Source organism: Colius striatus, chromosome 10, assembly GCF_028858725.1.
Source record: "Colius striatus isolate bColStr4 chromosome 10, bColStr4.1.hap1, whole genome shotgun sequence".
Lineage (NCBI taxonomy): Eukaryota > Metazoa > Chordata > Aves > Coliiformes > Coliidae > Colius > Colius striatus.
Genome location: NC_084768.1, coordinates 12,405,067 through 12,693,424, shown reverse-complemented (window position 1 = coordinate 12,693,424; position 288,358 = coordinate 12,405,067). Strand labels below are relative to the sequence as shown.

General features: G+C 40.2%; 1 protein-coding gene across 2 annotated transcripts; it reads left to right on the top strand.

Moving 5' to 3' along the window:
- Nucleotides 1–118,792: 118,792 nt before the first annotated feature.
- NTNG1 (netrin G1) lies at nt 118,793–265,864 on the top strand. 2 transcript variants are annotated; one of them, XM_062004143.1, is made up of 7 exons: nt 118,793–118,880; nt 124,668–125,375; nt 182,843–183,483; nt 210,506–210,678; nt 220,585–220,611; nt 242,785–242,922; nt 264,606–265,864. In XM_062004143.1, the coding sequence occupies exons 2-7, from the start codon at nt 125,130–125,132 to the stop codon at nt 264,830–264,832; spliced, it is 1,452 nt and encodes a 483-aa protein (XP_061860127.1). In that variant the 5' UTR covers nt 118,793–118,880; nt 124,668–125,129; the 3' UTR covers nt 264,833–265,864. The 2 variants fall into 2 exon arrangements, with proteins under 2 accessions (XP_061860127.1, XP_061860126.1); XM_062004142.1 differs by lacking the exon at nt 242,785–242,922.
- The last annotated feature ends 22,494 nt before the right edge of the window (nt 265,865–288,358 follow it).

The window sequence follows — 288,358 nt, the reverse complement described above, 5'->3', positions numbered from 1 at the left end:
TAAAAGTAAATCCGGATGTGTTTGATCCACAGTGCCACAGTGGCTCTGTTGCCTATGGAAACAAAGGCTCTTTTCAGAGAGTTCACACAACAGGCCCTACAATGCTAGAAAGAACCATCAATTTGAGCCACTGTATTATGAGTAGGTATTTTGCTCATATATATATATTTACACATATATATAACACAAAACATTGTCTCTAACATTCCAATATGCTCAAATGAAATAGTTCCTGTGTCTTACAAATTATGTTACTTTATTTAAACAACATAATGCCCTTTTGACCAAATTGATAGTTGAAATCTAATAAATGTTCAAGTTATAACCATCTGTTTTGTTCCTCCTCCTTGTACTATAGAAGTAGTAAAGTATTTTGTGGACAGCAGCTTGACTAATCAATTTCATGCTTACTCACAAGTCTGGCTTTGGAAGATGACCCTAAGCACAAAGCTTTAAGATGCTGCAGAGAACAGCAAATAAACTAGGAACACCTTAGTTAAAGGATTCCTTCTAAAAATCACTTAATTGTGAATATGCTGTAACTTCTTCAGTACCATTCACGTGTAGACTTCTGTGTATATTACAGATAACTGACCAAGTAGGACACATTTCAGCATACCTCAGTGCAGTGTTTGCTACAGCCTTTTTCCCAAAGAGTACTTGAGGTGATCCAGAAGGAACATGGTCACATCCAGGACCTGCATGCAAAGTGCATGACAACCTGCTCCACATACAATGCAATAATGGTGTAAATCTTCAACTGTAGATGTCAGCAGCTAGTGTTGTAAAAATAACACAGCTCAACACCTCCTGCCTCTTTATTGGTGTCATTAAATAACATCTTTACAAAATGTTTACCTTGCGTGACTTGTCTTAAAGTCATCTTGCATCAATCTTCAGATTTCAGTTTTAGAAGGCAACTAGCAGCTTAAGAGTGCCTTCTAAAACCTGCTCTTGTTTACAGTTCACCAATGTTTGTAACTTTGTATTTTGGGATACGATTACAGTACCAGGGATAAAAGTGAATGAACAGTTCTCAACATCTTCAGCTAAAATGAGCATCCTCAATTTCACTTTGCTGTCTAAGCACTAGTTTACACACAGTGATGTTTCACACTAAATTAAAAGAAAACAATTTTAACTAATTTAAACTAGACTATTACTCCCCAGTTAAGAATCTAGGGCTAAGGAAGCCTTGAAAATATCATCTTTATAAATATTCCTGTACCTGCGAACAGATACCTTCAGAAACATTTGACGAAGAATAGCTTCTTCACATTGCAGTTGAAGACTAGGATCGTTTGAGTGATTTATTAACAAGTCAATGTGCAGGATAAGCACAAAGAGGACAGGCTGGACTTGTTACCAAATAAACCTGATAAGAAAGCCTAGCATATGAATTCTTAAATATGAGGACAATGGGTAGCTTTGCTTTGCAAGGTCTCATATAAGAGAAAGGCATTAATTATATGAAATTTCCATGACTCTTCTATTTTTCTTTTTTTCAGGGATTTTTATTCACTTGAGGTTTTGGTCAGGTTTGGGGTTTTTTTATAACTGGAATTCAAACAAGACCAAATGGGGGCAAGGTTGTCCTTAAAAAAAACAAAATACAAAAAAAAAAACCCCAAAAAAACCATATTGTTCTACTGAGCCTGAATTATGCTCCAATTTGGAACAATACAGTTGTGGGTAAATCCAAGACAGTAAACTTTAATGTCATAATAACCAGATTGTAGGCAATTTAGTTGCTGACTCTGTCACCTTTCCTATATCAAGGGGTACTCACATGAGTAATCCCATTGAAAACAGAAGGATGACCGGTGCACTAAGTGCTATTTAATGCAGGAAGGGTAGCAGGCTGGAGGCAGACAAAGCAAGACTGATTAGTTGACAAACTAAGGGGAGCTTCTGGGCAGCATCTAACCTCATTTCCCAGAGGTACCAGCAATTTCAACTGTAAAAGGCTAAATACTCCAGAAGTTATGTGAAGGGTCAAAAGCTATACAAGATCAGCAGCAGCTGTTAAAGATGTCATAGGATCAGCTTTAAGAAATACAAGTCAAAACTTAGAGCTCCAGTTCTTCTAACAGAGACATTTTGAGGCTCTTTCAGGGTTATGTCTGTAGCTATGTCATCTTCAGACCTGCCCTGTAGCTGGGTTGCTGATCAGTGTGCAACACACGGAGACATGTTGCAGTGAGGAAGAGTAAGCACAGAGGGGTGCATCAAGGAGAGACATTTTATTGTCAAGCCCTGTACATCGCACTACATTGAGTTTTTTTCTAGGCTTAGTATAATGTGGTATACTCTTTCTGAGCCGTGACCCAGCAAGACCCAGGTTCAGCATCAGAATCTTATTGATCTGGATATACAAAACAAAAATTTTCCCTTAAGTCTTCTCCACCCTGCACACACTATAAACCTAAACAGAATCCAGTCACCAAGTATTCATGCTGATTAACAGTTGGCAAAATTCGGCCCTTCTAGTAGATACACTTTGCAAAGGAAAGAAGACTAATATCCTGGAGTAAAGCCTAGCTTATCTTCTCACAAAATACAGCTCCTGGAGTCTTAGTCTTGTTAAACTCCTGAGATTTTTCTCACTATGTAGGTAATAGGGCAAAAGACCAAATGTTGCTTTCTAAAGGGGCAAACTATGTCCTATACTTCATTGTAACAATCACAGCTACTACCATTCTATGATCCTATGATTATGTTCAGGATACCTGACACAGCAAGAACTGTGCAAAAAACGCATAAACCTATAGACCAAAGAAATGAGAGACAGCTGCTACAAATAAAGAATAAATGCCAGATGAACATTTTCAAACAGGTGGAAGCACTAAACTTCTGGATTACAAACTTAAAAGATTTAGAATAAGAGAAGAATTTATTTTTTAAAGTCCAGCCAAAGCTAAAAGTTATTTTACATCATGTTCGTTTTTTTGTTTGTTTTCATTTCAGACTCTAACAAGAGAGGGTTGAAAAAGAGCAAAAATTCAGGTGCAGAAGCACTCACGTTTGACAAGTTTGGTAATATGTGAACAGAACTTAAAGTATTAAATGTGGCTTAAAAGATTAAAAGATAAAAAAATAAAAGTGTTTTTCTTAATTAGAGAAGCCATATGCTCTATGAAATAAATCCTCGTAGCAGATAGCTTGTAATTACACAACCTTATTTTTGAGCAGATCCTGTTAATTCTGTTATATTCTGAATTTCTGATTTATCTACTAAAATATTAAGATCACAGCATTATTATGAAAAAGTGCACTTTATAGTTGAAAGAATATCACAGAGATAATTTTGCAATCTCTTCTCCTACAAACAGGAGATAATAAACACAGCTCTATGTGGTAAAGATTATTTTCTCCCTCTGCAGTGAAAACTAAGGAGATAAAACTAAGGAGAGGGGAAAAAAAGGCAAACAGAACTGCCAGGATGAGTTTATATGCTCAGTATACCTCCTGCATGGACACTATATCTAACAGCGTTCACATGAAAATAAGCCTGCAGTACTGCCTGCACTTTCTAAAGCCAGAAGGGTCATACAGGGCATCTAATCCCAGCACCTGTCTCACCTTACTTTTAGAACTGCTTTCAAATATTTCTCAAGTGGAATTGGGACTCTTTTTTTTTTTTGGTAACTGTGTTTATCTCAAAGGTATAAAGTTTTGACTTACGCTTTTTTAGAATAAATTTACCTTCTCCCTTTTCAATGGAAATATCTTCTTATTACTTCTATAAGGAAAACTCGTAATACTTTGTTATCACATAAGGAGCTATCAGTCAGTTTCAGAGAGATGCAGGTATGTTTTTATAACACTAGAACAGGTATAATTTACCAGCATAAATCACAGTTTTTCTAGGTGCCAGACTTCCAACACAATCAAGATGTCTGCCTATATAAAAATATGAATCAGTCCCTATCCATGTCACAATTCACTGAAGTAGAAAACTTCTTCCTAAGAAATTTAATGTAATCTAACTGAATTCAAGAAGGCAACTTGACTGTATTTTGAGTCCTGTGAAGTCCAGGTCCCATTCCTTTCTAAAATCTTGGGTTAGGATTCTAAATTTCCATGGCTCGTTGGTGCTGGCACTTACCTGTATTCACTGCCAACATCCAACAGCATGCACACTGTGCAGCTCACTTCCATTCAAGCATTAACATCAAGCAGCTGTAACAGGCATATGCCAGCTCTGCTGTTCTGATTGCTGAGCAAAAAGGACAGGAAATCATTATAGTCAAAACACTTCTAAAAGAGGTCACTTTAATACAAAATTACATCAATCACCTTAAGAGTTAAAAAAAAAAAAGTACATTTCAATTGATGTAATTCATTCCTGGGCTGATATCAGCTTTAGTTTTTAAAAAGTTAGGCTGGTTCTGGAAGAAAAAATCATTAAAAATTAACTATGTCTTTCAAGAGAGATTTAAGTCTTGTGCAAGAAGGTAAAATTGCATGAGTTGCTTCACATGATAATCCAAATGGTTGGCTGAAAACTTCTTCTGAAGACATGACTGGGAAAGTAGTTTTGATGCAAAAGAGTCACCTAGAGGAGATGACTATGGATAAAGCATTTCTCAGTGGTTACCCTGGTTTGGTTACCTGCACCATAGAACCCAGGCCTTTAGCTCACAGGTGTAGCATCTTACAAGTGAAATAAGCCAGAATTATTATATCTGTAATTCATAACGCATACACATATTCAGAAGTATTAGGCACACTGGATGAAGTGGATGACTTTGTATAAAACTTCAGGGGTTGATTTTGACACAGCCACATTTTAAGAATGTTTTTTAGAATTGCAGATGAAGCTTTATATATCTACAACTTTTTACTGGGAAAGGCTAACTGAATTCACAGGTATAAATGAGGTGCCAGCTTCCAGCCATCAGTACTCACCTGGCTGCTGAAGTCAATAAACTTCCAGTGACTTCAGTGGTACAGCATCATGCCCATATATCTTAATTCAGACTATAAACCCCTTTTATCTATATCATAATACATAAGACAAGTGCTTAGAAGTATGGATTCAAATAGACTGAAGAACTTAACCATGTCTTAATTGATTTGCTGGAGAAGGATGGATAGTTTGAAGAGAGTGCTATTGTCTAAGGTGGTATTGTGAAATTGGATTCTACATGTACACAAATTTCCTATTTAAATGTTACCTGTTCAGTCTTTGCACATATGTAACTCACAGACATGCAAAAACAGGGACAAACAATGTAATTGGACTTAATTTTACAACACAGGGCAAACATTCAAACTTGGCAATTTTGTACTGTGTATCACAATAAGGTTCATATTTTGCAACATTAAAAATTGGTATCTGCAGGGTATCTGCTTGTGGGATTAGTCAACTGCAACATATGAATTGCAGTGAAGGTTTTTTCCAAGGCTAAGGGCTATCTTATAAATTCATATGCATGCTTCAATTTTAAAAACAATTCCTCAAATGTGTTAATTTTGATTTATCTATAACACATCTATGTATGGATTTGTAAACAGTAGATTCAAGCTGCTTAATTTCAAATGAGGTGGAACACTCTGTTTTCAAAAAGGTTGGCACAAAGTTGCACGCCGCTTGATTATTATTCCTCTTAGGAGAGAATACAAAGGAAGGATCAGTGAGGGAGCAAGGAGAAACTCCAGTGAGAAACGGGATGAAAATGGAGCTGAGAATGTGAAGAACAAACTACTGAGTGTGAAAAAGAGAAGCACAGAGGGAGAATAAAAAATTCTCACGGAGTGGCATTTAAGGGACAAGAAGCTTACACAGGCCACTGAGCTGTACCGTTGTCATTTCTGAGGCATCCTCACACAGTGAGAGCCTGGCACAGCACTTGCTTCAGGAGAAGGCTCTCAGAAAAGTTTACTACATCAAAACAAGTCCACAAGCTGTAACTAATATCTAAACCACAATTTTGCAACTTAATTGTCTCCTGCGACAACATCAGACGACAGATTCTCTTACTCCACTGATTCCCCCTCAGCCCCTTCATCCTCCTGCACCCTCTTGTCAGCTGTCTGCCGTCTGGCATGCATGGACAGACCTGAGACTTCAGCCTCCTGTAGAAGCAACCAGTTCTTTCTAATTTGCAGAATTAGAAGAGGCACCCGAGACACTAAGCTTGCTGCTTTGTGAGCTGAGCCTCAGGAAGGTGGTGAGGGTTCTGTCATGCTGTGCTGGGGTCATTCTCTTCAAAAATATGGAGCTCAACACACTGCTCCCCGGTCCTAGAGAAGCCATTGCCACAAAACTGCAATGGTGGGACCTGAGCTGTTCTCTTTCCACTTTTGCAAGCCATGGTTTCTAAAGGCAACGATGGTAATTAGTCCTAAATGCTTTATGTGCCACAGAGAAATACAGAAGAGTATGTCCAGCAGGCAGGGCTTTTTAAAAGTCTCTGCCAACAGTCTGATCACAGAATGAATTGTCTGGAATACTGTGAACTCTTTACTTATTAAAAATGAAACCAGGGTGCTGTATCAATGAAATGTATTTCATTGTGCTCTGTCAATGAGACATATGCTATTATATTATCAAGGTACAGATATAGACTATAAAATCAGCTTTCCATTTTTCTTAATGAGAGACTGCACCAAAAGTAAATTACGTGAGTTTTCATCATTGTATTCTTAATAAGAATAGGACATTTTAGTTCCCTTTGTTAAAGAGAAAGCTAATATAGTATTTATAAAGTCTGTGCACTGAGAAGCTAAGGACTAACATTGAATATCCAAAATGCTACAGGATCTCTGGTCAAAAGGGAGCATGACGGTATAAAATACAAAGCATTTTGTGAAGAAAAAGCATTTGAAAATGTAACAGAAAAAGAGAAGTGTTTAATATCGGAAGGAGAGAAGAGTAAAGACAGGGAAAGACAATGAGCATTTCCAGAAATTAAAATAGGATCTACTTTTGAAAAAGAAGATGCTTTCTAGACCTTAATTGTGTTTTCAGGAGATGAAGAAAACCAAACTTGTCACTCCCCAAGGAGACAGCCAAGGCAGACACTGAAAAATCAGCACGGCCTTTGGTAAAAACAAAAAGTATCTTATTTTCAAACCATAAAACTCTGGAACGCCTCTTTTATTATTATTAAGGGGTCTTGCTTTTCTGTTCTGTCAAGAAGACTTCAAGGTCAAAATGTCTGTGTGCTTAATGCCACTTTAGATGCCAATGAAAGGAGATTACAAGAAAAATGAGAACCCTGGGGCTTGCCAGGCCTTTCTGGGATAAACGCACCTGGTAAAGGCAAGGTTATAGAAATGAAGAGAATCCATCATCTGATATTGTTGTGGGGGACTTATTTACATTTTTTTAAAGGAAATTAATAATAAAAAATAGAAAAATTCTCAAAGATAGTAGGGACAAAAAAAAGATAATTTAACGGTACATGTAATAAGTCACAAATTCTTTCATTTCAAGTGAGGGAGGAAGTAATTGTTAGGCAGAGGAAGGCATCATTTGATAGAGAATTTCAAATAAGGCTAAACCCTTTTCAAGTTGGCACATAAGAAAACATAGGGACCTGCCCAAAGTAAACCAAGATCAGCTGGGATCCAGGAATGTAGGAGAAACTTGTCCACATCCGGAAACCATAAAGTTTAAGTCTGTTAACATCAGAAAAATGTACTAAAGCATCCAACCCGAGGAAGTATTTTCAGGGCAGTATTTTAAATGTTTACCATCAAGGCAGACATAGATGTGGAGAAAAGTTGCCTTGCCATGGAATTTCAGCATTCTGTAATAGTTGTGATGAGAAATCTTGGCCAGAAAGATACAGTAGAGCTGCTTCTCCCGTCTTATTGTAGAATGGCCAAATGGATTTTCAAGGTCTCTACAAGGTCTACTTTCACTACCTCCCCCTGTCTCACTCCTATCACATTGTTGGAGATGTGGCTTCATGTCTTACTGGATATTGTCCTATCTTATTATAATCAGAAGCTCAACATGTTGCACAGCTGATTTATTCTGTTAGGCATAAATGTTGCATTAAATTCAGCAATGACGGTTCAGTACAAGGAGTGCAGATGTTAAATCATTTAATTTCCTTTTCTCAATACCTGATGGAAGTAAACGAGGCTTTACTGGGAAGTTCAAGGTCTAGAGGGCATTCTTTCCACTCATTTAACATCCTTAGTGTTCAGATTTGGAGCAAAGTCCCTCTTTGGTGCACAGAGCTAACTGACACCTACATCGAGTACATCAAAGAGGGAACTATCCTAGAAATTTATGGCAAATTTCACTTAATTCAAAAGAGTATGCCTTTGCTTAGAGACTATATGCTGCTGTAACAGAGGTTAATCATTTAGTAAGGCAAAGAAAGGGCGATGCAGATGTCAGGAAAGTCTGTACACATCGTCCAGAAGGTTGGGCAGAAGGTTGAGGGACCAGAGTTTGACAGCTGGATCGGAGGGACAAATGGCTTTAGCATTACAAAACTTTCTCTGCCAGGAGAAACACACACACACACATATACATCAGGAAAGAATGAGGCCTCTGAAAAAAACATACACAAAGAAACGAAACAATGCCAGTTGCACCTATGCTGTTGTATTTGTCTTCCACTGCAGGAATATAGTAGCTCTCTTGTCCACAAAACTCCCCTGAAGTCTTTTGACCTTCGTGTGTCGCTCACAAAGGAAAAAGTGCAGGCAGAGTAGTTTCTGCCAGAATATTATTCTCTGGTGTTTGCTGTCTTAACCATGGGACATCAGAAATGCAGAATCAGCAGCTGCAGGTGTTAAAATACATATTTTAGGAACAGAATGCTACATACAGGAAAGGAAACGCCCTTCACTTCCAAAAGGCACCTCATCTCAGGCAGGGACTCTAGCACAGTACTGCAAACACTTACTCTGGCCCCAGTCTCATTCCTCTCCATCTCGTAGATTGCCTTGTTCTTTACTAATCTTTTACAGGGACCACTTCAACAGTGACAAAAGTCAAGAGAGAGGCTCTGCAGCATCTGGAGGGGTTAACATTCACCCTTGCTTACAGAAGCAGCATAAGGCCTATAACCAACTAAAGTTGCACATAAACTCTGCATGATTCCCAGCTACAATCTGATCTGTCGAAGCTTAATATATGTGCTTTCTTATATAAGGGCTGCAGGATCAAGCTGGTATTTTAACTTCAAAGTGGTCCAGAAACATGGATTTATGACCTCCCAAGGCATAAAAGTAGCCAGAGAAGTTAGTGACAGCGGCATGCAGAGATTGACTCACCAAAGTCAATGAAAGGCCTTTTGTTTAAGCCAAAGAAGTTTGGATCTGCTGATTTAGCCCTGGGGAAGCCTGTTATGACTCATTATATACAGGAAGATGGGGAACACAATTGTTGTACAAGCTTCTGGGTTAAGCAGGAAGGTACTCCCAGCTGAAAGCTGTGGTCTTACTGTCAACTCTGGGGATGCTAATGCAGCAGAGCTGATGGTTCCTCATCTTGTCTTTGGCTTGTGTCTGGCTACATCTTGATTTATATCAACATTCTTGAAATATTATTAATGTTACAAGAAGTAGACCTGTCAACTGTAATAAGACTCTTGGCAAATTTTCTCGCACTTCCTTTCACTTTCAGGTTCATCAGACGTGGCTTTTCTTTCTGTCATTGCCCCACCATAGATATAAAACAGGAGAAAGAGACACTGCCACGAATTAGAGGAAAAAAAATAATATTTAAACAGAGGGAGGTTGAATAAAAGCAGCAATACTTTATGCCAGCTCATTGTACTCTCCTTTTAACTCAAATCATGGCTGAAAGCAGATTGCAGTGCATTTGTATTACATTGAAAAGGTAAATAATTAGCAGAATATGACTTGTATCCTAACGTTATTCCCTCTGCAAGATCAATATTCTTGTGTATGATTTCAGATAGCATTCAAGGGAAATGAAGGAACTCCCTCAGGGGAAGCTTGACACATGCAGGGACGTCTGCAAGGTCAAGATCCTGTTCTTTTAACATATTCCACCAAGGTTAATGTGCTCTTGTACAAGATACAGGACAAGGCCTATGAATCACTGGAGGCCTCCAATCCCAGTTGCACAGAAAAGAACATTTAAGGCCATAGACTCACAAACTAATTTGGACAATACGTTTTAGCATAAGAAATATAAATGTTTGGAGTTGGAATATTTAATGGCAAAAAGCTCAAATCCATACACAAACCTTCAAGTAATCTGCAAGTATTACATTTGCAAAAAAAAGCTACAAGATCTGAACTTACATTGACTATTATTGATGAAGCTTCTGAGATCTTTCTAGAGATGAAGCCATTTACTGGAATGGTGATTTCTCTCCCACCTTGAGCGGCTGTAAATCTGTTTTGCTGGGGGTGTTCTATCATGGCAGAGATGGTGCTTTCCATTCTTTGTACTTGCCTCCCTATGAAAACGTTAAAGACAAATTAGTCAATTGATTTTAACAGCACTGCAATTAGATATTGATTCATTGGCGCTCAAGGGTAATTACAAACTTGATATTTAGAAAATGTCCTTCCTTCCATGCAACTAAATTGAAGCAGCAAGACTCAGCTAGAAGTAATCCAGATCCCACGACATGGAAACCTATGCTCTAACTCTTAATGATTAGATAGCCACAAGGTAGAGGTTATAGATCTTTACCTGGTGGGGTTTTCTGTTGCTGCGTTTTTTGGTTGGGTGTTTTTAGGATTATTATTTTTTTCTTTTATAAAAAGAGCCCTTGGATACAGTTTCCTCCAAGAGAAAAATAGAAGAAAATTAAATGAGTCATGAGGGCATGATTTAGTTTGGAAGAGGTCACGTAAGATTAGTATCCTGGGTTGCCCAAAGCTAAAATTTAACTATCATAACTGTGACATCAGATTTGAAAAGGATGAATGGGTGAGAAAGCTCAGGAGGGGGGTTTCTTTCATTTTCTTTGCCTTTTGGAAGAGTGATATGTGAGAAGAATACAAATCCACTGATTCATACCTATCTATTAGTCATACCTCTGTTGTGCTGGTTGCTTATTCTGTAGACATTCTCTGTTGTATAAATAAGGTGCACTGCCTCAGGGCTTAATATAGAATGTCTTTATACCTCTGTTTTCTAGTTTTCTTTCTAACTCCTGATCATTCTACTACACTTTCTTTCACATATTTAGTAATTCAGCTAAAGAATTTTTTAACATAAAAAGTTTGTGCCACTCACTACTACTTTCCAATTAAGAATTGCTGGATTTTTAACCAGTGGATGGTCATCCATTTCCAAAAGAGAAAAAATGTTTCTTTTATTATTTCTTAGAGCAAAAGAATATTTTTACTGAATGCAACAATAGAAGAAATACAGAGATACTGCTATCTTTTAAAAATTAGGAGGACAGAGAGTTATGTCCAAAACTACCTCACGAAAGGTTCATTTGAAATTATTTAATGTAGAAATTCTAGGTTAATTTTCTTCACACAAAGAAAAAAGTCTTGCACTTGACTAACATGAAATAGTATGTTTTTAAACAATACATTTGAACCTTTTTTTCCATCCCTTTGAACAAGCAATTTAAGGGAAAGCGTTGGCTTGACTAGTTTCTGATGTAAAGCCCCATTTTGAATTACACTTTAAGCTATGCCATGATATAAATTTGAGTGAGCATCAAAGAAAATATTGGGGAGAAGCATGTAGGGACAAAAATTCAAAACTTTCTTGCCAGGGATTTCTAATCTCTCTGCATATATTATTTAAAGCTTTGCAAAAGAGCAGCCTGCAATGATGAATAATTATTTGGTGTGTACTAGTTGAAATATTTCGTCTTCTCTTTGCTTGCATCTTGTTCTTTTTATTTAACAGCAGTTATTTCTTTAGTATAAAAGGAAAGTTATTTGCATTTAAGCTAAAGCACAGAAGTTACCATAACATTGGCATTTTTATCTCAATATCTGTTCATACTGTATAAGCGACGAAGAAATCTGACCATTTACATACCCAAATTTGCAGTGAAAATCTCATTTGTGATATGTGGTTTGACAAGGAAGGGGTTTAACAGTGTTAAATGATTGTTTCTGCATTAACCTTTACATTTCAAGTCAGGGGTACAATAACCTTATCTGATGTGGTTTTGAACTTACTCCTTGTGAATGGTGCAAAAATGTAATGCTTGCATACTTTACCTCATGCCAACATTGAGGCTTCCTAATTCTAGTATACTCTATTCTTTTAACCTTGACATGAAAATAGGTAAACAAAAGAGTTAAATCAATAATTTGCTTCTGGAAATTAGAGTACTTTTTTTCCTTGTAAAAACATGGGAGACAGACATTGCTTTTTTTTTCCCCTCAAATTTTAATGAAACCTTAAAATAGCCCTTGTATAAACATTGCCAAATCAATATTTCTCCAAAGTAGAGAAAATTCAAAAGTGGTTATTCAAGGGAAATATGTCCTAGCTTCATTTGAAGATTTGTTCAAGTACAACTCAACAAGCCTCTTTACGATTTAGCTCAATGAACATTCATGCAGGCAAGAGCTTCCTAATGACCCAGCAAGACAAGTTTTGTGTGCCAGGCTTATGGAGCACAACGTTTATAATCATGTTGATAATAGCATCATTATGTTCCTGGTTCTACCTAGTTAGAAGGAAAAATTCATACAGTACCAACCCCTACCATTCTGTGATTCCCTGGCTAGAAGACAGATACACAAATCCTCCTCTCTCCTATGAATACTGCACAGCTGCAGTCTCCTAGATCTGGAAGCAAGAGTAACCATCTAAATGTTGGTAGTTTCCAACACAGATCCTTATAGTGACTAACTGATTTCAGATGGAGAAGGATCTGAAACCTACAAAGCTTCCAATATTATCCCTTAGAGAAGAGAATGTCACAGATTTGGTCAGACCATTACTGCATCAGCAATACTCAAGTCAATGGGAGTTTTTCCTCTGCAATACACATTGGATCAATTCTATAGAAAAACACTGAGTGGAGACTAAAATCTTAAATCTAAAGCAAGCATTCTGTCTCCATCTGGTCATTTTTTCCTTTGACCCTTTGCCAGGCATCAAGCTGTTCTTTCCAGTTTCTCTTTATGAAAAAAGACAACACACTTCTGTTGTGTTTGATTGGCTTCTTTCCTGTGTTTAACTACTGCTACAGAAATTGCCTAAGCATTTATTTATCATGTCTCAGCCTGGTTATGTCCATTGGATGTAAACCTAGTCACCTTTTACTGCAGCTCCCATTCTTGATGGAGAGGGAAATGTGTCATTTTTAGTTTTATTTTCCTGGCTCTACTTATATTTTTTTTCCAAAGTAAACTCCTCTCCCTGGTGGCAACAGCACCTGATCTCTGGGTCTAGCCTAAGGAAAATTCTTTGATATATTAATTGTATTGGCTAGAGGTATTCAACTCCATGCCTGTTTTGCATCCTGAGTTTAAAGAAAAAAAGGTTTGCCTATTCTTTTAATTCTCTTAACATTAATTCAAGTTTGTGTCAAACATGAATCATTGACAGATTAAAGTAAATCTGTCACAGTGAGATTACTACGAGCATAAAATGTTGCTCAGCGTGTGCCATTTTCCTTTGCTGGGGACTCAGATGAAAGTATAAGAATCATAAAATAGGTTTGTCTTGATACAAGATACTAGGCCTCTTTTATTTATCTAACACTAACGGGGGAAAATGTGAAGTCATATTTCATGTTTTCTATCACGCATTTAAATCCTGTTTTAAAATCCTGTCTTTGCCAAGGTTAGAGAGGTTTAGTTGTAGGGGAGAAAGGCTTAAGGAGGGTGTGCGGAATCCAGTCCGAACTGGGATTTCACACAGGAAATACTTGAGCCTAATAAAAGCGAGTGGTAATATTTTATATTTATCTGATGGAATATAAACATGAAATTTGAATAAAATAAAAATGTGACTGGTATTAAGTAATATTTAAGCAGACATTAAATAGTAAGGAAATTCTAAGTTTTGAGCCTTTCATCAGGGAAGTTATGAAAGAAACGGTGAACCAAGAAAAGAGATAATCTCACCATAACTTTTATTCAGTTAAGTATTGAGTTTTCCTTTTAAGTCCTTCCAAACAATATCGGTTTTCTTTGCATAGGTTTTGTGGGGTCTTTCAAGTACTTCTTGGTGACATTGAAATCAGCAGAAATACTCCCAAGAATATTCCCAGTTACCCTAAGAGAGAACATGTTTCAGTAAGGCAGCAGGGAAAGGGTAGATAACCTTTGGATATCATAATGTAATCAAATCCATAATTTGGTGAACCAGAAAGGGCTCTATGTAAATAAGAAAATCTGTCATCTAGTTGGAGTTGTATTGCCCATAGTTAATTCTGTCACAGTCAAAGGAACTCAAAACCACTGGGAAATTCCACTTTAATCTGGACTTATTTTAGACTTCTGTTAAAAAAAAAAAAAAAATGGTAATTCCCACAGAGGGACATTCTTCCAGCCAAATTCAAATCAGCACTGCTTCAAAACACAGAAGACACGAAGGTCAAAGAATAGTGACAAGGTCTGCATATATATTTATTACACAATTCTCTGCTCGCTTAGTCTTATTTAAGATCAAACACTGAATACTATCTTCAAATACACATGAGATACTGCAGGTGACAACAAATACAGAAACATTACCATATGGTCCAATAATATTTATCATAATTTTAACTATTCAAGTAGCCTATTTAAAGTCTGGGTGTAGTCAAAACACAACCATCACCTGAGGTGAGCATAAGAACCCTGGCTCTGTGTTAATTCACATGAATGAAGCCTCATTCCTGGATGATTGTTTCATCTACCACAATAAAATAGAACTAACCTAGGGTCCACTGGGGTTGTATGGCATAAGAAGCAGACTGGTTAGCAAAGAGTAACCAGACCACACCGCTGCCTTAGCTGGAGAGAAGAGCACTTCGTCTGACTGACAGAAACCCCACACCAACAAGGATAATTTATTTCCTAGTGAAAAGTTCTGAAGGAAAGTAGAGGATAACAAATTCATGGGAATTAATAATTTAAAACCTAGGATGCTGTGAATTCTCTTTTTCAGCTGCTGAACGTTATAGCTTTCTGTATACTCAGAGCAATTCTTTTTAAATTCAGATTACATATTTCCACTAGGGTCCAGATTCTGAAGTGCTTATTCAGAAATTGGTTTAGGTAAAAGTCCTGCTGAAGCTGCTGGGAATTTTATTTCAATTGCACTCAATATTTATGTGGTCTCAGACTTCTGGATTCCACCCTCTAGAGTAATAGACAGTGTAAACTAGAAGGAATGATTGGAGGCTGTAGTCAGTAACCAGGCTCTCTTAAGTAATTAATATTGTTCTTATGAAGACACTTATCATTGTGCTTCCTATGACAACTATTGCTGGGGAAAGATTTAAGATAATATCTTTTAAATTTCCAAATACCTTGAAACTGAAATTTTAACTCATTAGGTTGTCTTCTTGTAGCACTAACAGCTGCCCATTCCAAGGTCTCTTCTTACTACATTTGGGGGTAACCCAGCTTAGTATTTCTATCCTCCTGTAATTCACATATAACCATTGACTGACTACAGCACAAAACCTTCGGATAAATTTATGCAGATAGATATGCAAGCAACTTCACTAAGGATGAAATTTTCATGTGGAAAGACCATTTTGTTTCGTTGCAAAATAGCACATGGCTCTTTCCTGCTTGCTGGCAGAACATAACTTTCCCACATACCTCTCCATGAAGGACAACACTAGGTACCACAGATTGGGGTTCTGAGTCTTCACCTACTTGATCTTCATAAAACCTCTCCAAGTTTTTATTTATCCTTTCAATGGCAATTATAGAGATAAGTACGATGCAGTTAATATTAATATCAATTCACAACAATGTCTTTCAAAAATACTCATATAACCTTCTGGCACTCTGACATGTTCCATGCTGTGTTACAAAAAAGCCAGATTATACCAAGGTTATCCACATGCATAGCAACTGCAGCCACAATGTCTTAAAGGACTTCTGCTTGATTTCTTTCTGGAAAGGACAAGCTTGAAAAACCTTTCTGTTGTAAGCACAGTAGTTGTGATTTTTTTCTGTAGCTTTCATTGATCCATGGGTACAAGTAAAACAGTTATTTTTAAAAGACAGTGTGACCAAATATATGTGTTCTGTTCTTAATTTGTCAATAAATCAGAAATGTCATTCCAGTAATTTTCATTAACAAGAAATACCAACTTTACAGCTGGAAAGTACTTTCACAATTTAGGTTGCTCAGCTCTGACAACTACATATTTTTCAGACCTGTATATTCATTCACAGATATGCTTACCAAAGCAACATTGAGCTTACCTGTGCATGCACATTCGAGACCAATGCCACTCTTAACTATTATTTTAAGAATACTTTGTTGAGAAACAGAACTAAGAAACTTTTTCTCAGGTCTTTATAAAAGATTTATGTGGTAATTAATAGCCTAATCACTTCCACGCAGCTGCCAAAACGACTTTTTAAAACTTACTCTAAAAATACTGTAAAATATCAGATTGGATACTACTTTTGTGACATGAAATAAGAAAAGATGTTGCTATCAGTACCTATAAAGGAAGAAATACTCACAGAATTTATGGTGTTTATTAGTAATCAATACAATGATTACTAAGCTAAGTATTTTGAAATATTAGTATTTCACAAGATGTTAAAATATTGCTCACATAAAACGGAACAAAAACAGTCCTCTACTCTATCAAGCACTTGTTGTTAGGATGTTCCTGTTTCAGCAATACTCTGGGTCATCTTATCTTGAAAACATTGTAAATATGTGAAGAAAAGTTAGCATGCAAATGTACAAAAACACGTCAGAAAGATGTCTGATTCGAAACTAAATGGTACTTCCCTAAAATGGTACAGTATTGGAGCGTTTAAACTCCAGTTCCTCTTGAAGCAATTACAGCGTTTTGATTTAGTTTAACAGTATCTCCATTAGGCCATTTCTGGTTCATTTAGCAGTAAAATACTAAATCACAGCCTGTCTAGGTTTAAACCAAAGCTTCCCAATACGGGTGCTGTTTCAAAAACAGAACATAAACCCAATTAATCAGAAATGTCTTTCAGGTTACTTAGCATTGGCCTCCCCTACATATCCTTCAATTATTCACATCAGCATCTTTCCTCATTTTAACTGTCTGAAACCTGAGAGTTTGAGACAGGATTCCAGCTTGGCCCAAGATTTCAATTAGACCTGCCTGGACTTTCTGCCTTTATAGCAGACAACCAAAAAGATTCTAAATTCAGAATAGTACATTAAAATCTATTTTTAGATAGAGAACAGCCAAAATGTCTGGACTGGACTGCATAGAGAAAGGCCAAAGTGACCAGAGGCCAAGCAGAATAGGAGCAGAAGGGGTTTGTGAATAGCTCTGCCCAAGACTTTGATGGCTCTGGGCTGGTTCCAGGCACCTTCCCCATGACTGCAGGCTGGAGAGATGCTCAGTGCATCCTCACAGAAGCTGTAGGTTCCCAGCTCCTTGCTGCCACCTCCCTGCTGCTAACCGTGAGCTAAGAGTTTCCCCTGGCTAAGGCCATCCCTCAGCAACCCTCATCTCCTGAAACAAAAGCAACAGCCAGGAGAAAAATATTTAACATGATGATGTGCATTTGCCTGTTGATTTGGCACCCAGAAGAGAAGCATCATCTGCCAGGACTGCTCAGCTTCCCTTCCCTCATCGTGCCACTGACACAGGCTTATGTGTTTGTCTGCTGAAGTCAGTAGCACTCCAGGCTTGGCCTCAGGTAGCCACCCAGGCTTGGAGAGGAAGGTGGTGGTCACTGCAGTTCTGCCCTTCATCAAGCTCCCTACACTTTGAGTGACCAGCCCTGAGAAGTGTGCAGCTAGCCTGTGCTGCACAACATGTGGGGAGCATAAGCAAGGCGCCAAGAGCGCCCAGCCCATAGAGTGCACCGAGATATTGGGGTGCTGCAGCACCAGCCAAGCAGACTCCCTCTGCACAGTGCAGCTCACCAAGAGGCCCTCACAGAGGGTTTAAAACAGTTTAACACAGCTATGGATACTAGATGGTTTCCTCCCAGAGTATGTATGTGGTGCCTCAGGGACTCTCATCAAGCTGCTGCCACTGAAAACTCAAGGAAGCAGCTGTGGAGGTGAAGCAGGGTACCTTAGCTAGAGACAGAGTGATCATCAGGTCTCCCTTGGCACCAAGTCCTCTACAAGGGGGAAGCACTCAGCAGCACTGATCTACAGCTGACCCACCTGAACTATATTAAAAGAGGCAGTCACAACATTTACTGCAGAATCACAGTGATACTAAAATCTGCCATAGGCATATACTTTTTCTTTTAACATTCATTTTACAGTGCATCCACATATGCTTTCCAGAAAAAGACTCATCATTTTATCCTTGGAATGAAGCTAGTCATTGCCATCTCCCCACAATAACACAATTCAAATTATTTCTTATGTTATGTATCTATATTGTAACTCTGCTGAAGATTTCAGACCAGACTAAACGAGACAGGTGGATGGGTTGGGGTTTTTTTGGTGTGGTATATTTTAAAACGTTAATAGTATCATTTGCATGCTAAAGAAATGAAATTTTGATTTTGCAGAGGCCGCTAAGGATTAATTTAATGATTTGGATAGAGTTCTGAGTGCTTCACAGGGGAAGTGAAGGTTAAAAGGTACATCCTGCTAAATATTTAAAATCCTCACCCTTTCAGTGTAGAGCCAACTGATTTGAAGTCCATCGTTCTCTTACTTATACAGCAAAGTTAACTTGCTTAAAATTTATACTTCTGATCTATAAATCCTGAGGTGTTGTATATCACTGACTTTTTATGCAGTGACTTATTATAACATTTTAAACCTTCTCTTGATGCATTTCCAACACCCTTATCTAATCACCCAAGACTTTCTTTTCCCATCAAGAAGAGAGACAAGACTTCTCTCCAGCAGTATCTTTTCCCCTTCCAGTTCAAGATACACTCCCAGTCATAACCAAATAAAGCTGTTGAATAGCTCATTCCAGTAGTTCATAAAAAAAACACCAAACTTCTTATCAGTAACTATGTGTTCTCTGAGCATCTGTATACATTGATTAGTTGACATCTCGTATTCCCCTCACACACTGTCAAAACACAGAGACAGTCCATATGCATGAAGCTTTTGGCAGCAAAGCACGCTTTGTAGAGCACCAGGTTTCTTTTTCCATCAGATGAATTCTCCTTTCGCTATAAATGATACATTACAAGAAATCTGTCAAAAATACAACTATACTGAGTCATCTTTGTATATGTCTCCATAGGATGTCTTTAGTTTACATGAAATGTACAAGTTCTATGCACAAGTAAGAAATTATCTTCTTGATTATATGCAATCATCTCAGAACAAGTGGCAAGAATGTTTGTTCATTCAGGGAAATATTAAAAGAACAACAGCTCAAAGAGAATGCCTGCTACATCTTATTTACACCACAGAAAAACAGTACTATGTGATGCCTAGAACTGATACTCAGGTACTCCAGGTGCATACAGCTGGTGTTTGCTCAGTGAGTCCAAACTCTTGATCATCCTTGACCCTTACTACCTCCAACACAGCTACTTTTTCAGACTTTGAGGCTTTCGTGACTTCTTATTTAGAGGCTTTATTTGAAAACAAGCTAAAACGTCTACAGTTTAGTTCTAGTATGTTTTAATCATTGTGCAGATTTGCAAGATAATTCTCTTCTGACAATCTGTAGCTCTGAAGTACTTGGGAATTACACCTGTACATTTCAATAGGTGAACACTGCAGGGTGCTATGTTTAGAAAGGTACAGATGAGCTATTTATAGAGGAAGGTGCCTTTTCAGCAGTAGCACCATAAACAGAATACATCTCTCGAAACATCAGATATTTAAAACTTCAGATACTCCCCTAAAAGTGTTCCTTTATCATACCAAGGAAATTCAGGACTAAATCACAGTAACTAATTAGCACCAATTAGTTTTAAATACTTTAAGAGTTTTTTGGTAAAGAGATACTGTTTCAATAACACATTCTTCTTCCTTCTGATGCAATAGATTTTAAGTATCTTTGTCTCATCATTAAAATGTGTATTTCTAGATTTTTTTCCCAACAAAGTAAATCAAGATTCTTTTTCTTTAAAAAGAAAAACTGCACATAACCGTACTGATTACCAAAACCTGAGCCAGCTACAATATGCTGTATGTTAAAGATCATATTATTCATGTTGATAAAGTTCATGAGCCAGAAACTGCAACAAACAATCACAAATTGAGTCATGAGAGAGGGTTGAAGTAAGTGGTTTAGGAATCTTTTACTTTCCAAAAAAATTAAGCCTGCTTCTAATTCTCTGACTAAATTCATTGTGATTTGTAGATGGATGACACTGCTGGCTTGTAAAGCCAGGATGATTTGTAGATAGATGGCAGATCTAGCCTGATATTAAATACATGAGGAAGGAAATTAGGTTAGAAAAATCAATGGCTGCTTATGGATACTAACATCAAAATAAAACTTTTGGGGAATAGAAACACAAGGCAAGCTTCCAAAACTGCCCTATTAAGAACTTCTGGACCCAGAGTTGCCTTTATTTAAACAGCCAGAGAAATATGCCTCCTCCTGCCTTTGGCAGAGGCAACATCAACATCCACTGGTCATTTAAATTAATCCCAACTGTGCAAGTCCTTTAAAATATAAATTCACTGTAAAGAATAACTATATACAAACAAACTAGATCTGATAGCCTCTCTGCTTATAGGAATGGGACACATTGATAAATGTAGGTACACTGTAGCAGATGAGAGCCTGGCAGAGTCACACTTAATTTCTGGTCAGTAACAGGGAAAAAAAATGTAAACGAGACTCCCAAAACACCCACTTAACTAATGTCATGTGCACTAAAGCAAAGTAGTATTGCACTGTGCTGAGAGTCCCAGAAACACCTCTGAAAACCTAGAGATGTCTTTATAATACTTGCCCTAATCTAAATTTCGTTGTCAGTACTTTGATTTTACAAGTACTGTCTGTGGTCACTAACTGGCAGAGTTGCACTTGCCTGATCCTAAAAGGCAGAGAGTAAAGCAGAGTCTGAGCACTATGAGCTAAAGTTGTGGCTGCTTTCAGCAGGGTAAGTCCCAGGTTTATTCCAAATTGTCCTTGTCTGCTTTAGAAAACTAAGTAAAACCATCCTAATTGCTGTTAAGGAATACCTGAAGTATGGGGTTGTGGATGAACCTCCAGCAGCAAGCTAGTGGGGGAAATCCCTCCCCTTTCTCCCTCTCCAAGTGTTTTCCATGGAAACTGAAGCTTTTCTGTCTTTTAAACTCTGTCTCTCTGGACATACATTCCCCCTCTTCCTAATTTTGTAACTCATCCTGCTCCAGATATACTGAACAGAGAGAATCCAAAATTTGATCAACTTCAGATCACTTCCAGTATTTAAAGAACATAAAAAGACCCAGTAAACCAACTCCCAGTTCTCCATTACTTAATTTCTCTCAATGTAGATGTGTTGCAGAAGCCGTATCAAGGACTTAGAACTACTGAGAGCTCTGCCACACATGACAAGTCCTAACGTTAGCAACAGAGAATGGAAAGTGTAATCTGTCATATTTAAAAGAGTGTGTCTATATTCAACATCTGCAAAACAATGTTCTGCAAATTTGTTTTCAAATGACTGCATACCATGGATGTTTCTGTGCTCTGTATGGTTTACAATGAACACGTTTGTGCCTCCAGGAGAACACAGAAGCATGCATGTTGTGGATGAGGAAAAATACTAAACAATATTTAGCAAATTCAAATTAAATGTGGATTTGAAATGTGTGGGGGAATAAAATATTATAAGGATCAGGACCTGCTGCTTTTATGAAACAATCTTTCCATTAAAATGTGGATTTACTGTTGTGCAAGACATAGATTTCATCAATGCCTCCACACCAGGTAACAGCTCCACATTCAACAACACTTGTTTGTATTTCCACAGCCTTCTATCAAAAGGCTCAAGAAAAGAAAAAAAAGAACCTGTTGCTAAGCTAAAATTGAACCAGAGATGGAAAAACAAAAGTGACTTTTAGAAACTCCAGATCTTAAAAAATCTAAATAGATGTACATAAATCCCAGACACTTGAGCTGTACAAAGTTTAATATCCCAACAGGATCTGGCAAACTCTGCTTATCCTATGCCTGAATCTATATATAAAGGAAGTATAGAAACACTGCAAAGTACATTTAAAGTTTTGGATTCCAAGATTCTTTGAGTAAAAAAAAATGGTCGTTATAGGGAAGCTGACCTTTAGGTTAAATGTGAATGGAAGAAATGTCTGAGATTCCAATTCCATCACCAACAGCTGCAGCACTGACTCAGTAAAATCAGACTGCCAGTAAAGTAGCACCTAATAGCCTGCAACCCCATGCAGCAGCAATGAAGCAGGATAGCTTGGGCTTTGCAGGAACTCTTCAGTTTGATTTTTTTTTTGGTTCTTTCTTTTATAAAATTGTAAAAACAAGAAAGGAATATTGTATTAAAAGATGCCTGGATGACATCTCAAGCAGCCAGGTCCCACAATGTCCTGACAGATTTCTACTCTGAAAGCCTCCACCATTGAAATTCAACAACCTACAAAGGCAATCATTTCCCATGTCAAAACTCTCTAGTTTTGACACGAACAGGATTCATCCCCATGCCTAATGTCAGTCTGTCTTACTATGATGTAAGATGATTATCTCCTGTCCTCTTCACTCTGGACATGGAGAATAGATTGTTCTCTTTTGCTGTGCAGCAGCATTTTGTATCTTTGAAGACATGAACCTCTTCAGTCTCTTCTTCCCCAATTCATTCAATTTTTCTTTGTAAAGCTTGTATTTCTGTAAACCAAATAGTTCTCTTGTCTCTTTTGTAATTTCTCCCATTTTATGTGTATCTATCTTGAATTGCTGTGTGCAAACAACCACACTGCAGCTGAGACTTGCTTAGTAACTCAGGATTACCTCATACATCTGGCAGGATGCATTTCTGCTTATTGCAGTTTCTCAGCCTTATCTAGATCATGTTTCCCTAGAGTGCTTATGATTATTATTTCCAGACACTGCAAAAGTAGTAAGTTTGCCTTTTTAGACAAACTAAAGCTACATTCAGGCCATGATCCACTGGAAGTCCACGATAGCTTCCTGGCAGCCAATTTTTCTGCTCCTGCTTTCACTCCCACAGAGCACAACCATCAGATTTCATCCATCAACTTCACTGTATTTGTCCAATTTTTCAATATAATTTTTGGATTCACTTTCCATCCTCTCAAATTCTCTCCCAGATGTGCTCCAGATTTAACAAACTGGCACACTATTCCATCTTCTAACTCATTCATTAAAAATTCAAAGCATGCACACAGAAACTAATCAGACCTAAGACAAATAACAGAACAGCTGTTTTCAACATCACCTTCCATTTTGACTCTGGGCTAACAAGTGACTTTCTGGATATGGATTTCCAACCAGTTTTGCATCTTTCTGTAGTAACGTTATCTACATTGTGCTTCCCTAGATTATACTGAAGTTATTTTCCTTAAAAGATCTGCTACATCATTGTAACTGCTTTTTCAGTTGAACCAGCCTTTCAGAAAAAGAAGTTACTTAGGAGTTCTCTGGGGCAGCTGAAAACTCTCTTTGCAAAATACCTCAGTTCCTTTAGAGAACGTTTTGGAGGTTTTTGTTGGCTTGGGAGGTTTTGCTTGGGTGTTTTGTTGGCTTACGAGGATCAGGTTGTTTCTGCTCTGAAAGGTAAGAACCTTTTCAGAGATAACAGACTATCATGTCTTGGCTGTTCACATTCAAACCACCTCTGACTTTAATATTAATCAGCCAGAACTTATCTAGCAAGTACAGTGAAATATATAAAGTATCTCTCTCTAAATCTTCATCTCTGTTAAAGAGTAAAAGAATAGACATCATCTGATTGGTTCATACCCTACTATACTCCTTTCCCAGTTCAGTCAAATCTAACCACTCCCTTATCACACCACCAGCTGCCTTGGTTTCCTCTGTCCACTGTTCATTAAGAGCTTCATCTTGATCTTTCTGGTTTGGCTGCTCATAGCGAACCACCACCCCAACAGTGCTCACATTGCTCTTCTCTTTAGCTGACACTCAAAAGATCACTTTCACAGACTTTTTTGTCTTACTTTATCTTTGCCTTAGAACAGACATACATGTAATTGACACATAGAGCATAGCCTCTCTCCTTGCAGGCTCCCCTTTTTCCTTAAAGGTTTGTCTTTCCTGGCTAAGCTCCTCATGTGTTAGTACACCTGGCACATAAATTACTCAATAAAACTAAATATTTTCTGCTTTCTATAGGACTAACAAAGTCATCAAAGGTGTTAAGACGTAGCCATTATCACACTCTGCCTCTTATTTGAGCTTGTCATAAAAAAATACAAAACTTCTGATTTTTAGTTGTGGTTCAGAGGCAATCCACTTGCAGATTCTTATCTTCTCCTCTTAGATGCTAATTAGAGCCCTGCACTGGGGTGAGTAAACTCAGGAACATATTTCATAGAATCATAGAATGGTAGGGGTTGGAAGGGACCTTCAGAGATCATCTAGTCCAACCCCCCTGCAGAAGCAAGTTCACCTAGATCAGGCCACATAGGAACATGTCCAGGTGGGTCTTGAAGACCTCCAAGGAAGGAGACTCCACAACCCCTCTGGGCAGCCTGTGCCAGGGCTCCCTCACCTCAACAGTGAAATAGTTTTTTCTTATGTTTAAGTGGAACTATTTGTGTTCCAGCTTCATCCCATTACCCCTTGTCCTGTTACTATCTACTATAGAAAAGAGGGATGTCCCAGCCTCCTGACACCCACCCTTTAGATATTTATAAATGTTAATAAGATCTCCCCTCAATCTCTTCTCCAGACTAAACAGCCCCAGTTCCCGCAGCCTTTCCTCATATGAAAGATGTTCCATACCCTTGATCATCTTGGTGGCCCTGTGCTGGACTCTCTCCAGCATCTCCCTGTCCCTCTTGAGCTGAGGAGCCCAGAACAGGACACAGGACTCCAGATGAGGCCTCACCAGGGCAGAGTACAGAGAGAGAAGAACCTCCCTTGACCTGCTGCCCACACTCTTCTTGATGCATCCCAGGATGCCATTGGCCTTCTTGGCCACGAGGGCACATTGCTGGCTCATATTTAGCTTATTATCAATCAGGACTCCCAGGTCTCTCTCTGCAGAGCTGCTCTCCAGCAGTTTGACCCCCAGCCTGTACTGGTGCATGGGGTTGTTCCTTCCCAGATGCAGGACTCTGCACTTGTCCTTGTTGAACCTTATGAGGTTCCTCTCTGCCCAACTCTCAAGCAGGTCGAGATCCTGCTGAATGGCAGCACAGCCTTCTGGGGAATCAGCCAGTCCTCCCAGTTTGGTGTCATCAGCGAATCAAAGAAAATTCTGAAGAGACATGGCTTATTTAAATTCTTACTTAAATTTAATTTCCAAGCTGAACCAATGGATGATGCTCCAGCAGAATAGCAAACAAAAATAAGGATTTAAGGTGCACTAGCCCTTTATCTGGTTATTCATCATCTGCTACTTTTGCTTTATCACACCTGACAAATCAATGAAAGAAAGATGGAGTAACAAATAGAAATGAGAGAAAATTAGCAGGAGCTCCATGGCCACAACCTCCTATTCTCACATGCATTATAGGCCTCCATTGTAAGTTACACCAGCATGCTGTTATTTATATTTTTCCTGAATTTAGGTAATCACTGAAGGAATGTGAGCTCTATAGTATTCATTTCCAACTTCACAGAACTCCTTTCTTGCTAAAAAACAGAGGAAGAAAAATAAATTCTATATTCAGGAAATATTTTGCAAAAAGTGTGTACAGATATTTACCAGCTGTTGGCTGAGTGACAAGAAATAAATGACGTGTTCACATGCAAGGCATATGAGAAGACTTATTGACACTTAGTAGTTAGAACAAAAATATTGATTCTGTACACCACGAGCAAGTTTAGCCTCCTACTACTTTATACTTTCACAAGGCCTGTGAAGGCATATACTGACAAGCTCAGTGCCCAAATTCTTTCCCCCTTACTTCTGTTATGTTTTCTTAATGGGAAGATCATAATGGAATAATTGCTATTGGCTGAGACAACACTTTCACCTAATTTAGAGCCCTCACAGATGGAGTGAAGACTCGAGACAAACTTTTAATAGAAACGCATGGACAGAAAACCCCATTTTAAAAGGCTGCAAGCAGAAACTCCTTCTCAGAAATTGTGAAGTTCATGACAGGAGTACCACCCCCACACATATTTCCAGATCTCAAAAGCATCAAAATAAGCTTATGCATCAGCCTTCAAATCTTGCAACACAAAAACTTTGAAGTAAAGTTCTTGTCTTTCATTGACTCGAATCAAAGAAAATTCTGAAGAGACACGGCTTATTTAAATTCTCTACTATACTTCCAAGTCCATTAATGCTGCAGGAGAGAATCCACAGTATATGCAAAAGTATAGCAAAACAAACACCATTTAAAATGCAGGTGCAGATGCAAAGGAGAACAATAATTTTGTAGTAAAATAACCCCGAAACTCTGCACACAGCCAGAGCAAATGGAAAAGCAGGCAGAACTTTCTCTCTACTTGTATTTCTATTCAAGTCAGATTTTTTTTACAGGATCAGCATTACCTTATATATTGCTTTTTCCTCACACAGGAAACTAGCCTGGGGCTGACAGAGACATTATTTATGCATGAGGTTGAAAAGTGAAGGCACCAGCCCCCCATGAAGTCTCCTGGACAGGCCCTCCCTGGCCCCGGCTACTGGAGAGGGCTGGCAGGAATGCCTCCCAGGGCCCCAAAAGCCCAGCCACAGCTCAAAGCCTTCATCCTCACATCAGGGCCTCTGTGCTGCACAAAAATCAACTTCAGAAGTTTTAGAAACCTGTTTCTTACAGAATTACACTTACCTGGCAACCAGGCAACAAGACTACCGTCATCCTTTTTTAGACAATCATGTTAAAACCAAGTAGATGGGTTATTTAACAAACAAAATGACCTTTAATACATAGTGACCGCTCCACAGATGGAGTACAAAGAGTCTACATCAGTGTTCTGCTGCTTCTCCTGTTTTGATTAAAAGCTACAACCACTCCATCTGATGATGAAAAACAGAGTAAACCAACACTGTGTACTTAAGCCAATTAAGCCAACCTAATTGTCACCATCTGAAGATACAGCCTCGATATTTTTTTATTCTTTTAAATTATCAGAGAAGCAACTCATTTATATCCACATGTTTAGCACCCAACTTTGTCTCTATTCCATGACTTCAGGCTGTTCTATGAGATCTACTTTTTCATATTATTCCAGCTAATGATGAAAAGCATGACCACTGTTTCCCTGTCTGCCTAAAAGCCAATTTAAACAGGTATTCCTCCTGAGTAGAAAAATCATTTATCTGGTAAGACTATTAATGTCTTTTGATTTCATTCTACCTATGAAACACAAGGTCTGAATCATATGTACAAACAGTGACACCATCCCAGCTGGGATCGTGTTATTTTAACCACATCTCTCATGGGGTAGAGCTGTTCCCCAGCATGCCATTCTAGAAGAAAATAAGATTGTTACCGAAATGAGTTCCTGTAGAAGAGAAAATATTTCATAGCAAGTTTCATTCGTATGAAAATGGCAGTTTAGGAATACTACAGCCTGCTGTGGCTTGCTCTATCATGTCTTCCAAATTACAATTACAGCCCATCAGAACAGAAATCTGCAGGAGAGTAAGATCTCCACAATGTCTTCATTAGAATTACTTTGCACAACACTCTGCAGTGCTTTGCTTTTGATATTCTCCAATTCAAGCATTTTGTGGCAGTAATTTGGCCTTTTAATTCCTCATTATTCCCCTTACCCTTACCTGGGTAGGTCACAGGAGGCTAGGGGTTTTATCTGACCCTGTTGCAGGGCCAGATAAAAATTCTCAAGCTGAGACAGGATGGTCTTTACAAGAAACCTTGGTATTTCACAACAAGAAGTGGATTTCTCCAGTTTAGAGGCACACAGCAGCACCTAGCAGAAGAATAGAAGATGACTGGGAAGCTGTCATTCTTTTAAGTTTCACAGACAACCTCCTTTGATTTCCTACTACAACACCACAGCAGGGTGACTTGTCTTCCTGTCACCAACCTGTTCCACTATTTCACCCCTTCTATCCTAAAAACACAGCGTGTCACCAGTGCTTCTAACGGTAGCTCTGGTGTCCCCAGCACAGGGTCAGTCATCTCTCGGCACATGATGTACTCTGGCACAAGCCCCAAGATCCACGAGAAGAGGACGTTGCAAAGGGAGGTGATGAGGGCTCTTCTCAAAGACACAGAGAACTGAAGATACCACACACACAGAGTCACACTGCAGCTGAGAAAAGAAACACCTGAGAGCTCTGTAAATCAGTAGATGGAAGAGCCTGGGAAAATAAACTGCAGCAGTTTAAGTAACCTTAAACAAAAGGTTACACTGAGGAAGAATTTTGTGTGGGTTCTAAGTTACATCTCTTCCTTGTGGCCTACAACCTATATGAGATGAACTATTACATGGGGTAAATTATACCTTTCATTTCCCCTTACTTCAGTTCCCCCTTTCTGCTTTGGCTTATTTGCCTTTAATTCCTATGGATTTCCAGCTAATATTGCAGAGTCTCTCAGTTTTAAAACATTGAGTATTTCATAACTCTGAGCAAAGTTTTAAATGCTAGAATCTGTGAGACTTTGTGAGAAGGTCAACTTTCACTTTAGAGAAAAAAGGGAAAATCCTCAAAACTACAGAAAAAAGCTACAAATACTTTCCATAAAAAAACCCAAACACTCCATTAGGAAGATCAGGAAGTGTCATAAACATCCAGAGAGATATGGGCCCGCTTCTGAAGTCCTTAATCTTTGCAAGTTTGGTGGTGGTTACATTTTCTGTGCATAGCTTTAAGCCTCATTTCTAGCTCACCCAGATGCATTCCAAAAAGCACATAAAGAGCAGCAGAAATATACTTTGTTTTCGATTTCTTTCCTGTCCTATCCTCTCCTCTATTATTCAGGTTTGACTGCTGCAAATACAAGCTCACATGATCCTTGGGGTGGGTGGGTGGGGAGAGGGAATACCTTGCAACTGAAATAAATGTTGTAGTATTTCCGTGATGAGGGCACATGCTTGCAGGGATGATCATTTCACTGGAGACTAGAGGGTAACTCCTGCCTGGGACTGCCTCTGCCCACTTTCATTTTAGGACCTTCACAGACTGTAGGTTCCCTAAGTGTTACAGTAATGAAGCTTCATCTACTAAAACTATGGATCTTTTTTCCAATTCCCCTAGATACAAGGATAAACCAATGATACTGCTTGTTAAAGCCACTAGAATCCTCTCTTTATATGAGAAATGTTAATTCTTCTCCAGATTATACTTGATACACCAAAGAATTTTCACAGTAGAATTCATTAATGAGGTTGCTGCCTTTTTCTTTAAGCAGTTGCTGTCAATTGTGAGGTTTCTGAGGTTACAGTTGACAATAATTCTGCACTTTTATTCCTAAACATTTTGTATTGGCTGTATGTTGTTTTGGCAGTCACAGAGCAATGGGTTCAGGTTTCATCATCTCTTTGTAATCACTGACTGTTAAAGTCATGATGGTTGTATTCAAAACAAGCCTATTCATATGTGAGCTGAGCGTATGATTCTGCAAAATGCTCTTTTTGGCACATTTGGGTAGGGAGGTGCTGATCCACCTTTGGGCAGAATAACCACTTCCTCTAGAAGAGAGCTTTGCAGAAATGTCATCACCTCCATAATGACTCAGGGTCAGCCCTGTAATATCATCCTGCACCCTGGTATAGCGCAGCACTAATGGCTTCCACGTAATAATTGCTGAGTCGTCAGGTTAAAAACTACTTATCACTTTTCTTTCAGTTCATTCCCTTCGCATGCCTGGATCCACTTTTGTGCAGAATAAGATCATTTCTGTTTGGAGCCCCTCCTCTTGTTTTTATTACCGCCTGGGTCATTCTTGGTGCCATGCAAACAAGAGATAATAATGCATCATATTCGTTTTCTTTGGTAGAAAGCATGACTCACCCCTCTCATCCCTGACGTGTCCCTGAACAGACCAAATCATGTGGTTTTGGTTAGGTAAATTCTATCAAAGAAAGCCAATTAGTTTGAGATCGCTTTGTGGGAAGAATGCTTTTAATCACAGCTTTTACAAGCCTAAACTACAGTGTTAAATCATAGACAGAGACAAAGCAATATAGGTTGCATGGATTGGTTTAAAAAAAACTCAAACATTAACCCATTTGAGAATCTGAAGGTCATTTTTCGTTGTTACATATTATACCCCTATATTCCTATGTTGGTTTGCATGTTCAGAATTTCCTTCCCCAGTATCTGTCAACAGCCATTCTTCCTTCAGCCAGTGGGATGACGTGTTCAGGTGTAGCTCAGATTGTCTACACGACGGATGGCATTTACACACATTTATCTTTCACAATTGGATGAAGCCTCAGTATGATACATGGGTTTTCAGTAACAGAAAATAAACAGGATGAGAAAGAAACCAAGAAACCAGACCGAAACGCTTCTACATGGTGAAAGCAGCAGCTCTCACTCAGTGGAGTTCAGCAGTGCTGCTACAGAGCTGCAGTGAGATCAGAACAAGAGCAGAGTTACATTTGATCTAAACTCAGCTTGTTAGAAAATAGGTATATTGTACTGACAATCATTATAAATTGTCACAAATAGATATCATCTTAGCTGAAATTTTCTCTACTAGGATTAGTTGAAAATCAGTTTCTATTCTATAGTGCATTCTGGAGTTCGTGTCTGTAACTAATCGATGCTTGAAAATATCAGACTTGTGTCACCTCACCTTTTTGAAAACATTCAATTTACATGTGAAAGATTTGACACGTATTACAGAAATAATAAAAGAGCTGAAAGGAACCTCAAGAAGTCATCCCATTTATTCCCCAAAACTTGATACAAGGTCAAGTATAACTCTGCTGCCTAAGCAGGACATTTTTCTAACCTATAATTACAATTCTGCAATAAAGGGCATTTCACAGCTTCCTCATGGAGCTTTTTTGGGTTCTTAATATCTGTATAATTAACACGTTTTTACTTAACCTAAATCAGCTCTTCTTCAAAGTAAGGTAATTATTCTCCTTTTTTTTTTTTTTTTTGTAGCCTTTTGATTCTTAGAAACTATTGAAATTTCTTCCTCCAGCTTCTCTTTTCTGGGCCAAACAAATACAATACCTTAACTCCTACTTTTTGAGAATTGTATAAAGCTTGCACATATTGCATGGTGGGATATATATATCTCCAATCAACACTGAAATTATAACAGTGTAATAAAGTGTTCTGAACTTGCTGAAACAAAATAGGTTTTTAATATTCCATGAAAAATTGTCTTTCCTAGGTATGTTCCTGCCAAAACCTGCAAATAGTTGGTATTTCTGAGTCAGTATTTTCCAATGACAAATAAAAGAACCAGAACAAAATAAAATCCACAGGACTGGCTCTCTGTTGGCAACATGTCAAAGGTCCAAGTGTATCCTCGGATACAGATTATTTATTAAAAGTAGATATTATTTTTTGCAATCATAAAAGTTCAGCCTTGCATCAGGCAATAATCTATTCAGATTCCTATGTTGCCAAAATTGTTTGTAATAACAAACCTATATATATCCCGGTTCCACCAGTGTTACATGACATAGCTTCTTCTACAGGAAATCACCTTTTCTTCCTAAACAGACTCTTAACAAAAAACAACATTTTGTAGGAACACCTTCAGATTCAAACTATTTAGTCATTTCTTTCACTAAAATTAAAGGGTTTTGACAAAAAAAAAAAAATGGCTCTCAACAGTTTTCTTCCACAAACCTGAACCGCGGCTACTGGAATTTTACCAAGACAAAAAGCCGTCACTACTCCAAAGTTCTGGTCTGTTGTGCCACACATTCATATTGACCCTCTTTGTCAGGGCAGGGTGAGGAGCAGAAAAGGCCTTGGCACTGTGCAAGCACTGCTCAGCAATAACCAAAACATCCCTGGGTTAGCAACACTGTTTTCAGCACAAATCCAAAAACATGGCCCTGTACCAGCTACTAGGAAGAAAATTAACTCTATCCCAGCCAAAACCAGGACACATATATGTACAGGAAAAATCTAGAACTTTTAAAAAGGTATTTGTGAGCATCTGAACAGTCACAGGAAGGTTTAACAGCACTCAGCGTGTTTGTCAAGAACAACACATCAAATCAGTCCAGGTTCCTTCCAAGACAGGCTGCATGAATAGGAAAGAAGGAGTAGGTGTCATACACTTTGTTTTTAGTAAAGCTTTTGACAGTCTTGCATGTGGTTCTCAGGGAAGCTTTAGAAACATGATTCCAGTGAAACTAATATTACATGGATGCAAAATTACGTGGATAAATGACACCGAGTCGAGAGGGAACGCAGGTAACACTGACAAGCAGGATGTGAGCTGGAAGCAATCTTGACTGAGGAAATCATCTAAAAAACAAGACAAAATTCCAAATTGACAAATACAAGTTGCTGCACAAGGGCAATAAAGATGAGCTACGAGAATCACAGTGCTTGCCCAGGGAAGCATATTGCAGGGAACAGCCTGAAAGGTGCTGCAAGTTCATAAACCAAAGGGGAGCTGATAACATCACAAATACTGTTTTCAGGATGCATCAGGATAAACAAAGCCTGTAAAACACATAACCTGGGATTCCTCCCACCTAACTTGACACAATTAATAGCTATCTGTCTACACTATTCACATAGGTTCTCATCATTTTGAAGACCCTAAAGAGATCATACAAAAAAAATGACAAGCCCTTTCTTTTTTACCTGCAGCTGCCTGTTCCAATGGGGAGATCCTCTCTTCAAAGTCAAGGAAGCAAAATAGCATCCTGCAGTCGCTTCAAAAGGTATCACTTGTATGAATGGCTGAAACCCTGCCATGCACCCTCATTTGTACCATCGGTACCAAGTTCAGAGGAATAAAAAAACTGATCATAGAGCTAATAAAATACAATAACTATCTGTTGTTTAAATTGGCTATAAAATTTGACTGAGGGAATGAGGCCCTAGAAATGGAGTAATTAAGCAAAAAATGCCTGTCCTTTTTGGCATTTGAACTAAGTGAGCAAGGCATGAAGTAAAGCTCATGGCTCATGTCAGGTTAAAGGAAAAAGGTTAAGATTCAGGCTTTTCTTGGAAACATTCTGCATCTCCTTTGACCTATTGTGTAAACTGCATTGATTTGAATAAAAAAGTACTGAAAAAATTAGTATAGGTCAGACTCTTAGCTACTTTTTTTCCGCTCTCATTTGCCATATTTCAAGCCATCTACCTTTTAAATCTGATCTTTTCAAGTGGGTCAGATAAAGTGTATCTGTTGGACTCAATTTCTTGTTGGCTGATTCAACCTGACTCTAAATCAACAAGTCTGAGTCACTACCAATGCAATCCTTTTCATGTGTACTACAGGGCCGGCTTCATTGAAGGTGGTACAGAAAGCTAGAAACTGGAGCTCTGAACTCTCCAGGTTGTCTGTCTACTCTCACCTCCACCATGGAGGCTTTTTCTGGGGCAGAAAGCAGCATCCCTTCTTCAATATGCTCAGGAGGGAATACATATAGGTCTGATGATATTTGCTCACATTAATTTGCTGATAAGCTGTACTCTGTATTTGCTGAAAAAGAAGTGCTCTGATTCAGCTACCCCTTCTAGGTACCTGATATACTGGTGCACAACTTGAATTTGGCTATCTGATAAGGCAAAGAGGAGGAACACTTTTAGAGGTGAAGGTCAAATATATGTGGTCCTTAAAGGAAAATAACCACACAAACAAAACCAAAACAAATGTAACAACAAAAAAAAAAGGCATCTGAAGAGTGGCGTTCAGAAGAACAACCTTGCATTTTGTACCCACTGAGCTGGAGCAGCCAGAGCTTTATTATGAGCCAACAAACACAGAAACACCCTTGACCCAGGCACCATGGGCTGCTGGAGTAAGACACCTGAACAGTGTGAGTTTGCCACTGTCCAGTCATCTTAAAACACATTTACAGCTTACTTGGGGTTTTTAATACATTTCCCAGGATCAATCGACTTCTTGCTGAATTGTCCCAGCACAGAGAAACATCAAAGTTGCTTTTTTCTTTCCTTTTTAATGAAATCTAGATGATCCCTGATATGCAGACAAAATTGGCTCATATTGTATAGCATGAGTACCATTATTTCACACTAAGTAATGTCTTATTGTTTAAGCAGACACTGTTAACTTACATTATCAGTACTCTAAGATTGGCAGAGGAGTTGAATTTAGCTCTTAGTCAAGATACTTTCAAAAACACCAGCTCAAAAATTGGTCCTAGCATAGAAAGTGGTTAAGCACTATCCTTTACGCAGCTGCTCTGCTCTTTGGAAGCCAATAAATTGTCAGGCCACGTAATTTGGTCTAAAACATGAATTCTATTCAGCAGCTCCACAGTTACTTTCAGCTGCTGAAAAGTTGCCTATCAATGACAGTTGCCTTATTCTACTTTGTCTCAATGAAGACCTCGGACAATAAAAAATAAAGAAGAGGACATCCTCTGTTATTTCCTCCAGAAAGCTCTGGAGTGTTAATGTTTGCAGATGCTATGCATTGATTTGAATAGAATTTGGTGATAGAAAAGATGAAATATTTTGTAAACTGTGTTGACATTTTGCAGTTGGTGGGGAGCATACTTCAATAAAACAGGATTCAAGCACTGGAAATCAATAAAGAATGTGAGCAGAATGAAAATTCTCCATTGCAGAGAAGTACTTCTGATCTCTGCTGAAACAGGAAGAGGCATCATTATTCTGAGCATGACACTGTTGTACTGCAACTTCATCCAGCATGGTCTCCTCAAGGTGGCCTTTGACTTGCTTTGAGTTTGTGCAGGTAAAAGATTCCCCCTGCAATGACCAAATGAATGGCACAGAAGACCTTACAAAAGCAGAGTAGAAACATTTTGTAGCTAAGAACAGAATACTGAAAGAAAGGAAAAGTACTTCCCCCAAACTTCCAGTACTTCACACAAAACTACAGAATATGTTTCTCAAAGCAAAAAAAAAGACTTTTATGCTGTGACAGTCTTGCTGTCTCAATAGGGCAGCAAAATACCAGGTCACAAGTACCACCTCAAGCTTTCTGCACCCAGGAAGAAGAAAGAGTTATCATTTCTGGGATAGGGACATATATACTTGGTTGCAGTGGAGGAAGCATGACAGTTCCATAGCTACCAATGAATTTCCTGATGCCCAATGTGCACATAGCACAATGAGCAAAAATTTCTGCTCTTTTTTTGCTGGAGAAGGTCAGGGTACCATTGGGGTAACAGTTGTTCCTACTGGAATCAATCTTGAAGAGTACAAAAAAAAAAAGAAAGAGAAAAGAAGAAAAAGTAAACCAAAACAAGGTAGGAAAAAAGACCTCCTACTGCTTTATGAGGTCCCAGCCTATCAAAGTCAATAGCTCTCCACACCACAGGAAAACTACAGGCAGCAAAGCGAGCTCCCAAATATGAACTACCAACAGAAAGAATAGTTTCCCGTTAAAAATGACAGGAAGGATCAATGTAATCCTTGTAGAATTTAAAATGGAACAAAGATAATAAAATTATCATTACATTTTCATCTTGTTTATTCTGTAAAATAGGCAACAGTCTGCATTGACTTGCAGTGCTCTGATGCTCTGCTCCCCCTTCTTTTTTTAGTGAAATATTTTAGTGAAATAATAATTGAAATAAACACAATAGTAATATCTCTCCTGAGGGACTATGAAGAAAGGAAAAGTTTTCTTTGGTACTTTAATATTCCTGAGATAAGTGAGGTTTGTAAAAGGATCTTTGTCATTTTGCACTCCTTCCAAAGCTGGGCTTTGTTTGAGGTGTCACAGCTGCATCCAGTGAGCTAAATAACTGTCTAACACCACAACAAGGTTTCAGCTACTCTGAATAAATAAATCAAATTCTCCAAAATGCATCAGAGTTTGTAACTACGGATAAACTAAAGTGTGGACCCAAAGACTGGTGAGATCTTTATTTCAAGCATGCCTGAACTTGAACCATGATATTTCACTCTTTTACCTGAGTGTCTCAGTGATATTCAATTGCCATTTAATCCACTGGAATGATCAAAGACCAAACAGTGCTACCATGCAGTCAAACATGAAAAAATAACAGGAACACATACAATAAAACAACAACAACAAAAATCTACTGTTAAGTATCATTCTTTTTCCCACAAAGCTTTTAAAGAGCCTTTTCATTTTTAAATGGCTTCCACCATGGAAATACAACTTTTGACCTTTATGTGCATGCTGCCTGTGTTTCAAGGTACAAATACATGCTATCTACTAAATTCTACAAGTATGTGTTAAGATGTTTTGCTAAAGCAGAACCTGTTTTCTTACTAAAATTCACATGCTTAAGTCTTCGACTCAACCCACGTAACACTAATTTAATGTGGATCTAACTGGAGTGGATCAACATCAAATCAAGATTTCTTGTAATTATGTGGGACACAAAGTATTTCCTCAGGCTTTCCATTTTCAGACTAAGATTACAAGGATAACCATGAGGAAAAATCTGTTTTATTTTATAAATGTCAGATGGCTGAGTAAGAAAATGAGAAAGAACTACAAACGTGGAATTCAGGCTACAGTTTTGCAACAAGCCATTTGCAGTGAACTTTTAGTTCTCCAGACACTCTCTATATCCAAGTACACATTCCACTTCTCAACACCACAGTCCTTTGCTTGTTCACAATCAGCTCCCTCTACATGTGTTAAAACCTGCAGAGAAGGAACTGGCCTTTCCTCCACCATGTTATGCCTTGCCACCTACCCTCTGGGCTTGCCCAGAATTGGCTTATCTTCTCTGAAAAACTGATAACAAGTCTTCCCAAATTCCACTAAACCCTTCAGGGTTTATTAACTGACTGGGAGGTTTAATGCATCTTCGTATATAGCAAATACTCAAAACAACCTGTTACCTGCATTCCTACTTCTCATGTGAAATTTAAAGTGGCAATTATGCTTAGTCAGCTACAGAACATGTGTACATGTGATCTGTCCTGATGGAGATCAGCCACGTCAGTGACTATAGTGGTAATGGTCTCAAGCAAATAAGCTTCCCAGTCCCTGGCTTCCATACAAAATAGCAATTATATGGCCTTTGTTGTAAATACATTAGTATGCAATACACTTCCTATGGGTAACCAGGGTTTTGAAACATAAGAAGGGTTAAACAGCTTTCATTTCATTCAATACAGCTAGTACTAACATAACAGTATTAAAACTTCTTTGTTGAAACTGCACTCTTTAAAACAGTCTCACATAAGGACCTCTGAAAACGATCCATTGAAGCATGAACCATGCCCCAGTGCCACACGCTTTCCTCTGCTGCTATTATCTTTCCAGCTTACATCAATGAGGAAACTAAGTTTGATAGCAGTCGTTTATAAAATGCACACCACTTGGTAATACTTGACTGAGCCAGGTTCTTCTGTCAGTAATTTTTGTGCAAGTCCACATAGACTTCACTGACTGACACCGTTATTCTGGATTTCTAGCAGTTTAGCTGAGAGCTAAATTTGACCAAATTCTCAGCAGGAGTCCCAGCAGAATTGGACTTGTTTTGCTAGATGTAGGATGGAGAACAAATGTGTTGGAACATAACCCTGTAGGTTGAAAAGCTTTATCCCTTTCCCATCAAAATTAAGCAAATATTAAGAAATTTGCCCTATATCCACTGTAAATCGTGGATCCTTCAGGTCTTTTGAAAAAGACTGGATAGACTCCTATCTGCTAACGGTGTATCAGATACCATTCTTACCATATCTTTGTTCTCAAAGGACCTGTCAAGTGATTCTTAGAGAATATTTTCAGAAGCCAAATTTACCTCGGGGATTATAGTTTTCTGTCAACACATTATATAATTTGTTTTCAGAACTGTCCTATTCAAGGGCAGAACCAGAGCATATGCTGTAGCATACCTCCCCCTTGTACCACTTCTACTGCTCCTTCCAGTTGGTGGCTTGCTTTCTCAGAGATTAATTTAGCCAGTATATAGTAAAAATCTGGATAAAATAAAATTTTACTGGATTTGGGCCAGATGACTAGACATAGCACTGCTTCATCCCTATTCAGTAACTAACACATACTTAACAATCAATCTGATATTTACTCCTGTCTAGAATTTATGAAGGCCAAACCTCAGATTTCTGCCCCAAATACCTGGAAACAGCACCTTTCTTACTGTAAGTTACTAATATCAATCTGGTGGTTTATCTGAAATAATACACCCTAACACTTTAAAACTGTAATGTTTTCTTCCCTACATCCTAGGCAACCAATACATACATTTTACACAGAAAATCGACACATCTGGAAATTCAGAAACCTACATGTGAAAACATGAAATTTTTTCAGTTTGTCTATTTTGCTTTAAAAACTGTCCTTCCCAAGCAAAAGTCTCTTAAAGATCACCCTCATCCCAGATCTCACTGCATTCACGTTTCAGCTAGTCATCCAGTAGCTCCAACCCAACAAATCCAAACCTGAAAAGCTGTCACACCATGGTTTCCCTTTCTCCTGGCTCTCTGGATTCTGTCTTCTATTTACTCCTTCACAGTCTCATCTTTATTTGTCTCCAAATTTCTGTGGTGGTTCCACAAGGCTGTTTTTGTCTTCAGCCCTCACTCCTGATGGTTTGAGCACAAGTGCTAGTTTAGTTATTGTCTGGATATAAGGGGTCTGTAGTACAAAAGGCAAGCTAGAAATCTTAGAAATTCTAAGTTCCAGCTATCAGAAGAAGCTCCTGTGGGAAAGTCACACTGAGTGGGCACAATAAGAAGAATAGAAAACATTGAAATGCATGAGTATTGGGAAAACAACAAAATCTATGCCAATTAAGTTCCTGTATTGTAAGAAGTTATGGCATGTTGCAACTTGACACACAGCAGAGATCTCTCTGGTCTCCTAAACCTCTGTTTTTGTTACAATCTCTAGTAAGACAGAATATAAAAAACATACTTCAGCAAATTGCACAAAGTTCTGGTGGGACACCTTCAGCTAACAGCTGTCCTGACCTCTCTAGCATCAATGTACTCTCCAGTCAGTTTTGGACAATGTTAAGTCCTACCCATTTCCAGCTACTGACAGCCTTCTCTTTGGGCTTGCATCCTACTTGCACTCAGCCAGAATGTTCCCATGAAAATAATTCCACCTCTGCCTCTTTGCACAGTAACAACTATCTGTTCAGAAATGTCTTTGAAAACAATATACCTGGTAAGCCTATGCAATTCATTTAGTGCATGATTTCTATGAAGTAAGTGCCATATAATGTTATGTAATTACATAATGTATATAACACAGTAAGATCCACTTAACAGGTACTTAATCCTCCAAAAGCAGTTCTTCCCCACTCACACCCCTCACCTCCAATCTGTCATCACAGACATATGATGAGCATGTCTTCTTTTTGGCTCTGTCTGTTCCACAACGGGACCTCACTTCCTAGCCCATGTCACCTTCCTGAGCTCTAAGGTATCTCTACAGACTTAATAGCCTCTAGATTTTTAAAGGCATGAATTTGCTCCATCGTATTTAGCACCCACAATACACTGTAGAGACAGGTGCAAGGGCTTAATTCCTTTCATAATGCATCATTTCTAAACTGCTACTTGATAGACCTCCATGGCTATCCAGCACTACTAAAATTCTTACCTCCCTATGCCACTCCTATAAGCTTCTTATTTTGCAGGTTTATTATTAAGATAACATCACCACTTCCTGTTATCTATACCTCAAGTTTATTATCTCTCTATAACTTTCTGCAGTTGGTTTCAGAGCCAATGTTTCCATCAGAAGAGACACTGACAGGAGCAGTCTCTTGGTTAGAAAAAACCATATAAAAGTTTTCCAGTTTTTCCTCTCAAATGAGAGCACTTTATATCCTACTCATTCTGGCTCCTCACTGAGGAAGCCTTGGGAAAGTACTTGTAAACATTACTTACCTCTGGAAACTTCAGCATCTGTTTGAGGGGTTTTTGTTTTGGAGACGAGTTTGTTGCGGGGGGTGGGGGTTGGGAGGGCTATTTTTGGTTTTTACTTCTTAGGCTAATACTCTTCAACACTGTATTTAATACTTCCATGTTTGATTTGATGACAGCAATAGGAAAATATGGACAGTTACAACTGAGTGAGTGCACTTTGAACTTTCCCTTTTTAAGTGTCTGTCACAAACAGTAGCTTGTAGTACAGCTGTGAGCACAAGGACTGCTTTCCATCCCTAAACTGACATTTGTTTTGAGCATGCCTTAGTTCCACAGTAAGAACTTGTTTATAAACCACTGAGCATTTGTAATTATTGGGATTTTATTTGGGTTTTTCTGGAAGCAGCCCATCCTTTGAGATAACAGGATGCTCCAAAAGAATTTAATTCTCTGCAGCTCAATAGGTGCAGCAAAGGGATCTTCTCTATTTTGCTTTAGCATTGCATTTTGAACCATGCAGTGTGAAGCAGACTTAATTACCAGCTTACATGCCCTCTTCTTGGATTTCTTTTACAGATGGAGAAAGGTTGGAGGACAGTCGTCCTTGCAGTCCCACAAGGGGAAGTAAAAAAAGGCAAGCAATGTCTAGGTTGCTTTTTTGAAGCTGAAGTTCAGTTAACTCTTAATTTTTTTTGCTTTCTTTTTTGCTTTCCCCATGATAGGAACTTTGACAAAACATGAAAAAGAGCCTCCAAGCCTGACATGTATTTTACTTACTTCTCAGTAAAAAATAAAATAAACCAGATAACTTTCTTTCATTAACTAGGAAACTTAAAATCATTTCCACTAACCTCTCATCTCCTTTTTTAACAAATCTAGGACAGTTTTTAAAATCCTAAGTTATACTCCTGTTGATCATTACCATACTCTCCTTCAGACCCTTAACCCATTAAGGCTCCCACTGCTTCCACACACTCATAGCTTGGTTCCCTCATTTATGCAACCATGGTACCATTTTGTACTAATTCTTTACTCCCAGCCCCGTTTGGTGTGTCTGTCATGGTTAGCTGCTATTAATGGAGTCTAAATCTGAGTGGCTATAAGGCACTATTTCCTTCTCTTAGATCCCTTTAGGGGTAACTCTGATCAAAGTGAATTAATGAATAATTATACATCGGAAAGGTTGAACAGAATACAGAAAAACGTGCCAACTATTTCATGTCAAATTCTAACACAGAAACACTTTGCACTGATCTGTTACTTGACATTTCTCAATTCTTTTGTTGTCACCATTAATGCTGGTCAGAGTTCCAGTCATATGACTAGTTTTCTATTGCTATTACTCTCCTCCTCTTTATAGGACAATTTTTACTGCTTGATGTGGAGGGAGTTGTTTCTCTTTTTTGGATTTATGCACAAAAACTTTTATAGAGCTGTCACTTTCTAATTTCTCATCTTCTTACTTTAAGAGCGTGTAGCTCCAAGTCTTATTTTGCAGTTTAGGGTGGAAAAGAGTTAATACTCTTCTTGCTTTTTAAATGTTATCATTAAATGAATTTATGCTACAAGTGGTCCATAATTTGAGACTTTTTTTTAAAAGAACCCACCTCCATTCTCTCTGTTCTTTGCCAGTTCTCAAATCTCTTACTTCACTTATTTTTGCATATTTCAATCTGCACAGTCATGTATTGGCTATTGCTATTACCCATCAATCTCAGAATTCCCAGGGCCCCTGAGGGCATTAGTTATTTATTCCACACTAGTTAGGTTTCAGGTCTTACAGAGAATTATCAATAGTGCTAGGAGAATGGAGGCAATTCCACGGAAGTGGCATAAACGTGGTATCCCAAAGATGGGGTTGGCTACATTAATATTCTGAGATTGACTTGCACACATTCCACGGTCTGAAGAATTTCTAATTTTAAATTTTCTTCTCCCATCATGAACTTTCAATGGTGGGGTTATGATAGGGCCTTTGTAAAAAGAAAAAGTGTTGGATCATTTACTTTTGGAAACACTCAAAACATCCGAAGCAGTCAATGCTAACGAAATGTGAGAAGCAGTAGTGTCAGAGTCATATTAGGATGACTTCCTTTGGAAAGTGCTCATAGTGTATCGATGCTCAAGAAAGATTTAGACAAGGCTCTTAGATATCTGGTTTAACATGTTTCCTTCTGTGGGGTCGGGAGTTGTACTTGGTGATCCTCACGGGCCTTACAACTCAGAATAGTCTGTGAAGAGACCAATTCGGGGTTTGTATGCCAATAAAGTACCAGCAGCACAGTTGATAGTCCATTTCTTGATGACCAGTCAGACTACACAAACTAGACAAGATCAGAAAGCAAAGAAACAAACAGCAACCCAGAAAGTGTTATTTTTTTCTTCTTTTATTTCCCCAAACTACACCAAAGTGTAAAAGACTAGTTGTGAGATTTTTCTTGTGATTAAATAGCAAATCTAAATACCCAAGTTGAGGACTATTCACGGCAGAAATGCCTCAGCATGTTCAAAACATATCATCCCAAGTGGCTATCAACAGAAAGTGGTGGTAGTTTTGTTGGGTATTCTGTTTGTCAGATTTTTTTTTTGTAATCCTTTCTTAAGGGTTTTGTTTCTTGTTTCAAACCCAGCTCATTATTTTGAAATTCAGTTTGTGGACAGGAACCCAGTGACAAGGCTCAGCTGGGAAGGTTTGTGTCATGCATCAAGACTATTGGAAAAAAAAGGAAATGACATGTATGTGACACATGACACAAGTACAAGTTGGGACAAATTAGCAGTGTGATAAAAATAGCTGAATACCTTGCAAAATGTCCTGAGACTGAGGGAAATAGGTCATCTAGATCCCTTGCATAAAACTAGGCAGATTCATGGGAAGCCTAGAGATAGCAGGGGAGGAAAGATTAACTGATTAACTGATTTTCCACAGAAACAAATTCTGAAAATGGGTATCTTGTTTCCAATCAGTTACAGTTATTTGACTGTACTGTATTTCTATTTAAACTGCTTGGATTGGAGCTGGTGTGAAGCCAATCAGAATCAAGATGAGATTCCTAAAGTTGAGAATTTGTAATTTTGTGTTTCTCCCCTCACACCAAGTTTTGAGATTAATGACTTGGGCTCAAAAAATAATAAATCTCAGAATTAATGTTTTTGAAGCATTGCCATCAGCTTTAACAAACCTCTTAAGCCTACTCAATTTCTTTTATGCAGTTCTCTTAAGGCTAGAGCTGCAGACAGAAGACAAATAATGCACTGCAGCATGGGAGAAATGGATCAGTTAGGAATGACTTGAAACAGTTCAAATTCTACTAATTGAAGGAAGATTTGTGGAAGCAATGCACAAATGTATACACATTTGGTGGAGAACTATTTAATACCAGTACTTGCCTCTAAGTATATACAGATGAAGAACCTTTAAAAAAGTTTGTGAAGACTTCTATTTTGCCATAGTTAAGAAAATAAATTTAAGAAGTCTGCAAGTGCATAGGCATACCTCAAAGTCTTTTTGAATGCAATTGCTCATCATCCTTCCACAGCATGGTTTTCAGTAAAGAGTAAGCAATCAGTAAAAGTAACTACCAGTTACTTTCTGGAAGCCCCAACTTGGAGATTCTCAGGAGTTATGTGATAGCGCCAACAATTCTACCAGTCTGGCAAGAAAACCTCATTAGTAAAGTAGTATTGCAGTACTTCATAGTGCTATAGCTTGATTCAGCCAACAGAGCACACAAAGGGAAGTATTCAAAATGCATCTGGGTAGGGGTAAGCAGCAAGTTTTTGTTATATTATATTGCAAAATCATATGTGTAAAAATATATATCTTGTGATAAGTATTCTTGAGTGGCAATATCATATAGAAAAATCTATATTTTACTGCTATAACTTCAATATTGTCAATATTATATATATATTTCTATTACTGAATATTCTGTCACCCATATTTTATGGGTAAATATTTCTGAATAAAAGCATTCCTGATTTTTCAGCCCTTAAACCTGTCACAAGTGTACTTTTGTACGTTTAGAATTTGTAGTTTGACAAAATAAGTCTACCTACACCTAACCGACCTACACCTAACGTTCACCAAGCTCTCACATTCCTTGCTTTGGAGAGAATTTTAAATACCGATTATGTGGTCTCTGCCTTGTAATAGTTTCTGTGTAATGCCCTTGTACTGCAGGGAATTTCATTAGCATGTGCCCTGATCTTCTCCTCCAAACCCTCATTGCTTTAGACAAGCATGGATTTAATTGAGAGAAAACCAAGCTGTGACTGTGGCTCAGGTGTGAAGGCTGTTTCCCTCAGCAAATTAAATCCAATGTAATGATTGAGCTTTCTTTTCCTTGCTGTCTGCTTATGGGAGATTTAATGCTGCATATTAATTATTATGTTGGGCTGTCTTACTATGGTGTTGTTTTTCCCATCATTTTGTGGGAGATTGATGCACAGATAAAATTGACTGTTTAATGTACTGTGAGGATTATTAACACCTTGAGGATGAATCACAAGGTTATTATAAGTCAAACATTTTTATATGACTTCTACTTTAAACCAGGAAAGTCAACAAATGGCAGCCCCTGCTAATACCATGCTGTATTTGGCCTATAACCCTTGCAGCAGAGGTTTCTGCAGAAGACTTATGTCCTGTCCTCCATACTTGAGGGGAGTTCTCAAAGTACCTTTAAGTCCTACATTCATATCCAACAACAAACTCCTATTTGTCAGAAGTACCAACCCAAATACTATGGGATAATAGCTCCAATCAAAACCAAATTTATATCTCCAGCCCCAGAATAAACTATTCAGCCATGAACCAGCTGTCCACTTTGGAAAAACCGAGAAAGGATGCAGCCCACTGGAGATACTGCCCCAGCAGAACAGATACGAGTCTGAAAAACAAAAAGATGCTTCCTGTAAGGGAAGTACTTCTATAACACAACTCTAATCTCAACTTCCAAGCCTGGTCTGCCCAAGATATGCATTGTGGCCACTAAATGTGAATAGAAGAGACACAGATCTCTAATATACCATATGATGTGTATATTCCATGCATACACTCACATACAGACACACACATCCCCCCCCAAATTCGTAACTCTAAAAGGTGGAGCCCTATTTCTCACTTCCAGTCGTCTGGAGTAGAGTAATATAATCTTTCTTCTGGGAATGTAAGCAGTAGCTACATCTACATGCAAATCCTGTTTATCACTATTGCCATTAAGTTTACAGGCACATAAATTTCTTTTCATAAAACTTCTTCATCAGAGATCAATAAGCAGCCAGTAGCAAATCACCAAAAAAGAAATGAATTTATATAATTGACTTGCTATATTACATTCAGAAATCATTCTAAAAAGTTTCCTATACAGCACACAAAGTCTCAATCCTAAGGAATTTAGTAAGTGACAGGAATTTAAGGAAGATCAGCAGTAGTAAATCTACTGAACCTATTCTCTCTAATGATTGAACCCAAACACATTATTTATCTTACATTGTAAGATCTTTGGTCCATGTATCACATCGTTAAGCGTGTTAGAGTCAAACAGAGCCAGCTATTGATAACCTTATTACAAATTAAATGGATTTATAATCCTATAAATTACACCCCAGTATAGAGATTTGTACTTAAGTGGTAAGGAAAAGGAAGCTCATTAGCTAGCTTGTCTCCATGGAGTCACAGTGTTTAGGCAATGTGGCATTTTTGCCATGCACTGGGTCAGAAACCTCCAGTCCAAGGGACATAGTGTTAACTGTTGGCTGGAAAGAGAGGCTCCTAGTCTGTCCTCTGTGCCCACTTAGCATCAACCGCTACAACATGTTTCATATCTTTTGAGAGGAAGCGTAGTCCTACAGAAAGAGGTGAGACTTAAAAGTACCAAGATCTAGAGAGAATGGGATTGGCAACTTGGAAAAGCCCTAGGCTGAGGTTCATCAAGTCAGGCCCTTGTAACACCATTTGTGCCTCGACCTCAGCCTTTTAGAGGATAAGCTGCACTGAGCAAAGATGTGCTGTTACAGATGGAAGTTTAGATGTACCAAATCAGTTTTAACACAAGTGTTTGTTTTGTATGGTCAAAACTGAAACTTTAAGTGTTATATATTTCTGCTCCAGAAACCTGTATTACAACAGAAGTTTTCCAGTGGAAACAGAAAGATTCTGAGAATGAAGTAAATGTCTCTAGCATATAAAATACGATCTTTTCTCCCAAACTCAACGTTAAGAAGTAGAAAACAAACTGTTGTCATGATTTAACCCCAGTCAGCTCAATCCTCCCCTACTCCTGCAGTGGGATCAGGAGGAGAATTGGAAAAGAAAACAAAATTCATGGGTTGAGATAAGAACAGTGTAGTAACTAAAATAAAATAACATTAAAATATGAAAATTGTAATAATTTTACAAAAAGGAATTGAACAGAGAGAGACAAAACCCAGAAGAGACATTGCTTTCAAAATGAAAGTGATCAATTTGCCTTAACTGAAAAGCTAGCTTTATACTTTAGGCAAACTTTCTATGGAGTCCTTATAAGACAACAGTATGCTTGCCCATTACATTAGAAGCTCCCCTCCTCTCAGGTCAATCCCCTAAACTACACAGAAGCCTGTTTGCAGTCCTGCTAACAAGAACAGCACAGAAGTTGGCTGGAGTGACCTTAACCATGCACCTCCATCATTCAGAATTCTCTGGTTTCATTGACATTCAGGCTTGACAGGGCATTTGAGAGCATTTTAAACTTTGTGAGAATGTTGAAATATTGAAGTTCTTTATATATACACACACACACAAATACACACAAAAAAAATCACACACTATATAGTCACACTATATGTACACAATACTCTTCAAATGCTCTTCATCCTTAATTTACTCCTCTGTTCTCAAACTTCTCAGCACTTTAACAAGGTGTTCTGCCTGGGAATAATAGAAATTGCAAAGCAAGAGATCAGATATTTCTTTTTTGAGACTTCCTGAAAAGCCCCAAATGGCTGAACTGAAGGACAACAGAGGAAAATAAAGACAAGGAAAGCAAGAAAGTCTGTTGAATCAATAATAGACTATTTCACTCAGAAGCAGTCTGAAGAGATTGCTCTTGGGTCACGAGCCTGGGCAGGTTTTTGAAGAACCTCCTCTTCAGAGAATTTAGCCTTTTGGCTTTCCCCGTTCAGTGTAAAAGTCATCTAGCTGCCAAGGCTGTAAGATGGTATCTCAATCAATATCTGCTTTAAATACTTCTGGCAGGCGCTCTGCTATGGTTGACAACAATCTAATATATTTTTTTTCTGCTGATTTCAGCCAGAATCTTCTTGCTATTGAATGTTTCACAGGGAAAAAAATATTAGTGGAAGGCTAGTATTCTGGTGTGAGGTTTTTGTTTAAAAACTTCTTCAAAACATTTTCCCAGCATCCAGAAATGAGTTAAGAACTCATTTTCTGTAACTACTGTCAGTAAGAATTACTACCTTTCCAAATGAAAGTTATATTTACATGTACAATTTTATAAACTGTTTTACAACAAAGAAGAATAGCATCTTTTTTGAGAAATAGAAGAGTTACTTGTTACTACCAGCCCAGGATACGGTGGTTTTTGTTCAGGCTGGCAAAAAGTAAAATTTAGGCTCGTTTCAAATAGTGAAGTGTCCAACCTGTCATTTCCCAGAGCAGAACTGTACTTATAAAAGACAAAGGGAGGTATCTCCTCATGCCTTTACGACGCACTGGTTTACCCTTCATCTGAAGAGGTGAGTTACAGCCAAATTTCATGCAGTTCCTCCTGGTACTGGATGGGCAGGGCCAGCAGTTTTTCACTAATCCCAGGAACATATCCAGAATGAACATTTTATTGTCATTTTTATCCTTTTAAAACATTCCTCTTATTAAATGCATTTCCTATTTTTACTCTTGTCTCCAAGTAGCTGGAATAAGACTTTCAGTGAGAATGCTTAAACATATTTAAAACTGAATGCATACTTTCCTGCACCAGAATGTTTTCCTGCATTTGTTCTTCAGTGCTCTTTACAGATCAAATTGCTGGCTTGGCAATATTTTCAAGTAACTGTATAGCAATTATCAATACTGACTAGTTTAATTGGCATATTGTATGGTATTAGCTAATGTGGGATGCATAAAAGTTTGTATCATAGAATCATAGAATGGTAGGGGTTGGAAGGGACCTTTAGAGATCATCTAGTCCAACCCCCCTGCAGAAGCAGGTTCATCTAGATCAAGTCGCATAGAAACCTGTCCAGGCGGGTCTTGAAGACCTCCAAGGAAGGAGACTCCACAACCCCTCTGGGCAGCCTGTGCCAGGGCTCCCTCATCTCAACAGTGAAATAGTTTTTTCTTTAAGTGGAACTTTTTTTGTTCCGGGTTCATCCCATTACCCCTTGTCCTGTTACTATCTACTATAGAAAAAAGGGATGTCCCAACCTCCTGACACCCACCCTTTAGATATTTATAAATGTTAATAAGATCTCCTCTCAGTCTCCTCTTCTCCAGACTAAACAGTCCCAGTTCCCGCAGCCTTTCCTCGTATGAAAGACGTTCTATACCCTTGATCATCTTGGTCGCCCTGTGCTGGACTCTCTCCAGCACTTCCCTGTCCCTCTTGAGCTGAGGAGCCCAGAACAGGACACAGGACTCCAGATGAGGCCTCACCAGGGCAGAGTAGAGGGGGAGAAGAACCTCCCTTGACCTGCTGGCCACACTCTTCTTGATGTATCCCAGGATGCCATTGGCCTCCTTGGCCACGAGGGCACATTGCTGGCTCATATTTAGTTTATTATCAATCAGGACTCCCAGGTCTCTCTCTGCAGAGCTGCTCTTCAGCAGTTTGACCCCCAGCCTGTACTGGTGCATGGGGTTGTTCCTTCCCAGATGCAGGACTTTGCACTTGTCCTTGTTGAACCTCATGAGGTTCCTCTCTGCCCAACTCTCAAGCTGGTCGAGATCCCGCTGAATGGCAGCACAGCCTTCTGGGGAATCAGCCAGTGCTCCCAGTTTGGTGTCATCAGGGAACTTGCTGAGGGTACACTCTGTCCCCTCATCCAGGTTGTTGATGAAGATGTTGAACAAGACTGGCCCCAGAATCGATCCCTGTGGAACTCCACTGGCCACAGGCCTCCAACTTGACTCCATGCCATTGATCACCATCCTCTGGGCTGTCATTCAGCCAGCTCTCGATCCACCTCATCATCCACTCATCCAAGCCACACTGCCTGAGCTTTCTGATGAGGATGTTGTGGGAGACAGTGTCAAAAGCCTTGCTGAAGTCAAGGTAGATGACATCCGCTGCTCTCCCCTCATCTAGCCAGCCGGTTATGCACTCATAGAAGGATATCAGCTTAGTCAAACAGGATTTCCCCTTGGTGAAGCCAGGTTGACTCCCCCTGATAACCATCTTACCCTTCATATGGTCAGTGATACATTCAGGATGAGTTGTTCCATCACTTTTCCAGGGATGGAGGTGAGGCTGACCAGCCTGTAGTTTTCTGGGTCGTCCTTCCTGCCCTTTTTGCAGACTGGTGTGACACTGACCTTTCTCTAGTCCTCAGGCACCTCACATGTCCTCCATGATTGTTCAAAAATGATGGAGAGAGGCTTAGCAATCACATCAGCTGCAAAGCCGCGAATAAACAAGCCTTGGCTCTGCTTTGTTTACTGCCATTTAAAATGGTGATATCAGTCGCGCCTCATTTAAATCCCCCGCGGTTGCTGCGGCTCCACCTCCCGGCAAGACCGTCCCCCTCACCAGAGCTGCCTGGTCCTAGCGGCTCTCCTCGCTTATCCTCCACTCCCCGTGCTCCAGGAACCTCCGGATTACCTCAATTGGCCGCACAGCCACGAATAAACGAGCCTTACCTCCGCTTTGTTTAACACCATATCTATATATATATATTCAATATATTCATCCCTTTTTGGTCCATATTATTTCTGTGTACCATTTTCATGGAAGGGAGTTGCTGAGCTACAAGAAAAGAAAGGGAGCAAATAATGACTACAGGAAATCTGCATATAAGTGGCTAAAATGGGGCTACTGTAAGCATTTGCAGTTTTAATATAGCTAGTAGCACTTCAGAAACATTTGTCAGTATTCAAAGCTCAGCGTGCTCTGCCATCCTGTGCTGTCCAAGGCATGCAAGCTGCTCTGGGGAGTTTGGGATCAACCATTTATTTTAGGCCACAGTCAACCACCTTCCCCAAAAACACTCTTTCTGCAGAATTACAGCCTCAGTTGAAAACTTGAGTTGCAGGAGTATCTGAGCACAAGTCACATTTACGTCTTTAAGAGGGAGCTAATGCTGGACAGTTTTAGACAATGCCACTGAACGTGAAGCCACACAGGATCTACGTTTTGCTGGCTTACTGAACTTCAATCCCACCGAGAACTGAGTATGAGATACTCCCTTTTTTCTGAGCTGTAAGAACAACCCAGATTCATAAGCAGGTGACGTTTCTCCTCCTGTATTATAAACCTGACTTTTATCATCCTGTTTAGCTGATGCTCCCAACCCACTGCTTACTGCTCAAACTCAGAAGGTTTTAAGAGCTTCAGGGATGCTAGTTAAAAATAAGTTGTTCCACAAGAGGTTTAGAGATCACGCCAGTGGCTTCAGAATCATCTTCTCATTTGAGCTGGTTAGTGAAAGGAGTGACAACTTCACTGCACTAACAGAAAACATTAAGCTACTTAGAATGCAGGATTAGATTTGCTGCCCAGTCGTCAATCCTCCTTCTTAGGTCCAGAATCACAGTTATCCTGCAGCCTCTCCATCACAGAGCAGAGGCCAACATCTCCTCCAGGAAAGGACAGTGCTGGTACAGAAGCAGATGGCTCCTGTTTGACCAAGAGAGACATGATTCAGCACCTGTCCCTGGGCAGAAGAAACTCATTTGGCAGAGTACTGCAGCAGAGCCTTGAACAGGCTTGCAAAGCCACCCTCCCGTCAGAGAGCAGCTCCTCTGCAATGCAGCTGCTCTCCGAGGGTGCAAACGGGTGCCAAATTGCCTAAGGCCAGATTCATAGCTAAGATTCAGTTTGCTTTCGTTTGATTTATTTTGTTTTCCATTACACTCTTGCTGCCTCTTTTTTTTTTTTTTTGAGACAGCAAGCTTTTAATAGAAGATGACTTGTTAGATGCTGTTTAACACTATGAATGTAGCCATAGCTTCTATTTTGCCTATTTTGAAGTGGTGCTATAAAGCTTCCAAATCTACATCTTGACTATTGAAAAATAATAATGCTTTCTTTACTTAATAGATGATAGGTGAACTAGTTGGACCAGGTTCCCACAATAACCGCAAGGAAACAATGAATATACATTTGCAAACATTTTTGGACAAATTGGTTTTTATATGTATAGTCACACATCTCTCCACTCCTTGGAAATGTCTAAATGGAAGGCAATAGTTCAGGAGCCTTGATGATGCTGAAACACTACAGAAACCAGCATGAGAGACCATTTCAGAAGCCACTCTCATTAGCATGCTGCACAGAACAACGCGTGGAGATGTGACAAGGATTCCTACCTATAAATAAGACACATGGCACAGTAAATCACTTGTGAAGATACACCTTATCTATCACTATTGGAAGATATCTATAGTTCTTGTCCAGTTCACTGGAGGACACATCTCCTGCACGAAAGAACTTTGTGTGGCAGCTAACTTGGAGTGTATGAGGAATGCTGAGTGTTGCTGTAGGTGTTCACAGAACCCTTCATTCCTTGAGCCTAGAAGGGAATAACTGCAGATGGCAAGAAAAAAGAGGATATAGAAAAAGCTAACAGTGAAAGCAAATCAGGACACACTTGTCTCATATATTTGTCAGTATTATCTGAAATTGTTACATGGAAACTTAATTTATTGCAAGATTTTTATGTATTAAGAGCAATGGCTATTGTATTTTTAAACAACCAAAATAATGTTATTATAGTGCTCTAAGTCAAACAAAAGAGGCTCTAAGTGTCAGAAGATTTGATTTTCCAAGCTAACTGTAACTGCTTAGAAAGGCAGTTCCCATGGTGGTTTCCTTTGCAAAGGTAGCCCGAATAACTGCTCAAAGAATGAGAAAGTATTATACTAACATTTTGACAACAGATGTCAAAATCCTACGTAAAGGCAGTGGCAGAGAAAACTTGCATTGTGCATTTGATATCAAACAACATAACAAGCGAGGCAGGCCTTCGGATTAGATTCTCTCCTTTCCAAGGCTGATTATGAATGAAATCATGGGTTTGTTTCTTACCTGTCAGAAATACTTTTGTTTCTTTTGATTGGTATTTTGATTTCCTTCACTTCTTGTTTTCTCTTTTTGAAGTGACACCACATGGACTTATTACTTATTCTGTGCTAGATCAGTGAAACCCTGAATCCTGGTTACATCTACAACATGGTGTCAGTCTTTTCATGAAACATCAAATCCAAACTAGTATTTTTCATTTTTGTTCTTTACATTTTACTACTTGAAAATTGAGATGAAGTCTCTTCCTATTCTTCTACAAAATAATAGGATTTTTGCAAGTTATAACAAGTAACAATAAACCATAAAAGCTCACCTCTTTCAAATAGTCATCTAGAAAAGCCTAAAATGCAAGCAAGAGCACAAAATTCCACAGGATTTCCTGAAAGAGGTAATTTTTCAATCACTTATAGCAAAACTGAGGCTTCCAAACATAAGTCATTACTTTTTTACGAAGTTACAACTAATCTCTGTCTCATATTCCTGAATGTAAAATATAGTTAATAACACTGTCCAGTGTATGTAAAAAGCCTGAGTCTGAGAGGAGAAGCTCTCTGCAGGTGCCAGGCAGGACCAGGTATGGTGTTAAGTAACAAGGTCACCCACCTTTTACTGCAAACTCTTAAGGGAGAGATGGGACCATACACTTACGCCCCTGACAGTCTTCCCTCTTCCACCAGGAACTACAGAAATGGGGACCAACGTTGTTTCTATTCTCTACACAAAAAACAATTCCCAAACCAGGAAAGGCCATACATAACTTTCACACATCACAGGCTGTCCATGGCATGCACGAAGGTTAGAGTGGTGTCTGTTCTACAGAGATACACATTATGAGTGAAAGGGATCTCAAAAAGAAAAAGCTCTTTTGATTTAATGGATAGCAGGCTATCACTGGTTAAACTGGGTGACCTAATCTTTGAACCTCAGGCATCGTGGAGAATGAGTAATTATTTATCAGACAGGTGTTGATCTCTCAATACTTCTGTTTCTCCAGGTATTAAGGGGTTCACACAAGTTTGGCATATTCCCTTCAGTTAACAAATACACATAGATGAAAAGTGTGACCATTTTAATGTACTTCTGCATAGACAGAATATTCTCCATTTGGAGAAATCCAGGGAGGTCAAAGCTGTGCCAGAAGAAAACCTGACTCCCAGTTCTTATGTTACTGCAAATTGGAGATAGCATAGCTGAAAGTTCTGCTCAGTTACTGTACTGGCTATATTCAGGCAACAGAATCTGAGAAGCAAGGCTCTCAGAGCGTTGTAAGCTCTATGTGACAGTTAACATCTAAATTGTTTATCAATATAATTATAAGAATCTACAGAATGAAATTAAAAGTTTTTAAAGCTTCCAACCAAAGCCTCGAAAGGACATGCTGAAAGTGTGTTATGACTTGCAACGAGTCAAAGCACTACTTTAGCAAAACCACAAATTATTTATAACAATGGGTAAAGTGAACCATTAATAATACCCACAGTTCCATTTATGGATTGAACTCTTTCATCCAGAAGATCACCGAGTGTTTTACTGTCTGTATTCATGGCACAAACCCACCACCTGCATAAGTGTGCTTTCATTCTGGAGAAGTTTGAAGAAGTAATTGATTGCAAGGCTCATCCTCATTCTTGATTGAACCGATGCCTTTTGTGCATGACGTCAGCTAAGCCATCAGCTGCACTCTGCCCAGCGCAGGCTGGTACTCAAGGAACATCTTGGGACATCCCAGAATTTTTGTGTTGTTACAGAGGAGGTAAATTCAAATCAGGTAAAGGTGGATCACAGTCTGCCACAGAGAACCTTTGGGCCCTGTAGCAACTTCCTGACTTGAAACTGAATTGGGGAGGAGGTAAAAATGCTTTTAGATGCAATCTGCTTCTAATTATTTCTTAAGCTTACTTCTCTGAACTCTAAGTGAAGAGTGTAGAACAACCGCTGTCTTAGTAAAAACCGCTCCACCGACAGGGAGCGCTTTCTCCCAGCATTTAATCTCTTTGCCAGGAAAGATAAGTGGTTCAAACAAAACCGAGAATGACGTGAAATACACCAAGGAGATTTGTAATAGTATGTTAACAGATTAATAATAATTGTCATACTCCCACAAATGTATTTATGCTTTTAACAACACACACAGCATAATTGCAAAACGTGATAACCAATTTGAAATGAATTCAACAAGGAATGCAAATCTGCATTGCAAAAGCTCGCTCCCGGCATCTCCTGATTGAACAGATGCAGGAGCAGGCTTTCATAACAGCCCAGGGGGTTATTTTCAAGGGCTCAGCACCCTCAGCTGTGGACAGATTTTTCAATATGCCAAGGTCACATTTAGACCCTTTCATGAGTGCTAGATCCACAGAAGCAGCTTCCCTGCTGTTGCCCTGGCAGTGCCACATAGACGAAGGACTCTACCCACACATCCCACTGTGTTTTTGGTTTAATATGGTCACTTTGTTTTGGTGCCTAAACCAGGGATGAGCTTTTGAAGGAAGTCTGGCTCATATTGTGAAGAGTGACTTTTCTTTTTAAAATCTCTGGTCCACAGAGCATTGTTTGGATTACAGACAAGAATCTCCTGTCTCATCTAAATCCAGACAGACCAACCGAGTGACCTGCTGTGCATAGTTACAGAGAAGCTTATTGCTCTATCTGGAGCATGTACTGGCCAAGCATCCTAACTATAAATGAATACAAGTAGTAGTTTTTCCTCTTTGGTTTATTTGTAAAATTCTCAGGTCTCCCATCCTTCTAGCAGAGCTTACTTGGCCCTACAGTAACACCTGACAGCCTTTACAAATGAGCTCTGTCCTATTGTATTGCTGCATTGCTACCACAAGTGAAGACTCTAACTGATATTGGGTCCTAACATGCTAATTGTAGCACAAAGGACCTCAAGACAGGTTCATACACAGAAAGATTTATCAATGGAGTCCATAGCTAATGGTATACACAGGCTCTAATGGTTAAAGTTATTTTAGTGAAAAAAAGTACAACAAAAAGAGAGAAGGAAATGGGTTTCTCCAATGGCTAGCTGGAGGGAGAAAAGCATTCTACCCTGGGTATCCTTGCCAGTGCAGCAGGTTGCCCACCTCTCAGACCTCTGCCACAGTAACTATCTTGTTTTCATCAGGACCTGATCAAACTCCCAACAAGTTACTCCTGCTTATGATGCTGTTTGTGCTGACTGGAGCACACATTAATCAGAGGCAGGTGCTGCTGGTTTGTAATCTTTACACATTTGTATGACTGAGCCCCTGCTCTAAACCAAGTGCTACAGCCAGCTCTCAGGGAAAAAAAGGGATGGGAAGTGAAAGATAAGCCTCTTGCTGCTAGTGATTACTTCCCATGAGAAGTGTCAGCACCCAGCATGGGGTTTGCAGGTGCAGGGCCAGAAGAAAATTCAATCTCAGTCGACAGACCTGCTGTACCCTGAGGAGCAAGTGTGGATACATCTGTAGTCATGCTAAGGAAAATGCTATAGGGTCCCTGAAAAGTTTCAGAGCTTAAAAAGAGACTTTGAGAGGTACCAGTATATCTATATTTCAAGGTAATATAGTTCATACATTTTTGTTCTTCAGCACCAGGTGCTGTCACTGTATTCTGAGAATAAACAGTGTATATTAATGCTTTCTTCATCAAGAACCTTCACCTTCTTTGAATAACTGCATAAACCTAGGGAACTGTAATAAGTTATAAAAATCTCTCTGATTTTCAGAGAATGCTTTGCTCAGTTATTTGCTGTAAATCCACAGGAACCTTAGATAAGCCTCATGGGTAAATCACTGTGGGAAAAGATGCTGAACTCTCAGGGCATAGACATGGTGCCCACAGAGAAGACAGGGCAAGCCAGCCACTGCTTGAAAAGCATTTTAAACAGGTATCTGGTTTTTATAGAAACATTTGACTTGCAGGAAAGCCAGCTTGTCAGAGCACAAAATAAGGGATCTGCACTCCCCAGCTTACAAAGACAGCCCCCATTCCAAGCAGTTTACAGGGAGTTTGCTGTGTTTGTATAGTACCTGGCTACAACAGAGTGCAAGTCAATAACTGGTGCTCCCCAGCAATGTTGCAGTAAAAGAGAGCACATTTCTCTGCTATGTTATAGTGTACGTCATGATGTACTTTCCTCACTCCTCCACTCACCTCTCCTCTAGTAAAACTGAAAGATTAAACAGTATTCACTCCCACTCTCCTGTTAAGGATGCTTTAAGCTTTAACTTTTTGACAGGCTGCTCCTGTTTCTCCTTCCTCCCTGCTCCTTGTGTAGGTGTGAAAAGGCTCTTGCAGACACATCCTCCCTGGCTGACACACCTGCTCCTTCATGGGTGGATGGCGCTCTGCCAGACAGGACAGGGAAAGCCAACCCTTTTATCCCAGGAGAGATATCTAGCCTTGGGAGCTTGAACCTGATGCCTAGATGAAATCCTCCAGAGACACTAGCATCAACCCAGAGGCAGACATTCACAAGGGAGGAGCTGTCAGTCCTTACCTCAGTAAGGAAGCTTTGGCTCAGGAGACACTCACGTCCTGGGGCCATCCTCTGCAAATTCCCCAAGCCCTTACCTGGATTTCTTGGTCAACGGCCCTTTCTGCTTTTCCTGATGCATGGTCGCTCCCAATGCTCCCTTCAGGGAAACAGGGTCAAGGCAGAGGTGGCTCCACAAACCACTCTTGAGGAGAGTCACTTGGGATGAAAGAATATCTGATCAGCCTTTGAGATTCAGTGGCATCTGTGCTGGTAAAATCTCCTTGTTTCTGGGCCTGGGAGCAGAGGCCTCATTCTTCCTCAGAAAACCTCCTGGCTGAGTGCCCAGACCCACCTCTACATCCCAGGGCAACCCCACAGCAATCTCTGGCTCTGCCAGCTCCAGTCTTTCTTCCACACCTTCTATGCTCACTAAAACACTGAAGGCAAAAAAGTGACATTTTCTTCATCTTTGCAGATCAAGAGATCCACATCTTCCTGCCTACATAAGATGGAAGGGAGAGAAGAGGTGCGTCAGGCCCTGAGAAGGCGGAAGGAACAGGGCATAAAATGGCAGAGGAAACTGCCTCACCAGGGTGCATGCCAGAAGCACAAGTCAGCAGCATCACTACATAACCCAGGCTCTCAAGGACAAACCCCCCCACATTTCAATCTGCCAAACTATTGCATTCTTTTTGACAAAATATCTTTGCCTTTGCTCTTCTTCAGTAAAATAACACAGCACATCACAGGGCAGCTCAAGACAGGTCAGACTCTGGTCTCAGCAGCAGTGGCTCAGTCAAGGGTGTCCTAAACCAGGGAGTTATACTGGGCTATATTCCCTGTTTAAAGTTTCTTAATCTTCTTTCAAAAAGCCTGTCATGTTTTATTTGTGAAGTAGTGAGGCGGGTGTAATAGCAGCCCTGTTATACTAACAGTAATGAAAGCCCAGGCTTCCGCTGCTGGTAAATCAGCCATGATCAGCAGAAAAGTGTTTTATTTTTTCTCCATCTTGTTGTAATGTTTTCAAATTACCTTAACACACTGACTGGCATGACAATCTTCTAAAATTACCATAACTGTTACTATAAAAATGCTAGAAGATATTACTCTACTTTTTCATCTTTTTTTCCCCAAAAATAAAATGGGAAGATGCAAAGTAATGGTGCTACAGAAAAAGGACAAAAAAACACTTTTCTTAGGAAAAAAAAAAAAGGTGAATATCTTAAAAAAAAAAATACAAAATGCTACTTTCATTTCTGTAAGGTTGTTAAATACTTATTTATTCAATTTGGTGGTATGGTAAGTGCTTACCCAATAGAATCTATGTATTGGGCCTGGGAGAGCCCTATGTGTGATACAGAGAAAAACACTTTGATCTCAGTTCCCCCATTAAAAGCCACAACAACAACTGACTTCTGTGTTTCTCCTTGACATTTATCTTGGCATAACTGAGTCTAAACCCTTGACCTTGAATTGTTCCAAGATTCAAATGTAACCTTTATTACTCTTGAGAATAGCCACACATTAGTAAAGCAGGTACTTGGAATCATGCAAAGTGCCTCTTCAACACTGTTGTTTATGAAACTACACTATGTTTGGTTTCACAATGGATTACTTCAGCTCTGGTTCAGCACTGAGGAAGAGTTTTTAGAGAATGCAACAAAGGAGATCCATAGGATAGCTGTGTTACTGAAACAAATAAAATCACTTTGAAGAAAACAGTCAGATGGACAAGATGAGAGTGCAACAATTACACAGTGACCAGCAGTTTTGTGACAGATACCCAAAAAAGAAAGAGATCTCTACAGAACATAAGGAACTTATGTTGACAGTGCTTTTAAGAAAACCTTTCAGAAGATACCCTTTGTTCTAAGACTGTTTTCCAGGACCCATCTTCCAGGCTCCTCATCCCCTTCATTTTTAATTAGCCTTCTTCTTAGCTGTGCTTGGTTCCATTTCCTCTGTAATAGCTATCTTTACTGCTGTCCTTATACCAGAGACGTTAGCAGACAATCAGTGCTCTTGGAACAGTTACTTGGACTGCAATGGCACAGATGCAGATTTATTGGCCAGGCTTCTCCTTCCTTTTGGGCAATAAACTGGTCTGAATAGGAAGATCTAGTCAAAATTAATCAACAGACACACCTGATTGTACCTAGATATCTACCAATAGGTAGAAGCAGAGCTGGTTTGGAGAAATAATGAGGCAACTATTTGGACATGTGTTGTTTTAAGAGTAAACATAACTGCAGAAGCAGAACTCAAGTCACCAGGGCCAGAAAGCTAGTTAGTTCCAATTCTGTAACACTATTAATTTTTACAAAGTGATTCCTTCTACCATTGCATCTTAGACCAGAACATAACCTCTAGCTTCCCCTGAAAGGAATACATAAATCAACCCTCTTCCATGCAATTTCCCTTTCATTATTCTCCAAAACTGTTAAAACTTCTCAAAGGGTTGATCCTGTGACTTTGGTTTCATTTCCTCAAATTCCTTGAAATATTCCATAATGCTCCCCAGCTACAGTTGTCTGCTCTCTCCCAAATAGATTTTTTAGCCAGTAGCAAGAAGTCTGCAGTAACTAAGAAAAAGATGCCAATACAGGTAGAAGTAGACACCAATTAACATCCAGCAGCCATTTTTGCTGTTCTCATTGCACTTGAGCATAGACTTGGTAGAAGTTGCAGATTGTGCTCTTCATTTTCACAGGTCACTCAGTTCTGCTGTCACTTCTGGTATTGAGTGTACCAGAAAGAATTAAGAAGCACCACCTCCTTTTTGCCACTGTTATAGGGCATTACAAAGTGCACCATCCCCAAAAGCAGCTGGGCTCACAAGCAACTGCAGGCATTTCTTGTTCCAGGAGCAGATGCTGGGATGCTGTCTGTCCATACAGTTCCCTACCATAGCTGTTTGTAAACACTACAGCAGACATGAAAAAAAGCACATTCCATGAAGAAAGCTCTCTACAAACAGTCCTGGGGACAAAAAATTAAACACCAAAACCAATCACCAAACACACCCCATCCCACCCTCAAAAGCCAAACATACACAACTGAGTATCCAAACTACCCATGCAGAAACAAAAAGAGAGGAAAAAAAGCACCTAAGGCAATAAAAAAGTCATGTCAGAGACTCCCAAATTATTAAGTTCAGATCACTGAACCATTTCCATCTCCAGAATTACCTTATTTATGACACATTCCTATGTTTTCCAGTCCCCACTAACCCCAGGAGATACAGACATATGCAAAAATTATTATCAGTTTCTCAAGCCTTCAGTATTGAATATTAGCTATAGGTTCAGTTTAACTCTATTTTTATCTGAACTAGTCTGCCCATATCTAATGGCTTGGTTATATTCCAAAAAACCTTCTCTCTCATTTTAGAGAAGAGATTGCAGCTCACTCTTCCTCTCATTTATAAATGTTTTAAGGTCTCAACACTACAGGTTTTTCTTCCCTTCTGTGTGAGCAAGGAAAGGCAAAGTTTCTGTTTTAAACTACTTAATTAATAGACAGTCATTTTGTAAAATATTTGGCAATAGTAACTTCCCCAAAATGATGATCTTGCAATTATGCATCTTCAGTTATAATGACAGAAGAGCAAAATTAACAACATCGGCATCAAAGGGCCGTCTCCCTGAGCCTGTTTACTCTTATCTACCCATCTTTTTGAATTCTTATCAAGAGCATGATAAATTATTAAGATGTATGACAACAAAGACTCCTTCTTGAATGATACTACAAAGACATTTTTCTAATGCTAAAATTCTGCACATTACCAAAGAAACTGAAGGAGGCAGGAAGATGAAGGAGGGTTCTGCAGAAGATTCATTTCAGGAAGATGTGTGCTTAAGGTCCTCCAAGGAAACAGAAGAGCCAGTCAAGGGAGAATGCTGAATCTAAGGCATTTCCCCCTAATGCTAGCCTCATCTTCCATTCGGATAGTGACTGTGGAAACCGCTGAAGGAAAAGGTTATGGTCCAATACTCCATTGGCAAAGGACAATCATTGTCATTTATTCTATCATCGTAATAGCCCTTGGCAGGCTATTCTTCCCAGCAATACAACAAACATTTTAAATGCCTTTTTAGCTAAGCAGTTTGGAGAGCTGTGCAAAAATAAACCACAAGTAAGCAGTTTTAACCCAAGACTTAAAGCAATAGCAATTATTACTTAATTCCTACTCATGTGCAGCCCTCGATGGGGCAGTACAAAGGAAGTAGCCAGCAGGAATTCAGTGCTTAGGCACAGGTGACACACAAAAGTGAGCAGCTGCTCTGTTGTCAATTAAGATGATCAACAAATTTTCACTGAAGGGATATATTTGCTTAGTGGAATAGAGCTGATAAGCAATGGAGTTAAGTCTTTGGGATGAGGAGATAGCAATTGACCCTGACGATTGACTGACTAATGAAAAGACCTGCAGACTACTAGTAAACACAAGTTTTGGACCACTAGTACTAATATGTACTGGATTTGAATCAACAGCAAGCTTCCAGACCAAAAGGTTTCTTTAACTTTCATTTTGTATTTAAGACTTGAATCATCTTCTAGACTACTGTGCATTGATGATCATTTTTCTACAGGCTGAAATCAACAACGTTCTCAAATCACTGAGGACATACACTTTGCTGCTGACTGGAGGAAAAGAGTGTTTTCATGGAGAGGGATCAAGGAGAGAGGAGATACTGAAGTGCTTCGTTACAAGAACTGGTAGCTTGGAGTGAAAGTGATTGGTTTTTTTCTATCATTGCACTCAGATCTTGGACCACTCACAGCTTCAGTCTTTGTATTCTTCGGAGTCTCAGTCTCTGGCATTTGATAAGCCTTCAAGACTCTAAAAATGCTTTCTCAGAGCAAAAGGTTACTATCATTCATCTGTAGTCTATCTACTGCTATCACAGGAATAGGACTCAGCTATAAATGCACATGACCCCCATAGGCAGATATTCAGCCCCTCTCTGCTTTCACCTGCAACCATATGGCTCACTTTCCCACTTACTAGTCTTGCTGGAAGGATGCTCCAGGCACTTACTCCAGGAAGACGAGAAACCTATTACTAAATCAGTCTAAACACTCATAATTTATCCATTTCTTTTTTTCTTGAAGATGAAAACACATATGATGCTTCTAGCCCCCAGGTACTTGTCAATTTCCATTGTATTTCCCTCCACGTACTTTCAAAGAATATCCTTCCAAATATTTCCCTGCTAACCAAAGTGATGAAACATCCTTTGTCAGTCACCTTATTGAGGTTTGATACCAGTTTAATCTACCATTGGTGACCTAATTCTGGTTGTCTGCTACTTACTTTCCTCTTCCTATCACATATCATTTTTTTTCTTTCCTTTTGAAATCTGTTAGGGAATTGCAAGCTATTTCAGGGTCAGAGAGGGCTAAACTAGTTAAGTGGCTAAATACTGTACTGCACCAAAACGATTGAATGTAACTGACATCAAGTTCCCTTTGTGTGCTGCAGTTAAATACCCAGCCTGAATGACAATCTGGTTATCAGAGTTAAGAACCTTTAGATTTCACTCCTGCAAAACTCTTCGCTGAGCCTACCTCTACAAGACATAGAGCTACAGGAATGGTTGGGCTGCTTGAGAACATGCCCCACAAGCCCGATCTTGCAAGGTGACAAGTCATTAATTCAGATTGACTTTAATGAGAATTCAAATTCTCAGCAGGATTCAGGTTACAGCCTCTAAACTCAGAACCAAAGACTTTGCTGAGATGTTTTCAGCGAACATCCACTGTGCTGAGCAGCCATAGAGAACAGGAAGATTGAAGAGTTTACAGAAGAATAGGTAAAAGGACTGGAAAACTGGAGAAAAATAATTTGAATATAAATCTTTAAACATCTAAAAGCCCTGACTAGCAGCCAATGCATATGTTGAATAAATGAGCCATTTTTCTTACTCAAATAATCACAGCAGCATGCATTGGGTGCCTGTTTGAAGAGATTAGAACAGTGATAATAATATTAGAGTCAGTAAACAACTAGTTTATGTATATTAGTATTCCACATCTTTTATTACTTAACCCTTTGGAACAGCAATTAGTCTTCAGTTTAATTGACCAAATAAAGTTGGTTAAAAGTTTAAGATGTCTTTTCCAAGTGACAAAACCGAGGCATTTTATTGATCATAAAGGTTTTTAATGCAAACTGTGGACTGCTGAGGTGGCAGAACTGTCTACAATAGGTTACAGTGTACAGCGATAAACTTCCCCTCTCCTATCAAGCCTTCAGTATGCTGTTCACTATGCAGTCTTTATCTTCACATGCTGACACATGTAATCTAACATTCTCACTTTGCCACAGTAGGAGCAATTGCTTGACAATTTGATTATGGTTTCCTGTCAGCTCATACACAGAATATTCTTTGAGCTTTCAAGACTTGCAAAATATTTTGATTTTACAATGATAATAATCTTCTGGGGAAAACATTATTTAAAATATTGATTTCTGATAGCAAACCTACTCCAGATCTGCATGCAGAAATTGCTCTGAATATCTAGAAGCTGATATGCTGCACATGAGAAGAGGCACAGAAATGACAGTAATGTGCAAATAACAGAGGGAGAGGGTTGGTGAATGAAAGCAGTTACTCTCTGACAGCTGCTCTGAGCCCAGTGTGAAACGAGTGGATGGTCCTAGTCTGGGCTGTGGGAGACAGATATCCTCCCTACAAAATTCCAGACAGTCTGAGCATAGAGGGCAAGTCCTGAAAGGGCACCTTTATCTCTAAAAATGGCTTTTGCAAATCCTGGGTGAGGTTCACGGGCACAAGAATAGCAGAAGACATGCCAGGTTGCTGCCTGTTTGGTCGCATCCTTGAGACCGAGTACTCCCCAGCAATTGCTGTCAGCCTAGTACATTTAGGTTGTTTTTCAGTAAAAACATGGGTTGCAGCCAAAGATCTACTGCCCAAGACAGAGGTTGGGGCCAAAACTGAACTGATGCCATCCTCACATTTCCTGTGTCCTCTGCTGGCTTAGTGCTAAATTGCTCCCCTCAGTTTGTTTCATTCTACATTAAATGTCTCAACCCTCCATGGGTCAAGGTGACATCCAACACCATGCAGCAAAGTCTCAGTCAAACTCTTTGCCACTGACTGTTTCTTAGAAGCTGAGTGTTTACACAGAGCTCTTGGAATGAGCCAGAGATGCCAGGTGGGCTACTTGTTCTAGCATAACAGCCAGAGAAGCTGCAACACGCTTGGTAAACTAAGGCCACACAGGTATGTTTGTTCCTTCAAATAAAATTTCAAGAAACACTTTTTTATCAAAAGAACACAAGTGTCAGCAAATGTCAAGTGCCAGAGAGGTCTACAGCCAGAGGAACAAATCGTGGGAACAGTTTAGAGACCAGTTTCTCTCACTGTGTAGTCTGGACTCCAAATCTCCTGTTGAAGCAAACGGAAGACAGACATCTAAATGGTTTTACTCACATTGCTGTTGAGCATTTGTGAAAACATTATCCTAAAACCCAAATTGCCTTGTCACAACAAAGTCAAAGTAGACTCTTTACTTGCTTAAAATGTAAAGGGTGGGGTTTTTTGTTTAAATTGCTATTTTCATCAAGACATCAAAATACATTTTCTTCTCATTCTTCTTTTTGTCATTGTCCCTGAGGTATGACAGTAACATGAAAGAGAACGAGGGAATAACCACAAAGGGAGTGATTCAAGACAGGGCAGTCTCAGATGTCTAGAATCAGACTGAAAAGCAAAGGTATTAAAATGGAAGAGATACCACTGAAAATAATCTTATTATCAAAACCACATGACTAACAATAATTTATATGCACCTAGGAACATATGTGGACCTCCAGAACACAATCAATCGCTTCACCAGTGGAATTCAGCCACTCAGCACTATAATATCCATAGGTACAAGCTGTTAGCTACTATTAATCAAAAAGCTTTTAACTAATTACTTTAACTTTTAAACAATAATTTCATTAAGTTACACTAAATTACCAAATTACCCTCCTATCTTATTGATAGGTATATTCAGCTAATATCTTCCTTTCTGATGAATGCTAGAGATTAGAGGCAGATATGTCAAATTAGACAGTGAAACCCTTCCCAAGTGTGAAGAACTGCGATATACTGCAAGATGGAGAAGCCTCAGCAGAGGCTGAGAGCCACATGGACCTCAGCAGGCTTAGAGATCAGCTCCCTTATGTCTAAGAGGATCACAAGAAATCTCTGGATACAAAACATACGAAAGCAAGTCATCATCATCTTCCCTTGCACTTCATTATACCACAATTAATTGAAAACCATTTAACTGTTGAACAGGAGGCAGAACTTTGGCAACAGCCACTCTTTTCTTATACTAGATGGTGTCTGCCTTCCAACAAACACAGAAAAGCTTCTCTCAACCTTGTTAAATGAGACCGTCTAACCTACTGCACTACAGAGAGGAATGATTTGTTTGTGACTAGCTAACTCCTGTGCTGTAGCCAGTCTTTCCAAGAGTGGATTTTTACCATTACTATTCAAAGTTAGATTTTTTGGTAAGAACGAAATAGGACAACCTGCATGAAAAGGAATATAAGCTACTAAAGCAGAGTTCTTTGACAAATGGAGTTTCAGATTAGATTAACTGCAACTACTGTATTTTTTTTAGAAGTAATTATGTATACATTTGACTCGTAATTCTGACTTACACATACAAATAGAATGAAAAATGGAAAGCAATGCTCAACAAAACATAGCTTGGCTTTTTTAATTCATTTGAAACTTCCCATCTTCAAAGTGATTCAAAATTTAAACTCAGGTGCACTTCTACAGGGTCTCTAAATAGCTGAAGGAGCTGCTGCTCTGTTTGTTGTAGCTTAACTTTTTGGTGGCCAATATGGCATTTGTCACGAAACTGCTCTTTTCAGAAGACAGACTTTATCTGATGACCAGCAGTGTAGATAGGAGGCTGTATTTTCTTTTTCTTTGGGAGCATTTTTCTCCCACAGTTGTGTTTTCAATACTATGCAGATACTCTACCCAGAAACTGCACAGGAGCCATGAATTGAGTGACATGAAAACCAGGTCCTTGGTCCTTCACGGTCAGATCTAATAAAGGTGGAGGACATATAGAGAGTACAAAAAACCCACCTCTCGTCTCTCTGGTTGACTCCCTGAAGCACGTAATTTGTTTTATAAATGGAGAAAATGTATTTTATAATTGCAGCAGGTGTGGAGCATAGATGCCTCTTTATTTATACTAATAATTAAAAATAAATGTCAGGCCTACCACATCCCTGATAATTTAAGTCCCTTTAATGATACATGAAATATAAGAGAAGACTTCACTAAAGGCCTCTGAAGAGAAAAGGGCAACACCACTAAATAAAGAAGGATTATCATGCCAGGTCAAACTTGAAAGGAGGTGGCATTCATACAAAATGCAATTTACTTTGACAGTAATTTTCTGTATTTCCCCTGCTATTAGTGAAGATATATGTGTTTGAATAAGAGCTTTTTTTTTCCTTTGAGAAGCCAGCTGTTCATTCTCTCAGCTCTGCAGTTAAGTCATATAGTCTTGTGTTAATGGCTTCATCATTTATTATGTAAGAAAAAAATTACTATGATGTCATCAACTTGTCATTTAGAACCCTACTGCAGGGTTTAAGTAAGTGAAGAAAGTACCCAGAGAAAAATCACCGCTTCCAGAATTTTGGGGGATGTTTATTTTGTTTAAATGGTGAATAAATGAAAAATCTGTACGGAAAGGAAGAAAATTCCTCAGAGGTAAATGCTTCTATGAGCATACTACAGGGACTCGCCCAAATGCCCATTTTCAGTCTCTCTGCATGAATGCTCTTGAATACACTGTTCACCTTTAAATCAGGACCAGTTCTCTTTTTCCTACCTCTTTATTCAGAGTGGTCAAGTGTGATTATCTATGTCCTCCAAGGATTTTAATTCTAAAAAAGTTTAAGGACATATTTGACCCTCATCAGTCACTGGATTGGAGTGAGGTTTTTTTCCCTTCTAAAAAGCTCTGTCCCTTTGTGGTGGACATCACGTAGTTCACTGTCCTATCAACAACATGTGCAAGTACCTAAAAAACCTCAGTGTGAGGGAAGGATGTGACTATCTCTTGTGCAAGGGCAGACCTTGGATCTAAGGGAGAGAATCAATCCTCCTCAGAAAGGTCAGGGCTTGCCTCGGGCCAAGGAACTTCTAGGTAAGATATAACCAAGACTAGGTAACATTGTGCTGCTAGTCCCAACTGCTGCACAGAGGAAGAGTGACTCTGACCCCAAAGCAGGAGACAATAGCACTCATTTTCCTGATGAACACTCAGACAGGAACATCCACTTTAGAGTCCTAAAGACAGACAAGTGCTGCCAATGTCTCACCCTGAGGTTCTTGACTGAGAAATCAAATACAATTTAACAAAGACTGATAAAAGAAAGACTAACTAGCTGTATGAGATGGTCAGTAATGAGCTGGTGGGCTGACAGAGAGAGAATATGAAACAAATTAGGCTGAAGAACTGTTCCAACAGATTCACTGCCCCGGAAGAAGTGCTTACAGTAGTTATGAGTATATTTAAGACAGTAAAGTTACATAAGGTAATTGACATGCTACAGTTATTAGCATAATCCTATAGGAAACATGTATCCATCTTTAAAGTCAGAATATTTCACTTTCCTTCCCAGTTGTAATATTACAAACAACAACTGATCAACCCACGTGAGTTGCTTCTGGCCTTTCAGATGTTACCCAGTTTTAAATAAACAGCTCTGAGATACAGAACAGCTCAACACCATTATTCCTCATTCTTAGAGGGTCATAAAATAGATCTAACAAACTTTGTTGTTAGAGTATGTGTGTCCAGAGCTGTGTTCCTGGCCCCTAATAATTAGACCCTTTGGCTTCTATTACAAGTAAGTATGGCCATGCTTCACTTGGAGAGTAGCTATAGCATTTCACATTATTGTCTTTTCTTAATATGCATCTGCAACTGAAAACAATTAAGGCACTGTGCCAAATGAGTTGTCTTTATTGCCAGTGTTGTGACATTGAAAAAAACCCTGTAAGTGTCTGAAGCCTGTGTAGACTGCAGTTCAGTCCCTTCTCAGTCACTTCTCTGCTCAGAGAATCCAGTGCTCAGCTTCTGCACATCGGTTATACTGAATGTTTCACATGTGCAGGGTTGACTGACATTGTGGAGAAAAGCACCACACAGCTCTAATTGAATTTTTGTTTGCCATCACTGAAAGTCTTGATCTGATTTCAAAAAAGCAGCCTTAAAAGTGAAAAGAGTTGACCTCATTAACTGCATTATCTTTGGATTCTATATATCCCCAACAGAGCAGATTAGGTTTCATTTAAACTCCTACCCAAAACAAGAGACCATGCAAACCTATGCAATTAAAATGAACGAGTTCAGTCCCATAAAGTTTAAATGTGAACGGTGGATGCACAGTCATTTCAGAATTCTTATTATACCCTAAAAATCAATATGGTGAAGGCAAATAATTAACAAATCCATTTCCAAATGCTGTTTCTGAATGATCATGGATGACTATAGATATTAGGGTTAGGTTCCAGTACTTTGACCTTCAAGGACATCAAATCACTTCAAAAGGAGAGGTCTAAGGACTAAACATGAATCTCATCATGTACCATTGCAAACCCTTCTCAGCAAAAACAGGCACTGTTTGGCACTGTAGGAAGAGAGACCTCGATACCCACTCAGGCTCTCATCTGAAACCTTTGGATGTGTTCAATGGAAATCAGTACAACCTAAAAGAAATAGACTGTCATATTTTCATCTGATTTGCATGGAGCTGTGATGCACTAGTTGGAGAAGGCAGTCGGAATCAGTATGCTCATGCCTTATACTGCCTTCTTCTTGCCCTCAGGTGTGTCACCAACTTCCCTGCCACCCCCATCACCTCACACCCCTACAGTGTGGCCAACCTGCTCTTACAGCTCCCAGTTCCATAGTTCTCCATTGGCAGCAGTCATCAGGGTTTACCAACACCGCTGCACTGCATTCATTTCCATGCACTCTGTTTTCAGACTCTAAACCCTGTTAGTGCAGTCTTCTGGAATAAGTTTGTCTTTATTATTTTTCCCCTCACTGTTGTCATTTACAAGCCATTTAGATGTAAAACAGCCTCTTTTTGGGAGTACTCTTTCAGCAATTGCATTGGCTCATGGTATGCATATGTAAAAGTAAGGAGAAGCAGGAACACATCTATCTTTATTTTAATGTTGTTGTTATTCTTTGCATAGCTTTTATAAATTACTTCCCTCTACTGGCAACCATTTATGTCCAAAAAAAAGCATCTCTCAAACCATAGCAATGTTGACTTTTTTGCTTTACCAGTGTGCTCTCATACTTATGTTCTTACAAGGTAAAATTAGCCTAAGTGGCAGCATGTTTCCACAAGGCACAGCAATGAAGCTGTCACACCAGGAAAGCTGGTTTGTCTGACTAAAAGAAAAAAATAGAGAGAATACAAGCCACAGAAGGCTTTTGCTGAGAGACCATCTGCTTTAGCTATCAGACCATTTCCTGCTCACTATCTCATGCTACTGCAGGAGTAAGGACAACAAAGAATTTCTCCCTCTGTCAAGCAGCCTCCTTGCACAAGAGCCTGAGCTCCATGCAGCTTAGATATGACTCTTACAATACCCATGTTTTACAAAGACTGAAAAGTGTCCAAGAGCTGATGAAGAGAAAGTTTCCCCTTGGCACTGAAAGCAGGAGTGTGTAGCTACAGGAGTGCAGGGGTCAGACTTCATCACCTGTGAGGACAGAGCCATCTCTGCATACAGGAGTCCACAACCTCTCACTTCTCCAGGCTGATAGAAGTCCAGTTTCAGCAGACTACCAATATGTTATCAAGCTAATACTTGTGCTGAGTCAAAGTGAAAAAGCAAGGCAGACAAGCAAGCAATGGCAGCAGTTGCTATTTAATAGTCACAACCCTATCAAGGACTTTCCATCTACACTTGCTGCTCCTGAGCACCTCCCTGCCATCCCCAAGCTCTGCTGCAATAACCGTTCTCCTTGCCAGAATCCCGGAGGCCTTGCACTGCCCTCCAACATCCTCCTTCAATGGTCAGCATTTCCTTTATGCTTTTTTTCACAATGGCAACAAACTGGCTTTTTTTTGTTCTTAAATCCAAACCCAAGTTCATGCCCTACTATCCAGTTGGTGTTTGTTCAGCTCATATAGGAAATGAGTTGGTGACCACCTTCCAGTTTTGCAGCAACAAAGTCTCAGTTGACATCCCTGCCTGTCCCACCAGACTGAGCATTTCAACCAAAGTCCATCCAGCACCAGACCTCAGGTGAGGTCTGTGAGGGTGCTCTGTCAACAAGAGTTCAACCAAACCACATTTATTTTCCAAATGCAGCATCTGCATTTACCATACAGACTTCAGTTTGCCTCGAGGTACCAACAGATGGATGAGGGAGGAGATGCCTGATCATCTGCTGACTGATTGTATCTATTCTACAGAAGCTCCTGGTATAAAGCAAGTCGTACCACTAAGCTTGTACCCTTACCAGAACCACTAATATTGCCCACTGGAGCTACTCTTGGTTTATCTGTAGTACGGCAGCCAGGACACTGTTGTAGTTAAAATAAGGCCTGTGCTGTGCTGTGAGGGTCCTGGTATTTCCCTCCTGGTGAAGGGTTCCTAAGCCACACATACCTGTCCCACTCTGTTCCTTCCACTAGTGAAGACAGCAGCTCTCCTACTGTCAGATCCTCCCTTCCCACACAGGGAGCACAGAAAGGGCATTTCACACCATGTTTCCATGAAATACAACAGCTCAGGACCAACTCAAACTGCCAGGATTTACTCCAAATCATCTTTGCCCACAATGAATACAAGTCCAGTTCTCTCATGGAAAACAAAATTAAATGCACACAGTGGAAAAAAAAGCTGTTGAGCCATTAGATGACTCATAATTACGTGCATAAACATTCAGATGTTAATGGTGAAAGGTGTGAGTGTTAGTAATTAATATTAGATGTTGGCAGTAAAGAGTAAACTTAGTTATCAGAACACTGGTTGACTTCTTGAAACTCCAGATCATAGCAAATGAGATCCTTTTTCCATTACACAGTTAAGAGTTCACACACAGCATCCTATTTCTGATGAATATAGCAGGCAGAAGGGGTATTTCTTGCAGTGATTTCCCTACAGGTTTGAGAAGCCTGGAGTGGGGAAGAAGGAGTTTAAACAATGAGCTGCTGACAAGTTGGTTTATACTGTAATTACTGTCATAAATTTTTACCTGAATATTCTGCTCTGTTCCAGTTGTGAAAGGGTGAAGGGTTTTATTTTTAGGACTGAAGCTTTGAAATAGTTAACATGTCATTTACATCCCAGGAAGTGTAAATCCTGGCCTCATTTCTTATAGCACTTCTGGAAAATTAGGGAAAAATATTTAATCTCTGTTCCCCAAGTGACAATTTTTGTCTGCTCAGCATGCAGCCTAGAGCATGCAGCCCACTGCAGCAGATCACATGCTGGACAGCCTCAAGGGGAAAGGGAAAGGTATCCTTTGCTATGAACCACTGCTGATGCTAAAAGTAGCCACCATGTCATTCTCTTGCTTACTGTTTACTTCTATTCCCAGCAGAAAGCAGCAGACCTATTTTACCTAGTGTTTAACACAACCCAGCTGCTGGTGGGAGGATGGCCATGGCTGGCCTTCCTTCCTTATCTTTAGTGTCATGATCTACTCTGGAGCCCATCATGCACAGAAGGGAGGGTCACCCACTGACAGCCACAATGGTCCATATCCACCCTTCATAGCCTCTGTGGCACGGACTGGAGCACCTCTGGACTTCTCTTTTATGCAGCTCAAGGTATAAGCAGACAATGAGGGAGCACTGTTTGGGAAGAGGGTAAGGGTAGCAAGCCAGGAGACTCCAGTAAGAGCCACAGATGCCTCCATCTCCCAGCATGGAACCGCCCCCATCCCACACCGTGTACACAGTGGCCAAAAAGCAGATCCCAGCTCATGACACGCTGCAGTTCTGCAGTGTCTGTATGGGGAAGCAGGCTCTGCTTCCCCACCTGTCCTCATGCCTCACCGCTGCTTCCAGAGGCAGCCCATCCACATCTACCTGCTGCCTGCTTCTCCACAGCAGTGTTGCCAAGTTTTCCTTAGTTACAGTTTATGGTGATATGCAAAGTACTCAAAGTCATAAGCTGTGGAAAACAATTAATTTGCATTGGCCATTCAAATCTGACAGCAATACTTGAATAACCTGACTGCTCAAGCATCTCCTCTCCCTCAACCCATTCTGCTGTAGCATTAGATCATCCTGAAGTAGGGGAAAATTGGATTCACGTCATGAAAACATAGATAAAAGTGATTTTTTCCTCTTTACATACCAGAATAACATTTTGAAGTGAAAGAGGAGAAAATTGCATTAACCACACTCAACTATATTTGTTAAATTATTAATGTAACAAAAGCCAAGCAAAGAATTGCATTCTGGAAATACTGCATTTTTTATTAATTAGCTGCAAAGAAAGAAGTCTCCTGGTAGCTTGGCTCTAACACTCACTATTGCTTAGGAATGAGGATTTCTAAACAAGAAAGATAAATTGTTTTCTAATTAGCATAACTTGTAATTCATCATGTGCATGAACTAACAGGTATATTAATACCACTATTTCTACAAATATTCCTTGTGAAAGCCCACTCATTGTACATTATGCAAAGGAATCATTCTGGGCTTTATGCCACAAAAAATGGTCCCCATGGCTGAAATAGCTCCTGAGTTTCAGAGAGTTGGAGGCTATACTTGGGGATGCAATACCTCCTCCTCACAATAGCTTGGAAAGAGTATTTCTGACCATTCCTCTAAACTACTTGCCTCTGAAATACTGAGGTGCCAAAATAAAACTTACTGTGTCTTTGGATATCTCAACAAGAGAGTGTTTTTCCCAGCTGACAGGGATCATTCAGTATGCCCCATTGCACCTCAGTCAGCACCAGCCCCCAGCCCAGCTCAGGCTCCTGGCATGGCCAAAAGACTTGTCTGTTTCTCTCCTCAGCTCTAATCTCCCCAGAGAATTTACCTAGGAAGGCATGCAAGGTCTTTCCCGGGTGGTTAGGCAATACCCATCAGGATATACAACTGGGACACAAGTCTTCTACCTGCTACAGCATTAAACCATGTTGAAAGCCATTCACCCTATAGGCTTTCCAGCAATTCTTCTAGTTCCTACCATAAAGCCACAGACAGGAGCTAGGTTTGGAAGCCTATTCTACTCTTTACTAAGGAAGAGGTTTAGTACAGATTCTCAGATAGCTTCCCACCCAAATTGCTGCCAAAAGCTGTTAAAAAGGATAAAATTCCACCCTCTCCCACTCCTTTCCAATTAACAACCATGTTCCAGAGCCCACCAGTCCTTAAACACAGCTCTTCCTTGGTTTGGGTTTTCTGTAGTATTTGGAAGAAAGCATGGTAGAAACTTAATTAGTTTCTGTAATGCACAGATATTCACCTACCATCAAATCAAGTCCCTGTTGGAGAGGGATCCCAAGTTGGCCCTGCTTTGATCCAGCAGTTAGAATAACAATGTTATGGTTTATGTTGTTGTTATATACTGTGTGTATATATATATATATATATATATATATATATATATATATATAGTATTGAATAGCACACACTTCCCCCTGATCAAAGCCTCTATTGTGTATGCAAGTGTATTGCTCATCTAAAACATAAAATAAACCAAATTCTAGCTGAAGTTCAAATTCCTCACTAGTTAAGGAAGGGAGGGAAAAGGCAAGTTTGACATTAGTTTTTAGAATTAATATCAGTTTTGAAGTGCCACTTAGCAAGACAGAGTTCTCCTCCAAATTTATTGTCAACTCTTTCCTCCCATAATTCTTATGCCCACAGGGGTATAAGCTTGGACACTTCCAAGTTCAGGCCCAGAAACTATCTGTTCAGTCTGGGAGGTTTTTGACCTTTATGGGCATTGCTACATAAATGATATCATAGAAGTCTTTATTTTAAAAGCTTTTTCTCATTAGTGTCTGGCCTCAGTTCTCTAAATCACTGAGCTGTTCATGTGACTGTGCCCTGCCATACAACTCCAAGTACAGAAGTAGACAAATGAAGCCGTTCCCAAACAACACTATTTGACATTTTTAACTCATACATTTTGAGAACTTTTAATTACACATTTACTATGATTTCTGATTAAACCAAAATGGCTTTCAGTGGCACATAATAAATCATACCACAGAATTATTCACATTGTTCCCAAATGTAGTGAAATGATTTGTTTGCCTCATTTGTGACCAAAGTCCATCTTCCATTAAGAAAACCACAAATTAAAAGAAAGTACTTCTAGACACCCTGATAACTCCAAATCTACCTATGACTTGTTCTGCTCTATCTTGCTTACCCTCCAAGGGAAGATTCCTACACCTTCTTTAGGTAAAAGAAGACTCACCAGCAGGGATGTGTGCAGCCTTGCCTGCCAGTGAAGGTGGCAGCATGTGCTGCTGTGTACCAGAGCCCCTGTACAGGCAGGAGGATTGTTGTTTGTGGGCAGCTTCCATCCTCATCAAAACACGACAACAAAAATTCAGAGGTGAACCTGCTGGAGAGTACAGAGTCTCCACAGCCAAATACTTCAGCAAGAAATAAAGTACTAGTGACATTTCTTCATCTGTCCAGGCCTTGTTTCTGTAAGAGGTGACTTTTAGACTCTTCTCACTGCCTCAAGACATATAGCTCTCAGTTCCCCCTCATTTTCAATAAACACTGCAATGAAGCTGCAGGCAACTTCTAGAAATATCTAGACATGAAGAAGAATTGCTTGACTTTGTTGAGAATTTCATGTAAAATCCAGAATGAACAACCACAACACTGAAAAATCCTTCTATACTGATCTAAAAGAAGTCTCATTTGATCCTTTTATCATCTGGAATACGCATATACCTGTATTAAATACAGTTACAATCACTTTCACTCTCAGGGGTCTGTATCCTCATATTTCACTGCAATGAAAATATGGCCACTGCCAGCTAAAGAATAGGAAGTAGTAATTCACAACCAAAAAAAAGGCAACTTTTCTTTAATACTCTTTATGTATGCAACAGCTTTTTCTCTCTCCTGTGTTGTATCTGTAGCTCAGTGCTTTGGAATATAATGCCACTCAACTGTTATGCAGGTCTTCAAGACACAATTTAGAGCTCTTACTAGGAACAAGTTTTATTTACTGACTTACAGGAGATTACAAGATGAGCAATACAGACTAATAAAGGATAAAAGTTGTGCTTGCTCAGCATTAATATATGCTTTGGAAGCTCTCTTCGTACAAAACATTTGGAATTTTACTACCCCGTGACAGCCTAGTTAGTACAACACTTTAGGAGACAGTCTGGGAAACAGTTACCGTATTTCTTTGTTGAGTAACGCAGTATAGAGTACATTGGGCTTACAGATAATATTGGACACAAAACATCTAGCAGCCCACAGTGGGAGCAGCCACAAGGCTGAGCTATAGCATACTGACTTGTTGGAGTGACAGAGTTTTCAGTTTTTGTTGACATTTCACAAATGTTGCTGTTCACCCAACAACTACCACAGAAGTTGTATTATACACTTCAGACAGCCACGAGAACTAAGGTCTCTTCCCCTCCAGAAACTTATGGATGAATTTCTGGAGAAGAAAAGGAGCCATCAACAATTCAAATTCACTTCCTCAACCAAAACCAGAGTAAATTTCTTAGTTTGCTTACTGTTTGTCTTGAGAGGTAGTCAGGTTTATCACTGCTCTCTCCCTTTGCAAGCTGTCATTAGAAAATGCAAAGCCATTAGCCAAAAAGAAAGCAATGGCACGTGCCCTGCCTTGCAACTTCACGCAGCAGCCACACCTAGTGAAGGACAGAATCTCAGAATTCTTCTTATAAATTGATCATGCAAAACAGGTACCTTGAAATCCTGCAAAACAGACTTTTAAACTCTGCTGCTACCTCAGCTGTTGGTTTCACAGCTTTCTGGGAGAACCACACCACAAAGGAATTTTAATTAGACACTTGTCCTTTACTCCACAAGCTATCCTCAAGCTGCATGGCAGGAAACAATCAATGCCCTGATGAACAAGCTGTCAGTCAAAGCAGATCCCTACATTTGGTTACCCTGAGCTTCCTCAGCTGGGACAGAATACTCCTGCCATTAACCCTACCTGCACTGCCCTGTCAGCAAGGAGATGGTTCATCCCTTCTCCGTCTACCCATGGCACCACTGATCAAATCATTTCTCACAACAACAATCATTTGGTTTAGTCCCTCACTCTGCCACTTAAGATACCCTGTCAAAAACATTTTTCAGACAATTCTTTTTCTACTGAGCCATTTCTAGCATGATAAGTGCCAATCACACTGATTCAATTTGCAATATAAAACATTCAACTAAGCTGCACACAACATTAATGGCCATTACTAGAGATCAAATCTAAAGGCAAACAAAAGTGACTTACCTATGCTTACGTCTGTTGACCCCTTCATCCCTTGCCAGGGAATTTGAAGGAACAGATTAATCAAACACAGTGGCCATTTGTTTATAATTTTCTACATTTTTTTCCTAAAGGAATCAGATTTGCAGAGCTAGGAAAGCACTGACAGGTTGATGTGTGATTTTCTCAGCACCCATGCCTCACAAAGTCTTGTGTTGGTAATCAAACTGCAGCAAACAGCTGTAGCTCTACCTGTCACAACAGCTCAATGGAAGGACATAAAGAGTGTGCAGCTATTACTACCAGGATGTGTTCCTCCAGTGCTGGAAACAGTTTCTGGCTGAAACACACTGATTTAGGGTTGCTGGACTCAGAGAAGGACAGAAAGGCAGACGTACAAACAGGACAGAGAACTACTTTAAGGGCACAAACATCTGGCCTGTATTTTGATAGGAAAAGTCACTAAGTGTAAGACATTCTTAATGGAAGACCTTTGACTAAAATACCTCTAAACCATTTATAACAATATTTATAGCTTGAAAAAATATTTTTTCTCTCCTCTTACAGGCTTCATCAAGGGGGAGATGGGGAAGAATAAACATACTGATGAGAAGAACATTATATTAATGGATTGACAGAGACAGTTTTGTGGATGATGATACAACTGAACTTATTCATTTTTAATCATAATGTATTAACCTGTGGTCGAGAAGGCCAAAGTCAGCAAAGCATTTAAGGAAGTCTTTAAATCAAAGCAGACAAACAGCCACACTACTGACTTCTACCATCAGATCATTAAGATGCTTAGATTAAGCACAGGCTTAACATATTGTTGGAATGTAGTTTTAACATTGGCAAAGCAGAAAAGCATGAATTCCAGAATACTTAATTCAGATCTTACAGATCTGTTCTGTCACTGCAGGATCCTGAACTGTTCAGAATCCTGCAGAGTTCCTGCATTCCTCTGGAGTGAATGTTGGAGGTCTAAATTTAGGGATTTCACTTGCAGGGAGTGACATTTGAGTAGGATGGTCAGACAGCATGGTATACAGGAATACATCCCAGCCTGAACAGCTGCCATTGTGTCCCAACAGATTATGTAGAACAAGGATTTTGACCCAGTTCTGGCACGACTGTAGTTTGAAGCTCAACCTGCAGGTAACTGGCTTTCCTGGTGTTACCTCTTTCTACTTCACATTCCAACAGATTTACCTTTTTTTGTCCTTATTTTATTGTAAAAAAAAATAGGAATGCCTGTTCTAGGCATGCTGCAAGGGATCCCTCCTGATGAGGTGGACGTATTAACCCACTCCTGGGGCATTTTAAATCCTGCAAACAGCCAGATAGTGAAGAGAGAGGGTCTCTGAAAACACCATTATAACAACGAAAGCAGTGTTCCTGCAGACAGGACCTGTCCCTTGGGAAGGGAAAGCGGGAAAGAAGACAGGTTGATTGGTCCCCATTTTCCTATGGGTCAGCTACTCATACTGCTAGAAATGTAGCACAGCACAGCACATGCGGACTGGAAACCAGCAGGTACACATATAAGTGAGCCTATTCACAATCCTACTACTGAACTGTCAAAGGATTGCCTCAAAAGCCATATTATAGAGGGGCCCAAACAACAGGTGGTTTTGTGGAGCTTCAGGATTACCCACTTAATCTTCTTAAAGAATGAAATAGAACAGCCACAGAGAGCTCTTACAGAGGAAGATCACAAAGTTCATCAGCTGAGACATGATTATAAGAGAGCTAATCAGTTTAGCCACAAAGTAGATGATGCTATTTGTTCTTTGGAAAGCTACTCAGCTTCCTTGGAGATTCTCTTTTCTCCCCTTTCCCTGTCCTTGTCTCCCTTCTGTTTACTCTCTTTCATCCACATACACAGATAAATATTTTGGGTTACATACTTCATTTTAACTAGTAAAAGAGAAGTACATATTAAAATGATTTCCTACATACCTGTGGTACTCCAGTGAAGCACTTGTAAGAGCCTTAAAAGTCAGGGAAGGATCCAAAATTAGCATTTCCACTTGCATTTCTCCCTTCTGTTTGCATTTATGTTCATCATGTTGCTGCCATCAGTTTTCAATGGAAACCATCTCCAAGGTTTGCACAGCAGGCAGTGTCACCAAACCACTGAGATGCCACACATCTCCATGGATAGTCCACAGGAAACAAATACAGTATTTATACTGTAGCAAGGCAAAGCACTATCAACAGATCCTCTGGTAACCCAGAGCTCTCCAGCAGCTCTACTTTCATGACAGGGAATAATCTTTACATTGCTAAACTACAATTCCAAGGAACTTTCTTACAAGATCACCAAAACACAAGTAGTGCCCACTGCAGGACCTACTATCTGAATACACACTTGTGGGGTTGAGATTAAAGTCACAAGCTTTCTGTGAGGCACTAGCTATTAGAGCTTCACATACACACCCAGAAATCAAAACAGTTTATGCTTCCAAGAACTACTAATTTAATCACTTTCTTTTTTCCTAAAGCCTGTTCTTAACATCTCTAATTTGGCAACACTCCCATGAGGATTTCCTGATAACACTTAGGAAATGGCCTGATTGGCCACAGCAAAATCATCCCCACCTGCATATGGATAAGAATCAGGTAAGACAATCACTTGCCAGACTTTAGGTCTCAAGTGGCTTGTCACCTGGTTCCAGGATCATGAAGGAGCACCACATAGGTGTTGCTCTGTGTGCAAGCAGACTTTGTGGGTGTATTTATGCATCAGGTTAAGAAATTATGTGATAGAGGACTTTAGTAACACTTCTACACAGTGTAGGAGAAGAATACTCCCACGTGTGTGGGAACCACATCTTTAATAAGTGACAGATTTTTTTTTAAGTGCAACATTCATGGTTATTCTTATCTTTAGGGAAGGATTCTGTACACAGAGCACTTTGTCTATACCTGTCACAGAATAATGACTCAAGATAAGTTAAGTCAGTTCCCCACTTTGATGGTCTTACTCCTTAGCTGGTACTATTTATTACACAGACCTAGCAACATCTGGACTCTAGGCCACTACAACAATTATCCTGCCTTGTGGTTTTAGGTTTCCTACTTTTTCCAGCTCCAGATGATTTAGAAACAGTAGTGCATACATTTTCTTTGATCTTAGCTCGGGAAAGAACTTGCACATGTTCTTCCTCTCAGGGAAGCATTTTAACACATGCATTGTGTTAAAGGGCTCTCCTAAGGACATTTCCTTGAGTCAGGACTTGAACAGAGGACATTAGCACGTGTATTTTGATCATACATTTCTTATACATACATTTCTTTATGATTGAGGTGACATAACTCAACATCATCTGCCGTGAACTGATAATTTATTTTGTTACCTCGGAGGAGTGGCATTAGCCTGAGAAAACTTGCAATATCAACCCTTCCCCCTAAGGTCACTGAGACACGCAAAGGAATTCTGAATATGAGAATATTGTTTATGTGGCTGTGTAGAGCATTTTACTTGCTGGATATTATTTCTGAGATTAAATTAAAACCATAAAAAACTTTGTCATGCATTCCTGTAGTCTCTTCAGGCAGGGCTTTATGATCAACTCTGACGGTATTTTACTTGCATAGAAAAAAAAATGCAAGTTAACTTGCATAACCAGGAAGCCAGACTTACGCTAAAACACAGGGGTTTTTTAGGGAGCTGTTAAAGAGCCATGAGAGGAGATGAATCTCTGGTTTGTATTGAAAAACAAAACCAGTAGATGTCTGAAAAAGTTCAGTGTTACAAGAATTGCATGAAGGGAACCAAAATCTGAATCCAAAACTACTTCTCTTTAATATACACCATGCTTTAGATTGCCTGTCAAGCTGGGGAATACTGCAGATATGAATGCAGCCAGTGCATATGCTGCCTTTCTAAATAAAACCTGTCAGCTTCATATTCAAGGGTCTGTTTTTCCATGTCTGCTTTCTCAAGCTAACCTCTCTCAGCACTCTACCGTAAATTTAAAAACAAAGTTCCCAGGAGTGTGGCTGTTGCTCAAACGCAGAGACAACATTACAGATTTTTGATGACTTCCACTGCCTCAGGCATGGGCTGTTTCTGTGGGCAGTCAGCAAGAGCTGTGAGGATGGGCCTCTTATCTCTCCCAGGGTTGTACAGTTCCCTCTATAACCCAGCTACTGCCATGTGGCCTATTACAGCCCTCATATCTGACTTATTTCAGCTCTCGTCACTGATTTCCAACTGCGTTTCTGGGATAGCCCCTACTATGAATTATCAGTTATGGCTGAAACTGTGGTCTCTTTGAAAGCAGTGAAAAAAATCTCAGTGAGTTTTCAGGATTTTTACCACTCAGCTGGGAAGGGTCACTTTGTATTTCTGTGTCATATTTCTTCCAATTAATTGAAAACTCTGGTTTCTCCTTCTGTTGAGACTTACAGAGCAAAATCTTGATTAGGTAAAGTCATTAGCTGCTACTAAAGTAGTGGGTTCATTTATTTCAAAGCCCATTCGAGTTCCTACTGTTCCCAGAGTGCTGCCCATCTTAACTGAGAGAGTTCCAGTACTTCTCGGAGCTCCATTGCCTCCTGTCTGATGTAGTTTCAGAAATGGCTTAGGACAAGGTTTGCCTTTCTACTGTGTGTGTACCCAACACACAGGGACCCCTCTGTGCCTGGAGCTTCCAGATACAGCAATAATACTGCTTGAAACTAATAACTCTGTCAGTGAACAGGTCCACAGGCCATTTCCAGCTCAGGTCTGTGTGATCCATAAGCTCGATGCCAATAAAGGACCACGTGTGCCATTCTTTGCCTGCTGACATGTTCCCAACTCAGCGCGTTAGAGTAACAATCCACAGGCAACTGCAGGCAGAGACGGCTTCGGATCTAAGACAGAAATCATGAGCTGGACCTTACTCAAGGGGAATGCAGGCAGCCAAGGTGATGTGTTGATGATAATCTGCATTACTAAGCTGGTAAGTGGCTTACAGCAGTTAGAGGGTTTTCACGGTATTTATCTTAAGATCCTGATGTAATGAATCGCAATACTGAAAGTTAATAAGCTTATGTACATGGATCATGATTTCTAGACCTTTCTAAGAAAAGGGGGCTCAATCTCCAATCTGATTGGCGGTGAATAGAAATAGGTGTGCCTTAAAGCCAATGGTACAGCATCACAATAAGCCTGCTGGATCCCTTCCTTCACAGGGGCACTGTGGAAATAAGGCCTAAATTCATACCTTGAGAAGCCAAACAAAGTACAGTATTATCTTCTTAAATGAAATACTTTGTTAAAGGAATAAACCAGGATAGAATCAATTTTTATTGCTCTATCATGCCTCTAAACCGATTGTAGCCATAATAAAATTAGGGATCCCATTTCATTTAAAGCAAGGAAAGTAATTGTATTTACTTTTTTCCGTCACGCTCCCACACAAGCACACACACGCACAGAGCAATCAGATGCTGCACTTGTTAGCTCACTGATTAAATACTTTGTCACTTAACTCTGAACTAATTAAAGAGAATTGAAGCTGCCTATGTGTCAGCCAACACGGCATTAACTTTAACTGAAATTCCTATGCTTCACTCACTCCTCGTCTGCAGAGCTGGGGGAGGGAGATCCTCTCTGCATCTTTCAGCCAGCAGTTCTACTTCCTCAGCTGCTGAGATTTCTTTGGGCAATAGTTTTTGATAGCTGTACTAAAACAAGAGAGTTTCCTTGTATCTGCAGTCTTGTCAGCTTTGTGACCCACAAGAGATCACTGTATGTGTGGTGGAAGGATGGATAACAGCTCAGCACCGCAATCACAGCACATGTCTGATACACACTCCTGATGCTGGAGGGCACACAGACCCTGATTAGCTGATACTGAAAATGTCTATTTGTCAAAATAATCATTAATTGTTAGAACTTGTTCAAAGTCCCAGCCCCTGGCTGTCTACCAAGCTGTGAACATCATAGCTATGCCTTTAAGAGGTTGGGGGTTTTTTTGGTGTGTTTTAGTTTGACTCTGAGATACAAATCCTAAGACTCAAGGTCTAGGGACTAATTAAAAAGTCTTTTTCAAATCTTTGCATTTGAAAAGTCATGATTTCTAAGCCAACATCAGGATTCCTGAGAGTTTGACTCAGCATTTTCCACTTTTGTCACCAAAGTGGAATTATAGCCCAGTGAAAACATACAGCCCAGGACAAGCCTTCTCATTCCAAAGTTAACTACCCTAAAGACATGCATTCTACCCTCCAAATGAAATTCACTGTGCTGACAAATGAAATACAGATTGCTGAGCTGTGTAGCTATGTGTTTGTGTTTGTAGCTTATAGAGCTGGTGAGTTAATGTAGACTGATGCTCAGACCATACATGTTTCACCATCACGTTTTCTGGAGTATAACCAAACAGATGGTGCATGAACATCACCATATATTCTCACGTTCCCAAAAGGAGTCAACAATGTTTTAGAATGGCAGCTCATGACATATCATAACTGAGGTTGTGTCACCCTTTTCCCTATAAACTATGATTTTTCAAGGGTTTATGATGTAACCATAAAAACTCATTCAAGCTAGAAAAACAGCCTGAAACCAAGAAGTCAGTTTTTGTAGAGAAATATCAAGAAAGTCAGCCCATCATCTCCAAGTTTTCATTTTTCAAATCTCCCCCTCATATAAATTGGGATAGGAGGGAAACTAGAGGTACTAAAAATAAACAGGTTCTTTAAAGAAAGTAAATACTTTGTATTTTTAAGTCAAATTTTAAAGAGGCTTACTACATGCCAAACAGCTTTCTATCACATGTGTTATAAGATAAAAGCTGGAAGGCTCAAAATAAAGAACACTACTCTTTCTTGGCCAAAGCAAGTTTTAATATCTCAATTAGAGATACTTTAGAGTCCAGAAATTAGGCATTTAATATATCCATATAGATTCTACAATCCAAAGTTTGTTTTCTCTCTGTCATCTTCCAGTTTCAAATACCTTAGTCTCTGCCCCAAGGATATTTAAAAGCAGCAATATAAAAACCACCATCAAAACAAGGAGCCTTAGCCAGTGCTGTCAGTCTGCAGAAGCATCATCTTGCTCCCACTTCAAGATGGGCTGACTACACTTTTGTTCTACCTTCCTTCCACAGGTTAAAACAGAAGCAGAATAAGGTTTGGAGCTCAAAAATACAAGTCTTTCCTTGAGCTTTCAAATCAGTGCTCACACTGGCAAAATTGTGTTTGGAATTTGAGGTTGGATAGGCTCAGGTCGGTGCACTCTGACACAGGCACACATACCTTTTGTAACTGCACTTAGTTTTAAATGTATCAGGCCTGCCCTGATGAGCATCCTTTGTTGCTTCCGTGTTTCATTCCACTCTGTCATCCCTGTGGCATACACCACTATCCCTGGATTTTTGGAACCCTATACTAAGTAAGAGGTAGAGGGCCACATCCACTTCAAAATTTGCCCTCTTTAATTCCACAAGCTAAGCTGTACATTACTCCTTTTTGGAAGCACTGCAGGTTAGACAGCAGATGAGATGAGAGAGAAAACAAAACCATGTAGCATTTCAGAGCTGCCCCCCTATCACTGCACTCTCTGCTGTCTCTCCAGTTTCCACCTCCTTCATGTTGCTTGTCATTTCTCTTATGGTTAGGTGAGGGGTTTTTTTCTATCTCAGCCTGTAAAATGGGGCTTCTCTGTAAAATCCTTCAGATACCTGTATGAATAATTTCCCATGCACATTGGATAAATGTGGCTTTGGTAGAAAGGGGCATGAGGACATAACTGTGCCAGCAGTACAATGGGCCCTGGTAAGCCGGGTGCAAAGAAATCCCCCAGGAGCTGCTCCTGAGGACACAGGAGGAAATTAATGGGGGGCAGGCAAATTGTAGCAAATTGAACAAAATCACCTGCAGTGGGAGGTCTGGGACATTGTCACTATTTCTGCTGAGACACAGCTCAGTGCTGCCATGCAGGCTATGGCTGACTCCCTTTGCTTTGCCTGGCTAAAACAGGCTTGTCCCAAACAGCCTCTCTGCATGCTCCTAGGCAGGAAGACAGGTGCATAAAAGCCATACAGGCAGAACTGGCTGCCCCATAAACAGATACCACCAAGGGAAAAAAAGCATCACAGCCTTATGCCCTTGGCCCACTGATGTCCTAAGACCCCAGGAGGACACAGAGATAAAATAGTGCAGCAGAAGCAAGTGACAGGCTGTGATCCGGATCGCGTGTTACCTACCCCACGACCGCCCTGGCCTCAGCTCTGGTCCCCTAGATGCTACTGTCTGCTCCCACTCCTGCACATCTGCACTTCAGGGTGACCCTTAGCTGTTCCTTTATGGCAAGTTCTGGTCAGGCTGCAGCAAAACAGAGGTAAAAAATGGAGGAGGATTCAGAGGACAGGTTTAGTATATGATAAAAGTTATATACACACGAGACTAGAAAAATAAAGCTTGACATCTGTTGCAAGCCAGCGTTAATTAGGTATTACTTTAAATGATGAATCCTGGCCCATTCCCATGTGAACAGTTGGCAAATGTACTGTTACAATCAGGTTGGATTTTGCAGGTTATGAGGTGCTGGAGCTTTTTTTGACCAAGATACTTTGTTATAATGACAGTCTATTGAGATTTTTTTTATTAGTTTATTAAGATTTTTGCTTTTTGTCTGCATGAGCTCTGCTGAGTGTCTCACGTCCCCTTAAATAGCACTCCTACTGAATACAAACCCATGGCATTAGAGGTAAAAAAGTCACCAAATTACATTAATAAAGCCTTTTGAAAGTGCAGGCTGGATTTGCACTGTTTGTGATCATTTAAGGGATGAAAGACTTTTGTCCACAGCACCCTTGTCTATTCAGATGGTTGCTACACGATCACGATTTCTTTTGTTTTCCTCATTCAGCATATGTTCCTTGCCTTGTAAACTGTATACCTGTAAGAAGCATTCTATCTTGTTTAGATTAGAGAGATTCGTACATACTGTGCTCTTTTTCTGAACAGATTTGCCTGGAACGCTTTCAGGCTGACATTAACAAGATAAGGCAATGTGCAACAGAGATGTGTTATACTACTTAGAATCATCTTTGAGCTTAATTTTGTGCAAGTGTGTGTTGGGTTTGGTTTTTTTTTTCATTTAACACAGGCTCACGCCTATCTATCAAGTTAGTGACGGTCAGTGAGTTTTTTTACCAACAGATTTCTAACAAAGCTTTTCCCTTGATGTTTCCCATGCCAGGGGAAGTAAATTCTGTTCCCTTGGCATGCCAAGGGAAAAACTTGATTCAGCACTTCCTAAATTATAATACTGTAAGGATATCACAGTTCTTAATGGTCCCTTATATGTAATGCTGTAGGACCAAATAACATAATTTAGGATTAAATGCTTCCAAAACCTCATAAAAACCAGGTGACTTCATATGCTCAGTGCCTATGGAGAGAAACTATTTGCACTATTGGCTGTAGAATTTGTTCTCATCTGTAATATTCCAGGAAAAAAAAAAAAACACAAAAAGAAAATAAAAATCAGTGTAAGATTGGCTTTGATGACAAACACTCTGGGACAAAGGCTGTCTTCTCACATTGAACTCAAGCCATGACTCTCCCTTTCAGGAACCAGCACAAAGAGGAATAACACAGTGATGCCCATCATATAACATCCTGTGGTGTCTTTACTGACACCTTGCATGGGGACTGCACACTGCTGGAAGGCCCTTAGGAGAGGTGAAACACCAGAACACCTGTTTTCACCATGCACGCCATTTAATATTTTTAAGATCCTTACTTTGACAATTGCAACTTGTCACTGCGTAAAATATGGGAAATGTCACTTGACTTCAAAAGCCTGTATTTAACACACAGAGAAACTGCATTCAAATGCAGTGAAGGTTGTGACAAACCAGGAAATGTGTAAAATTACAAATAATGCAAAATGGGCTTCTTAGTCAGAGAAATTAAAGGTTTCAAAGTGCATGAAACCTTTGCCTCCTTCCTGTGTAAGGCAGCAGCGTAGAGCTGGTGACAAGCTGAACAGCTGGTAGTTTGCAATGCCATCAGTAAAGAAAGAAATGTTTCTTTTTACCTCTTCTTTCTACAGAAAATTATCTTCAATTTTATTATAATGCAGTGCAAGTATCGAGTTTATTCTTAGCAGCATGTCTCTTCAGTCATGTCGTGAAAGTAATTGTAACAAAGGGCAGATGAAAAGTGTTACTGGTAAGAATAACATCTTACTTCTCCACAGATCATTTTGTCCACAGGGTTCCTAATCACTTTTCAGACCATTGGTAGCACCTTGTTCTCAGACCCTCAAGCTCAGCCCCATTGCTCGGCTGAGCCTGCACATGAAGCTCAGCACAGATGCAGAAATCGCCACATGCTCTCCATGAATCTGAGATCTGAAATTTGCCTTTACCTTTGCGGAACTCTTTACCTCTCATCATAGCTGTCTGCCAATGGCTTCTGGAAAAGCACCTCAACTCCTTGGCACTTCTGCTGAAATCTTAGGTCCTCCTGTGTGGTCAAGATGCTTTCAACCTTTGTATGCTTCTTGTATGTATGGGGCTGTTGCACCTCTAACAAGGACACCAGAAAAGACTGAAAGGCAGATTGTTGACTCAGAGGAGATAGGGTTTCTGAGGACTCTCTGGACTCAAAGCTCAAGGATCCTTTTCAGAGTGAAATACATCCAAATCAGTTGTTCTTCGATAGCAGAGGGAAAATTGGGAACAATGTTGTGCCAATTCCTTTAGGGTTTATCACTTCTGGTTTATATAACTCTTGTCCACTAAAAGGAAGCACTCATCTGTGTGGTTGGCTGGGATAGCTCTAATAAAACACAATATTTTGTGGCAATTTTGGTTACTTCCACATTATACCACGTTAAAATCCTTGCTGCTGTCAAAAATGAAGCAGTGTGATTACCTGCTTAGAATCTCAGAGAGTGGGAAATATAAATTAGGAGATCATTATGTAGTTATAATTTTCCATCTCTTCCAAATAACAGTACCCTCAGCAGGCTACAATGCTGGTTTAGTAGCAAGTCCTTATTAAAACAATTTTGCTGTGGATTGGAAGGGTCTGATAATTATTTTCCAAAAGCAGGACTTCAGGTTTCAAAGCACTTTGCCCTATAGAGCAGGGTGCACCCTTCAGTCTAGGAAAGAACTTGGACAGCACATAGAAGGGCCAAGAACCGAGATGTAAAGTTGTCTATGGATGCAGGAGGACAGAAGGTTTCATCAGATCAAACACAGATAAAAATGTTCCAAGAGGACTCCCTGGAGCAGAACAGAAAAGACAGAGAGAAAACAGACTTTTGAGGAGACAAAAAAAGAGAACAAAGCTAGAAGAGCAAACCTGTGAAGAAATGACTCCTAAGCTAATAAACATGTGTGAAGAACAAGGCGAATGCATGTGCCAAATGGGTAGAAACTCAACCACCTGCGCAACCAACATCACCCCGGGGGAAAAGTAAGCTTCTGCACTGATAAAAACATGCACCTTCCTCCCTTCTGGCTTTTATTATTTATTCAATTTGCTGGCTAGAAATAAATGGTTTGGCCACAATAAACTGTCAAGAGAAGTAACATCTGTTATGGAAGGCAAATTGGCAAGGGCTACGTTAAAGTGGGATTTGAATAATGGTTGTTTTCCTCAAAATTTAGACTATTTCCAATTTTTTTTTTTATAACTATAGATGTAACTAATGAATTCATATAAAATCAGGCCACACACTGTTTTTATTCCTGGGCTTGGACTTCAGCTATAAATAGTTATATCTGAACATATATTCTGAGGAGAATTAGGCCGAAATTGCAGTCTCCAAAACTCTCCCCCAAACTGGAGAGGGCTCAGAGTCATTTAGGGCTTTATTCGCCTCAATTTTACATTTGTTTTTCACCTCAATAAATTCCATGTAGTTGCTTCAGGTTTATCCTTCTCTCCTTAGGAAGAAAATCCTTGTACAAAGTTTGGTCCAAGATAGCAGCTTGCTATCCTGTTCTAAATGTACTTGTCACATTGGCCTAGTATTCATAGTCCTATTTCTATTCCTAATTTTCACCAGAAGCGTATCAGCCACAAATGTGATAAATACACATGTAGATGATGTATTTCTATTTATTCTACCATGGAACAGTACTTTATGCTGTAATAAAAAGAAGTGTATATATAGTAGGAAGCATTAAAGTGTAGGTTCAGTCACCATATTTTGAAGAAACACCTCTTCTTGCAGCCTATACCTATTCTAATAACCACCATATCAGGAAAACTATTCCAGTTCTGTATATTCCCAATACCAATACCTTTACTGGAACAGTGTAGCGCAAGCAGAGGCAGCAACATAAAGTCTGGGTTTTATGCATTTTACTAATATATGGAAACGTTAAGTTTGCCAGACTCCTTTGAGAGTTGAGAGGACACAAGGAGGATTATGTGCTCATTGCTGCACAAGTTTGGCATTGCTGCTTGGGATTCTGGTGAGAGCAGCAACCCTGGCAGTGAAACTCAAGACTTTGGTTTATGGTACCAAAACTCTAAGATGAAATTGGGGTCACAGCATATGTCTATGCTGGGGTAAATAATTTATGAGTATGTACTATAAACGCTGCTCTTATTCTTCCTCTTGGCCTCCTCCTCTTCCCATTTTATAAACTACATACAATAAACTGTCGCAATGAAACTATCTGTTTTTGCTTAAACGACGAGTATTTGGAATTTAGCTCCATATACAACTATCCAGGGGAGCTGCCACCTTCTTGTCCCTTTACACTCCTCAGGTGAGATTTTTTTTTCCCCAGGGAGTCTTACCACTTGCTAAAAGGTCATTCAGATCTTTTCATCACCAACAAGCGAGTCAGTGCTGCTTCTACGAAGCCAAAGCACAGTAGCGTCAGGCAGTGCACTCCAAAGCTTTGCAAGAGGTTCTCCCTACCATTATTTATTGGTAAATTAATAGGAAGTATATAAAATGTATCAATCGACACATTTGGGCAATTAAAGAAACCCAAAGATTCCCAAGCCATATTGGTTCTTCCCCACACGCAGCTCAGGTCTGAGTAGGGCACATGGGGCTGGGAAAAAGGATTCACTCCACCCTCTCAACATCTGCTCTTTAGGTATTTATAATGCCACTTCAGTTCTTGTTCCAATTTCACATAAAGATTCTTCCTTTGGAAAAAATACATCATTGTCAATATATTATTTCTCTGCAGGAATAACTCAATTTCTTTTAAAGGTCTTTATCTTCCAGCCAGGACAACTGAAGAACAATTGCTGCAAAGTAGCATTTCAAAATAGCTCTTATTTTAAATAAAAAATTGAAACACTTATTTTATTTTTTTTTCCTGCTGATTCTAAATGGGAAAATTGATCCTAAGATGTGAAATTGCTTCTGACTGATGGAGCAGTCAGCACCTCCTGCTTTGGCGTTTCTGATCTTAAAGTTTTGGGAAGTTTTTTCTCTTGCAGAACTGTTGAAAATATCAACTTTCATTCTAATTTGAACACGAGGTAGTACCAAATTATAACTGTTCTCCCAGGAAAGGACAATTTGATTTCAGGTAGGAGGCAGGAGCAGGGAGGGAACAGTAAATTGCTGCCATGAATGAGCACAGGAACTGCTCACGCTTTCCTGATTTTTTTGCTTTCACTGCCACACATACTCATCTGCGTGTTTTACCTGAGCAGACTGGCTTTTTAATTAGAGTTATGTAGAGGGTTTATTCCAGTTCCAGACTAATGCAGGTTTGATATTCAGCATTTAAAGGCACAGGTTTCAATTTTGCATCTAATTAGATGAGGGAAATTAAGCTGAAGAGTCGGCAATGCCCAACAACACCCATGAGAAGCCGCTTGCCCAGCCTGGCTACCTACCCTGTCACGTCAAGCCACCTCCAGCAGACAGGGATGACAAGCATTGCCAGCAACACAAGCGCTGGCAAACCATGCTCGGAGCTCACTGTGGCCCACTGATTCATAAGGCAGAGGGGATGCCACATAACAGCTCCTGAAAACTGTGCCACAGAGCCACCAGGAAAGGCAGCTTCTTCCAGGAACAGGATCCAGGAACAGGAACACAGCTAGTGCCCCGGGGAGGAGGGAAGGGGTGGGCAGCTGGCACCCTGCATGCATCCAACCTTCTTGTTAAGCTTCAGAAAGATGTGGGAAGAGGGAAAGTGGTATCAGTCAAACAGGGCCCTCCAAGGGCTGGTTTGTAGGTGCATTAGCTGCCAGAGAGAAGTATAGCTTTATAAAGCGGAGCTGCCCCTGGGGCAGGAGATGGGCAGGAGCCTCTGTGGGCACTTATGCCAGCCTCTCAGTCACCAGCTCCTGTCCTGCTCCCCTGGTTGAAGCATCCCAGAAGGTAATGCCACAGATAAAAACCATATCAGGATGCTTCAGCTACAGCAGGGTGCTCCTGCTGCTCTCCCCCAACAAAAAAAGTCTGCAGAGGAAGAGCCAGAGATGAAGACACTGTCTGGGAAGCAACAGCAGTGGCTGTGCAGGGAGGGCGTTGCTGTGCTGTCAGGCAGCCCCCCCTCAGCAAGGAACAGAAAGCCAGCGGCCTGGGGACAGAGACTGCTGAAGAGCCCGCAGCGCTTTCTGCAAGAGTGGGAGTGTTAAACATAACAGTATCTGGGAGAGTTTTCAATTTGGATAAACTAATTTACTGCTGGATTTACAGTCAGATGCAGAGATATTTTTTCTTTCTCTGGCAAATTGTTCAGTGGTATTTCTGAGCTACTGTGGCCCAGACCAGAAGCAGGTGAAATGATTCTTGCCTCAGGATGAAAAGTATCTTTTCCTTCTCTCTTTTCTTTTTTTTTTCTTTTTTTTTACTCAGCACCTAAAATTGAAATGTAGAAGTAGTGACATGATACCTATTCACTCTATTCTGTATACAATTAAAACACCAATGTGTAAAACTGAAGTGCTATTAGGGTATACTTGATTTTTTTCTAAGAGTACCTGTGTGGGGGTGACCGTGAGCTCAGCTCTGATATGAGTACACCCACTGTACTCTAAAATGAGCCATAGGGAGGTTATTCTCCAACTAGAAACTTTCGAAAAGATGGTAAGCTGCTTCCTTACCATCCACAAGAAATCACTACACAGTGTTATTAAACACATTCCTCATGCGTGTGCTGAATTTCTTTATGCAAGACAAAGCAGGTAAAAACACTGGAGCTGATAAATGCTTTTTACCAAGCTTCTGTGTGTCACCTGCAAAATACAGTTGGTCTGGTTTACTTGAGTTTTCTTTTAGGGTATATGAGCAGCTATTAAAATGAATGAGGGACTTCAGATATATTTTATGCATTGGACTAAAGTCTGATCATCTGAAAGGAAAAAAAGTGCTTCACTTGATATACCCATCCAAACAGAATAATAATAAAGGGGACCTGAAACTTAATTTAAATATTTGTAAAGCTTTGTGAATTTCTCCTAGGAACATCCCCATGGAAGGAAAAGAAAAAATATTGGATGCAGGAACGCTAAATTACAAACCACCTCTATTCTCTGATGGAAAGCAAGAGAGTGTGACTGCCTGAGTTGTGCCTCTTATTGGCTCCTGTATCATTGATTCCTTTTGGCACTTTCTATCTAGAACACAATTAAGTTGTTCAATCTTCATCATCATGCTACCTGCCAAGCTTTGCACTGCCTGAACTGCGCTGCTTTGTTTGGAAAGAATTAAAAATTATGTACTAGAAAGGGTGAAAGTGTTTGATGCTCATGTTTCAGAATGAGCAGCAGTTCTCACAGCCATCCATCAGAGAATCCAGCACATTATTGTTGCATATGCTGTATAGAACAATCCACAAAAACTATGTAGGAGCCAAAACAACAAGCATAGACCATGATATTTTGCTTTTAAAGTCATGTTTAGATAAACTTTTCATTATCATGGCATCACTCATTTGACCCTTTGCATAATCTTCACATTGTTACCAAGATAGAAGTTAGCATTTGGGAGGTGGACCATTCCTAGTTCCTTTACTTCATAAAATCTTCCAGATATCAAAGGAAACAGGAGATTTTAGCTGTGACTCTTCTAAAAATTACTCAAAATTAGGTTACTTGCATTCCCAGCACTTGAAGCCATTGCTCACCAATAGAGATACATGGCCAGTAAGAAACAGACTCCTCTCAGACAGAGCAGATCAGGTAGTGATAATAAAAGACTGGCTAGGAGATACAGCTTGTCTTGATCTTGCATGAGCCATGAGACAAGTAGTACTCTGCAATTCAATCCTAAGAAAAGAAGAGTGTGCCTGAAAAAACCACTGAGAATTGTGGACACCCGTTACCAGGAAGCCTCCGTGCAGCAGATGCTGTGAGCACGCCTCTGGCTAGAGAGGCCACCACTGGGACTTGATTCTGAAGGATAATGACACAGAGGTGCAATCTGAAGCCACAAAAATGCACTTTTAATTGTTCATGATTAGAGGGGGACCCCGAGCAGCAGTGTAAATAACAACAGGCAAAGAGAGCGTGAGCTCTGCATTGAAGAGGCAGAATTGATGTGAGGCTGAGACCAAACTCTGCTAATGTTTTCCAAATACAACTGCTGATTTGATACAAGACATCCTTCTAAAACCAGGCCCATTTAAGTCCTTAGAACATCATCACTACAATAACAACACTATTACTCTCTTACATATACATATACACTCATCCCCATTCTAAAGGCTTATCTTGATAAGCAGGTTGGTTGGGATGTTTCTTAACATTTTAAGCATAGTCATGATCACGTTATTGAGGAGGAGTGTGACAGAAAGAAGGATTTCTCCAGTTCATTTACCATGAATAACGATCTATCCTTTTCAATTATGATTTCTAACCAGATGGGATAAATGTTTAAGTTAGAGCTACAGCAGCTACCTCTCATCCAGGACAGATGTAACTATCAAATTATTTCATTTATTTGCAGTTAAAACTACAAGAACAGCACCTAAAATTCAGGTACCTGGTGTTCAAAACTGGCCCAACGAATGAAGGCACCTTAAGAAGTCCTCAGTAGACTGTACTTCCATCCCACTTCTCAATTTCTGAATTCCTGCACAACCTCACAGCCAAAATACATCACTTGAAAGATCACTTTCCACCTTCCCCAAAACACAGATGGTAAAATTTAATGAGGAAGACTGAGGTGTGTTTGTATGGCGTTGAGGAGAAAGCATTCCTGCTCACATGGAACTAGCTTTCATACGGCAGTCACCTTTTCATCTCATTTCCTTCTCTCTCACCCTTTTTAAAAAATAGTTACATATATTTATATAAATGAGAGGACAATTGAAATTGCCTGCACTCACTTTGCACAAGTTCAACCTGCATTAAAGTAACAAAGTGCACTAAATCCCAACACTAGAGTCTGGTGAGAACTGCACTGAGAAAAGAGACCTAAAGGGCAGCAACTGACCTCCCAGCTGTGCCCAGCTCCCCACTCTGTGCCAGATCTGCATTTCCCACCTGGCAGGGCCTACAACTTTTGGAAGGACAAAGAAGCTGCTCCCATGCCAGCTGAGATTTAGGCACAGGGCTGGGCAAGGGAGCAGGCACTGCTGCTGACTCGGTGTTTGTCAGTGCAGGAGCCAGTTCTGACCATGGGCTGCAGAATTAGGATGAGGCAGAGAAAGGATGAGAGTCATTAAAATACTTGCAGCTAAAAACATGAAAGCAGTCAGCCTGGCAAGCTTAGAAACCACTGTATTCAGTAGAAATTCATAACATAAATCTTATTGTAAAATATATATTTCTGGGGGTTTCTTTTTATAGCAAGCTTTATTTTTTTAAAATTGATACTCAGTCTTGCAAGATATTTACAGCTCTTGCGAGCACAGAGATTCCTGCTTCCCTTACTGTTTTGATGTTAGAACTTGATGAACACCTTTGGATGCGTCGATCTTTATTATCAACCACAGCTACGTTAAAAACTCCAAGGAAAAAGATGTCTCACCTGCTTCTAAGAGCCATTCATTACAATATACAGAGACTGGGCTGCACGCAAACTCTAATCACAATAAGTAGGAGGCTAGAAATGTTTGCCATTGCCAAAACAAAATCCCCAAATCAGGGACTCTCATTTTTATTAGTTATTTATTGTTAAAATAGCTGAGGTGATTTTACTCTGCAGACATCAAACTCAGTGCCCATGAAGCCAATTAGCATAGTCACTGTTTGTTCATTACTCAAACCTATGTCCTCCAATTTACACTACCCATATGCTGGGCTAATTCTGTATGGCATAAGATGCCAGAGGAAGGTGCCAGATCACTAATACATAAAAATTACAAATACTGCAGTAGCTCAGCTGACAGGCAGGACTGCTTCCAGGATGGAGCTCTGGACCAAGCTGTCACAAAATTCACCCTGCCCATATGAATCCTTTAAATCACTTTTTCCCAGGCTAAAATTGGATTTTAGCAGCGTGAGGGGGCAGAAGGGGAAGGATTTTCCACAATAACTGATTTTGGTGGTGACTGTGCAGAATTGTATGGGAAGTATTGAAGAAATTAAGAGAGATCACTCTCTAACAGTCTGAAGGGGTGTGCGCGTGTAAAAATGCATTTATCACAGAAATAACTCTTGTAAGACTGAAAACAGTTTTTCACAGCAATCCTCTACTCCATGCCACAACTACCCCAATCCTCTACTTCACCTCCACAGTGTACAACAGAAGAGGAGGTACATAACCTATACAACAGGGCACTGCAGAGGTGCTGCTGAGGCAACGTCTGGCAACAAAAGTCCAAGCTTTCCCTGGAGCTGAGCAGAGAAAGCATCTCCCTCTTCTAAGACCCTTAGACACTGTTTGTGATGCACAGGGGAACCTCACTGGCATCAATCAGGACATGGAGATTTTTGTAGCTGATATAGACTGCAGCAGTAAGATATTTTAGAGTCAGGAGGAAGTAATATGTCTGTCTTAAGCCCTTGGTGGCTTGCAGGAATTCTAGCCCAGGGAAAGGGACTGCTAGCCACTCCAAGTCAGGATGAATGCCCAGCCCCAACCCTGCCAGCACACAGCCTGCTGCAAGGCACAAGGGCTGTAGGAGCCTCCGCTCTCCTCCATCCTGGCCAGATATGAGCCTGTGGCTGCTCTCTGTCCTTTAGCCTTTCTAGATCAGCTCTCCTCCCCTCTCCTCTCACACCACTGGATGATTTTTTACTGTATACACAGATGCCAGTACAGTGTAAGGAAAAGATCAACTTGTGTCTACTCCAGCAGAGAAATTCAGCAAGAACGTACACTTTCAAGCTAAGCAGAATATAGAGAGAAATTTCTGAAAGTAAAAGCTGAGTGGCTGTGGGTTGGGTTTTTTTCCCCCGCTTTCTACCAAGGAAGACAAAGGAGTGGTGCAGGGTTTATGTGAACTTCTCACCATGCATTACTGTTCATTACAGAGCCCCATCCAGCTGGGAATACGAATCAAACAGGCCATGGGAAAGGTAGAAGCACCATTAGCACCTGAACAACAACTAACAAGGGTGAGGCACAGTCCTCTGCAAGGGCAGGAATTCAGGTGAGCAGCCTCCTTCGTCTTAATTATCCCACAACACGACGGCATAGAGACGTAAAAGGAGGATCCTCCTGCCGAGACCGACCGCAGATGCAAACATAACTGTCTCCAGACATTAGCAAGGCAAATAGATCAGCAGAGTCTTACCGAGGCTTGTGACCGCTATTATATTTGGCTGCTGCAGCTTTCCTGGTGGATATCAAACACTAAGTGAAGGGAAAGTAAAAAAAACCCACTATTGCACCTTCCCTGCCAGAGAGCTATGTGCAACCCAGCCTGTAAATAACTGAGCTAATTCACTGCTGTCACGTTCATAAATGCCACCAAAGTGCTGAAGAGAACGCTGAGATTTGGAGCCATGCAGCCTCCCTGATCGGAAAGAGCAATGCTACCAACTCCGGCTCCTCTGCTGCCAAAGGCTGCTGGGCTAATATGGCTGATAAGTGTAATTCAGAAGGCCAACTGTCAAAGCAGATAAAATGCACGTTTTCTTTCCAGCTTTGTAATGCAAATCAGCATGTCTTGTTGAAAAAAAAATGACAGTTTTCAGGTTTCCTGCTTGTACCTTAATGAAAAAGGTGCCAGTTCTCAGGACTCACAGTCACCTTCTCTTTCAAGCATGGGCCAGGGAGGGCAGTATGAGCCTGGCCAATGCCCCCTGCCAACGTGCTTCACACCAGACCAAGAGCACATGGGCAGAGGTCACATCAGGCATAAGCTTTTAAGTACAGTCGTGTTCACTAGAAACTCAAACAAAAGCACAAGTCCCCTAAGTGTATGGCGCTGAATTTCAGGGAAAAACATAAAACACCAGCTTGTTACTAACTGAGAAAGTAATAAGACCAAGAAGGAAAAATAAAAGGTAGTTTTGCATCTTGTAACCTTGTCAAAGAACCAACAGCATCTGCTTTAGTGCACACTCAAAAACGTCGCTCCTGTCTGGCTGCTGTTATGAGAATCCCATCACTTCAGAAAACATATTTAACATTAGAGAGTCTAAGCCTCTGCTGAAATCTTTTAAAAGCGCCACATACAGCTCTTCAAAGCTCCAATCCCAGAGCCTTCCTGAGGATAATGGAGAAGTTAAATCAACTTTACTCTGGGATTACTTTACCCCTCCAAGTCTCCCCTTGGTCAGGAGTAATTTATTAGAAGATTACCTCCATTAAAAACAATTCTCTATCCTCATTGGAGGTATTTCCTTCCAAAGAGTAAAAAGCTTGTGCTACACTTCAAAAGGCCAGTTAATCAGAAGATCTGAGTTAATTTCTCCAATGTTGTTGTAAAGTGCTGGCATCACAGAGGGTCTGCTCAGGTATATAGCTAACCCTCCAGTTCCTTTTTCCTCTACGTGTTACAGACAAATTCAGCCTCCACCAATGTTGTGCACATCCTACTGCTTTTAATAACATCTCTGACGTAGGAGTGCTAGGTGAGCTACCTCATTAACAGCAACTACTTTCAGTCAGTGTGTCAGCGATCTACAGAGCAGTGGCTGGAGCTCTCTTTGTATAGCTGTACAGGACAATAAATAACATGACACATAAAAGTGTTAATGAATTGGTAAAGTACGTGAGCAGGCAGGGTCAATGATGTATTTGTTATCTAAAAAAAAATAAACACATAGATCAATCTGGCCTTGCTAGAACAGGAAAAAAGGTGGTTCTGCCAGTAGAAACATGTGAAATCCCTATCTGTTAGCCTATGACACAGAGTAAGCAAAAAAGAGCTTGAACACCAAGTTTTCTGTGCCAACAAAACTGTTTCAGAGAATGCATAATTCAGTCCTTTAAAAGGGCAGAGATACCTTTTTATCTGTCTAAATTATATCTGTTTCTTGCTCAAGAACAATAAAATGTGAAACCAGCAGAGGTCTTAGATGAGGGAAAGCAAGCCAGGGACATGTTTGCAGTCTTCCTTTGCACATTGTTAAGCACATACATAGCCATTCTCTATTTCTAGATACTCCGTGCATTCCGCTGCTGTTGTGCACAGTCTGCTCTCCAGGCTGAGCTGTCTCAACTTGGGCAGAAAGGGGTTACCCCTGTACCCCAGCAGGAGCAGGATCCTAAATGCCACAGTTTCCCAACAATTGCTGACTCCAACAAGAACCCTGAGACAACAAGAAAAAGACATCACCCAAGAACGCAAGATGTTGATTCAGATCCTGTGACAGTAAGCAGGCTGGATTTTAGCTGCATTGCTTTAAAAAAAAGTAACAGATATAAAAGGATCATAAAAGTGCAACTTCACATTTCACACACAGAAGTAGAGCTGGCTTTCATCAACAACGCATGACATAAGAAACACTAGAAGAGAGGCTTTCCTCTTTTCTGACATCCCTTTTACTATTTGGTGGTATGAGTTGTATCAGCACATCATCTCTCTGCCATTTCAGATGCACGTTCTACCTGCCCTCTTCTCTCCCTTCCCTCCCAATACTCTGTCATTTACAAAAGGAAGGGTTTTGATTAATGAGTTCTTCCTGCCAAAAAAGATAGTCTCACAAGCAGCAGAATGGAAATAAGTTAGATTGTGCAGAGTCCATAAATACAATGCTTCTGCACAAAAATCTCCAATTAGCAGCCAGGCATACATGCTTCTGAGTCATTAATGAATACTTCTATATACTGAACATTCATATCTTTCTGTTTGTGACACCGCCTCCAAGCTCGACCCCCTGTCATCACATCAAAAGGATCAAGGTTTTAAATGAGGTATTAGCAATTTCTTAAACAGACTTTTTTTGAACAGCGTGGAAGAACTATTGAACCATGACTGTTCAGTCATAGACGGCTATTGAAATCCGAACACATCATCTCCTCAGTCCTTCAGCAGCTGAAGGCACAAATGCCATGTGTTTCACCATATATGTAGCATTCCTGTAGAAGAGTGCAGAAAATTTGGGTTATTTAGACCCTGGCCACACAGTGAAGTCTCTGTGGGCAGTTTCCCTGCACTCGTGTGCAGATTTCTGAACAGCAGAAATGTCAGGTTCTGTAAGACAGCACCAGGAGGAACTTGCCTCTAATTCACTTTGTCTTCTAAAAGGCAGTTTGATTCCACCAGGTACCCAGATTAGAGAGAAACTTAAGTAGTATGTCTTTTATTCCTCTACTCTCCTAGCCCTAAAACTGGTTGGGGTTTTTTAATTGCTCTGTATTTTAAAGCGAGGTAATTACCAAATTTGGACAAATCACACGACAGCTGACACCATGTGTTTCTAGGACCACGTCACTACCACCAGTATCAGCAAGTATGACCAAAGCAGCAAGCAAGGGGTCCATGTGACATTTTCAGTTGCAGAAATGGTTTCCTTCTGCTCTCAGAAGTGCCCTGCACAGCCAGGATGAACCTTCCCTTTCCCCTCCCAGACGGCTGTACTCAGACTTGCCTTTCTCCCCAGAGCACTCACATCCACAACATTGGCTCTGTAACAGCTGTTTAAAAAATTTGGTTGAAAATCAGCAAATTGCTACGGTTTGGCATAGCAGGGCCGGCCATGGCATGATCCCCAGCTTTGTCCTGCTGGGCACAACTCCTATTCCCTCCACAAAGCTTCCAGGTTTAAGTCCAATACGTCAGCAGCCATGGCACGGTTTGGTGGCCTCTCCTGGGGCATGCACCACTATTCACCTTCCCCTCCGATCACCAGAGGGTTTTACTGCACTCTGGGACACACAAAAGTGAAGCAGCAAGATGAAGATATGTTCAGCTGGCCTCACTGCCTAATAAAAAAATGCTGTCAAAAGAAATCCAGTTCCTATTATTTTGAGGCTTGCATAGAGTCATTGGATGATGATTGCTCCTTGGGAGGGGGAAAAAAAAGGAAAAAGGCAATCTAAGTGGTAGATTGTTCCTTTTAGATAGGAGAAGTTGTGTAAGGCAGGCAATTCTTTTTTTCCCCACCAAAAACCAAAGAATGTGCAGAAGAGGTTCACATACATTATTTTAGACTGGAGGAAATACCTTACAGCGAGAGATCTGAGCAGCTCAATCTGTTTATCTTATTGAGAAGAAGATTGAGTGGTGAGTTGATTACAACAGATAAGCACCTTGTGGAGAGAAAAGACCACACACTAAAGGGATCCTTAATCTAGCACAAAACAGAGTAACAAAAAGCAGGGGCTGAAAGCTGAAGGCAGATTAATCCAAAGTAAAAATTAAGAACGTATTTTTAATTATTAATCCAGTGAGTTATTGAGCCTGATCACAAACAGGGAGAAACCGAACCGTTAACAGAAAGAGAAGTTTTGAGTGGACCATCTCAAGCTCCTCCTGGCCCTGCACTCTGAATTTCAGAGTGGGGTGGGAAACTGGGAAGCATTACAGTGTAAGAAAGTGCAACTCATATCTCTCATCAAAATAAAACAACTTCACTTACCTGTGCTTCCACTGGTCAGAGAAAAGGACATTGTTATTTTGTTAATTAGGAATATTTAAACAGCTAAATCATGAATGGATTTTGAAACATGTTTGTACTACAACTCCTGGTGAAGTCACATCCAGATTACAAGTTAATAAGTACTGGGAAGTACCATTCTCTCCATTTACTTTGTGGGTGGTTATGCTATATCCATATACATTTCATAGTAACAGAAGAATAAAACTGGAGAGCTAGAACTGGAACAAAAGGAAGGTTTTAAAGATACATTAGATGGGAAATCTCAAAGGGACAAGAAGAGAGGCAATGTCCACCTCTGGAGAAGGCTGAGATGCAGCCCTTGGCCTCCTCAGCATCCCATAGGGATCCATCCCACTTTGCCCTTCGGTGGGATGGGCAGGGGGTCACACACTGCACAGCATCATGTAAAACTGCCAAGGGGGCCTCACCACAGCCGGGCTCTTGGAGCTGCAGCATGGGGATCTCTTACATGTCCCACTGGCCACTTCCTCCCCAGGCGCTTGGACAAGAGTCCAGGCTGGAGAAAGTCTTTTGCCTATGGGAAAGCAACTATTTTTGTGCATTTTCAGTTCCAGATGACTATATCCCCTGGAAAAGCAGTGCTGAAAAATAAAGCCTATATAGAAATTGGCTGCTTTCCTGCAGCATTCCCTGGTGTGCTATGGGGAGCTATAAAGCTACCAATATTTACCTTGGGGTTTATTCTTCTATTTACTGAAGATTTCAGTTAAAGCAATTGCTCTGGAAACCCTCCTGCCAGCTAGAATGACCTCAATATATACTGTTCATTTCTTTAAAATGCACACCTGCTACAACGAATGCAAAGAGTATCACAGGAACTACTAACTTTCAATTAGAAAATGCATTTAACTACACATAATGTAATACATTCTGCTCAGTTTTAACAATCCAATGAGCATCAGTCCTGTTACTTTCATAGAAGTAACTATGGGATTTCACCCTGTAAAGCATGAATAACTCTTCATATTTACTTAAGAAACAAGGAAAGGATGCACACTGTGATCATCCATCACTTCCCCATCAAACAAAACAAATGCTTTAGATACTAGCTGCAACTTTGCCCAGTTGGACAACCTGGTATGTGAAGCAGCTTGGTGCTTGGGAACAAAGCACAGCAATCTCCTAACTCTGTATTAGGATTCCTGATAATTCTCACGAAGGAAAGCACATATACCAAAAGTACAGCTTGAGTTGCTACTACAGCAAGTGACAGCTAGGAACCTTCAGGAATCACCAGAAAACATTTTACCAACATTGGAAATTGCTCACGGTGAGAACTGAAATTGTAAAGACTTACATGTCTGCCTCAGGAAAAAAGACAAACAGTGTAGATGATACATAATAGCTTATGCAGTGTGAAGATCTCTTAAGTGTTCAGGATTTTAATATCTATAGTAAATGCTCTTTACTAATCAGCTTAAATAGTGATTTGAAGTTCCAGTTGACATGAAGTCTTTCGAGGTCACACAGGATCAGGGAGCCTGCATTGATGTACTGCCTCAAATGAATGATATGCACAGAAAAAGAAGAGGAGCTTCTCCACCCTAATGATACATGAAAAAATTCATCTGCAAAACAAGACTTAAAGCACAGGGGAAATGAGAGATTTAGGCAATTAAGCTGGTATTGGACGAACATGTGTTTGGCTAAACAGAAGTCCTGTGCATTGGTAAAGCTGTGCCAGAGTACTGTGTGTCCAGAATAGCAGGAGTATGATAAAGTAGAACAGCTCATTCCCATGGCCACTGTGTGATGGAACAAAAAGCACATACTGAAGACAGCTCAACTTGTCTGCAACATCACCTCATGTATTTAACACAAAAACCATAAGATAGTTAAGGAAAGAACAATAATGCAGAGCACTGCTATGGGTGTGGGATCACGGGCAGAGAAACCAGCAGGTCTCAGTTCAGCATCACAAAGAGAAGTGGAAGATGTTTCTATTCTACAGGCTTGGTCTCTGTTGATAAGATAGAGGAAAAGGTGAAACAAGAAAAGGTTGCACCAGTGATAAATTGGCCACAGAAAAATCATTACCAGCTTTCAGACATGCAAAACATAGGTAGAAGTCTGGAATAATGAATTTGAGGATTACTCAGTTTAACTCCATCTGTAGTCCTGCCTGTCATCTGATTTCCATAGGATTGAAAAACAGCAGAGAAAATAGAGCTAAAAGGAAGAACAGCAGGGAAAAAAACCTGCCTTTGACTTATGAAGAGCAACTGCAGAAAGCAAATGGCCATAACCTGGAAAGAAGCGGCTCCCGGGGATCTGAGCACCATCCAGAAATGCTTTTCTGGGTAACAGCTGGCATGAAAGATGGGGATTAACCATGGTCTCAGAAAGTAGCATGGGAAAAGATCGTGAAGCTGCAGAGAGTGTTAGACCAGCTAGTTTTTGCCAGTGAGAACAGCTGTGCAGTATGGGTGCTGCTCTCGGCCCAGGAGCATCTGGGGAGTCCACAGGAGGGAGGGCACAGTCTGGGACTCAGGTAGGGAACCTGAGTGGCCCTGATTTATTCCTCCTGCTGTGGCTTATTCCTTCTGCTGGAGCACAGGGGCTCCCCAGGAGCGGAGGAAATGCAATGCTTAAGCAAGTTAGTGCTCAGGTTTGTGGAATTATTCTCTTAACCATCACTTAGGTAACTTCCTAATCACCTCACAAGCAGCTATTTCTTATCAGACCACTACTCCTAATTGGGGTTTTCTCTGCCCCTTCCCAACTTTGATTTCACTTGTGGGGGAAAAAAGCCCACATAATTCCAAAGGCTTGATATTCATTGCAAAAACAGTTGTTCTTTGCCCCTCTATACTTTTAGCATGTTACTGATGAGTAAGGCTGAGTCAGATTTACAATTAAGATATTTGGTCATGCAATTAATGATGAAATTATCTGACGCATGTGTCAGTAGTGCAGAGTGGCTCCTATGGAGGCTGACAGGAGTTCTGCTTTTGACTTCAGTGGCAGCAGAGCCAGCTTAATGGTGAGCAATTCAGAGTTTTCAACCTTAAAGCTTTTTTAATGCCATGAATAGCACACTGTATCCTTGGCAGCACATCTTTGAGGCTATCTGTTGGCATGGCTTAATTATCCAGCATCAGTTTTCAGTTACAAGCATATGAATTCTGACATGGCTGTTAGAAGTCTAACAGCTCTTTACCCAAAATGTACGTGCATTCTCTGGTGTCCTTGGGCACAATTTTTCTTCTTCATCACAGCAAATTGTGACCTCTTTACTGGCATTAGCAGTGACATTGTAGTTCATAAACTATCCTTAGTTGAGGTTGAAAAGTGCTGTAATGATGTGAAATATTTCCCTGGAAAAAAATAGATTCTGTTTGCCAAGGCACTGCCTGACAGCTTCAACATTCGAGAATCAGAATGCTAAAGATATTTTAAGTCAAAGAAAGCTTATGGTAATAAAGTATAGCCTGATATATACAGGAAGATGTCATTGTCTTAAGTGTGAAAGTAGAAGAAGACTCTGACTTAGACTACATTTTCTCATAGTCTTATCGTGCATCTTATTACATCCCTCCTTCAACTCCAGTGTCAGAAGCCAGTCAAGGTTGGAGCAAGCCTTCTCCCTGACTGCAGTCCTGGACTTGACAGCAAGTCCCAGGGTTCCCAGAGCCAGCACCCTCCTCTGCTTAACTGCAAAAAGAAAAATGGTATTGGTAGAAAAAGGCTATGGGGAAAATTGTTCTTGAGAAAAGCTTCCTAATTATATTACGATTTTCGTTATGTTTCCATTTTAAAATGTCCAAGTTATAAACCTATAAAAAATACATAATGGAACTAATCAGACCATTAACTATGGTCAAATGCAATACCACTACAATAAAACTTGCAGGTGCTCCTATCATCAGCAAAGCAGCATGACTCAGATTAAACAAGGAAGGGGGGATTCTTTGAAATCTTTCACTCGTGCTTCCAAATATTCAGAAAATGTGGTTTTAGCACTGCAAATTATGCTTCTTTATGTTGTTGTTTTCCTGAACTGGATGCTGTGGCAGCAGCCTGCATTTCATAAGGCACAGTTTCCAACCAGCAGTATCTATTCTCAACAGGAAATACATTCCACTTAGTCCAAATGTTCTCAGGACATCAAACATATTTGTATAAACATGCTGTATCATAATTGACAGACTTGCTAGTACTCAGGATTTAGACAGCACTTTACAGTTTCAAGGTGCTGTACAAACATTTAACTTATTTATTAATTAAATTTTCTAACTAGGGACATAACCTAGATTTAGTCAGAAGAAAGCTGTGGATGAGAGGAGGTTGAGTAAACAGGTTTATCATGTTTATGTAAAAGACCATATTGAATGCTCTTTTAGAGAGCTTCCTTACCAAAACAAAAGGGTAAAACTTCTCAAAAGCTTCTAATCCCTGGTAAGCAAACTCATGTACAACAGGATAGCTTGGGCTGAGGGTTTCAGAGACCATTTGTCACTTGTGACCCCAGGTTCCCCCAGAGCAGCAAAGATGCTTTCCATTAGATTCAGTGGAACTTGGAGGAGGACTTTAAAAAGCTTCTTCCTGTCACTCAGCCACATCCTTCCCCAATCTATAAACTAGAGCACTGCAAACCAGCAGCTTCAGTACTCCTGCTCTGGCTTCTAGTTTTTGTGACCACACTAGGGGATATTTTCAAAGACTCAGTTAGGAGTTATGACCTAGATTTACAAAAATATTTAGATTTGTAATTCTTATTAGCTGCTTAACATCCAGTGACATCATCAGCCTCCTTGCCCATCTCCAGCAAGGTTTCTGGTAATGACAATTTACTTCACAACTGAATTTTGCCCAAACATCAAAACAGCTCTGAGTCAAACACCATGCAGATAAAATGACCTGTCCTCTATTAGTTTATGTTCTGACAACACAGGAGAGCAAAACCCTCTTATCTGGTATAGGAGTGTCTCTGCAACTTATTACTCTTTCATTGGCACGTAGTAAATTGAGCCCTGGCAATAGCAATTCTACTGGGAAGTAAAGATAATTAAGAAACATAAAACATGTCACTCTTCTTGAACCCAGTTGGAATCTTGGTTTTCTGGGTCTTTCTCATCGTAGGATTATGAGCCTAGTTTTAACTCTGTATTCTCATAATTTTACATAATTGACCATTTGCAATCTTCTATAATCTAAAATGTCTAATAACTATGCACAGAAAGTAAGCCCTTGCCATAATATTTATAAATATTTCATATGAACTGGAGTTAATACAATTTATTTATAATGCATGGGAGTCTGCAATGGGTTTATAAAAATAATGGGTGTTAACATGCAGTCATGATTTAATAATCAGAGACTAATTTCTAAAATACATATGGAAAGTGGCTGGTAGCAGTAATTGCTAATAGGACTGAGAGGTGCAGATATAGACAGATGACTGAAGTATGGTTAATATTGCATATGGGGTGGAGCAAAGATGGCATTAGCAAGAACTTCATCCTACCAGTAGTCTTATTGTTTTCAGTATTTGCCAGGACAAAACTTGAATAGCTTCTCCAGAAATCCCCAGCCTGCTGGACTAGTTCCATCCTCCTGCTAACAACAACTGTGGTAGAGGATGATATCACATATATTATGTCACCATAGAGCAATAGGACCAAGGATTCCTGCCTTCTCAGGGAGCTGCCAAAGAGCCATCAAGATACACAAACCACTAACCACCTACTAACTAATTGATTCAAAACTGCTAAAAGGGACTAAAACTTCTTTATCTGTTCCACAGTGAATGCCTTTCTCATCTGACACACCAACATTGTTCAAGCAATTCCCATGGCACTTTAGAGATCTATGTGGGAGATGGGAGTGAAGAAGCCTATTTGCAGGAAAAAACAGATGAAGTTATTGGATCAGCTGGAGAACATGCATGAAATTGGAATAGAGCTTCTGGTTTTCATCTGCTGTGAGTAAAAGAATGCAGAAATAAGCAAGATGGTGATAATGATAATATCACAGCTGCAGTGAGACAACCACACACAAGTTGTGAGCACCAGAGCAAGAGAACAGACTTTCCATGTCCCTGTCAGCTTTGACACACCTCCCAATTCACTTCCCTTACTCTTTTAGCAGCCTGTGTACAGAAGACAACAGAACTGCAATTGTTCATGATGCTAGATGCTTGTTTCTGTATTTGGGGAGGGGAGAGGACCTCAGCACCCACAATTAGTGGATCTCTGAGACTGCCATTGAAGTCATGCATATGATTCCTCCCTGCAGTTCCAGCTTCATGTTGCATATTAATCATTACAAGACTAATCCCTCTTTCTATAATGGTCCAGTGGCAAAATGACTCTAGATGTAATAATTTTTTGCACTACTCAGCATCAATAAACCATGAAAAGTATTAGAAAACAATGTTTCTAATGGCTTACTTTTAAAATATGTTTCAGGTTTTTGATGTTGAGAAATGCTTACCTTTTCAACTTTCAGATTGCTGGGCTGAGCAAAACAGGGCCTAAAGTAAAAAACAAACTCAAAAGCTACTTCAGATCTGGATTTCAATAGAATTTTTTAAAATAAGAATCTGAATGGAGAACACAGCTATTTCAGGGCAGCTGGACCAAGTTTATCAAAAGTAAATGTGTGTTCGGGCAACAACACATGAGATGACACGACTTTAAATATTACAATTCCCTATTGTAAAAGACATTGGGTTTCTGTTTCATAAGATACCCTGCATATTTACTTACAAGTGAATGCAATTACAAAGACAAAAGAACCCTTAAGAACTAATATAAACTTATTCCCCTAAGTAGAGTTACCTACCAGCTTCAGCATCTGCAGTTATAAACTGCACTGCCTTGACTCTCACAGGAGTATTTTGCACTCTTCCTGCTGGCTCCCCTGTCCCGTTTTGCCTGCTGATGGTGCCTGTTATAGGTTATTCTAGCAGGGTCACTTCATATTCCAATCAAAGCAGACTGTTTATATTTCCTGTAAAATATTGTTTAGATCCATGCCCCTAAATATCCACAAATGTAAAATAATATCTTTTTTTAATGTTACGATGTATATTAGTCAAGTGCTCAGTGTTTCTCATTCTGAATATAATCTGTGTTTTCAACCATCAAGTGAAGAACATGGAAAATGAGAAAAAGTATTGTAGTTTGTGTTCTTAGATACGCTGGCTCCATGCTTTGTGCTGTACTGCTTCACTGTCCACTTGTACATTCCTCGTGTAATTTTAATTACCATTTTCCTGGTTAGGAAGAGATAGAGAGGGGCACTGCAAACTAGACAGTCAGAAGGATACAAATGACCAATGCTTAAAAACTACAGCTTTACCTGATGTCTCTTCTGAGTGATGCAGATGCTAATGCCAAACATGATCTCCTAGTTCTCAGCCCCTGAAAAACCAAGCCCCGGATCTACAAACAAAGCTGCTGAAATCGGAGCCAAAGAGGGTAGGTGGCCCAAAGGATACATTGAAGGTGTCTTAGACAAATCTGAGCGCTGGACCTGTTGAAAACAGTTACAACTTCAGCATCAGCTAAAGCCAGATGCACCCCCTGGACATTTAGCTTCTGATTTATAATTTCAGAAGCTTTTCTTTCTCACCCTTTTCTTGTGTTTGTGCATGTCTGGAAAAAAAAAAAACAAAAAAAAACCTTTAATTCTGTTAAACTATTTGTTTTCACATATCCTTTGTACTTTCTCTTTCACCAGCAGACCAGGTTCTTTAACCAGCTTTCCACTCTTAACACACACACACACACACATACACATACACCAGGTTCAGCTTGATCCAGTTTTGCTATTCTGGAACTACTTGTCTATTGTAAGCAGCTCGTTTCAAGCTCTATTTTATAAAACCTCCAGGTTCACATCTTTTGCTCTCTGTACATGCTTTTTTGGAGTATGGTACAGCAAGTACCTGGCCTTTCAGGTCCTGAAATCAGTCCTTGGATGCTTCTGAAGGCCCAAATTCAGAGGGGAGAGCACATGTGCACCCTTCCCCAGCAACATCAAGGTCACAACTGTGTGTGATGTCTAATATAATGCCTTTTCAGAGGATGTGTCAAGAAAATGAAGGACAAGGGATTAGAAAAAGAAACGCTTACCCACAGAAACCTTACTCTTAAAAGCCCTGGAGAAACACAGATCTCTGAATACAAACAAAGGAAATCTCCAGGGACGTACTGCCCCGCGGTCTGAGCTCACAAGCCTGACACAGGGCTATGTTTTAGATGAGTCTGACCTCCTCCTGCCTTCCTCTCCTTCAGCTCTTATTCATGCCAGTAGCCAAACTCATGCATTCTTTGTCCCTTGGCCTTCTCTGCTCTGCTGTTCTTGCTCCAAAAGATAACCCTGTCTTGAGGGAGCCCAGACTGCTCTCCCTTGCTCTCCAGCAACAGTGGCCTGGAACACAGCAGCCCTGCATGTTCCCAGGGACAACCCCACCAGCCCTTCACACATACCAAATTGATGCACATACTTGATATAATTTCATCTGGGGAAAACATTTTCCCTTATGTTTGCTTGATTTTAGAGCTTCCATTCTTAATGGAAGCTCTAAAAGGCACAGAAAGCAGAGCTTCTCAAGGTGTCTGAGCACAGCAGCTCCTTAGATAATCAGTTTTCAGGCTGAAGTGCCAGGGGCCTACTCAGATCACCTCACATACTTTTAATACAAGGGAATACAATAATAATGATATATATGAGAATAAATTAGTAAATATTACTGATCAAACTTCAGATCAATAGATGTTTTACATACCAGAGCAAATATATAAACTTCAGTGCCACCTTAAACTTTTAATCACTTAATGCCTTTGTTGATTCATTCATCTTTTATATAATCTGATCTATTGGTCTGGGTCTCAAACCTAAAAACCATTACTGCAGCAAATGTCACCATTTTAATTTGTAACCAGTGTCCTAGATGCACCCCATAAAATATTATCTTAATCCCTTACAAAGAGAAGGGGAACTTCTCATGAATTAATTGGATGCTCTTGCACATTAAATACAGTAATAAATGTCTTGCAGTGCAGGTGAAATTTAAAATATAAATAAATGTTGTTGACTACAGGAATGTGAAAATCCTGATATTTATGTTCAGTTAGCGCACAAGTCTGCTAGAGAAAGAAAACAATAAGAATCGTCTTGGCCTTGACAACCTCCCTCCACTACTACTAGACTGGGAGCCTACCCCTGGGAGCCTCCCAGGTGGGTTCACTCTGTATTTAATCCTCCCTAACGCAGATCTCTGATACAGGATGAATCCTTGCCTCCCTCATCCTCCCACACCAGGAAGCCCAGGTAACTCAGTGAGACTGAACACCTACTTTTCTTTGCCTGAAGTGCCACGAATGCTGTTCCTACTGCGTTCTCCACCACTTGGACCATATTTTGGCAGGAAGGTCAGTGGCATGCCAAAAAGACTTCTGTAAAGACATCTTTAAAAAAAAATACCTAAAACATCTATGTTGCAAGGACACGGTAAGTGGCACGATGTGAATTCATGTTGGCACTCCGAGCATTCAGAGCAGATAAAACAACAGCAACAATTCCAGAGAAAGCAAGGAGTGCTGCTCATTCTAGAAACTATTTAAAACTTCTCACAAGCTTGAAGTTTTGCTCACAGCAGAGGCATACACAATGATTACTCCTACATTTATCACACAGTAAAACTCCTGAGGTTAAAGTAGATGCTTTTGGATTAATAAGCAGAGGCTTGCCCAACGCCTGGGCTTTACGCTAATCTTCACCATGTGTCTAAAGAGCTCATCAGCAGCCAACTGCACAAAGGGTCAGCGGGAGTCACTCCACACAGAACTGCTCCTGGAGACCCCAGACACATTTCTGCATCTCTCTCCAGCCCAGGGGACTGCCCTGGCTCTGCACCCCACCGTGGACTGGCTGGGCAGCCAGAGGCTCCGGCGGGCAGCGCAGATGAGAAGGAGACAGTAAGGCTGAATGCGCGCACACTTGCATGTATGAGCTGAGTCAAGACGTGTTCTCTTTAGCACTAAAATACTCTTAGTATTAGAATAATTATTTTATCTGTGAAAAGGAAGGATGCTGCAAATCAATATTGTTGGTAGCTCTTTGAATCTATGTGGAGACTTTACTATAAAAACACAGCGAAGATCTCTATTTACAGTGTGTTCAGTTAATCATCTAACAGGACTGATTCATCTGTTTTTCACAGCTATGACAAATGCTTCAAATTCAGAATGATGTATGGTGTGGATTTTTACAAGTAAATAGATGATGTTCCTAAACTTATAACAGCTTCACATGGAAAGTCAAGATATTTGGGGTGGGGGGTGTTGGGGGGGAAAGGTTGCTAAAGTAATTTTTATATGTGCATATGGGCATAGGACATTTAAAATGAGACTAAATAGTAGAGCAGCTCCCAAACACCACAGGAAATAAGATAGAATTTGGAAAGAGTTTGTACAAGTTTACAGCTAAATTTTCAGACATGAGGAAAAAAACAGAATTGCCAACAAAAGTTCTTTCCAACATCCTGTTATAATGAGTATAAATACGAGTTTATCAGACATACAAATCACTATTTCCTATGTAAAAAAAAAATAGAATAAGGAAACTTCAGAAATAGATTAACTAATCTCATCTGCCAGTCTTGTGCAGAAAAGCATACTTCCAATGTTTTGGACTACAAAAATACCTTGCTTGTGTACTTCTGATATGAACAATAATTCAATCTAAAATCTGTTTTGATGTGTAGATCTTATGCTATAACCTCATAAAGCCATTGAACTGACCATAGTCTTAGCAACAGATTCAGCTTTTGAATAAATAAAAATGCCCTTTCCTAAAATCCATTACAAGTAAGCTGTTAATTTGTAGTGCAGAACTCCACTCTGATGATTACAAAATGCTCTTGACGTTACTGTTTTGCAGTAATACAGCAACACAACCAATTTCACAGCAAATCCAGTCAAACACTTAATGTTTACATAATTTTAAACTTGAAAACATAATTAGTGCTCATCCTAGTTACCTAAAACAGTTGGTTAGTGCTGCCCTTCACTGGCTCATAATGGTATACCACAAATCAAAACTAACGGTTACCTGACAAAAGTGTGGTTCAGCCATATGAAAAGTGAGTTTTCCCTACCTCTCTCCATAAGTTCCAAACTCCTATCAAATGAACATCCAAAAATGCCTTTTCATAATCTAGGTTTTCAAGTAGTAAGTGCTTTTACACACATACTTCTCATTCTCATTGTGAAGGATAAGAAAATTTCAAATACTATCTGTGACCATTGTTCCTTTGGGTTTCTTTCCCCTATTACTGTAATTCACTCCTGAATGTTGAATTATGCTTTTCCCCCATGAAAGAAACTCATCAACAATAGGACAATGAAAATTATCCCTGGAGTGTTTCTGTTCAATATTAAAATATTGGGCTGATTAAAATGGTACTAAGTAATGTTAGTATTTGTGTGGGAACACGTGGGATTGGGTAAGTAAGTGGTAGTTCTCAGCACATACCTTTTGCCCTGCTAAGGGAACAGAACATAGGTGGTTCTTGAGGACAGCAGACGCACTCCTGATTGTACGCAAATATTAAGCTCCATTTGGGAGCTCAATTCAGAGTGGCTGATTGTTTCAGCTAGCTATCAGATATATGCTGTCAGAGCTGCATATCTTTAAAAAAGCTGGTTTTGAAAAGGAAACAGCTAGAAACTGATGACAGGTGATGAATTACTGTTAATTATTGTATGTACTACATGTAGCAAGTCCAGCCTCAGATGCATAACCCAGATGAGAGCAGTGTTACACTCTGTGTGCAAGCACAACAAGCAGTTCTTGACTCCAAGACCTAACAAGTCTATCTGCTAAAAAAACCCATGCCCATGAAATATTTGCAAAATATAGAATTAGAAGATGGAACTTCTATTTCAAAAACAAGTTCAATACTTTTGGACAAATAATCGATTCCTTTTTCTAATCTATTATGCTTCCTATTAGGTTTGAAAAATGGCCGAAGCTTGCATCAGTGCTGGTCATTTCTACAGAACATTTCATTCCTAAAAGCCTTTTTGAAAATGCACAAAAAAAAACCCTTTTCTTTCCACATTTTTGATCAATTGTATTGATAACTGTACCCTATGGTCACCCATGTGAGCAAGTCCTACCCCCGGACTTGGTCAGTTACAACGATGTGAGCCTCCATGAAGCAACACGTGCCTGTGTTTCCAGCAGCAGGAGTGCCCAAGCAGAAAGGGAGCTGAGCAGAGATAAATTCAGAAAATGGGGAATTTTGAAAACTTCCCTTTAAAGCACTATGGACACTTAACATTTTACAGCTTGTCACTGTAAAAACAGCTGAGCCAGCCTAACCAAGCTACTCTGAACCCATCCTTATTAGGGCACTGTTTTAGTTTGATCAATTGGCCCATAAATAGCAATTGAACTTTTATGATCTTTTGTCTTCTATAGAATGCACAATGATAGTGTGAAAATGCTTCAGATAAATCTCTCTCCTCTCTTATTTCATGCTGGAATATTGAGGTTTCCCTTTTTTGGAAAGATTTGATCAATTTTAGAGGACTCACCTCATCCACACTGATAACCATAACCAATGAACTGAGCAGTTGAACCTTTAAAAGACCATCTAGTCCAACTCACCTGCTAAAGCAGGTCCACTTAGATCAGGAAACTATCAAGCCTTGACAAAACAGACTAATCAAACATCTCATGTTTTGTTACTCCTCTGGTGTTAGCATATCACTACCTTTCCCAAAAAGTCATATCAGCCTCCTCTGGATAGACGGCTATTTCCAGTGCAGTTCACTGAATGACAGTTCAATGTGGCTTCACCCATGAGGAGACAAAATATTTTTCATCTTGTACCACATTTCAGTGTTAAAATCCAATCCCAGTTCCTGAGCAGAGCTGGTGAGCACAGCTTCAGCTCTCAGCCTCGTGGTGCTGCCAGTTGTGCCAACACCATGAGGAGGAGCAGTCCCACCATCACCCAAAGCAGCTAAGACTGCAAGGACTTCCCACATTCTTGTCTATATCTTCCTTTGGATACACCTGCAAAGATTTTGATATTATCCACTTCCTCTTTTTTAACAATTACCTACCATTTTTTTATTGAAGAAAAAAAACAAAAAACTGTTAAGTACTTGTTATCTTCAAAGGAAAACATTTAGTTTAATGACATATCTGTTCACAAAACAAGTCACCAGCGATTGAAAATAGAATGTATACTACCACTATGTGAAAGTCATTTGCAGCACAGAAAGACCACTTTGGCAGACACATTTATGTCTATACAAGATTAGATTTTGCATTTATTATGGGCATGTGGCATATAATTAATTATTAACACCAAAAAATAAATGTTTATGTTTGCAGAAAAACAAGCTGCTAAATTCTGTAAAAATATTGTCAATTTACACATTGTGTCATGTGTGTTATGTAAATGGAAACAGACGAGACTCAGTATTTATTATTAGAACAAAACGTTTTCCATCCTGCAAGCAGAAATCCAGGCTGTAATTTACATGTGTCTCTGAATCAACAAGTCTGATCCTTAAGAGTAACCTTTGAGAATCAAATAAGTGACTTTGCCTCCTCACTGAAGGCCCACCTCATGCAACTCCTTTGCGCACCTTCCCTGCAGAACCCCATGGAAATTACAAACACACTTCTCCCAGTAGAGTGGAAAGGTTTCGTTTTCTATCCTAGACCTAAGGAATATGTAACAGGGTCCCATGCCCTGCCAGAGGGAAACAATCCCAGTCAAATGAAAAACCCTGCTCCTGAAGTAGTCTCTCTCCTGGATTTCATACACATCCAGTTTCAAGATTTCAAACCAAAATGTCCCATTCAGAGAAGCTCTCATCCCTGAAACATGATTGGGAAAGATCTCTTTACCCTCCAACAACAACAAGTCATTATCAGGCCATATGGAAATGGAGGCAGGAGTAGGATGTCAGACTCACATATCTGCATAGCGTACATCAGTGCAACATCATACTCCCAGATGGCTGCCCAGATTACCTTACTCAGGAGCTAGAGGGCTTTTCAGAGCACTGCATGCCTCCACCAATCTCTCCCATCAAACCTTTCCAGCTGCACCAGCTGGGTCCACTCTGGGTAGAGCGCTATGGATGGAAGCCCTGATCTAGACAGGGCACTTGTAGCTGCCAGAATTTTTCTGCCCTCATATCCATCCTGCCCAGAGAAAACCTCTTGCAAACTGTACTGTGATGGAGGTTTCAGAGCAAGGGTGACATTTTTTTTTTCAATAGCTTCCCTGTTCCCTGCCCTTGAGCTATGTTGAAGCTCAAGCAGTGGCAAAATGCTGCTTGGGGATGTCCTCATTTTTGCAGCTTTGCCAAATAGTCAGGGTTTGTCCCTTTACCTGTACAAATCCAGAAACCTTTTTGTTTTGTCATTTATGTCAATACAGTTTTTCCAATCATTCTGCTGGAAATTATTCTGCTGGAGGCATTAAAGGTGCAAGCCCAGACCAACATTCAAATCCTTGCCAACCAATTGACTTTACAGGGGGTTAAACCACCGTGGGCAAAGCAGCAATAAAGTGGACAGACAAGCTCTGCCTCTGGAAGAGTTTGCAGTTTCTTGGCTATTTCTACCCCTGCCTCAGCTCAGGAGCGGGATGCAGGGGCAAATTAGCAGTCTTCCTGCACCTTTTGCATGCTGCTTCACAACACCTCCTTCAGCTGGCAGCAAAAGAGGTCAGAACCATGTAAGCAGCATGCTGGGGGAACAGAGCAGCAGGCAGAGATGCCAGTGACACCGAGCCACTCTCCAGGCAGCAGGACCTTCCCTGCCATCAGCCTCTTTGTTTTGAGCCCGGGCCTCAGCCCCTGCATCACACCACATCTGTATATTTCACTTCAGACCTGAGATACTGCTATGCTGCAATGTTGGGTTTCAGGCAGGGAAGGTCCCTGTGTCTCTGGACACATTTCTGGGGACACCTTCTACTTGAGGCAAAGGCAGGGCCCCCATTGCTGCCCAGGGCAGCAGCCCTCTGCTGCGGGGAAATGCATTCATCACATAATTCTGCTGTATCATTAGAGGTCAACTCGGACTAGAGCAGGTAATAAAAGATTCATAATGGCACATGAGGCGAGGCACTAAATACCCAAACTGCAGCCTGAAAACACGCAAACCTTAATCTGGTTTAGGATTTGGTTAGAAACTTGCACCTCAGCTGGTGTTTCACAGAGAAGTTTGCAATCAGCGACACCACTTCAGTGCCAGCGATTTATGCTGCTTCCAGTCAAAATTATGCCTTGTAGTAAGGAGTATACTAACAGGCATAGTTGCTCCCATGCTCAGGACAGTAATCAAAAATTAATCCCTTTCTCTGATTCCATTAGGGGCCAACACCAGTTATTACTGAGAAGACGTAAGATATACTGCTGGAGGCACTTTCAAGATAACACATTCCTAGTGTTGTGACTTTTCATCCTTCAGTATTCAACAACTGGCTAAATCTTCACTTTAGCCAATTTCCAGCCCAGTAAGGCAGGTAGTGGGACATGCAGTAGTCTGTATGTTACTAGATATTCCATTCAAACTGTGGTTAATCGTATTGTCTGTCTAAATACCAAACCTGCTTTAGGAATCCTGCTAAAGCCCAGTCTCAAGGCGCTGTGGCAGTGAGTTCCCCAGTCCATTTACATGTGAACAATCGTTACTCACTACTAAAGGAACTGTCAGAAATTCAATACAGGCATTTGTGCAATATTGTCATTTGATTATAAAGGCATCGTCCTTTCTCCATTTCACTCCAGCTTATGACTATAACAAGAACAAAAACAACACAGGCAAGTCTCCTCTAGCTGCCAAATTCCATCTGCTATTCCATCCTTGCAACAGCCTTTCACAAAGAATTCAAATCAGATTCATTTTTTTCTGATGAGCTTAATTTTTGGCTGTGAAGTTTGGCCACACTCTCAGGCTGAATTCGATTTTTGGCCATCGTTTTTACCAGTACGGCACATCTAATCTCAGACTTGGTGACACTGCACTCAAACCAGCTGCTCCAGCTTTGACACAGAAGAGGCTAACATCATTAGCAGAAGAATTTAATGATGTTTGACATATCAAATGACTTGGTACTGCCTTTAATCTCTGTGGCCAGCCAGTCCCACCAGCCAACCAATGGCCTCAGCAAATAGGCCAAAGATTTGGAACAGAGGATGGAAAACTTACAGCACAGCCCATAGGGGAGGTTTAGGGCACAAGGTGCAGAGCATGTAGGTACAGCGTGCTCAGGTCTGCTCTCCACCAAGCACACCATTGCTGCTGGCATTGTCACAACATGAAGAGCTGTACTCTCTGTGCACGGAAAGAGACTTCCTCTCTCAAGTCAAGTCTAATGCAAGACAGCCCTCCTTGATGGCTCCCAAACCCTTCACCTTGCATCATCTGCAAACAGCTGATGCAGACCTGCCCATGGCCAGCCAAAGCCACCACCAGGCCTGAAGCAGCTCCAAGGCACAGGTCCCCAACAGCTGTCCTGGGGAAGCAGGGCTGGTCTGCCCGCACACCGCCTCAGGGACTTGGCTCGGCACGTATGGTGTCTCACACTTTGCTGTACAGCCATCCATCTGTCTTGTAATTAGGAAAACAACCAGTTTCTTCCAACTGCAGTGAAACTCTGCCCCTCTCCTGTACAAAAGGGCCTATGGAGCCTCAGTGTCTGACATGCTTCCAGTTCGAGTGGAAAGGAAGAAAATAATTTTTCATCTTCTATCCATTTGTACCAGCTCAAAGATAATTGCCCTGTACCAGGAGGCTGCAAACACAGCGAGAACTGCTTCAGGGGATGAAAAACCCCAAAGCTGAATTTTCCCACCCCTTTGATCATTCTTGGCTTTGCCACACAAATGGATTTTCCATGTATGTAATATCTGCTCTAACACAGCTGCAGAGATGCCCAAGAAGCAATGGAAAGAGAGAAGCAACGTCGCAGCCAACACAGAGAAACAAAAGCTGAGAGGATCTAGATGTCTTTTTTACTTTGTTGATTTAGCTGGACATAAGGGAAAGAAGAAACACGTCCTTCTTAATAGCTCCTGCCAGTTATCAACACAACCTACCAAATCCCACAGCCCAGATGGAGAACACTTTACCAAGAAATCCACTGCCTCACTTCATCTGGTTACATCCTGGCATTGCAAAAGACCAAATCCTGTCAACTGAATATAAAAGCACTGTTGCCTAACCAAACACATTTAACACCTCTTAACATGCAAGACATGCAAACAAACAATAAACGCAGCTCCTGACTGTCCACACACAATACAGTGTCCCACTGCCCAGAGTTGGCTCCTGGAGCCCACCAATTTCAATAACCAGGTAGCTGCCAGGAGTAAGCACAATTCCTTCACAGCACTCACTGATCATTATTAGTTTTAGACCCTGGAGAAGTCTCAATTATGTACATCTCTCATTTAAACGACAGAAGCGGAGCAGGTGCTGGAGGAAACGGGGCAGGCAGAGCAGAATGCGGGGCAGGCAGAGCAGAATGCGGGGCCGCAGAGCAGAATGCGGGGCCGCAGAGCAGAATGCGGGGCCACAGTTCTCACATCTTTCTGGAGCCCAGAAGGACCGGTACGAGGAGGGCGGTCATAGCAGCACCACAACTGTACAAATAACACTTTCCCTCTGTTTCGGTGGCACCTCGGTGCTGCGGGCAGAGGAAGGACGAGCATTTGCCAGGCACGTCCAGCCCCGCGGAGGGACCCTCCAGCGAGGCGAGCGAGACGCAGCCCTGTCCCCGCGCCGAGCGCCGCAGCGGCGGGGCGCTTGGGTCCGCTCGCCCGAGCGTCGAGCTCGGACAGCAGAAGCACTCACGACGCTCTCCGTGCATGCGCTACCAGGCCGGGGCCAAGATTTTAACATCAGGCTGCTCCATCGGGAGGGGAGCAGCCGCAGACCCGCCGGACCCAACGCTGCCGGGCTGGGAAGCCCCCGTCGCTGCTGCAGGCGGGAGGTGGGAAGAGAGAGAGAGAGAGAGAGAGAGAGAGGGCGGCAAGCCCCCCCACCCCCCCGCGGGGCAGGCGGCGCCGGCGGTCCGCTCGGCGGGGGCGGCGGGGCGGGGAGCGCGGCGGCGGGGGGGCGGGCGCGGCGGCGGCGCTAGGGCCGCGCGTCGCGCGGGCCCGGAGGTGGGGTAGCTGCCGCCGCCCCGCTCGCCGGCAGTCGCGGGGAGGTCGCTCCGAAGTGAGGAGGCGCCGCCGCCGCCCGAAGTTTGGCCGCGCCGCCGGAGACCTTCGCGCCACAACCCCGGCCAGGGGCGCGCTCCGCCCGCCGCTCGCCCCGCGCCTCATGCCGCGGCCGCCTCGCGCGGGGACGCCCCCGCCCTGAGGCGGCGGCGGGCGGGGAGCCTCGGCGCGCAGCACCTGCGTCCGCAGCGATGATCTGCGCGTACCGCCCGCCGCCCCGCCGAGCGCCGGAGGACAGCGGCAGCCCTCCCGCTCAGCCGCCCGCCCGCCCCGCCGCGCACCGCCAAACTTCGACGCCGACAAGTGCCTAAAGCCGCCGGCGGCCTCTCCCCTCGCCCCACCGGCAACTTTCCCGTGGGGAAGCACCGCGCCCCGCCCCGCGGCTCCTCATGTCGCCGCCGAGGGAGCCTCAGAGCGTCCCGGCACCGCGGCGGCTCCGCGCCGCCCCGCGGTGAGGCGAGGGCGAGCCCCAGCCCGCGCGGTGAGTACCACCCGCAACCCCGCGCACCGCGAAGCGGGATGGGACGAGGGAGCCGCGCGGCGCGGAAGGGGGTTGGGGTGTGACTGTGCTGTGGCGGTCAGCGTGCGGTGTGTCCCCCCCCGCCCCCGCGGAAGGCTCAAACCGCGGACCGAGGGCGGATCGGTGCGGGCCGCGCGCCCCCTGCCGTCCGCGCGGAGCGGCGCGGGACCGGAGCCGGGCTGGGGCCAGGGCGGGGCGGTACCTGCGCTCGCTGCACCTGCGCTCGCTGCCTCCCCCGCGGAGCTCGTGTCGGACCTCTCCGCGCGGGGCTTTGCAGGGGTGCGGGCGGCGGGAGAGCCCCGAGGGAGAGGCCTGAGGGAGGGGCCTGGGCCCGTTCCTCGCGCGCGCGCCCTTCCCTCAGCGCCGGCATTCCCGCGCGGGGGGCTGAGGAAGACCCGAAGTCCCGTTTGGCAGAGGGCGGCGGCGGCGGACGGAGCAGCCCCGCTGGCCGGGAAGCGGAGACCCTGTCACCGGCACCAAACCTGGAAACGCTTCGCTCCCTGGCATCGGAAACCGCAGGCGGCTTCTCTAACGGTTCACACACATGCAGACCCCCTAAAGAAACCCCACATGGCGGGGAGCAGCGCAGATCGGCTTAGCCCGGTGAACCAGGTGCCTTTATGCTCTGTTAAGTGGGTGCATGTGCATTTTTGGCCTCTGCCGAATATACTTTTATTGTTCTGCAATCAACTTTTCGATATTCCGGATCTGATGCGCTAGGAGCCAGCCTCACTCCTGCGGAGATGTTAGCAGAGACAGTGAGTGAAACAACCGGTGGAGATGCTCTTAAAGAGGGAATAAATCACTGTCTTGCCTAAGGACGATGTGGTTGAGGATGAGAAGCTGTGGCCTGGGCAGCCAGTTGAAAGGAAGAAAACCACAATAGAACTTTCCCCAGCTTGGTTCTTTTTGGTGTGTGGGGGTTTTGGTTCGGTTTAAATAAAGGCTGATTTATGTCTTTTTCTTTTTTCTTTTTTTTTTTTTGTGAATTTGTGAAAGGATGTTTCCAGCAGTTAGTGGCAATATTCTCACGGAGTTGTGGACTTTGCCATCAACCCTATGACACTCATCAGTGGCACCAACTTTCTAATTGCGTATTTAAAATCTGGCAATAGCACAGAACAAATGCAGGGTCAAGTAGGATTTACATTTACATTCTGTTCTTAGATGTCATCAGCTCACACCAAAACTTGAAAGCTTGGGAGCCCTCTACCCCAGATATATACTGCCTGAGGAGCGTGTTACGTTGTTGAGGGTGAAAAACAATGACAAAAACCCTTGTAGTTGCCCCAAATGTTAAATTCTGAGAGGAAAAACTTGCCGGACAGATTGATGCTAGGTGTGGAGATATTTAAGGCAGAAAGCTACAAATAAAAGAGAGAGGGAAAAAAAACCCTTCAAGCAGCTACATCGAAAGCCTCTAAAATGTAAATAACTGTAGTGCTTTTACTCCATGTGCTGACAGCTGATGATAGCCGGCAAGTAACGGCAACAGTAGTGTGAGGTGTCACTCAGCAAGGAACGAAGTGGGAACACCAGAAATATTTTAAGTATAGTGCTGAATCCCAGGGGGTTTTTTTGATGGCAGAATGCTCTATTTTATTTTCTTCAGCCAATAAGTATTGACATTTTAAATTCCTCTTGAGGCAAGAAAATTGTTGGGGGCTTTTTTTTTTTTGCTTAATGAGTTAAATAAGCCAGATAAAAATAGAACCTCAACTTTGTTTGGAGCAGCATTTGGATCCACAGTCACCACGGCAATAGTGTGGAGTGTACCGTATATCACAGCAGTGTGATAGAAAGTTAAATGCTTAAATACAAGGCCCCTTCTTGTTTGCATAGATGAATAATTCTGCATTTATAAAAGAGGTTGCTTTTTTTCTTTTGAAGATACTGGAGCTTTCTAGGTACGGTTGTCTAGGTGTAGCAAGGTATAAAAACACTTGGGTTTTGTTTTTGTTGTAACTTGCAGGTGTGAGGATTAGTTCTGTTTTGTAATACGTGTTATTTCACGCATTATAAACCATCTTTAAATAAGTAATAACTGGAGTAGATGCAAAGAATAATCTTTTTACCTGGGCTTGATTAGATGTTTTCCTCTGGTGAATCTGTTAGGGGTCCAAACACGTTTGCTTTGGCAAAAGCTCTGTTGTGCCGAGGCTGCTGTGGGGAGGTGACAGCCAGCACCCCTTGCCTCGCTTTGTGGTTTTAACCTCTTCTCCTCAGGCCACGGTGCCTTTTAACGTCTGGCTTTGGCTCTCATTCTCACTTGTGCCCGCTGGCAGCGTACACTTTATCAAACACAAGGTCTGTGTGAGAGGTGATCACTTGTTATTTTATAACCTCCTTTGCTTAGCTGCTGTTTGCCAAAGAGGGAGGCCAGGAACCCACTTGTATGGTTTGCACTGGGAGCTCATTCAGGAGGTCCAGCTGAGGCGGTTTGGGGGGGGTGTGGGGGGGTTTTACGTGGGGAAGAAAGGGGGTGGATTTTCACAGTGATGGAAGCAGGCAGAGGAGGAGTGTTTGCTAACAACCCTTGACAAGATCTGAAGTTCTTTCCCTGGCACTGATTCTGCTGAGATGCGTTTCGGCTGGTTTGTGAAAGGAGCGTCCACTCAGGCTGCGGAATTAGGACGCGGCGTGAGGTGGGAATTACCCACCTGGGATGCATGTGCTCAAAGCCACCTTCATAGCTGATTTTAGTCTGGGGGTCAGCTATCTCCTATCCTCTCAAATGGCTGTAACATACCCGCAGTGTCCTGAACGCCTAAGCACTTTGCAGGTGGAGTGAGTGGTGCTCTGGGGGAAGGCAGAGATAGCACAAGTTGCTTTCAGCACTGTTGCCTCCTGATGTTTTCCATATTGCAGAGACTACAGCACATGGGAACATTCAAGGCCCAATAACGTTTTGTGCTGCAGTTCGTAAGGCTTTTGCCCCACAAAGGAGATCTCCATGAGCGCGTGATCTGGAGGCTTTGCATAGATTAGCTGGTGTCCTTCCAGCAGTTTGCCATACCCTCGCTCTCAATCAGTAAGGACGCTGCTCCTTCTTCGCCACACCCGTGGGCCCCCAGCAGCCAGGGTGTGTGACAGGCAGAGCACTGTGGGGTGCAGAGGATCAAGGTACCAGACATGAGTTATTCCTGATTTGACTGCTTTTTTGTAAGGTCAAAGGCAGAGGCATCACTGCAGACGGAAGGCATGGCTGTGTGCTGCCCACGGCTAGAGGCTTAGCACCACGGAACTGGTACCAGCTGTAAACTTCAGAAACATTATTCTAAATGGCTTCTTTACAGAATAATTCAAATAGCTATGTCCTTAGCAATAGAGCACTGAAATGTAGAATGCATATCCTGAGTGACTCTGCAGGAATAAATATAAGCAAGACAAATTTTATAGCTCCATCAGAAAAACCCCAGCAGCGCTCAGCACATGATCCCTAATGTGCTTTGGTCAATATCTTTCTGTGTATCAATGGAAGCTCATTAAAAGAAGATATTGCAGACTGAGCCATGCTGCATTAGTTCTTGCCAAAGCTTGACATTTTTAATACATTAATAATATGTCTGTAATATAATGGAAAACTATTAATCAGAACTGGTTATATGCCAGAAATTTAAGCTATAATTGGCTGCTTCTTGTCAGGAATGTCTGTTGTACACTGCTACAGCTGCCTAATGCTCAGATGTCTTGCACTCCTCTGCACTTTTTCCTTGTCAGAGCACTAAATTCGATCGATGTTATAGTCTATAATTCTGTGTAACGACCATCATTATGACGCTGGCTTACTTTAATGAGAATTCGTTATAGGGGAAGTATTTTAGCATGGTGTGTTAAGGTAGCGGCTTGCTTCACGTTATTTTAGTCCTACCCAGGCCTGTTTATTAGTGGATCTGAGTCTCAGCAGTTATAAAAGATTACAGGTAACTGCAGAGCGAGCAAGGAAAATATTAAACAAATCTATTTTGGCTTGAATATAGTCTTGTAGTCTAAGGATAATTAAAAAAAAAATGTAACTTGTTATTTCTTCACAGAAACATGAAATTCATCTGCTGTTTATTCCAGCTGTGACCGAGCCTTGTCCAAAACAGAATGTATTTTGATTTGTCACAAATCTAAAATAATTTGATTCCTTTCTTTGTTAGCGCAGGGGTCGTTTCTCTTTTGTATAACAACTGTTCTAAGCTATGGGGTTTTGGAGGTGGTATTTTTTTCCCCCCCTACAAAATAGTAAAATACACTGGAAAGGACTAGAGGGAAAGAGTACGAGCTGTCTTTAGAATGACATGGAAAATAATTCTCTGAATTCCAATATGATAAGCAAACATTCCCACTGAAAACAAAACAGGATGTAAGGTCGCTACAGAAGCAGTGGCACTAGACAGCATGATGCTTCAAAAAAGTCCATTTTCATTTGGTCTTAGATATTTCTTCTTTTGTGTCAAATTCAGATTTGAAGCTTAAATACTTTTGAACTAATTGAGAATTGTTATTGCATGGAAATTCAGATATTCTCTGCATTTCCTGATAAAATATGTGAGAGTTGTATGGTAACACTTGATAAAATGAATATAATGGAAAATTGCATTTACGTCCATACGGCAATTATTGTAAATTACTTTGCTATGGAAACACAATTCAACCATCTGTTGGCATTTCATGGTGTCTGTAGTTTAGCTCAGTTTAAGACGAAGCGTTATTTAAATATAGGGATGCCGTTTAGGAATAGCTTCCAAGAGAAGTTTTGCAAGTGCCTATTACCAGAGCGATGTGCCAAGCACAGCTCACCCGGTCACACACTACTCCCCGTGGCTTTGGGCAATGGGAGGGCTCACAATGCTGGGCAAGCAAAGCAAGCTGCAGAAAGTGATGGCTTAGAGTTGTTTCTTAACATCTGCCTGACGGGTTTGCTTAGATTTTAGCATCCAGACAGAGTGCAGGGGTGCTGCAGCAGCTGGCTGAAATCCTCCTCCTGCAAAGAGCCGAGCGCCCAAGCTCCCTGTCCTCGGCTGGCACGCCAGGTGCAGGCTGGGAGAGAAGAGTTGGAGGCCCTATCCCTGTTTTCTCTTGTCCATGATCAGGGTATTTACTCTGTCTTTGCATTTTCACATGTATATCATTTGCATTTTTTACCTGTCTTTTTTAGCAGATATATATTTCAAGTTTTTCTAATAACATCCTAGGGGTTTATACCTGTAATAATATGATTGAAGTGATACAAATTAAGGGAACTTCTAGTTGCTGTCCAAAGAGAATAAAGGGAATATGCCTGCTAAGAAATAAACAGAGTACATGAGTACCCCCACCCCCAAACCTAAGAAATTAAGATTGCCATAACACTTGTAACAGAAAGGCATCCTTGTAGTGAGCTGCAAATGAACCATGATCTTTATCAGTAGTTTGTGATCAGTAAATGACAGTTCAAAGAAGAAGAAAAAAAAAGGAGCAAAGCTCTTCCAATGGTAGGGAAAAATTTCATACAGTTTTGGAGGCAGAAACCTGTAACTTGCCTGGAACGTTATAAATCTGTCTGTGTTAGTGAAGAGTTAAATCCTTCATGTCAAAATCCTTTCCACTGTGAGTGATTTTGGTAGTTTGTCCATTCTAGCCCAGCACCCACAGAAAAGGTTATCCACATTATACCAATTTGCTTTATATTGCATCAAACCTCCAAAATGTCAACATATCATGTATTTTGTAATGCATTGATTCTTGGACAATAACTCTAACTCTTATTGTTTCTAAAAGGGTGCTGATGCTAGAAGAAAAGAATGATTGATGGGAAACAGACACCAGCCTGCGGACACTCATCCTTTTGCTTCAGATACTGATTTATCAGTGCAACTGGGCATCCCCTGTGAACCCCGAACACAGAGGATCACTCAGGGTTATCGACAGTGTAGCTGAAGACCCGCAAATTCACAAATTATTATCTGCTGTTGGACATCTTTTACAGGAAGCCCCGACAGATAAGTTATAAAGCAAAGGACAAGCGCTGTGTTACTGTGAAAGGCTGTCATCGGGTTCCAAGTGGCTTCTACCAAAGTCTTCAACTTAGTGAAACAAACACCCTGTTCTAATGCTTCACCTTTGAGTTGGAACCAATTTTATAAATTATATACACGTATAGGTACATAGATGTATAACCTATAGACTACACGTACGCCAGTGCTGAGCATCCTTACGAAGGTGACATAAAAGGATTTAGAAATGTATTTGTCAAGATTCTTGTCACTCCACGCCCTCTGGGTTACCGTATCCTCCATGATGCAGCACTACCCTTCTGTGTGGGGACACTATGACGTGTGTAAGACTCAGATTTACACAGAAGAGGGAAAAGTATGGGATTACATGGCGTGCCAGCCGGAAGCCAGAGACATGATCAAATACGTAAAAGTGACTCTGGATCCCCCAGACATAACATGTGGAGATCCTCCTGAGACTTTTTGTGCAATGGTAAGGCAAGCTTTTCCTTTTGCATAATTAGTGGGTATCTATTTGTGATAGATGGCTTCAAAATGGAAGCCCTAGAGCACACATGTAACTATCCGAGAAGATTCTGGATACTCCAAATGTGAAGGGTTCTGCTGAACAAAACGGTGAGCAGTATGCCTAGCTGGGCAGTGGGTTGTCCTACTTAGAGGAACCTGACTTTGTCTGCATTTGGTGTCTCTCTAGGTTGATTTTTAATGACTTAAGAGAAATCAACATAAAACTCCTAGTGTGGTAACCTGCAACTGGGAGGCATTTGCCTGGATCACAAAAGACTTCAGTATATTGGTTCCAACACAATCACCTGAAAGCACCTTAGCATGGTGTAATTCAGCATCATTTCCAAATAGGAGACCATTGTTAGGAACTGAAACAGCAGAAGCTTAAAAAAGTGGTGGTGGGGGCTGAGCTGGCTCAGTTTTTCTGGCAAGTCCACACAGTTCTGGGCAGCATTGCTGGAGCTTTGCTACCACCTGCAGCAGGCACATACCAGCAGGTCCTTACTTGGTGTGTGGACAGTGCAGCAAGACACACCTTGAAGTAGGGGCCAGATCTACTGACAGCTTGCTTTAACTCAAACTGTAGGCATTCAAGCCAACTATAAGAGACCAAAGTCAACCTCCTTAATTTACATGGTCCTAAAATTAGATGCCAGTTTTGGTCATATTCGGCTTGGTAAATAATTGTACAGGTATGAGAAACCAGGTAGACACTGTATAAATCAACCTTTTACAGCTCTGCTGCTCACAAGTATTTGATAGATCAAGCTGTAAGAGGTCATTCAAGTTAAAGGAAATCTTCAACTTGAAGTTAGCTCCTTTCTCCTCGCAAACATAAAGACTTAATTTTCTTTGTCATTGTGTATTTCTGTTAAGTATTGAGTTGAAAACACCATATTCCTTGTGTAGAAAATGAGAGTTTGCGATGCAAAAACATATGTACTGAAATCTAGTTATAAAGCACTGGAAACATACATCACATCAGCTACGTAATTTAGGTTTGAGAAAGCAATGAGTTCTGATCATTGAGGTTGTCATAACTGAGAAAAGCCTACAAGACATTTATTGGCCTGTGTACGAATCATCATTGCTGTGTCACAGCATCCACACAGGAAGGAAATTTGCTTTTAAATGCCTTGTGGTATCATTTTCAATCACTACTGTTCTATAGGGAGTTTGGGTCCAACCACATGTACATTTAGGGCATTATGTGCACACACGCAGCTGCTTCCCACGTACATTATGGTAATAGCCACGTGATAAATTGTGAAGCTACGTGAATAAATTACATTTACTGTGAACGTTTGACTGCGCCACTTGCTCTCTGCCCACTAATCTGTCTCTGCTGACATGGCTTTGACACTCTAAACCTCCAAACAGCTTCAAGCAGCCACTGTTTAAAAACAAATAAAAGCAACGTCCTTTTTTCTTTATCTTAGAATGAATTTTCTCCCTCAGAACAGTATTAGCTGTGATTCAGTCAGCGACGTTTAGTAACTCATGTAGTGAATAAGTTGTTCCTTCAATGCAAAAGAAACTGCCTAAAAAAACTTGTTTCTTCCTTTTAGTGCAGATAAACAGTGCAGCAGTTCCTGTCTTAAGTAATTATTTTATCTTCTGAAGGTGTTGGTCATCAGCCTACCCTCTAGTTAGGATAATGATTTTAAACAAAAAAATAAACTGAAGACATTGAGATTAAGTATTAAAAATGGTGCCACAACTGCCCCTGAATTTGACTGTTTGACCTAGCAAAGGCCTTGATGCTGTGATGCGGGAGGAAAGTGTGCTTGGGAATGACCTGAGGTTATAGCTGTAGCTCTCTTGTGGCTTAAGTCCTTGAGGTGCAGAAGACCACCAGAATCGTGACCAAAAAGTAGCAAGAGAAGAACTGAAAGGAGAGAGACAGAGCGAGCGTGTGTGCACAATGAGGGCTTGTATTTAGTGACTGAGTGTAAAGGGGCTGGCTCCTACTTGAGAAACTGTTTTGCTTGCTTTCAGTACAGATGTACATTGTACAAAGACACTGAATTCATGCACGCATTGGTAATGGCTTGACTTTTGTGAAATATCAGGAACACGGCAGGTGCTGCACAGCAGCAGAGCCCTCTCAAGCCTAAAATAATTTCTTGTCTATCTGTACCACAGATACATATAGAAATTACACATTTCCTTCAAAATGAGATTCTGCATATTTGCAGGACTGAGCCTTTGGCATTCCACAATGAGGAAATCTTTTATTTCTGGGTTTAGAAATGACTTAAGAAGATAGCACTGATATACCATGCAGAAGGTGAGCAGTGGACAAACGTGCATTTCTGTTAGGCATGTACTTCCACTAAAAACCCATGAATTTGGAATGACAAGAGATCCAAAGGGAAATGACAGAGATCCAAAGGTTTCTTTTTAAGCATGATGAAGTGCCAGACTGACTTATACAAACACTTGGTTTTATTGTTGTGAGTATTGGACATTTGCATGCTAATCCGGGGGTACCAGTGTTTTGTTATTGAAATCGGGTTAACCTTGCCTTGGAGGAGATTAGGGTCCTTTCAGATATCCCAACAATAAAGCAAGGGTACCAAACAGCTGTGCCCGCTTCTGTGGGAAGAGGAGGAGGTTGAAGCAGCCTCCTGTTTTGTTTCCGTATCAGTTCTCTGATCAAGTTTGGTAATTTTCTATTAACCACAGACTATACAGACTAAGGTACTAGTTGTTAGCCTGTGTGAGTATCAGTGTAGTAGAGATCATATCCCTAAAACACAATCAGAGTGAGAGGTTCACCTGAGTCCTGCTGGGAGATTATGGTAAAATCCAAGGCAGTCTGTGAGAAGGAAATGATAATAGTCTGCAATAACACACAACACAACTGTCCATTGCAATGCACATAGAATACAGAGGAGACAGGCAGCTAATGGTAATATTTGCATCCTACTTATTTCTGCACATTCCCCATGGAATTAAGTGTTCTTAGAGTCCATTATGAATTTTTACTCGGTGAGCCTGTTTAGCTGACAGACCGAATAACGAGGGTTTTGCACATGCAAATTTGTTGCCAAATGTAACACTGCTCTAGTTGGTAGTTAAACCCAGCACGTGGCAGCTCACCATCTGTAACTACCTTTGAGCTGTCCCTCCAGGAGAGCATCCATAAGTACTAAGAGGAACATGCAGCACGAAAAGTATCCCACAATTGCTTTTCTGCAATCTGAGAATCACATTATAGTTTCTGGTGACATTAACTATTGACAACTCGTGAGGTTCTGCTGAAACCTCAAACCCCTAGAGTTCTATGATTATGTCAGATTCTCAGCTTTCATTTAAAATATTACCTTTACTTTCTTAGCCCTTCTGATTGCAGAGAAGAGTTTGAAAATGAACCTGGGAAGCTCAAAAAGCAAGACTCAAATAAATAGCCCTCAAAATTGTTATTTGTTTAAAATCTCATTTTTAAAGTCGCTCAGAATTTTTAAGGCTTGGGAAAGAATTTTGCTAGAGAGGAGGGCTGCGTGAAAGAAACATGTACACAAATGAATGGCTTAGAGAAATAAACAGTTTCTGCCCATGTAGTTGCTTGTGTCTCTAAGGAGGACATGACAGCATCCTTCCCCAATAGGTATTACTTCTCCTGCCCATGGGGTAACCAGCCCCCTGCAGAGGGAAGTGACAGGTCACCTGTGGCTTCCTTCTATGTTTGAAAGCAACCTCTAGCTGCCTAGAGTGAGGCATACATGTTGGCAGACAATGCACGTCTGCTTTCTGTGGCATTCTTTCCAGGAAAATTGGCTGCCCTTTGCAGTCACAGAGTTGGACCAGTGTGACCATTGCTGTGAGTCTGCAATTCATGAACTTTGAGCATTTGGCATTGCTATGAGTGTCTGGCACCATACACTTACATTTAGTTGGCCTGGGAAGAGAGGGAAGAAGAAGAGAAATGAAAAAGAAGCTACTTCACATTTTCAGAACTACAGGATTCACCTTGCAGGGATATTCTATGCAAATTTTGAAGTACCTGAGTGTGCCAGTTGTTGTGGCACAAAGCATTTCCCTTTACAACACAAATCTGTCAAAAATCCTGGGGAGTAACTAACAGTTGGTGAAATCTTCCACTTCCCTCTTTGTAAGAACTTGCACAATTGCACAAAACACTGTCCAGTTATGAAAAGAAACAAATCTGACTTTTCATGACCATCACCATCTTTTGCTCTACAAGAACAGTGCACAGGTGGCTTCTGACTATTTCTAAAACATTTGCCAGCCTTGCCCCCCAGTACAAGCACCTGGAGCCCCCACGATGCTGCTCATGTGTTGGGGGTCCCATTGCCCCAGAATGGTACCTGCTCCTCACCTGGGCTGAGTGCTCTGCTGAAAATCCAGCCTTTGGCATAGGGTTTGCATTCAGAGCTAAGCCAGGATTATCCGTGAATTCATCATGGGTTGAACCAGGAGACTCCTAGTGGCTATTGCTGTAATTGGCAAACAGGAGATGAATTTACTCTCCCAACTTGCCTTTGCGTCTGAAGTGGCAACATAAAAATACAGTTTTCTTCTTATGTTTAGACCTAGCTCTCATAACACCTCCATATGTCCCAGTGGTTAAAAAAATGATGAAATTATTGCCAATTGTTACCTGCAGCTAATTTTAATTCATGGGCTAAACAGGAGCTTGAAAAGAAGCCTGCAGACAGGACTCCTGTGCATTTGTACAGTTTATAGAAGCAGAAATGCTGATGACAGTAGAAATTTGAGCCCTTGAGTGCTACTCTATTTCATAGCCAATCAAAACTAAATTAAGAAACAAAGATTATTAAAAAGTCTTATGTGCATGTAATTCTGGCATAATATTATGAGGTGGACATGAACTTTTCCCCTGTGAGACTTTCAGCGTCATTAATATAGCATTCCTTTAATTACAAGTAGGTTTCTATTCGTTAAAAAAGGGAAAATACTCTGTAGTGTAGTTAGCAATAGCATTGTTACGCTTACTGAAATAATTAAGTGAACAGATATTCTTATGAGGAACATATAAATCAAAATGTGAAATATAAATGTATTGTCTGGAAGGAAGCATTTTGGCATGAATACATGCATTCTTGGGTAAGGCTTTAAAACGGTGTTGAACAATACCATGAAGAAGTGCTGATAAAAGAAAAGCTTGTCTTTCTTTTACAGGCTAAATAAGGACAAAGAAGACTTCATTTTAGTTCCATATGTACAATCTTACTCTGTAGCACGGGGTAGAAAAGGAACAGGGAGTTAAAGATGAGGCTATCTTGTTTCATGTGCATTTTCATAGTTGTGTAATTATGCACAGCTAAGAGGTATTGCAGACTTTATTTATAATACCTGCATTCATCTAATTTGAACTCTTCTGAGCACATTTCATTAATACAAGTGTTTGCTTTGTCATTGTTGGAAAGAACCTTCAGGATACTTCAGGGCACAGAGTTCTTATGTTGCTGTTTCCTCTTAAGTTACTGGATATTTCATTTCATTTCTAGTACTGCAAGACCTATCTGGTGATATACAGCCCCTCTCCTGTCCCCTGCATAGGGCACAACACCTCTACTACCCCCACTGACTTGTTGCCATCAATGCACCGGTTTAGTCCTTACATCCTGGCCTCAGACTGGAGCAGCTGGCAGGAGGAGAGGAAAGCAAGAGGCACACACTGTGGCCTTCACTCCTCGTGTCCCCTCCTGGCTCCCTCCTGCTGGCCAGTTCAGAGGCAAGAGCCAACCTGTGCCTTTGATAGCAGCCTGCTCACAGAGACTTCAAAGGCACCTTGTTCCTCATACCTCTTGGGAAAAGAGTTCTTGATTTCATAAAAGCGGGGGGGGGGGGGGGAAGAAAAAACATACCTAGTGATAGTGGGAATAAAAACATGGTTTGGTAAAAATCTGTGTTTTCTTCCAACTCAAAACAATCTAAAAATTAACAATTTCTCATAAATTAGAACCGAGGATTGCCAGTAAAACAGAATAAAACAGAATGCCAGTAAAAATGTATTTTATTCATGATCACAAATCAAGTTTCCCCAAATTATTAACAAAACTATTCTGTTGCTTTTTATTTTTTCTCTCCTCAGCTAAGCTTTGGGTGCTGGAATGTTTTCAAGCTTTAAACAAAGCAAAAGCACGCCCACAAAGTACTTAAGTTGATAAAAATATTTGGGAGTAAAACAGGATTCCTAAACAAAGCCAAGGACTTCAATTTATTTTCAGTTGCAGAATTTTAAGGCACATATCACTACCATGTGTAAAAGCACATCCTTCTAACAAGATGGATATTTTATAAATCCACTTCATACAAATTGAGTAATTGTTGCTTTTAACAACCTTTATTCCCTTTGGCACTTGCCATCCTATTTGGTTTTTTCCCCCTGAAGTTAGCTGGAAATATTAGACATTTGGAGATAACACAATGATCAATAAATGATTTTTGTTACAATACTTGGTGTTAGAACTAACAAAACACAGCTGCGATGACATCCCTCTTACTGCTGAGTTACTGGTGGCTATGGTAAGACTAATATAGTAGTGTTTGAAGTTTTTGTTGTTTGTTTGGTTTTTTTTACATATTTTTCTTTCTAAACTACTGTGAAGATCTTGTTTCTCTAGCAATTTTCTATTGTCCATAAAAATTTGTAGTAGATCATTCCAGAGGGCCAGCGAGGTGGTTGCCACTGACTGGGAGGCTCATAGCAGCCCATCCACACTGTCCTGTCCCCCCCACTGCATCTGCATCATCTCTCCGAGACAGTTTTGGCTCTGTGGATGAGATTCTCACAAATACCTGAGGTGGCATCTCGCCTGCTGCCCTTGGCATCCCCATCGCTCTCTGAAGCACCTTCCCTCAGCGCCGAAGGAGGGTTTCTGGGGGCAGCTGCCCAAGGTACTCTGTGGGCATTTGATTTCACTTTGGTGTGGAAAAGGCAACAGCAATTTTATGAAGAAATAAACGGCTTCCACTGTAAAATGGATACTCTGACATCCACAGGGGAATCTGAATGGCTTGCTGTCAGGTGTGGCTAGACCAGAAATGTCCCCTCAGCAGCACCTTTAGTGCCACCTTCAGCAATAAAACAATACTACGTTATAATAAAATCTTTACTGGCAACGTATCGCAATTTGTACATCTTCTGGTGAGGCAGAGGTGACTGTGAGCCTGTGGCTCACTGCAGGGATACTCTCCTAACAGGATCTGCTGGGGTACAGAAGGGATAATGCATCAAAGCAGCATCCCAACTGGTGCTCCTCACTTGGGGTAAGCCTGCACATCACACACGCCCTCCTGGGCTGAGGGCCTGTGGCAGCAGCTGACCCTGCTCCTCCTCTGCTAGAAACCCTCAACTGAGGGTTTTTTCTGGGGAAGGGGGGAATAAATCTGCCTTTCAGCAGAGCGACCTGTGCTTTCTAAGCCACCGGTGTCAGGCAGTCAGCCTGGAGGAGCAGGGGTGGAGGATTACCCCCTCACAGCAAGGAGCCACTTTGCTGGCGCACAGTTCGGTCAGGGGTGCAATGCCCCACGATCCTGAGTGAGCTGTGCAGCAGCATGCTTTCCAGGCTGCTATCTCGTTTTGAGGACAGTGTACAAGGAATGTGATACTGCTGTGATAGACAAGTCTTGGAGCGCAAATTTTGGATTTACTTGTCAGAACTGAGCAGAGCTAATTTTATGCTGCTTATCCAAATTATCTGGACAAACCTATATTTTCCTTCTTCATTTAATACCTGTATGTCTCTAAACCACAGTTTCATGCCTCTTTCATGCAGGACTTGTGTTTTGTAACAGCTAAGAATCACAGGAAGCCAAATGCAGGTTCCTGAGGCATTTCCTTACACTGAAATGTCCATTTGTAAGCATCTTAGCTGAAACAAAGCCAAATGAAGGAGAGTTCTGCAAACCGCATGTACATCAGGACAACTGTTCTGGTTAACGGGCTTCCCTGGAGTCCTTTGAGAGGGCAGAAGTCAGTAAGTTGACTCCCAAATACAGATTTTAATATTTAAACATTTATGTCACTTATAAAGCAGTCAATCTTATATATAGCCCAGGTCTCCCCATTGAGACATTTAAGCTCACAGTATTCCACCAGAAAATTCAAGAAAAAAATGAATGTACAGGCTGAGGCAATAATCAAGCACTCTTACCCCTTCTGCTCTATGTTGTGGTGCAGAGCGGGAGAAATCCAGACAAGCATTACCAGTCCCTGTTAACAAAGTATGGAAATTACCCATCTCCTTATGCAAGGATGAAAGCCTGTCACTGGGTTTTATCCACAGATTTTACAAAGGGCTGAATTTGTGGGAGCTGCTGAATTTTAGTGTGACTATCTCTGCTCCTTCTTTTGTTTTTAAAAAATACTAATACTGTTTTGCCAAAGCTGCAATTTCCAATACACTAAAACCACACATACTATTTAAAGAGTAGCTAAAAGCAGGTAAGAGATCTGTTAAACCAAATACTTCTTGACTTTTTTTCAAGGCCTGTTGGTACTAGTTGGATCTGAAAAGTCAAAAGTAATCCCAGATACTGTTAAGATTGTTGACTAATGAGATGCATGTCGCTGTGTGCACAAACAGCCCTGTGAGATGCAAATCTCACTAGCTGAAAAGTAGGAAGTAGTTCTGTACCCATTTTACTTGTAGAAACAATGGCTGCTTATACACATTTTAGGTATGGAAGTTTGTTTTCACAGTTCACTTGCAATGACACCTTCTTGATCTACAAGTACAAATATAGCTAGGGACATGAAAATCCTTGGCGCTGAGCTGGCTTGGCAACGTGCATAAGTGATTACACGTAGCTTTGATGTTTCCTGTATCATATTTTCTGTAAAATGGTTTTATTTCTTATCTTCTAATTCTTTAGGCAGATTGTGCCCTTTTTTTTCCACTCCTTTTTCATTCCTAAATTCCATATAAACAAATGAATTTGTATTCCGTTCATTACAAGCAAGAAATTGTACTATACCAGAGATGTTTTATGTCAGGCTTCAGCCCAGAGATAATTTTTATAGCTAAGTAGTTGTAAAACCTTTAAAAGGGGACACTATTATGATGAGAGGAGCATTTTCTTACATATAGGTACTGTGTCTTTCCAGCATCCTGGTGCATGTGAGATTTTTATCTGTAAAACTGTCAGGAGCCATCATTTTAACTCATCAATTTGATTTTTACCATCTACACCTGCTTGTAAGGTGCTTTCCTCCGATGAAAACTAGAAACAGCGCTGCTTGTGGGTGACATTTACAAATGACTGAGGGAAAAAAAAGGTTAAAAAAAAAAAGAATTGGCAAACAACTACACAAAAGCCCTCATCTTTTAAAAACAACAATGTGCATAGCTATAGAAAAAGTACAGAATGTAATTTTCTGGCTGCTAAAACGACTCTTTCTACATGTGCTATTTTCCCCATCTATTTTTATCAGAGCCTTCCAGACTCCGACATGCCTCTTGGCTTCCTTGACCATATGGATCTGCCAAGCAGTATGAATACTGTAGGGATAGCCTGCAGAAATATCCTCGCAAGGTGTCTCATTTTGCAAGAGTTTGCTCAGACTTCCAGAAACATTAAGTAATGGATTTAACGAGTTTAAGTGGTTCAAGCGTTCTATCTTTCCTTGCTAAAATTTGAGGAAATTCTTTTTGCCAGCATTTTACACTTTGAGTCCACTTTTTCCTGAAGTAAAAGCAAGAGAAGCTTCTCAAAATAAAAAGTTTAGAGCAGACAAGTTTTTTATCATCACAAGAACTGGCATTGATTCTGCTGTTTTTAAAAAAAGTATCCTTCAATAACTTAAAAAAAAGCAGGTAGAGGTGAATCATAATGTGTAGTTCATGACTAAGAGTCAGTCTTTGACTTGCCACAAACAGGACTTAAAATATGATCTTCCATTGATGTTAACGTGCCCTGTATACGTTAGCAGAAGGACTTCGACTGGCAGCAATGGATTGTGCCCAAATTCTGCTTCCTTAGCAGTGCGTATTATCCTCTGTACCATACCAAACTCAACTGGAAACTTTTAAAGCATCTTAAATAAAAGCAAAATTAACAGTATGCCTTTATCTTGAATGGGATGGTCAGCCACCATGGAGAAGGTGCTCTTGAACATCTTCCACATGTGCCATCACTGAGGGCCAGCCCCTTTCTCCAGCCTGGCTGAAATGCAGGCTCTTGAAAATGATGGAGAAAATGAAGGCTGAAGAGAGAAATGGGGAGTTTCTCCAAAGAGCACAAGAGCCTGCCTTCCTCCTGGCTGGATCCCTGTCTCATCACACCTTCAGGGCTCCACAGCTTGAGAAGCTACCGGAGCTGATGGGCTTGTAACTTCCACTATGATTCTTTGGGCAACAGCCTACTAAAATGGTACAGACCTGTACAGACCTCAGTTGTGGACCTCAGATGGGTACAAATGAACTGTTTTTGAAATCCCTTTGAAGAGTTAAGGTTCAGGAGTTCAGCAGTAGGTTGGGAGAAGTGTGTGCTGAAATGTGGATTGATTTATGAGGACCTCCCCTCCTCCTGCTACTCAAAATTGCAGGAGAGCAGAGAAAGCAGGCACAGCCTTTTCACAGGCAGCTTTGACTCTCACGATCAATAATAATCTGACTAAGAATTTGGAGTAAATGTCATTCTGGTGATTGTGTCTTGTCAAGGGCCTTGTACTGGTAAGTAATGGGTTTGCAATGATAAAATTACGCATAAGATCAGAAACAAAAATCAGACAGCAGCAGGACCTCACTGAATTTAACCTTAGCTTCAGGTGGTCGCTTTTGTTTTCTATTCCCGTCCTCAAGGTTATTGTACCTATGCTAACCTATGCTAGTGCAACTGTCAGCATCCTCTTCCTGCCAGGCCAGTTCCTTTGGATGCCCCAAAAGGAGATTTTCAGGATCTGACCAAGAACAAATAATACTTTTCACAAAATAATTAAAAATGAGTGGCACCTGTGATGACCTAACTTTTTTTTTTTTTTAATGACATCACTTCACATGAGCTTCTTTAAACTCCTGTCACAGAAGTCAGTCACAGTTGAGGTTTTTTTGGCTATCATTCTAGCCAATGTCCAGGGCCTCAGAAGGCAGATGTAAGGGCAATGCTGAGCAAGCCTTTGCTGTCATCACTGCCCTTACTCTGGATTAGTAATTGATTTGTTTATAATTACAAGCTGTATAAAGCTTTGCAGGAAGAGCAGAACATGTTTGCTTTTAAAGTGATGAAATAAATCATAAATTGGAAACACACATTTGAAATTCAAAAATATCCCTCATCACCAGGGATCAGAGCTACAGCATTTTGTGGAGAGAGGCATGGACATCAGTGATGCAGCTATAGCAAAAGGCAGTAAACCTCCTTGCTTGGGCTAGTGACAGCAGTCTACAAGGTAATGATGGTCTTGGGAGCAGACCCTGCCCTGTGATTCTGCACATGTTCACAGCATCCCAGGAGGGACTGAGCCTACGGTGCTGCTGAGTCTGACAATGCATCTGTTTACTTAAGCCTTGCATTTCATAGACCTCCACATGCCTGTTCCAACAGGTTATTGTTGGGTTCGGTTGGTGTTGGTTTTAATCATTTATAGTTTTCTGACCAAGGTTTCTTAATGTTTTATGCAGAAAAGCAATACCAAAAATAAACACAACACAAAATATGGACAAGCTTTACATGTAATTTACAAGGCCTTAGGCTAATGAGAAACTGGAGCCTGTTTCTACAGTATCTGTCACTCAGTGTCTTACTCTGCAGTCAGTGAACCTCACAGGTGTTGACCAGATCTGCAGCCACAGAAGAGAGATAATTTCCAGTTTGGTTTGATTTTTAGTGGAATGTTTTCAGCTTTTCTCAGTTTGAGTCAAGTTCCAACTATTTTTGTATAATTTTCTTTTTGTTAATTGTGTGTAAAGGCCATAGAACTAAAGTTGTAAAAAAAAAAAAAACCCAAACCCTAATTTTAACTTGCAGTTGATTTATGAAATGATACTCAATTCCTTGAGTTTGGGAAAATAACATATAGCACTAATAATCTCTTGGAACTGATTTAACACCATATTCTATTGCAGTGCTAGGAAGAAGCCAAGGACTTGTAACAATCCGTCACTTGCAGTGACATTTTTATGACTCTCTCAGAAATGCTGTGCTTTAATTGTCTCCCTGCTTCAAATCAACTGCTTAGTTTGCTTTAACAGTAGTTTTTCTCCATAGTTGTCATTGCCCTTGCTACCAGAAACCTAAACTCTCTTCATATTCCTGGTGTGGTCACTGCTCACAGCAACTGGAGCAGAGAACCTATCCGAGTCTCTCTAATTTAAGAAGCTGAAAATGCTGTATTGATTGCAAGTTGCATTTTTATGGAGTTCACACCAAATTCCTGATAGACCTGCATCCCAGGCAATTCCCCCTTAACTCACTAGGATTGAGCTGAGAGAAAATACATCCAAAGCAATATACCTTCCCCCCCACGGTTATGAAGTTTGCAACAAGCTGCCCAATAGAGAAATGACATTGCTTTCAACTATTAAAAAGAAACTCTAAGCTCTCAATTTAGTAGCCATGTCACTGGTGCTTTAGCGTCTTCTGCAGCATGCCTCCAACTGATGAACTGAAGCACAACTATAAAGAGCAATGATATCTTTGTCAGCCTGTGAGGGAAAAAAGGGGTCGAGGTTTCCTTACCCCACATTTCCTCAAAAGGCATATAGTAAGACATCTCTAACCTCTTCTTTGCTTAGTACATATATTTATGTGTTTGATGGGTTACTGAAGAAAACACTGGTATTTTTTCTTTTTGCCTGCTGGCTCACCACATAGCTCAGTGAACTACAGGAACAGGTGCCTCAGGTTGTGCTGCATGTGATTGGCACCCCAAAGTTCAGTGAATGCATTAAGTTCTCAGCATTACAGTTTAGAACTTTGAGGTGAGTGTGATTTTTCCCCCCACCCCAAAGTGTGCTTGCTTGAACCACTGCCTGACTCAATTGCATGCTCACACCTGTAGTCCCCGTGGGTCCCTTGTGCATTTCAGTGACAAGGGATCCCCTCCTCACATCCCAAATCCTTGGGAGATTCCTTTCTCAGTTGGGCTGCTCCTTCACCACTCTGTCTGATAACTGAGAAGTAGTCTGAGGAGCAAATGGCTTTGTTAGATTGAGTCTACCTACTCTGTATTAAAGAAAGCACCTGTCAGAAAAGCATTAATTTCACAAATCCCTGGGTTGGGGACCTGATGTGATGACAAAAGAAGGGACTTGATGACAGCTGTGGCAGCATGGCTGGTCTGCCTGCTAAGGGGTTTTAATGGAGCAGATGAAATCTGTCCTGGGTTCTGAATCACAAATGCAATCAAGCAAAATAACAATTAGGAAAAAGAGAGTTGATTTTCAGGGCTTGCATGCCTTCACGTTTGTTTGCCTGAAAATATTTTTGGAGGACAGATACTAAGGGAAAAGTTACAGCAAGGCTTTTGTGGCTAATGAATAAGATGCAGTATGCTCAGTGATGGTGTACAAGAAAAATGCTGATGCAGTCAACTGATAACAGAGATAAAATAGCACCAGCATTAAAAAAAAAGAGAAAGATTTGATAAAGTTTTTGAGATCTCACCTTGGTATTGTTTTTATAGAGGATGTTTCTAACTAGCCACACAAATAATTGCAATTATAATGTTGTACAACTCCATTAACTAGGTGAAGGAAAAATAGCAACATTTTCATTTTAATGAGATGTCTGCTCTCTCCTCCTCTGTACCATGCATCTTAATGTACCTTACTGTCTGCACTGACTTGGGGCTCCAAGGCTTTGTCATTTCTTGGCAATTCCATTCTCTTAATTTCTTCTGACACATGGTGCTTAAATCCACAAGAAATGTGAGGTGAGGCAGAGAGGATTCCTGCAGACTTCTGCACCATAAGAGGAGTGCTTATTTGCATTATTCATTAGATAAAGGCACTGATTTGCATCTCATTTTGGTCGTCTCCATTTCCAGGCAGAGGATGTAGAGAATTTGCAGAATCGCTAATTTTTATGGTATGAATAGTGTTCATTTGGGATTAAGTCTCTTTTCCCTTGTCTACTGCCCTGCTACTGCCCTGTATTTTGTCCCACGCTTACCTTAAATACCTACAGAAATGACATTCTTTTGTTCTTCTTATAATGAACTGCAGTTGTTTACTGCATAGTAAAAGGGTGCTAATTTGTTTATCATTGCAGTTTCAAAAGTATTTTCTATCAAAGCCACACTTCTATACTTGGCCATTACTCGTAACTAGACTATTACGATCTTTTTCCCCTGTTGTTCTGAGGTTGTGCTTCAGAAGCAAAAGCTTGTAAAGCAGCTGCCATGCTTATGTGTGATCTGACAGCATCTAGGGTTTTTCTTTTTACCATTCAGTATTCTTCAGCAGTAAGCTTTTAAGAACTGTGTGCCGTCTGTTAAGTAACACGTTAACACAGTAAAGCTGAGAAATAGAATAGCCCTAGATAACTTTCAGCACTATTTTGTAAATTGCTTCATAAAGCTTAGAAATGAATGTTATGCTTAGTGGCAATATTTGATTCAGAAATCTACACTGTATAAAGAAGGATATGTCACTGTTCTGTCCACAGTGCATTGAGGGGGAATGCTGCATGGGGGAAGGGGGGGTGGCATATCCTATTGAACTGGGGAAATTAGGAATTCTACAGGACAAGTGTCATTATTTCCTATATGCTTTTTGAGAAAATGTAAATCAAACTTCTTAGAAAGGCACAGCTAAAACCCACAGCCATTCCCTGACCCGTTGTTTATGTCCTAGGACAGCAAATGGCTGAAACAAGTGGTGTCTTATTCAGATTCTCAAAGCCCTCAGTTAAAGCTTGGTGCTTCACTGAGCTGGATAGCGTACAAAAATAAGGGAGGGCATTGTGCCAGTTTTAAATAGCCGTCGGTATAATTGAAAAACAAATGTAAGAAGCATAAAAAAGCGGGGATCTGAAGGCTGACTTTAGCAAGATGAGGTGCTAAGGCTGATAACTTTGCATTATTTCTACTTTTTATTGTAATTATGGCCTGCTTCTATGGCTGATGCTGTAACAGCCTGGTTTCTTGGAGGTGCCACGCTGGACAAATTCACTTTGGGGTCAGATTAGAAAATGTGAAAGGCAACAGCCCTGAGCAGCAGTGGGTCAGGATGCTTCATCTGTAAGCGGCATTATGGCAGAAAATGCAATGCAAATGGCATATGAGAGTGAAACCGGCTGATTCTTGGACCCTGCCTGATATGCAACTTCATTATAATTGAGTCTGCCACAAGTTAACAACACAGCTGAATCTAAACAAATCACCTAGGTAATGTACTGATTGCACTAACAGCAGTTGTTGTCAGGGGCAGAAGATGCCATATGGCTCCTCTTCTCTACTCAGGTCAAAATATTGTTAGGAAGAAGCTTAAATACCTTGACACAAATGAGGAATTAGCCAATCTGGCTTTCCTCCAGCCCACAGTGTGCAGACACATCCCAGGCTTTGGCCATTCCTGGGCTCAGGGCAGGATACCCAGATTTTCCCCAGACATGCCAAGTGGAGTAGCATCACAGTACTTGAAGACAAACAAAGGCAGCTGGCACTTGGTCATGTTGCTCAGGCACAGGTTAGCTCTCTGAAGGGTGTGCAGGTTATGTTTGGGAAGTTTGTGAAAGGAAGAGCAAGTATAAGTAACACCTAACGCCAAGCAGAGGGGAGCATAAGAGATGAATGAAGCTGGTTCTGCAAGGGCTTTTCATGTGAATGGTGGACACGAGTGAAACTCCCACTTGTTGCAATGAATTTGGTACAAGTCTCCTGAAGTTCGTACAGCCTTTGTATTTTCTGATTTTGGGAAGAGACAGAACTATAGTATAATTTGTGCAGTGCCGTGACCAAGATGTTACCCCTCACATTCCCTTACAACTTCGCAATCTCATCTATTCATAATAAATATCAAGTGCTAAAACCAGTCTCTAATAATGTCACAGAAGCTACTACTCCTGTAAGAGCAGCAAAGCCTGGTAATACCACTGGTTTTAAAAGAAAGATCTTTTAAGATTTCTATTATAAACTGTATGTAATGTTTTTCTACATTGCATCAGTCTGAAGCAGAGCAGAAGTGGAGTTTGTGCAATGTTAAACTGTTATTAACTACAAAATGCCAAAGTACAGTCTTGGGGCAGGTTTGGCTATATACTTTTGTTATGCTTTTCGCTTTCAAAAATACACATTTGAATTTTTTTTAAGTGTGCCAAGTAGGCCAGATGCTGCCCTTCAGAAATAAACATCACCTTAACTCGATTCCATGATTCAAGTTGTAGAAGAGCTGAAAAATTTCTGCCAGCCTTAAAATATCTTTCCTTGAACACTGGTCCCGCTGTGCTGATCTTGCTGTCAGCAAGGGTTTGCAGATCCTCAGTTATGAAACACCTTGTCACCACTCACCCAGCAGCTTGCGCCTGCTCTGCTCTGAAGTTTGTTAAAGTACTTCCTTCAGATTTCAAAATATAAAGTGGGTTTCCTTTTCTTAGGAAAAGAGTTGTGGACAGTCCTCTGGTACAACTCCAGGTGGCTGTTGTGAAGCACATTAGAGAAGCAGTGGGTAATCCAAAGGCTTCTCTCTGCACAGTGGCTTATTCCAAAGAATTTTTACCCTTAAGCACACCCTTGGCTAGTGTGAAGTGAGGAGAGCAGCTCTTTGTTTATTTTTATCTTCATTCTTTGATGGATATTAGACTTTTGCCTTTTGGGGGGCTTGCCACAGTATTCATGACAACTGTGCTGCACAGCTCTGCCTTATTAATTACAAACCACCTATTTTTGTCTGCCATGGGCTTCTCTGCACCCTCAGTCTCACCTGCAGGAGTTTGCAGCAAGTCCACTAAGTCACAATGAAAGCACCTAGGCCCTGGTTTGGATGCTCTCTGCTGCCTTGACCATTCAAAGTGGTAGAGAAGCAAGCTTGAGGATGGAGCAGAGGATTTGTACAGGCACAGAAAAATCCCTGCAGTGGCAAGGGACTGGCAAGGCATTTTCAGTGCCACCTGCTCTTTGACCTTCCCCCTATTTGAAAATTACATCAAGGACACAGACTGTGCCAGCAGCTGGAGAATAGGGAGTGGACCTGAGAAAAAGCCTTCCTGACAGCATAGCAGTGTGCTGGGACTTGTGTAACCAAAAGAAGCTGGAGCAGCCTTTAGAATGTTCTGAATTATGCCTAGAGTTATTCCAAGTCTTAATAAGGATTAAATGCTTTTTAGGACTACTTCTCTCCCTCTTCATTTGGGAGGAGTGTAAATTAGAAAGCAGAATACATGAATTTGCTGCACACTAGGGGTAAAAATTTCAGTAGTATACTCGGAAATTAAAAACGTGAAGCTGTTTCATATATGCTTCAAGAAAGTCAAATGAAGTGAGTTATGCCAAGAACAGACCTTAGGTGCTTCAGTCATTTGCTGCACAGCAGACCTTACAGGATCCAGCCTCTTCTAACACGCCTCACTAATTACAGAAAGCTGATCCTCATGTGTTCATCCCTCATGTGAAATTCTGAAAGCTGTAAATTTCATTCCAAATTTATTTTCAGTTTATGTTGAGAGATGCCACTATTTCAGCAAATCTGAGAGAAAAAGAATATTGCTTTCCTTGAAATGGTACGAACAACGCCACAAGATTACATCTGTTACAAGAGGAAAACGCTATCTTTATGCCTTTTTGTAAAGCAGCCAATGGCTAATGGACAGGAAGTCTTTCAGAAAGTTTTGCAAATCCACATAATGTTCCCAAGTACTGGAGGCTGCATTCCAGTTGCAGATTTAACTGAGAGAAGAAAAGCGGGAGGGAATTCATGCAGCCAGACAGCTCACTGTTGGCTGTATATCTGCAGAGGACCAAAACCACAAATCTCGCCAGTTAAGAACAGCATTATCTTGAGTATAAAATACTCCATTTCTGATGTTTCTTTTCAGCTTGTAGCATGTAAGCCAGTGATGCTTCTTGCTGCTTTGTGTTGTGATAAACGTGGAAAACTGCAAGTGCACAGTGTTGGGCCCTTCTCCAGAACAATGTCTCAAATGTACCTGGGGTGGCTGACAGAAGTCCTATAGACTGTGAACTAATTAAATAACAAGGGCCAGAAAAGGAGATACACAGTGGTAGCTCATAGCACTACAACCTCTTACCATGAGCTGAAGCATAGAGCAAAGCTGGAAGACTGAGAAATGCAGATGAGCAGCCTCTGATGGCTTTTGTTGCACTTAACATTTCTTTAGTGGATTAAATGCACGATAGAGGTACTCGGTACAACTTGGAGACCTCTGACTCCATGGGATTTATGCTGTGGTCTTTCAGTTCACCTGAAGTGCCTGTGACAACCCCTGCAGTTTCAGGGACATACACTGAATGGGAGTGAACACCTGCACTTCATCTCACTCCATTTCCATGGATGAGCTGTAGACTTCCCACACTCCTGTGTTGTTTCTAAGTGCTTTAGCGTGCGAACCCCTAATGAATACTGTGATTAAAGATTCTCACAGAAGAAAATCAACATAAGAAAATTATGAGAAACCATAATTCATATTTCCTTTACTGTCTCACTGTTCTCTCTAGGTTCTTTCAATAGAATTAGGTGTATTTTTTAGAGCTTTAGAAGCTTCACTCAATATCTCAAAGCATGAAAGTCTCCACTTTCATATACAATTCTTGAAAGTCAGTCACTGTGGCAGCTTTCAGGTCATAGCTCTTTGCTTGCCATGCCAGCCAAATTCAAAAGATCACTGTTACAACCCAGGCATTCCAATAAGTTAAAAAAATAAGGTGATGGTGCTGTTGTAATAACTTGATAAACTTTATGTGTGTGTCTCTATCATTTTGTCAAACGTCTCCCCCTTCAGCTAAGCAATCCATCTTTTTCAGATTCTGTGTCTAAAAAGTTTTTCTATGTCTCTCGTAAGTTTTTTTTTTTTTTTTTGTCACAAGGTAATCAGTCCTCTGAATATCAAAATAGTGTAAGAATAACTAGTAGTAACAACATCTAAAAAGTTGTAGGAGTCTGCAGGGGAAGTCAGGCAGAGTGACACTCTGAATGGGCACTTAATACATCATCTCTGTAAACTTAACCAAGATTGGGGTTTAACAAAGTGGTTGGCTCCTGAGTGAGTAGTTTCTATAGTGCCTCTATAGAAATTACTTACACAACTGTATTATTTAGGAGCACATGTATTTATGGTGCTTCCCAGACTTCTGGATGATCACCCCAAACACAAGTTCTTGTTTTAAAGAGACAACAGGTCCAGACAATTTGTGGAACACAAAGAAGGCGTCAACACTAGTCAGACAGTAGTCATTAATACAGCACATTCTTAATATCTAGTATCACATTTCCACTAGTCATCACTGTGAAACAGAGGCTTTTAAAGAGATCAACTTCAGAAGATTCATGATCTCATTTCAGGGATGTTTATGGAGAACTCCTCCCAAGTGTGAAGAGAAGCATAGGAGAAAGTAGAAGGATGCCTGTCTAATAAATAAGTAAATAAATATCAAACAGGTAAGGAGTGAAGGCTTTTATCACCAGGTGGTGATAGGAGGGAAGAACTGGCTTCCTGATATCAATCCGGAGATGATGAGTAGGGTGGGAGCAGGCTGTGAAGGGTTTTGAAAGCAAGGGCAAATAGCTGCTGGTTGATGAGATGGAGAAGGGGAAGCTGATGCCGAAGTGCAATGGGAACACACAGTGGCTGAAGCAATGAGCTAGAAAAATGATCTTTGCAGCAGTGTTCTGGATGGTTATCAACAGTGCAAGATTGCATTTGTCAAGGCCAGAGAAAAGGTTGTTGCTGTAATCAAGACATGGTGTGGTGAGAGCCTGAATGAGAGTTTAACTGGGAAGATGGATAGGAAGGACCGTACTGTAGAGATATGATAGTGATGTAGCATGGAAGCCATAAATCATCTGGCAGAGCCAGTGCACTCACAGCAAGGTCAATTAGCCCATGATGAGCACTGTGCTGCCAAAGCTGGGCTGCTGCTACCCAAGCTATCAGCTTTGTAACTATCACAGGAACATCTAACAACAGATTTATAGCTAGCTCAGATCTCTGCTCTGTGCAACTAAATACAGTGTAAACATATTTAGCCTAAGTGTGACTTTCCAGATTAATCCAACCTGACAGGCAAGAGGTGCAGCAGATCCTGCTCGCTTTAAGTCACTATTTGTAGAATGTTCCCTGCAATTCTGATTTTCCTTCTTGCTTATAGTCTTTCTGATCCATAGTTTTCAGTTTCTGTCACTTCCAGCCTCTCTACTATTGCTGATCAGCTGCCCGGTAGCAATCCTTTCTCTTTCCCCAGTACTTCATGCTTAAAACTGAAGGTCAACTTTGTCTTCCACATCATTGGGGTACAGCATTTTATCATGATAAAAACCAGCTGGTCAGCAATGACATGCACTGAGAGGACTCACGTACTTAAAAGAAACAGGCGTGTCTTTTGGAACCAGTCTTTTGGATTCTGGTATTTCTGCTAAGAAGCTTACCATTCTATGATTTCTCTCACCTGAGCATGGCAGGCTTTTCCTGGTTTTATTCAGGGCAGTTAAACAGATGAGAATTTTGGATACTTACTCTCCAAAGTATATACTAGCATGACTTGAGCTCATCTGGCAGTCCCAGGCTGCGCTGGTACAGATTCCTCCCTTCTGTCATAGGCACAAACCATTCTGTGTCTTTATGAGAAGTAATTTTATATGCATAAGCATGTTTGAGAGATTTCCAGTGATGCTAATTGATAAACACAGGGAATCTGGATAGGCAAAAACATGGGATCCAAAGTGCTCCTAGAAATGGGGGCAAAAGCCTTGCAAATTCTGACTGTGGTACTTTGCATCTGACTGCCATAATTATATTGGTTTTTGTTTTTCTGAATGGCAAAGTTACAATATTACATTCAAAAATATTTTATATACTTTGGATGACATTTTTAGTGAGTTGTTAATTCCATAACTTCCAGATGCTGAGCCTTTGAAGCAAAAAATTAAAACAAGTGTAATGTGCTTGTTTGCATAAAATAAGACCAATCTAAGTGCCTGTATAAACTTGTTCAATATTGACAGTCGATGAGTTTACAAGGAACCAGGGCTGCATTTACTGTGCAGTATCTGTCCACAGAATGAGAGATTTAATGACTGAGAGAAAAGTAAAATTTAGTAGCTAGCTTCAAACCGTTCACCAGCTCAGGAGACTCATGTTTTTATGGCTGGGGTGCCTGGAAAGTGTGTCGGTGAGCATCAGCCAAGCCAGAGATCTGCGTTATATTCATCAGCAGTGCTGCATAACACTGAAAATACCATCTGATGCCTTGTGTGTCCTACTCCAACCCAAACTCCTGACCTACGACACTTGAGATTTGATACAACTGTCAATTGCTGCGACTGCACTGAAAATACACATTTTGGTTTTTGCTTCCCCAGTATTTATCCCCCTTCCTTCATTTCTCCTAATTTCATCCACATGGATTTCAACCCCTACAGCCCTTTCTTTATAAGAGGCCTCACAGCTTCATAGACTAATACAAGAAAGCAGTGAAAGACACTTTATCTGCAGAAGGGTTACATGGAGCGACTATTGCTAGCTTTAAACAATATTGGATTTCTATCTAAAATTTGTATTTAAGGTTTTATCTACATTTTGTCTGCTTTAGGCCAGTGTGAGCCTGACTCTAGAGCCATGCAGAAGAAGGAACATTCAAGGTACCTTTTTCTTAAGCTTCGACACAAACTCAGCCAATGCTTTACAGGACAGCAGCTCCCCCCTAGTGTCCCCAGAGAATACAAGCAAACCTGTTTGCCTCTCTCCAAAAGAGGAAGTGAGAAAGACCTCTGCTCCTTTCAGTTTTATGCAGAGCTGGCACTTTAGGATGCTGGACAATTAGTGTTTATAAATGTTGTTATAAAAAGTGTTGTTTTCAGCAGAATAAATTAAAGGGTCTCACTCATCAATTTTAAATGAGAGTGCTGGACTGCAAGGTCAAAGGATGAGCTTATGCTGTTGCTGCTTTGAAAATGACAAGAGAGGATTTTCACCATAACTCTGCTTTGCCCCAGGGAAAAGCCTGCTCCATTATCTTTTTAAATTAAAATGGACACTGGAAAACAACGTTACATGAATTAAGGGAAGGAAGCTTAGACTGTGGCCTGATTTGGAATAATTATAATTGTAGGGAAGTATTTGTCAAAGTACACTCTCTCTCCTTAATTAAACCTATGGAAATGCCTCATTTTCTGCTTATCGCCAAAGTGAGTTTCGAACTCCAGAAATGCTTGATTGTAATTTCATTAGAAATCCATCTCTCTAGGCTATACAGGTGCAATGAAAGCAGAGGTAAAATTAATTAAAACTGTGGACACGTTTATACCCACCAGGTGTCATAAAAGGTAGTGGCTGAGACATTTTTCAAGTAATTAAGCAGACAGTTCTGCTTTTTCTGATGAGTTATTGCCCTTCCCTCTTTAATCTGTGTGAGATTTCATCATGGAGCTATTGTCAGGTGATGGGATTGCTCTTTACAATCAGCATCCCCCTCGCACCGCCGCACGCTAATGGAAGCCACATCATTGCTGCAAAGAGGCAGTGACATGCAGTCGGCACGTTTCCAAAGTCAGGCTTCCCATGCCAAGGTCTGCCCATAATTTAGGCTAAAAAGAGGACAACACAATTTTCAGTTTAACCATGTGTGTATTAAATAAGCTTGAGTGTTTATACGAGGCATGGACAGCTTCTGCATGTAAAGCTCATTTCTCCTCAGTCAGAGCAGCATTTATTCATTTATTCAGATGTGTTGGTTGTGTTTATGTTACAGGGGGCTTTTTTCCCCATGCTGTTTCTGTTTTGTCAGGAGTTTGTCTTCTGGCCCTGTTGAAATAATCACTGGTTTTCCTGAGGATGTGCAAATTGCCATGGTCGCATCCTCAGGCAATATTGTACATAAGGCTATAATGATGGCATTTTCCAAGTTCTCAGTGCAAGTTAGGAGGCAGAATTTGGCACATTTTGCTTTTCTGCATTGGCAGCAAATACAAATGTGTCTCTTGGCACTTCACTTTGGGCTTTCAGTACCATAAGCACAATCTCCATGTATCTACTATGTATGGTAGGTATGCAACCCTGTTGCTGGTGGTGGGAAACAGCACACACCTCTGGTACCAAAGGTAGGACCAGCCTGGTTATATCAGGTTGTGTGCAGGAAACAGTGAGCCTGTTGTGCTCCTGGGACAAAGCAGTGATGCCATTGCGTCTCACAAACTGCTTGGGGAAGAGCCACACTAACTCTGTGCTCCCCATCAGCACTGTTAATAACCACAGCTGTTCTGCACCTCCGAGAAGATGACTGCCACATGAAAGTTGTTTTCCATCCCATTTAAAAGAAGGGGCTAGAGGCTGCATTGTATAGCATTGTTCTGCATTTTCGTGTTTACAAGTCTCTTGCAGTCCTGTAGTACTGATGTAAATAGACCATCAAGTCTGCTGGGCTTCCTTAGTTAGGAAAAACAGTAATGTCTTGTTTCCTGTTTCAGCTGGTTTGTATTTTACAATCATTATTGATTAAATACTTCCTAATGGGCAGTTTGGGGTTTTTTAAAATGTTGCAATAAAAGAAATCAATATAAAATGGACAAAGCAGAACATGCTATATCTGTATTCAGTTGCAAATGCCCATCACAATGGACATACTTAGAGCAAAAATAACAAGAACGACAATATTTACTGCATACTTCCATTCAGAGTTGGTGCCCTCCCTAAGCATATGTTTTTCTTGGTTTTTACTTAATGCTCTATCTTTATTAACTTTATATCACTTTAATTAGATTTCCTTTCATAATATTGTAATATTCTCCTGCTTTCAAAGTTATCCCTTACAAGGTCATCTCTGATACATGACTAATGCATTTGACTAAAACGTACAAATAAAATATGATAGTCACATTAAAGCATATGGGACTGTGCTGAGAATAACAACTCAGTCCAAGCTAAAAAAAAATAGCAGTAAAACCTTGGAGATGAAAGATAAAGTCATACACTTCTAGAACCAAATTCAGCTCGTGTACTTTGTACCTGCTGTTCTGGGGCTGGATTTGACCTTTTTAGAGTTGAAAAAGGTTTTTTGAAACAGAGATGTTACTTTTTTTTTCTTTTCAAGTTTTAAATAGCCATTTTATGCTCTTTCAGTACTAAATCCTACCTTCTGCAACAACCAACATAAATCCAGAGTCTGCCTTGACCTAACTGGTGCTCCCTTCCTTTCCTATTTCATGTGTCTCCTCTCTTTTGCAATGCCTAGGATTTCAGTTGAACATCATAAGAGTAAGTTCCATCAGTAACACACTTTAAGTATATTACATTTCTGTTTCACTGATTTGTCTCATTTCATTATGTAAAAGAAGAAATAGAGCACTTCCTTTCCTACTTTTGTGCAAGCCACACTCTGCTGTTTTATTTCTCCCTAAGCCATACCAAGCTTCTATTTTTCCTCCTGTAGAAGTCCATTCAGACATCTAACCATTTCCAACTGATTTTGATATTTTTCTATTTCTGTTACGTCCTAGGGCAAGTAAAGTAAGCAAAAAGTATATTTTAAGAGAAGGCACAATGATGATTTGTGTATTGGCTTCTTAATATTTCCAGTATTTCTATCCTATTCCTTTTGCATCTTGATATTGTATTTTTCTCCCCATGAAAGTTTCTGCTCCATATGCACTGTGCTGCCCCTGTGCTTCTTTTATTAACTTGAAAAAGCTTTAATTTACCACAGAAATTATTCAAAAAACTGTTTAGTAGGCACTGAACTCCTCAAAGCTTAATCAGAGCTACTGAGAAAGTAGTTTTAAGTGAAATACAATGTGGACATTCTCAAATTTATTTAGGAAGAAGCTTTTCTGAGAAAGTTTTCACAATATCTTACATCACTTACTGGAAGAGACGTGCTTGTAACATCTTGAAAAACAGTTGGTATAGCAGCCAGGTACTTTTAGATCATGTGTTATCAGGTGCAGCCTTTTACCATTGCTTTAGTGAGGAGGGAAACTTTTGGGTACTACAGAGTCCTTTCTTACTTAAACTTTGTTAAGTGTCTCATTAGCAAATTATATGAGCACATTATCATGGTTTAGGCCCATCTGGCAATGAAGCACCACACAGCTGCTTGCTCACCCTCTCCCCTCCACCCACAGTGAGAGGGAGAGAAAAGATCCCCAAAAGCTTGCAGCTGGAGACAAGGACAGGGAGGACTTGCTGCCACTTATGGTTCCTGGCAAAACAGACTCAACTACTCTATTGAGAGAAAAAAATAAGAAGGGTTTCATCTACTACCAACTAAAACCAGAATAGACAAAGTAAAAACTGAACAGGACAATAACAAAAATACAATCAGCACTTCAATATCTCCTTCCCCCTCTTTTCCCAGGCTCAGCTCCTGCTCCCGGTATCTCTACCTCCCCCCCTTTCGGTGACCTCGTGTCTCATGATGTGCTGCAGCCTTCCCTAGTAAACACAGCACAGCCTCACAATCCTTCAGCTTTGAGAGCTCGAGAACCAGCATTATCACATAACTGAGTCAAAGCACTTCTACCAAGGACATACAGAACAGACCTGGGCATTAGTACCAGCTCCAGCAATGATATGACATCATACAAGCAGCTTCTCTCCTACTAGCTTTCTCCTCTGACCTACATCACCACTTGCTGAGACTGCTTCCAGCAGGAACACACACCCTAACACACAAAACAGAGGGGAGCGCACAACAACTTCTACAAGTAGCTGCAAGGTTAGAAGTAAATATATTGGCTCCACATAAAATGCTATCCATAAATTAACACCTACAACACTCTATGTAAGCAAAACAACACTCAAGCAATTTGAAACTGACCTTGCTCAGAAGTGATCAGAAGCCATCAAAGTCATCCAAGCCTTTGGTAACACCCACAGACTAGCCTTGCCTCCTCCCTTGAGCTCTTATTAGATAATCACCATCACTGACCTTAATTGGGTAAATTTGTGGTGTCTCAAACAGAAGAATGATCCACATCTAATTATGACTGCATCCCTGAAAGCTGGGACCATAACAAGGAGAAGCTTGCAACATTGCTCTCAAAACTAGTGAACCTAAAAAACTGAGCTGCAAAAAATAAATACATGTTAACATCTTCACACTTCAGTTATTCAGAAATGGAGCTTTCCACCACTGTTGTGGTTTTATATGAAAAATATATTTGTGTGCTACATTTTTAGACTTATCGAGGTAACAGTCTGGTGTTGAAAATACATAGGATTTGAAGACTCCCTCTTTTAGAAGGATCATGTTCCCTTTAAAATGTGAAACTATAGAGAGAGAATGGTAGCACCTGAGAAAGATGTAGGTGAATAAAACTTTTAAGAAACAAATCAAGCAAGCAAATCTCCTGTTGTCTTTGGGTATGTGGAGTGGGATTCTTTTTTTCATGCTTTCTCCTTAGAGGATACTTTAATTTTATTAAAAAGTCCATATTTTACACGGTAGGAACCCAAAGCTCTCAATAAATAGATGTCTTAGAATAACACACTGAAACGTAACATTGAGACAAGCTAACTAAATCATTTGTACCTGTCCTCAGCCCACTCTTTCCCTAGCCCACATGCATGTGTTTTGCTAGGTATGGGATCACTGAATTTTTACATAGCATGTAGGCAGTTATATATGTAATTACCAGCATGGCAGACACAAGTTAGTTCTGATTAACAAAGCTTTTCCACTGTAATTTGCTAACCGAGACTAAAAAAAACCACACAGAAAATAATTGTAACTTGTCTATGGCTAAATGTGGCAAAGCTGAGCTATGCCAACAGGGACTGGGAAACTCCAGTAGACTCTGTTTCTGTAGATGTCCTGTCTCATCTTTTGGGCCCACAGTCCTCTGTTGCTGATAAAGGTGAGATAGACTCCATCACTTCCAGGAACAGAAGCTGAAGCTAGGCATGTGTTCCAATAAAGCAAAAGCTGCTCTTGTGAAGCATCTGGAAGAGAGGTAGTAATCTTGGAGTATGCATTACTATTGTCCTCTCTACTTGCCACCACCTCTGGAGGTTTTCTAGTTCTCATGACCTAATGTTTCAAGCGTCTTTTAAACCTTGTTCAGTACATGATCGAAGACAGCATGTCCTTTGCTGCTGCCTCCTTCCCTCTGTCAATGCTGTGGTTATTGCCTGTTTACCCTCAGCAGAGGCCATAGAGGGGACTTCCTCCTGTGCTTCAGCCTGAGGTCTCCTGGTTTAAACTGCAGCCACTGGGGCATTCAGCTAAGCTGATGCAGTTTGCACTGAAGCGAGCAGCCAGTCTAGTCTGCCAGCCCTGCTGTGGGTCCCTGACCGCCCTCCAGCCGCAGTCACCAGGGACTAGATGTCAAAACCCTTTGTGAGCTGGAAGCGTCATCGTGTCTGGCTCCAGCATCATTTCATGTCTGTTGGTTTTGGATGACTGCATTTACCTAAACAAAATTTTTTGCTTTGTTTGTGTGTTGTTTTGGCACTTCTAGAGAGATGGCTCAAGTTCCCAGCATCAGTTCTTCTCTGTACCCAATACTAGTTATAAACAGACTAACCATGGGATAGCAAACTTGTGCTTTCTCCCACCAAGTTCCCACCCTCACTCATTTTATCTCAGCCTTGTGGGAACATCCCAGCTATCCCTCTCAAATATGCCCACATGGCGCCATGAGATCTTTTTGTTTCCTTCCCCACTTCCTTCAGCAGCTGCGTTGATTTAAATCCATATGCAGCCTTAAATTGCCACAAGCTGCAGTCCTGTCTGTCCCACCCGTGGCAGAATATAGTGTCTCGCTAGCTGCAGAAACAACTCCCCATCTTTCTTCTGGACATCTTGCTAACCACTATCAAAATTGGTTTGTCGCTGAGTCTCTTGCCAAGTCTCTCTCACATTGAAGCTATGACTTATGTTGTTTATTCTTCGAGAGGTCCAAAGGCTATCCATGAGTCCTTGTTTTCTGCAACACCCTGTTTCCTGAGGCAGCTTGGGATGCCAGTTTTGGTAATTGCAACTTACTCCTTGTTCTGGACTGTTCGTATCAGCAGTAACTCTTGTCCACTGAGGCTGCCAAACCCATAGCAGCCAATCCCAAAGACGCTATGGCTGTATGCCATAGGCACCCTCTACCACAGGTCATGTCAGGTGGAGACTGAGACACATGATGTTCAGAGGAACACCTTTTTTACAGCCCAGGAGGCCCAGTGCCTGCATGACTTCCAGTTGTCCACTCAGCACTGCAGCCAGATAGTTCTGTGCTTTAAAGAAAGCAAAAACTTGCCATTTCACTTGTTCTGGCACAAATCCAAAACATGGCTGCATAGCAGCTACCATGAAGAAAATCAATTCTACCCCAGTCAAAACCAGGACATTTTGCACCCCGTATTCCATTAACATCATGCTCAGGTCCCACACTATCCAATACATCGTCATTAACTACAACCCCCCCTTCCCATCCTTTGATACAATACTATCATTCCCTTAATCTGTGGACCACTCTTGTGAAATAACTGTAAAATGTCCATAAAAGTCCACAAAAGTCCACAAAAGGTCCCTTAAGTTTATTTAGTCCATGATCGTCTGTTAAGGTGGTCTCTCAGGACAGGAGAGGTAATGTGTTATGTGGAGTTACTGAGCACCAAAGCCAGGTCAGGTCACTGCTGCACTTGCACTGCTTCTTGTAATTAACTCTACCACAGCCAAAACCAGCACAACTTCAATGGGATTTTTGCAGTAAAGGATTCCTGTCTTTTTTGGTACACAGTATATACCAATACAGCTATTTTAGGATTGCATTCTTAGATTTCAGTAATTACACTTGAGTCTAGGAGCTTCCAAGTGAAATTCATTCGTTAACAGGCTACAAATCTGACCTAAGGGCTTTGTGCATTCAATTTTATTAAAGCCATCAGAATTTGGGCAACTCAGGATTACTGTGATTGGAAGTTCAGAAATACAATGATCTTTTGTGTCTAGCACATGTTATGCTGGAGAATATTTAAATCAATAATAATGCTATCAGAGCTGGAAATGCAAAGTAATTCCCTGGGCTTCCCGTGTATAATGACATTTGCTCTTCTGATGAATTGCTAATGTATTCTTGGACAGAAGAACTAGCAGCCCAGCCAGCTCCTCTATATAAATGGCAGAGTGGGGAGAGCAGGATTCTGTTTACCACTATTTACTGCTAACAAAGCTTGAATCTTTTAACAAATTATCTCTGTCCTATGAATTATTCCAGTTCAGAACAAAAAAAGCAACATCTAAATAAATTTTCAGACTTGGCTTTTAAGAAACTGTTGTTCTCCTCAAGGAAATGTTAGCTTGCTTGCTTTGCTTTGAAGTGACAGTATCAAACTGAAACATTATCTTTCTAAAAAGGCAGAAGTGGTTTCAGCTGTGGTGCCAGCCCAGTACTCCCAGCAATTTCCATGACTCAGGTTTTGTTCTGTGCTCATTTCTGACACCCTATGCAAGAGAAGCAGTTTGACTGACCGATGGGTAGACTTGCACTGGCAGTGGTGGAATTAACTACATCCAAAGTACTGTCCTATGTGTAGATGATGGAAGGGGAAGAAAAGAGAGGGAAAAAATCCTCTAGCATTTTCATTTTATGCAGATAGTAATGTGCAGTTTTTATCTTGAGCAGTAAATGGATAAAACTTACTGAAATAACCAAGAGCAGAGAGGTGTTTTACTTATTTGTTTAGTAATGTCACCATAAGGACCAAAGAAAAAAGTGCACCGAATCTGAGTTTTATTGCTGTGAGTTATAAATTGTGTCAGCATTTTAAAAACTACCAGTTTTGAGATTTTTTTTTTCTAAGCATACTGCTGTACTATGATTTCTTTTCATAGTAGATTCATAAAGATTCTAAAAGCATGAAGTATTTTGGATTCCCAAAGGACTCCGGCTTTGCTGGAAGGTGACAGCTATGAGACTATGTATAAAACTTTGTATTAGTGTGAGTTCTACACATTTTAACAGATGCATCTTTTTATCTAGAGATCAGAAAGTATATTAATTCTTTGTTTAATTTACTGTGCTCACCATCTTAATTAAAATAGCCAAATACTCTGTATTTGATATATGTGGATATATAACCATATTTATCAGGTGTGTTATGGAAAGAGTTGAAACTTCACTAGCCCTTTTCCAAAATAAAATACTCTTACCCATATTTACTTCTTGGTTCTTCTTCTTGAGCTTTCCATCCAGACCAGATATTGCAGCAGTATCACACTACAGTTGCTTAGAGAAATCAAGAGGGAAAAACCAAACTGAACATGTATTTCCAAAGCAGAAACACACTTTCTGGTTTTGTGCATTTTCTAATGAATATGATATTTCTCATTAATATGGTTTGTGCCTTATGAGTGATTAAATGGCTATGACAAGATAACAGAAAACTCACCAGGCAGAATATAATCTTTAGAGAGAGAAGTTAGCAATTCACAAGATAATAGGTTCAGGTAATACCTTTCTTTTCATTAGTCAAAGTTAAGATTTCGTGAGACTTCTGATTTCAGTCTCATGACTGATTTGGAAATTTGGGATTTTTCTTGTTGGATTGCTAACTGCTTTCAGCAAACTGCACAGCATTTTCCCATCTCCCCATTATGAATGCCTCTGGTGGGCTTCTCATAGCTGCTTTATGGCTCTGCCTCTGCAGCACTAAATGGATCTATACAATGTCTGACATAATAACACTTCATTCTCAACTGATACTTCCCAGCAGAAAAACAGAAACTGTGAATATGAGTAACCATGATTATCTGAATGTGTTCCTGGGGGACTGGGGATCTCTTTTCATGTTACATAAGATACTCTCAACTACATTCACCTGTAGAATAAGAGGATAAATCACACCAGGTGTAAGACAAAGGGCTTTAACAAATTCTGATATGTGATACACCTACATCTTACTGGAACTTCTTTCCCAAATAATCTCAGCACTGAAAAGGAATAGGAAATCGGAATAGCCTCTCTATGCTCCAAGGATAATAGGGCCATCAAAGCCGGTGGTAGGATTGCAATTGCTTTGCTGGGTGAAGACAGGCTGTGGTGGTGTCTTGTCCTGAGCTCGGGTTGCTCAGGAGGGAAAGGCAGAGAGCAATGGTTTTGGAGTTGATGCTCCATGAAGATGCCTGTTTGCTACATCCCTGGTTCTGAGGCTCAGACTGTTTCACCACTTAAATAATGCTTTGCTTTTTACTGATGATGCTCTGTACCTGTAATATTTAGGTACTTTACAAGTTTAACTATTCAGGTTTTGTTGCAATTGGATGACCAATACCTTTGGTCCAAGACACTCTAATCCAGCTCCAGCTACCTTTGATATTTCTGTTACCTGCCACCAATTTCCACAGACCATGTTTAAAAATCTTCAACTGTGTGATACAGAGTTTCCAAAACATCTCTTAAAAGACTGTCAGAAAGGAATAAGCACAGGTTTTCTTCTTCATGAACATCAGAGCCTTTAACTTGACCAGCAGGCAGAAAAGCTGTGTGTCAGTCCCCCAACAAGCCTGCCATGCCAGCTGCCTGGCCAGTGACACACAAAACCAGTTTCTCTTCCATTCCTTTCTTTTCCACACAGGAGCCACTACAGCGATGTGAGGAAGTTAGGTGATTCCTCCTCCTCCCTGTGTTCTTCATGGCTCCAGGGCCCTGCATGCACAGGATGAGGCTCTTTGCTTATGTAAATTGCTGAGCTCAAAATATCCTAAGTTGTCTGTCCCCATTAAAGACTGCAGCATACACTGCTGCCACTCTCCTACCACAGAATGATGGCCAATTTATTCCCTAACACAGCAAGTACAAATTTCATCAGGGTGATGGATTACGTCAGAGAATTTTTCACTGACAAATTCTGTTTCCATTCCCTCCATCGATTCATTGTTTCAAAGGACCCATTGTCTCCCCCATTTTCTATACTGTTCCCAAAAAGGTCACATTACTGTTTCTGGAAGTTTTTGATGAAAAAATAAAACTCTGGTTCTTTTCTCTCTTTTTTTTTTTCATATCTGAAAAAAGAATACTTTCACAGCTGTTGGTGAGAAGGTGAAGGCTGTGCCAGCAGCTCTGATAATCAGCACAGGCTGCTTGTTCGTGGAGCGCTTGTATGCCGTCCTGCACGTTTCCCCAGTTCTCATTTTAGAGCCTGGCAGAATCTGGGAAAACTTCTGACTGTGAGAAAATCAGCTTGGTATCAAAGCAGTTTTGTTGATAAGATTGAGTCTGGTGCTGACAGAGCTTTAGGTGGCTAGTAAATAATAGCTATGTTTGAACTGCATGCCTTACCTGCTGTTATGCATATAAGGGAGTCAATCTTGCTGGCTTTTTGCTCTTTGTAACGAAGTGCTTATCAAAGCCAACCTCTCTAATAGAAAAGCTTTGTTGGTCACCATTTCAGGTGTCTAAATATTATGTGAGCTATTCATCTGAAAGGATACCAATGTACCTGAGGGTATAGATTATCAACAGGTGTATGATACATGCTTGTATTCACATGTTCAGAGCATTAAAGCACCCCTTAGATATAACTTCTTCAATAAGAGTGTGGCCAGCAGGTCAAGGGAGGTTCTTCTCCCCCTCTACTCTGCCCTAGTGAGGCCTCATCTGGAGTCCTGTGTCCAGTTCTGGGCTCCTCAGCTCAAGAGGGACAGGGAAGTGCTGGAGAGAGTCCAGCACAGGGCCACCAAGATGATCAAGGGACTGGAACACCTTTCATATGAGGAAAGGCTGCGGGAACTGGGCTGTTTAGTCTAGAAAAGAGGAGACTGAGGGGAGATCTTATTAACAAATATCTAAAGGGTGGGTGTCAGGAGGTTGGGACATCCCTCTTTTCTACAGTAGATAGTAACAGGGCAAGGGGTAATGAGATGAAGCTGGAACACAAAAAGTTCCACTTAAACATAAGAAAAAACTATTTCACTGTTGAGGTGAGGGAGCCCTGGCACAGGCTGCCCAGAGGGGTTGTGGAGTCTCCTTCCTTGGAGGTCTTCAAGACCCGCCTGGACATGTTCCTATGCAACCTGATCTAGGTGAACCTGCTTCTGCAGGGGGGGGTGGACTAGATGATCTCTAAAGGTCCCTTCCAACCCCTACCATTCTATGATTCGTCTCTGAACAGAGATGCTTGGTAAGAGAGTGGAGTGCGGAGGGCAGCGACCCTCGCTGTGGCCCTGTCACCTTGCACTGCTGTGCCAGGGCTGGGCACAAGGTGTGGGGACAGGCTCCTCCTGCGTTGCCCTGCCAGCAGAGCAGGAGCTTGCTTCTGTACAAGGGAGCATACAGTCCTCAAAGCCCCACCAAATCCATGGGTGACTCTACTGCAGGAGATTTAACCTATTTCCAAGCAGTCACTTTAAACTGCACAGGCAACATTTCTTTCTCACTGTGTCTGACGTGGGTGCCTTTGCTGAATGTCTCTTCCCCAACCATCAGTGTCATTCTCCATGGCAGGTTCTGTGCAAGATTTAAACATGAAACCAAACCCTGGTGTAAAGCGGGTGCTCTCCTGAGAGGGAGATGAAGAAGCTGCCAACTGTTCAGTGCCAACTGCTGTGGGCATCAAGCAGCTCACTGTGTCTTCCCCAGAAACACAGGCATGCACTTAAAATACCCAGCCATTCTCACTGGAGACCGTATCAGTCATACATTAGATATTCATCTTTCATTCCTGACTATTACTAATTGATAGCCGAGGCCTTTAGCATGCATCATATCTCGTTGCACATCATAGCTGTAACTAAGTTGAAAATACAAAGATTCCTTAGAGCTAAAGATTTGGATGAAGAGACTTTCTAGATCTTAGGTTTATGCCATGCAGACTTTTGTACGATGGTTAATATTCTCTAGCTGTTCAGGTCCACACTCTGCTAGGATTTGCAAGAGTTACATCCAGACCAACATCAGTGGCTCCAGCAATAGTGCTAAAGGTTTGCTCTCATTTTCTCTGTCAACATCAGGATATTTTAGAAAGTGGTAGTGGTTCCAGTGATCCAGGCCCCACCATGGCTGGGGTTATCAAAGCATTTAGACAAAATTCAAGCCTTAGGGTGGGCAGAGAGATGATGGGAGAGTGGGGAAGAAGATGAGGTGAGCATTGTGCTTCCTCTCCTTCCTTCTGCACCTTGCCCAAGGTTGGCTCTCCCTTGTTGCCAAGTCTAGGGAAACCAAGCCATTCTTCAGAGGGGAAGACAGAATTAGTGGAGTTCCTCACTGTTTTCCCTTAATTAGTAAACCATTCTAATTCAGAAAGTTGAAGATAGAAAAAATATTGCAGGAGGTTGCAGAAAGTTAAAATATTCAAATCTCTTCCAGCTAAGGTGACCTGCAGAGTGGACTGTATGCCCAAAGGAAGCTTGAAAGCTTTCTTCCAGTTTTATTGCCTTCTTTCATACCTTTCTTTCTAAAAACCTGCAGAAAATTCACTTGAAGTGTTGATCCATCTGAACTTTAAGTTGACATCTGCATGAACTTGTTACCTGAAGTTTTAGGTCAGGTTTCTAGCTGTGGAATATACTTTTTTATACATTTTTAATCTTTTTTTTTCCTAGCCTTTTTGCTCTTGCCAGATTTCAGCAGTTTTGCAACAGTATACAGAGGGAAAAAAAATTAAAAAGCCAATTTTTTCTGTTACTAATCAAGGGAAAGCAGAGAAGGAAAGGAAATTAGAAGAAAAAAAATGGAGAAAGAGAAAGAAACTTTAGCAAAAGAGCAAGCACTGTTATTTTTAGAACAGGCATCTGCTTCTGACAGTTCAGCTAAGGTAGTTTTCTGTTCCTCCGTAGGACCTGAATTCATTCCTCTGAAGACTTGTGTATTGATCCTTTTTCTTTTCAGATTTTCTGACCCTCCTCTTTTCCTGCCCCAGCCCAGCTGGTATGCTTTCATACCGCTTGCATTTTACATTTCAGCAGGGAAACCCTTGACATAATCTACTTATTTATACCATAGCAACTGAACTGGTTAGAAATAGTCCTTAGATCTGAAGGGTTTGTTTGTAATAGGTTTTTTTAAATAGAAAAATGTTCTCTCTTGAAATAAAAAGGTTGATTTTGCCACAACTGTGAAAAGCTCACAACTAAAAGATGTGGTCAGTGTAGTGCTGCTGTTCCTTCCTTTCTGTCTGTCCCGGTTTCAGCTGGGATAGAATTAATTTTCTTCCTAGTAGCTGGTACAAGGCCATGGTTTTGGTTTGTGCTGAAAAACAGTGTTGATAACCCAGGAGTGTTTTGGTTATTGCTGAGCAGTGGTTACACAGTGCCAAGGCCTTTTTTGCTTCTCCCCTACTCTGCCAGAGAGTGGGCTGAGGGGGGCACAAGGAGCTGGGAGAGAGGATGGCCAGGCCAGCTGACCTGAACTAGGCAAAGGCCTATTCCAGACCACAGGCTGTCATGGCCAGTATATAAATGGGGTGGGAATGGCCAGGAGGGGCAGATTGCTGCTCAGGCTGTGGGTGGTGAACCATCACACTGTGCATCACTTGGGTTTGTTTGGTTTTTTTTTTCCTTGGCTTTTATTACTGTCTGTTGTATTTATTTTCATTACTATTATACTATTTTATTTCATTTTAGTTATTAAACTGTTCTTACCTCACCTTACAAGCTTTACTTTGTGATTCTCCTCTCCACCCCACTGAGAAGGGCAGGGTGGTGCTCAGCTGTTGGCTGGAGTTAAACCACGTGGGTTTTTAATTCCTCTCCTTATCAAAAAGAAAATTTAAATTATTTTTTGTGCCAATATTTTAACTACTTATATGCTAAATACAGAAATTACTATTAGTGGAAATTATCAGTTTGATGTCCAGCTCAGAGCCCAGACTTGGAAATCTCAAACCTCTTCACAAGCTACAGTTCCATTTCTCTTCAAAGCACAACCAGAAACTGCCTGACCCTCCTCTCACAGTCTGTTCCCATTCCCTCTCTACAAGGGACGCTTCTGCACATCCTGTGCCTCGCTGTCCCCGTCACCATCTGAGAGCCCATCTGCCTGCCTTATGCCTCCGAGCTCAGAGGAGCAGATCCCAGGGGCTGCCTGAGGACGGTGTGGCTGCCGGGCTCACTGGGGCAGTGGGCCCTGGATGTGAACTATGCCCACAGGAGTCGTGAGGCAGAAGGAGCTCATGCTGGTACCAGCAGGTTAGAGCAGCCACGAAGAAATGCAAAGGAAGTGGCCAGGTGTTATGAGATGGGAAGGACAAGGGCAAGAGGCAGCTTGCTTTCTAAACACTGCATTTGCTGTGCAATGGAGGCCAAAAAAAAAATAGAGTTTGGGAGTTGCTGATTCTTCCTTTGGCCAAAGAAAAGAAAGTGCAGGGCACTGTGGAAATGGCAACAGGTGCTCTTTCAACGGCTGAGAAAATAGGAAAACAATTTTGGAGAAAGAAAACAGATGTGTGTTGAAGACTGGTAGAAGTGAAAACAAGAACTGTCTGTGGAAACTCCACAGAGAAGAGCAGAAAATAATTATTAAAGAAGAAAAATCATCAATAAAATATGACAAGGTGTTTCTTGAACCACCATTACCACATTTGTGTTCTTGTATTCCACTTCTCCCTTTAGTCCTACTCATGTTGTGATTTTTTTTCATCTTGTTTTTCCATTGCTCCTCACATCTTTCTTCATAAGCAGGGTTGTTATTAACAATTGATTTTTCTCTTGACATTTAACTATTCAAGGGTTTACCTGTCAAACCTTTCCATTCTATGGCTAGTCTTACATTTTCATGTACCTGGTATAATGTGCATAGTATGTAGTTCAATTTAAGTGGTGAATCTAAACTCAGAAGACAATTTCAGTGTCATTTGAGAAAAGTGTCGTGATGAGCATTTCTTGACAATCCCCAGGGAACATCACCCAATCTTAACTAGTTGGAGCTACCATCAGGGAAAAAGACAAAGAATTCCTTTCTTCCACCCCCACCCCCATCATTTTGAAATGACAGCTAAACAAACAGTATGAATCAAATCCCGTTATTAATTATATGTGATACTCCAAGTCAGTAAGTCATCTGTATTTGTCCAAGGAGGAACTTATTTTCAGCCACATTTCTTTAAGCATACCTGACATTAAATTTAGTAGTTAGGATCTGTAAAAAGAAAAGCTGTGTAAAATAAAAGATTGTTAGAATTGTATCTGGAAGATAGATGAGTTATTTTAATCCTCGAGGCAAACACTTTTGCTCCTATTTAAAAAAACCTCTGCAGTGCCACCACATAAACGTTACTGCGCACAGGCTGACACACTGGCTGAGGATCAGCGTGTGGTGGTCAGAATTACACGTCCTCCTAATTAATAAAGGAGAGCTAAGTTTACGCTGCCTAAGTTGAACCTGTGCCCAAACACATCTCTTGCTCTGCCACTTAATGTTCACAGGCTGCAATCGCTTGTCTGAGGCTTTGTGGTTAGAGGACTGGGATTGATGGGTGTTTTGTGTTAGGTTTGGTGGCTTGGGGTTTTTTTAGTTCCTGAGTGTATATATCCTTTTTATTCTGCTTTGACATTGACACTGTGTTTTGCTTTAGTCTGAAGACGTAGGAACAAACAACCTGATCTGCATAAAACATTAGTGTCACCTTCCTCTCCTGAAATTACTATTCTTCAAAACAAACCAGTATGTTTATACTGCATATTACATCCTAACCATGGCAGCCAAAAAATTAGTACACTAGGCACCCCATTTGAAGCTGATTATATTAATTGCTATTCAGGTCATAGCTTAGATTAATTATTGTGTTTGTGTAGGATGTTCATTAAGAGGTTTCCTGATTGCTGTTCAGATGATTGATTACTCCATACATTTACCTTGTGGTTTCTGTGGGGAACACATTTTTTGGCTTCAATCTGTGCAAAAAATACTGCGGCCAGGTAGGGCCACTGGAAGTGAGGACACCTACACCTGCCACACCAAGCAGCCATGACATACATCTGCGTTAATACCAAGCTAGAAGATAGAAGATGCATAAACCAGACATTTATTTCCAAGTGCCTGAGTCTAGAGATAGTAACATAGGCACTGACGTGTCCCTCGTAATTACAGTAAGGAAAAGAAATTAAAATGCATACAGAAAAATGTCAGTTGGCAGATTCGTGTAAATGATTTACAGAAGAGCCCACCTGAATCCTTGCTGAAACTGTCACGCACTTTGCAACAACCTGAGTTTCTATGCCTTGAATCTTGTCCTTAGACAACAGTGATCCAGGCTTTGCAGGCAAACGCAATGAGTTGCTTGGTGTTTCTCCTAGAAATTCTCTGGTTTGAGGCAGAAGTGGGAACATGAGGCTTCCTGTGGAAAGAAATGCACCATGTTCTTGTTAGTATCTGTAAGATGTTATAGGCATTTTTAGGCACATGAGCTTTAAAGGAATTTAAGAATAGATTCAAGTATAAGTCAAATTAGGGGACATTCTTGGACCTGGTGAGGAATAAAGGCTGAAGTGAACTGTTAGGTTTTATCTCTGGAGCCCTCTTGAAACATGTTAATTAACCAGGGGGACTCTCAGTTCTTATTTCCTGGTCTTTTTTGTCCTAACACCACATACATGATCGTAAGCAGCTGTTCACAACAACAAAGTATGAGGTACTGACAAAATGACAAAAAAAGAAGATAAATCATAGCAATCACAGTCTAAGTATTTTTTAAGATTGTCTTGCAAGACAGTGCTTAAATAATAATAGGAGAAGGTATAAGATTATGTATAATCTGCAACAGACATGAGGTTTGTCTTTGTTCATTTATATGTTTCCCTTTTCTTTCTTTACTTCTGTTGAGAGGGGTCAGTAAAACAGGAAAAGAATTAAATATATTTTCTTTAAACTCAAAGTCACAACTAGTGCCAACAAAAGATCTTAGCAAGCATTCATATGAACAGAAATTATGGTCAAGTTCCATTAAGAGCCCATTTCTGGTTCAGAAATACACTCTAAGAGCATCTTTAGACTTTTGACCACCAGAGGGTCCTGAAGACCTCCAAAAGCCCCCTTTGTGATTAAGAATCATGAAGATTACTACCCTAAACATTCAAAACCCAAAATAAATGCTTCACGCAGCCTCTCACCATTGACCTGACTTACACTGCAGATACAAAGCACAAAACCACTTGAGGAGTGGTGTGGAGCACTCTGGGGTGCTGCTTTTATGGAGGAATGGTAGATTTTTCTTACAACGTCATTCTCACAATTATTATTCTTGGTACTTCACCAGTTCGGAAAAGTTTTGTTTCTAAAGTTCTGTCTGGTGTACACGTGCATCATGACTGCCTGTTCCATGAAGGCCATGCAGGCAGCATGCTGCAGCCTCCTCTCAAAGGCAGTACTTCTATTTGCAGAACATTCTGTCTATTTGTAATTTAATTAAACTCACTTGGTGAATTATTTTAAATGTCATACTTCGTAACTGGTGCTTTTAAAAAAAATAAAATGCAGATATAATAAGGAATATTTAATTTTGTATGAATTGAAGTTCCAGTAATAATGTAATTCCAAACAATAAAGCAATGGGAGAGCAGCCCTCATCCGAGATGGCTGGAGGGGTACAGGGCTTATAGCAGTAATATCTTTCTTTTAACCTTTACAAGTATTCATCGTTAAGAGACTGATTTTACTCACAGTATCGCCCACTGAACACAGTGTGTCCCGTCAGTATTTTTTTTCTATTATTTCTTGTGTGAGAATTTAATCTTATAGACTGTTGCCACTGTCTGTGCAATTCAGTGTCTTGGTGCAAATCTGCTTCAATTTAAATCCATGCAAAGATTCCCAGAGTCTTAATGGTAGTTAAGAGGGACATGTGAAGAACTAGTCCATCTCAAATGCCAGGATAACAGAACCAAATACATATAAGGCCTAACCCTCTTGTTATTCTTTGCACTGCTTTCTGTAGTTGTCATACTCACGATTTACTCAGTAGCCTAGGATGTGGCAGTTCTGCATCCCCTTCTCCAAGGCACAGCAACAAGCGACCATCTGAGCTTTGCCAAGCCCATTGCATGACAACATGTCATTGTAACGGTGACAAAAGAGCAGCTGGCCATCAACAAAATAATAAAACTGACAACCAGATGTATCAAAATGCTGTCAAGATGAGGAATGCCTCCAGGCAGAGGTTGCCTTCATCCCTGTTTGGGCAATGCCCCTCAGCAGGCTGTGGGCTCAGACTGCACAGTGACAGGCTGCTGCAATACCAATGTGTAAACAAGTAGCAATGATACATTCAACAGCTCAGCAGAAAGCTTTTTTTTCCCCTTTTCCTCTGTTTAGCTTAGACCATTATATTAATCTTGTTAACATAAGTCAACTATAAACATTTTACACAGACCCATGGTCTTCACCAAAGTTCTGTCTCCCAGACCACAAGGTAAGCTGAAAATGGCTGGCAATCCCCTCATCTACAAGCAGAAATAAATAGCAGGATCAGAAACAGTGAGTTTAGAATCCATCTTTGACACACAATGTGATTTGTAATGGCAAATGTGGGCTATCCAGGATTTGAGCACAATTACCCTAAACTCTCCTCCAGGAGAGTTTTATACAAGCTTTGCTATTGTATAAAAACTGGTCAGAACCTCAACAAATCTGCCTTTTCAGTCTCTTTATCTCTTGTAGTTACATCAGCCCCCACCTAACTTCACCTTGCTAGCCTCAACTCACAAATTAAGCCATGCATTTGTAGGTGATATTGAAAAAAACCAAAATCTCTGTCCTGATAGTGACTGACAAACATCAAGCATCTCAAATGAAGGTGCTCTGAAGGACTTGCAGCCTGTGGTGTAATTTAATTAAGATATCAAAGTGATGGCAATTATATCATCTATGACAGCTATTCTATTATAAAGCTTTCTTTAATTAACAAAGGGTTATACCTGAGAAGGCAAGCACTGCTATGAGACACACTTGCCTTACACTCAGAGAAACAATTACTCCCTGGGTTTACTCAAGTCAAACATTTGTTTTACCACCTTTCCGTGTGCCTTCAGGTGGAGCTGTGGCCACAGTCCCCCAGTCCCACGGGCTTCCCACAGCCCCAGGAACCTCATCTGCCCCAGCTCCAAGCTAAAGGGGCAGAGCATTGACTTTTATTTCCTCAGTCAAACTAGAGCAAGTCACTTTCTTCCACTGACAATAAGGGAGAGCGGCTGATGGTAAAGCAGGCCAGCTTCAGAGAAGCACAAAGTATGTGGAGCTAAAAGCTGCTGGGAAGTGACAGGATGATCTGGGACCTCATAAGCACTGGGATACCTCCCAGAGGCTTTATTCACTTGCTATTAAGGTTTTATTCAGTAAGAACATCTATTGGTTTCAGTGAATTCTTGACTAGGAATTAAATTAATTGAATTTCTGGATCGGATTTGCCTCATGAAAGGAACTTCAGAGAATTTAAATAAAACCATGAAGTCCTAATAAAATATTTTCTGTGGCATAAGGTTATTTTAATACAGAATAAATATTTAAATACCTCTTCACATATTCAACATAGTTTGAAATGGTTTTCTTATGTGCTTGCGGACAAGAAAAACCACACGTTCCTATTTTGAGCATCATATCTAAAGTTTTGGCATGAGCCACATTACCAGTCATCTACATGTGTGCAGGCAGTTTCTACAGGTTTCTACAAGAACATGCTAAGTAAGAGTTAAAGCTGTCTGCAAAGTTTTACTCTCTATATATATATATATAGTTGTAATTCAAACTTACACTTGCCCAACAATGTTTACAAAATTAAGTCTAGAATTATAGAATTGTTTCAGCTGGAAGAGACCTTTAAGCTCATGGAGTTCAGCCTTTGTCCCAGCCCTATCAACCACCAGCCCATTTCCCTCAGTGCAACGTCCACTCACCTCTGAAACCCCTCCAGAGACAGTGACTCAAGCACCTCCCTGGGCAGCCCGTTCCAGTGCCTGATAACCCTTGCAGGAAAGAAATTCCTCCTCACATCCAGCCTGAACCTCCCCTGCCACAACTTGACACCACTTCCTTTTGTTCTATTTCAGTCTAAGAAATATTGGAGCTTTAGAAGGAACTTTATTGGACATAATGTCAAATACAAGAACTGATGTTGTAATCCAAAGCTAGTCAGTACTGTGTTCAAAAATATATACAGGTAGAAGAGTGAGAGTCACAAATGTTTGCAAGGAGGCAAGAGATAAACAGCAGATTTTATTTTAAATAGCTTCTAGAACAAAGACAAGTACCTCTCAGCTTGCTCTTCAAATAAATGACACTAATACATCACTTGAAATAGCCTTAGTATGTCACTAGGAGTTACTAAAATCATACTTCCTTCTTTTGTACATTTTAATTGTTGGCCAAGCGTGTGTTGAATTTGCAAGTGCCTTATTCAAGTAGTGTATTCAAATGCCAGACAACAACATTCACAGGAATAATCTCAAATACATTGAACATTAGAGCACTACATTGACTTAAGTTACCAGCTAAAATTTGGGATTATTTTCCACTGATGTCACTGCAGCACTTTCAATGAATCTCCAGACAAAAAATAGGAGAAATGAAAATCAAGCAATCCAAGGGCATACACTTTTTGAAGTTGTTTCCTTTTGGTTTTCATGTCTGTGTTAACACAGATGGTCACATTTAACAGAGTGATTTTTCCATGCTGTCTAAAGACATTGTTGCAAGCAGATTTATGCCACTTCTTATCCTTGAAACAGTTTTTTGGGGCCTGAAAATGCTCAGATAGTATACGTAAAGTGTTTCTATATAAAAAACGCAAATGCTGTGTACTTTGAAAAGAGAGGCATATGGCATTGGTTTGTAGCATATTCAGCCCTAAGTTCTGTCTTGGAGGGAAGAATACCTCACCTTCTTTGAAGTCTTTCATTTTTTTACCCCTAGAAATAGCAACTCATTTTATACATATTTTCCATTCTAGTAAGTGCACTTCATATAGCTCCTTTAGTACAAATTGGGACCGAAAACTCTCTTTAAAGATAAACACCGAGCAGCACTAGGAATCCATGGAGGCATATCTATCATTGTGGCAAGGCAACTTCATGTCTTGTTTTTCTGCCTGGAGTGTTGCCTTATCCAGCCATGAGAGCATCTTAGATAGCAGCACATCCCAGTGTTAGGGAGGTGATGTTGCCGTTGTGCTCCTCATCAAAGGCAGCTGGAGATGGAGCTGAGCTGTCCCAGTACACTCCAAGCCCTGAGCATCCCTGACATCTGGGCTGCACAGTCAGGGTACTGGTGCATGGTGCAAGGTTTTGACCTTTTTTATACCACTGCAAGAAGCAGAGTCTGTTGGAAAATACTCAACTGCCAAGTAAGTAAAGAGCATTTTTGTTCAAAAATGATTAAACAGCCAGACAGGCTGGGGTAAGGCAATGCAATTTTTTCAGATTTCAAATGGCAGCAGTTAATTGCATTACTTTATCCAAGGTGTTTCTCCTTATCACATCTTCTGTAAGACAAGCTTGTGATGGGTAGAACTGATAGGGAACATAATATGCTGTAATTTAATACTTCCCAGGGTGGTACAGCGGAAAGAAACATACTTAGAGCTTCTCTTATCAACTTACTCTGTAATAGATTGAAATGTATTAGGATAAAAGGAATCTCTGTCCTTAAACTGTACCTTCAGGCATCCCAGCAGGCAATCACATAAAGTCTATTTTTTCCCACTACTGAAAAATTGCATTCAGTGTCTGCTTATGAGAAACTTCCTCACTTAATGCTCACCTAAAGTCACATCTTTTTTAGGTTATATTCATTCTACAATGCACGACTTAAAAGTGTCTCTTCCTGGCATATGTGCCAGGCTTAATCTCAGTAGGGGGTTAACAGAACAGATAAAGAATTGACAGGACAACATTTGTGTAGGCAAACAGCATCGAAATGCCAAGCACAACTACACAGCCCAGGTCACCCTGTTCTTACTAAAGGTGTTGCCTGAGATAGCCCAGTTCATGTGTTAGCAACTACTCTTGTCACAGAGGTTCAAAGTGGAACTTTGTATTGCATCAGTTTTACCACAGCTCTATGGTGAAAGAAGCCTCCATCTCTCCAGATTTGAATTACTTGACAGTCAGCTTGGTAAGCAGCTTTGGCACAGTTCAAGGGAGTTGTTTGCATGCTACACATCTAATGAGTTAACTGAAAGTATTATGTACATGATCATAAGCCTTTCTTGCACTTGGGGATGCTCTTATTTTATTTCAGGTAGAAGATTCTCCTTTAGACTGAAGTACTCTGTCATTTGGGACAGTAACTGAGGCTATAAAATATTTCTAGGGGACAGGTTTTATCCCCAATTCCCATTGCTCTGGTTCTCCCATCTCAGGCAGCAGAGCCTGAGGAGCAGCAGCAGGGATCATGCAGGCATTACCCCCCTGCCCTCTGCATGGGACACAGCAGCTCCCTCTTGCCCTACATCCAGCCAGTTACGATTCTCCAAACTTCAACACGTTATAATGAAATCAGCTTTGAAAAGGACAGGTTGTTAGAAGTCAGTGCAACCACATACCATCCCTGGGACTGTAAATTTGCAGGTAACACTTTAGCACAAATTATTTTAGGGAATGATTGTGTATTTTCAGAGCTGTGCAGTTATTTTTTATTATGCATGTAAGGAAATTACATGATAAACTCCAGCACAGCACTGAACAAATTACCAGTTTATCACTAAGTTTGCAACTCTTTCTTAAAAGATGCTGTAATTTTTATTGTATTAATTATATTAGTGCAGTATCCTAATACGGGTTTGTTGAGTGTCTTTGTTCTCTTTCCAAGTGCTGTGTGCTATAATCCCAACATGTAGAGCCATCACACAATTCATTGTGAATTCTATTAAGACATCCATTCACTATAGAATAAAATTCAACATTTGTTTCTATAACAATTCCACATTATGTAGGTATATGCTGTGACTCATTAAAAAATATTTACTTTCTAATCCTGACACACAAATGAAGGGAAAGCAACATAACCTACCTTGTCAGAAAAATGAGTTAAAATTGGATTTCACTCAAAATTGTCATTTTTGTTTATGTTCCTTTTTATTCTTCCTTTAAGTGGTTCACATACACACAAATGTCTTCTGAGCCTGGGAATTCTGTAACAAAAAAATGATCAAATAGCACAGAAATGAGTGCAGATTCTGTGGCAATAGTAAGACAGGGTTTTTTTTAATATATTAAAAGCAGTTTTTCTGCATAACATCAGCAATTCTAATTGTGGTGTTTGACATTCAGTATTAATCCATCAGCTCTAAAGCTTATTAAAAATGGCAGTAGACACAGTGGTAATACAGGAATAGGTCACAAATTGTCAAAAAAAAATACTGACATTGAGAATCAGAAATAAAATTATGGTTATTGGGGAAATATAGTTGTGCATTAAATCCACAGGCACAGAATCAATAAGACTCTGGAGTGGGGTGAACAGTGGGATGACAGTTGAGAAGCACAGCTGAGACATCCCTGACAAGGAAAAGAATTTTTCCATCCCTTTTATTTGTAGGCAGGCTCTGCAGTTTCTTTTCTCTGTGGCATTAGCCAGAATGAACCCAAAGGCAAAAAAAATATATATATTCTCTTTGCTAAAAGGTCTGTGGGGCAAAGGAAAACGGTCATCACCTGAGCACTATTTACTTCACCTATGTCTGATTTCCCCCAGTTGTAACTCACCTGGTTGTAAGTCATTTGGAGTTTTACAGCTAAAAAGTGAAATGCTAAACATGATAGAAACATGCAGGATGGACTGATAAAGTTTCCTTACAGCTTTCAGTGACAGTTTTACCATCCTTATCCAGAGCAAGTACACTATATTACTACATCCTATTACATGGGTAGTGAAACTGGTGTGATGGCATGCAAAATAAGAGACTATCAGAGTTAGGGAAGGCAACCTGCCTTGGCTTGGCTGTCTGCTTTCAGTAATAAAGCTAAAAATCATTCACCTTTCTGCAATTAACTGCTGATAGATTTGTACTCAGTGTTTGCCTGATTGTGATGATTAGTAAAACATCGACTTGGCATTTTGGTAATGCTTTCACAAATACACACATGACTTGGTGTGACCTGTATAAGTATTTGATTAGATCTTGTAAGAAAATCACTTTCTTCTGGAAGAAATAAAGTAGAACTTGAGATTTTTTTTTTCTGTATTTCACATCACCTCTGACAAAAGTTAAATTTAACTATTGCTACTGCTTAGGAACCCTCTCTATCAGTCTTAAAAGTCTCCCATAGAGGAAACGAGAATCACCCCAGGAGAGCTGACAGAGGTTTGTCACAGCCAACCATTAATGAGTACCATGGAGGATTTGGTATCCTTCTGCTCATCGTCTTGCTGTAATTCATACTCACTGTCCCACAGATTATGTAGAATGACATTTGTAGCTGCACATTTAGGCAAACAGATGGTTGGTGGAAATCATAAGCAGGAAAGAAATGGTAAGACCTGTTCCCTAAGAGTGAAAACTTAAAACAAGGACTCTGTCTTACAAAGCTAGTTAGGTTTGTGTTTTGGTTTTATTTCTCCTTTCAGCTTCCTAGTACAGCAATTGTGTGTTTCAGTACATGAAAATGCTTTTTGTTTATTTTGGAATCTCAATCTTCATGACAGTTTGCCAGTATTATGAGTAAAATATAAAAACAATAACCACAAGGGGATAATGTACTGTACTTCCCAGGTATAGCGTATTCTACAGCTCCATCTTTAGGAAAGAACAAAATTTTCAGACAAAGCAAAAAAAATTGGAAGCATACTGACACATATCCATACATACAGAGGAAAGAAAAAGCTGGCTGCAGGGAAAACAGAAATCTTCCTACCTGAATTTAGGTTGTAGAGATTGCAACAGAAGTACCCTCAGTGCAGACTCCAGTAGCATTTGCAAGTGTTATATTTACATCTGTAGGGAAAGAAAGAATCTGGATTTGTTGTCCAAAATCCTGCTGCTCTTTGTAAGAATCATAATGATGCCTTGGGGTAACATATGTAAGGAAAGTTGTTTTGTAAGGCTAGAATTGGCTGTGCCGAAGTACAGGACACATTTATGCCCCAGAATAAGTTTTTTACAGCATAAATAACACTTGCACATCCAAGTAGCTATTTGTATATGTAAAATGACCTTTCCAATAGATAAGCAGAAGTATGATAGCACAGGCATAATTCACCTCTTTGTTCACAATTTAAGGTGCATTCTCATGTTGCCCTTAAGCCAGTCAATCTATCTCCACTGCTTTGCTTCCCTCCCCAGCTGTTGCATCCCTTCTGGCAGTATCAACATTCATCTGGCCAAGCAGCACATCAGATCAGAGACTTGATTCACTGAAAAACTGAGGAAAGAAGTACTTGCTTTCCAGACATATCAAGCCTCTCATCCAGCTCACCACACAGCAGCATAATTGCTAGGCACAAAAGTAGCATCTCCCACGCTTGCAGGAAATTTGTCCCTAGAGAGAAGCTGCCAGCAGAGACCATCAGCTCCGCAGCAGGAGCACAGAGGGGGAGCAAGGAGAGAGGGCTGAACAGACAGCATACTGCTGGATTGCAGGCTGATGCTTGCTTGAGACAGGGCTGAGCCCACAGCAGAGGTGCAGCTATGAAGGACTTTTCTAGTGAATCCACTGGAAATTGCCAGACTAGAAAAGTGCCACAGTGGGATTTCTTAATTTATTTTTTCTCCATTTTCTTTCAAAGTCTCCCTCCAAACCCAGAAGAGTTAAGCTATTTTAAAGAGTAGCCTCATTCTAATTTAGTGTAAAAGTAGCTTTAGCAACTGAAAGCCCTTCGTATGTTTTTGAGGAAGAGCTAGAAAGCAAGCAGCTGCGAGCCCTGTCAGGGCAGGAACCTTCTATGTCCATCTGCAGATGTGCAGCCTTGTGCCCTACCCTTACCAAGATGACCTTCACCCATTTGAAACTATACAATACTGCTGTGATTCTGGAAAAATCTCAAATTATTAAGCACTTATTATCAAGCGTATTGACTACCATGTTGTTTACTCAGTCAAGCTTCACGTGTAACTTGAGCTGTTGTACAAAGCACGTGGGACATTAGCATTTTAGACTTCCATTACCTAATTTGAACCTGCACAGAAGCCAATAACATACAAGTTAAGTGAGTGCCATTTTTAAAAAGCTTTTTTTTCATATTACTTGCTTTATAGTAACCAACTGTACTAGTGTGGACTTCTCTCACTGCTCTTACATACTTAAATACTATAGCAGTAAAAAACAGTGTAAGTCAAAAAAAAGCTTTGCTTGTTTAAGAATAGTTTATTATGCACTGTACTTTTCTTTATGTGCTTATGCAAAATACTTTTGAAGTTAAAGTCAGATACACCAGTCTTCAGTTGCACTTCAAATATTTCAACACTGTAGAACAGCTGTGTGCTATTATAAAGCTATGACAGTCTGCCTTGGTGGACAGTCAGATAATTCTTGAAGCTACGCTCATGAGCTACATAGCATTTTAGAAACCTTTTGGACTGACAAATACCATGACTAAGAGGAAAAAAAAAACAATAGGAGGTTCTGTGCATCTTTCTCAATAAGCAGATAATGCATGCAACATTGTCATTAAGCTATTTAAGTGGCAATTTGATGACAGAAAGTTTTAGTCCAGATGTATTAAGGACAGAAGACTTTTAAACTGCAGTGTAAGCCCATTCTGTTATATCCAGAAATCTTACCATAACAAGATAGAGCTAACCAGTAACAGCTTGGTGAAGATAAATTTTCACTATAAGTCCCTGTAAAATAGAAACACAAAAATCATGTTAAATCTGGCGTTGAATGGAGAGATCTAGACCCATCCAGTTTTCACTTAAGTAATTACAGAACTGCAGGTTCCTTTTTCAGTAATGTTAGCATTTTTAATTGTCTCTAACACTGCTCATTTCAAACCTCATGGGAGAGTTAGTATCTGCATGACTGTTTTTTAGAGCTGTGATGAATGGTCTACAAAATGAGCTGTCCAAGAAAGATGCATTTACTGAAATGAGCACAGGATAGGGTTGCACAGATCAGTATTGTAGCCCATCAGTTAAACGCCACATCAGTGCTTTCTTCTGTTAACTTCACTTGATTCACACAGAAATCAGGCTGAAATACTCAGCCTGTATCTGAAGGTACTTGATTGCCAGGATTCACAGCATCGATACTTTACATTAGCCTCCACAGATACTACTCAAGAGCTGTTTATCAGGAGTAAAGGAAAACTTTACCACAGCAGCAGGGCCCTAAGGCTTAAGAGCAACCATTTGTAGAAACCACAGCCATCACCTCCTGCCTGTCTCCACCACTTTTGCAAGGTGCATTTCTTCAGTTTGCCTGGGGTCAAGGAAAACATAGAACTAGCTATATTCACTTATTTATTCAATTGTTTTATCTACTACAAGAGAATCTCCTGCCACTCAAATACATTTCACCTATTGAGAAGCACCACCAGCCAAGTGTGGCTCACAGCTATCATCCTGCTTGGCATGGGAGTGTTTGGTGGGCCACCCTCAGCAGCATGCTGCAGGAGCCCAGAGACTACCATGTTCGACTTCGCCAACACAAGTCTTCCTGAAATGTCTCCCAATACAAAATTCCCATACTCATACAGTTAGATGTCCCATGATCTGGTTTCACGTTCAGCTAATGTAACTCAGCTCCACTGTTGCCTAGGACAAGCTATAGAGCTTTGGATTTCATAGAATGGTAGGGGTTGGAAAAGACCTTTAGAGATCATCTAGTCCAACCCCCCTGCAGAAGCAGGGTCACCTAGATCAGGTCACATAGGAACATGTCCAGGCGGGTCTTGAAGACCTCCAAGGAAGGAGACTCCACAGCCCCTCTGGGCAGCCTGTGCCAGGGCTCCCTCACCTGAACAGTGAAATAGTTTTTTCTTATGTTTAAGTGGAACTTTTTGTGTTCCAGCTTCATTCCCATTACCCCTTGTTCTGTTACCATCTACTATAGAAAAGAGGGATGTCCCAATCTCCTGACACTCACCCTTTAGATATTTGTAAATAAGATCTCCCCTCAGTCTCCTCTTTTCTAAACTAAACAGCCCCAGTTCCCACAGCTTTTCCTTGTATGAAAGATGTTCCAGTCATTTCCATCATGTTTATCTTCTCACTCATTGCATATCCCTCAAGTGCCAAGGAGCAGAGTCAACCACATGGGGGCCCATGTGGGAGCAGAGGACCACCCCTGCACAAGCCGTACCCTCACCCACAGTCACCATACCACATGGCCTGAGTGGGCCTAGGAGACACAGTCCACCAGCAGCCCCAGGCACAATGGGTAGACAAAGCAGGGTCATCAAGGAAACCTCATCAGGAGGAGAAGAAGCAGCAACAGCAGAGATAAAACAACAACACAAACCTAAAGCCCACTCAGGAAAAAAAGTAAAAGCCTCAGCCTGAGCTTAAATAGAGCCCAGGCAAGGGGTCCAGGTGGGGCTGGTCAGGGCTGTTTAGACCTGCTGCCCAGGTGGAGCTGGTCAGGGCTGCTTAGACCTACTAGAGCCCTGCCCACTCTTACAACAGTTTTTGCAGACTTTCTGTTGTCCACAGATTTCCTTTGTGGACCACAAATCTGAGCCAACAATTTATAACCACACACACACACAAAAAGAACCTTTCTGTTAGCGTTTGCAGCACTCTGATTCCCCCTGTCATCACAAAGGTGATTTGATTTCTCAGGTTTTCAATGCTGCCATTCCTCTGTGATTGCCAGGATCACTGAGTCCGTGTGCCTGTGGTAACAGACCAGCTTGCCTTTGTACTCTCAAACCCAAATACGCATCCGGTGTAGAAAGCAAGCCAGGTGGAACATTTGTTCAGGCAGAGCTCAGTGCGATGGGCTCCTGGCATTACACACCTCATGACGTTGCAAAAGCTATGAATAGGAAAGCGATTATATTGCCAGGTACCTGCTGATACAAGAGGAAACCACCAATACTGAGTTTCTGAAATAAACAGACTTGGGTCAGTGCCAGCAGATTTGCCATAAGGTACACCATTATGCCAGAATGGTCAAGTGGTCAAAATAACATCAGCAAGGTTGCCAAGTCAAAGGTTGCCTTGGAAGCATAAAAATTACCAGCGAGGAATGAGTAGGCATTTCCCCCCAGAAGAGTGGCTGGAGATATTTCAGTGGAAACAAAACTTAATCTGCCTTATAAAGTAAATTGAAAGGCATTTCCAAAAAATAACTAACTAGAAAGAAGAGAATGTTCAGCTAGGAACTGGGGGCCTTTACCAAATGACCCAATGCATTTAGTGCCGCAAATATTAAAGTGTTTTCCTGTGAAACATTTTTGGTTTGTAGTGTTGCAGAGATTTAATAATCTGAGAGCTACTCTGAGTGCCCAGAATGCCTACACATGATCTACCAAAAGGCTTTGGAAGAAACAGTACAATATAATCAGGGATGACAGAGTCCATCATGCAAAAGCATTTTTCTCTAATTCTGCATCTACGTGTAAATTTGGGATAGGAACCTGTGGCTCATGGAGGTGTTGTCATGAAGATTAATTAGCTAGGTCTGTGTTCCACAAGGCAAAGTGCCAGATTTTTAAAGGCTTAAAGAGCTTTTTAAAATCTGAAATTTAAGGGCCTGCTTGTGCCCTTAAAATCTGTTAGAAGTTCAGGGCCATAATCTGCAATGTACTTTCACTCTTAAAGGGGCACAAAGTTGTTAAGCATTGTTATTTATTTTTAGCCAGTCAGATCGTCCCTGGTTTAATCTTTACAAGCCTCCTCAGAAGTTATTAACATGCTTTTACTTTCTTTTTGCTGGTTTTGGAGAATGTGTATTGTTCAAGCTACAGCTCAAAGTTCAAAGAGCTTGTCTGACCATCCAGGTACCTCTCACTTGGGAGCTCTGTGAAGGAGCATCAAATCTTCCACTGAGATGTTAGTACTTTTTCTTTCTTAACTTAAATCACTTTAAACGCTGTCACTGCAGTGATGAAAGGCTATTGATGGTAAAATGTTCTTGTCTACAGCCATCCCTGTCTTCACCACAACAATAATTCTGCAGACATTGACCGAGATGCTCTCAAGCCAGCTAATGGATGCACCGAGTTTGATAACATCAATTATTATGTCATGGATTCTGTCCTGTGCCTGTCCACCACCACACTGACTGTTTGCCCTTCGCAGGACAACGCCTAATGAGTAGTATCTCCCAATGAATGGGTTTCATAATCTGGCTCTGACATGGTAAACAAGTAATTCCTGGTTAGAAACCATATGCGAAATGCAAGCATTAGGGCAGTTGCTGCTCTTAGCTATTACTGTCTAATTAGTCAGCACAGTACCAAGCAAAATACTTGTAATGATCTCTTGGAAGGGAAAACAGAAATACTCTTATTACTTCCAAAAGTGTGACTTGAATGGAGAACATCAGTCTGAACGTGAGTCAGGCTGTATTTAATTCTTGCCTTTTGCATCTGAGCTAACTTTCTTGTGGCAGAGGTATGAAAATTAGTTGCTGTCACACCTTTCTTGCAAGTTTATTTTACTCCTTCTTAAAATCTTGGCCAGTTTGAGCTCAGCAGCCTTCACCAGTCTGAAAATGCAAGTTATAATCCTCTGTAGGGATTTAGCCAGGTGTCTATTACAGCATGTAATCTGTGATACAGCTTCCAATAGTCACGCTGCAGAAGGGTTAAGCCTCTCTGTCTTTGTTCCTGAGTAAAAAAGTCCATGAGGCGTTAGTGTGGACAGGAAGCAGATTGAAAGCAGCAACATCTTCAATCAAGCCCTAAGCCTGTGTGGATGCCACTGAGAAGCTGTTCTGATGAGAGACGGCAGCTTCACCTGAGCAGCAGCACTCGGGCTTTAACCCTGGAACAGTGTCTGCAGCATCGCTGCCAGCTCCCCTGCTGCTGCTCAAAGGTCATATTGCTGCTAGACCCCAGTTCCTAACCAAAATCCTCACTCTAGGCTCACTGTGCCTTCCATTACTGAGTTGTTTCTGAAGGTGCACTTGGTGAGACATGCTGGTGCCCTGCGGCAGCCAGGCCAAACCCAGCACCCTGTCCCACACACGGACACTGGCACAGCCCCTCAGACACCACTGTAAAAGTTCAAGGTGGCTGGCACAAACAGACATCACTGTGTGCTAAAACAAACATGAGTCCAGTTAATTGAGGGGAAACCCTGCTGGGACCAGTCAGCCCTAGTCAGCAGCTTCTCAGGTAAACGCTTTTTCCAGCCAGGGCTGCTGAGATGAAACCATGTGCCTGGAAATCAGGTACCTCTTCCTAAAGCAAAAACTTTTAGACTATGTCAGTAGTTTTAATTCTGTTTTTCATTCCATGAATGGCCAAAAACAAAATAAATAGCAATTTAATTTGCTTGCCTGCAAGGAGCTATTTACTATCCATCTCTAGTTACCGTACAGGAAAAGAGTGAGTTTCTTTTCCATGGTGGTGATGCTGGGAAAGCCTCTGCTACCTTTTATGCTAATTGGCAGTGAAGTGTTTAGATGTATTTATTAGTGTTTAATTATTTAGAAACCTCCTAATGGATTAAATATCGTCTTTGAAGTTATAAATATTTTCCACCTTGTCCAGCTGTAGAGCTGCTGTTTGAAAGGTTTAAATGAAGATCTATTTATGGGTGCCTGCTGATCACAAAATTACTTGCAGCTGCAGATGCTCTGGTCCTTTAGATGTCCCCATGGCAGAATGGGCTTAGTTTTCACAAATTAGGGAAAGTTTCTCTTTGTTATATTCATATGGCTGAGATAGAGATCTTAAAGAGGATTATCACAGAGATCAAGGCATTAAAATACGTAACTAATCCCAGTTAAATTAATTGTTTTCATATTAATACGTACTAAGGAATGTTCATGTAGGGTAAAGACCCCTTTACACTGTTTTGGTAATTTAAGTATGATTTACCATGCAAATTACATTTAAGATGAATTAGAGGCAGTTTAAAGCCAAATTACTGGTAGAGAAAATGGTAATCTGACTCCAAGCCTCACATTAAATGTTTTGCAATGACCTTAGTGACTGCCATTTCAGCAGGCAGAGGGGTCCTTCCCTAACCTCACCATTTCTCTCCCTATGTCAGAATTCAGGACATTTATTTTATCGGCTTATATCGGCTTAAAGTTTTTTTCTCCTGACATTCTCTCTAGAACACTGAACTCCACACAGGTTATTTTGGTGTCATCAAATCATTCACCTCTTAAAAGAGAATTGTGTGCTATAAAATGAAAACAGTAATTCAGTTTATTGGGGAATAAACAGAATCACAGAATCTCAAGGGCTGGAAGGATCTCGAAAGATCATCCAGTGCAAGGACCACCTTCCTCACACAGCAAGTGGTCCAGGTGGGTTTGAATGTCTCCAGAGGAGGACACTCCATAGCCCATCCGAGCAGCCCCTTCCAGTGCTCCCTCACCTCAACAGGGAAGAAGTTTTTCCTTCTGTTTCTTTGGAACCTCTTATGTTCCAGCTTGTGCCTGTTGCCCCTTGTCCTATCATTGGACACGACTGAGAACAGCCTGGCTCCATGCTCCTGACACCCGCCCTCAGTCTGAAGCTTTTAATTAGGATTCTCATTTGCAGTGGTGTCCTTACCCCAGGCCTTTGGTGGTGGGTTGTGCCACTGACATCACAGCTGATACAAGTTTTAGGTGCAGGACAGCACAGTTGATTTCTGATTGATTAATTGCAATAGCCTCATCTTTCCCAAAAAACCTCACAGGATTGTAAGGTGTTGTTCAGTACCAAAGTAGGGCTGATTTTTAGCATTTACCTCACCGTTCTTTTAGGTACCTTATTGTTACCAGCTCTCAGGATCTTAGTGCATTCACACTACCTTGTGTTGTGTTAGAGCCCCCTCTCCCAGCCTTCTCTGATTATATTGATGCCTCAGCTTTTGCTAAAAAGGAAAATGTGAAAGAAAAAAAAAAATGGAGCAAAAGAAATCAACTCTGCTGCACAGAAAAAAAACACTAAGTCCCACACAATATGTGTTACCTGCTGGAAATCATAAAACATGCCTCCTCCAGCATCCAGGGACTAGTGGATCAGAGGGGCTTAGTTTTTAACATGAAGAATCACAATGGACTCAGTGGTTTCTCGTGGAGCAGGAAACCAAAGCCATCCTTCTGCAGTGCTTAATGTACCTGTCTGGCTGTTCAGGAGCATTTATTTGCTGGGTTTTAATACCCATGACCTCCCAGTGAAGTTGCTTTTACCAAAGCGATGACAGAAGCATATACATTATAGGTGCACAGGCAGGTTCATGATGAAAGGTGCAGAAGTAGCTAGATTTTTCTAGTGACCCTCATAAAGATGTGATTGGTGCAACTCTCAGCATTTTCTGCAAGATTGATATTTGTATACAAAGGGTCTGGGACCTTACAGATTGCCCAATAGTTATGTTTTCCCTAAGAAAAGCCTGAAGTAAGTTAGCAAATTCTGGCATTTGTGTCTGATGCATTAAATGGAGCTTAATAAAAAATTCGGTGTTTTCTCTGCTCTGCTTGAAACCCTTTTGATTTTCACTGTTTTATTCAAAAGGAAGACGTGGAAATAGCAACTGTGAGCTTGAAATCAGAGCTGTAATGGGGACTTATTATAGCCACGTTTTGCAGAGTATTTCCAGTTACAGCTGCATCCTTTGAAGCTGTCAGTGTAACAAGCAGTGTGCTGCTTTTCAAATAACCCTTTTCGTTGTCTTGTAGATTTTTTCCTAACTTTTAGTCCCAGTGAATGCTTGTCAGTTTTAGCATTCAGCTGTATTAATGGGAAAGACAGAGAGAAAGGGACTCATGTTTCCCTCCTGCCCAGGTACGAGGAAGCTGCCAGTGGGGAGGTCAAAGGGAGTGCAGAAGTTCTTTTGCCTGTGTTTTGTGGGTAGGAGTATGTCAAGGAGCAGAGCGGCAGCAAAGTTGAAAACTCATGTTTTAAACTCATCTCTCACACTGGATGGCGTTGAATTGCTTCATTCCCCCTGAGGCTTTGAGATGGAGAGAAGCATAACTGTAATTATAAGAAAAGGTTGATTATCATACCAGGGCTTGTTCTCTGTTCAGGGTATGTGAGAGGAACTCTGATTAATGACAATAACAGCTACAGTTCTGCCCTACTGAGCACTGCTTGGTTTAGACATGTGCATCTTCTTGCCAAGCAGTGCTGACCATCAGTGAAAAGAGGCATGGCTTCTTCCACAATCCAGGTGTAAGGCAGAAGGAGGGATGCAGAGCAGCAGTTGCTCTCTGGAACAAACGCAGAGTGAACAAGTAGCAAAATATTAATGTACTGTTGAAAGCTGAAATTAGGTGGACGTGATTCAGTGCAGCCTATGGGGTCTGGTAACTCTGCAACTGCTCCAAGCTATCCCCAATCTGCAGACAAAATAACCTTTGTGAAGAAGCAGAAGATTGTAGTGTGCAAGTTAATGCATCAAAAGGCCAGGAAGAGAATAATTCACTTTCACCTTGCTACAGAGGACAAGCAGCAGTAAAAGCTGTGCACTATTGCCAAGCTTTTTCTGTTGCTGTTTTTAACTCAATCCCCAGTTCAGAGCTCCAGCCACCTTGGCAGTGTTCCAGCTGGAGGTGCTGACATCTCCCACCTAATCAAGTGCTGGATTATCTTGTCTTGATAAATTGGAGCTGGTGTCTCAATAAAAGTCTTTCCTGAAGTATTTCGCTACCCTGTAATAAGATGGCAGATGTCTGAGTCAAGCCCCAGAGCTGGCAGAGCACTGTTTCTCTAATGGTGGTGAGTGTAAATGTTTTCAGGTGAGCCAGTCCTAAGGTGGGAGCACAGTTAAGCATGATGTATTTCACACCTGGGGGAAAGAAAACTTGAAGATGTAGTGGGTCCTGGTTCATACCAAGTACGTGTGGGCTGCACTGCCAACCTCAAAACATTTGCCCTAAAAATTACCTCTTCTGTGAGGGGAGCTCTTGGGGAATTTACTTGGGTTAAAAATAAATTTGCTTCAGCTGCTGCTTCTTTCTAGGAAGAGTTGGAGTTACTGAGTTCTTAAATACTAAAAAAGACTGGCTTAAAGACTGGCCTACTGTTCTCAGGCTTTTGTGACTAGATTGCTGGTCTGTGGGATTCAGGGTAAATAAACTCTTTTTCTTTCTCTGAAACATACTAAGGTAAATGTTTCTGTTATAGAAGCAAGGATGCTGTGTATGTGTGTGTTTGTACATTTACTGTACCAGGTAAGTCAGCCAGGACAAATCTTATTAAGATAAAGGTATTCCTTGAAAGCATTTGTTTGAGGGTTTTTTCTTGGCTTCACTCATATAAAAGAAGCAGCAGTTCTCCCATGCCAGACAAGAAACGTCTTCATCTGTCACACTCACCTATACTGTGCCCTTTGTAACGCTGCTTTGCTCTTTTCCAGGGGAATCCCTACATGTGCAATAATGAATGTGATGCGAGTACCCAAGAATTGGCTCATCCTCCAGAACTGATGTTCGATCTTGAAGGAAGACATCCCTCCACATTTTGGCAGTCCACGACTTGGAAGGATTATCCAAAGCCTCTTCATGTTAATATTACGCTCTCCTGGAACAAAACCATCGAGCTTACAGATAACATAGTTATCACTTTTGAATCCGGCCGCCCAGACCAAATGATCCTGGAGAAATCACTCGACTATGGACGAACATGGCAGCCCTACCAGTACTATGCCACGGACTGCTTAGATGCTTTCCACATGGATCCAAAATCAGTGAGGGATTTATCACAGCACACGGTCCTAGAAATCATTTGCACAGAGGAATACTCTACTGGGTACATGACAAATAGCAAAATAATCCACTTTGAAATCAAAGATAGATTTGCTTTTTTTGCTGGACCTCGGCTTCATAATATGGCTTCTCTTTATGGCCAGCTTGACACAACCAAGAAGTTAAGAGATTTCTTTACCATCACAGATCTGAGGATAAGACTGCTTAGACCAGCAACTGGAGAAATATATGTAGATGAGCAACACCTGGCACGCTACTTTTATGCAATTTCAGACATAAGGGTATACGGAAGGTAAGAGACTATATAGCTTCAGAAACAGGCATGTATGGTTTGGTTTAGAGGTCATTCAAAACCATTTATTTACACAAACACAACAACATGTTCTGCTGAGATGTGTTCATTGGAGATCTGTCTCAGATTAAGTCTGTTTCTCTTCATACCAGAGGTTTCTGACTCAGCACCAGAGAGTCCTGGGTGTTTACTGTCTCTAGCCTGGCATCTTGAGCCCTAAATCTCACGAGCAGGATAGTATTAACAGTTTCTTATATTGGCTCAAGAATTCACCTTGACATTAGGACACTTTCTATCTACTTTTATATAGTTGGAGCCTGATCTGATGGCAGTTAACTACAAAGAGAGATTCTGTTTTATCATTTGACTTTTTCAGACCTTTAATGTAAGCTGTGATAAATACAGCAGCCCTTGCACCGACCCTTCCCACCAAGTCTGGCTATGAACTGCCTGTGAACACGGCAGGCAGTGGAGATTAGAGTCCATTTGTTGTGCTTTAATTAGCTCTGAAATGCAGTGAAGTTTAAGTAAAATGGAAGAAAACAACAGTGGTTTAGAGAGATGGATTTGAATATAATAAAGATGATTACTCAGCTGAGTTCAAGACACCTAAGTCCCTCTAGAGCAACCAGTGGCTGGTATCAGGTGCCGTAGTTCCAAAAATAATAACAGTGTAATAACATTCCTATCGGGAAATTTTCTTCCCAACTCAAACTAGCAGTTGACTGCTGACCTCAAGCAGGAGGGTGACACCCTTTACGTGTGTCTTGGACGGCAGTTTGTTCAGAAGAAATAAGTGAGACCATCTCTATTAGCAATTCCCTCACCTCTCTAATGTACTTTTTTCTTTCTCCTCTGTTTCTTCTGTAAAGATTCAAATCTTCCTTTTAAAAGCCACCTTCTTTTTTTTAATTATTATTTTAAAGAAAAGCCAGGGATGAAAATGAACAGAAAAGCTAATGTGTCTGGGAAGGTCAGAGCTCTTTTTGCAGACAGGGGACTGCATGACAGAAAAATAGAGCCAATGGTTTATATATAACAATGGTGACTAGATTTTTATTACTTCTGTAGTGCATTACCTATTTTCTACCTCTCTTTTACAAGCCATTCATGTTCATAAGCATTTCCATATTGTAAAAACTGATACATGAAATCAAAATAGAATCAAATTACCGTGATAGAGGAATTGATGCCACATACAGATTTGAATGGGTAAGCACCTCTGCAGTGCTGATATAATTTAATATGACATCAAAATACATTTCTTAGGACTGTAAGTTTAGCATGTAGTAACAACCTTCTGTGTCCACACCAAATACATACACACAGAATCATAGAAGGTGTGAAAGTGTAAGATAAATGTTGCCGGCTTAAGAAATCTTACTGCAACTCTCATTAATACATTATAAATTATTTTTCAGAAGTCTCTTGGGAGGACTCAGGGGGTCATGGATACTGCTTGAAGTAGTTTGGTAAAATTAGCTCTAGCTTGTAAAAAAATATACTTTTTTTTTGTTTGTTTATTTAACATGTACCCTTTGTCCACTGGGCTCCACATAGGTTAGCTCTACAGAGGCATCATATCAAAGCTCAGGATCTCAAAGTCCTTATGCTCTAAGGAAAAACTACTCCCATCTGAAAACCCAGTTGGAGCTTAGTGTAGCTTCAATTAGGCTATCAGTACTTTATCAAAGAAAGCATCTGAAGGATTAAAAAAGGGCGCATTGCATGTAAATTAGAAATCTTCTGAGCACTTCTTGGGCATGGCAATTTTGTGGAAAGTTATCTATAAAACGGCAGTGTGACTGTACAGAGAACTTATCTGATGCTGATGCTTGTTGTCTAAATGCTGCAGTAATTGGACACATGCTTTAAAATAAATATCTGGTGTGTAATAGCATCTCACTAGATTAGATTCACGTGAATTCTTATCACTCTTCTACTAATGAGAAGAACAGCCCTTTAGGGATTTGATGGCCTTTCCTTCAATATGCAATGAGCCTTCCTTGTTAAAAACTTCATGGGCTTGCTTACTGCTAAGTAGCTGTGGGGCTGCAGAAGGCAGCCCCTCATTATTTAGTCACACCAAAATGTAACTTACAATAGGCCTAGTGTCACCCAGTTTAGGTATTTTTGGTCTCCTACCAGAAACCTTTTATGGCCTCCTCTGCCAAGTCTCCAAATCAGCATTACAGGCATGTGTCCTGGCATACCCTGAGCAGGGGAACATGACGGAGGGGAACAAGGGTTACCACAGGGTTTGTGCCACTGTTCCTGATCCATCCAGTGTGTGTCAATTTAGGTTGTTAACTGAAAACTAATTTACAAGGGGGTTTTAGACTTTTTTTTCCCCTACAATTTTTCATGTTGTGAGCTCTGAGACCTGGGTATTTATCTACATTTAGTAAAGCTAGACTAGACTGTTCCATGAGGATTGGATACAAAGGGATGTTACCAAGGAGCTTGACACATGGTGAATAAGTGATGCTAGCAGACACATTTTAAAGCTAGTCTTTTCACTGAAAAAAACCCAACCTGTAGGTTAAATATAGTCGAAATCACCAAAGCTCATAATAGCACATTTCTGAAGGCAGCCTAAAACATAATGTGTTTCACCACTGTCTTTTAAGGATCAATGACAATGAAAAGCATCTACCTTAAAGCTGCCATATTAATATACAAGATGCTCTGGTGCTTAATACTCTACAATGAATTTTAGATAGGAGATTTGCTCACCTAATGTAGGGTTTGTTTTGACATTGCTTTGCATTGTGGTGTGACATAAGCCTGAGGTGTGCAGCATTAGAGATGAAACTCTGTGTACTCTGGATGAGCACCTTACCTCCTCTATCACCACCTGTTTATTCATCTCCAATTTACCGCTCCCATTGTGTATTTATTAAGATGAAAAAAAAAGGAAACATGGCTGATAGCAATTTCAGCAACCCCATTGTGCTCACATTATTCAAGAAACCTAATAATCCACATGAACTAATTCTGACTTACTGAAGGTCTGCTTCACTAAATCAGGGTGATTTTTTCTAGTGAATAATGGACGATGTAGTGTGCCAGTACCTTAATTAAAGAGAGCCTCTCTTAGTCTTGATCTCATTGTAATTTACAGGGTAATACTACAATAATATCACTAATGGAAGGTACATTAAAGGGCATCAAGTAGCATTAACTGTATTAAATTATGGCACTTGTGTTAATTAACTGCTGAAGCAAGATGGTCCTAACGGCTAGAAAGGTCGACTAATGCATAAATAAAGTCTTCTGGGACGGGAAACTAAGAAAGAGCAGACATTTTCCCCCTGATCTGGCCTTGTTGCAGAGAATGAGAAGGTATCCTATGTGGTAACCTCAGGAAGGTTTCTCTCACTTCGGTGGCTGCAGAGGTGGCCCGGACTGTGTACGGGCTCTGCCTGACTTCCATTCCACATGAAGGACAGTCCTGGCAGGAAGCTGGGAGGTACAGCTCCAGTTTTTTACCCTTTTTTTTACTAAAATGCTGCTAATAATTCCTTTGAAGTCAAGCAAAAGGTTCCTAGCAGATTTCGGATCAGGCTGCTAAAGGTTTAACCACATTCATTCCTAAGAAGTTTTGCTTTAACTGTTACATTGTCAGTTCTGTGTACATTTATACATTGTAAATTAACTGTAATCCAGGCCGGTAGTAAAGAGCATTGCCCCAGTGGGTGACAGCCCAGCTGGCTGAAACAAAGGATCTTATTGCCTTTGGGTGATTAGGTTTTGATCTAAGAGCTGCCAGTTTCCTTCTGCCACCAGAATATCCAGCCTCTGTACAATGTTATTAAGCCCTTTTGAATTTATTTTTGTGCTCTTCTCAACTTGAAGCTTCTGTAGTTAAGCCCCAGGGTTTTCTGACCCCGTCTCAGCTACGGTTGCAGCTGCAGCAGAAGCAGAAACCTCTAACTCACAGTACTCCAGTGAAAAGTATCCTTGGTTTTAACTCTTCCTTGCTCTCACACTAACTCTTCTAAATTTAAATCCATCCCCCCAATATCTGAATAAATCACTCTGAAGGAAAGCATGATTGCTACTTGGGGTTGGGGCTTTTTTGTCTTTTTAGTCAGCCTGCCCCTCCTGCCAGCTGTGACCCTGAACCACTCCGTATGGCTGGTGGTGGATTTGGGGGCAATGGGTGCCTTTCCTCTTAAAAAGAGCTGATCTGCCCCCCCGAGTCGGGAGTTTGCACTGCAGCCTTCAGTGGAGGCCGGGTCGTACCAGATTTCATCCTCTGGCTTATTCTACAGATGGATTAATCGGATTAAATCTGTATGTTACTCTGGCAGACACTTGACAACGCTGTAATAATATCCCTCTGTAATTTACCCAAAAGCAGAACTTTGCCCTAGGGAAGTGGTAATATATAGAAGTGCTCTAGTTTTATTTGTAATAGAAAGTGTTTTCATTAATGTTCAGCTCAGAACAAGACCATCAATATGAAGATATGTAGGCTTCAAGCTTTTAAGGAGACAACTGAATACCGTTCTTGTTTCTAGTATTTATTTACCATACTAAAACTCTTTGTTTTACGAGAACACTTGCATAAGCAGCTTGTTCTCCTCTGAGATTTTCACTAGTATTTGGAGGGAATCTAGCAGTTTCTCCAATTAAATTATGAACTCATTAGAGAACTGGAAAGGAAAAGGGACGTATGTATTTAAGAGCACATCAATTTATCTTTAACTCCCCAGTGTAAATAGCTTTTTGACTATATCTACTGAAATATGCCACTAAGGAAAATGGTCCTTCATTTACTCTAAACAAATCTAGAATCATCAGGAATTGGAATAATTATATGGTCACTGTGTTTATTCACATATGAGCAGTCTCCAATGGCAGCACAAGTGTCCTGAGTGAATTTCACTCCTGCACATGTTCAAATAATACTGGTAGGGCACAAGCCATATCCATCAGCTGGGGGTGGTCTCAGTCTTGTAGTGGCAGGAAAGGGAGCAGAGCATTGGAGCCTCCATGTATGACCAGGTCTCTAATTCTGCTACATGCTTTTGAAACTAGTGGGTTTATATCACCAGGTTTCACTCCCCACCTGTGCTCATTAGCATTTGATCATCATCTGCTGGCCTGTTTTGCAAGGTGCCATGTACTTCCATACAGATCTCCCTGAACTGTCTTTCAAAGCAGCTGAGTATCATGCAGGACCAGAGCATGTGAGGAGAGGCACAAAACCTTTCTGTAGTATAATTCATTTTATTGCTGAACAGTAAAGGAGTAGATATGAAACTCCTGATGAAAGAAAGAGGAAGTTTTCTTCCTGTAATGCTTGGTATGCTGAAAAGCTATCCAAAGAGCTTTTCTGAATAAATTCAGTGATTTCACTATCTTGCAGAAACTTTCTGTTCTTTAAGCTTTTCATTTCAAATGAGTTCAGCTTAATGCAAACACAGAAAAAAGCTCAAGGGTCTCCTAGATCATGTATACAAACGATTCTCAGCACAGAGATGTCCTTCAGGTTGAGGTGGTACAACATAATATCACGTTAAAAGTTTAAAAATTTCCAACTGTTTCACAAGTAACAGAAGCTACCAACTTGTAAGGTAGGGGTTTTTTTTCTTTTTTTTAATCTTTTATTTAACATTCCAATCCCTTCTGTGGGTACCAGCATGGTGAGGTTGCCTACCTTTAGTTTGTCTATCTCAATACCTAATTACATGTGCTTAGGATGTGATTTTTCCTGGATACTCCTCAGTGTGTGATAGTAGTTGAACGTGGAATATCCATGTGCTTTCTTTTGGCACAGGTGATGTTTCTCTCTCTCAATCTCTCTGTTAATCTCTTTTGTTAGTTGTAATCCATGAGCCATCATTAGGCTGTGATTTACGGAAATATTTGAAACTAAGAAAGTTTTGCCACCTTTCCTCTTATTTCCCTCTAGTACATTGGCATAGTAAATGCTGCATATTGCTTCCTATATGGTAAGTATTAAAACAAGGAATCAGACCTGATAACTGATGCCATCCTGTTAATAGGGATTAATTTCCATGAAGTTACTTATATTAAACCACTGAGTTTAAAATGCGTTCACATAGGATGTGTCAGGGAAAACAAGTGATGGAGAGGAAGGGAGGACAGAAGTTAGGAAAGAAAGGAAGGATAACATATTTAAGGAGATTATTCCAGCTTATGTTTAAAAGAAATGAAAAAAAAGCCCCACACCTCTCAGGCTCTTCATCCTCTCTCATCTTCATATAATAAAGCTGATATATGATATAAAGCAGGACATTTCTGCTAAGTGCAGCAATACAGTCACACAGAGACACCTGCTCAGAAAACTGGAAAGTGAATTAGTAAAGGTGAAGGTCTAATAGTCTCATTATGTGGGATCTGTGAGAACCCTTCCTCGACTGCACTCTTGAGTCCATCACTTGGACTAACAAGCCTCAGCAGCACTAGTAAGCCATGTAGAAAGGGAGTCATCATGGTCCCTGCTTGATGGCAGCGAGCTGTAGTGCAAGTGTGTCAGCAGCAAAAATCCCTAGTGAAACACAGGTGAAATATTCTCTTAACTGGGCTGAACAACAGGGCGAGTTTTCACCACATAATTCTGTTTTCATAGAATATAATCTTGTTCATGGAAAAGTAAGCAAAGAGCTACAGAAAGAAACGGCAGTGCTGTGAATTTAGCAGGTAGCAATATAGTCAGGGCAAAGGAGACAAGGGCTTGTGCTGCAGGTAGCGTTCCCAAGAGAAAGTCTGGCTGCTGACGCATTCAGGAAAGCATAATGTTAGCTGCAGCCCGTTGCAGGAGAACAGCCTGTGTGTCCTGGTTAGATTTGTGGGACATGGTAGAGATGAAAGGATGCTAAATGGCAAGAAGCATCCTAATGACATTAGGAGGGAGCAGGAACTGCAGAACTTCTTGACATACTACCACTCCTGTAGAAGACCACCTTTGATTTTTGCATCACACAAAGTCCTTGGAGCCCTAAGAGTCTGTCCATGAACAGCATCACCTGGTTGCTAACACAACAGCTCATCCAGACTTCTAAGCAGGTAGCAATAAACAAATGGGAATGACTGGTATCTCCGTCATGTTGGAAATGCTGCTGGAGTAACACAGCTGTACTTCACTGATGATCTGGGGTGACGACCACAGTTTCAGAATAAGCCTAAAAACAAGCAAAAACATTTCAGGAAGAGGTTGATGAACCATAGCTTCATACTGTGAGTTAAGTCTGATCAGGCCTTGGGACATAGGATTGATAATACAATACATGTGGTGCATACACATGCCCATATCCTAGTGCTGGAGGGCAGCTTTCTAAAATTATGCTCTTTTGAATCTTTGAATATATCCTCTGACTTTGATGTTGGTGCAAACGTCAATAGTTGTCTGCTTCTACCTTGTAAACCCCCCTGAAGATCTTGTGATTCTTTTCATTTTCACCCTTAAATCCATTTCTGTCTTTATGGGAGCCATGCAGGGTGTCTTTCCTCTCTGCCACGCAGCATCCCTGCTTCCACCCTCTTTAGATGTGTGTCAGCCAGTAATATGAGCCAGTATCTGATCTATTAAGATGTATAAAGTACTTGGAAATACACTTAAGAAAGATCGGTAGAGAAGCACAGTGGATTATTATAATCTGTCCTCCCTACACCATCACTCATAAAACAGGAATGTGACTGGAGTACCGGTATAAATGTCAATGATAGCGATGCTGTCCCGGTGGCAGAGGGACACGGTAGTTCACATTTATCTACCGTCAGTATTTCTGTTAGTGCTGTACATTAAATCTGTTAACAACCAACAAGATAAAATTTGATAACAATAAGGACATATACATTGAGGTATGCGTCTTCACACTCAACTAATTAGTTGCCATCGACTGTTTTCGCTTTGCTGGGTGACATGTGGTATATAAATCATTACAATATGTTAAATGCAAATGGTTGGTAATAGGGTAACCATCTGCTCACTGTTGGAAAGTTAGGAGAGGAATATATTGTAAGCTGTACTTCTAATAACGAGGCAAAACTCACATCCCTGAAATACCAAATAGCTAAAAACAGCTGCCTCCACTAATGCCAACATTACTAATATGTCTCTTACCCTTTTCATTTTCAGAAGTAAACTACATATTGTAAGAAGTAATTTTATTCTTCAGCATGAGCTTGACTTCAAGGCTAGAGTCTGTAACAAGCAATGTAAAGCACCGTTTCTCAGAGCTTTATCTTTTTGCTTAGATTGTGTTGAGTGCTTTTGAACAGCCAATAAATAATCAGGCTGCCCACTCTTCTTGGGACATCTTTTTGTCCACAACTATAATTAAATGCTCCCTCCCCTAACCCCTGCTGCCAGGCCCTTTTCCAGGGATGACATTATTTTGTAAGTGATAGATAGTTGGCACATTGCTGTCTGGTAATGTGTTATGCTGCAGACCATCAAAGAGTACCTTCCATCTAATAACCTACCATGCCCTATGAGCCTTAAAGATCACCGCTGCAAAGAAGGATCAATTATTTTGCTTCAGGACATGTATTATCAGGGGCTGTCACATACCTTCGTAATGAGCGTTTCTGGATACTCAAGTGACACAGTAATACATGGGAAAATTAGTAGTGGGACAAGAGTGAAGGACTGCCTGCCAAAGTTGAGGCTGTGCCTTCAAGCTAGAGCAGCTCTTTCTCTCCTTAGCCATTCAGTCATCTGCTGGTCAGGGTCACTGTCGCAGTGCTAATGTGCTGACTGCCCCATCAGTAACATATTGCATTGTCACCCGTTAGAGAGATTAATATTTTCCCCTACTGAATTCCCCAGATGTGGCTCTCAGCATTAAAGAAGCTGAGGAATAAATTTGTCTCCCACCATCTGAATGGACAAGAAGTTGGTGATTTCATCTAAGTCAGATGCTAGTGCTGCCATGGCTTCCTTAAGCCATGTTGGGAGGAAGGGGTTGGAGTTTGTTTGGGAGGGTTACACCCAGCATTGCAGTGTCTGATTTAAGATTGTACTTCCAGGAAAGCACCTGCAGGGGAAGAGGCTGCAGGAGAGCTCATTAGCCTGGTGGTTTCTCAGCCCCAGGATGAATTACAGAATAAGATGCTTGCTCTACAGGGTCTCAGAAACCTGTGGCTTTGTGTAGATGTGCTGTCCTGCAAAGCTTCCCTAGTTCAAAAAAAAATAAATGTTAGAGGGAGAGACTTTGTGCTAACACGTTTTCCTTTGTTGCCTTGCAAGAAAAGAAGCGCTGTCTGAAGGCTGCACAAATGTGGTGACTCCATTTTGAGTCACAGCGAACACTTGCCTGTTTCAAAATGGGGTATCTGCACTTTAAAGTTATCTGGAGCATTTATAGACAGAGCAGTTGTGATGAGCTGCACTTTATAATACCTCAAAGGCATGGTGCCAGAGCTGGGAATTTGATAAGCCAGAGTCCTGAATTGGATTCCAGCAATGGTCACAAGTTTTAGGAAGCTCTCGTTTGAAATTGCAAGCAGGGAAAAAACAGGATTCCTTCTCTTTAATTGCATTAGTTTTATTGAACTGAAGCATTGCTTCAGTTCCCAGAACACTTGATATATATTTTAATGCAAGTTACCAGAGACAGAATGGTTGCAGGACTGTTTATTGTTTCTGGCTTTTATATTTGGTAAAACTGATTTTACTCATTTTCCCATTTAACTCTCTGGTGCATTAAGCATCTTTAGACTTTGTGATGGTGTTTACCAAAGATATTACAAAGATACTGATTTTAACGTCTTGCATTTGGTGACGCTTCTGTAGTGCTTTGGTTTAGGCTCATTCAGAAAAGCCAGGCCAAGCCACGTGCACACAAACTGGAACCCAGGAGCTTCAGGTAGCCTTTGGTGCAGGAGAGGGAACACAAAACTGATTCCCTCAGTAGCTGATCCTTTAGGTTTTATTGGATATATGCTAGTAGCATTCACTGCGACACACAAGTCCTGGCTATCGGACGCTTCCCATCTGGTGCTTTACAGGGAGAGGGAGGGTCATTGGAGAGGTTCCTTACCTTAGCTGTAGTTTTATAGCCTCATCACATTCTAACTGGCTCTACGTCTTCTCATTGTATTTATTGAACTGCAGGCTGTTTCTTCCCTTACTGAGAGCTAGGGCTGTTGACTTTGCCATGTAAGCACAACCAGGAATTGACCTGAAAATAAATGCATGAATGAAGAATGACCATTGGTGCCCCTCAGTTAGAGCATAGCAGGTCCCATGGTCCTCAGCACTGCCGAGGAGCAGAGCCAGCAGGAACAGGGTGCAGCAGTGGCAGCTGGGACACGGGACAGAGCTGCAGTGTGGGAAGGCATCTGTTTTATCAGTGACCCACTTTGGGAAATCCTTCTTCATTCTCCCACACCATGCCTACCTCCAGCTGTTTATTTCTCACTGTCTTCGCTTCTCTGAGGACAATCATCGCTCCTTCACTTGTTTCACACGGGGAGTCAATGTCTGAGTGGCTCAAAGGGAATGAAAACCTTCAGCAGGAACATCTCAATTTACAATGGAAAAGGAAACCCATTATTCTTTGCCAATGCAGAAAATTGCTTATCATTTAACAAGCTTCATTAAAGACACCGTGCTTATGAAACCATGCCTCCCTCTCTTTGAATGCCCCTGAAATAATTCTTCCAGCAGGACAGCAGAACAGCAAGGAGCCAGTTACATTTTTAATCACTTGTGTCCCATAAGTATTGCAGTCTGCCAGCAAGGGCAGCTCCTTCCCCTCTGCAACACAGGAGAGGGATAAAAATACGGAAGCTGTGGTTCCAGAATGATATGTTACAGTTATTAATGAGCTAAAGATCAAACAATTTGGTGTCCTTAACTGCTAATATTCTGCTACTGAAAATGTTTAACCCAATCCACAAGCCAGGTCTGGAGAACCTAAAAGAAATAAAAAAGGTTTTCCTCCCCCTTTTCTAATTATTTCTTTCCTGAACAGTGAATGAGGAGTGGAGAAACAGCTGGATGAAAAGAATAGGGAAAGGTAAAATCATATTTAATTTCTCCTCTACACAACCAAACCAGTTTGCATCATTTAACCTTCTCAGGTAGATCAGTTGTCCCTGCAGAAGTGGCGCTCCACATGGTGACTCTTTACAAGATCCATCCTTTCAGGTGGATGCTGGCAGCAGCCCCAGTTCTGACATGTACAAATGTCTCATGTTTTGCACTTGATGGCTTCAAATATACATCTGGACTTTTGTGCTTTACAAACACAGAGTCACTATATTGAGAGATTAGATTCTGAAATCTTTGTTCCAATGGCAACTTTTGGAGACTAATGCAGAGTTTGGATTTTGTGGTCTATTGCTTTGCTTGTTTGTGTATTAATGCTTCATAAAATATAAATGCTTTAAATGGGAGAGATGCAGGAAAGCCATACCACCAGAGTGACAAAGAGTTACGTGTCTTGATTCCAAAAGCAGGGGAAATCTATACTTTCAGCCTAGTTCATTGGTTTCCTCACTGTGCAGGTTTTGACTAACAAATGTACAATTACTGCGGGGCTGACATTCAGCCTGCCTGTGAATTGTGGAGAGGAGATACGTATGCTCTGTCTAAAGCCTTCATACAAAGAGCATCACGTTACGTTTTGAGAGATGTTTGACACTTGAAATGAAACCACTGAAAGGTTGTTTAGTGCTGGCTCTTGAGGAAACAAAAAACAAAGAAAAAGGACATTTTGTAGAATTTGGCTGTGTTTTATTATACTAGGAGTTTTGAAAAGTCTTTTGCACATACTAGGACCACCAAAAAAAAAAGAGCTTATTCACAGATAAAAGGTTCTACAGCTTAAAATGGGCTGAGAGGAGAAAGGCAACTTTTGATGTGTTGTGCAAATAACTGCTGCAATGCACACACAATTAATAGAACATAAAGTCCAGTCTCAGTGCTCTGTATATACAGCAGCCTCACCCTAATTCCGAACACATGAAAATGTGTACTTTTTTAGATCCTCATAAGCTTAGCACATTTTAAAAGAAACTAGTTTTGGAAATTCAGCTGCTGTAACTACATTAGACAGAGAAAAGAAAGAATTGCTGTGAAGCATAGGTGAGACTTGCCCTGCCTCGCAGCCACAGGAGTGGGTGCCAGTAACACTGAAAGCGGGGCGGCTGTTCTGTCACGGGTGTTATCGGAGTTCACAGTTTGTTGTGCATGCAGCTCAAGTAGAGCCTGTAACAGACTAAGGCTTTTTTTCCTTATTTTATCAAGTTCTTAATCTTCTGAGGTATTTCAGCTTCTGAAAACCCAGACATTATCATGATAGAGGCTTGTGTAGGTCAACAGGAGGAGATGCTGAGAGGGCCTAAGAACAGATGAGTTAAAATGAGCAGTAATGGTGGGGACAGAGGTCATGACTGCTGTGGCACCATCCTAAATCCCAGTCTCCGTCCTCCTCTTCTGCAACTCAGTGTGTGAGAGAAAGCACTAAAACATATCAGATGCAAACACCAACTCCTTCATCCCCAGAAGTATTACTTACGAAAATATTTCCTAATAAAGTGTCTATTAACCTTTTCTTTTTGTTTTTTATTTGCATAATTCAGGAGGTTTCTGACAATTATGCTCAAGTTCATTAAGGCTAAAGCTGTGTGTCGTGTGAAAGCTCTTGTTAAGATCCTCTCAGGGCACCTTGCTTCTTCCATCAGACCTTCCAGTCAAATCTCTCTTCTTTCCAATGGATGACAACTCTGTTGGTGTGCAACCAAAAAACAATTCATTTGAACAGCACTCTCCTTAAGTCCATGTCCTAAAGAATGATGTAACGCAAGGAAACAGTTCATCATCTGACTGTCCGTGCCTCAAAAACGATCCTGCCCAGTCTTGCTGGATCTATTCCTTGCAACATGCTGCTGCTTGAAAAATGATTGCTGATAGACTGCCATGTATTAATGACTTCCCACCTTTTCCAAATCTAGGTTCTTTCTTTACCTGCATCCATTAGTTCTCCAGTCCTGTTCATAAAGCTATGTATTATATTTATTCTCATTATATATATATATATATATGTATACATTTTGCTTCCAGATGAGCTCAAACATTTTTTGAGAACAGAATTTTCCACTGGAGTTTGAGGCTGAGGAAGCCTGCCTGACTTTTTAGGGATACCAGAAAAAATTGTATAGGATTTTAAAAGCTGTGTTATGCCAGATGGAATTGCAAAGGTTTGTTCTTCAGTATAAACATCCACTGATTGGTTTTGTCAGCAACATTTCACAATTTGCTTTCCCCTATGACAGCCCTACATTATTCATAACTTGCAACCTATTCCTTAAATTTTCAGTTCTAAGAGTTTCCTGGTGGGGGTCACAGAATATGAAGGGGAGTATTGACTTGAAACATTTGAAATATAAATGAAGTTGTTTAGTTGTTCTGGTATATGGAATATTGTAGTGACTGGATCAAATTCCACCTCCCAGCATGTCTGTTTTCATAGACAGCAAAAACATGTTCCCGATCCCTCAGTGGACAGCACAGGTCAGCTCTAGCCTCTATCTGAACTTTCTTTGATATATTCGGTATTTGTTAAAAACAAACGTGAATAATATATGTTTCAGTGCCCTTGAAGGCCAAAAGCAGTCACTATTTTATTTGAGTCTGACATTAGGTTAGAATCTTAAAACCAGTCCTTCATCACTTAAACTTATGGTATCATATCAAAGCAGAATCATCAACCCTATTTCACAGAGAAAGACATACACAGTCACCTGTCATACGAGTTTGGGGCTAGGACCAATATTAAACCCAGTGGCAGACCTGCTTGGCACTGGGAGAAAACCATACTTTTCTCCTGCTTGCTGCTGGTTTTTTTCCTGAATCATTTAAAATTAATCCCAGTAGGTCATTTCATGATGCTATGTTGTTATACCAACAGGGCTAGAAATAACATGACCCAAAAGTGATTTTTTGACATCTAAGTTAGCTATAGGATGCTAAGGCGCTTTTGGCAAACTATGCACAGACACAAACTGCTCACTTTTCATCTAGTTCTCTTCAGCAGGAGAAAAAAAATAGTCTTTTTGAAGCATAATTATTCACAGAAGCAACTTAGTCAAGGATGACTAGAAGTATCTTCAGAATTCAACCCACATTAATAACTACTTTTGACTAATTTTTTTAAAAGCTCAACATAGGCACAATGTTTCCTTTGGAAATATTTTTTCTCAAAAATAAAAAAGTCAAAAAATTATTTCTAAAAAGGGATTTGAAACCTGAAAATAAAATGACACATTTAGACACAAACTATTTTCTCCCCCCCTAGTTTTTTTTCAGTTCAGTCAGTGAACTGAAAAATCAATTACTTGCATGGCTCTACTGGCAAACAACTCTTATCATAATAATTCCAGAGGGAATTATTCTGTGACAAAGAGTTTATATTGTTTGGAATTTAAAAGTTAGAAAAAATTGAGGCTAGCATGATAAACAGTGAGAAATGTTGTTTTCTCACTTTCCTCTTTCAAATTATGACCTCCAATCAAGATGAAAAACTAAAAAAGAAGGAAAAAAGAGAAACAAACAAAAAGATCTGTATATTTTAAAGTGGATCTGGAGTGTCTGTTTTGGTAATAAGAAGGCACCAATTCCCAGTTATTTTAGATGGAGCTGTGAGGCCTAAGCGCTTTGAAAATCAACCCTAATGAAACACCAGAAAGCACCAGAACAAAACCACTTTTGAAATATTTAGTCAGCTGTGTTTGTTCTGAACAGTTTGTAGTGCACCCTCGACTTTGATAGCTTACTCATTAATACCTCGGAACACACTCCAGAAAAGAATATAGCTGCCTTGTGTCTTGTAATTATCCTTAAAGTTCAAGTTTAGCAACGTCATTTTGCAAAGAGAGACCAATTAACCTGCCCTTGTAGTCAGGGTGTGCTCAGGCTTTATGGAAGCGTGAAAAGGAGGTGCGGTAGGGACCCCTCGGAGAACAACGCCTGGGACGCGGGTGCTCAGGCTGACAGCGGCCTGCCCAGCAGGTCTCCCTTTCTCCTAATAATTGCAGCAATGCAGAGGGAGAGAGGTGATTCAGAGCGCTTCAGTTCATGTAACACCTAGAGGTAACATCAGCGACAACCAGCAGAACAGCAAACAGTGGGGGGGAGCAGCAGGACACAGCTTATTGCAGAAGGTGCCCTTCAGAGTGGTTGCAGTGATGATTCTAGGATAGTGGCTTCTGTGTGAGCAAGGAGCAAGATACAAGCCCAAATGAAGGAATGTCAAACTAGTTCTTAAATTCAAGTGTTAGTTTTGGGCTAGGCCATGCATTCACAATTCGAATTATTTTACATAGTCATCATTTAAAGATCTCTACCAAGAGAACAGGCCACTAAGTCACATGCCAGAACTTCTCACATGTAGATTCTTAGGACTGTCAAAAGGCAATAATCACAATCACACTCCTGCCACGTCCTCACTTACCCCAGTGGTTTTCCTAAATGTCCAGGGTCATGATGATACTGAAAATTAAAGTGTGCTTTTATCAACAGTTCTTTGCTTTTCCCACACACATCTCCTGTAAAACAAAACAGAAAAAAAAGAAAGGAAATCTGATTTTGAAGCACACGTCTTTTTAAAGCACTTGAGTCCTGGGCTTTTCAAGGAGTATTACATTGTGTATAACTACCCTCACGAGCAGAACTTACCTCGAATGAGAGCTCAGCCTTTGTTCTTTATGTGTGCTTTATTACTGGTTGTGCGTATTGGCAGTACCCCTGGAGCAAATGATGGACAAAATATGTAACAAAAAAACCCCAAGGATATGTTCAATAGTCCTTTTCTCTTTTTAGTTTTCACCCTGAGTTCTTTCTGGCAGTTTTTAAAGAGAAGGAGAGGTGAGTGGGATCTCCTGATCAGCTGCCCAAAGCTTTCCTGCTGTGCCCTACCTCTTGCTCCAGCTCTGCTTCCCCAGCCGCTCCTGTGATGGTCCCGTTGCCTCGGGAGCCTGCCCAGCTGGGTGTTCTGGAGGAGCCACCATGAGTTTAGTTAAACCAGCTGCTGTGACAGAGTTAGACAACAGCCCTAAACAATTCTGCTTTGCTTTTGCTTCTCTCTGAATTATGACTTATTTTCTTCTTGGAAGCAAATCTTTCCCTGGCCTCTGTCATTGTTTGGAAGGGAAGTGGAAGTCTCCTCAGGGCTTTGATCTTTAAAATCCTCTCATCTTCAGAAGTGAACTTAAGGAGAGGGCTTAAAAGCAGAGCTGGTCACAGCAGACGTGTATCAGTGAGCAGGGTATAAGGTTGCTCCCTAAATTCTGATACCAGGACCCACAGAATGACTTCTTTCCTTGTTACTGACTGCAGTGGGAACAGGACCAAACTACTTATTGCAATAAAGTTATCAGAGAGGTCGCACTTTTTCCAGAGCAAGCCCATGTGAGCTGGGCTCTTCTGCCCCTCTCTGTGCCCATGTGCAGGGACCCCAGCCCTGCAGCCGCTGCAGCACAGGGGGCAAGGCCTCACTCAGGGCTGCCCAGGGAGGACAGCAGTGGCCATGTGCCTCTGCCCTGAGTGAGGCCTTGCAGCGACTGCTTCTCCCAAGAGCATTGCTCAGTCACACAAGGCATATTTTCTCTCCCTCAGAGGCAGCCCATTACAGCCCATACCCCACTCTCCCACATATACCATCACTGCAGCAGTAACTACTAGGGGCACATTTGAGCTTTTAAACGAGTCCATAGGAAGTCTCTTAAACAAAAATGCTTTGAAATCTTTTGAAAAGAGCAGCAGATGTACTGCTTCACAGAACTGGTTTCCCTGGTGTCAAATCCTGCACACACCACAGATATTTTTATGCTGCTTTTCTCTATTATAGTCCTCGAAAAGTTACCGAAATCAGTGTGAAATTAACCTTGCTTGTTTCTCATGTAGCAGAAATGCCACTCGCCCGACAATGGCTCATGAATATACTTCATTCCCTACTGTGACACAATAGGTGCTACACCCTGAGTCTTTCTCAAAGCTTAAAGTTATTTCTGCTTCAGCCAGGTCTGCCCAACATTAATCGCAGACACAAATTTGTTAACAGCTCACTTTGGGTATTGCTGCGTGCAAGAACAAAATTTCCCCCATTTCAGAGAGTTAAGTAACATTTTTGAATGGTATTGTAAGCGTGTCCACTTGGATGGTAATTTAATGACCACAATTTTAGACCTCCCACACAACAAATTGTTCCTTTTCAATGCTGTGGTGGGAAAAGGAATTCAGGGTTCCAGCTGGCAGCTGATACTGTGAAATACTACTTACAAATAACAACAGGAAGTTTCGTGTAATCGCAAGGATCTTAGAGCAGCTTTCTTGGGATTACTGCTCAACAGATGTAAGACTGGTATTAATTCAATTAAGCAAAAATTGATCTCTCAGTAAACTTGAAAGTGGTGGTGCACATTAATGTAATGCCAGGATTTCAAGTCTAGTGTTTGGATTTGTATCAGGAGAAAAGAGAAGACTCCTAAAAACTCTGTAATTTTCATTTTTAAATTCATAGACTATAAAACCTTGCAGTGATATATTGCTGTACATTTCATCTGAGGCTTGTGTGTCACATTCTTAATGAACTCAAAGGTTGTGGTACAGAATTTTACAACTGCTGTGATATAACGGCAAGAGATTCTGCCTGGTGGCATTTCAGTGATTGAAATAGAAGGTGTGTCACCGTTGGTGTGTATTGTCTTGTTGATAATGACTTACTGTCCAATGGAGAGATGGCAAACTAAGGCTGGTTAGGCAGCACCTTGGGCAGCAGTAAAAAACCCCCAAAATAACAGAAACTTTGCTGCTTTAATCTCCTGATGGCGATGAGCAGTAGTAAAATCTCAGCCAGCATGTCCCTTAACTGTTTTGCACCAACAGACAGGTCATGACAGGGTGCTGCCAAGCAAACTGCATCATTCCAGCTGGTGGAGAAAGAGCCGCATTCTTGTCCCAATAGCCAGGCTCTCTCTGATGCATAACAGTACGGGCAACTGAGGATGTTCAGATTTGTACTGTTTCCTAGTTTTTCTTAATGTTTAGAACCAAGCAATTAAAACACATACGGTACATCATGACAACTCAGAACACCTGAGCTGTGTAATCCCTCTGCAACAGATGCACTTCCCACTCTGCTATCCCACCCCATCTATGTATCAAGACATTGATTGCTATGTGGAGTACAATGACACAAGAGGTGAGACCAAAGGGATTCCAGTGAGAAACGAGGACATTTTCAAGTGAGAGAGGAGGAAAAAAAGAAAACTAACTGTAACACTGACGTACTTCAAGTTTATGTCCACTGCTTCTTCTCCATTCTTCAGTGGTAGTCTGATCACTAATGTTAAATGACCAGTTGGGAGCACTAGATGAAACTGTCATTATTGATCTTCATCTTAGCAGGAGATTTTCCTTCCTGTCAGGGAGAGACAGGACTGCCAGGTTCCCCGTTCAGCATCCTTTGTGCAGATAAAAGCAGTTTCCCATTTCTGAGGTTAAAGATGAGAGCAAAATAGATGCATGAAAACAATGTAAAATACCAGCATCCTACCTTCTCAGCACATCACACCTGGGCTCCTTATCTTCCACTGACTCCCACTTTCCATCCCATGCTGTTCAAGATCCTGGGCCTGCCATCCAAAATGTTGAAAAGATTATCTGCTATTATCTAAAAACACAGCCACCGAGCTTAGGATAATATGAATGGAAGCTGGAAACAAATTAAGTTCCAGAATTAATATCTCTTGGTCTGTAACATTTTTTTATCTAGTCAAGAAATCAGAACAGTTTCAAATGCTTAAATACCAAAGTGTTTTTAAGAGGTCTAATAGGTTACTGCCTCCTCCTTTCTGCGTTCTGAGCGTTGCTGATGTAGCCTGTAATGATTTTCCATTGCCTCTGTTTTTTGGAGGGATGGCATCTTGTAAACTACTGCATTTCAGAAACATTTACAGTTTAATTTGCAAAGAAAGGCTGAAAGGCCTGAGTGAAAGGAGGGACAAAGCCAAAAGGACTTGCTCCACTGACGTTTGGCTTCAAAAAGAAGACGATATGCATCTATCAGGCAGTGTACTAATCAAATACAGGTTGAGATATAAATTGATCGGTAGTGATCCTGCAGTTTGCATTCGTATTGACCAGCGTTTAACTTGACAGTAGTTCCCATTTAAATAATCAGGATATATAGAAATGTTTAGTAGTGTGTGAACACAATCATGCCACCATGTTAATATTTAAACTTAGCACTTGTTTACTCTTATTGTTGGGCTGGCTTAGTGCAAACAGCGGGAAATTCCAGGCCCTGCACACTTTCTGTGAGTCTTGGAAAGTCCCGACTCCCGTGGGAAAGGAGATTATGTTGCCCTTTTGGACTTTGTTTTCTTTTTTAATTTCAAGCTCTCCAAACTTCTAGGAAGTAGGCCACTGAGAATGCAAAGGAAACATGCTCTCTGTGCCTGGGTTTTGCTGTTCCCCACTAGATATATTATATTCAGCTGAGGGAGAATAAGAAGCTATTTTCCCCAATTTTCCATACTGCCTGTGGGAATCTAATTCAATTTCCTCCCAAATTTAGCAGCGAAAACTAAACACTAAAGAATAAAGTCGAAGAGGCTTCTGCAAATCTCTGGATTCTAAGGTACTAAGGTGCAGCAGGATTACTGAGCGCAGGTTAAACTTCTTTTCTAGCCACAAAGCTACTTATAGATTTAAGAAGCTTAAAAACCTGATCCAACATTAGTTCTTGCTTTGCAAATGAAAGAATAATATATCTACCTATACAAAGTTATATTTGTTATTATTGAATTTTTTTATCCTTTATTATTGATGTAGCCCCATTCCACAAAGAAATCTCTTTTTTTTTCAGTGGGAGATTATGACATACTAGATAAATTCAGGGAAGGGGATAGGGACAAAGACTAGTGATCAAATGCATTTCCAGAAATAAACAAATGAAAGACAGGAATCACTTTTCATTACTCTCACTACAGTGGCTACATTTTACCGGCAGACCACAGGAGTCTTACACATAACGTCCACAAAAAGATGCAATGTCTTTTTTGGACTTGGATTCTGTACAGCAACATGGACCTGAGATATTCATATGGTTCATAAAATGCTGAATAAAAACCAGGATTCACTTTCCTGCTTCACATGAGCTGAAGCATTTGTTCAGCAAAGCTACTTGCAACCAGCAACCCATGCGATTTTCTGACTGCCAACTGTCCTTAGGTTTTTTGACCCTCTTAGCTCAGGACTTCTCCAGATGAGCAGCCCCTGCAGTGAGCACTAGTAGCCTAGATTGCAATAATTGTCTTGTTACCTCTTTTATGTGTCCTCTCTGTTTATTCCATCCTCGCAGAAACAAATTGGCCAGCAGTCATTTTATTACTTCAGTGGTGTCCTTTATACTTGTTTTCATCCCCACAAAATCTGTTTCAATAGTAAAGCTGTACAGACATCTATTAAGCTTTGCAAATTAAGATATAAGTCCAGCCTACTTTGATTTATTTGACATGACACAGAAAAATCCTATGATAAAATGAAAGATAATATTCAGCACACGTGATGCTTCTGGGCCTCTATGAAAACATGTTGGAGAGATTTAAGGGAAAACCAGACTTATCTAAGCATTCTCATGATGTTTTCCTTGTACACTCAGTGGGGCAAGAGTTTTGTCACTTAACTTGTGCAGACAGTTTCTCTAGTTCTGATGAATTTGTCTCATGAAGTGCCAACCACTCCCACCTCCCCCAAAAAAGCTAAACCTGAAAAATTAGTGATTCAGATGCAAAGCTAGTTTTATCCCAAAGATTTCATGATGTATTTTAAAGGTATTTAAATGTGTTTACAATGTAGAACTTCCATTTTTGTCTATGTTACATTAGGAAACATAAATCTCACTGGTGAAGCTGCCTCCAGGTCATCAGAAAGCTTGAGAGGAATAACGTAGATAACAGGCTTAACACGTTTGATGTCATACTAAATACGGCCAAGTCCTTTAGGACAAGTGTAACAAGATGCTGGAAGTGGTTGCTAGTTGCTAGCACGGGGGAGCTGACTAAGGCTCCTAACATTGCTGACAGTGTTTTAAAATGCTTAATTAAAACTGTTTGGGGATGGTATTTTATGTTGTGTGGGCAGTAACGTGAAGAGTCAACATGCCAACTCCTCTGCAAGTTCAGGCTGTGCGTACCTGGGAGCAGAGAGCTGACTCGTGGCACGTAACAGCGATCAGTCTGCACAGAGGGCTTGCAAGTTGGTTTTAAGTCAGTTTTCTAAACTTTGTCGATGTCCTAGAATGATCCAAAGATGTATCTGAGTGAGGAACATATGGCTAGTTGTTAAAAATGTATCAAAGAGTTTCTCTTGTCTTTCCTTCTCATGAAGGATCTCTTAACAGAAATGATCCTCTCATGTGACCCCCAGCGTGTTAGTTGGCACTCACATGCAAGAGCATCGGCACGCTATTAGCAATTACCTTAGTGATATTTACAGCATTTTAATGTCAGTTGTCTGTATGTAAATAAAGCCTGTGAGGAACGCAGCGTGCCCAGGGCTCCCGCTCCCACTACAACAGCACTGCTCCTTCAACACACCACAGCACTTCCTGCGCCTTATGTAACTGCCAAAAATATCATTGCAATTGCTTTATGACAAAATAATGAGTCTGTCAAAGATGAGTGGTCAGGAAAACAAATTTGCTCTCCCACACAATTAGAGTTTATAGCATAGGACAGCAATATCAATCTCCAGCGACTCCAAATTGAATTTGCACATTGAAGGGAAATGTGTTATTGCGTGTGCTGTAACCAGGCTGCTGAGCAGGAAGAGTCCTCGCAGGGTGAGCTGGAAAGATGGGTGTCAGCTGCGCTGAGGAAACATCAGGATGGAAGTTTCCCAGTGCAGACAAGTGTTGTGGGGAACATGGTATTCCCTTCCACAAGCTCAGTGCTGACAGGGCCACTGCTTCATCAGCAAAGAGGGACTCTGGAAAAACTGTCACCAGATATAACATGCAGACAACTGTTCCCTTCAGGTAGAAAGTTGTTTCAAGGCCTGCATCTCCCTGTACATAACCTAGTTGCTCATGGAGTTGTTGATATTTATAATCATGGACTTCAGACATTCATAGTAGACGTACAGAGCGTTAGATCTCAGCAATACTATTTATGGTGAGCACATGCTGTTATCTCAGAACTGCACTTTGCCCTTAACATTTGCTTTATCCTTGCATGAGATTTTGCCCTTAGGCTGTTTGCCAGTGAAGTGCAAAGGCTGCAGCATACATCCTCTTACATTTGTCATATTTTAACCTGTATTCTCAAACCTGCTCTACTTACTAGAGCTCCCTGAATCATCTCATCTCTGTACACATGCAAACCCACTTAACATGCCAGGCAGCTGCTACCCACTGCTACCTTGTAATGGTGTTTCTGGGCATGTGTACATAATATCTGGTAAAGCGCTTGGATTTTTCCTTTGGATTTCAAGAAACTACATAGGCATGAAATAGTCATCTAGGACTCAGTATACAGGATGTGGAAGCAGTTTTGAGGTTCTCAGAAATTCTCCATTCATATACACGCAGCCAAAGTGACCATATTCTTGCAATGGAAGCATCTACAAGGGCTATATGAAATGTCATGTTTAACATGCTTTGTATGTTAGTCTATCTAATTAAGCCTTTTGTTACTATCTCAGCTTTAAAGTGGTAAGGGCTAGGAATGGCCTCCCAAAGCAAGTGTTCAAAGAAATTACAGTAGCACCTAGAATTTTCAGGAATAATTTAGCATCATGGATATTTACATAAGGTTACAAAGTATTTCCTCACCTCTGGAGCAGAAAAGTAATCTTCTTTCAAAAAGAGATGAGATTGATGGACTCTGAACTTGGTCAGTCTTCCATAGGAAACTGATGTCCACATCCTGACAGTGATCAAGCCAGCTACCAGATCAGTGGGGCTCATAGTTCAGAGTTACCTGATAAACCTGAAGTCTGGGTTCTGCTGCTTTATCTGCACGCTGCTCACAATCCAGCATATCTCATCGCAAGAGTGGTTCTCTCATGGTCCATCTAGATGGTACTTTTACCTAAAGAGTCTTCTTTCTACAACCTTAAATATTACCATTTTTGTTACTGCTTATCACACAAATGGAAGTAGCTTTTTATTATACTCTAGTCATCTCAGCCCCGCTATATGTGTTTACCTCTCCCATTCATCTCATGAAGTCTGTCTCTCAAGCACAACGGGCATTTCTCTTCCTTGCACAAGTCTCTGCAATTGTCCATACATGCATTCTGATGAGGTCCCTGGGACAAATAGCCCAATTCCTAGTGCAGCCTTCCTAAAAATAACAGAAGTATACAAAATATTATTTCCTCGTTTCAGTAAAATGTCTCTCCATGTATAGCACAGAATTTTTGCTTGGCTTGGTTTTCCCCAGACATGAAACCCTCCAAATTATGTTGTTTCCTTTTTTACACTGACCCAGTATTCAACTACAGCCTTGATTTGTTCTGGATATCATGATTAATCTCTCTGAGATCTGTGAAGTGACCTCAGCAAAATATTTGGTGCAAGATGGAGGAGAATCAGAGCATTTGTGGTTAAGTCCTCTGAATGTCTTCCTGCTTCTGCTCTTTTACCCCTAGTGTATGGTTACTGCCATAAACAAGAGCAGTTTAATGTCTTCAGGTTTCAATAAATCAATAAGTTTTATCATACTTGTGTAACACTAATGGTCATAAACCAAACCCAACTTTTCTGTTGCCTGCACAGTAAGGCAGCAAAGGTAATGTTTTTTTTGCTACACATTGTCCTGTTGTGGTTTGGGTGGGGATTTTTTGAGCATGTATTTTTGTGTCCATTTTAAGTAGCTCTCATTAACTCTACATTTGACATTTTAATTATAAATATATTTTTTACCTCGATCTTCGATCTTTAGCTAGTCTTGTAGAAAACCACATTTGTTGCTTACTTTTTCTTTTTGGGAACTGTACACAGCTAAGTTTGAACTATTCTGAGGGGTTCTTGTTAGGTTTTTACTATCTGTTCTGTGCCCACAAAGGTTTGAGGTCAGTCCTTTATTTTTTTTTCCAGTGATCAAATTTGTTTTCTCACATTCACTTCAAATCATTAGCCTCCTAGAAGGCTAAACCTCTCTCCCCTGTTGCTGGTTTGGGTTGGATTGGAGGGGGGAGGAAGGTGTTTTTTTTAATTGGAGAGAATAGAAAGTTTGCTCTCTTTTCTCTTAAGCATGGTACTATTTGGAATTTTAAGGCAGGATGCAGCATTCTGGGAGATTCTGCTGGGAAGGCTTTCAAAAACACACATAAAACCTCCAAGTAAGTTAATTTGCAGAGAGGCACTGATTGAATGAATCTGTGATAATTTTACAGGTTTAGGGCAGGAGGAACCATTTAGCAACTCCTCCATTTAGGAAGCTAAGTGGCTACAGTGTCCCTACATTATTTATTTTGTTTGTGGTTGTTCTGGATGCCTGAATGATTGTTTTAAACCTCAGTTAATAGGGCTTTAAAATTAGACAGAGAGTCTCCAGTTACTTCCACGAGAAAATGTGTTTTACTGGTTTTGTGAAAACCTGCCAATATCTGCTACACAGACCTCCAAAATATGCACTGCTCATTTTTTCTGTTGGTGATTAGTGGGTAAAATCACAGAAGATGCCTCCTGCAGAAGCCCTGTCTGTTGCTATACTGTGTGGGCCCTGCCATAGGGACCACAGAGCATCTACCACAGCACAATGCCACAGCTCTGGGCTGAGAAGTAATTCCTCTGGAGCAGTCTTGCCCCAGGAAATCAAAAACCTGGGCACCAGAGCCATTCTGCACAGTCCACCCTCTTGGCTGGGAAATAAGGAAAAGAAGGAAGCAACCTATGAAGAGGTGGATCACCATGGAATTTAGGGAATGTGGGAAATAAAAGGAAGTCACTGTGCATGGGAATGTATGGGAATTATTTGTATATATGCATCCATACATATCCATACATGCATATGTTTTGAAGGTGTATAGGAAGGGGCATGGGACAAGACTGCATAGAAGCAGAGGGACATGGCCAGAGTCTGCCCAAAACTTAACCATGCAAGGAAATCGAGGATCAGTCTGTCTCTTCAGGAGTACATGGCAAGTATAGCATCTAAGAAGCACAGCCAGACTTCTGCATGAGGTTTGCTGACACAACCATTCTTCACTGTCAGGTGCTTGTTAAGAGAGCTATGCTTGTTTACACCGACTAGAAGATGTACCTACATTTCTTTTCCCCCAGCTCAGTTCCCCTACCAATCTGCAGCATCTTTTCAGGAGCTATGGCTTTTTCTCAGAATCAGTTGGCTTTTCCCTCCTGCCTAGAGCAGTTTGCTGCCTCTGGCACTGACGAGTCCCTCCAATAAAACAGAAATCTTCCCCCGAAAGAAATTCAATCCGTTCCTCTCTCTCATTTAGACTAGTGACTCCACAGTCTCTCCTGCTTCTTTCTCCTCTACCTCTGGTTTTTTGTCTTATTATTGTGTATCTCTCCTGTTTGGGAGTCTTCCATTTTCACAATCCCATGGACAGTGAAAGCACACGTTACTTTGCTTAATAGCAGTGCCATTTACCAAACCCTTCAATCTCTACATGAATAGGCATTTTCCATCCACTGACACCCAGGCATCTTTCATTCTGCAGTGGCTACTCATTGACAATTCACTTGACAATTGATGCAGTCTTTAAGCATCAATATTTTGGAAATTACATAAAAATGAATCACACTTTCTTCAGTCTGGCATGTTCAATACATGTTTGGAATTTCAATTTAAAAGGTGCTGAACCTGTTTTTCCTTAGAATGAGCATTGCTCAAATAACAGCAGTTTCATCTGCCTCATTTCTAGCATTGAGAGGAATTCTCCACCACCTACTGTATTACAGATTCTTGTGGATTTTCTCCAGCAGCCACTATGACAAGTGCAAGCTTGTTTTACCCTGGGGATATATATGTATGTGGCCCGTTGCTTCAGGTCATATTCCTTCCAAATGGAAGTCAGTTTGACAGCTGTTAATTTGCACTTGGCCATTCCGTATGCTCTAATTATTGGTCACTGTGTGGAACAGGTGACAAATGCCCACATGAGAACCCGTTAAATCACTAGCTGTACAATCATTAGGAAAACAAACAGACAGGATCGTTGAATACTGTTTTTTTCTCCAGTCCCAAACAGAACCAGATTTTAGCCAGTTTTGACATCTATTGGGAAGGAATGGAAGGAGGTGACAATACCTTACTTTATGAAACTAGCTTCCCATTCTGTACGTGTCCTAGTTTTGGGTGAAGGGGGGAGTTTAAGGAAAATACAATTGTTCTAAGAACAGGTGCAAGATCTGGTTTATCTAATGATTTTGTTACAAGGTTTGATTAAGTGTTCCTTCCTAAGTAAAACTAAATGTGCCTACCGAAATTATTTCCTTCAGCTACTACAATTATTATCAAATCAAAGCAGGCAAAAAAGAATTCCTTTCTGAGCAAGAGAGTACTTGCTGAAGGAGAATGGCAAAAGTCCATTGCAGTAAGCTTCCCTTCCACTGAACTGTGGCATTGCAGAGGGTAGCTAATTGAAGTCTGTTTTCTCAGACTCTCAGGACCTAATTTAGATCTTAATTTGGGCCAGATTCTCTAAGGACATAAGCAGAGGTCTTGTATTGTTCCTTGGAGTAGTTAGTAACTCTTGAATTTTTGCAGGTATAGATCTGTCTGTAACAAAAATTAGGAATAATTTAATTGATCTCAGTGGAGCTGTGTTAGTGAAAACAAGAGAAGATTTGGAGTCTTGGTGAAATTACTGCTTTTAGACCTGTGTGAGCTGAAGATACAACATGCTATTTGAGTGATATCTTGTAAAGCATGCTAAAACAATAGCTAGTGGCACAACACACAGAAGTAGAGTGACTGCCATAGGATGTGCTTTGCTGAGAATCTGAACTAAGACTCCTAAATAATATCCCACTTCTTTTTTATTTCTGCCTTTTAAAACTAGGTGTAAGTGCAACCTTCATGCTACTGGCTGTAAAGAAGAAAACAAAAGGCTACTTTGTGAATGTGAGCATAACACAACGGGCCCAGACTGTGGAAAATGCAAGAAGAATTACCAGGGCCGACCATGGAGCCCCGGTTCTTATCTGCCTATACCTAAGGGCACTGCTAATATCTGTAAGTAGTTCTGTATAATAAGGACATTTCATGATTAGAATTCTGCCCCATATCGTGACTCTGAAGGAAGATTAATGCTGGCAAAAGTTTGTCATTTTTTGAATGAGCCTATAGATAGAGTTGGACAAGGTGTCAAGTTATTCTTATTAATTGTAAGTATATATCATCTATTTTTGTAAGTAACTTGCATGAGAACTGAGGTTTTGTACCTAAAGACAAATCCCTAGACACTGCACAGAAAAGGCTAAACAATGGAAAAATTAGGACCCTTCACATAAGAAACACACACAAAGGAGAGAAGCTAGTGGGAATATGTACAGTAGTGCTGCAGCCATGGTGTGCTCAGCTCTCCATTATGCCTCCAGATTCAAACCAGCTTCACTTCAATCTGTGAGATGAGACCCATGCACATTTTTTTGTCCATTTAAGAATGTTAAAAAAACTCACTCAGACCAGTTTTTTCAGTTGATCACTCAAGATCTAAAGGTTGGTGAAGGAAGTTTTTAGCCAATGTTGACCTGCAGTGCAGATTCACGTGTGCTCTTTTAGATCATTTTAAGTGCTGAAGGAGGAAAGCAAGGGCAAAACCTGAGGTTTTGTATCTACGTGTTTCCAGCTAACAGCTGTTCAACATCACACTCAGTATTCCAGCACACTTTCATATTAGCCAAAGAAAGTTAGTGACAGCTGCATTTCCTGGCCCTTGATAGGATTGGGTCAAAACAAACATGGTGCTGAAAGAGAGGGCACAAAGACAAGTGTGAGTATCATTTTTTCCTTTCATGCATGTATGAAATACACAATGATTCAGAATCCTCCTGAACTGATTAACAGACTCAGTTTCCTTTGAAGAAAGGATTGAAGACGATGGGGATAAATCACCAGACCTTTTGACAGAAGTCACTAGCTTCTTTTAAGAAAAGAGTCTGCAGTTGTGCCCTGGTGAAAGGCAAAACATTCATTTGAGAATATTAGAATGTAACAGTTTACTGCAGAGTTATTTGGGAGAAACAGAGCTATGTACTGCAGTTGAATGAAAAGTTTAAAACCAGGAGCAATGTGCAGTGCTCAGAATGTTATCTAAGACTTCAAAGCAGCAGCTGTGGAGAATCAAACCTCAAAAATTAATATCATAGGAAGCAGGACCTTATCAAGTTAAATACGAGAGTAACAGACCAAGTAACAAACCATGAAGTGTGAGGGCATGAAATTATGATAAAATTCTTACTGAGCAGTAAAAAAAAAAATTAACTTCCAAAAAGCAGGGGAAAAAACATTTTGTGAGAGCATTCACTTTTTCACATGTTATAAGAAGTAAGTGGGGCTCACAGGATTAATACTTTAAAGATATGTTCAGAAAAAAAATTGTGAGATTTATCAGGTTAGTTTTATGTATTTTATATATCGATATACACACAGATGTATGCACAAATATACCTTTTCTCAACACATGTGTGTGTATAGATATAATGCAGTTGCTACCCCAGCAATCATCTAAACTAGTGACAAGATACATCTGAAGATGAAAACGGGGATCTTTCTAAATGCAGCTTGCTATGTCAGTTACATCATTTCCAATCAGTTGCTCACACACCAGACGGAACAGTGGAATTAGCGCCCACCAAAAGGATGCCTGAAGCTTGTTAAAACAACTTTCAGCGTTATTGAATTCCAGCAGATAAACGGTTCCACCAAAAATCAAAACGCTTTGCAAATAACAGGCCATCTTTTCTGGGGTTTATTGTTATTATTATTACTATTATTGTGATGGCATCATGAAAACATAACCTCATTTGAGCTGACGAATGCTCCCAATTGTCTTCAAATCCTGATGTCAGTAATGATCAACATCAGGAGTTTATGGGAAGAAAGATGTCTAATTTGCCTTCCCAGTTACCAGTAATAATATGACTTTCCAAGCTGGACCCTCCATCATACCCACAGTGGTCGCTGAGCTGCTGAACAGCTGTCATAAGCTTGATCTCAGTGATGTCTTACAGCAATACATTTCACATCTTAATGACTCAAGTGAAAGGTGTTTCCTTTAAATATGGTTATGGCTTTGTTTTTTATATGGTTAAGCCTGTACCTCATTATCCAGGAGAAAACAGGGAATAACGCATCCCTGTTTACATCTGTTCCACCATTTATGATTGTAGATCCTGGACATGTCCACTCCTCCAGCTTATTTTCTAAATGACAAATCCTTGTAGTTAGACTTGATGATCTTCAAGGTCTTTTCCAACCGTAATAATTCTAAGAATCTATTTAACCTTACATATAAAACCATGCCACATCTCTGCTCATCTGTGCTTGCTTGCTCTCTTCTGGTTCTGTAATGGAATTTTTTTATTTCATGAGGCTAAAATTCCATGTGATATTCTAATCATGAAAACAACATGGGTCTTCTACAGTGGCACTAAAATGTGGCTGCTTCATATTTTGTTATTACAGTGATCAGCCCTTGAGTCCTTTTTAAAGGCTGTGCCATAGTTAGAGCATTTCTTCTGGCATCAAGGCTGACATAAGTGACAGGTTACATGTTACAGTAGTTAGTTCAGAAATGTCATATTTGAGTTCCTTTTAAACACTTTTTTGGATGAACATCCCCTTATGGCTACTCTTACTGCTTCATATTATTTACATCTTCTAAAACACCTTCAGGTGATGATAGACACTGAAAAACTCCTCAGATTGCGAGAGTCTCTCTCTAACCTCCTTTGTTGTGAACAATTGATGTCATATTCAGTGCTGTTTTACCTTGATTGCCTATCTACCCCATCACCTGTCCAGAAGGCCTCCTGCTTCTACCATGGTTATTCCCCTCCTCCCAGAAAAACCTTGAAACAAGCCAACTTTCATAACTTTCATGTCTGTAGCAAGTTCATGCTCAAAATATTGTGGTTTATATTTAGCTTGACAGATTTTAAGCTTTTTTTTCATGTCTTTCTCCATTGAGATGACTTAAACTTTTGGATGGTGCCTTTCCAGAGTCATCTTTGTTCTGCTGGTTTGGGTTGTGTGTTGAGGGTTTTTGGTTGATGTTTATAAAATAGTTGATTTTCATTTTTGTTTTCATTGGTGGATTGTGTGTGATTGTTCTGAGTCCCTCATACACATTATCTCTAGCCTAACTCCATGCTGTTTGCGTTAAATCTTTTGAGCTGTTCTTCTCATTTTTATTTTAACTAACTGCCTCATTTTTATCTGCTGCCTCTCTGTTAATTGCTGCAGTGGATTTTCTTTTTCATCCTTTTCCTTCTCATCAAGTTATGTTGACTTCCAATCCAGAAGTGGTTCTCTGATAACTACTTCTTGAATTGGGTCCTATGTACTGCTCAGAACTAAATCAGCCTTTCTTGTGGGTTGTCTGATTACTTGCTACAAGCAGCAATCATTTATGGTATGTGAAAGCTTCACTTCTTTTAGCACTTCCTGATTTAATGCCAAGTGTTGGAACATATGAAATTTTGCATTCCTGTGTAGAGTTTCTGCACTTGCCCTGTTGTGTTTCTGTCACCATCTCCATTGTGTGGCCAGTAATGCAGCCCTAGCATTAAACTCTCCCTAGTCAGGCATCAGTTCTGTAAAGAGTTGTAGAACATGTTGATAGAATTAACTAGTTTGACCATCAACTTCCCTTGATATATTTTAATTCCCTGGGGACAGTTTGTGGAGTCCAATAATGCAGTGTCCCTTAAGACCAAAACATGTTCAATCTTAAATAAATTTGCAGTGGGATTTTTAACGTGAGCATGCTTGAATAAGATAAAGATTAAAAGTTTAGAAGGTTTTTTTCACAAAATAAAAGATCTTTTTGCTTGAGATTCTCTCAATATGGGAAGTTTGCTCAGATTCAACAAGAAGCCTATGTCTATTTCCGACTGTTTCCCAACTGGAGCTTTTATTGTTTCCACTGTTCTGCTCCTGCCGTGGTTTTTTTGTGGCTAGTAAGACTTTATTCTACCTTTTCAGGTTACAGCTTATGAAATACAACACCATTCTAGATTATACTCTAGTCCTAGCCTACACCGTGATATAAAGCTGTTTCCTGTATCCTTTGCCCTTGAAGTCAACATGAGATTTTCAGAAGGCACTCACTGCCACTAACAGCATTTCCATGTTGGTCTACTGCATAGCATTTGTTGTATATTTTCACTCTGTCATATTGACTATTTCCTGATTAAATTTATTCCCGTGTGCTGCCACATTCTACGCAGAGTTTATTCTGCAATCTGCTTTGACACTCAAAGTGAACTTACTGAGTTTCTCTATACTTGGTGTTACAAGGTAGCTCTTCTCCTCAGCAGCGGTCTATGTCTGACAGCACTAGCCCTTTTCTTCCTCCTCCTGTTTATATCATCTTTGGCACTTACGTTCTTTGCTCCATCAGACAGAGCTGTCTAAGGCTGTGCTGGGCTGCCATCCATCAAAGCCTGCTCGCTTTTTGTCAGTCCCTCCACAACCAATAACCTGTACCAGAAGTGCTTGACACCTCCTCCCAGCTGTTACATGACTTTCCTAATTCATAGTTCAATGTGAAACGAAGGATTGACCAGGGAAACATCGGTGTTTCTTTTCAGGCAAGAATTAGGCTGATAGTCTCGATCAGTTCACTGAATTTCTCCTGCCATGGGTCCCCCTCAGATAGTACAGCCTCTCTCTCAGCAGCACAGCCTTAATCCTCCCTGAATGGGAAAAGACTTATGAGGCATCACTGCAGCACAGCTGCCACAGAAACAGTTTCTGGCAAAAGATGTGGCATTGATTACCCTTATCTGTGCTTGTCACTTTCCCCATGTATATTTGCTGACACAAAACCATCTTGAAGGATCAGGGTAAAGGAAGTTGGCCAAGAGGTTGTGTGATGGCAGGCTTTCTGTTCAGGAATCCAAGTAGCACGGTTCCCTGTGGCTGAAAAGATCACATATGCTGCTGTCCTGTCAAAGCTAACTCATAAGGTAGATAATGTCCTATTTTTCAATGGTTCCATTCTCCCAAACAACTGGAAGGGGCTTTCCAGTGCCTATATCGTGACTGAGATAGATCTTAATTTGAAGGAATGGGACACTCATGCTTAAGATGTAAAATATTGCCCCTTACTGTTTTTGACATCTTTCCTAGAGAATAAGGAAGATGTGAATACATAATGTTACAACACACCAAAGCTTATAGTTCATGTTTTGTATTGCGTATTAATTTTGGCTCATGAAGATTACAGAAGGTGAAAAGCAACAAGAAGATGCCACAAAAAGTGTGTCAGGCTGGGAAACTTTGTGAGAGGGGGCAAAACTCTAGTGTTATCAACAGCATTCAAGAAGTCAGAACTGTCAGGAAAACCTGCAAATGATAAGCAAACTTCCCTCCAACTAAGTGTCCAGTGCAATGGCCAACAAAACGTTGCAGCTACATACCTAAAAATCAATGCATATAAAGAACATATTCTGTATTCTTTTTCAATGGGGCTTGAAAAATTACTCTTCATGTCTCTACCCTCTCACATGATGCTGCAAAGTTGGTTGGCTGTGCTGGTTATGGTGGCATCTGTTGCTGGGAAATGAGTTGCTTCCATCCTCACTGGTTTCAAACAACTCTATTTTTGCCATATACAGTGAAGAGGAGCAATTAAAGCAGGTTCCAATCCTTAAGCAGCAACATGGGAAGGCAAAGTGTCAGTTACAAGATACTCAGAGTTCTAGAACTGGTCTGAGTTTGAGGTTTTTTGAAGTTCTTAGTAGCTAACATTCTGTCAATAAGTTACGACTACTTTTTTACAAATAGCCTTTTGATCCCACTGGAGTTTTTCCTAGACAGAGAGTTCTCAAATACTGGTTTGGAGTCACTAAAACATGAGGAAAAGGTTCAAATTTTAAAAGGCATTGCCCAATAAGCCAATAACTATTTTCCCTGTCCAGCTTCTTTTTGGTGATATTGCTTGGGAAAGCAGAGGTGGAGGGTGAATTTCATCTAAGCAGTTCTTTTTCTGGGAATTGCATTTTTTTCCATCTTTACAGAGACAGCAACTGCAGAATTAACCGCAGTGGGAATTCTGAGGGTCTTGGGATGAAACACATGTGAAATTTCCTAAGAATTGTGTCTTTCACTATGTATGGTTTTTCGGCTCAGTACATGAAAAGTTTACTTCTGTGATCATAACAGTCCCTCCCTTTGAGGGATTACAAGATGCTAGGTTCCTCCAGCTTCTCTTTAAATTACTAGAGAATTTAGAACTTCTGGAATTGATGCTAAGGATGTGATATTGCATTCATGCCTCAGTGGAGGAGCTGCAAAGGGAAAAAAAGGCTCACTGCAGGCAATGCTGTCATGCTGCAGCACAGATATCCTAGCAGAAGATCAGATGTGTCATTAACAACCCTGCTCTGGCTCTTTGCTACAGAGAGCTCTACATTTTTCCCTGTTGAAGGGTTCGAATAGGTGGTGTGGAATGCAGTTATAAGGATGTCTCTTTTGTCAGAAAAGCTCTCACACAACTCTGATGGGCAATTAATGTGAAGGCAAACTTGCACTGTGCTATTTATAATCATAACCTGCCGTGGGTTCATAGGAGGGTGTCTTAGTTCTCAGTCTCTGGGCTGTATTCACCTTACTTGAATAATTCACTGAGCTCCTGGTGACACAATGTGAGTGAGCTGCAAGCTGGGTGCAGTGTTCCCATAGCAGCAGGAGCCTGTCCTGGGCTCCCTGTGATGCAGCAGCTGCACTTTTAACTTGTGATAGAATCATTCCTTGATGCCACACATACCCCTTGCCCTGGAAGAGGTGCAGCCTGGCTGCATTAATGGTGCTGCTGCTGGGAAGAACACACAGGCACTGACAGTGGAGGGGACAAGAGGAGCTGCAGGGTACGACCTGCCCTGAGATTGAAGCAGCAGTGTGACCCTTCTCACCAAGAGCCTGCTGCTCCTCCTTTGTGTTATGGATTTCATACGGGCACAGACTAACGAAGAACTCAAAAACCTGCTTTCTGTGCTAGAATCTGATTTGCTTTTTTTCTCCATTCTCAGTAGCCAGCTCCATGGTAGCTAACAGCTCAAAGAGCCCATTTCTGGAAGAAGGGAAACGAGGAAATTACAGGGCAGATGCAGAAATCATACGGAAGGAAAACACCAGATTTTTTTCTCTCCAGTAACGCATGTATTTTTAGATGCGCTTACAGTGAACATGTAATATATCAAACCACCACCCTCAAGTCAAGTCAGAAATAATAAATAGTATTAGAGACTTTCTTCTGCAATGTTTGCCATTTTGGGAGCAGCAGCTACCCCTGAACTTCCTTTGCACACTTTACTTGCAGTTTCCTCACTAATAAACATCTCAATGATATCAACCGGAAGATAAAAATAGAATGAACGTTGCTTTGGTTTAACAACTGAACATACATGAGTACAATTACTTAAGTTTACTTACTCTTTGTGTCTAGCTGAGTAGTTGTGCATCAAGGGAAGTCCTGGGCCTGGTTCTTCATCTCTGTAACCTGTTGACATCATTTCACTGCTGCAAAGTACTGCCATCACACTGACAGAGGGGGAGAGCCACACCACCTCTGCCTCCTTACCTAAGGGCTTGCAACAAATACAGCTCAGATAAATTCAGGAGCTAGCCTCAATATGTACCTCCAGATCTCACCAAACCACCCTTACTAAGAATAATTTTCCCATCATATGTGCAGTTTTTACAGAGTGTTAATAGATCCTGCTTCGTGGCCCTATGTAACCAGCTCTTTCTTTACAGATAAACTTAGAAGTGCCATTCTCACTCTCTTTAGCAGAAAGGGCTTAAAGTAGTGCTCTGTCAAGGCCAGTCACCACGCACAGGGATACCTGCTATTGCAGAAAATCAGGCTGGTTACAGATCACACCAACCCAGAAACTTTGTACGGAAATAGCAAAAGAGCTTTTCAAACAGGAGCTGAAGACAACTTGGCAAGGTTAATACAGAGCCCTTCAGGCTAGCAAGCAGCTTGTTTTCATTATTCTCTGCCCAGGAAGCATTTATCACTATGAATTCATTGAAATTTTTGAAATACAGTAAAGTGAGGAGAGCAGGCTTGCAAGAAAACCTCTTCCTTTGCTACAATCTGTTCAGGAGAGAAAGGAAAGGATATTTGTACGTGTGTGTAGGAGAGAGAGAGAGGTTTGAGGCGGGGGAGTATACCCAGAGGAAATACAAATACCATTTCACAGTGGAAGTGTGAGTATGAGAACACAGTATCTGTATTTTATCTAATATTTGTGCACGTTCCATCCGTGTATGAAGGAAAAGGAATGCTGCATGTCTAGAACAGCTACAGTGACTTGCAAAAACATCCACAAGCTGATACTGCAACTTTGGGGGAAATTATTTGAAAATTCATCGCCTTTTTGACAGTTAAGACAAAAGGAGAGAAGCTCTCTTACATTATCCTAACTGCAGAACAGTACAAAGCTGGGCCCAGAGTCCTGGTGAATGGAGTTAAATCCAGTTGGCAGCTGGTCAGCAGTGATGCTCCCCGGGGCTTAGTGCTGAGGCCTGTGCTGGTTAACATGTTTATCAATGATCTGGATGAGGGGACTGAGTGCACCCTCAGCAGATTTGCAGATGACACCAAGCTGGGCGGGTGTGTAGGGTGATTGGTGCAGTGCTGACTGGTGTGGTGAAACAGAAAAGATCTGTTTACGGTCGCCATTCTCCAAATGCAATTACTTCAGCAATGTCTTAACCAAAGCTAGGAGTTAGAAACATTCCCAGCTTGACTTCACAACCTTGCTTACAGTGAATATCATTTACCCCCAAGAGATTCCTTTGCTCCAGTTTGCTTAATTGCAGAATGAGGTCCATGCCATCTCGAGCAAGACAGAACTTCAAGATAGATGTTGAAAGGAGTACAGCAGATGTTTAATGGAGAAGCAGACAGATTTCTGCAGTAAAATGCATACCATCAAAAGCCAATAAAACTCACAAAAGGCAACCTGTATTTAACTAAGAGGATGTAAATACCCAGGATTTAAATACCAATACGCAATTTGTGACTTGAACTCAGGAGAGTAGCAATAGTGCCATTAGCAATGGCATTTAATCTCAAGAAAATGGCATTTCAGGAAAGATTTCATACCCATATTTTTGCGCTGCAGGTCTTTTCAGGGCACACCTGATAACAAGCTACATTTTGGGACTGTGTCATGCAATATGAGATCCCACGTTGCTAATCCAGCAGAGGAGCTTTACTCCTCAGCAGCCCCACCTCTTCTGGTAAATCTCACCTGTCTCTGGAATGGTTTCCTTGCATTAATTCAGTTTAGGAATTGCAATGAAAGCAGAAAAAAAACAACCAAAAATCGATGAGAGGCTTAGTCAGTATGACCCACCTAATACATTAGATTGTTTCACTCAATTACCTTTCCTTTCCATAGCTTAATTTAGATAACCATCAGGTAAAAGAGGAAAAAATAGCTATATACAGTTAATGCAACAGAAGGTATCAACTGATTTAAGCAGCTGGCTAAGGCAGTTAGTAATGCATCTATCCCTTGGTTAAATTATTCTCCTAGATCTGCATAATACACGCATGACTGATATTTTTATCTAGAGCATTAAACCTAATGGCTGGTTAGCTGAGATACAAAACTGCTCTGAACAAATTCATGAAGTTCAGGGAGCTGGTGGAGGTCCCAGAAATACCCATCTGTCAATACATTTGAGTGGTCCCTGCAGCCTCGTGCTGAAAAATCAAAAGACTCTGCATTTATGAAGGGCTGGGTACATATTGGCAGTTGCTTGGGTTTAACTATGTACTGATATCATATTCTGAAAATTAGAAGAAAGTTGCTTTCAGAATCTTGGCTGTAATGGCTCATCCAGCTACAGCAAACAGCTAACTCTGCTTTTTTGTGTTTTCTTTCTCTACAGGTATACCCAGTATTTCCAGTATTGGTAGTAAGTAATAAAACAAGAATTGTTTTGCATTGTCATTCAGCTTCTTGGATCTAATTTCCCAACATCCCTTTCTGGTGTAGATAATGTTTCTCTGAAAATGTGCTCTGCAGTGTGCTCTGCCACTACTACATATTGGCCTTCCTGTGTTGCATTGACATGTAACTGTATTACGTGGTTGGAGAGAATGTCACTCCTGACAACACATCTGCCTTCAGCTGCAGGTTTTCTGATCAGCAGATGAAAACTGAGTGCTACAAAATGGAGTGTTACACAGAGAATTGAGACACTGTTCCACAGAAAATATCTGTTGACCATCTTTTCCAAAAACAACAAACAAAAAGTATTTGCTAATAACAGAGAACTGTAGGACCATTAATTTCCATGTGTGTATGTGTGTGTGGAAATTCAAAGAGCAAATGGAAGAGTTTAGCAATGGAAGAGCTTTCATTGTTACGAAGTAGCTTCACAAACGCAGCGAATCAGCTGCAATCTGCAGTGACTCCAGCGGCCTTTGAACTGGGCCTTAATGCACAAAATTAACAGCACCGTGTTCTTCTGCTTTCCCACATGCAACTGAAGAACCAAAATATTACATTTCAGCTATAGCAAAATGGTACCATTAAGTGAAGAACTACTGTATCAGTGAAATAGATAAGTAATTCAATAAAATACCTGGGAGGACAAAGGGCAGAGTAGCTCAGCCCTGAGCCTCAGCTGAGAAGCACGGGCAGTCGTGGCACGTTAGTTGATTACAAATAAAGCAGGGAGGTAGAAATGAGATCCCGCTGCGGCTTACTAAAAGAACATTCCCCACAGCCTCAGCTTTGCAGAGGCTTTAGACACAACTCGTGTGATGCGGGACTGTCACAATGATAAAACACCACAGTAGTAAAATGCAATTTGCCGTACCTGATACCCAGCTGAAAAGCTTCTAATAATTTGGGTATAACCGTCTCGCTGCTTATGATGCGCAATCGGGTCTGTCAATTGCTAAATCAGATCAGTTTGCTTAAGCCTATGAATGGCACTGATTATTTAAGCTCTAGACAGCAAGTTAAATGCCATCAAAACTATCCTCCTTGCAAATGAGAGCAGCAGTGACAGCTGAATGCCACGGCATCTGTTTTGCAGCTTTACACAGTGAAACAACATCAATGACAATAACGTGCAAATGAAAGCCTTCAATCCTAATAATGTAATTCTGTAAAGTAGTATCTCCTTTGGCATTTGCATGATTGCAAATGCATAATGATGTGCTATTTTCAAAACCTTGTGTTTATACATATAATTTGTAACAAAAAAGCAACCCCAAACAACCACAAACTAAATTAAGAGAAGTTTAAGTCACTGCTCTCAGGAATATTCCTGCCATTAATAACAGAAGTGGGATGAATGGGAAAATAGCTCTTTGGAGTTTGGTTGTGCTGTAGTTTCTTAGTACTGTGTTGCATGGACTATATGGTTGTGTTTTCACTTCACACTCCATACGGCCTTCGTCACCACATCTACCATTTCTGAGCATCAGCAGATGTTGGCCTTTGAAAACTTAATAGGGAAACTCAAATACCTTTTAAACAATGGTGACCTGAAAGGATGCATTGTTGACCTCTTCATACTTTACACTGGGGTGATTAGTACAGTTTATCTAATACAAATGGGAAAATTCTGTTTAGGATTCAGTAGGAAATAGAAACGTTTCTGCAAGTCTGTGCTTTAGCTTTAATCTCATACAATTGTTTTGGAATAATTTGTGGTAGGATTCGACAAATTTCTTTGCCTACCTGGAAAGGATGAAGCATGAGCATCTCTTCATGAGCACAAGCAAATACTGATACTCTGCTTGAGTTTTTTCATTTGTTTTTTTTCTTAAGTAGCTCAGGGGGAAATAGCTGTATTTGCACAATGTTCTGAAGATGTTTCCTGTCAGACAGAAATAGCAGAATTATTGTTAGACAAGGATAGAACCCATAAATTCATCCTGGTCTCGAGAATTTAACAGAAGTACAATTAACACATAATATCAAACAAGATTAATTAGTCATGGCTGCTTTAATGGATTCTGCATGATTTCTTCTTTTGTCTGCGCCAATACAATGTTTGTGTTCATATCAGCAGAGTTTTTTCCCATCTGGGGACAGGAAGTTACTCTTGTGAGATACAGTTTGGGTTTTATTTTGCCTGGCAGCACACACTAACGTGGGGAGTATCGGCTGTTGCGTGCTTCAAGCTTTTCCTAGGACATGAGGAGAATGGGGTTGGGGCTTGGGGTTATGAAGACTAAACTACCAGTGTACAAAGAAGATGCCACTGCAAGCAACGTTCATTTTACACCTTTGAGATTAGACTGAGAGCAAAGAAAACCAAACCATCGTTACTTGTATGCACATTTATGTATCATTCTCTACTCTTTTTTTTTTTTCCTCAAAGGATCTTATATTAAAGCAGCTCATCGTTAAAGACTGAACACAAAGCAAGAGTGGTCATTAAGTAAACATCCTTTCTGATCATCTAGAAGAAAGAAAAAGTAAAATAAAATCAGAGCTTTCCCATTAAGGTCATTTGTACCTGCTGTTGTCTATCAGTTGAATAATAGGTTCTCTGATCGTTTCCAGCATCCTTGATTCCAATGCTGGCCTTTTCAGCATTTTTCTGCTATGTTTGGAAAAATACTGGTGAAAGTGTTAGCAATTAATGAGTCCCAAAACCATTTCATAATTGTAAGCGATGCTTGCATCCAGTATGTAAATATTCTGAAAGCTACATTATTTTACTTGCTAAAATAATGATTGTACAATTTGACATAGACCAGTGCACCAAAACGTTCATTACTGTGAGCAAATACCAAAGTTACTAATCTATACATGTGTGCCTTCCAAAAGTTGAATCTTCTATAGCTTCTGTCTTTTTCCCTGAAAGCATAACTCCAGTAATTATGCTAAACAGTTTGTTATAAAGGGTATAATTAGATACAGGATAGGATAGACATGATGTGCAAATAGCTCTGTGTGGGTGATTATCACCTTAAAGCCTGCTGGTGGCAGATGAGTCAGAGTTTAGAGACAGACAGTGCACCCAAGTGCAAGATGCAATCAAGATAATCAAATGGTATTTTCTGCTTTGTTGTCTATGGTTTTGTTCTTCCCTTATAGCCAATTGCAAATTGATTGCTTTTTTTTTTGGTTTTTTTTAAATACCAAATGCAAGACACAAGTGAAAAAAAACTTGAATGGGCACTCATTGTTTTCTTAACCTTGAACTATCTAGTAGGTATTTTTCTGGAACTTAAATAGTGTCAGGATGAGTGTAGCTTTAGTTGTGTTAAATGTATTTGTTACATTTTACTGTTGTGGATATATATCTTAAAGAATTGTAAGAGCAAATACTAGTAGATTTCTTTTGGTCTCCTCTTTTATAACAACACAAAATATTTTGGACCTGATTTTGCCTCCTTGCACTAACTGACAAGTTATCTCATTAAATTTACAGTCATGGAATCAAAGCCATGACAATGCCAAGCTGTGGACTAGAGTAAACACACAACACCCACATGTGTCAGTAGGATCCAAACATGCATAACTAGGTTGTACATTACTTTCCTATTATTATTGGAGGTCAAGTTTTACAGAGAGAGCTGTGCTGTTGAGAGACCATTAAAATGTTTATCTCCTTAAAACATTTAAAGGTCTGTCTTCAGACTGTACTCTTTATAGATGCACATAGCGAGTAAAATGCTCTCGTTTCATTTCAGTTTTATCCAAATCTGACGTTTTGATAAATACTGGTAAACAGGCACCTACTCTAAGGCAATCATCTTACATAAGTAAGCGATTATACGATTAAACCAAGAACAGCATTTGTTTTCCCTCCATTTAACACTTTGAAGCACTCAGAACTTTTCACTTTAACAATTAGATTTTCTTTTATATTAAAACATGACTGAGCTGAAAGAAAATACTGATAGCCTATGTAGCATAATGCAGGCATTTGAAGACTGGGTCTGAAAGAAACTTAACACACCAAATAGAAAACATTATTAGTAATTTATTTACCTGGCAGGATTCATAACAAAACCAACTTTCTTCTGTATAAACAGGATTTCATCCTGGGCAGTCAGTGAGCAAAGAGCCTGTGCTGAGAAGAAACTATCTCTTTGCAGAGTGGGAAACCTCTTTGCAGGGTCAGCAACTACCAACACTGCCCAAAGGAGCGCTAACAGATTGTTGGTGTTGGATTTTGAAGAGCCTTTTGTTTCAATTTTTCTTGTACCAGATCCACCAATTTTAACAGATAAGAAGAACCGTTCTCATCAGTCTAATAGACATGTTATTTATCATTCTTCATCCCAGTTTACCTTCATCATCTTGGGTTAGTTAAAAACAGTGTATTAGTCAAATAGTCTTTTCAATGCTTTTTTTCATTGCTGTAATATACAGGAAATTACTCAGTTCACAATTGTCTTTGTTTTCACCATTAATGATCAAGTGATAAGATGCTGTTGAAAATAAGATACCAACACTTGAATTTTTACCATTGTACCCATACAAAACACATCACACTTGCACTATGCAAGTTTAGCTGCAGTTACTCAGGAAGTTTACAGAGAGCAGACATGATCCCCAAACATATCTATAAACTGAGGGAGAAATTGCTGTGCAAAAATACACTTCTATACTTTCATCATCCTCTTTTTCTTTCTATCCCTTAGACATGTTATCAGTTTATTTCACGGAGTGTAAGGGAAGATGATCCTTCTGAATCAGCATTTGGACTTTTTAAAAAAGATCTTAATTTACTGTTCTTCATCAGTTGTGAATTACTGTGCAGTAATTCTAGCCAACCAGAAAATTTCAGCATCTTTGTAAGAAAAAGCAGAATCAATCAAAATAAAACGGAACAACCCCTGCAAACTATCAACAGAATTATTTAAACTTTTTTTTTTGGTCATAAGAACATACCTAAATATTTCCTTCCAAAAATACCTGTATTTATTGTGCACTTTTACAAATGTTTTGGTGGAAATACTTACAGTAGAAGAATGCTCCCTCAGAGCTCATTCATTTGACAATTAGCCACCATATTGTTGAAGTCAATGGGGTTTTTTTGATATCTAAAAGTTTCCAGAGCTGGACGATCAGATTATTTTTTTAAAGTCTCAAAAGAGACCACTTTCTTTTCTAACGTAACAAGTGGACACGTAAAAGACTAATTGCATTTAAATTCTTCCAACAGTTGTAAAAGCTGTTAAGGCTGAGGAGCTGCCATAAAACAACCACATCTTCACATTTATGCAGAATTCTCCTTTCTTCAAAGGAACAGGTATGAAACTTCCTACATTGCTCACAAAAAAATGCCTAACATTGGCCAAGTATTTTTTTTTAACTTAATAAAATAAAGAGATGATTTTTAAAAAACAACTTTTCAGCATTTCTTCTATTTTGATGAGTTAGATCTTCCAGTGTTATGAAAGTGCTGAAAGGCAAATTTTATGTGAGGTGGGTTATCATAACTTCAAACAGACCTAAAGAGATAGAAATTATGTAGTGACAGTGTGGTCTGTGCAAGAAGTGATGGAATATGATCTGATATAAACACACCCAATTATTCCACCACTTACTAAATCTGCCATTGATTTCAGTGGGGGTTATTTTTTTATTATCCTTAATTTCCTGTCTAATATTAACACCTAAAACGGCTGTCACACATACAACTCCTCTGTGCTCAGCAGACATCTCTGTTTTAGAATCCATATTTACTTTTCACAAGTCATGGTTTAAAACAGGCAGTGGCAAGGCCAGATTTCTATGACTAGAAATATGGACTTCTACCAGAATCATTAAACTTATACTGAGATTATTTGTAATGTTTTTTTGTGTGTGTTTTACATAGAAGTTGAGGGAAAGTCCAAAAACATCTCAGAGAGAACTAGAGTTCTTTATTGTTATTGTAAGTAATGATAGCTGTTAACACAAGTGCTCCCTGTTTGCCATCAGAGCAAGCATTATTTAAGACTTACTGATCTATTATTAGTAATCTTCAGCAAATCCATTGTTTGTTGACTGGGTCAGCAACAACAGTTTAGGAGATGACAATGCTGAGCTGGGTGCCATGGAGCCCCACAGATGCCCGGCAGCCACACAATCTCAGGTGCTCCGTCACCTGTGTGCCTCACCTCTCAGGAAGGAAAGCCCCTCTCAGGGAAAATACATTCTCATTTTACTGCCAGCTCAGTCCTTGTTTGCAATCAGAAACCCACAAAGTGACAGTTAATTTCTGCCAGCATCATGATAGGTTTTTCTCATGTGCAGCTGTCTGGGTGTCAGGGTGAAACTACCTGATCAGGGTGCAGATTGCAATTCTAGTGACTATTTGAGACAGATTTTCTTTCTTTAATGTCACAGGTAATTCCAACAGTGTATATCCAAAACAAAAAATGATAAGGAGGAAAAAACCCTAAATTATCATACACCTAATAAATATAAAACAATCAGTTTCTCCTTCATTATTTTTTTTCCCCAGTAGTTCTTTTCTGCATATAATTGGCTTTGGAACATAAGTAACTAAAAATGCAGATATTTCCAATGCAAATTTGACATGTCAGATCTGAGCTCTATCTCAGTGATATAGCTCACATGCCTCTAGTCTTAAAAGTGCCTACAGTACCTTTGCTTCTAAATAATAACACAAACTTACTTTTAGAAACTCTCTTTCACATTTCTGTAGCCTTGTTTGCCCAGAGTAACTGTCATAGACTATATTAAAGTAGGTTTATATAGAGGATCTCATAGAATACCTACATCAAAAAATCATTAATTATTCTGGCAAATAATTACTTTAATTTCAGAATCCAGTGTCCATACATGGAACTGTTCTGGAAAGGCTTCGTTTATCTAATCAACTTCTCTATAAATAAAATTCTTAGTGGCGATCACCAAGGACTAGAAATACTTTCACAAGTTGCTATAAAAGAATAACTGGCTGCTAAATGAATCTTAACAGAGCCTGTTCAAAGGATGACTCATCTGCTCCAAAGTACTTGTGGGAATGACAGCCAACAGTCTTTGACTTGGACATTTCACATACCTTCAGAGATAAAGCATTTAAACTCAGCTCCATTAAAAAAAAATTTAAAAAAAACCAAAAATCCTACCCAGAAAAGGTAAGAAGAAAGGTTTCACCCAAAACCCTGCGATCTTGTGGATAACACATTCCCTGAGTAAAGATGGAAGCAAAAAAATATTATCTTTACTAAAGATCTTTTTTTAATAAAAATGAACAAGCACATAATAGAAGCATTAATGTTCTGGGAGCTTTAACCACATTTGCAAGCAGCCCAGAGACACGGAAGACAGCAAGCTTGTCTCAGCTGGATATGACCCTTAACAACTTATCTGTCTTTGAAGTTGACCCTGGTGTGAGCCAAGGGTGCAAACAAATGGCTTCCCAAAGTCCCTTCTAAGATGGTTATAATTATCACTGATAACTGGTAATAATCACTAGTAAGAATAGTTAATTGGTAATCTTCAGGAACTGTAAATATGCTCTTTATTGTTTTGGGTGCCCATTAAGAAACTCATCTTAATGTAATCTAATGTAAAGGATCAGGGAGTTTTTAATTATTTTGCAGCAAGTCACAACCTCCATTTGAAGTTTGCTAAAATGAGCACAGACCTATAGTTTATGTAACACTGATTCTTCTGTCATACAAGAAATGATTTTATTTAGACAAGAGATTAGTTGGGGAAATCATCATCAGAATAATATTATATAGGAAATATTACTAGTTATGTTAATCAGATGATATAAAATACCTGATCTCCTATTTAGGTTCTACAGCTTATTAAATGACAGACACTGCAGAGGGTCAGTCGTAAGGCATTACAAAGCTTTTTCAGGAGGAGGAGGAAGGTGATCTCTCAGGTGCATGAAATCATTGTCTATCAGTGGGCAAGGGTGAGCATACCACCCCAGTAAGGATGGCTTTTAGGCATCCTTTGTCATACATTCTGACTATGGCATTTGTACTTCCTATGTGTGTGAATTGGTGGATCTGATCAATAGAGGCAGGTTATATTTAATCAACACATCAACTATTTGAGAATCTACCAAACCGACTTCATTTTCTTTCTTCTGTTTTCTTGATGGACAAGCAAAAAGCACAAAAATGCAAGAATATGATGTAATGGCGTGATTATATCACAGCCTGACTGATTCAGATGCAGGAAACCACCTAACAGTAAATGGTACAGTGCAGGTCATCATGCTTTCCTTGCATTGTTCACTCTATGGGAGGACTTTTAGCACAGACAACCTGACACAGCCAATTTCTCTTCATCCTTGACAAATGGGTCAGAAGATACTATGGAGTGTCCTCCTTCCACATTAGACATTTGAAGCCCCAGACATTTTGCCATAGCTTCCCTGCAGATCTTCCTCTAAGGTGGACATAACAGTGTAACACACCTTCTTCAAAAAGACCTATAAGCTTAGGCCCTTGGTGCCAACCAAGTTGTGACAACTATAATCTACTCACGGCCCAACTGAATTCCTTGCAGGCAGAAATGAAGAAGTAGCTCTCTCCGCCTCAATATCACCACTAAATCGGCTGATGTGACCATTAAGAGAAATTCTCTTCAGCTCACAAAGGACACAGCCAGTGCTGTACTTACAGAAGATGGTAAAAATGTGGTCCAAATCTGATGTTCAAAGCTAGGCAGGTAAAAACAGAAGAAAGGTTATAATGGAAAAATGAGGAGAATATAAATACCATTTTTTAGAGCAAGGCCCAAAGAAAAGTTTTCTTTCCTCCCCCCACAATCCCATCCTCTTCACTTACTCTCAGCTCCAACACACAGCACTGCTCTGTCAAGGGTTATCACTGCCCCAGCCCCAAAACACAGCAGCTGAAGCTGTAAAGAGGCACAGCAGATTATTTCACTGCAAGGCAAAATGCTGCATGTAAGTAACACATTATGTAGGGCTTCTAAGAAATGTTTTTACAAAAAAAAAAACCCAAAAAGCTGTAAAATATATCAGCAGAGGTGACTGAAAATAGATATAGGAAAGTGTGAGAGGAAAAGAAAAGGCCCACTCTACTGGTAAATATATTTCTTCCGATAACCAAAATATAATTGACTGAAAAGGCCCTGAAGCAGGATGTTATGGTAAGACACATGTCTTGGGTAAGATACCCATGTTTGTCTCATATTGTCGTTTTATCTCTGCAGAGCAGATTTAACAGAATATGTTCCTGTTTTGTTCCCAATTTGAGGTGTCATATATATTGGTCTAGGATCTCCTTCTCATCTCTAAAACTTATATTTTAAACCACAGAAAGTAAATGGTTATGCCCGGTATTTTATGTCCATTTGGTGTTTTGGGAATCATCAATTGCTTGTTTTCTTGTTCACTGTGGCGTCATGTACTGTTCAACTGCAATCTAGACTAGTCCAGTAATGGATGTTTGTAATCTATGTCATTGTCCGTATGCTTGTGTGTTTAGAACAATATCACAGATGTAAATAACAAAACCTGATTTTTCCTGATGCATGCAGATCCTCCAAAGTTTGATAGGATATGGCCGAATATTTCTTCCCTTGAGGTTTCTAAACCAAACCAAGGTAGGATGCTGTAAAATCCCTAGTGGTCTACAGGTACTGAAATTGCTTTCAAAGAATCCCACATGGTGGCAAAAGTAGTAACAATGAAAATCCAACTCATTGTGCTTCTGGTTCTAAGTAACGCAATTCTGAGAGAAAATACCCATTAAACCAAACCCCACCTGAAAAGGGAATCTTCCAGCCCTCAGACTGTGCACACCACTGCCCAAAAAAAGAGTCTGGAAAAGTAAACATGGAGATTATAAGTCCTGATGTACAGAAAGCCCTGGATTATGTTGGACTTTAGACAGCACGGTCTGTATTCTGAGTAAGCTTTGAGATTTATGAGTGAGAAAGATTGTCATTGTCTACATCAAACCCATTCTGAACGTCTTGTTTCCACTTTTTTTTCCCAAGGGAGCTGAGAGGCATTCTCAGCTTGCACACCATCCACAAAGCAAGCAGGTTCTCTGCAGGACCGACTCATAGTTTTGTACAATATCAGTGCCACACACAGACTGTGGCGTGACAAGTAGCACTGAGACAGAACGATTTTATGATGACTAGTAAAAGCAAGGTTCTTTGTTATTTGAAGTTGTATTCAGCTGTGCTTCACTTTTCAAAAGGACTGTTCATTATTAAAAATAATGTCCTTTCATTCTCCTTATTTACTGCCTTTTGCTCCCCAAAAAATCCCTGCAGAAATCTGGCCTGTAGCTCGCTTTTACTGTTCAAAGGGTGTCCGTTCTGTGCTATTACACATATAGATGAAGAACAGAATTAATGAAAAGAGCATCTAGAAAATAGCTACTAAACTGAACAAAATGTATTGGGAATCCATTGGTGAGTCACATTGGAAGGGATGAAGTTAAACCACAATGATCAAATAGAAACACAAACACATAAGTATAAAATCTACCACGTTGCATGCACAAGTTTCTATGTGCCCAACAAAACCGAATACACTAATTGACCTGTGCTCACTATAAGGATCAGCTGTGTACTTTATCTTGCATTATTTACATATACTTTGAATTAAATATCCCTGAAGAAATGATATGTAGCATTCCAATAAGTTTATTTAGCCCATTCCAACCTTTTGCATGTGTTCTTTGAAGAAAAAAACCCCAGACCGCTCTCTGCCCTCTGTAAGGATTAGCCTGCATTATTCACAAGAATTTTAGATAAAAACATTGCTAAGGAAATGATACTTACCATTTTAATGGATTCCATAGCTTAATTATACTGCCTGTGATCTAAGATTCAACTTCATTGCAAAATACATCTTGCACAGTACAAAATTATTCCATGTTTCTTCACCGAAAATAAGTTTCGGTAGATCTGGTTTGGAGGTTTTGTTAGGGAACACAAAGCACAAAAACTTGCAAGCTTTTCTGTTCACTTTCCATGTTTGCAGCGTATTGTGACTGTGTTTAACATTTACTGTAGATTAAGTATTTTGGTCAAGGATAGTATGTGAAGACAATAATTACAGAAATCTGCCTATACCTAATAGTATTTTATTGTCTTTTCTTTGTGTTTATGCTGTTAGGCCGGAATAAATAAGCAATGAAATAAAACAAGCTTACCAAAATCCTTTACAGACCACTCTGGTCACAGATTGGGAGAAATTATCAAGTAACCTCTAACACAAAACTGCCCAAGTGTGTAGATGTGAATTACAGTCTCTGCCTTGGGCATTCCATCTCAAATGATTCAGTAGTTTACAGTATGCAATTCATTTTCCCTAACTTTCATCCTTTCCTTACAAAACCATAGCCATTGTTAAAGTTAATTTAAAAGTTGGAAAAAGAGTTTTATTTTGATCTTTTTGTTTGTTCCTATATTATATCATTTCTAATTTACTGTTCATTTTATTACCTATCCAGTTGCTCCCAAGTTAGCTATGTCAACTGTTTCTTCTGTTCAAGTTGCAAACCACAAGAGAGGTAGGAATTCTTGGATTCATACAGTGATTCCATAGTGCTCTGTGTTGTGAAAACATTGCACTGTATGAATCTGGAATATCTGTGAAGTGTACCCATCAGCTTACTGGTGAGGCATCTGCATTAACAACAGAAGCATTAAGTCACATAAACATAAGCCATACAAAGAAAATAATATGCTTCTTAGACAGTCACTGCTAGCATATAAAGTGACATGGCATTTGGTTTTGAATGAGTTAAATGTATGAATACGACCATTCAGATTGTTGCTTAGAGTTTTGTTTCCTAGCCTTGCTTTCCTCAATTATATGTATTAAATTATAAACGAGGATACATAAGCAGATTAGTTGAGGGCCAACAATACATAAAAAGTCAATTGTCCCTATCCTCAAGAAGTATCTGTAAATGCCATGGAGTGTAATGCATAGTTGTGGCTTTTAATGCATTGTAAGTGTGCTTTACATCTTCATTGTATTGTAATAGTGTGCAAATTCAGAGTGTAGGCGTTACATTTTGGACTGGTGTTTCAGAGGTTTATCAGAGTAATAGAATTATATGGGCATAATGAAGGATGACTTACAGGCAGCCTGTTTCATTTGCATATCTATCATTCACAGTCTGGACCCTGAGATCTTGTCATTTTTTTTCCTCATCAATTTATCTGTAAAGAGTATGTATAAAGATGTTTTGTCTTTCTGTAGCTATTGTGACTATCTCGTTATTCATGCAATACATATTAACAAGCAACAGGGATATTAACAAATGTTGGAACATAGTTTGACCCATTTGATGAGATCATGATAATGAGCCATACTGTTTGTTATGAAGCAGGCCATTTCTAAGGTTGCAATGAAATCTCCTTTCTTTGCCTTCTGTCAGCATGTAGAGGAGGAGCACAGAGCTGCTGGGAAATGAAAACATAAAAAAGTATTTTACTGACTTCTGAATGCACTTTTCTTGAAATACTTTGTGCTTTTAATTAGAAAATGACACTGATAGCTGCTCATGCATCCCCTGCCTTAGCTTGAAAGTTATGGTTCCCTTCCACGTGTGTTTATCATTGTTTCATGTGACGATGTTTCACGTTTTACTGCTCACAGCTGAGGTTTCAGCTGAACCTTGTCCTCTCAGCACCATAGTATGTCATCACAAAGATGTAAATGCATAGCACTATAATGGAGGGAAAAAGTATTCCATTTACGGGAACAAAACAATTAAATGAGGAACCTCTTCATGAGCCTCCTTCCATAGGTAATTTTATGATGCTTTCCACAGCAGGATCAAGATTGTTGTAATAGAATCATTGCATTGGAACTAGTCTTTAAAGGCTCATGCAGTCAACCCTCCTATGAGTTGGCAAGGGATTTGACAAGTCCTGAATCATTCCAAAGTAATTACCAAATCTAACACGGCCATCTCTTTTCCCTTTTCCCTTCCTATATCATACCTATATAGCTATCTTTACCTCTCTTCTGAGGTTTTATTTTCCAAGCCATTTACTCAATTTATTGTTATTCAGCTTAAACCTATCTCCAGTTTATCTGTCTTTTCTGACATGTGGTACTTAGAACTGAAAGCAGCATTTTCTAGCACTGTAAGCTCATGTCATTTCATTGTCACTGAGTCATTTGCAGCCTGATTTTGGTACTTTTCCCGGTCGCCTTCAGTGATTACATGGCTTTGCCAGCACAGGAAAGTGGTTGGGCTGCTAGCCAGAGACATGTGCCTAAAAACCCTAAGCTGTGCTTCTGACCATTCTAATAAGCATGATGTTTTCTGGTCTCCGTGTGCTGGTTAAGGTGAACCACATGATTATCTAGGAAGGCCCTACAGCACTGATAGACATTAGCTTCCCAGCTGGCAAGATACTAAGTACAATTCTAGATCCTACATTTGACTCGTTTAGGGTAGCACTTCATGTAGCCAGTGGAGAAAATAATTCCACTTCAATCATATGAAGACCCTTTAACATAGGTTTGGGTTTTTTAAATAAACACAGAAGGGTGTAAAAATGATTCACTGATCAGGTTGACAGCAATATGCAAAATAAGTTCATATTATTTCACTAGCAAAATGGAAGGGCAGGGGGAAAGCAAAAAAAGAAGAAAAAAAATGATTTAATCTTCGCTTCTGATGCCTTTCTTTTTTCCTTTGTGCCACTGCCAAATTTTTATCAGATCTTAGACTGTTTTTTTAGTGAACTGGGCTTTTTCCTACACTATGTAGCATTTACCAGTCTGATGATCAAGATTCCTGGAACTTTACTGTGTCTTAGTCTAACTTGGAGACACAGCACAGTGGTTACAGAAGAGCAGTACCCAAAGGAATACAATCAAGAATTGGCCACATGGTTTACCCTTAGTGTTAACGGGCCACACCTGAATTTGAGTAGTCCTGCATATCTTTTAGGAGCATGTGTGCACATCAACTAAGTCCTTCATAATTATTAGATGTTTCTTCAGTCCAAATCAGAACTTGGAGAAAGCTTTGCTACAGAAGCAATTACTTTCTGTTCAACTTTGTTTCCTGTGCTTTTGTAATGGTTAGTTACATGTACTAGTAATACTATTGAAGGTCATATCACAATTTCAGAGTGGAAGTATTCACAAAATATTTTCCATGTCTTTCTGCTACTTTAATCACAAGAGATGGTGTTGCATAGTCTAATTTGCTGTCACTTTTTAATAGTCTGAGTATTTTTGAAGCATAAAAATGTAGTATTCTGTTTTCCTGTTACTGATTCAAAAAACAAGGTAAATGATTTCCTCTGAATTCACCTACATATGATTATGTTCAGCCACAAGTGTGACAAACAGAGCAGTATGGTATCATCTCATCGAAACAAAGTGTCTAATGGTAGCAGAGACCAGAGTAAAACAGCATTGCTTCTGAAACTGAGGATCAGATTGATCATCCCTAACCAGTCTTATTTTAAAAATCAAATACATAAAAACTTTCCACCAGAACAGTTTTCCCCATGACTTCTGTTTGCTAGTTTCCACTTTTAGTTCTGTTGCCTCTGCTCCACACAGGCAGTTTTTGCTTGAGCAAGATGGATGTACAAGGGGAGAAATGCTGCTGGGTGGCTGGCTGAGATGCTGAATCACACTGACCAGGTGCAAAAGGCAGCAAAAATTAACACTTTTCTCCTCCCCACTCAGTGATGTCAAATGATAAGTAATCTGCTGGGATTGATAACCAAATGTTTTACTGACCCTTGCAGTTACAGGCATCCAAATCATCAGATTGGCACAAACCACGAAACATTGGGTTAGCAGTATAACATTGAGGGGAGCAAGGATGCCTGTTTGTTAACTAAATGGATACAGGGACACTAAATTCATGTTTCCTGGAGGCAGGAAGGCAAGCTCTAAAGATTGAAGCATACATTGTGCTAAGTGTTGTTGAGTATAAGACACATGCCAACATATCAGACAGCAGCGAAAGAACTATGTATAAATATTAGGTGTGCATAATCTCCCCATACTCACGTACCAGTATTGTTATTTCTTTATTTAAAACAAGGCATAGATATTGTACCTGATGCCCTGTGCCAACAATCTGTGGGCTCTCTTTAGGTGCCCCAGCATAATCAGAAGCACACCATAGGAAAGGTAGTGCAGGGGACCTGGCCTCTCATGATGTATGGAAACATTTTACACTCTGTGCTACAGCTTCATTTAACAACAGGCTAAGTTAACTTCCAGACCTGGAAGTCCTTCAGAGTCACTGCATCCAGTACTCCATTACTGCAGGAAACATACTGTAATGTCTTTCAAGAGTTAATAAACTACATCTCTGAAGCATCAGGAGTTATGCTACAAATTGGTAGGTGTTCCAGAACCTCAGTGCCTTGGTTGGATACCAGCTCCTAATTTCCAGTTGAAATTTCTCAGTGGCCAGTTTGCAGCCACTTGTTCTTGTGCCATTAGCACAGACGCTCACTTTAGATGGCAGAAGGCTATCTCCTTGATGTATATACAGCCCTGTTATATCCCTTGTCTTCTAGTTTCTAGACTAAACAAATTCCCTTAGTCTTCACTTTTTAAATAGGCTCTCTGCTTCTCTGATGATCCTGCATTCATTCTGGACTGATAATCTCAGAGCTGAATGATGAGACTTACACAGGTTTCCTACACAAAGCATATCTGTGCCTTCTATTGTGATTTTGATACATTTGTAACTTCTTTCTGCATAAAACAAAGCATTGTTTGTGATGAAACAGTGAAAGACGCTAGCATTCTGTGTTTAGTGAAGGGGTTTTTAAGAAGTGCCCATCACTCCAGCTGGATTTCAGGTGGCTGCAGTACGCGTACATTCTGCTCAGCACACATTGCATGATTCTCATGATCTTTTCTGGCCCAATTGTTTTTCATCTCAGAATGTTAAATTGGTTTAATGTTTACCTCAGAAGTACTGTACAAGTAGCTCTTAAATAACACCTCCTTCTCTTCCTTTTCTTCTCGGTTAACTGTTTTAGGAGGTGCTGGACAAAATTGTCAAACTAGAGATTTGTTTGGTCTTGAGATAAAATTCTAGTTCCCAGAGTGCCCACTGGCTACAGCACTCCAAGCTCAGGAGGGTTTTAGAATACTCACCATTTGTGTTAGAACAAAGCTTTCCTTTTACTTACAGTTGTGGATTGAAGCATGATGAAGTTTGACAGTTTTGTCCGATGTATTTAATGTTTATAAGACGAAGAAGTATTTCCCAGTCTCGATTGATAGTCATCTCAAATGTGCAAAAAGATCTGCATTTCTATCAACGGAAACTGAGCCTCCAGTACCCCTGAAAGGTTTACAACTGCAAATGCTTCAGTTCCATCAGGTCTGCCAACAGAGCCAACCTTCGACGTCATGCCATGGTTGTCGGGTCACGCTAACCTGCCTGAAACAAACGCCACTTCCATTGCAGATGAGCATCTGCTGTTGTCCATGTTACATTGATTAACATGTATGTGCCATTCATTCGTACTTCTCTTCATGGTTCATTTTTACTGAGCATGTAATGTGCTGTTACTCTGCTGCTGTATACATTTTGTATACATTTCTGTTCTTCCTTGAAAGACTGTGAATGCTTCGGGCACTCCAACCGGTGCAGTTACATCGAGCTGCTCAATACGGTCATTTGCGTGAGCTGTAAGCACAACACTAGAGGTCAGCACTGTGAGTTATGCAGGCTGGGCTACTTCAGAAATGCTTCTGCAGAGCTGGACGATGAAAATGTGTGCATAGGTCAGTCCCGGGGTAACTGCGGCTTTTCTTCTCTGCCTTTTCAGCTACGGGCAGCTGCTAGGGACCCACTGCTGCTTACTCGCCACTTGAGCCAGAATGAGCTTTTTCAATGGATAAGAACATGTGTAGACTTTGCACCTCATTTCCGTTGCCCCTGTAGCCTCAAGGAGGTATCCTGAATCTGTATGTGATGATGAACCTCCCTGGCTAAAGGTCCCGGGAAGACTTTCCCCGGAATCCCCTGAGAGACTGACCATGCTGCCCTTCTGCAGAACGGAGCCATGCTGGAGTCTCGCACCTGAAAACTCAAGGGTTGAGCCACCTGTTGAATACCTGTTCTGAATACTTAAATTATTAGCAAAGACTAATTGTGGGCTTGGCAGTGTGAGGTTAGTGGTTGGTCTTGATGATCTTAAAGGTCTTTTCCAACCAATATGATTCTATGACTCTTGAATGTTTGCTTGGAGACCTACAAAAGTTGCCAGCTATATCAATAGGACATGGGGAGTGGTGTTTAATGACCCCTTTTGTTCACTTAAATTTCGTAAGCACATGTTGCAGCTGACAGTACTCCCAAGCACAGGGCTGTAAATGCAGTGTTACCTCCCCTCTCCTTAGAGGAGAAACTCCAATTATGCCCATATGGTTAGAAACAGAATTTGTCAAATCCATTTCAGATGGCAGTTCAGAAAAGGAATTACTAGGTGAAAACAGTGCTTTAAACCTAGCATCTGCTATAAATATCCAATATGTACAATTAAAGAAAATGTAATATAAAAGAATATATAGCAAAAAAAAATCAGGTCTTTTATCATACCAGAAGGAAGTTAGGACACTTCCAGTGAAGACTGAACATAGTAAAGGAAGTCTCATACAATGGCCAGTAGTTGACAGGTAGCCAACAAAAGGCACTGTTCTGAAAACAAACAGAAGAGGAGATTTTCCTCGTGTGATGTGTTCTGGATTTTCACAGCCATTTCTTTTCTTTCTATTTTCCAGGAAGCACAAAAAAAAAGTACTTACAAGACATTTCCATGCCAAAATAGACTATGGGTGAATAAATAATGTTTTAATAATTTTATAATCCATTGCCGAGCTTCAAGCCAGAAACTATTTAGGTACCATTGTTTGTTTCAGTCTGCAGCTTGACAGATTCACATTTTATTTTGTGACAAACAGCCAGATCCATCCACACTCTACATTTCACGTGTCCTCCTTTTAACTTTGCTTGGCAACACGTTCAGAAAAGGCATGATGATCTCCTTTGACATTAATTAGTCTGAGCTAATAAGACCTTTAGTAGACAAGTCATGATTTTCCATGACTGTGCTGAGGAGATTAACCCAATCACATGTTCTTGGGGGAAAAAACCCCACCGTCTCTCATATTTGTTTGGTGTAGATGACAGACATCATCACTATGGCATCAGGGCTGTGTAATTCCAGCTGCCTAAATAGGCCTAAAGAATATGACACTAAACTATTCTAGTTGGGATTTTTCATCACCTCCTTCAGTAAGCTGTTTTCCCATGTATACTGAAAGGCTCAGACAGCGGGTGTAGCTACATAAGACAAGTTAATAAACCAGGAGTCAAAAAAAGCCAATTTTAACTTAATTTGCAAGTCATGTATTTAGAATGCCTTAGTAAAACAACTGTGCACTTCTAAATTGCTCAGATTCTGCAGAAATAAAATTTAAAACCTTTCATTAAGACACAAGTCTTAAAAAACAAATGCAAAGGCAACGTGCTACAGTGTGAGATGACTACAGAATCAAACCCTGGTTTGCTACCTATTTGGTAATTTGTTTTAAGTAATATTCTTGTTGAACTAAGTTTTTAGGATCTAAGTGATCATCCTGCATACAAAATGTATGTATTCCAGCTGATTTGTCAACTTAAGGAGACTTTCATATGATTTAAAGCCGATGAAGTGAAGCAGACACGTAGGCGCTTCTCAAAAAACAAAAGTTACTGCTTAACGTGCTTTCCTCACCCGGGGCTCCTGACTGGGCAAAATGTAGACTATTTTCAACTCTGAGAGAGCTGATGGATTCACCATCCTTCTAGGTCAAGCACAAAGAGTCTTGCTCTATTGGAAACGCTCATTTCTCTTCTCTCTGAGTTTAAAAGCAGTGTTTTTGGTTTTAAGTACGAGTGAAGTGTCGGCATGAATGTTGTGATAAGCAGATTTCCAGTGACATGTGCAAGTCTTATTCCCATATGAAAGTCGTTTTTTCCAGGCTAATTCTTTCCTCTCCAGCCACATATGTAGAAAGGTAAAAAATGTTTGGATAAACTAATTTAATGGCAGCTAACAGGGCTTTGGCTCTGATTTATTACAACTACTTATATAGTTTTGATAAATATATCTGGTAAGTATGTGGATAACAAATTTGTGCGTTAACTACATGGAGAAAATGGAAAATGTTTTCTTTTAAAGCTGACAAGTTACAAAGACTGGAAATACTGAGAAGGTTTTTACCAGTGAACCAAATGCAAGACATTCATACAGTGGGCTAGGATATAATCATGTTATGCCCCTCATTTCTGCAGGGGAGAAAAAAAAATATTTCTTAAAATGGAAAATCCAAAATTCATCAATTAACTGCAAATTTACATCACATGGGCAACAACAGTTTCTAAATAAATCAAGGCATTTGCAAGTTAAAAGCCACTCACTTGACATCCTTCAGTGAAACAGAATTTAACAGCTTGAAGAGCGTTTTATTTCTACAAGGTCTTGATCAAGTCCTAATAACTGTATTTCCGTGAATGGCAAGCACTGATGGCGTGAAAGCCACCAAGTAGACCCAGAGTAATAAAGCTTTTCCTTTGCCTTTCAACAAACATGGATGCTGAAATGATAATTACCATCACACCTATAAGAAAGCCAACCTCGCAATCACTCAGGCTTAAGCTTCAGTTAATAGCTACGAGACCTTGAGTTTTTCAACCCTAATGATATATGGCTAAGTGAACCCTGAGCGTTGTCCTGTAGCCACTGTCAACCCAGACTAATAAGCAGCAAGCTTGTAAGCTTCAGACCATTTTCCCAACCTCCTTTTTCACTTACTTCGGTTGGCTATTGTTGGCAGCATCACATTAATGTATTGAATCTCAGGGAAGAGATGACTGTCATCTTCCTGTCCTTCAAACAATCACCACGTGGAGGTCAGGAGGAGAATTCCTTCCCAGTTCAGATCTTCAGGGATGTGGGGTTTTTTTCCCTGTCCTGGAGCCTGGTGTGTGGTCTGCTTATTAGGATGATCTGGGAATGTTAATTTAGTAGTATTTAATACTTTATTGTGGTAAGGGCATTGGAAACATTCACTACCTCCCTGTGGCACAATGGAGTTGTGGCTTGTGAGCTTTTTAACATCTTAAGTGTTTGGAAGGTTTGTTTGGCAGAAAGTTTTCCACAGCCTGTGATACTGTGTTGGACAATGAGCTTGGCTGTTTGGTGGGCCTCTGTAGGTTATATGTCTGTGGTATCAGTTGTGTATTGCGAAAGATGGAGGCTAGATTCAGTTACTAAAGGTTACTGGGTCTGTTTGGTGTTCCGATTTCATTTACTACTTTTGTAAAAGGGCCTGGCTTCAGGTTCTGTGTCCACCATCTACTTTCCTTTAAACAACACAGTATGGGCCTGATAGTTCTTATGTATTTATATAAAAGAGTTCAGTAGGAAAGCTTTGACAAACACTTGCTTAAATGCCTGTAATTCCATTATGCCCAACTACGCTATTTTTCACATACAAGCATCGGCCCCTCTCTTTCTACTGTCATTCCATGATTTTTGTCTTCCAATTTTTTCTATAAATGCTCTTCAGGCAAATTTTACCACCTGCATTCAGTCTGTATCTCAGCTCTGAGTGTTTACATAAACATTTCGTACATCCACTGAACATGGGAACTGCCAGCTTTTCAAGTGGCACTCACTCTACTACAATTCTGCTCAGCCTTGCACAGTATTTTTGGCATCAGTTTTCAACTTCATTAATGAATGCTGCTAGCTAATTGACTCTGTTATTGTTGTGGAACTCTGTTTACCAAAGGTAGCTATTCTTCTTCAGCATGCCAAATGTTCAAAGTGCCATCTGTAATTTATAGTTAATAAACACTGAGACAACAGATGACAAATGTCTTCCTGGCAATTTTTTTCCTGTCATAGTTTTTCCATTGGATTATTTTATGTTTTACTCTCCAGTTCAACGCCATCGCTGGGGTTTAACCTCACACTAGGGAACAATTGCCAAAGGTAGTCATCAAAGTAGCAGTGATTCACAGACATATAAAGGCAGACTCCCAGCAGGTTGCCCAGATTCAGGAATCAATTTGTGTATCTTTCGCCTTCAGTAGCAACAGAGATCAGATGTTGCCAAAATGCATTTGTGGTCTCAGTTGACAGTGGAGTTACTCTGGGTCTACATGGGTCTACATACAAATAGGATACAGACCTTCATTCAAAAAAAAAAACCCAACAAAACAAAAAAATGCTGAAGAGCCAGTGTGTCAGAAATGTGCTCTGCTAACTACTGTCTTGTCTTTGTTCAGCTGGCTGAAAGCTGAACGTGGATGTTGTAATTGCATTAAATAAAAGGGCTGTGAACGAACACCACAGTCAGCGTTGTGGGAGGAAATGGGTTACCCATGTCGTTTGTTCAGTAGGTGAACACACGTGGAAAATACACAGCAGGGAATGAGCCTCATTGTGTTTTCCCTCTGCCCACTGGGAGGTGAGAGAAATTAAAATGGCAGCGTAAAGACAGTTCTGATCGCTTTTACGTTACTTTAGTGCTCACCTCAAGCTTCTCGTGGAATATGTAAAAGGTTTATTAACATCACTGATAAACACAATCTCATCAATTTAATGGCAAATATCCACAGAAAGTATTATACTGCTCAGAACTATAAAGGAAGACTATCTTGGAAATAAGTAAAGTGCATTTATATAGCCCCGTAAAGACATTCAGTGCTTCTAAAAATATTGAGTAATATAGATAAATCTATTTTAATAATGCAAACCATTTCACTCTGATGGCATATTGATATATCCTTACCATACAAAGCTTTTCTAATGTTCATTAAATTGTCAAAAATACTCTTACCAAAAGAGAATCTGTTTCAATCACTTACCTGCAAAGACAACAGTGCCTTCTTGCCTTTATATCTTTTCTGTTTACTTTTTCTCTTCACTTCATAAAATGTCTTTTCCTGAAATGACATATGCAAACAGATAAATGGACTATAGTAGTTATAGTCACTACTCTAGATATCCTAAATAGACAGTCTTCCTTTACCTTTAGCACTGGAAATGCACCCTTGATTGGTATTGAATGCATTATCACTGTATGTAGACCTGAATCCAGTGTGTATGTGTTGTCTTGTTTCTGCAGACTGTTATTGTAACCCTTTTGGTTCAGTCCATGATCGCTGTAATGACAGAGGATTTTGTGAGTGTAAGGAGGGAACATCAGGGCCTAAATGTGATAAATGTCTGCCGGGATATATCTGGCACAGCTTGGGCTGTCAACGTAAGTAACTCTGAGAGTCGCCCCTCTCCCGCAACTTTGCTGCCTCTGCGTCTGTGTGCTGTCACATGCAGCGACTTAGGAGCAGAGAATGAGCAGAACACTCTGCAAGCTGCAAGAATGCCAATACTGCTGAACCTTTCTGGAGACTCCCAGATGAGGACTGTAAACTGACTGTGCCATCCATTTATTTCAATACGCTTTCAGTGTCCTCTCTCTTAACACCTGGAGGAGCTCCCACTGAAATATGTAACTATACATGTCTCGCCAGCTGTGAAATAAGTTTTGTGCACTAAAACGTCAGCATATTAACTCCAAATTTTAAATCCTTGCTAAAAGACAAAAGGTGATTTCTCTGCATGTTCACTTTTTTTTCTGTGCTAAACTTCAATTTCTTGAGTAACTTAACTGTGCTTTCATACCTTAAAACTATGTCCCTGGACAACAAAATTGCAAAACACTGGCTCATTACCCATCATAATTACTGCAAACTAGACAAAAAGTTAAAGCTAAAAAAAATGGAGGTATACTTAACATCCTTAAAACCAAGAGCTGAAATTTTGCATAAATACTGCTAGAGCAGCTGTTGTTTGAATGCTTAGTTGTATATTTAGCTTCTCTTCTGGTTAACAGGTCTTGTATACAAGCGAGTGGAAATACCAAGAACAGGATTAGAATTTTCTTGCAGATTTCTTTTGTAGTAAATTCTTAAGATTTATTCTCTGCAACTGTTTTGATCATCTACTTTCAGAAAGTCTGGAGTGTCCTCATGTTTTCTTTCACCTTTTCTCCCTGCCTCTCTGCATTCTTACACACACATACAAAAGACAGATTTCTACAAGAGCTTGGCTTTCATTTTTAAGACTGAGAAAGACAAAAGAGAATGTAATTACCGCCACCTGTTAGCCCAATATTATAAAATTGGCCGTATATCACAAGTGCTCTAAAATAAATGCAAATCTTACACATCTTAAAAAACCAAACAGACAATAAAGCTAGAGATTCCTGCTGCCTCTCCAAGTGATGAGCACCTCTGCAGTGCAAAATCTGGGCTTCTGACAATTCAGCAAGTATATCTGTAAAAAAAATAAATTCAGGAAAGATTGTGATAATTGACCAATTAGCCTTAGTGTATGAATGAGAAAGGAAGTTTGCATGGGCAACACAGCAAAATGTTACCAAAAAAAACTGGGCTGCCTCAACTTCTGCCAGAAAGCTCCTGTTATTATTTGGCAGGCTGTTTAAACCATACTTTTCACATACGGTTGTTAACTGCATCCCCATTTCTGGATGCTTGCACTTGGGTTTTGATTCCCAGAATCCTTGAGTGCCTACCATTGCAGCAGAAAGCAGGTGAGGTGTTGTTTAAAATCTGAGAGTTCCCTGTTATTCATATTTTGAAAACTCAGATCCCAGGTATCTCAAAAAGTACTCAGGAATTATAGGGTCTCTCTCTGCTTTGCACCCTTTTTATAGGAGGCTGTCAGTACCCCCTCTACCTTACCCTAACTACTGGCAAAACAAGCATTAGAATTTGTGAAATGTTGAGACGTTGTAGTGACAGGAACCACAGGGGAAAAAAAATGAAAAGTGAAATCGATCTGATTCTCTGCAGTAGGATTTGAATAAAGTACAGTAAACACCATGTCCACACAGCAGCTCTGAAAAAACAAATATCTGAGATACTGAACAGGTCTTGAGGTCTGCAGAGCAAATTTTACAGTCATATAATTAATATAATAATATACTAGCTTGTCAAACCAATTGCTTATTAATTGCAGTATTGCCTGTCTTTGCAGGTTTGGACATTATAACCCCAATAACGTTCTTTTAAATGAGGATTTTTTTGAGCTCAACATATAATTAGCCTGATTTAAGCTGAATCAGAGTATTTGTAAAAGCTTTAGACAGTTTCTGGAAATGCAAGCTAGTGCCTTTATATTTGCTGACAAAACTAATTAAGTTTCCTTCACTGTGTTGTAATTTTCGGAATGAATCTCGGTGTGATTGTGTAAATGTGAGATATTCTCCAAGTTTGACCAAATTCTCTGATCAAATTCAAAAGAAACACAACTAGATGCCGTTGTCAGTTTTATGGAACAGCCATCAGACTGCTGTGTTTTACCAAGTAGACACTGATTTAAATCTCGTTTCACGTCTTTTCATGGAGGAATGGAATTCCAATTCATTTCATTTCGTAGTCTGGCAATTTTAGCTTTGTTTGGTATTCTCCCACTGAAACCTCAACAAATGACTGGGCAAGCAAGCAGACCTCAATATACAAGAAAAAAAAGAATTCCTTCTTTTGCCTTAGCAAAGCTCCAAAAGATTCTTTGTCTGGACATGTAGTGTTTGGTTTTGCTCTGTTTCCCTGGGTTTGTGCTGTACATATATATATGCAAAAATGGATACACACGCACTCAACAGACCAATAGGAGTTTGCTTCCATTTTGTTTTACATAGCCTATTGGCATTATTAAGAAAATCTATTCTTGTGGAACTTTGTTGCTAAAAATCACTGACCTAGGGCAACCAGAAGCTTGACCTGTAAATAAGTTAAATCTGTACCACAGCTAGTGTAATTACTTGGATGACTGTATTAGTAAATGGAGCAGCTTAGTTTTATATGTTATTTATATATTTCCCTACTGGGGTCAAAAACAAGGCTGGAGTCCTGTAGTGTTTTCCAAAGCTCACAGTATATCATTAGATAAATTACTGCTGGGAATCTACCTTGTACCACACATGGTACAAGGACAAAAGACACAGAAGCTGTTACCCTTAGACATATTCATTTAGGTGCCTTGCTCTTGCTGATTTCTCAATCCAAACCCTCAGAGGATGTAGGCAGAGCGCATGTCGCTTGGCATCTCCCTGCAGCCAGAGGTCAGATGCAATTTTAGACTTTGCCTCCCAGATAAAAAGCACCGTGATATCAGCTGTTGCCTTATTGAATTTGGGGTATCTGCTACATAGACACAGCGGTCATCAGGGTCTGGTTGGTACAGGAAGGTTTGCTGCCCTCAGATAAAGAGGCACAATGGCTATGCCTCATGCTGTTTGGAAGCCTTCCCCAGAGTCACGTGCGCATGAGCTGCTGGGGTTTAGCTCTCCACCTCACAGATCCCCACAGTGGGTTTCTCACCAGCATGCTTACATAGATCAAAGCACAAGGAATGAATTAAGAACAGAACAGTTTGGTCCAGAAACCCTTTTAGAATTCCAGAAACATGAGAAAATACAGAGCTATATTTTGTTTTTCCGTTTCATAGAATATAAATTATTTCCTTTAAAAATTAACATAAAACCAGAAGAAAAAGCTCCAAGGCTGGCAAGAAATTTAACCAGCAACTACAGCTGTTTTGAGTCAGTCTTAAACTGAACATAGTGCTTTGTGATAAGAGGAACCTGTAACAAAAGGCAGAAACATTTACACACAAAAGAACTGCCAGAGTTCAAAAAAAAAGGAAGTAAAAATATTATGCAGGACCATTTATTTGATTATCTAAGTGTGCTGCTTGTAGCCTCACATCCTATTTCTTGGTCATGACATTTCAGGTGACTAAATCCCACTGCACAGATACAGGAGCATTTTAAAATAACACCTTTTAATTTCACACACATGAGAATTGATTTCAGAACCAGCTGCGCATTTATCCAACCAGCCAAAGAAAAAAGGACTCTTTTGCCAATCTCGGTTTACCAGCACAGCTCTAACATTCATTAGGCACGATCACCCCCCATGGGGAAAAAGGATGAGGGAAGGTCCAGTGATTAATGTTATTGAGTGTATCCTTTCATACAGTCAGTGAGCAAATCAAGGCATTGAGCCTGCAGCCCCACAAAGCCTAGCCCAAGTACAAGAGTTACCAGGGGTAGCTTGTACCTGAGTTAAATTCAGTGCATTGTTTATTGTGAATCACTGTTTTAAATCTTGGTTCAACAGTGCGAATCTTAAACAATTGGCAATGGGTTTTCAGCCAGATGCCTTATGTCAAGCTCTGAATATTCTGTTATTTTACCCTCTTTCATTCATTTTAAATAGTTTTTACTAAAGCAGCCAAAGGATTACACTCTTATCTTCAATGCTCAAACTACATTCAGTCCTTGCATCTGTCTTCCAGACTGAACTTTTATTTCACTGCAGCCTGTTAGATAATTCATATTCAGTCACAGTGTGCATTCAACTTATTATATGAGTATTTAAATATAAGCTTTTTTGTGTGCATTTTTATCATGTGTTACAAATGTTGGAAGCTGAAGCATTTGATCAAAATCAGATTGAACTGCCAAAGAAAATCAAACCTGAAATTGTAACCCTGGAACTTCTATTAACATTTTCTTTTGGAAGTTTGTGTTTACAATTCAGCAAGAACAGATATGTTACCATTCATTCCCTTAAAAACAAAAAGAAAAGAACCAACCAAATCTCTCCTGAAAAAACACATCATGCATTTCTAGACAGATTAAATGGAACTGTCTCCCCCACTGAAGGTTAAGGGATCTTTTATAGATATTTGTACCCAGGGCATCCTTCAACACCTACACATCAAACTTGTGCCTGTGAAACTGTACTTTGTAAAAAACACAAATAAAACACAAATTCAGGACAGGGCTGCCCTGCCTTCCAGTTCACCTTTGCAACTGCCTGCCATAGACATAACCGGCAGCCATAGACAACCCATCTATATCTTTTTGTATCGTCCTACCAGTAGCAGTTCTAATGCTTTTAGCTGGTCAGGTTGTGGTGGGATTTCCCCTCCACACAGGTTCTGTGTGTACCTTCAGTTCTGGTGTGTTTTGGTGCCAGGACTGGTGCTAGGGAGTACATTGCTGTGCTTGAAGCTGAAGTAATACCTAAAACCAATTTATTGGAAAGGATATTCTATTGGGGCTGAACATTGCTCTCTTCCAGGAACAAGCTGCCCTTGCTCTGCAGACATGAAATACTGCTTTCACAATACCTGCTTTACACAAATGTTACGCAGACTAAATAACCTGTTGTGTGTGTAGGGGTTTGGATGTAAGAGGAACAGACTCTTCTTCAAATGGCTCCAAGTTCAAAACCAGAATAATTCTCCTCAAATCAATTCAGAGTCCCACTGCTGCAACTCAAGGCAAAGTGTTTAGAAGTTTAAGAGAAGCAAGGCAAGGTTAGAAACAAAACCACAGTGTCATCAGGCCCGATTCTCAGATGACACAAAGCACTGATTCCACTCACCTCGGGGGAAGCATCCTGCTTTCTACATTGAATGCCATACTGATATCCTGGGTCTTTTAGACCTGAGAAAAGACAACATGAATGTGTGTATTAACACAGAATACATGACCCACAGAATAACCACACTGATACAGGGATACATAGAAAATTCCCACCAAAGTATGAGTATCATGGAATGGCATTATTTGTTAATGAATGATTTGAAGGAACTACTGAAGGTCACCATCTGGGAAGAGGGTATTTTAGTCAGAATAAACATGTCAGAGCACAAACACTGTATTTAAAAAGAAATATTATTCCAACCCTTGAGATAGGATGCTTTCTCTCTACAGTTATCATACGGCTCTCGATAGTTGTTCTAGCATGCCTAGGCTGGGGATCAAGTCTCAAGCTGCTTTTACTGCTGCCTACAGAGTGCGTGGAATATTATGGAAACAGAGGAGCCTGCAGAAGGAGTAGACTAGAGGAGCATTGTTGAGGGCTCAAGGACGTTATCTCAGCAGCTCTGTGCTGGATGAAAGCCTTCTGTGAACAGGATGAGGATTGGGAACTGGGTAACAGCTGAGTGTGGGTAAGCCCAAGGAAATAACAAGTCATAAATCAAGCAGAGAGTGGGGTGGAGAAAAGTGAAGCTAGTTAGGATAGTTAACATCTTATTAAGAGGCACCAGGCTCCTAACAGACTGCAGTTCTTCAGGAAATTTACTCTGATAACCTAGTGAGCAGACTTGCTTTCTCCAGCGGGAAAAGAAATGGTTTAGTAGCAACATTTATACACCCGACCTTTAATAGAACAATTTTTTCCCAGCAAGGTGAAGAATTGGACTGGAGCAAAGAGGTTGTTCTCCTCTTGATCTGCCAAGGTGTCAGCTTCAAAGCTGCTATTCCATGGCTGTCTAAACTGCTCTAATTGCCAGTGCTGCAATCCCTCTTCTCCCAATTCCCAGCTATTTAGTCCCATACCCCTAGCAATCTCTCAGGCACTTTTTTTTTGACCTTTCATTGAACCATTTCAGATCTAACTCAGCAGGACACTAACCAGAAAAGAATAGCTTTCTGCTATGTTAGTTCTGTGATATGAATCAGCAAGTGGTTGAGCAAGCAGGAGGACCTGGGAAAGCATAACCCACTCAGCTGGGGATAGCTGAAAGCCAGGCTGCCACGTAACTGCAGCACAGCTGCAGGATCACTATTCTCCATATGTCACTGCATCATTCACGTTATTGTCCACTAAGTTGCTGGTGTTTTTACCAGGCAAAGCTACATCATTCCAGATAGACAGGGAAACTTTCTGCTTTTTTTTTTCCCCCTTAAAAATACTCTCCCAAAAAATACTTTCAGAAGCAGTAACCTACAGAAACACAAACAACACTCTAAGGGTCTCATGTACTGAAGCAGAATCTAAGTTTTTACAGAGAGCAAAAGCAGGATTCTGCTGGCATAGCCCAGATGAGCAGTGGTGATGGACAGGTGCAGAGTACACTTCAAAAGAGCCCAATTTAAAAGGAGTGAATACAGTTTCTAAGGTCTTTGGTGCTGTATCGTGGGAGAGTTTTGAACAACTAAATATTAGGAAATTCATGAAAAGTTCACTAACATTATTTGTTTTCTTTAGATGACTTTAAAATGGTTAATATTTGATAGCACAGTGATAAATATTTTAATATAGTATATTGCAGTCAGTTACGAATAGATCAAAGGATACAAAATAAGCTTCACTAGATAAACTTTTATTAGGTACATGAAACAGAACATAAAGCTTGATAGCAATTACCATTTAATCTATTCACATTTGGAAACATATTGAAGGGGAAACTTATAACTCAGTTGTTATGAATTATTAAATGTTCATTTGAAGGATGATGAGCAGGACAGCTTTTCCTCAGAAGAATGTCAGGCTTTCCTTATGAGGCTGCTCAGTGGCCAGAACTGCCTGCTCTCTGCCTTTGAGGGCAGAAATAAAGAGATCAATAGCACCATAGACACACTTAGATGGGATGTATTTATAAAGGGGCCTTAAAGGGTCATTTAGGAGTAAAATTAGTTATCTCCAGCCTGCTTAACTGCAGATAAAACTACTGACCTGAGGCAGTTAAAGATAGTGCTTCCTATCTTGACAGTCATCCAACTGATGGCACTGCTGACAGCAACACATGCTGATGATTAAGACTTGAGTAGTTCTTGTTTTAACCTCGTTTACACATGTGCAGACACAACCTTTCCAAGAGAACCTTCTGTAGAAATACAAACCTGAAGTTAGATATGTTGATTACTTTAGGATTATGTCCTTTCAAGACATTCAAATTCAAGACAGAAGCTCACCTTAACATCAGGTGTGCCCCTGTGTCTGGAATAACTGAAATCTGTTAAAGGTGGAAGCTACTTTTTAAAGATGTAGATTCATAGATAGACTACAGGTTGGTATACCTACTCCCACCCCATCTATTTATTAACACGTAACTTTAAAAGGCATTTCTAAACTTTTAATAACACTGAAGGAGTTTAGCCTCTGTTAGAGGAGGCAGCAAACCCCTCAAGTTAAAACATACCAACTCCTTCTGAACTAAACTTACTTTTTCGTATTGCCATCATTGCGAACACTTTTATAAATGGTAAATGTAGGAGTGCATTACCCTTCACACTGAATTCCATCACCTTAGAGATTCTTCTGAAGGTCTTTACAGCCACAATTTTGTAAGATGAGGAGATTTTTTTATATTACTCACTTTTGCAGCACAATTCTGCATGTTTAAGTCCTGACACAGTTCTAAGAGGACTGAGATGTCTCTGCCATTTATTAATCTATTAATTATATGACATTTATTCTTGTTTCCTATTCTTCAATCCATGATTATTTCTTGGAAAGCAAACCAAAACAAAGCCCTCTCTCCTATTGGTTTCTTTGAAAAATACTGCTGAGGGGTCTTTGTGAAGTACTTCGTTGGAGTTTCACATACTTGTTCTCTAGAACATTTGTGCCCATATCCTATCTGATTCCTTTTAAAAGTCATCTCCTAGGTTTATACAGTTATTTTCCTCTACAAAAAGTTCACTCTTCTGTGATGATCGTGCTCATTCATCTATCTGCTAATTCTATTCTTCAGTACCATTTCCATCAACTTGCTTGCTTCAGAACTTCAACTTTACTTGCTAGTCTTCAGTTCCTCTCCGTCTCCTTGGGACTGTGTAAAAATATCACATCTGTCGTACATCCTTCTGACGGTTAATCAAGCTCATCTAGGCAATTAAATTGTAAAAGCAGAGGTAACAATTATTTTTCTGCAGTTCTTCAAAGCCTTGGATGAGTATTATTTGCTTCTGGTGATGTGATGCAATAAACTGTCATCCATTTTTTCAGAATGGTTTGTCTAAACTGTGAGTCCCACCTACAGAGCATGCCCCCATCAGCATAGGCAGTAGCCTGGAAACCTCCTAAAGCCTCCTAACTTAAGTTAATAATTTGTTGATTTTTCCTTTCCCTAACCCTACACACCATTTGTTTGCCCTTGAGACTTCCTAGAAAGTTTCTGCTTCTGATGTGTATAGAAAATAAATTACTAATTTTTATTACATTAGTACATGGCTCAATCATTTCTAGCTCAATCATTTCAGTCATTTCTAGCTCTCCTTGGTACTTTAGCATGTTCTTACAGCTAAGTTCTGAGGGTCTGTACTCTTCCTTTTGCCTTCATTTTATCATAATTTCAACTTTTTTCTCTCTGGTTTGTAAATGTATTTCTTTACTTGAATTGTTGTTTAGGTTAGCCTTAAGAAATAGCACCAAGTGACTATGGATTGGGGATACACAAAGGCTACAATCAAAATTGCTGCCAGCTGTGTTACCCATATACACTACCCAGGCCTCATATACACCAAGAGGTGCAGGAAGAACAAACACCTCCCGTATCCTCAGTGTAGAAATAGCTGTCCATGGGAGACTGTTCAGCAGGGTGTTCTGCTAATGAGATGCTGCATCACTGAGCTCTGAATGTTACAATGAACTTCCCTTTTAAGCCAGAAAAATCCTCAAAATCAGACTCTTACTTTGAAGAGTTCAGAATCTCATTTCCAGGGAGAGTAGAAAGAGTTTCACCACATGTAGCTCTTTTTTTTCTAAAGAGCTGAAGCTGCATTTTGATAGTGAGGCAATAAGCGCTGACTAGTGTCCAAGGAGAACCAGTTACTCTCACAGGGTTCAAAAACCTGGCTTCCTTCCTACTGATTTCAACAACAGGAGAATCCCACAATGAGATTTAAACTGGGGCCATTAGTGCAAGGAAATTCATATTCAGGGCAAATACAGCATCCTTAAATCAGCCCCATTATGTTGACATTCTACAGCAAAGTGCAGCTCTCTGCAAGGAGGCTTCAGTTCTCAGAAGCAGCATCCTATAACACATTTTTGCAGATAGATTACAATAGCCTATTGCGACACAAATGCCTCAAAAATTGAGCCAGGTGTTTTGAAATGCCTTGAATTATATATGCACATATGCCATTTGATACACAAGCAGGGAGAAACATGAAAGGCTGCATGTAGACAGCTGAACTTATGCAAATCTTGGTCAAGATTTACACCACCTATGAAAATAAAGCCATATATTGCTATAATTTTTCTGCAATGACCCCAGAGCTTTGCTGGTTCATGCAAAACCATTATCTATTTAAAACATAACTGAAAAGATGCTTAGAGAAGTGTACTGCAGTTATATCTTCTCTTGTATTTAGTGGCAACATGACAACTTAGCGATGATGCTGCAGCCCACGCTGCTCTGCACCATTAGAAGACCCTGACTGTTTTGCAAATACAAAACATTCAGCCAGCTAAGATGCGTTGGGCACCTCCCTCACCTCCTCCTACCCATCCTGGCTTTGGCCCAAATCCCTCTGTTCCAGTTCCAACCACTTCCCTATAGCACTCATCTTTCTCTTTTAGCTTAACAACTACTCATTCTGTAGCTTTCTTGCAGTCTTCAGAAAACCATCATCCCACTCAGATCCGCCATGTTACCACTTAAGAAATACTGTCTCACACAGACAGTATCAAACCTTTGCATTTCACACTCCTGTCATGATGTTACTTCACTGGTTCTCAAACCTGAGTGAGAACCACGCTGGCATTAAGGTGCAGGCTGGTCATGCTTGCCATGGGGCTTCATGGAGCAAGGGTGCTGAAAGGGAAGAACAAGCATGTGATAGAAGTTGGAGGGGTTCAGGTTATGTAAGGTAGGAATATGCAAAGGAGGATGGACAGAGGATAGAACTGGTCTCAAAGAGGCAAACTTGTCAGGAAATAGAGCTTCATCATCAAAATTCTATTTAGCAGAAATGTGTTTCCATTTTCTCCAAGAGTTCTATGAAGAAGTAGACATTATGCTTTAAAAGACACTCAGACATTGTGTTTTAGAAGAATACACAACATTCTAGAAGTACATTTTCGTAAAAATTGAACGTGTCTTGTGACCTTTCCTTCTCTAAAGCAAAAGTGAATACATGAGTTTGTAACATTGTGTGCACAGCTCCTCAGGAGGATGAGAAAATGACCAAGGTTTGGATTTTCAGTTACAAATGTGAGTGGAAGACTTTTAGTAACACAATTATTTCTTTGCATCATGAAGTTTAAGAGTATTGATACAATATATCTTTAGGAATACATAACACAGTGATTAGAGAGTAATTTATTTTGTGTAAATTAACTGAGATCCCTGCTGTTTTTCAGCTCTGGCCTGACTTGACAGTCTGAGCGTTGGAGAAAATAATATTAAATACAGCAAGTACTTTGAAGTGAAATCATATTTCGCAGTTATCTATTCCTTAAGGATCTCAGGTTATTTCAGTCTTCACTAATAATTACATTTTAACACCTTTGTGCATCAGGATTGATAAGCAGAAATACAAGTCTGTTAATCAGCATGTCAAAACTAATGCAGTAACCGTATGAAGCACAGAGGGAAACAGTTCTTACTCAAGAGAGGCTTTTAACTCTGGACTTTTTAATATCCTGAATTATCTTAACATTTTCTCATAGTAGGCAATATCAACATGCATGTTTAGAGGCATTATCTTTAGTTCATTTGCATATAGGAAGAACCTTTCAGAGACCAACCCAAACAAAAACATGTCGATTCCTCTCTTTCTAAATCTAAGCCAGATCTGTGGTTATTCAGATGTTGTCTACATTGTCACAAGACTGTAGGGCTGATTAAATGAGATTAGTGCAATCCTGTGACTATTGCAGTAACTTAGTAGTAGTAGCCTGCATAGTGATATTGTAAAAAATACATAGGTGGCCTGTATGCATTCTTCATCTGTATTGGTCAATGTGCAATAATGAATTATGAATTCTAATTGCATAATTGTTCCATTTGAAAATACAAGTAAATAATCAGAGCCTTTGACATTTTGTTAAGGGGCAACATAAGTAGATAATCAAAGACAGTTCTTCTGTCTCTCAGTGAGAGTGATCATCTTTTGAACATATTTGCTGAACAATGGGATATTGTAAGTCAGCTGAAAAAGTGTTTTCAGTTAAAACACTGGATAATTCTCATCACATCAGCTGCAATAGCAGAGCACATTACAGAAAAGCCAGTGTGAGCATCTATTATCTGTGTTTTCCCACCTAATAGCTACTCTGTCATGAAGAATAACACACAATGATACCTAAAGTAAGTCTGCATACAGCAATAAATATTGTTGATGAAAACTATCATGAAACAGCTAATAGCCTAATTTTTTTGATACATTAATTTATTAGTTCTCATTTTTGCTGAGTGCTACATTCCAGCTTGTTTGACTCATCTTATTGATATTCTGATGAAAAGAATAGGAAAGTAAATCATTACACAAATTAAAAGCCCACTTAGATATTATCATCTAGTATACATCAGAAAGGATTAAAAGAATCTGTCTGTTGAATGTCATTTAAAAATGTTACGGTAATAATCAAAAGCAGGCAACAAGTGATGATACTTTTTAAGGCCAAGATAAATCAGAGAACATAAAAAACATTTGCAAATCCTTACCATGCTCCTGATATATGAATATGAAGCAACTAAAGTTTCAACTAGTGGGATTAGAAGGAGGTGCATACATGACATCAGCATTTCTCTTTGTCAGAATATTTAAACATCTTTTGCAGTTGCATATGACACTTCAGTGGACCAGACTGGATATACCTTATCTGAACTTCATAGTTTATAAACCTTTTTGTAAAAGAGAGTCTCCAAACTCTCTTGGAAAAGAGTAATCAACTCTTCTGTTGCATTAATCTAATAAACAGGGCAATCTAGTAAAGAGAAATGGAATTCATAGGACCTGCATTCATTCCCTTTTTTTGTTAGCAAGAGCAAATCATTTGACCTACCTTGCCATCAACTTCTCCATTGTTCACTGACAATAACAACTGAAGAGCTCTGAGACCTACAGGGCAGTGTTCGTGTTCCCATTCTAGAGCTAGCTCAACAAAAGCACTTTGAACCATTTCATCTACATTCAAAACAATAAATCGACTTAGATGCAGAAAGATCTCCTGACTTCCAGCGTTATTACTTTAACTAAAAAAACCTCCCTCACATTCCATATGTTTTGTAGGAACTATGTGTTTTACCTTTGTCTTTGCACAGTACGTGCACATAAACTGCAGTGCTCATCTTCTCAGAGATTCTGCACCATTTACTTTGCACAGTGGTGTTTTGGTCTCCTATAGTAGAGGATTTATCCTGATATCCTCAGCTTCCCTGAAAAATGCACACCAGAGGAGTATGTAAAGACATAGAAATATAAACTTGGCTTTACGTTTACTTGTGGTCGCTGTAATGACTTATTCCATTTCACTGTCTTTGACTGTACCTAAAGATTGATGATGTTTCCATTACAAATGCTATTCTGTGTCATTTAGAAGTTGATCATGACATATTTCCAGTAGATTGTTAGGAATTTTTCCTAAATGCCCCATGCAACTGGCCTTAGCCAAAGTAGTGAGAAGAAAGATTGCAACATTCAAATTATTTTAGATCATAAATAACTTGAAGAGTGTTGAGAATGTAGCCTGAGAGCAACCCAACATCTTCTGTGTAAAAAAACAAAGTAGGTCTGCTTTTGAAAACAGCCACTACAATGCAACATGATTACTTTGTACGCAAGGAATTTTTCTACACATTTGCTCTACACAGCAAGTGTTGTAAAACAAAGTTTGCAGAACCAATACTGTCCCTCAGGTGGAATAAGAGACTGATTATTCAAAACTTACTTCTTTATTAAACCCCAAAACACATCATATTTATTAAGGCATAAACACTGTGCTGCTTTGGGCAATACAAACTTTAAAAAGTCATTAGTCTCCTCTTTATCAAACACCTCATGAACACTTAGGCTCAAGCTGCCAGAGAGTACACACACATGCACAGGTGTATCACAGATTTTGGGAGCAGAAAGTTAGGAGAGAATACATCTTTTAAAATACTGTCATTAAATAACCTAATACAATTTAAAGTACGCAGCAGCATTCTGAAATTGTTTTCCATTTTGTCTGTGAAGAGCTGCAGGGCTAAGCAGATATTTTGAGGAATACCAGCACATCCAATATTTGTCCTCTGAGAAGTACAATTGTGAAGTTGTTGTCATTATTAATGGAAGCCACCAACACTCTCCTTCCCCTAAAAAAAATTTAGGAAAATAACTTATCAAAATATTTCTAATCCTCTGAACTAATAGGAGATCTTTTCAGTTGTGATTATATTCTTGGCTTTTACTGCAATAAGTAGTAAGTGTGGGGGACTATGTGATGTGCTTTCAAAGGCTTCAATGCAGTATTCATTGGGAAGAATGGCAGGAAGAGAAGCTTTTGTCTTTGTGAACCAGGATAAATTATTTGCCTTCTCTCATGTCTGAAACATTATTGCAAGTCAAACACTCTGGTAGCTAATACAGGAACACTGGTGTATTTGGGTTGCTCACCTTTGCATGCCCCTGCTTCGCTCTCCAGGCCTTCTGCCTTTCTGTGCTCTGAGAAATACTGGTTACAGGTCTGTTTTATAGCTCTTGGGAACTTAAAAAAACCCACCATTGCCGTGTCTGGAGCTTAAAAATCTGCCATTCAGGCAAAACTCTCCTTCTAGCTTTTTGGGCAGGACTGAACTGTAGGTGTGTGGTGCCACTGCTAAGAAGCAAGAGCAGTTGGTGATTCCACAAGGAAGCAGGTTGGCCGGGGCAGGAGGGGAGCACTGGTGGAAGTGGGGCCACCAGCGGCAGGGCCAACCGTGCCAGGTCAGAATGGGCCAAGTCCACCAAGTCACTCGGGCACAGAACAAGGCATGGGTGCTGCCAGGCTGGTGGGCAGAGGGTGCTCAAGTGGAGACCTCACAGGAGGCTCTTTGCAGCTCTTGCTCACAACTTTGGGGTTTGCACAAGAGCTGCATCCAGTGCGGCACAGCTGCCCTGGATCAGAGCAGCCATGGAGCACAGGCAGCAAAGCTGTGCAAGGGCAGAGAGCCCATGGGCAGGAGGGCGGAGGCACCCAGAGCCTACCAGCACATCCAGAGCCACAATAGCTGCCTAGACAGACAGGTAGCCTCCCACAAGCCTGAATCTCATCTAGGTCTTACGACCTGCGTGCCAGTCTGGTGTAAATGTCTGGAATGCCCTCTACCCCTCTAATGGCAGTAGCTGCTTGTATTTAGGAAATCAAACCCTACCCTCCATCTGTTCACAGGGTCTTCTGATAACCACTTCATCTTCTGTGTCTGAGAGGGTTTTGTGTTTAGCCAGGTTTTATTGATAGTGGTTACATCCAAACCCTGACCTTGCTGCTGGCACTAGACACAAAAAAAAAACCCCACTGTGGTTTCAATTGCTTCTCTTCCTAGTTAAGGAAAGAGAAGACAGATGATGGAAGAATCTTCATTTATCTCCAGGAAGATAGAAATAACAGCACTGCATCTTACAGCCTTGTAAGTGGAATATGAATGATAGGGGTACATAGTCCCTTTTGAGCAACTAAGGCTATGATGTAGCTTATTGCTCTCCTGAGCTTATCCTAAAATATGATAAAGGTCATAGCCATTCAGTGGTGCTCCTCCATATGCAAAGCAATAGAAAGAATGGGGATGTTCTTTTCCCCCCACTTCAGGAATCATCCTCTTTTGGAGATAGATAACATTGGAATTGCGAAAATCAGAAAACTGAAAGGTTAAATCAATCATTTCCTGAAGCCAGGGAAGATTGGAAGGTATCATATCAACCATAATTCTTAGATAACTAAATCTAGATTTGTTTCAGCCATTTTAACAAGCAATCTTGTGTTGTTCCTGCCAAAGCTCCTATGGCTTCTCTATCATGGAAGAATATTGGGTTCAAAATTCAATTCTTCCCCTTGTCCTTTGGACAAATTTGATGTACTACTTCTCATTATCTTTTACTAATTAAATCAGAGGATTTTAGATAAGAATGGAGACTGAAACTAAGAAAGTGCAGGTACAACCTGTGAAATAGAGTTAAGTTTCTATCTTTGCTATCCTTACACCATAGTTAAAATCTGTTCTGTGGAGGATTTTGAGCTTTCAGTAGTGAAACATAGTCAACTAAGCTTAGCCCTGGGGATGCTAGGATAAATTGGTGCCTATTTACAGGAGAGAGGTATCACCATCAATTCTGGGGCTCCGCTCTGGGGACAAGTCTAGAGAAGTAGTTGAATCTTCTTTTAGAAATGCTGAAGAACTTTCCTGCAATTTCATTAGAACTGTCTTAGCTTTGAAGTGAGAATTGTGCAGCAAGAACAGTAACTACACATAGGCAAACAACCTGAAAGTTCTACCAGAAATTTTCAGTGAACACAGTACCTTCATTCCCCACCTAGTCATTTACTCTCTGATAACTTAATAAAACTGGTTTCAATATTGCCTCTTATAGTAATTTCTAAGACAAGGTGGAGATGTCTCCCTTCAGAAACTACTCTCACTTGGTCAATGCTTATTTCTTTGCGTTGTTGTCAATATAATTAATCACAGCATTGTTCCAAATTTGCACTGGAGCTCTCTGTATTAATGTTTGTCTTTTCATTACTGTAATTTTGACACAGCAAGATATACTTTAGACTTGTACTTGTCTACACTGATTTGTCTTAACTTCAGAATGTCCTGGTAGTTAAGCACAGACCAGATTTCTTTGCATGCTATCAAAGCATCTACCTTGTCTTGATTTGACAGTATCCTAAGATAGTTTTAGTGATTCCACTACAGCAAATGTTAAATTAGTGTCACTTCAAAAAACCCCAAATCATTACAAGTATCTTGTTTAAAAGAGCAGTAGCAGGTTTTCACATCAGTTATCTCTGTGGTTTAAAACCTCTGAAGAGCTTGATCAACCCTGATGCATCTGTTTTTAGTAGCAAAAAGTTTCAAGTCCATTTGGCAGTAACTGTAACTGGGAACAATAAATGTAATAATAATGTAACAGTAGATCTCTTTGGAAGACAGGTGGGGAGGAAATATAAGTGAGAGAACCTCCAAGTCAGTTATTAACTGCTGGATATTCAAACAAATAAGATGCTTAAGTTCCTAAAATGTGAGGATTTGTCATGTGCTGTGCAATATTAATTGTAACAGCTGTAGTTGCAACCTTTCAGAAGAAGCCTGACTACACACGTTTTCCCCATGCCCTTATATCCTCATTCCCAACATTTACATTCTGTGGGTGAAATCTCCTGAGTCAGTGGAGCTTCACAGAGAGATCTTTAACTCCAGTATATATTGTATTTTTAGAGTTGTTTCCAAATAATGGAACTGATTTGTTATTGTTAACTCTGGCAATCTTAAAATATTTTGATTGTGGTCACTTATGTTCTGATACAACTGGAAACAGTTTCCAACCTTTGCATTCCAATAAGACAAAATGTTTACATTCCCCAATTCCATTAATGTCTGTTCAACAAATCATGGGAAAAGTCTTACTAACATCTGCATGAGTGCAGAGGTTTTCTTGTGCCTGTTGGCTATCTATGTGTGTAGGTGTCCATGTTCTAATTGGACATACACACAAGCTTCCTCATTTGCTGCAATTTCTTTTACATTCTGTAATTGCTTTTACCATGTATCGATTAAATGATCACATGTTTAGAGAACAATGGATGTTAGTTACAGAATCTTTATAGTAGTCATAGGAACTAATTCTGCATTTTACAAGAAACTGCTTGTGCTTGGCCTCAATTTACTGAACTTATTAGTGTAGTGAGATGAAACCTCCTAATTTTTTCACCGCATTTCCACATCCTGTTCACAGCTCTCTCTGTGGAGACGACCACTGCATACATTGAAGCCACCTATGAGTGTCATTACTGAAAACGTGGTTTAACTATGCTTGGGCTTTTTTCACTTACTGTTTATGCCAAGACAGAATATTCTGTTACGTGTGTGCTGAAAACTTCTTCACACATGAATTCAGGTAACATTCTTCACTAGATAAGTACTGAAGAAACAGATGCATTACAGGGAAAAAAGAAAAAGCCCAGAATGCGTGTTTTCCAAATTATGAACAATGGGTGGAATCCAAGGTCGGAACATTCTTATGATTTCAACAGTGCCATTCACAATCCAGTGCCAAAAAATCACTGCAGCACAAGTAGGGTCAAAACTTGCATCAGTGCTTTAAAGCAAACCAAAATGTAGCATAATGTATTCAGAGCTGTCAAGCCACCAACCTTTCCAGGGACTATAACACCCAAGATCAGGGAGATAAAAAGGAGAAAAGTGAAAAGAGAAGGAGAGAGAAGGCTGTAACAAATGATTCCACACAAAGAGCACACTGAAGGAAAATAGTGGTGGGAAAGATGATACAAAACATTGCTTGAAACACAAGTCTTCAGAATTCAAGAAAGGCAAAAAAGACTTCTAATAAAGTGTTTTCTTTCTGTGATTTCATCATTAGTAGTCTTTCTGCTGTTTCCCCAATCAGTGAAAGTTCTGTAACAGATCCAGATTTTGATGCAAAAAGTGAACATCACTTATCCCAGAAGAAGGTGTCTTTATGAATATGTTCATTACTTTTGATAGCCTGTCCTTTCTCATATTCATGTGGCTAACCCACCTAAGATGCTGCTGTAAGCAAGCTGTACAGAAATTAAGGTTTCACAAAAAAAGGTACAGAACTTATTTTCTCCCCTCTTGGATGGCCTTTGGGAAAGACAGAAGGATAAAAGAAACTGTGTTTGAGTCCAATGGTGTACTGCTTTTCTGTCTGAGCGGTAGGCAGACCAAAAGCCCTGTACATTGCTCGGAAGCTGTCCAGATACAATAACCAGAAAGAACATCAGCCAACAGCACAATGTTGTGCCCGAGGTGGGCCTCCAGATCAAAGAGAACAAGATGTGCATTTGTGTTACTGTGTCTACATTGCTGCTTCAGAACTAAAATCAGACAGTTGTCTATCTCTTCTCTTTCAAGAAGTTGCAAAGGTATTCAAGTGTGGTTCAGACAGACTCAGAAATTCTGATGTCTTATTTCAATTTGAATGTTTAAGAGGAAAGCAGGCATATGTCAAGTCATTATGCTACTCTCGATACACTTCATTAAAGACCCACTATAAATGCTATAAAGCACTAACACATCACTTACCCCTTGAACTGCTTGAACTGGTTGAAAGAGTGCCTATTTTCTCCTTGCTTTCCTTTTGCATTCCATTTCCAAATGTAGTAAAATCTAGACTATTTTGTGACATGTGAGGAGGCATCTTACGTCATCATTGATAGAGGACTTATCCTTAAAAAGATAGTTCAATATTAATGATTAGCTTAAAAGATATGTTTACAGTTTAATTAAAAAGTAGTAGTATCTCTTACTAATTGCAGGAATTTGGTGGCTTGGAGGGAGAAGAGGGGTTTGCTGGACTCTCAGTGGCCTTTTCCAAACTAAAGATGCTGTGAGTTTATTAAAAGAAAGACAAGAGAATACAAAACTAACACTTCAATAATTTTTAGCTACACAGTAGTTTGCTGAGAACATTAAAATCTACCTGGTTTTACTTCAGTGCTTTTCCGTGGGCAAACTTTTCAAAACATACAAGAATAATGACAGAGAATCTTTTGATCCATCCCTTCTTCACGTACCTTTTAAAAGCTTTCTGTTGAGAAATAAAAGGTGATTTTAAAATCAGCACCTATAACATTGTACCCAGAATTCTGTAGAGAGCAATGACTTGAGGCATTTGCTAGCAGCCTGCATCAGCATGTCAGGCAGAATGGCCAGTGTGTAGCAAAACTCCATTTGAGCCACCCATCTCCAGCCACCTCTAATGACAGGTCAGACCTGGGCTGACAGCTTCATAAATGAACAGGCTATAACTCTCAAAATAAGTTTAAAAATAGGAAAGCTATCGGAAAAGAAATTTGTGACTGAATAACTTGGAAGAATTTGGATAACGTATTCCAGGCCACACATGATGTGATACATCTTATCTGCTGTTTAAGTTGTATTAACTAACTATTGAATTCCCCTCAATTATTCAAAGCAAACAATGGTCAGTATTGATGGGACAGATGTTTCACCATTTTCATTGCCTGAACTGTAGGAAGCAGCTCAGCAATGAGTAGTCTAGAGCAAGCAGATTTGGTAGCTGTACCAGCGGGTCAAGTACTAGGATTTTGCATATCGATACCACTAAATATATACAATATGAATAGTCAGCTTTAAAGATCCAAGATGTAACTCAAATATTGACTTTTAAAATATGGGTTTTCTTATTAGCTTTTAAGCATTACATTTTTCTGGGTCATTAATCTCATGACATTTATTTGGCAGTGATTCGCTGTTCCTTGCACATAGTATAAACACTATTTTTTGTAACATATATATAGAACACGAAGATACAGACAAATGGCTGTCAGCAATACTTTGTGTTGTGTGTTGTACCTTAATTTCCAAAGTTTGACATTAAAATTCAAAAACTGGACAAAAACATTAAATCCATAGCTCTTCATAAAAGCCTCTGATTGCTGAAGGAATCCCTGAAAAAAAGAATATGTAATTTATGGTTCAATTGCATCTCTGAGTTTCTAACACGCTGCATTATTACTTGGCCCACTTGGGTGCGGAACATGAGAAAGAGGTTTGAGAAATTTCTAGAGTGAGAAAATGATTTTTCTGAAAGCAAGCCAGGACAGATAAGATTACCACTAAGGCTGCTGGTACACAAAATCATAGAAAGTTGTAGAACTGCATCACTTAAGCCTTGGGACAGTTTCAGTTCTCATAATATTTGAGTTGCTTTTGAAACTAAGGAAATTAACATTTGTCAAACTAAATTGTGTAACAATAAATAGCCATTTTTAAAGTAAAATTAAAAATAATTCCCTTACTTTGAATTACTTAGGGTATTTCCTGGCTAAGGTATGCATAAACAGCACATGACATTGAGTCTGCTTCTGAATCAAATAATCTTTTCCCTAAATGTCTGAGTGAAATTTTTCCTGTTACATTCTGCCCATACAGTAGGCACAAGATCTTGAGTAAAATTGCTTCTGCAATGGAAGACAGAGCTCTCATCTAGCACATACTCTACCAGTGATATCATTTGGAATAAAGCACAGATTAACACATTTAAATATTATGCTCTTGATATCTCAACATATTTACCCAGTGAAAGATTTCAATTGAAATTGAATAACACAAAAATTAAAGTTTTCCAAGTATCATAGTATTATACAGCTCTAAAACTTTTGCCTGTATTATTTTCCCTTAGGTCTTCTGTCAAATCCAACTTCTGAAATTGTATCAGGTTACAATATCTAACTAAGATAGTTTTTAAGATGCCATTTTCCTTTTTACCAAAGTACCAAACATAATCAGAAAGAGATATTTGATCTGTAATGGAAACAAGAACATTATCTTCTATTTCCATATGTACACCCCATACAAACCCCATAAATACCACGCTGGATTTCCTGCCTGCGCTTGCATTTTCTTTTTTGTGTAGATTTCTCAGATCATTAATACATGCAGTTCTTGGTTATAAAAACCCTGCCTTCTCATGCAGATCTTTTCACTTCAGCAAAGCCATTCTGCGTTTTTAACCACTGTCCGTGCTTTCCAAAAGCTCTAGATACTTTGCCCCCCCCAAACAACACCACACTCACCTACGGTTCCCTTCAGTAGTGACTATAAAAATACAGACACTGGCATGGGGCGGGTATTAATATTCATATTATGTCATTATTAATCATTGCTCATATTGAGTCATTAATATTATCACAGTCGGGGGCCTGAAGTGAACAATACGGTTCTCCAAGACTAAGAAAAAACATAATAAAGGGGATGAGAAAACATCAAATAAAACCACGTAGGTGCATCCTTTGCATCCACGTCTCAACAAGAGGGGGGAGGGAGTGGTTTTCTTCTGGCTTTAGCACAGAGTTTCTCCTGAAAATGAACTTATATTTACTCTACTTCTCTTTCCCTCCCTCCCCTGCTATCTTGCAGCAAATGTATGTGACAATGAGCTACTTCATTGCCAGAACGGAGGAACGTGCATCAACAACGTGCGATGCCAGTGCCCTCCGGCTTACACTGGCATTTTGTGCGAGAAGCTGAGGTGCGAAAGGGATCCAGGAGGCTGCAGCCAAAACTCCGGCCAGGAGACAACATGGCAGAAGCCTCTTTTGCCGCTGACTGCACTACTAGTAGCCACAGGACTCTGCATATGCTAGGCTCCAGATGGGCGAGGGCATTGCATTCAGACCGCTTCAAACGAACATGCCACATGGAAACAAAACTGAACCCAAGTGGTTGCTACTGAAATTTCAAGTGGAAAAACGAGAGGGAAAAGAAAAAAAAGAGGGCGCAGGAACAACAAGGCCTAACTGAACTAAGCCATATCAATCAGTCCCGGGCAGGGCCGCCAGCCAAGACCCGTCACCTCTGGCTCCAGCCAAGCCAGCAGCTGCCTGTTCTGTCACATCAGTGCTAGCTGCAAAGCTCCCGCAGGACTGGAACGGCCTCAACAGCCCCTGGAATGGGAAGAGAATCGAAAGAACATTTGCTTCTCCTCTCTGGTGTGCTGCTGTACCTGCGCCCGGAGTGCGGACCGACCAAATACAGGCATTCTTTGCTGTCAGTGCATTGTGGCTATGAGGAAATCTGTAAAAGCTGCCATATTGGCCTGCTTCAGTCCCCGAATCCTTTCCAACCTGTGCTTTAGTGAACGTTGCTCTGTAACCCTTGTTGGTTGAAAGATTTCTTTGTCTGATGTTAGTGATGCACATGTGTAACAGCCCCCCTCAATAAAACTCAAGCCAGTCATATCCTTGTATACCTTAGCAGCACTGCATCAGTAAGATGCTGTGTTCACCTACTGTACAAGAGTGGCTATAGGACAAAAAGTGTATTTATCCTTTTGTATTCAAATGAAGTTATTTTTCTTGAAATACTGTACAATGTAGATTTTTTGTATTATTGCCTATTTGTGTTACCAGACAATTTGTTAATGTATTTAATCTAATCAGGTAAGAGAAAAATATTACTTTTTATTTAGTCCTTTTCTTTTTCCTTTCATTTAATTGTGCAGAGATTTCTCTGTATGGGCAACGTGCTGGCATCAAAGAATATCAGTTTACATATATAACAAGTGTAATAAGATTCCACCAAAGGACATTCTAAATGTTTTCTTGTTGCTTTAACACTGAAAGATTTCAAAGAATAAAAATTCCTGCATAAACAGTTCCAGGATGACTATTGCTATTTCTTAAGGCCTTCTTAGAAAACAAAGAAACTATGATTTTGCCACCTAGTATGTGGAAGAAAACCAGATTCAACAGTGGTTAAATAATAACTATCTAACCTGCTTTTATATCTATTGGTGTCATTAGTTTTGCAAGCTATTTTAAGTGTAAAGGGATTCATATATTTGAGAAAGACTTCATCAAATCCCAAGCTTGGGAAAGGTAGGAAAAGTTGAATAGTCACCATATTTGCTCTCTCAATTCATCACAGAAAATATTCCAAGTCTCATTTACAAGGTCTTAAAGAAGCTAGTCTTTAATTCATACCATTTTTGTGGATTCTGGCAGTAATGAAGTAGATATAGCCACAGCTTATATTGTTTCTCCAAAAGCTTCATTAAAATGATATGTTTCTATATGTAGTAGTCTGCTTAAGAAACTGCAAAAACAGCAGCAGTCACCAAAAAAACCCCAAGATTTAACTTTTAATAAAGTCAAATTTAATATTTAGAAGGAATGTCAAAATATACAGCAGCGAGTGTATGAAAAGTGCTGCTCCAGCAAATAAAGTTTGTTTCAAGTATTGCCCAAGGTGTAATAAATTCTTGTTTCTGCCTTTTATTAGGCCAATTACTGAGTGTGACAGAAAAGGATAGCAAGAATAGAGAGGCAAGCCAAAACCACAGCAGTGTTTCAAAGTCCTGCAGAAAAAAAACCAAAATGAAAAGGTAGCAAGACTGTGTGAATTAATTTCCTGGCAATTTTCATCATAATGGCTGTAAATATTTTACCAATGTAATAGTCTAGCATGGAAAACAAATTAATCAGCAACAGAAAAGTTCTTGAGAAAAGTAAATTCTATTTGCTGCTTCTTCCCAATGGAGAACAGAGCACAATTCAGGGCACTGACTTCTTGGATAAGCTTTCTGCTGAGGAAGCAAGTTTTGCAGGCCACTACTCAGTCTCCAGAAACAGGTAGGCAAATCACACCTTCATTTCTAAGAGAATCCAATCAAGATGATGATGAAGACAACAAGCTGGTTCTTGTTCAGGCTGTCACCTGAACCCTTCGTGTAGAATATTTGCTCTTCACACTGCTGCTCTCTTTTGGTGGGCTAAATAAGGCAAAGATGAATTGAAGAGCTTGGCTGGTTGCCAGCTGCGGCCTACATGAGATTGCAGGTGGATATTAGAAGGATATTCACAACAATAAACAGAAAATTATACTGCAGATTCTCTGAGGAATATAAATGCTAATGCAGGTGACATGCAGAGATGGAGATTACCTGTAATTAAGTGGATTTCTGATATTAAAATGTGGGATTTAAGTTTCCTTAAAGCTTATTAGCACAGACCAAATTCAGATTGTGTAATTATTGGAAAAGATGTACTTAAATTGTCATTATAAACTCAAGGCTTTGTGAAAATGCTAAGAAAGCATGTTATGCACGTTTGTTTAGAAGGGATTCTGCCAGGAGCACTGAAGTATAATGAATATCAGATAGCAATCAATTCAGCTGCATTCCAATTTCATATATCTGTGATCTTCTAAACCAGGGCAGAGTATATGGCTTTCCACATATTTAGCTATCATTTTGTGCATTTAATCCTCCCTCACCTATTAATAAAGTTACAGTTTTATATAGGAGTACATTCAGTGGAAATTTTTCTTAGCAATCATCCTTTTCTTCAGCTTTATTATTTTTGTCTCTGAACTCTGAAGAACTTCACTAATTGCAAATTTTTAATATAAGTTTCTGCTACTCTATTCCATGTCTATTTGTGAAATCAGGTGTGCATCTTTGAGAGAAGAGGAGATTGACATCATTCAGCATTGCTTCAGCTTTTACTTAATTCAGTGGAAAATGAAGGCAGAATCTGTTCCCCACTTCAGAGGCTGTGAAGAACAGGTTCCTTTTCCTGGAGACATGACAGGATCTTTCCATGACAACATGTAGTCACAGTATCTGCTTTATTTTTCACCTGGAAAGATATATCCCCTTTCCAATGCAATCTAAGTTTCTTGGAGTGGGTGTCCTGACCTGTCAAAGCCTATGGAACAGCAAATGCATATGTGATACTGAAAAATAACAAGAGCAACGTGACCCCGATCTAGGATTTTGGTTCTAGACAAACCACAGCAAAAGGATCTGATGTATTATTATATCCTGTATGATATTTCTTCCCTGGAATCCAAGACCTGAACAGGTTTCACGTTGCTTAGTTGTCCAGATGACAGTTGAGAGTACAATGACCTTAAACCTAGCATTCATAGTTAAATTTATGCAGTTATATTCATTCCAGTTGTTTTACTGAATCAGTCGGGCCTGGTCTGTTTGCAGTTCCTGTGTTTCCAAACAAGGAATTGGTTCTGGTCAAGGAACAACATGTGTTTAACATCTGAAAATGGGGCAGCTTATGATAAGGTGCCGCTCCCTGAAAGGAAGCTTCAGAGATTTCCACTTCAGGCTAGTCCATCTTTCTCAAAGGGATATTACAGGAGAGGCATCTTAGTGCTGTGTAACTGTTTCAAAAACAAACTATCCAAACAGAAAAAACAATGTAGTCAGATGCAAATTGACCCCAAATATTGCCCTCAAATGATAATTGCGCTAATAATTTATCATGACTGAGCCATAGATAAGAAGTTATTTCACGTAGCAAACAGAACAAAAAAATAATGTGCAAAAGGCTCCTCAGGTTTAGAAAGAGCTTTTCTGCTTGCATATAATTTCATACATCTTTCTCATCACTCCAGGACACCGGGGGGATTTGTTATAGCCTCATTGGGATTCTAGGTTTATTAAACCATTGAATTAACTGGATTCATCCATGCATGCAGTTTATTCACCTGTGAGAAATTTGAGTAATATTTTTCATAGAATATGCAAGACCAGATTTTCAGCCAACCTCCAGCCCAGCCTTCATGTTTGTCCTTGCAAATGCAAAGTTACAGATGTAAATATGAACACATAGTCAAGCAATTCCTTCCTAAGGAAAACTGTAAGTTTAATTATTTATGGATGCACACATTTATCCACCAAAACACAGATCTGGCCTTATAAATCAGAAACTTCATATTAACCGATTTAATACCTTTCTCAGCATCAGAAAGAAGAGGATGCAGGAAGTGCACGGAAAACAAGCAGAACAGCAGCATTTGGCACCATATGGTGCATTTTGTTTAATGAAATGAAAGTTCACCACCAGCACAGTATGTTCACCAAGACATCATTTTTGCAATAGATAGAATTCCAGTACAAAGCCTATGTTTCCCTTCATTGCTTTTCTAGCCATCATTAGCTATACCGACCCAAACCTATACCTGATGAAGTACTGCTCCAAACCACAGCCCCAAAGAAAGTGATGTGATTTGTAGACCTAAACAAATGTAAAGGCTTCAGAGTGAGCCCCTGCATACATTACTAGCTAATAATCATTTCAGATGAGGACAGGGCTGAAGATCCTGTCATGGAAGAGCACTGAGTCAGAGTTTCACTGCAATTAGTAGAACCAAAGTGACAGTCTCATTATGCAAAGCACAAGGAGACGGCATTAGTCCTGCATCTGTCAGCTGGGGCAACGACATCTCACCCTGGGACATACCCAGGCATCACTCCCCATCAAAACTTTGGGGCATGTATTCACAGATGTGCACATTCTAGTTACAGTTGCTAAGACACATGTTACTTGCACCATGCTGTGGGTACTGTGTACTGGTGCCACTGGAAATACAATTTTTGTACTAAAAATGAACCATTGTTGGAAGTAATAATGTATCCTAGGAAAAGAGGGTCAGGAGAGGGGTTTGGGGGTATTGCTTGTTTGTTTTGAGAAAATTAGGGTGGTTTGGGATGTGCATTTTGTGGTTCTCATGTAGTGCAATTTGGTCTCTGTGACATTCAGGAAACAAATTACTAATAAGTTAGTTCTGACATTTATATGTGTGAACAAGACCTCTCAAGAATGACATCAGTTCAATCTGATATAGCAGCAGTCTTGACAGTTCAAGTCTGCAAGACAGGCTCAAGACACAGTACTCTTCTTCAAAAGGAAGAAATATTCAAGGCATTGATAGGAGTGAAAGGACTGACAAGTCCTACATACAAGTGTAAAAAGTTAGAAGCTGAAATCTCCCTATCTTGGAAACCTTTGCATTCTAAATAGAAAGTGCCTGATGTTCACAAGTACTCCATGTTCACAAGCTGCAGAAGCTGTCCCTTACTCTTATTACAACAAATGTTTGGTGGACTCTTCTCTGTTTCAGTGGAGGAGGAAATTAAGGTCTTTCTCCATTGTACTGTAATTCACAATGTAATATAAAGTCTATCAAATCACTGCAATCTTTAATATATGGAAGAGTTATGCAAAGTTCATGGCAGGAATCTCAAATGCTGTTCTGCAAACACTAAGTCACATTCTATTCTTTTGAAAAACTGTAAATATAATGTAAAATCAGGTAACCTATTTCAAGTGATGTAGCTTACAGAGCCCCCAGCTGCAACCTGAAGACAGAACTGAGCAAGCAGTTTAAGCTTAAATTTCTTCTCCAGAAGAAATATTGCAGGTTCACCAAGTCACATCTAAGAGCAGAACTGAATTCCAGAAACATCACTGCAGCCTAGATCCAAAAGTACTATGATCACTGATCTAACAGAAATGTCTGTCAAGTTTTTAAGTATCTATAAAGTCAACAATCTTTGGGAATTCAGATTACTGGTCAACTAAGTTCCACAAGACTAGCAAAATATGTAGCGTCACTCAGGCCCCTCCTCTGCCAGCGGATGCAAGTCATATTTTAAGTTCCCTGATTTTAAGACTCCTCAATCTATCTAATGCTTTCACACCTCTCAATGACTGTTTTCACTGTTACCTGCACATATAAATTAAAACACTTCATTCCTTTTACATCTCCTGAGAACATGATTTACATTGCACCTGCAAATGACTGTGGATGCAAAATTGGTGGCTGCTGGCTATAATTGTTGTTTATAATTGACAGTACCAAGAGATCATTCAAAAGCTTGGACTACATTCTGTAAACATGTGGAATGAAAGAATGTATTTACTTGCTGTAACTAAATATAACACAATGCAAAATTCTTATGGCACTCAAAATGTCAAAGCACTTCCATTTATCACAATTAAGATACACTCAAAACCCCCAAGGAAGAGGCAATAGGATGGACTGTTATTCTCTTCAACCTAGAAATGCTCAGATACTTTGAACAGAAATTCTTTATCTTTTATCATTTAGTACAGATGAGGAAACTGTGACCCAGAGAAACTGCCTGAAACAACCCAAAAAGCAACTGGCAAAGGCAGGTAACAAATTCAACACACTCAAGATCCACATCACATGTTACCTGTGTGAATAAAGTGTTACACTGGAAGAGTATCCAAAACTTCTTAGTAGCTTTGGTTATCATTACCACTATATAGCATTATAGTGTAGCATTATTACATATAATGTGGTATTAATGTATTAGTATATGTAACATGTAATATCATCATTCATAACATACATAACTATTTACAGAATATTACTTCACACACTCTTGTTTCAGAATCAAAGCAGTATGTACTCTCACAAATGATGTATTCCCAATGGTAAGAAATTATTCCTTGCCTGAACAGGTAACTATGACATTTCATTAAGGGTTATGAACACCGGGGTCATAGAGAAGTTATTTTTTCTGTACTGCTTTTTAATGAGAAGTAATACCATAGTGGATGATAAAGATAGCAATCACGTTTTTAACTATCATGATATCTCATAAATTATTTCCTAGAGCTTAATAGAAGTCATTTCAATGACAGGAGAATTTAATGTATTTACAAAAATACACTAATAAATTTGAACCTTGAGCACTAAAATAACTTAGTTTATCATTTACTTATTGCTAGTTTTTCTGACCTTATGGATAATACATCTATTCATTTTTTCTACAAAACAGGCCTGCAAAACATACCCAACCCAAAGCTGGCACATGTGCCAAAAAAACCATCAAGTTCAACCATACGACACCCATCACATTCATAAGTTGACAGCTGCTCACCTAAAAACCATTCACAGGAAATAGAATTCAAGTACTGAAACAAAATCTTCAGCTTCACGGTGCAGAAACTTTAAAGGTTAAATATGTATACAAATATTGGAGCCCACACTTCAGGAGCAGAGATTACTGACAAGAAAATGTAGACCAACAAGTACAAGACAAAGCAGAATTAACAACTCTGTTCTTGCTACCAGTCAGATCCAATTATTACATCAGTCCCAAATAGAAGTGCATCTTAAAGGCATTGGAACCCAAAGGGAAACGAAGCAAGAAGAAAAAGAAATCCACTTTCCTCAGGAGTTACAATATTGGGCAGAGGGGAAACCAACACTGACAGAGTGAAAAGAGAATCTAAGTTGCTCTCAGACTAAATCACAAATGTAATTCTTAGATGGAGATAGAAAATGTGTTCAGAAGAGAACATTTTCCCTCCAAGCCTTCTATTGGCATCTGCTGTCATCATGTTCAACATGGGACTGAACTAGGTTATGCTGACTCATTCAATGCATTTCTTGTTAACACCTCTTACCTCTAATTACTGTTGCTTGGTATGATGGGAGAAACATCATAGAGAGCACTCCAATAATTACCTTTATTATACTGTTTCTTTTGCCATTCTACAGCTTGCTTTCTTCCCTCATGTCAGAGTTTTTTCTATGCCCTCATAAAACACATGTATTACTTTGCTCTAGAGATCTCCTACGGGCAAAAAGTAGGTGGATTGGTACTTATGAATTAGTCTTGGCAGTGCTCTTTTGCCTCCCTAGATCTGGTAGAGTCACAACTACTTTTACAATTCTCTTCTTGAGTAGGATGTAAGAAACGATGACTAAACTATGTAGATTTAGCGGTGAGCAAATTTTTGACAGGTTTCTCATTTACTGACAATATCTAGCATCTGAGTATCTCCCAGACTTTACTGAGGTTAGCCTCATGACACTGCTGCAAAGCAGGGAGGCATGCTATTTCCATTTTCTTCATGGGGACTGAAGCTTGAAGATGTTGAGAGGCTTACAAAGTCAATTACAGAAAGAGAGATTAATTCTGACACCTCATCCACCGCATTAAGTACTGAGACCTACAGTTCCCTACTCCATCCAAATTACACAAATCTGAAGTTAAATAATGTTCCATCTGCATGTATTTGCCACCCACTTACTGCAAGTTCTCTTTTCCAGGTCTATTTTACATTATACCTCCAAAAATGTTGTCTTTGCCTACCATGCTTGGAGTTTCAGTGTTGTGATATGCAAGTCACACATTCGATTTTGCTGGTTTGGGTTTCTCTCTTTTGCACTTCAGCCTAAGGCTAGAAGGAAGCCACAAATCCATGTTTTTTGAAGGGATATTATGTATGAGTCAACATAATTGGAATTATCTTAACATTCTGACAAATTAAAAAATATGCATCCAGAACAAAACCCCAGTAACTCACTGAAATGCTCTTCCAAAAGAAGGACATGGCTATGGGTTGGGGTTTTCTTCCCCTCCTCCATGTCCAATTTTTTTCTTTATTGGACATATTCATGATGATATAATGATATTATGGCTTTGTAAATTAATATATAATATCCCTTATAGCTTGAAAAACCTATAGTTTAGGCATTTAATTTCTTCCATAAATGTCTAGATACTGATGCAATTAGGCTTTGATACATAGATGTTTCTGCTTACTGGAAATCTGGTAGCAAAAGGCTCTACATTTTGAATGGGCTCATAAATATATATTGAATTTAATTTTTTAATACACAAAATCCATTTTCCTATTGTTTAGTTGGTTTGGTGGCTGCTTCAGAGAAATGTTTTCTATAAATATTTTTGTTTTGTACAGCTAATTAGTCCATAAATCAGTATATTGTAACATGGCAGAGATTACCCTCAAGCCAATAGAGAACAACTGATTGAATGTACTTACCTTCTTCATAATTCATCCACCTCTAATGTCTCTGCATTTTCTTCTGCTGCTTTCAAACACTTATCTTTTTCACTTGTTTCTCTCTTCCCATTCTTTAAACCGATACAGCAGTTTAACCAACACGTATACTTTCTATCAAACAGATTCTTCCTGTGTTTTGAACCAGTGGGCTGACATAGTACATAAATCAATAATAACCAGATGATCATAGATTCATCAGTTTGATTCTGTAGTGGGGGCTTTTACATACTTCCAATTTCCACATTATTTATTAGGGCCATTTACTGGTATTAAATATGTGCCAACATTCAGAGAAAACCTATGTTTCTAAAGGAGAAGACAGGAAAACCACAAACATGAAATCCTGTAACAGATGTTAACAGACCAATTTAGGAGTCAGTTCAGGGTAGCAACCATATTTAAAGAGAAGCTTAAGCCTAGGCTGAACTTGGAGCATTTCTTTTAATGACACCAAAGGCCCCTTTAGTCTTTTGTTTTTCTTCTTCTTAATCAAATTCCTACTTTATTTTCTTCAAATGGCCCACAATGGCTCAGAAGAGGTAGAATTGCTCTGAGGCAGCATCACTTGTGAGTTACATGCTATTAGTCACCTGTCCCTCTACAACTTTGAAAATCAAAACAACAAAATCCCCCCCAAACACACATAGATATAGCTTTGTCATTATTTCTGCTGATTTAAGTTCCTGAATGACAATGCTTGTGTGGCAATTAGTTGGTAGTCTTAGTACAGCTGCTAATGGAGATGTGCATACTGATTAACAAAAGCCATTAGTGTTTTTTCTCTAGCTGTCATTCTTACAAAGGAAGCCAAGTGGAAGTGGAATGAAGATGAGCTGGCCTTACATCTCTCAAAACCAGGCCTCAGAGAAGGAGGAAATAGATAGGTAAAAGAGTGTTAGAAAACACGGCATTTCAGTGTACGTGATGCATTTGTAGACAGTTAGGATTTATTCTCCAAGGACTGACCAGTTTCCATTTGTTAATGATCTGCTCCAGAGTCCACTAAATACAAAGGAAAGCCTCATCTTTATTACAGCAAAAGAGAACCAGGTTTGAATTTGACAGAAAAATAATTTCAGGAAAGGACAAAGCAATCCCTTAGGCATTATGTCCCTGATTCTACTAAAACCTGCAACATTTGAACAGTTCCATGTGCTATTTATTGTGCATTATTCTATTGCAGCACTTAAATTATTCTCATTTGAATGCTTCCACAGAACTAGCAGTTGTGGTGACAAATGCCTTAATTTTAAAAGCTGGTCGGCATGGCAGGCACCATTTCTATCCAACAGAGAAAGGAACTCCCTAGCTGAAGCTGTTTTCACCAACAATTTGTTTGCCAGCAGCATGTTTTCCTGTTTAATCCGTGTTAACATTTTGTTCAGAGTTATCCTAACTGGCGTGTATTCTATCTGATAAACATCTCCTCTTTTCCCTCATGGAAACATTATTTATTTATGACATTATTGTTACAGACAACTAAACAGCCAAGAGGGAAACACATTTGCTTTTCTACAAATACCTGCACATGCTGTTAAACCTGCATCATTTTTCTTATAAAAACATCTAAAACTTGGTAAAAGGCTTCCTAGCACATCTTTGGTATCCACTGAGAACAAGGAACAGGGACAGACACATGCAGCAGGACAAAATCAGCAAGGGTTCAGGAGAACAGGAGGAAAATAATGACATTTCAGGATGTTAGGCTGATATATGAAACTTTCTCTTTTCCAGTCCAATTTGTCATGACTCCTGACTAAATGAAGTAAATGGATCCGATATAAAATGACTCAAATCAAAAGCTGCTTTCATTCATGTTGTGTGTACCTTTCCCAAGGTAGGAAAACTAAATGCTGTGTTACCACAAAACCATCACCCAAATATACACAGGCCAAGCTAACACTCAACCATATCTGTTAGAGGTCATGGTATACATTTCCAAAGGCTGCTTCATGACTGAGGCTAAATTAGAAAAGAGGAAATAATATAAATCAAAAGCTGTAAATTGCCTTGAGCAGCAAATACCCCCAAATTCCCTGTCACTTCACCAGTTAGTACCACGTGCTAGATCCTTGGTGACAGAAACACAAATTACAATAATTTACAAAAAGACTCAGAGACTTAGATCTCTTTCATGAATGACACCAAAAGTTGTAACGGCTCACCACCTTAAGTCACCACACCAGACTAAGACTGGCAATCTCCTACATCTTTGAAGATTCTGTTCCACCCAGGGTCTATACTTTCATCAATTTAAAGATTTCAGTGTGTCTACCTGTATATTTCCCGCCATTCTTTCAGTATGATTTTGGTCCCAAAGAGCGAGCTTCTTTAGCACATATGTGCCTTCAAACTACATGACACAGCTCAAGACACAGCACATGGCCTCAATTACTATTCACTGTCACATTTTTTCATCTTCTCCCACTGGGCTCAGAATTTTTCAGACACAGAACAGTCTCTGCAAAAAAAACTTAAGTCTAAGGAGTCAGAAGATAAAAACTGGAACAAATGGAATTCATAGACTTTCAACAGGAGATCAATGGCTACCTTTAAGGATGGACTTGACTGTAAGCATATGATTTAAGTAATACATACCTACATGCCCTGGAATTATGTAGATGGATACACATACATGCTCATGTGCTCATAGTATTTGCTAGCTAAAGATTTTGTAGGGCTTTCGACACATTTCAACTGTTACATAGGAAAGTGCCTATCATGCAAATATACACAGGTAATAACTGTGTTTCAGTGTCTACCCACCTGCTCATTCGCAAATCACTTTGTAAAGTTAAGTCAACCTTACTTTTTCTCAGCTAAAGAATGTTTTTCTGCCCATTGCCTGCTTCTTAGAATTGAAGATTATATAGAGAATATATAGAGAGAATATATGCAGATTCTATGAAAGTATAGAGACCTTATGGAGTCCCTTATCAACAGAATCTGTTTCACTGATATGGTCCTTTGCAGTAAAATAAAAAAGCAATGCACACTGGGTGTATTAAATACTAAATGTTTCCACCCAAAATGATCCAGTCTCTGGGTTTTCTAAAGAAGTGATGGCCTGGCTTCTTTAGATGCCTATAATAATCCAAGATCCCATCATAATATTTATCATTATTTTTACTTCTATATATCTCCACACTCCTGTGTACATAAAAACATCAGCAGAGACGCAGACGGTACCCTAACCTGAACCCGCTGTTACTCGGGTTCGCCTGACATCTCGTGGCTAAGAGGAGCATCACAGGCCCTTTAACACCACTTCGATGCACAGAAGCAGACTAATGCCTGTGTAATTTACGCAAATACAAAAGAGCTCTTCAGCAGTGCATCTAATTCTTTCAGTTAGATGTGATATGGTATCAGGATTGCGTTCTGCTATGACAGAGTTGTAAGGCCAACCACATAAATAAAGAACTTTGGCTAAGTGGACTACAGTAGATCAAAACTATATACCTAACTTGAACTAAGAATTGCCAGGATATTTACAGTAGTTGTTCTGATACTGCCATGCTAAATATTAGTTTGATTTTTGCCACAGGAAGCAAAGCACTCCTGCTGCAAAAGCAGAACACTGGAGCAGCTGACTCTATGAAGAAACAAAATGTCACCTCACACAGGAAAATAAATAGCTCACAGAGCAGAGTGCTTTTGCCTATATACAGAGGCAAACATGGGTACATGTGTGGCAGAGAACAAGGGGGGAAAAACCCATCCTGTGAGAAATATCTGCTTGATCTTTTCCTAAAAAAGTTAGTCTGTAGGTTTCTTTCCAAGAAAAATAACTTGAATCTCAAGGAAGGAAAAAAGATTCCTCCTTTGAGGCAGATTTGCTGCTCTGTCTGAAGAGGCTTGACACTCACCTCCTGTTCTCCTTTATGGCATCGAGAAGAACAACCAAGCAATAACACAGAAAATAATTTGTGCAGTTTGATTAGTTTCCACACCAGATGTTCCCACACATATTCACATCTCCCCAACTCTTTCTTCAGCCAAGAGTGTGTGCAGCTGGTACTTTTGTAGTAAACACCAAAGCTAGTTAACAGAGCTATTAGCAGGAGGGTCATATTATGGATCCCACTACTATTCTCTGGGGGCCTACTCCTGTTCCCTTTGAAGTTAAGGCATTGCTGTGCTCTTTGCCTTCAGAGAGAGCCAGAAAAGTTTACTACAAACACTTTTACTAAATTCTGTTGCAGCCTCTTCCAGCCTATGATTTCCATTTCATTTTTTTGCTGGGACCATAAGGCACTGCAGCCATTCACTCATCAGCTCTGGGTTTTCATTCTTCGTGAAGCAGGCTCCAAGGGCAAACGATTTTTAAAAGCATCACTACAGAACACAACTGCTGCTTGTTTGTTAATTACATTTTAATGACCATAGTTTTCAAGAAATGGCAACTACAAAGTTGCATCTCATTATTGTACCAGTGACTGAGCAAATCTCAAAGATTGACATGAGTGTTCCCAGATAAAAACAGGTCACGGGTTCAGGTGAACTCCCCCAGGGCATGGACTGGTGGAAAGCCAGCTCCCCAGCTTCCAAATGGCCACATGACAAGCAAATCTGAATTCCTAAATCAGCTCCTATTCATTCTAAAAAAATGGTTCAGACTTAATACTGACAGAATTGCTGCCATAGCCTTGGAGCTTTGGGGTTTGTCCCAGTTGCTCTGGTTACAAGTGAGAGGTTTATGGTAAGATGTATTAAGGAAAAATTTATTACTCCTTCATATCTTATTAAGAAGGAAATGATAAGGGTATGTACATGAGCATTTCAGTATCTCTGCACATTTTGCAGACAGTTTATCTTCACAGTTCCTGTGTTTTATTGCAGAATCCCTGCATATGTAGGAATCCTTTCTGAAGAACTTATGCTTTCTTGATGCAAATTCAAGGTGATGTGAGGTGGAAACCTGCTGGTAGAAGCATTGCAGTAACAGCTGGCAAGAAATCATCCTGTATATCCACAGTGCTGTCCATGGGGATTTTTGGTCACTAGGTTCTCAGTGTGTACATCTGAGGACCAGCCTTATCCATGTGGATGATCACCTGGGAAATGATGTTCAAGATGGCTGAAGGGCTCTGGTTCTCGGTTGAATGCTGCCATTCTCCAAAAGGCACATTTTAAAACTTGGCCAGGTTAGCTAGATTACCTTTGGTAACTAAATAAGGAACACTGCTTTTAGAAGGAAAGCGATTGCAGAGGGTGTTCAGTAAGAATTATGTGATTTGAGAAGAAGGAAAGGTCTGTACCTACAGGCTTTTGTATGCAGTGTGTAAAACTCCATTTCCTGAACTTTGCTGAGTTCTGCCACTGACCTCAATGCAGCCACGATTTTTACCAAAAAATGCATCATCAAACTGTGAGAAAATGGAAGGTTGCCAGTGTGTTAAGATGTGAGGAACACTGTATACTTCAGTCTTAAAATATACAAATAAAATATCTTTGTTGTGAGAATTTCTCACTTCATAGGAAAATAACGTGTATTTGCATTATACCAGCACAGTAGCTTGTTGCCCTCTCTCATGATCAACTGCTGTTTCTACTCTTCTTGTTTGCAAACGAATGGGCCTGATTCAGCTCTTAGTGGAACCTGAATTTTGAAGCTCCTAAAGATGCAGATATGTCATGGTATTGCCCAGGGCATGTGAGTACTCTAAGATTTAGCCCCAGGTCCACTGGCAATGAAACAAGACACAGGAGATTTTCTTATGTTCCAAAACATTCTTGAGAGGTAAAAAATGAAGGTAAACATAGTACAAGCAGTAGGATAGTAGGGTCTAGCAAAGCAAGAGATAGCTTGCACAAGCTGAAACTGTGCAAGAAAATATCATTTTGTCCCTTTCTCCCAGTAAACAAAAAGCTTTGTCATCACAAAAGTTTGCAGAGACTGTATGGCAACTAAATGCTCCCCCTCGCACTCCCTTCAGCAAGCTCATTTCAGCTGTAGTTATAAAACACACATATAAAAAGACTTCAGTGAACCCAGGAGAGAGCAGATGTTAAATATAGCAAAATGGTACCAAAGCCAAACTGAAATTTGGTTTGGTTTTGTGTGATTAGTTCAGAAGCGCTCCCAAATTGTGTAAACTACAGGCTATGCAAACCCTGACCACTTGACAGAGATGTATGTAGAATTGCCCATCCTGGATAATCAAATGAGACCCACGTAGTTATTAGCAATTGCCCTTAAGCTAATGCAACATATGTCTTTTTGACAAGAGCAATGACTGGGTTCTGACAAAGAGTAATGGCCATTTCAATTGAAAAATGTTAAAATATAACTAAAATCAAACATGAAATTATTAGTGGAAAATGTAGGAGAGATGACAGGATGTACAGCTTCACTGGAACTATCAGTATCTTGACCGCCCTTAACGTAGTTCCAAAAAAGCATTCAATGCAGCAGAAGCCACAGAAGCGAATGGAAATGATAGTTGGGTGCTTTAAGCCTAGGGTGCCCTCAGCACTCAAGGAGCTGCAATGCTCACCAGAAAACAGTAGTGCTCCCACAGAGCTCCTGTTCCCACCAAACCTAGGGCTTAACAGTCCAATTCTTCAGTTTCCAACCCTTTTAAAACTGACAAACTACAGAAAACACAGAAGTTCTACAGTGTACCAAAGCACGGAGTAAGGCCATGTCCTGCGGGATCAGCTGCTGTGCTCCTCCAGCACATGCTTGCTGGGAAACAATGAAGAGAGCTGAACAGTAAGTACTGCAAATCTCCTTCCAAGCCACAGACTTTTGCAGTATGCCACCATCTCACTTTCAGTAATTGAAATTAAGCTCTCTAAATATTCCAATCAATTACTCTTTGATTTACTGCCTTCCATGGCATTTTCCTCTTTCATTTATTGGTGCACTTGTATTTCCTACGGGGACATTGCGTGCTTGAATTATATGTCATTCTTTTCAAATGTCTTTTTCCTTCCAGCACAAGTTTAGGCTGTACCCTGTAGTAGGGTGCCCCTGAACTAACCTCTTCTCTCCCCAGTCCTAGCAGAGATGTCTGCCTCTCCAGCTAGCAGCGTTGATTAGAATATTATCAAAAGCTTCCCCTGAATCCTGTCTGTATAGGACTACAGTAAGCATAACAAGCATAACAGTTCAACATCTTCCAGCATGCACCTGTAACATGATTTCCTGCATCCAAATTCACTGGTTGTAGTCCTTGTCTCCCTCTGAGGAATAACGGATACAAATCACAAGTGGACTTTGCCCACACATCTGCAGTATTGGGCAATCCAGAGTTTGGGATTGTTCTTTTGATGCTGGCCTTTAATCATTACCAAACAAGTCAGAACATCTTTGTGCCAGCTGTGGGGCAAATGGGTGATGGAAATATTGTAAGAGCAGCTCCTCACAACCCACTGACTTTCACATCACCTTACTGATCAGCTGTAATTGGTTTGCAATAGTTGGAAACTTAGGTGTTTTCCTAAAAGTGAATTGAAAATATCCTTTTGCATTCTACCCAGCCTTCAAAATACCGTCATTCAGGCCCGCTGTTTTGCCATTGTTACTCATAGCTCATTTTTCTTGTCCACACACAGCCTTCACCCCACCCTACATATATTACACTTCACTTCAGCAACAGAACTCTCAAAGTCTCTAGAACAATCCATTTCCAACATTATTATGATGGAGATCTTTAAAAAGCCTTTGTGATAGTAATCTCTTCACTACAAGTACCTATTTTTTCCCCTAGGCATAAACATTGCAGAACGTATCCTTAAGTCTACATATAATGCTATTTGTTCTTTAAGTACCAAGAACTAATAAGAAAACCATGCCTACACTCTATTGCTACTTCATATAGCCAAAGAAAGGGACAGGGTGGGGATTTTCTGAAATCTTAATTCAACTTAAGAGAATCAATAAAACCATTTGTTTCATTCTGGCCCCTGTTTTGAGGCAATAATATCTTCACAGCCCTGCTCGATCAGTTATATTAGCAAGTACATGAGCTGCTCAGATGCAAGATAACTATTGCTTTGTATGCAAAACCAGGCAAAAGTACTGTCTGTTTACAAGAGATTCATAGTTACCGTGAATAGTGTCTACGAAGAGTCACCTGACTCCAGTGTGAGGTGCCAGCATAACTCAAAGGCAGCACACTGAGCACATCAACAGTTCATACAGCACACTGCAACCTCTAAGCCACTTGGTCAGGTAAGAAGCTCCCCAAGTTTGACAATATGAATAACATAAAAGAACATATGCTTTTCAACAGCTCCTAAGGGGTATATTAGGGAAAGGGAAATAAGAGGAGAGGAAAAAAGGAGAAATTTAATAAACACAATCACTTGCCATTCCAGCAGCTTTCTGCTCTATTGTCCTTTTGGTATACCTACGAGCAACTCCTGGGTGCATGAAGAACTCTGAAAATATGAACACTTCTCTGTTAACCAGTCAGCACTCACTGGTCCAAGGCACCCCAGGGAGCAGCACTCACTGGACAAAAGCTTTTTTTGAAAAAAGAATAAGTCTGAAAGAATAAGTCTGCCCTTGACCATTTCTGCCATATTAGAGAAGGGAAATAAGGTAAATGCAAGTGAATTTTTTGTCACAGCCATTACCCTGAAGAGGTTACAACATTTTCTCTGTAAGATTAAACAGAGCACCTTAAAATCCTTATTGACCATTTCTGCAATACCCATAAATAACAAATTCCCAACACCATTTATTGTGCATAAGTGAATGTGGTTTTGTCTGAGACTACAGCAAAGAAATCCTGGTTCTGTTCACATCAGCAAATTCTGTGGGCACTTGTAGGTTTCAGTTATCAAGTTTCACATTTTTGTTCACCTGACTAGTGCATAACATTTGTATGACTAGACTCACAGCTCTTCAGTACTGGTAACTGCATTTGTTTTTCATGTCGGTATGTTTGGATTGGAGGTGTAAGCTTAATGTGAATCTCCTGAGTTTGTTTCATGAAGGACAGTTGACCATCTGTTATTATTATGGAAGTAGGGAGATGCAAGGTTGCATTTTGTTTAAAGTCATAACACTCTCATGTTTAGTAAGAACGACATCAGTTTCTCCATCTCAAGAAATTAGAATCACAGTAAGTCTTTTTTTTTCAGTTCCATTGCCCTTTGGGTAAATGGTAACTGAATCCATCAAATGTAGGAATACTTGGGTTCCTTCTGCATTTCCTGTTGGAATAATAAACCCCAATCAAGCAATGATAACCAGGGAAGAGGCAGTCACAACAGACGCTCCTCAAACTTATTTGCATCAGATTCTTCATCCTATAGAGTTTTGTCAAAAATATCGGGCATCCCAATTCCAAAAAGCTATTCTCAAAGCATTTCATTTAATAGACAACAGAGATGGGTAAAAGCACAAGATCTTGATTTTTAGTGTATTTGATTTCTGGCATTCTAGGATTACTGTAGCTTTTAGGCTCAGTCTCTGGAATGCTGAGCTCCCACAGCAGTGCTTGAAGTTGAGGTTGCTGTGCAACTTTGGGGTTATGTCTTTAACCTCAGCTTTCATGCATGTGATGGAAGGATGCTGACATGTTCCTCCCTGTGCACAGATCAGTTTGCTTGAGATGCAGCAAGAATATAATTTTCTGGACAGTTATTTTATGTGACTGACTGAGAACTCTGAGTTACTCTAAGACATGGCCTCAGGCACCATCACTGCTAAAACTCATGCATCTGAATAGTTCTCAGGAGCACACATCCTGACTGATCCAAACGGCTTCACTTTGCACCAGTCTGTGTCCTTTTGACAATGACAGGCCCACGGTTACAACTGAAATCATCAGTTCTGGTCAAGCTTGAGCTGCTTCTGAGGTTCTACATTCTATATTCTACATCCCCCATGGACTGTGTTTCAGACTTTTTTCATCTTAGGAGCATAAAAGAAAATAGAATGTGATTCTAATGCCAGAAAGTGTAATAGTGAATTCTGATTTTAAAAGTAACCTGATAAATTCAAAGGATTATTTCAGCTGAGTTTCCCCCCTCCTTGTAACAAGCTATTTTGTTGCACAATCAGAATAGATCATTTAAGTACAAGAACTGTACAAAATATTTTGAAGTAAGATAAAGTCCTTGGGAAGTTCTATTATACAACAGAAAGTTGTTAAAATAAGTGTTCAGTTCTCTCAAACTTCCTCCCAGCCTCACAAGAAATCAAAATCCAGAGAGTCCTAACATAAGAAAATGCCACTATAGTGAGTAGGTGATGTAGCAATTCTATTTGGGTTCCATTCTTAACAAAACCTTCTATGTTGAAAACGAATATTTTTCCAAATGAACAAAAAATACACAGTCTACAAGAAGTGCTCTCTTTCCAAAACAAACAGAGAACGTGTCGATTATACTTCATTGTGTGTTTTGCCACTGAATTTCCTACTACCAGTATTCCACGGGGTTTCTTATATTTTATATACATGTACCATGCTGCGTTACTGTGCTGGAAAGTGTTCTGAGCTGCTTTCATATGTATACTTCAAGTTGAAGTTAATGCTCTACCAAGCATATTTCACACTGCCTATATGAAAACAAAATGTTAAATGCTTCATGTGCTGGTAGGTATAATAAGAAACCACTGCCCAAGGCAAGGTACTCCTTGTGAAAGCCTAACACAGGCTGGCAGAAGGCCTCTCTGGGTATTGCTTCCTAAAGCAGGTATGAGGGGTAAACTGAAGTATTCTTTTGTTCACAGCCTCAAAGGAGAGAAAGGAAGGATTCAAAAAAAACCCAGAAGAAACCAGAGAAGCAATATATAGGCAGAGAAGAAGGAAAGAAATAAGTTTAAAAGGGTGGTGATTTTTTAACTGTCTTTACCAGAAACCTTGATCTCTGGAAAAAAAATTGATTCATGGTCTGGGAAATGGAAAAAGAAGTACACTGTTTGTTAAGAATACTGGCTACACCAATGAAATATGTTGTTTTTTTAAAAGGAGCAAGACTCTAAATACTGGTTAGTCACACAGACCACAACCAACATACTGCATGCACATCTGAATGCATGCCATATAACACAACCTTATCATATGGATATCGCTGTAACTTCAGTGGCTAGATAGAGCTTTTACTATTTAGTTGAAAAATTAATAACTGGCAGAGCAATGCTGACATTTTGCCTACTCTGTGAAGGCAGGATGAGGCCACACAAGCACCCACTAATACCAGCTCCAAAAAAGGCAGCCACGATGACATGTCGAAGTTCAGGCTGACGTGTAGTGAGCTGTGTATATGCTCCAAACATCAGCCAGCTAAACAGGTTGTAGATTTTGAACCTGGCTTCATTTTGTGAGCAGACAGAGGCTAAACTCCAGTGACAGAAAAAGGAACAGCATCACATCGCATGCCAGTTGTTCTCCAGGCACATTCTGTCACCGGTTAACCATTGTCACTTCATGCAGCCACACATCACACAGTCTATTAGTTATTACTTAATGTCACTACACTACTAAATGGTTTGATGAATTCTATTAGTAATTAGAACTGCTTGTACAGTGACAGTCAAATAACATTTCTCTTCACAGTGCATTCCTGATGAAGAGCTGGAAAAATGCCTAGGTTTATTAGTCTTACTGGCTAGATGCATTTTTTTAGGACTACAGCTGTTCTCTGTGCTTCTTGATTTCACTGATAACTACAAAATACTTATGACAATACAAAAAATGAGATTGGATTCAGCTGCCCGTAAGACAAACCACTGCATCTCTTCATACATGTTTAGGATAGAGTGAAAAGCCAAACCCTAACATTGTTAGTTGTTACTAATCCAGAAGTCAAACAAAACAATGTGTTCAGACACCAGGTAGAACTAATCTCAGCACTAGTACTCCATCATTTGACTTTAAAAAAGACAGCAGTCAAGCTAATAGTTTGTCTGCCACTCTCTTTTACTAACAAATTTTAATATTGCAGTACTTTCACACAGTCGGATCTTTTCTTTTCCATCTGTTTGGAGCAGAGTAGAAAGACATGGTACCTGAGCTGCCTTCCTCGTTAACCTCTCCTGACCTCAGTGCATATTCAAGGCAAGTTTTGATTTTAACAACACTGCAACAGTACACTCAGTAAAAAATCAACTCCTAAACTGCAATAATGCTATTCAGCTCATGCTTCCCACTGAGGATCAACTCTTCAGACTGTGGTTTTACACCACTCTTACACTCCTGAGAGCTAAATATGAGCCAACTGTATCTCCCAAAGAAATCATTTTAATTCATAAACATTCAAATTCCTTGCGTATTTAGCAACCTGCTGGCTCTATGTTGGATATTCACCTTATTACCGTTCACGTAGCTTTTCCTCTCTACATTGGTACAACATTTCTATGGGATTTTGGCAAACACCAGCAGTTGATTGAAGCACTGCACAGCTGAAAGGCAATTACAGAAAGGTAGTACAGCAGGAACTTCACAAGAACACATGGCATGTGTCTTGGGCATCTTTAACTATATAAAAACTATCCCTGATATACATTTAGCTGACTGTATCTTAAAAATCTCTAGTGCTGGAGATTCCAGAGTTTCCCCAAGCAGTTTTGTGTCAAGGCAGCTTGATATTCAGAAAACTTCCCTAAAGACTAAATCTGCTTTCTCCAGTTCAAGCTTGCTTTTTCTGTCACTATTTGCACCCACTATAGAGAACTAGAGTCCCACTGACTGTGGAGAGTTCAGTCTTTTTTACATGACATTAATCCTTTCATTTACTTGGATGCTATTACCACCACCACCCTTAACCTGTTCCATTATTTGGTTCAAACTATTCATTTCTTCATGCTTCTTCGTTAGTCTCTTCAAGAACACTTTCAGTGAGACCATATCTTATAGAAGATTTAATGCCAAAAGCAAAGTACTTCAGCTAAAGCCTTATCAAAAATGAACTAAATGATTACTTCAGATTTTATAGATGACATTCCCATTACTAAGCACCAAGACAGTGTTTACCTTCTTCACAGTAAAATCCTCTTAACTCATGTTCTGTCCATGATTCGCTTTCACTTTATCCCTCAGTTCCTTCAAACCGTATTGCTGCTTAGCCAGAAGATGCCCAGTCTTAACTGGTGTAGACAATTCTTTCCACCTGTAGACAAAACTTCATAGATTTTCTTAGTTAATTGCATCTTCTTTTCTAAGCTACCAATTTATCAGCCCCTAGGTGAGTTAAAATCCTGTCCTCCAGCCTGCTTGCAGTCCCTGCTTGCATGACATCACCTGAAAATATTTTAATCGTATTTTTGAGACAAGAAAAAGTAATGTTTGTCAACAATTGGTTTGCTGGGGGAAGATCATATTTGAAACAGACATCCCTGGGCACCATATAAAACTTGACTCCATAGACAGGCTGAAAACCTCAGAGAGAGCAAGTCAATAATGTGCAAGCAGAGAGTCATGGCTTGTGGAAGCTTGTTTTTTCTAAGGCCTTTGCTTGAAATTGTTCTTGGGAATTGAGCAATATAACAGCTAATGAAAGTCACGTCCTGCCTTTCCCTCAACAACAAAACAAAAACCATGCCTGATTGCTCTTATGATCTGCCTGTATTTTCTTCTCTCCATATTGATATTCCTGGTGACTTGTAACACACCTCATTTGAACTTTTTTATCAGCCTCTGTGATTCTGGGGGAAGTGGGAAAAAAAGAGGAGAGAAGAAATTAAAGTAAGTCTCCCTTTTCAGCACGTAGTACATTCACATGTTCTTCCAGCTAAAACACTCAGATGACACTGAAGTCACTCCCAAACCATTACAGAACGCACAGTTCCAGGGAACTTAATCTTTCATTCATCACAAGGCAGTCTACGTTTAATGAAACTATATTCACAGATACATCATATTGAGAGAATAAAACTACAAATTTAGTCTACAAATTACTGAGGTAAGCATTCCACTTCCTTACATTAAAACAGAGAGTTTTCTATATCACCCTCAGAGACATTCTGAACCTATCTTAAGCAGTAGGGAAGCAAAGGAGAAAAATCTCCCAAGGCCACTGTGTTCACACTGTATTTAACTTGCCTTTCTGAGATACTAGCTCTAAACAGCACTTGACAAGAAGGGGAAAAAAATCTCAGGATTCAAAAAAACAAAGTATCTGGTATAAAAAGTAGGAAAGGTGTTTGTACATCACCTGGTAACTTAGTAGAGTGAGAGCCTCCTGGCACATTCCACATTATTAATAGCTTACAAGCTACAGGAGCATTGAGTGTAAAACTACCAGAAAAAAAAAGGTTTCTACAATTATAAATGTTTCCATTAGCCTTAGGCATGACTAAGAATTATAATCCTAGGAACAATACTGCACCGCCTTGAGGAAACCTTTTAATTGCTTTGGCAAAAAAAAAATACAACTAATTGGAGATAGGTTTATTGAGTTACTGGGTAAGACTGGGACCAAAGTCCAGGGGTCATTGATCCCTCTGCCCCACCAGCCAAGTTTTCCCAATACAGAAGCATCACAGAACTTATATTTCCAATCCAACTCTAGCAATACACATTCAATATTGTGTGTCATCATTTAAAAAACTTACCC

What these genes read in the sequence shown, in the direction of transcription:
- NTNG1 (XM_062004143.1), top strand. Translation starts at nt 125,130, where the DNA reads ATGTATTTGTCAAGATTCTTGTCACTCCACGCCCTCTGGGTTACCGTA. An exon ending in CTGAGACTTTTTGTGCAATG is followed by an intron (nt 125,376 to 182,842) that starts GTAAGGCAAGCT and finishes GCTCTTTTCCAG; the next exon opens with GGGAATCCCTACATGTGCAA. An exon ending in TAAGGGCACTGCTAATATCT is followed by an intron (nt 210,679 to 220,584) that starts GTAAGTAGTTCT and finishes CTTTCTCTACAG; the next exon opens with GTATACCCAGTATTTCCAGT.